Source organism: Mytilus californianus, unplaced genomic scaffold (genome assembly GCF_021869535.1).
Source record: "Mytilus californianus isolate M0D057914Y unplaced genomic scaffold, xbMytCali1.0.p SCAF_52, whole genome shotgun sequence".
Lineage (NCBI taxonomy): Eukaryota > Metazoa > Mollusca > Bivalvia > Mytilida > Mytilidae > Mytilus > Mytilus californianus.
In genome coordinates, this window is record NW_026262704.1 from 494,482 (window position 1) to 782,839 (window position 288,358).

General features: G+C 31.8%; 4 protein-coding genes and 7 long non-coding RNA genes across 11 annotated transcripts; 10 read left to right on the forward strand and 1 right to left on the reverse strand.

Annotated features, from left to right (window-relative positions):
* Nucleotides 1-80,273: 80,273 nt before the first annotated feature.
* Nucleotides 80,274-101,781, forward strand: LOC127703836 (uncharacterized). The gene is made up of 7 exons (XM_052207928.1): nt 80,274-80,311; nt 92,396-92,467; nt 93,157-93,325; nt 96,009-96,314; nt 97,897-97,954; nt 99,465-99,535; nt 101,681-101,781. The coding sequence occupies exons 2-7, from the start codon at nt 92,408-92,410 to the stop codon at nt 101,767-101,769; spliced, it is 753 nt and encodes a 250-aa protein (XP_052063888.1). The 5' UTR covers nt 80,274-80,311; nt 92,396-92,407; the 3' UTR covers nt 101,770-101,781.
* Nucleotides 101,782-111,615: 9,834 nt separating this feature from the next.
* On the forward strand, nt 111,616-120,873 carry LOC127703857 (uncharacterized). Its single transcript, XM_052207935.1, has 8 exons — nt 111,616-111,701; nt 112,453-112,557; nt 113,481-113,546; nt 113,832-114,047; nt 116,718-116,938; nt 117,883-117,952; nt 119,553-120,499; nt 120,823-120,873. Exons 4-8 carry the CDS (start codon nt 113,873-113,875, stop codon nt 120,871-120,873), a joined length of 1,464 nt encoding a protein of 487 aa, XP_052063895.1. The 5' UTR covers nt 111,616-111,701; nt 112,453-112,557; nt 113,481-113,546; nt 113,832-113,872.
* A 6,868-nt stretch (nt 120,874-127,741) lies between these two features.
* On the forward strand, nt 127,742-131,550 carry LOC127703847 (uncharacterized). The gene is made up of 4 exons (XR_007983082.1): nt 127,742-127,995; nt 128,845-129,035; nt 129,387-129,466; nt 131,088-131,550. It is a non-coding gene; the product is annotated as an uncharacterized LOC127703847 (long non-coding RNA).
* Nucleotides 131,551-131,616: 66 nt separating this feature from the next.
* On the forward strand, nt 131,617-193,751 carry LOC127703850 (uncharacterized). The gene is made up of 3 exons (XR_007983084.1): nt 131,617-132,854; nt 190,743-190,950; nt 193,696-193,751. It is a non-coding gene; the product is annotated as an uncharacterized LOC127703850 (long non-coding RNA).
* Nucleotides 139,155-145,936, reverse strand: LOC127703843 (uncharacterized). The gene is made up of 2 exons (XR_007983078.1): nt 145,890-145,936; nt 139,155-139,694 (listed from the first exon to the last, which is right to left on the reverse strand). It is a non-coding gene; the product is annotated as an uncharacterized LOC127703843 (long non-coding RNA).
* On the forward strand, nt 157,240-183,363 carry LOC127703841 (uncharacterized). The gene is made up of 3 exons (XR_007983075.1): nt 157,240-157,328; nt 177,214-177,305; nt 182,934-183,363. It is a non-coding gene; the product is annotated as an uncharacterized LOC127703841 (long non-coding RNA).
* Nucleotides 159,100-161,547, forward strand: LOC127703839 (uncharacterized). The gene is made up of 3 exons (XR_007983072.1): nt 159,100-159,707; nt 160,177-160,333; nt 161,125-161,547. It is a non-coding gene; the product is annotated as an uncharacterized LOC127703839 (long non-coding RNA).
* A 7,242-nt stretch (nt 193,752-200,993) lies between the features above and the next one.
* On the forward strand, nt 200,994-229,590 carry LOC127703825 (uncharacterized). Its single transcript, XM_052207901.1, has 8 exons — nt 200,994-201,155; nt 210,400-210,705; nt 211,179-211,236; nt 212,719-212,777; nt 214,028-214,108; nt 225,135-225,227; nt 228,321-228,368; nt 229,361-229,590. Exons 2-8 carry the CDS (start codon nt 210,489-210,491, stop codon nt 229,588-229,590), a joined length of 786 nt encoding a protein of 261 aa, XP_052063861.1. The 5' UTR covers nt 200,994-201,155; nt 210,400-210,488.
* A 1,088-nt stretch (nt 229,591-230,678) lies between these two features.
* LOC127703826 (uncharacterized) lies at nt 230,679-241,683 on the forward strand. Its single transcript, XM_052207902.1, has 4 exons — nt 230,679-230,896; nt 232,451-233,581; nt 233,908-233,950; nt 241,610-241,683. The coding sequence occupies exons 2-4, from the start codon at nt 232,616-232,618 to the stop codon at nt 241,681-241,683; spliced, it is 1,083 nt and encodes a 360-aa protein (XP_052063862.1). The 5' UTR covers nt 230,679-230,896; nt 232,451-232,615.
* Nucleotides 241,684-248,446: 6,763 nt separating this feature from the next.
* On the forward strand, nt 248,447-256,097 carry LOC127703842 (uncharacterized). The gene is made up of 4 exons (XR_007983076.1): nt 248,447-248,722; nt 250,347-250,537; nt 254,931-255,003; nt 255,958-256,097. It is a non-coding gene; the product is annotated as an uncharacterized LOC127703842 (long non-coding RNA).
* Nucleotides 256,098-260,739: 4,642 nt separating this feature from the next.
* LOC127703844 (uncharacterized) lies at nt 260,740-266,088 on the forward strand. Its single transcript, XR_007983079.1, has 3 exons — nt 260,740-260,957; nt 264,101-264,291; nt 265,956-266,088. It is a non-coding gene; the product is annotated as an uncharacterized LOC127703844 (long non-coding RNA).
* Nucleotides 266,089-288,358: the final 22,270 nt, after the last annotated feature.

Here is a 288,358-nt window from a genome sequence, read left to right on the forward strand (position 1 = left end):
TATATGTACATGTATATAATTCTTTTAAAGTTACCCTTTCACGGTAAAGAGTTAGCATAATTTATGTTCAATATTTTTTAATTTGCTGCTAAAAATCCATAAACTTAAGATAATTGTTATTTTCTCAAATTTAAATAATCCAATGCATAATACTAATGTTAAGATAGTGCTACCATAGGCGGATCCAGGGCCCCTGAGGGCCCGTCCCCTCCTCATTTATTGGAAATATTTGGTTGATTACATATGGAATCACTGAAGCATAAATGTAGCGGGCCATTACTTTAGGCAGTCAGTGGGACCCGTTATATGAAAATTGTCCATATGGTATATTTCCCCCCCCCACTACTCGTTTTAAGACCCGCAGCCACCATCTGACAGATTTTCCGCGGGTCCTCGTAGAGAAACGAATCTTTTTGGAAAATCTCGAAAATTCCTCCCCGGCCAGAATGGCAAACAAGAAATGTGTCGCATGGATAGCAGGGACCATCGGGTCAAAGGCCGACAGTACCCGCCCTTGTTGTTTACGCCCTTTGTTTGCTTAAGAACCCTTGTGTTAATTCTTTTAGGGGCACCCAAGTTGACCTATTGAAATTTCTGTCCTTGTCCAATTGATCCCGATTTCCAGTGATATTTCAAATTGTCCGCCTTCATCCCAGCCTACCCATATTGCCGGACCTTTTTGAAATTGTCTATTTTTTCAACTTCACCTCAAAAATGATCTTCAAGTAGATACTCATCATCCAATAATACAATAATATTCAAAACGTATAGCTATACATGCTTTGCCATTTCAATATTGAGCTTAATGATGAATAAGAAAAATAAACAGCTCATAATATAGGTATTTTTTCCTTTATAGAAAGAAAGGTTAGATGGTCAATTATCATTTACTTAGAGGACAAAAGTCTGACTCTTTTTGTTCTATTTTTTATTGTGTTGAAGTGTATCAATTTATTGCCTTTAATTAATTTTGGGTCAGTAGACTAGCACTGGACCAACAATGTTCCTATTAAATTTATTGATTCTGTTCTCTTCTGAAATATGCATGAGATATTTGACACTGGACACAAAGCAAACCATAATTATCGATCATTTCATTTTTACAAAATCTTACCCTCCCACCCCCCCCACCCCCGCCCCCCTTCCCCAACGTAATTGATTATTTTCATTTGTGATAAGTATTTATTTCTGTGCCTCACACAAACAATTTTAAGTTTGGCCTTTCTTTAACTGTCAATGATCTGATTGTATCTTCTTAATATTATGTATAAATAGTTAGGAGCTAGTAGCTAAAATTCCAAACTGTCAACACCAAGTGGCACTTTGATCTTTAATCTTCACTACAGCATTTGAATACTAGTTGATGGACTGACTTGTAAAAGCCATCATTCTTTGACACTGCATTAAATTGAAAACTTACAGAAGAGAGTTTTTGTATGAGAGATTTAGTCTATTTTCAAGCGTTTTCCAAGTTTATGCATATACATGTAATTTGTTGTTTCTATGGCAACACTATCACTAAAAATGCCTGGAATATAATTAATATTTCTCAAATACAAGAAAACCTGCTTATGTAAGCAAAACTGTATACATTCATTGTTATATGTATCGAAGTTCATTAAAACGCATTTGTAAAAATTAGTACTTATCCGTATTTTTGCAAATGAACTACTTGTTTCCATGGCAACACATTCAATGGCAAATATTGTGCAATTGAATATGTTATTTTTTACAGGTTTTATTTGTTTTTTTTTTCTAGATTGAGTCATTGTTTTTCTTGTATATTTTTCATGATCATGAAAACAGACTGAAATTTCTTTATAATCAGCACTTTTATCCAGAATAGAGAAATTGTGTTTGTTTCCTTCAAGTGGTAACACCATTATCGAAATACTATACTAGCAAAATCATTTATATATACACATGTGTGTATACAGTGAAACTTAATAAGTGTTTTAGTTTTCCTACTTTTGTGCACATTTAAGAAACTAACTGAAACTTTTTTCAAAATTGTTTTAAACTTGTGTATCAAAATCAAATTGTTTCCATAGCAACACAGTTGAATTATAATACCGTTATATATGAATATGTTTAAAATTTTGATGATTACAATAATTTCTACATATTGTATATTTAGTTTTTTTTTTTCTGACTGCAGAATTAGGTTTTAAAACATTTTTTTTCAAAATTTTCTGAAAAAATGAAAACTAAGCATTTTGTATCCATGGTAACAAAATATTGAGACATACTTCCCCATTAATTTTTCGCATCATTGATAAGATAAGACTATGATATTTATGAATTCATGGTTGACTTTAACTCAGGTGTCCGCAAACAATTATGGTGAACATTCAAAAATGACCTCAAAAGGGTATTTTTGACCTAATGCAAACCACATAAAAAGGGGGGTAATTGTGATTATGATTGAAATGGAATATGAAAATATCAGTTATTAAATTACATTAATAAAATGCATATATTTAATAAAATCATAAAACAATATTCATTCTCTTAATTATTTATTATGAAAAATTATGTTGAAAATAGCCTTTTTCAGCTTAAAATCATAGATATTCAGAAGAGCTAAAACTGGTCATCGGTTGCATTGGCAACCGATATGCTTAGCAACCAAAATTTTGCCATTTTTTGTTTGTTTCATCAAGACTAGTAAGTGTGTGAAGTTTGAAGAAAATCCATGACCATGCGTGCCACACTCCCTATATAAGAGTTTAAATTGTTACAGAGAACCAGTAATAATGTCGTACATTAGAGAAAATTGCTGATCCTGATTCAGAACAGGTTCAGATAGCCGAATTTTCCCTGTAAGTAATATTTTAGACAAAAAAGATTTAATAAAAAACATAATTACAGTCTTTTATGTATGTTTTAGTTCTGTTATTTTCCATGTTTTTCTGATCCAGATATTGGATACACAAATGCTTAACAAGTGAGAAAATTTACTTCTGATATTTCCGCAATTGTCAATACAAAAACAACATTCATACAGGTTATGGAGCACCTATTTCAAGTAAACTATTAGAGATGTGTATGACATGTACATTGTTATAAATCTGTATTACACAGTTACCATAACATTTTCTCGGGGAGTGTTTTACACCCAAGTTTAGCTGACATTATCCAATCTTAAGTAATGATACATATGTGGTATCGTATGATAATTAAACCAATTTTCCGTTTTGTCACGCCCTAATATTAAAACAGTTAATAATAATTTTAAAGAAATGAATAAAAGAAAATATTTTATCAAAGATATCCAAGAATATTTTTTTAAAATAATATAGTCAACAGAAAAAAGAGATGAAAAAAGAAATATATCAATAAACGCTAATTAACAATACTTAAAAAATAAATACATAGACGAATAAATAAATAAGGATATGAAATAGATACACATATACTAGTAATTTTTTTAATTTCAATTATATTAATGAAACGAGTTATAAAACAGCAACAAAAAATTGCTATTAAAAATAAGTATAGCTGTCCAAAAGTGTTATACATATATATATAACTGTCGGGGTCAGTTTTATTTAGGGTTGAGCTATCATTATCAGTACTATGGTACAACTAAAAAACTGTTCTAGGGTAGAATTGTCAGAACCTATTCTAGGTTAGAACTGTCCAAAATTAGTTTTAGGGAAGAACATCTGCAGCTAAAACTGTTCTAATGAAAACTGTCTATAGACTACTTTAGAGCAGTTTTCATGGCAGTTTCTGGCAGATATTAAGTGAGATTAAGACAGTAGTATGGCAGTTTTCATCAGATATTTCGAGAAAATCAGTAGTAAGTGTCAAACTCTTTAGAAGAACACTGTGTTGTCTGATGGTTTATTGATGGTTGTTTAGAGACCAGTGGCAAAACTTAGATGCATATCAAGGACAATGACATAATAGGTTCTAGCTAACAAGTATACGTGCATGGAGGAAATATCAATTTTAAAGTTATTGATTTTAGTTTTCGAGGACAGCATGTTTATCCTTGAATAGAACATTCTATCATGATATTACCGAGGCAGTAATGAATTGAAGATGTTTTTAGTTTATTATATACTTGGACTTAAGTTTAGACAAGCAATGTTAGATTTGCATATCGGTCGATTTTTCTTTAGCAGGATTTGAACCAACGCCTCAAAGAGACCTTGTGTATTCTAAATGCACATCCTACAACGCCGTTGACCAAATGGCCAACTTGTCTATTAGAAATATAATTGTCCATAAACAAACTCATCATAGATACCAGGATTAAAATTGTATACTACAAAAGACTCATCAGTGACGCTTGAATCTAAAACGTTTAAAAGATCAATAGTCCAGTAATGCCTTTTTGACGCGCTTCAGCTAGGGTTGTAACGCAGAACATCAATATTGGCGTAAATGAAATTATGGTGTATGAAAATTGTACGACCGACATTATCTATCCGACTAGCAAAACAAATTGCAAATACTTCGCCTAGAATTAAGTGCAGTAATATTCGATCTGTAAATTTGTGCTATTGAACATTTGTTCTCAACTTAATATTACCTTATCTAGGATGAGTTATACTGTAACGTATTGCAACAGAAGGACAATTGACAGTTTGCTTATTTTCGCTACCCTTCCACGTTGATCACATACAGCAACATAATTAGCACTGAAATGTTGAACTCACGGTAGAATTTCTCACTTACGTCCTCTTAGTTTTGTTGCAAAGTGTACCAATTAAATCAATAACAATAAAAAGAAAAAAAAATACACTAGACATCTCCATACATTTGTATCTGCATATTAACACAAATCCAGAAATACAGTAAAACATTTGATTGGAGTTCGGTATTTTTGTTGGTTTGCTTTTTCCAAAATCAATTTGCTAGTCATATTTTTACGGAACCACAACATCGTCAAAGTGCAATTTGATTTATCATGAATATTTTTTACTTGATGTATATCTTGCAAGTCTTGACAGCAGTCAAATAGTTCCTAAATGTCAAGTGTATTTCTTTTGTTAAACTTTTATTGAGATAAAATAAATTGATAGGTTAAAAAAGACCAAGATTAACAGAATTTGGGTTTCCGGGGAAAGTCGTGGTGTTGCTAAAGTTGTCAACTAGAGATGTGTTATATTATTTGAATCATAAGTAAGATATATGATAATGGGATACATTTTTATTTTACAGCTTGTTCCAAGGGAACACATCTAATATGAGACAAAACTGCAAGCCGTATTTTAAAAACACATATGGTGAACGACGTCGCTATGACTGTTACTGCTCAAATGTATGAAAAACAGTAGTTTACCGATGTTCCAATCTTGTAAGTCGAATAATTAGAGAGATTAATTTCAAGGTAACAAACAAACTCTGATGCAATCGCATAATCTCCAAAAGAAGCTAGACCGCATAGATACCAGGATTAAAATTGTGTAACCGTGGTGGTTTGTTGTAGTTTTTTGCTGCCCCTATTAATGAAGTTATTGTAATTCTAATGCGTTATAAATTTCTTTTAATTCTTATTCACAAATTCATGAAATATGGGTTGGGCTTACAAAAGATAAATTCCTCATTTATATAAATTATCCAAAAAGCGATTTGTGATTTCAGCTGTGACTACATAATCATTCTCTATTACAATCATTATAATGATGAACTGGCAAAACACTTAAATCTTTAAATATGACATTGCCATAAAACGAACGGTGTGAAATATCAGCATGTTGTTAAATCTTGCATGTATTTTTTGAAATTCCATATGTGATGAAACTAGGTATAAGTTTTACCAAATATAACATCTGCAATTGTTTTAGTTTTATTTCCGAGTCGAGGAAAGTATTACATATTATGTCGACGACATGCTGCAAAAGCGTGAACTTTGAACCAATCTAAAAATGTAGACTTCATAAACAGAGTAGTTTACTAAATGAATTAAAAGAAATTAACAAGTAGATTAAATCTCTTTCCACATCTCATTAATTTTGGTTTGTAAAATATCTCCAAAAGTTATAATATCAAATACAAAACTGAAGTAAGGTGATGGACTGATCACAGATACCACTATCCTGCACTATAACTAACAGGCAAATGTGTGTTTTTTTCAAATCAAATTTGACTTCTAAAACTGTTGATGAACATTTTTTTTAAATCTGAAAATTATGTCAATTCGAACAATAACTTACAACCACCCCTCCAAAATGAATGAGAATATGATACGTGACATATTATGAAGTGTTTTGTCAATTATTAGGTTCTTTATCAACCGTGACCTAAACAATAACCTAAAATTTAAGGAGGATGTGACTTGGGAGAATGATACTAAACTGCACATACAAAAATATGAAAATGAAAAACCAGTACATTGCATTTTATAGTCCATGAATGTGCTCAAATTCAAAGGATTTGGTCAAGCGGGGCTTTAATAATTTTCCGGAACCAAAAGTTTACGACAGGCGGGCATGTGCATCACTATATTCACCGTCTATTACGGTATGAGTTCTGCTCATTGTTGAATGTCGTTTGATCACTTGTTATTGTTTAAATCTTTGTCTTGTGGGGTTTTCTGGATAATTGTCACATTGACTATCACACTTCGTATCTTCATTTTTATGTTTTCAAATTTCTCTCCAAATTTTATACATACACATTAACAAAACATTTGGTTTAACCGGATTCCTAAGTCTTCATTCACTCTTTATTATATATATTAGAGGAGAGAAATTAACGCTGTATCACATTGTAATAATACTTAAATTCCAATCTGACTAATTTCCTCTTTTAAGCAGAAATACATATCGACATAATTTCCGCTAAAAATATGAAAAAAATTACAATTATTTCCTTATTATCTTATTTATTATGATCTCATTGTCATAATGGTGAAAAACACATTTGCTTAGTTTTATTAGTTGTGTTTATTTCAATCGCTATAAGTAAAAAATGCGACCTTAGGACTGAAAGGTATGCCTGTATACAAATGATTATCTTTACTATTTGGGTAAATAAATATCTTAATAACAATTCGATTTGTCACCAAGCTACTTAATTTCATTTAAACCACAAATCGGGATTATTTTTTTTGTAAAGTAACTCTCATGTTAACTAAATATACCTTAATTAGAAAATGATTGCATACGATATATGATTAATTATGATTTATAAAGATTAGCGATAAAATCTTTTATATTAATAACGTGTCAGTTATATGTGATTTATATCTAGGATTTCAAATTGTTCCAGATAAATGTATATGTTTTTAAAACAAACGTTCGACACCGTAATTGTTCAATGATAACACAATTCAAATATTTAGAGACTGAATCAAGGTAAAAAATAACACTCTCCTATGCTTGTTGCATTAACGTGTACAGCTTACATATTCTACAAGAATAAGAATATATTTTTAGATACATCTATTTAAATATAAATACTAGTGATTAGATAATGAAATGTTAATTTGTCTTAAACTTTGAAAGTATTAACTGAAGGCATAGGCAATAAAGTAAACTATTTCTTTGAACATATTTTAGTGGTGTAATACAACAAGAATGTTGTGCCGATTATGAAGCAAACGAGAATGACTGTGTTGGTAAGTCATTAATTATTTGTAAGTTCATATGTGTTTTTTTTTATGTATCTATACTCTGCGACATTTGACAACTAGGTAAATATACGAAGACAAAAGAATGAAAAGTCTGATATGTGTAAGATATAAATACAAAGGACATGTGTTTATCGGGATATCTGCCTCATAAAAGCAACTTCATTTTGTTAGTACTTCAGTTTTTCGATTACTAGGGACAATACAATACATTGTAAACCATTCGATTTATTTCGGTTTCATTATAATATAGAACAACTGTTGTCGCTTTATTTTTTTGTAGTGTAACATGCCAAATTTTTTTGAATGATTAAATGCAAACCAGTCATCAAAGATTACAAGCTTATTACTTGGTACACCTGACACACACATCGTCTACAGTAGATTAATCAGTAGCGGCGCTCGAAACTAAACAGCTAGAAGGCCAAATCAAATACAAAAATTGTAGAGCATATACAACAGAATATACAGATAAGTTGTGCAAAATAAGACTTGTGCAATCTTTGCCTGTGAGTAGAAAAAGCTTTTTTTTCAACAATTCAACAATTTGCTGTCAACATTACAGACACGCTGGGCTTTCTTTCTAATATAGAGAAATATCTGCCATAATTTGATTATATGTTTTACTTTATAGCCTGTCACAAGGGATACATATCAGAGATAGGACACCACTGCAAGCCCTGTCCAAAAAATACATTTGGTGAAAGATGTAGATATGAATGTTCTTGCTTAAAATCTGAAATGTACCTTATACCGCTACATGTAAAATCAAAATTCAAAATGTGTGCAAATAATAAAAAACCTTACAAATTTGATATGGACTATGAAACAAACAAATATATAAAATGGCTATCCTATTGATAACCATAAGGGTTAAAATACGCAGCATCCACTAAAAGATTCGACTTCTCGGAGTAAAATATCAAAATGTTCATCAAATGAATTAATTTTAAAATTGGTTTTTCCCAAACGTTAAATAAATAGATCTGTATTTTATGACTTCTTTACTTAAACATACACGAGAGCTGTCAAATCTGAAAAGTAGTAGAATATGTCCAATCTAATAATGAATGGATTTTGAATACAACATAACAGTTTCATTATCACTCTTATGCCGTTAGAGAGATTCATCCAGATTGAATGTCTACCTAACTAAGCGGTATTAAAAAGTCCATACAATTATACAAACACAGTAACATATAAAACAACCCTGTAAATTCCAATCTCCAGCGTGCACTTATTGAATACGATACCAAGTAGATATATCAATATATTGTATTCAGTATCATTGCAGGTGTGACAATGTTGAAGGCTGTGTGGAATATGCTACTACAACAGATACTTCAGTACATGCCAGGTCTTGTGAGTAACATGTAAATTCTCTGACAAAACATCATAATTTCACATGTTTTAATCTTTTTGTTCAAATCAAATTGGACAGAAATCTAGAAAACAGTAGTTTAAGGATGTTGAAATCTCGCCAATAAGAAGGTACAATTCAAGGGAATAATAAGACAAACCTGTGATACCCACATGGGACCAGACTTTTCGACAGAGTATGGGTCTACTGATATGTATGCATCACCTGCAATGCGAATATATCCTCATGCGGTCAAAAAACGAAAACACGTAATTTTGTTTTCTCTCAACCTTATATTTATATCTCTATTGTGTATTTCTGTTGAAACATCTTGAATTTTATTTATTTGTCTTCTTTATCACAATAATTTAATTCGGTCCTCTTTGGTCTTTTAAATTTACGTTTTAAGATGGATTGAATAGCAGAAAGAGATTGTCGGAGAAATATCTCACATTTGTAATGCATTTAGTTGTGTGAGGAAATTACAAGAGGTAAAAAAGTACTATGTTTAGTTCGACAAACCACTAGATATATGCTTTGTTTCATTGGTGTGAAGTATCATTGATATATAGTACAGACCATGGCAAACTCTAATAAATGTTCAAATGGTGATCATAAACGATTTGATTTTGACCATTCAGTGGGGTCATAAACCATGGGCTGTTGGTTAATCTACTTAAGTTTATTAAGAAAGATGCAATGATTTTAACTATTGATTAATCAGGTTTTTAAATGACAACCTCTTATTCATCAGTGTTCTAATCTTAAACTAATTACCATCTTTCTCTCCTCGCCCAAGAATTTGATATTTTTGTCTTTTTTATAAAATGAATAAATACATTTACATTTTTATATGTAAAATTGGTTCGTATATATATGCATATAGTACAAAGGATAATTCAACAATAATAATAATAAATTAATAATAAATCCTAAACTACGAACCATATTAGTTCTTAAAACTTTAAATTATATAAATACATAAAAATGCATTCAGAAGGAATGATATATACATATGCAAGTTAAAAAATATAAAAGTATTATCAAAATTTGCTGTTTTGAATATTGTCAAAAGTTAACCCTGAAAATATAATTGTCTGAATTTTTATTTAAAAAAAGTCTTAAAGAATCATAAACCTTTGTAAAACAATGTTAAATGTAGATAATCATCTATCAATCACGACAATTGTGACTTTATTTGAGAATGAACAAACACTTTTTAAATAGAAAAAGGCAGACAGTAGTATAAGTTCAATAGAAATCAGAGACAGTGCATTAGAACATGCGAATCATTTATTTTTGAATTGTCAAAATATACATGCATAAAGCAGTTGGAATGCTTGAACTTTACTTGAAAGGATATAACAACATAACAAAACATATTAGAGTTATCATACTTGATTGCGTGAAAAATTCTAAAACGGTTGATTTTCGGAAAATAAGTTGTGAACCCCTTTTTGAAATTGATTGAAATTTAAACGAAATGTTTATGAACCACTACAGACTAATTTCTTTTGATTTTTGTTGTTTTCACTTCTGCCGTTCCAGAGTTTTTGTACGTGATTTTTCGAAAACTTAAAAATTGTGTAATTTCATGACATTAAATGTAGAAAACGTATATAATTAGAAGGAAACTTGAATGGAATATTTGTGACGACTAAACACCTATTAAGGTAGATTTCGTTGTTTTCAATTTTACCATTCAGGTGGAGTATTTCTTTTTAAATGAATTGAAATTCTAATGAAATGTTTTGGACAACTTATTAAAATCATTTTGACCAAATCTAAAAAAATGAAAAAAATAAAGCTGAGTTGTACCTCTTTATTATTTGAATTAACTTTTTCAATCCTTTAAAAAATTGAAATAGATACATGCGGTTTATTTCATTCGTTTGTCTTAACATCAGAATTCGGATGAGCAAATTGAATTAAAGAAAAGTTAACATTCCGGTCAGTTCCGCTTCTTTGATCATCATTTCACTCCTCCATTTGTATCGTATATATATTTTAGGGCACACAGTTAAATGTTAAACAAATACACTGACTTTGAACTGTTGCACAAATATTACACTATCTTATGAATATTAACAGTGTGCTGTTACATAAAAAAATTATGATCTGTCAGTTGACGCAGGAGTTATAGGTATCTGTGATCGCTAGATAATTTTTCTAGGTTTTGTTTTTCTCAGTGATTGCACAAGAACGTGTCTTTCTGTATTGTTTATGTTGCTGTATAAAATCTATTTTGAAGTACGACAACCGATATTAACTGAAACACGGCATGATTTCCTATCAGCAGTTTAAGTACTTTGAGCTTGCTTTCAGTTACTATTGTTTAATTTTCTTCCTTCTGTGTTTATATTATGTATTATATCGTTATTACTACTTTTGCTGTATTATTGCATGTTCTTCTTTGTACGTTTCAATATACCGATCTAGGGAGAGGGTTGAAATCTACAATAAATAGTCTAGCTCCGACACATTTTTATTCCTGTCCCGAGTCAGTAACCTAGTCAATAGTTGTCGTATTTCATATCTAAATGTTTTTCATTCTTTCGGCGAATTTTATATTCTAGGCAATTATTCCATTATTGTTTTTGTTAAATTTATTCACAAAATTCACAAACTGTATATTCCCCTATAGATGTCATTTGGATTTTTGTCACTGTCACATTGCCATACACCCAACATCATACATTGTTCATAAGAAATAATGTACCTGGTGATATCACAATGAAAAGAAACCTACACTCTAATATCGGCGGAAATATTTCTAAATATATTTGATGCAATGCTTCAGTACACGATAATGTTCAATCTGTAAAATTAGTGAGAAGGCCATTTCATGTCAGATATCAGTTATTTTGCCTAAAGTATTTCCTTCAACATGTTTCATCTTTCTGCATTGAAATAAAAAAAAAAATAATGGAATATTCATTAAATTTAAGATTTTTCACTAATTTTTGCATATGCGTCTAGGCTATAGAAAAAGATAAAGAACAGGAAAAACGATTTTTGTTTGGCGATAAATTGATACGCCATATCTTTTCTTTTATTTCATTGCAGAAATAGTTAAAGGTGCCAACACTGCTTACATTCTTTTTTGATGTATTTCCTAATTTTACATTAATTACAATACAAATACAATGTCAAGAAAAAAATGTAATAATATAAACATGTTTTTCTTTATTGTTCTTTTTCTTATTCTGATTTACCATATACAATGATGATAAAACGCATTTGTTTTGTTTAATTGGCTATGTTTATGCAACGCTCTAATGGTAAACACTGTGAGTCCAAGACTGAAAGGTATTTCATTATATGCAATTGCGGGACATTTTAAATATATTTATTTCACTTCTTTATGTTAGAATAGATCTCTCTGTAAGATAAACATGAATGAACGTCATGTCTTAAGGTGTGCTGTTATATGCTTATTCGAAGAAAAAATGAATGTATCGTTTGAGTATTTCTTATCAATTATTTAGAAATGTAATGTGGAATAACCTTCAATTGTTCTCTGAACAATTGGTTTTTAATTATATTTGTTTTGGTAAACATCAAATGTCATTATAAAGTAAAACATCAAATAACAAAATAAATTATCTGCTTTATTGACGTGTCATAACCGAACCAAAATTTACTTTATTCACCTTTCTACTTTAGTTAGCCGGACTTGTATGATGAAAAACAAAATTTATATTTCCAATACAAGTAAAGTATTACCAGTACAAATATGTTATTAAACTGCCTAAATAGGTTATACACCAAAGACATCGTTTAATCATTACCGCCTCGGTGGTCTCTTGGTAGCCAGTTCGCGTCAAGTGCGGGAGGTCGTGGGTTTTAGCCCAGTCAGATCAAACCAGAGACTTTAAAATTAGTATTTGCTGCTTTTCCGTCAAACACGCGACATTCAGGAGTCGGAATAATGTGTCCAGGTAGGATGTCTTCATGTGGCATGTTACTTTGTGAACTAGCACGCGCAGCGTGTCGGTATAGTACAATACAGGGTAAATATTCATTATACAATAACATGTTCTCGTTCTAAATATGCAATCAATTTGCCACTGGACGTTAAGCAGCCATCTATCATCATCATCGTTTATGGAACATGCAATCTTTATAAAATCAAGCAACATTAAGAAATTCAATCCATGTTCAGTAAAAATTAACCTTACACTTGTTTGATTTCGCAACAGTTTCTTAGAGTGTAAGTGCGATGAATGATTTAAAAAAAAGTACAAATAAAAACTATACGCCTAAAGTCTAAAAAAGAGACAAGGGAATGTTAAATGATTAACAACTTGAAAAAAAATATATATCCACCCCTAAAAACAAGGCTTTAGACAACAACCGCATAGTCTAGAATTAGCGAAACCAATACTTCAACGATTTCTTAAAGGAAAGCTCATGGACTGATTTAAATTTGACTAAACGTACAAGTATATCTAACGGCTAAGAAACAGTAGTAACAAAGTTTTTAAAATCTTTTAGTGGCGAAATACTAAAAGTATGTTGTACAGATTACGAAGAAAAGGGGAATGAGTGCATTCGTAAGTTGTCACCTATTTATTTTTAGATTTACAGATTTCTAATACCTTCTGAAAGTAGTCAGTATATGTAAAATACACCTTCCAGAACAGGACAGGGGATGGTCTGAAATTTATTAAGATATGAATACTAAATTCAAGTATTTTACCTATCACTATAACTATATTGTTGACTTTTAGTTACTGATATAAAAGAAACATTTCAAACTCAGAGAGAATGTATGGATTATTATAAAGATTGAGAAACGCAGTATAATTGATATCTAATGTATAGAGTATTATTTCGACAAGACGTTCGACAAACGATCTCTTTTGGAATTTGATCTTGACTGAGTAAATATAGTTTACAATGGTTTAGTAGCATATATTTAAATATAAATTCTTTATAACAATAATGTGTTTAAAGCATTGCCCTTTTTTACTTAATATATTATTGTTACTGTCAGCAGTAATGGCTAACTCATTCTTAAAAAATAATGAAAGAAAATAATCCAAAGTGTTGTATTTAATATTTTTAAGACAGTTCTAACTACAACGTTTGCCGTAAAACAAATAAGAAACATATTAATTTGTAGCCACAGGTTTTCACTTTTAATGCTACGAAGTTGTCTTTCTATTCATGGGTCACTATACAAACATATAACCTTGACCAAACCTCCAAAGATTAAGATATTTAACAAAATAAAGAATTATAACAAAAATGACAAGTTTTGACACAGATTTCGGTGACTATTATTTAATATATGTCTTGCCAAATCTAACATCAGATATGGCACGCATTTGTACCACATGGACAAAACAAAGTTAACCAATTCACTTCGAAATCATATGACGGCTCCATCAGGTGTTTGGAAGGCATCGATAATATTTTTTATGATTATATTTTTAAGAAAAAGTGATATAATTGACTGATTGATGCCTGGCTACCTATTCACTGTGCAATCATTGCATGCATACGCGGGACATTTAAAAAGGTACAGAATATCTATGGAAGTTAACCATTTAAAAAGAAACTAAACGTTTTAATCACATACTATTAGTAAAGAGAAATCAAGATTTTCAATGATCAAAATGAGTGTTTGTCAAACGGCTATGCATCCAACGAATTTATTCCTGTAAATTGTGTGCTTCGAATTTCTTGAAATTTTTATATTTAAGTCAATAGGTCAAAGTAAATATTTATGAAAACTATACGAGCCAAATATTTTTTAGTCAACTGTAGTTTACCGATGATAAAACATCAGAAAGAGATTAAGACCATACAAATCAAGATAATCTGATTAATAATCGTGTACATGAGATATGAATACACCATGTTTTGCTATAGAAGAAAACAACAACAATCCGAGTGTTTTTTTTTAATGTACGACTAGAATAGAATCGGTTTCTTGGGAACAACTTTTATTGACTGTTAGGCTAGGATAATAATTGGAGAAACCCATTTATTCTGATACAGTATAAGCAATAACATGCAGAGTTAAGATCTGCCATACTTTAATAAAATGTTCTATTTGAGAGCTTGTTCAACGGGATACACATCAGAAAAAGGACAAAACTGCACATCCTGTCCAAAAAACACATCTGGTGAAAGATGTAAATATGATTGCTCCTGCTCAGGTTTTGGTTTTTCCCAAAAACAAGCAACACATCACAGATGTCAACCCCTATAGATGCTCAGTTGGATTAACGTTACAATAATTTATACCAACCAGTCTAGTGCCACTACCTATATCATAACAATGACAGTTAGAATAATTATGTAAGAACCTAAAACTTCAATCTTATCAGTGTAAAACATGTTCTAATGCATAGGATAAAAAGCCAGAGTAGATAATATTTGTTATTTTGTTTTAATTAGAGGTGAAGGCAATTTTCTACACTAATGTATTGTGCCCTACAACCCTAATTACACGGTGATAACAAGTTTACTTCTTATGACGCCTCGCTTTACTCATTCTTATACCTTACGTATGCGAAGCAAATATGTTTGCCACCATCTTAAATGACGTAAATAAATGAAGTGTATTGAAATGTATTGATTGTAAATAGTCTATCTGGGGTCAGGTGCTATTTTTACCCGGGTAATTAACAAATCAGTTGGCAAGATTAATGCTTCATCAAAATAAAATGTTCTTGTTGAAGCAGTGCATTTTATTTTAGTTTTGATAACGTTAAAGGCTGCGTTGGATTTCCAATAACAACTGATACGTCAGTATATGCAACTTCTTGTAAATGTATTGACAATAAACACTTTTTTTAAATTTCCTATTCATATAATTGTGAAAAATGACAGAAAACGTAACTGTTTTTTTTTTGTCTACCAGATATTATCTCCATCTAAATAGACATTGGTTTTCAATTTCATTTCTACATTCTACCCCTAAATATTAAAATGCTGATTTTGGTTTTTAAAGTAGCTATAAGGATTCGTATGAAAAAAAAGTTTTTATAATAAGTTTAACTTTGTGATGTCTGTTTTTTCCCAGTAAATAGGTAATAAACCTACAACCAACATCATAAATTGTTCATAAGAAATAATATACCTGGTGAGATTGAAATAAAAAGAAACCCACATACTAATATCGGCGGAAGTATTTCCAAATATATTTGATGCAGCGCTTCAGTACATGATTATGTACAATGTGTAAAGTCAGGAAGAAGGCCACTTTTCTGGCCCTTTAACATGTTTAAGCTTCCTGCATTTAAATACAAAAAAAACAAAACATTCACTAAGTTGAAGATTTGATATTAATGTTGGCATAGGCGTCTAGGCCTTATCCAATAATATATTTTCCTACAAGAAGAAAATGAAGAAAAGGAATAATGATTTTTTGTGTGTGATAAATTGATACGCCATATCTCTTTTATCTCATTGGACAAAGATTTTAAGGTGGCAACAATGCTTAAATTCTTTTCTGATGCATTTCCAGATTTTTATATTAATCACAGTACATAATTATACAATTTCCGGAAAAAATGCAATACTATTTACATGTTTTTCTTTATTGTCCTTTTTTGTTATGATGATATAAAAGACATAATGATGATGAAACGCATTTGTTTTGTTTTATTAGCTACGCTGATGCAACACTCTGGTGGTAAAAATTGTGATTATAGAACTGAAAGGTATTTCAATATGTGCAAACCCTTGACATTTTTAATATATGTATGTCACTGCAAAAATAAAATGAATCTTTTGACTGAAGATGAACTGTTAAATGTAAAATGGATGTATTGTTTTGATTGATATAGAGAAAAGATTCGGGGTTTTATTATAACGTTATTTTGTTTAATAAACATCAAATGTCAATATAAAGTAAAACATCAAATGACAGAAAATGTATTTAATTTTATCGACATAACATAACCGAACCAAAATTTATTTAATTCACCTTTCTACTTGAGTTTAATAGACGGACTTGATGAAAAATAATATTTATATGTCAAACACTATTAAAGTATAACCAGTACAAATATGTTATCAAACTGCCTGAATAGCATATACACCAACGAAATTGTTTAAATATTACTGGCTCGGTGGTCTCGTGGTAGCGTGTTCGTCTCGAAGGTGGGAGGTCGTGTGTCTGAGCCCCGGTCAGGTCAAACCAGAGACTTTAAAATCGGTACATTGTGTATTTTCTACTTCTTCACTAGGAACGCAACATCAGATTTGTATTTTCATTCAAAATCAAAAATCGTGAGTTGAACGTAGAATCGATCACTTTGTGGACAATCATTATGGAACTACCAAATGAATTGAAAGCCTTACTTGTAACTATGAAGTTGGATGGAAAAGAGCCGGAATGGAAATTCACCGCTAGCTCTGACCAGGTCTCTGTACAGCTCACTTGGATCAAGGCTAAGGAACCGGACACATCATCCAGGAAACCTGAGCCGGCCCTAAAAAAGAAGAACAAGCCACCATCTACCAGGAGACGGAACGCTTACCGTTTCACCCAGTGGATGGACACAAAGACAGTTGTTGTTTCCGCTGCTGCACAACAGCCAAACGCCGAGGCCAGAGTAGACCACAACAGTTAGACAGAAGCTAGGGACACAACAGTTGGTAAACTACTCACACCAAGTACATAGGTGAATCAGTGGGAGTTGTCATCAACAAGGATATTGTCACCAGTCCTTACAACCCTAAGAAGGCATGTCATTGCCTTATTTGAAAGAGGCAAGCGTAGTAGGATCGATTTTGATCAAGGGTTTGACATCGACGACCCTGACCTACTGACCACACTACCGCATACGTCGCCCTTTAACCTTCAAACCAAAGAGGCTATAGAAGCTGCCATACTGTCAGAACAGCCAAACACTCCGTACCAGCAACAACATCGCAGTCGGAGTAAGATGAAAGCAAAAAGACAGGCAGATCCAAATCTGTAACTTACGTACATTAGTCCGCAATATCAAAAAGGATACTAGTAGCCGGACCCTAAAACCATTCATGTATTTTCATTGTTGCTAACAAAACAAGTAACATTACTTGAAATAAATTATAATAGCATTACACACAATGCCATAGTACACAGGACAACTTCCAACTGTGCGATTATAACATACAATCAAATCTTTAAAAAAGAAAAAGACAATGGAAATAGGAAAGAGTTGTATGATTACAAACTGGAGTAATTTATCCAATACAAACCAAACACAAATAAACTCATCATAGATTCCAGGATTAAACTTTGTACGCCAGACTCGCGTTTCGTTTACCTATAACACAGTAATGGACACTTACTGTCCGATCTTTCAAAAATGAACATTCTAAATACGGTATAGCTAGATGCAAAATGTTCCATAATAACAATTTATGAATCAGTGCAAAAAGGAGAGCGAACGGCCTGCTTTAAATTATGCTAAAACTTTAGACTATATCGGACGACAAGGAAACTGAAGTCGATGTTTTTACTGTCTTTTAGTGGTGACATAAACAGGGTATGTTGTGTAGATTACGAAGATAAAGGAAACGATTGCATTTGTAAGTTATCAACTTTTCTTTTCAAAAATACACATACTTGGAACTTTCTGCGTTCCCTGAAATGTCTTACCCAAGTTAGATATATTTTCCAGTGCAGGAGAATGATATGTTTTATATATTCAAGATATGAAAACAAAATTCAAGTTTTTTCTTCTTTAATGTAAACGGTAAAAAATGTTAAACCCCTTTTGTTAGTTATATATATATTCAATTGTTCAGCTGTTCAGATCTTGTTTACTCTCATCGGAAACGCTGTAACCTGCTCATTTTAAAGACATGAATTTATAATAACGTAGAACCTTCGCGTGCTATCTGATCGATAGCACTATCGGTCCACCAGCAGATATAGCAGCCCGTTTTGGGTAAATAAAAATAACACTTCATAAATTTCGTGCCCTCAAACCTGAACATTTGAAAGACAGGGATGAACGAATGCGTAAAAACGTTAAGAGCTATATGACAAAAAGGAACATACAAAGAATAGCTAAACATATCTTATGTCAACTTTGGAATGATGACTGATTAAAAACTAATGCATTTCTCTGTCCAAGCGCATTGATTGCATACAGCTATTCACAAGCTTATACAAAACAGGATTTAATGATCACTGAATATCTATTTTTTCAATAACAAAATAAAATAGTAAAACAATGAAAATACAGAAGACGAGTATTTCTGGAACCCGTGCGATCGAGATTTTAAAGATTATATGCAGCATTGAAGCAGAATAACAAAAAAGAAAAAAATTGACTTCTATCAATTTAAATCAACAAATATTAGAATTTCATTGTGATTTTCAGGAGCAGTCTTCCCGCTGCAAAACACGTTCCAGATACTGATAGCACTAATTGAAAAGTACGGTAATCATTCCAATCTTTTAACACAGTAACAAAAACTTAAATAGAATCTAAATTTGAAATCTTGAGAAAACACGGTTTCCAAATGGGGACTATGGTTGTCAACTTTAAAAACTCATAATAAAAGTAAGGAATGGTCATATTTTGATATGTTTTATTTTAAGGCTTGTTCCAAAGGATACAGATCTTATATGGGACAAAGCTGCAAGTCTGCCCAAGAAACACATTCGGTGAAAGATGTCGAGATGAATGCACTTGCTCAGGCTTTGAAATGTATGCAATATGTTCACCTTTTTAAACACATACGATATGGACTAACAAAGCAAAGAAAGCATACCATATAACAACCCCTTTTTTGGTGCTCAGTATACTGTAAATTCAGAAATTATTGCGCGGATTTATTACTGCGATCTTTGAGGAGTGGACAAAAATTCGAGATTAATTATTGCAATTTCAGAAACATATGCATACAGATATGTGTATCAGATTTCAGAATGCGAGTTCAGTATTTTTGTGATTTTACTTCTTATTATTGCGATACTCATGGAGTCGCATTATTCGCATTAATAAAAACCTCGCAATAATTTTTGAATGTACAGTAGTTGTCTACCTCACATTACCACACAGTGAATTGATTAATCTACTGAAAATACCTGTATCAAGATGCAAACAGTCATTTAAATACGTAGAATCTCTAAATGTAAAGAAAAAAGTAAAAAAAAATGTTATAATTGCCTTTTTTTTAAACACTTACGAATGGAATAACAAAGCAAAGAAAGCATACCATATGACAACCCCTTTTTTGGTGCTCAGTATAGTTGTCTACCTCACATTACCACACATTGAATTGATTAATCTAATGAAAATACATGTATCAAGATACAAACAGTCATTTAAATACTAAAAATCTCTTAGTCTAAAGTAAAAGTAAAAAAAAAAAAATGTTATAATTGCCTGAGATCAAAATGGAAACATTTTATTATGTTGTAGTTGTGACCATGTTGAAGGCTGTATTAATTTGTCGTCGACAACTGGTACCTCAGTGCCAGCAACCACTTGTAAGTAACATACATGTCATTTTAATGACATAAACATTATAATTTTTTTAATTTGTTAAGACAAAATTAGGAATGAGATGAATTATTAATTTGCTTTTTAACCTAATACAATTCTACCTATTAAATAGCCTTCTTAAAAATATAGTCTTGACTTTCATGCCTATGTACTTCCTCACAGTTTTTCGGTGCTTTTTTGTCATCCTAGCGTTTGATTAGGAGAGAAGCCGAAAGGGATGGTTAAAGAAGAACTTTTCTTTGATTTATAATTTAGTTAGTAATGAGAACAGACAAATCTAGTTTAACGTACAATAAGTGTAAAAATAATTACAAGAAATCTTTTTAGTTTTCAGTACAAAAACTGTTAAAACCTTACAAAATAAAAGTCACTTGCCATAACATTACATCATCATGTACATTTCGATAAACAACTAGATGTTTATCATGTGTAGCCTTTAGTTGAGGTATGCTCCAATACTCCTTTGATTCATTAAAAGATGCATTATTTTTTAATTGTAATTTCGTAGTTGTAGATGAAAGAACATATATATCGACCATAAGCGAAAAAACAGATTCGAAAAATGGTAATTATGTTCACCAGATCGCAAATAATTTTGGTGCGATGCGTCTGTCGTGGTTGTCGTCATCCTTATCTGTATGTCAATACTACGTTTATATGCATTGTGATCTTTTTATCCAATCCTCCTTAAAATTTATTATGTCGATCTTTTATTTCGAAAAGGAAATAGTCAAAGTGTTAATGTTTCGAAATCTAGACAATTCCATTAGGCAGTACATGTCCTTTTGATACTTAATACTTCAAGTATAAAACAGAAAATGTGGTATGATTGCCAATGAGACAACTCTTCACAAGAGACCAAATGACACAGAAATTAACAACTATAGGTCACCGTACGGCCTTCAACAATGAGCAAAGCCCATAACTGCATAGTCAGCTATAAAAGGCCCCGAAATAACAAATGTAAAACAATTCAAACGAGAAAACTAACGGCCTAATTTATGTACACAAAAAAATGAACGAAAAACAAATATATAACACATCGACAAACGACAACCACTGAATTACAGGCTCCTGACTTGGGACAGGCACATACATACAGAATGTGGCGGGGTTAAACATGTTAGCGGGATCCCAACCCTCCCCCTAAACTGGGACAGTGGTGTCACGGTAAAACATAAGAACGAACTATAAAAATCAGTTGAAAAAGGCTTAACTCATCAGATGGATACAAATAGAAATACATCTAACAAAAAAAAAAAAAAAACAGAGTGGACGTGGCCGGGTATTTGTACATCCCAACAACAAAAAGACGCTAAGTTCAGATCTGAGAGTACTCGCAGTTACTGACAGCTAGTTCAAAGCCAAAAACAACTAATAAAAAACATCATGCATCTAAGACTAAATTATCAATCATTACGCATCCAACATCCAATGGATTTAGTGTAAAGACGTCATAAACAGTAAGAAAAAAACATGACAGACTGAGTTCTGGTATATCCTTGTTAAATATATATTAACTGTTTTAATTATTTAGAGAAACAAACATTTTGTTTTCAAATACAATGTGTTGGTTCTATTGTATTTTTAACATGACTAAGTTTCGATCAATTCTAAAAAGAAGTCGGCAAAAATTATAAACTGTTTTTCATATTGCCATTCTAGAATTGGTGTCAAGAGAAATTAATGCATACTATTTAGTACCACTGTTGGTCGTGGTTCCCGGGATATTTTTGGGCTTAATTTTTTACAAATTCAAGATAGTTGATAAAATGAAGAAAGCAGCAATGACCCGATCTAAAAATCCTTCGCTACATCTACCCCAAAACAGTCAAGATATCGAAATGGAGGAACGTTTATATGACATTATGGATGACACAGATATGGTGGGATATGTAAGGCGAATGATAAAGTCGACTGATGTATAAGCAGATCAAATAGCACTCGGAGAGTCGAAAGCACATTTGTACAGAATCATGATTACTCAAGCCAGTGACCGTGTCTCCACCGAGACGACAAAAACAAACTTATACTAGAATTAAGTGTCTTCAAAAGTCGCGAAACAATGCAACAATGCTTAAATTAGGAAGTGATTAAAATGTCACCATCGAAAATAAGAAATTACTTTGCATTAGCAAATCATGAGTTATCTCCACTCTTACAATATTTTTTTGTCTGATTGAATGAAACGTTTTTCTCAATTCATTTTGTAATGATTATTATTACCAACAGACATGACAATATAGATAGTTTTTTTGTAAGTGACAATTCAGGTTAATAAATTGCTTAACCTGATTAAAGTTTTTCAAGTTTAGTTCACATTTGTACCAATCACCAAGTTATTAATTAGCGTCATTTTATTAAGTCCGCCAGTATTACATGTAGTATAAACTAGATTCCAAAAGTGCAAATGGTGCATCAGCAAGCTACGCAGGTGATATCACCACTTTTTGTACATTGTTGCTATTGTTTGTTGTCTATAATTAACCTTATATCACACGGTTACTGTTGGTTGCTGACTTATATGAGCAGTGTTTGTCGTTTATTGTTGTATTCAATGAGTCTGAAATCCAGTGTTTTTGTTTTCTTTAACACATCAACTGTTCGAATTGTATTTGTAGAATTTTCAAATGTTTTTTTTTTAATTTTATGTCATGCCATTACAAACATCGTTTATATCAAGAAAGGCGGGTTCGCTGATACATTGCACCAAAAGGCAATTTTCTTCACCTCAAACTTTCGTCAGTATTAAGATTTTAACTAGTTTGTAAAAAAATGAAGTCCAATAAAATCAAAATGTCAATTAAGCGGTAATTGAATACATGTGGAAGGTCTTTGCAGATTAATTCTATTTTTTCTGTATCATTTCTATCAGATATTTTTAAATACCAATCCCTGAAAAGCATGCACTTACTTTTCTGAAAAAACGTTCTTCCTTATAAAACTAACTGGACCTAATCGATCTAGAAACGATTCCAAGAGCGCCGGCAAAATCAAAGACTGCAAGGTCTATTGAATAGACCTGCTTAAAATGACTATATACAAAAATAAGAAGATACCAAGGGAACATTCAAAACACACAACTCGAGCAAAACTACTAACGTCATGCATCGCAAAAAAAAACAAATGACGACGAAAAGATAAACATGATAAACAAGTCACTATGTTCTTAAGTCTTATTATCTGGTGAGATACAATTTTTTAGGTTTCTTAACCAAGTTTCTACATATTCGGATATGGTTTCATGATCTTCATATTTATTGTTGTCTAAATATTATTCTGCAAATTCATCAGGTTAGATGTTCTGGCACCTTATTGCAGTGTACAGAGCATGCGTACTAGTAATAAAAATACATGTATATTCAAATATTTAACATTGGTCCGTGGTCTTATGGTCTATTGCACTCGCATATTTGATTTGTTGAATGACTCGATTCAATCACTCTATTATGTCCGTGTATCATGTATTACCTTTCACACACATTTTCTTAGTTTATATTTCTGTTGTTTTGTGAGCATAGGAATACACATTTTTCATAAAGACAAAACTCACTTTAATTTAAAGAGATGACCTACATATGTTTTGGATGGAACAATACGACATTATAAGTCGAAGAAATTAATATATATAAAAAAAAAAACATCTAAAGATATTTCGACAAAATGCTGCACAACAATTTTTAAGATTGACCAATACGAACGCCACCACGACAAACGGGGAGGTCGGGCTTGCAGGTGTAGTCACTTCGATGACCATTCATGCGTTTGTTAAATGGCTGTTCTGTCTCGCTAATATACTGCATGCCACATCAACACTGAAGAAGGTATACAACATTCTGTGTTTTGCAAGTTACATTACCAAATATAGTGTACACAGACCCAGTAGGTCCGAGTACACAGTTATCGTCCTTTGATTTTCGTTGTCCACGAATAAAGTCCCTAGTGTGGACAGTGTGTTGCTTGCCAATTTTTTTAGTACCCCTTCCAAATGTATTCCTTCATGTTTTATGCCTCAAATAGCAAGTAGGGGGATGAAATTACACTGTAAAAAAATTTGGGTCATGAATTGTAAAGTAAAGTAGTGATTTGGTCCAGCTGAAAAAGGTTAAAATTTAGCACTTCGGAAGATGTCAAAAGATTTCAAGACCCCCTTAACATAGAATTGTCCATATTTTGAGTTAGAGCCGATGAAGTTTTCTATAATTTTGATATAATTTGTCCCAAAAGTAGTACAACACACTGTAAAAATATTATTGAGAAAGCGCAGGTGGGATTTTTTTTATTTTCATTTATTGTCTAAAAGAAATGCACTACGAAATAACTGTGTACTCGGACCTAAGAGGCGAAATCAGTAAATATAGAATCTGTACTTTGGCAACTTCCCTGAATGATTTAATGGTGTCAATTTGTCAGATAGCATGAAACTAAAGGATTTAAACTTTTATTTGATAGAAATTCTGCAAAAATTACCCATTTTGGCATTATATGGTCAAAATAAGCATTTCAAAGCTTTTTCAATTTTGATGCATAAGTGGCATTCTGACTTTCTATGTGACAGGTTTTCCTGTGTCAATATTTGTGTTTCTATGCTTTAACCCAGTTGTATTACTCATTTGTGAACTCTGAATCTACAGAAAATAAGATTATCTCAGACAATATGTGCAAAATGTGTTGTATAAATGACCCTCGTGTAACGGCCTGTTTGGATCAAGTTAAATGTGAGGACCTAGGTACATAAAAGTTGAAGTCAATAATAAAGATTTCACTAAATTTGTATTAAAAGCACTTCACAATGTCTTTTGTACCTGTTTCATTTAACATAGTATCTTTCTTTTCTTATGTTAAATAGCAAGTGGTTCAAATATAAGCCTGCTGAGGCTAAAATTGCATGCGAGTTTTTCACTAAAAAGTGAAAAATCTTTGTATCAGACCATACTGTCTGCAAAAAAAGTAAAATGCAAGAGTCCCTTTATGCTCAGATTTATTGTATCATGTAACCTGAGTATAGAAATTATAAAAAAGACACACATTTCTATTTCCTATAGCTTCAGTATGCATTTTTAAATGTAAATATGTGCTACGGCCTAAATTGACCCTAAATTATTTTCAGTCTTACTTGGCTTAAGACCCTTTTATACTAATATGGTATGTTATTTGTAATTTTTTTTTCCATTTAAAGTACATTTAATACATATGTAAGGATTATTTATAACCAAAAAACTCCACAAATTTAAAATTGCTGGAAAATAATACATCTTCATGTAAGGCCCCCCTTCATTGGAAAACCTCCATTTTTTGGCACAGGCTCATATAAATTTGACTTTTAAATAATTGTGATAAGTCTGATAAATCAAATGAGTATTCTATTGCTTTAAATACATAATATGTCATACATAAAGCCCTTTAAAATGTAATTTTTTGCAATATTTTAATTTTTAAAGCCCCAAATGTTGATAGTTGAAATTTTTCAATTTAAACGTCAAAATTTAACACGCGAAGTTGAATATAGAATTTATCATATTGTCTATAATATATATCCTATTGCCATGAAACTTTGTCAGCAGTCTCATAATTTATTAAGCTTTAGTCATACCAAGTTTTATTAAGATTGGTCAAATTTTTCTATCCTATTAGGTCCGAGTACACAGTTATCGTCCTTTGATTTTCGTTGTCCACGAATAAAGTCCCTAGTGTGGACAGTGTGTTGCTTGCCAATTTTTTTAGTACCCCTTCCAAATGTATTCCTTCATGTTTTATGCCTCAAATAGCAAGTAGGGGGATGAAATTACACTGTAAAAAAATTTGGGTCATGAATTGTAAAGTAAAGTAGTGATTTGGTCCAGCTGAAAAAGGTTAAAAATTAGCACTTCGGAAGATGTCAAAAGATTTCAAGACCCCCTTAACATAGAATTGTCCATATTTTGAGTTAGAGCCGATGAAGTTTTCTATAATTTTGATATAATTTGTCCCAAAAGTAGTACAACACACTGTAAAAATATTATTGAGAAAGCGCAGGTGGGATTTTTTTTATTTTCATTTATTGTCTAAAAGAAATGCACTACGAAATAACTGTGTACTCGGACCTAAGAGGCGAAATCAGTAAATATAGAATCTGTACTTTGGCAACTTCCCTGAATGATTTAATGGTGTCAATTTGTCAGATAGCATGAAACTAAAGGATTTAAACTTTTATTTGATAGAAATTCTGCAAAAATTACCCATTTTGGCATTATATGGTCAAAATAAGCATTTCAAAGCTTTTTCAATTTTGATGCATAAGTGGCATTCTGACTTTCTATGTGACAGGTTTTCCTGTGTCAATATTTGTGTTTCTATGCTTTAACCCAGTTGTATTACTCATTTGTGAACTCTGAATCTACAGAAAATAAGATTATCTCAGACAATATGTGCAAAATGTGTTGTATAAATGACCCTCGTGTAACGGCCTGTTTAGATCAAGTTAAATGTGAGGACCTAGGTACATAAAAGTTGAAGTCAATAATAAAGATTTCACTAAATTTGTATTAAAAGCACTTCACAATGTCTTTTGTACCTGTTTCATTTAACATAGTATCTTTCTTTTCTTATGTTAAATAGCAAGTGGTTCAAATATAAGCCTGCTGAGGCTAAAATTGCATGCGAGTTTTTCACTAAAAAGTGAAAAATCTTTGTATCAGACCATACTGTCTGCAAAAAAAGTAGAATGCAAGAGTCCCTTTATGCTCAGATTTATTGTATCATGTAACCTGAGTATAGAAATTATAAAAAAGACACACATTTCTATTTCCTATAGCTTCAGTATGCATTTTTAAATGTAAATATGTGCTACGGCCTAAATTGACCCTAAATTATTTTCAGTCTTACTTGGCTTAAGACCCTTTTATACTAATATGGTATGTTATTTGTAATTTTTCTTTCCATTTAAAGTACATTTAATACATATGTAAGGATTATTTATAACCAAAAAACTCCACAAATTTAAAATTGCTGGAAAATAATACATCTTCATGTAAGGCCCCCCTTCATTGGAAAACCTCCATTTTTTGGCACAGGCTCATATAAATTTGACTTTTAAATAATTGTGATAAGTCTGATAAATCAAATGAGTATTCTATTGCTTTAAATACATAATATGTCATATATAAAGCCCTTTAAAATGTAATTTTTTGCAATATTTTAATTTTTAAAGCCCCAAATGTTGATAGTTGAAATTTTTCAATTTAAACGTCAAAATTTAACACGCGAAGTTGAATATAGAATTTATCATATTGTCTATAATATATATCCTATTGCCATGAAACTTTGTCAGCAGTCTCATAATTTATTAAGCTTTAGTCATACCAAGTTTTATTAAGATTGGTCAAATTTTTCTATCCTATTAGGTCCGAGTACACAGTTATCGTCCTTTGATTTTCGTTGTCCACGAATAAAGTCCCTAGTGTGGACAGTGTGTTGCTTGCCAATTTTTTTAGTACCCCTTCCAAATGTATTCCTTCATGTTTTATGCCTCAAATAGCAAGTAGGGGGATGAAATTACACTGTAAAAAAATTTGGGTCATGAATTGTAAAGTAAAGTAGTGATTTGGTCCAGCTGAAAAAGGTTAAAAATTAGCACTTCGGAAGATGTCAAAAGATTTCAAGACCCCCTTAACATAGAATTGTCCATATTTTGAGTTAGAGCCGATGAAGTTTTCTATAATTTTGATATAATTTGTCCCAAAAGTAGTACAACACACTGTAAAAATATTATTGAGAAAGCGCAGGTGGGATTTTTTTTATTTTCATTTATTGTCTAAAAGAAATGCACTACGAAATAACTGTGTACTCGGACCTAAGAGGCGAAATCAGTAAATATAGAATCTGTACTTTGGCAACTTCCCTGAATGATTTAATGGTGTCAATTTGTCAGATAGCATGAAACTAAAGGATTTAAACTTTTATTTGATAGAAATTCTGCAAAAATTACCCATTTTGGCATTATATGGTCAAAATAAGCATTTCAAAGCTTTTTCAATTTTGATGCATAAGTGGCATTCTGACTTTCTATGTGACAGGTTTTCCTGTGTCAATATTTGTGTTTCTATGCTTTAACCCAGTTGTATTACTCATTTGTGAACTCTGAATCTACAGAAAATAAGATTATCTCAGACAATATGTGCAAAATGTGTTGTATAAATGACCCTCGTGTAACGGCCTGTTTGGATCAAGTTAAATGTGAGGACCTAGGTACATAAAAGTTGAAGTCAATAATAAAGATTTCACTAAATTTGTATTAAAAGCACTTCACAATGTCTTTTGTACCTGTTTCATTTAACATAGTATCTTTCTTTTCTTATGTTAAATAGCAAGTGGTTCAAATATAAGCCTGCTGAGGCTAAAATTGCATGCGAGTTTTTCACTAAAAAGTGAAAAATCTTTGTATCAGACCATACTGTCTGCAAAAAAAGTAGAATGCAAGAGTCCCTTTATGCTCAGATTTATTGTATCATGTAACCTGAGTATAGAAATTATAAAAAAGACACACATTTCTATTTCCTATAGCTTCAGTATGCATTTTTAAATGTAAATATGTGCTACGGCCTAAATTGACCCTAAATTATTTTCAGTCTTACTTGGCTTAAGACCCTTTTATACTAATATGGTATGTTATTTGTAATTTTTCTTTCCATTTAAAGTACATTTAATACATATGTAAGGATTATTTATAACCAAAAAACTCCACAAATTTAAAATTGCTGGAAAATAATACATCTTCATGTAAGGCCCCCCTTCATTGGAAAACCTCCATTTTTTGGCACAGGCTCATATAAATTTGACTTTTAAATAATTGTGATAAGTCTGATAAATCAAATGAGTATTCTATTGCTTTAAATACATAATATGTCATATATAAAGCCCTTTAAAATGTAATTTTTTGCAATATTTTAATTTTTAAAGCCCCAAATGTTGATAGTTGAAATTTTTCAATTTAAACGTCAAAATTTAACACGCGAAGTTGAATATAGAATTTATCATATTGTCTATAATATATATCCTATTGCCATGAAACTTTGTCAGCAGTCTCATAATTTATTAAGCTTTAGTCATACCAAGTTTTATTAAGATTGGTCAAATTTTTCTATCCTATTAGGTCCGAGTACACAGTTATCGTCCTTTGATTTTCGTTGTCCACGAATAAAGTCCCTAGTGTGGACAGTGTGTTGCTTGCCAATTTTTTTAGTACCCCTTCCAAATGTATTCCTTCATGTTTTATGCCTCAAATAGCAAGTAGGGGGATGAAATTACACTGTAAAAAAATTTGGGTCATGAATTGTAAAGTAAAGTAGTGATTTGGTCCAGCTGAAAAAGGTTAAAAATTAGCACTTCGGAAGATGTCAAAAGATTTCAAGACCCCCTTAACATAGAATTGTCCATATTTTGAGTTAGAGCCGATGAAGTTTTCTATAATTTTGATATAATTTGTCCCAAAAGTAGTACAACACACTGTACAAATATTATTGAGAAAGCGCAGGTGGGATTTTTTTTATTTTCATTTATTGTCTAAAAGAAATGCACTACGAAATAACTGTGTACTCGGACCAGTAGAGTGGCAAGTAAATGTTTGAGTATTGAGTATTTGTTGGCAAGTCAGACATCGTCTATTACCACACGACTTGCACCATCCTGCAGTTGAACAGCTTTTATTAGAAGAGACGTCAGCTCTCACAAATAAGTCTTTCAGACTTGCTGGTCTCCGAAAAGCTAAGACAGGATAGTTTGCCAATTGGCACGGATCAAAAGTGAAAGGTTAGTAAAGGCGGGTTTGTATGTTAAAACAAACGGAACTATTTTGCTGCGCCTCTTCTGTTTGTACTGTAATAGGTCATTGCGGCTGTTGTTATTAGCACGCGCAAATCCCTTATCTATGTCCAATTTCTTATAACCTCGTTTGGTAAAAAAACCGCGAAGTTCCTGTAACCGTTTAGTGACAGCCTCCTCAGAGGAACAAATCCGCTTTACTCTGAGAGCTAGACTGTACGGGATACTTTTTGTACAGTGTTTGGGGTGACAGCTTTGGGGAGAAAGGTACTGATGTTTATCTGTAGGTTTACAGTAGAGATCTGTTGATATGACACCGTCCTTAATAGATGTAGTAGTGTCTAAGAAAGATATTGTGGAGTCGGAAATTTCATATGTAAATTCAATTGACTGGTGTGCGTTGTTTGCATGTCTGATAAAATCATCCAATTTTTGTTGCGATTCAATCCATTCCATGTCAACATCATCGATGAAACGGAGCCAAGACAGAGGTTTGGATAAAGATGTTAAAATAATTTGTTTCTCTAATTTTCCCATGAAAATATTGGCGTATGACGGTGCCATTTTCGTCCCAATCGCTGTCCCGTTTATCTGAAGGTAATGTTCACCATTAAAGGTGAAATTGTTGCATTTCAGAACCAGAGTGAGCAGCTGGACTAAACATTCGGTAGTTGGTTCTAAGGTGTTGCGAGAGTCCCATATTTCCTTACAAGATTGTATTCCGTCATCATGAGGTATGTTGGTATACAATGAGGTGACATCTAAAGTGACAAGGAGGGTTTTCGGAGGAAGAGGGTTCATGGATTCCATTTTACGAAGATAATCTGTTGTGTCTTGAATGTGAGAAGGAAGATTTTTTACATGAGATCTTAAATCAAAGTCTACGAATTCCGAGATTTTCTCAGTCGGGTGGCCGTTTGCGGATACAATGGGTCTACCAGGGTTGTTAACCTTGTGTATTTTGGTAAGAAGATACAATCGACCAGGCTTGGCGTTCTCTGGTTTTAAATATCCGATTGTATCCTCATTTATGTGACCGTCATCGTGCATGGTTTGTAACGCAGTAATAATTTTGGAACTAAACTCGGAAGTATGGTCATAGTCAAGCTTCTTATAAAATCTCTCATCAGAGAGCTGACGCTTTGCTTCCGCGATGTAGTTAGCTTTGTCCATTATCACAACGGCACTTCCCTTGTCTGCTGGTTTTATCACAATATCATCTCGGTTTCTCAGCGATTGTATGACTTTTTTCTCGTCAGAAGAGGTGTTATAAAATGACGAGTACTTGTTGCTAGCTAGATGAACAACATCCAATTTGATTTTGTCGATAACATCTTCCAGTGTAGCAGATTTACTAGGTTTTGGAATCCATGAACTCTTCTTTTTAAAATGCGGAATTCTTATTTCTTCCTCCGAGTCAGACGTGTCTGAGTCTTCCTCATTATCCTTGATACCAAAATATTCTTTGATTCTGAGGGTTTTGGCAAAGTTATTAAGGTCATCTTCCAGTTTCATATTATCTATGTTACTGGGAGTAGGGCAAAAATTCAAACCCTTAGATAAGACTTTAATTTCGTTATCAGTTAAAGAGACTGTTGTTTAATTGACAACCGTGTTTTTGGAATTGACCGGAATTTGACTTTCTCTTCGAAATCTTCGGTTGCGAGATTTTTTTATTTGTATTTGAATTTTTTGAAAGTCTGATTAAAGGGTGATTAATTTGCACACCATCACGTTTAAATTTGTTAATCTGTTTGACGTGGAGCTTATGTGATTCAATACGTTTGATATCACCAAGACGTACTTGAATTTCGTCAAGTTCAAGATCAGACAATTGTTCACGAGATTGGCAGTGCAAGTTATCACGACGTTTATATAAATAATTTACTTGATGAATTGCGTCTTGGCGTAAAAGATCCATCAAACTAAAGAACTGTTGTATAGAATGTTATTCCATCTATGGCAAAATTTGTTTGACTTTTCTCCTGTTGTAAGTGGCGAAGCTTTTAAAACTAATCCTTCATTTGTTTCCAGTTACTCCAGCTTCCTTACTTGACTCTTACAGTTTTAAGGATTTTTTTTGGAATTTTTTTAATTTTACTTGTATAAATACCAGGGTTCTTTCCATTTTGTAGGGATGTACAAGTACGCATCCACGTCCAATTTTTTAACCTTAGCCCAAATTTAATTATTTTTTCTTTTCATTATAAAACTGCTATTTATTTGGGATGATAAATAAACAGCATCTGTTTGACATATTTTACCAGCTTATATCGATCAGTGCTGCTTTTTTTGGGAATTTATTTACACGCTGTTGTTTTAACATCTTAACTGAACTAAAATTAAACTTAGAGATAATAATGATGTACTAACTATCAATAATAAAGACATATACAAAATAGTACTAAGTCTAGTAAAAATAGAAATACCAACTGGTTTTCTTAAAATGGGAAAGAGTCTTAAGTATAGGAAGACTAAACAATGAATTCAAAGGTTCTATTAAATTCACTTTTGAGTATCTTTAAGATAATAAAATAAAAATGTTCAGGTGGAAAATAATGCATTATATTTTGCCAAACGAGTAGCTGCTTTTCAAGTGGAAAATTTCAACAAACAATTTTTGTTCATACTGTAATTAACTAGATAATTATAATCATTTTTTCATTAAATTTTTATATCATAAAACATTTTGGAAATCAATGAAAGGTTTACTTCAAAAAGTCTGCACTGATGAACATGTAATAAGTCTCCATTCTCTTGTAATAGGATACAAAATTCATGATGAGGCATACTATGCACTAAATCATCTGCTTAGCTTAATGTTCTTTTCAGTTTATAAAGCACATTATGTTTCAAATAAAAAGGTTAAAATGGTAGTCACATTAAGAATTTCCAAATATGAAGTAGAAAATATAGTAGAATTATATAGTATAGCAAATATGGAGATAAGCTGCTTATTAACAAAGGTGTTGAATATTTTGAGAAAAAAATTGATGTCATTGTATGGTATTAAAATGCATTAAGCTACTAGTAAAAACACCCAGAGGCTATCAAATAATGTGTTAATGCTTGTGATACTTTAATTGTAAATGAACAATGTAAGTACCTACATGTATCTATATATGTTACGGTATGTATTTTGGATGTGTGTGTGTTGTGTATAAATTTGTTTGCAAAAAATTAGTCCTAATGGTTGTGACGTCTTGAAGGGCTAATTTAGTTTCTTTTTCTGTGACGCTTACCTACGTCGTAGGAAGGTGTCACGGAGAAATGACTGGGTTTGTCTTTTGAGACTCATGATTGTTTGGACAAGCAATAATATGCTTACCAATTCACCTCTGATATGAAAAAAAAGAGTACAAAATAAAACAGTATCAAATGTATGTAACAAATAGTTTACTAAACAAAGTGCTCTATACTCTGAGCAGAAACTGATGTAACTTTATAAAATTAAGCTGGTACTATTAATAGAGCTGCAGAAAGTATCTTTGTTATACGTAGCAAAATGCAAAGGCATGTGATGTTGTACATTGTACAATGTTGTTATTGCAAAAGTATGTATGTACCAAAGTATGTTCCTGTAGATACTTTAGATGAATTGGTATAATGTAGGAGTGTGTGTGATCTTTGAATATATTGGTGCTGTACTAGGCAAAGGTCACGACACAATATTTATTTGGGTCAAATCAATAACGAATCTATTTAATAATTAAGTTGTAAACACAAACTTATATTAGTACAACAACTTACCTTTTCGAATCATTATTCCAAATTTTCAAAACATTAAATAATATATCCAAACACCAGGATTGAAAATTATGTATTCTCAAAATTGAAAGATTGGAAAAAAAAAAACGTGCGAGGTCACTGACCGCATTTCGTTTCTGATACATCAAAGATAGTATAAAAAACCAATTCCGGAGTAACGAATAGTTTCCGTAAAAATACTGATAAACTTGTGTAATTATAGATATTGTAATATTACAGATATTATTATAAATATAAATAATATACTAATTTTGTATTAATAAAGACTGTTTGTAACAGTAATTTATTTATTCAGATATTTATACCAATGTTATTTATTGTTAATTCTACTGAATATTCTCCTTGGATATTTAGTAGTAAATTTAGCAGGGATACTTGATGGAATGCTGTACAAAAAAAAAACCACCTTAACTGACGTCATTTTGGAATTTTAGAGTTGTGCCAGTGCATATCTCTAATTACTATTTTCATTTTAGGCATGTCTGTGAGTCGTTTTTTTGGGAAATTTAAAAAATTTATTAGCGTCTCTACATATGATGTTCGGGTGATACTGTTTCACTTTTTTTATTGTATATAATTCAAGATTGCTATAGTTTAATAATCAGAATAGATTGATTTGATTCATTTTACATCGTGCTCCTACTGATGAAGGATATCTGTTATCCGAAATATTTATATTTACATTTGTTCGTTTATTGTCATTTTTTGGTGATGTTGTGCCCTTTTAGACTGGTTATATATATACATGTTGAATTGAGAAATATAATACATTAAACATGCTGAATTCAGAAATATGATACATTAAACATGATGTAAGAAATATGATACATGAAACACGACGAATTAGTGATACATTAAACATGGTTTAAGAAATATGTTACATAAAACATGATTAAAGAAATATGATACATAAAACATGATGAATTAAGAAATATCATACATTAAACATGCTGAATTAAGAAATATGATACATTAAACATGATTTAAGAAATATGACACATAAACATATTGAATTAAGAAATATGAAACATTAAACATGATTTAAGAAATATGATACATAAAACATGTCAAAATAATAAATACGATACATTAAACATGTTTTAAGAAAAATGATACAAAATCTATTTTTTAAGTTTAGCAAGCAACACTAATTCCTCTTTCTTTTATTTATTCAACCCCTCCAGGTCTGGCGTTTTAAAAAAAGTTACTGGCATCAAATGCCATTTTGTTAAATTTTGTTGGCTAATTTTATTTCAGTAAAATACTGAAGTTTTATATGGTCTGAAATTTTTGATCTTTTATTTACGTTCTTCCGGACGAGCCCCCAATTTCTGTTACGGCCAGAAATCACCTTTAATTTTAAGCCAACAAAAGACAAAAATCAAAAATAAATATAACATGTTTTATTATACAATTTTACAAGAAATATTATACAAATATAAATGTCAACCTAACTGTAAAAATTTCTGAATGTCCGATCCGAGTATTTTCTTTATCCAGAATTCTTCTCTTAACTGTTGCGGAATCCAAACGGAATATTAATATATCCAATAAGTTCACAAACTAGTATAATGTTGTTAACGTTAATAAAAATGTCAAACCAAAAACTCCAGAGGTCTTCTGAGAATACTAATATATTTCTGAATAAGTCTAATTTTGGTGTCTGAATATATAGTTATCATGGAAACTTCTAGAACACTGTAGAAGTTTAAATTACGCAAATAGAAAGATCTTAACATTTCATCAGTAACGACAAATTTTCCAGTGATTTCTAAACTGCACAATAACATTATTTTGTAAACAACTATAAAATAGGTCACAACCCAATAATGTAAACATCGTATAAGGATACACAAAACAAATTAGGCAAAGATAAATAATCACAATAATTACAATCTCATAAACCAAACAACACATGGGTGCCAAGAGGCAGTACTTCACAATAGTCATGTTTGTCTAACCCTTCCCAGTCTTAAAAAGTGTCAATAAATTGAACAGAAACTGTCAAAGATTAGCCGTTAACATCAACCTTTAAAAATTACAAAAAATGATCAAGTATAACATCAGACTAACTCAGACGAGTTTGATGACATGGGCAGGTACATCAATATATGGCGGGGTTAAATCATGTTATTACTTTTTAGCTTTAAAACAATATTTATTCTTTCAAATTGATGTAGTGTATCACATTTCACTAAGTATTTTAAGTAATAAACATGTTACGGTCAATTTCATTTGAGATTACAATGTAAACATGTTCATATCGGTTCAACAGAGGAACGCACTCTTCATAAGATCAATCCAACGGAACACCGCCGTCAAGGATAAAAAATAAGAATGCAAAAAAAAAAAAAAGATGCTATATTTATCATATAAATTGTGTGTCGATTGGCATGGACATTACAGTCACATGCGAAATTGTATAATCAAATCTTAAAATGAACATCGTTTATACCGTACATTTTGTATGATTGAATGAGATGCATATATCTCTTTTGAGCTGTATAGTTGTTTATGTAAGCAGAATCTCAGCTTATTACATAGCTAGACTATTTTTGTTTTGCGTTTTACCTGCCTCTGATCTGTTTTTTATTTGAAATTAATGAGATGGGAACTTTTTGAGAAGAAAAAGTAGCACACAAATATCTCTTGATAATATAGTTTAGTGCCACATATGGAGCAGGATCTGCTTACCCTTCTTGGGCACCGGAGTTCAACTCCTGTAACTGTTCGGGTTCGTGCTGCTGATGTGTTCGGTTTTCCATGTAATTTTTTATGACATTGTTCGTCTTGTCCATATTTTTCTTTTTAACAATGGTGTTGTCAATTTGCTTCCGGATTATTAGTTTTGAATGTCCTCTCGGTATCTTCGGTCTTTCTTCTATCTTCAAAACAAACATATATAGTATGATAGGTAAGCCGGCATTGAGGACCCTGTTAGAGAACCTGATCTACCGTCAGGTTCTTGTTGGAGCTCATTTGTTGGATCACATTTTAGTTTTCTTTTTATTATTTAACCTTTCTTTGTCCGTTGAGTAGTTTTCGCCTAGCCTCAGTGTTGTCTGTCGTTCTTCAGCCAACGCTTTGTAAATATCCCCTTGGTATCTTCGCAGCATTTTAAGGCAATGTTTTAGGGAGAAATAACTCTTGCCATGCTCATTAATATTATTAAGCAATGGCGAATGTTCATCGTGACGAAGTTGTCCATTTCTTTTTTACTGGTCGTCAATTGCTCGTGTATTTTGTCCTTTATATTGATAAACTATGTTTTATTAGTTACATAATTATATTTTTTTTTCATTTATAAATAAATATCACATTATTTTGCAAGCTGTAACTGGTGTTCACAAAAAACCTTCTTGTCGATCTTTCAAAGGAGGTGTGGCTTAATTTACTTATTTGGAAAACTGATTCAAAATGAAGCTTGAAACGCACATGTTTTGAACGGACGGATTGTTTTCGTTGCTTAAGGTGATAATTTTTCCTTTTATGTAAGGATTTCAGCACACAAGAAGAATCGTACGACCTTAATTGACAATGTTTAAGTATTTATTCATTCTTTTGCTGTTTTCTTTAGCTTACTTTTTTTCATTTTAACAAAAATCATCATCTTCTCCACCTTTTGCAGCTGTTCCTTGGAAATTATTCCTGAACTGTATATAAAAAAATCATCATTGATGGTTCACAGTGGTCATATGAAACTGAGTCGAAGTTTGAGAATTTAACTTTAATTGAGACAACCGATGTAAGATAAGTAAACACACATTTTCTAAAATTGCATGTGCTAAATGGTTGACCAGTTGTCAATTATTCTGTTTGAATCCATGGATTACATTTATTTGAGACTCATGCGAGTGATGTCAGAATATCAGCTTTTACTTCTGCTAACACGCTTGTTGTTGAAATGAAAACCAAAAAGCCCTCCAATTTTCAGAATTGTTTGCACTATTGCATTAGTAGAACCATCATTTAAAATGTAAATATTATTTATTAATACCTCATAATTTTTTAATGACAAATGGCAAAACAGTAGAAAGAAATCAAAATAGGTATGCATTACACGGACACATAAAGTAAACCATCCGGAAGGAGTCGTTCTATCCTAGAACGAACACAGAGAAGAACACCTTGCCTAACTGTATTATATCTGCCCTGAGTCTAGTTCAAATTATTATGACGTCTTGAAAGGTTAGTTTACTGCAGTGACGCGGACTACGACGTCATAACGGAGAAGTAATTTTTGTCGGTTTGACTTTGAGACACAATTTTGCCATGAAATCTTCACTGACGGCTCGAAACATTTGCAATTATACATATTCATACCTTTTGTGTGCTTGTTGGTGCAAAATATTCCAGAAATTTTCTAAAGTGATGATAAAATAAGTTACAATTCAATCCGAGGTAGGCGATGACCTACTGACTTTTTAAAATGGTTTCCCTGAATTTCCAACATCCTCCACTATTGGAGAGTATAAAGTAAATTTTCGAACCGAACTCGGTAAAATTCGATAGACCTGAATTTCCAGATAATATTAAATAATAAGTATGGTTTGCCTATTGTATCTAAACCACAAGCCCATCGATTTTCCTTCACATTCATATTTTATTAGTTCTTTCTTGTTTCACACTGTAGGACTTACGTCAGGACAGTTAGAGGTCCTCCGTGTATTGTATTACTTTCCATGTGACACTGTGTAGATGCAAGCATTGCTGCATTTGTTAAGATTAGTGGCGATAGTGTGTTCTTGACAGAAATGGAGTAATCCCAAAGTAATTGCTCTTCTTTCTGTCGTTACCTTTTCTATATCAAATATAAAAATAAGAGGATGTGGTATGCATGGTATGACTGCCAATGAGAAAGCTCTTCACCAAAGACATAGAAGTTAACCACTATTGTTCACCGTACGACCTTCAATAATGAGCAAAATTCAATGTCAACGAATTAATTTGGGATTTGATATCTGCATCTCTACGGATAGTTTTATGATACAATTCATTTTTTGCCTTTTTTTTTTTTTGTATCTTTCAAACGATCTATCGATTACACATCTGATCGGCAGGAGCTTCTATGTAATAAGGAATCTGTTTAATGTTTGTTGCAATTATTCGTTCTGATTCAAAATTGGTTTGTATTGATAGATACTTTTGTATGGAATGCATCATGTTAAAGTATAAAGTATTGTAGAATATCTATTTGTTTATCGAATAAGTTTATATGAACACCTTGATTCATAAAGTAAACTGGTAAATTTCCAGTTTAAAATAACTAGTTATAATACAAATTGTATTCTTAGAAATAGTTGATGGTAAATGAAGAATAATCTATAACTGCAACCAAGCTTAATATAAGTTTGTTTCTCTTTTCAATATTTTAGATAATATAAGTTATATGGTTTGCTACTGACCTCTAACGGATCCATAGAGTGTCAATAAAATCCATGATCTTTTCCTGTCATGTTTTGTATGACATAAACAATGGAATACAATAACAATGAAAGATGACCTGACGTCATAACACCCCTATGAAATTTACTGACCCCATAACGGTCCATAGAGGTAAGACATGACGGCGTTAAACCAATCGCATTGTCACTAAGAGACGTGATAATCTTTTTATAGAGTCTATTTTCTTTAAACATCAGCATGTTGTTACATTTTTGTATTGGAATACAATTGCATATGTGATGCAATTAGGTATTATTTTCCCAAAATATGACATTTGTTGTAGTTTTATTTTCAAATCGTGAAAATTATTACATATTATTTTTTTGTAAATTGGGTCGGCGAAATTGCACTTTGAACCATCAAAAAATGTAGACTTCATAAAATGGAGCAGTTAATTAAATGAATTAAAAGAAATTAACATATGGATAAAAAATCTTTCCATCTTTCATTAATTTTGGTTTGTAAAATATCTCGAAAAATTTAAATGTCACATTTTAAACTAAAATAAGGTAATGAACTGATCACAGATACCGCAATATATCTATCTAATGGGAAATGCATGTTTTAAAATCGAAATTGAATAGTATAACTGTTCACGTTTTTTTTTAATCATTCTGTCAATTCGAACATTTACTTACTTCCTCCCCTCCAAAATAAAATAAATACTTAACCTAACAAACAAGAAACAAACCCCTTTTTAGGACTCATCTTAGTCATCAGCAAATGCCAAGTAGTCCTTTTCGATGTTCATCTTGATTTATAGTTCATGACTATATTTCAATTTAAGAACTGTCCTGGTAAGTGAAACACAAGTTATCGTCAGAACAAAACAACAAACAACTTTTTTTTTGAGATAATTAGGGGATTATTCGAGAACAGTTTATATCAAAATAGTAACTGCCCTATGAAAAACGGTTCATGACATCTTGTTAAGAATTTTGTCACAAATGATATGTTGTTTATCAACAGTGACCAACAAAAAACCCTAAATGTATGATACATATTACTTGGGAGAAAACACTTAACTGCAAATGCAAACATATCAAAATAGAAGACCAGAACGTTTTATTTTGTGGTCCATTACATGTGCTTACATTTCAAAATATTTGGTCAATCGGTACTGTAATAATTTTCCAGAATCAAACGTTTACGGATGGGTGGACATGTGCATCACTATAAACAACCGTCTTATAAGGTATGAGTTTTACTTATTGTTGAAGGTCGTTGGGTCATGTTATTGTTCAAATTTTTATCTTTATGGGTTTTATTGATAGTTGTTTCATTGACAATCACACCACGTATGTTTATTTTTATGTTTTTAAAATTTCTCTCCAAATTTTACACATACCCATCAACAAATCATTTTACTTAATCGGATTCTTTATACAGATATAAGGGGAGAGGAATTAACGCTGTGGTACATTGTGATAATGCTAAAATGCCAATCTGACTTATTTCCTGTTTTATTCAGAAATACATATCGACATAATTTCCGTTAAAATTATGAGATTTTTTACAATTATTTCCTTATTATCTTATTTACTATGATCTCATTATCATAATGGCGAAAAAATGCATTTGCTTTATTTTATTAGTTGTGTTTATTTCCATTGCTGAAAGTAAAACGTGCTATTTTAAGACTGAAAGGTATGTCTATACATAACAAACTATAGCTTTTGCTATTTGTGTGAATATTCGCTTTATAACAGTAAAATGACTTATCAAATCAGCTGATTTTATTGAAAGCACACATCTGGAATAGGTTTTTGTTAGCTTTCATTTACTGTCAGGTCAACCACAGTATACCTACATTTGACATTGTTCGTATACCATGTATACGATATACACTTATTTCGATTTCAGAAGATTGAGGATACGATCTTTTTTTAAAATGAATTTGTCACATTTATATACTTTAAATCCAGTATTTTACTACGCAAACGTAATTGTTCAATGATATCACAAATAATAGATTTAGAGACAAGATAAAGACCAAAATCTCTGCTATGCTTGTTATATTAATATGCACAGCTTACCTATTCTACCTGTTCTTGGAGGATAAGCTTGCGATGAAGTAGATCATAGCTATTTAAATATGATCCCACACTGAAATTGTAAGTTACTTAAAAAACAAAATACATATATCAAATTAAAACAACCAAAGTAAGATATTTCTTTTAAATGTATTTTAGTGGTGAGATAAACAAAGTATGTTGTGCCGATTATGAAGAAAATGGAAATGACTGCATTGGTAATTTTTTATTAGTTTATAACGATTTTTTTTGCTCAAAGATACAAATAGGATTTTACACAAATTTAACCAACTTATGAAGTCTTCTCCTTAGCATATTACAACAATTACAATTATACAGAGCATGCACAGTTCAGTAGACTTATCTTAAATGTAATATTAGAATAGGGCATTTGACACAATTAACAAGAAAAAGAATAGAGAATTGAGAAATATAAAAAATAAAATAAAAAAATGAATAACTAATAATAAATAAATAAATAAATAAATGAAATGCTGTTGACACGTTAATTTCTTTATTCATATCTTATCTCATTATACAACGAGGGATCAGTTTAATTTTTTGTTTTTTAATTCAAAGATTTCTTTAAAGATTTCTCAGTTTATCTCGTATGTTAAAGTTTGGCTACCCTCAGTGAGCAACTCTAAATTTATTGTCACTTGAAAACGATGAATGTTGGTTAATAGATAGTTCCTCATATCGGTGTATTTATCATGTTTAATGCAATTAAAGAAGAAATGAAATGTATCCTTACGAGAAGCGCTACAGGCACAACATAGACTTTATGTTATTATATTTGATTCAAATATGAGGTTATTTAGAAATGAGGCTGAACATCGCAACTTTGTTAAAATTACATTCAATTTCCGCGGTACAGTCTTTGATTCGTATATATTAGTAATTCATTAGCTATTTACATGTTCACATCTTTATTTTGTGTCTTTCAAAACACATTTTGTAAACTAAAGTAGAATTGCATGTCTCAGGAAAGATATTTTTTTTTGTAAGAAATAAATAAACAGGTCATGCGTTAATCAGGATAGTTCCCAAATCACACGAAGTCCATTTTATTAGTAGCACAGTTTTTCGATTATTTGGGACAATATCAAAACATTATAAAACAATCGATTTATCTCTGGAAGTAGGTACGAGATCCTCATCAGTTGATATGCTTTGGTACTGGCATTCAAAAGCATAATACGCCATGCACAATTAATGCCTTCTAGTACTATAATTTCGTTTACCATTGTAATGAACATTGCGACACGATAGCGTCTATGCGAATATATTTATTGCGGTTTCATTATTAAATAGAACAATTGTTGTCGCTTTATTTTTTGTAGCTCAATGTTTTGATCCCTCGCTTCCTTAAGATGATCAAATGCAAACAACTAATCAAAATACCAGGTGTAACACTTAGTACGCCTGACTCACACTTCGTCTACATTACATTCATCAGCAGCGGCGTTTGACGCAAACTAGCTAGAAGACAAAATCACATACAAAATTGGAATGCATTCAAAACCGAAAATGCAGAAAAGTTGTGCAAAATACAGTTAGTGAGTAAAAAAGACCATCAGATATTTTACACAGTAAATGTACATTAGACAATGTAAAATGAAAACTCAGTGATAATTCTTATCAACTCAAAAGTCTTGATTACTAGGCTGGTAATAACCTTGGGAACGAAACGCTCATCATCAGTGGCATCAACCCAGTGAATGTAAAATCTCATCGAAGGATTACATTTCGTCCTTGTGGACGGAATATATGCACCAAAATGTTGTTATTTAATCAGTTTATCAGTACAAATCAAACATTAATTGTCTAAATTTAAAAGCTAAACGAGAGAATCAAAAGAATTAAAACTGCCAAAATTGTCGTTTTAAGTTAATTTAAATTATATATGTTTGATATTTACTGTTTTGCAGTAGTCTTCCAAAATGTTCTAAATACTAATGCTTAACCTTTTTGTTTACACAACCTGAATCTGAATAATGGAATATAATCGCATTTGGTGTTCTTGAGAAAATCGGGGTTTCGCAATTAAACTTGAGTTGTTTGCTTACATCATTGATGACACGTTGGACTTTCTTTATGATATAAAGAATGATCTGCCATAATTTGATTATATGTTTTACTTTACAGCCTGTTCCAAGGGATACACATCAGATATAGGACAACAGTGCAAGCCCTGTTCAAAAAACACATTTGGGGAAAGATGTCGATATGAATGTTCTTGTCTTGGACCAGAAATGTATATTATACGGCTAAAATTAATTCTATTTCATGTCTAAAAGTGTGTATATTGACTATCAAACAACAACATATATCAAAGGGCTATCCTAATGATAACCAAATGGGTTAAATACGCAGCAACCACAGCAATTTCGAATTCTCAGAGTAAAATATCAAAATTGTCATCCAATGTTCTAATTTTAAAATTTGAGTTTTCGTAAACTTAAAATTACTCCATAGATCTGTATTCCATGTCTTCTTTACTTAAAAACACACAAAAGGTGAAGAACTGTCATACCTGTAAAATTGTAAATTAGTCCAATTGTATTAAGAAAGTATTTTTAATACAATAGAACTAATTTTTATCACTCTGATGCCAATAGAGATAATCATCCTGATTGATTATCTACCTGAGTTAGCGATAGATTGTAAAAAAATCCATTTAATAATACAAACACATTTACATATATAACAGTCCTGTAAATGTAAATCTCCTGCATGCACGTATTGAATAATATACAACATGTACAAAGGTAGATAATATTAGTTACATAGTGTGCTAGTGACCTAATAGGATATATATGGGGTCAGTAAATTCCATATGGGGTGAGAGCGAACCCGATTATGTTAACATGTGGTATATAGACTAGTGGCCAACCAAAGTGATCAAGTCTTCAATTATGTTAGTATTAAGATCCTTCTTCCATTGGTATATACAAAAACAAATGCCAATAATAACAACTTTTTACCCTTAAAACGTGTTTTATTTCAATCGTTCATTATCAATTTCTTCGTCTGTAGAAACCTTTTAGATTTTTTCTCAACGCCGTGTTGTTTTTATAAAGGGACGTAACACCACTACTAACCGTGTATTAAAATAAGCCCTTCTACTTACCCAATATGGAACCCTACTAACCCAATATGGAATATATACGGTCTCCACGCGGTTGCTTTTAACCAATCATATTCCTAGAAATGTATAGGAGGTAAGATACATTGTTATATTGTATGCAACAATCTATAATTGCAGTTGTGACAATGTTGAAGGCTGCGTTGAATTTGCTACTACAACAGATACTTCAGTATATGAAACGTCTTGTGAGTAGCATGTAAATTATCTGACAAAACATCATAATTTTCACATTGTTTAATCATTTTTGTTCAAATCAAATTGGACAGAAATCAGGAAAACAGTAGTCTACGGATGTTCAAATCTCGGAAATAAGAAGGTACAATTCAACATAATAATAAAAGTAATTGAATGCAACTTTTTTCAAACACATGTAGATACCAGAAACACATCATAAACATGCACATTTACAATGTACCTGAGACACGTTACCTTTTAGCTATTCATGTTCCTGAGACACTTTACCTGTAAACTATTCAATTTTATAACTAAAATGCTATCAGGCTTTCCTTTTATCATCATGTATTACAACAGGTGGTGTAATGATGGACATATAGGGCCATCATGGTGGGCATATTTTTTTATTGACTGTATGCCCACAACTCTTTTTATTCAAAACTATTTATAAATTTATAAATTTTTAATATGAGTGAATGTCTAAATGAGCAATGTAGATAGCAGCAAAGTTTGAAAATGGTAACAATGTTATACTACAGTCCTTGGATGGTGTAAACTTCCCACTAACACCATACACCATTACACCATTCACCATACACCTTTACACCATACACCCTGTGCCATTACACCATACACGTCACACCTTTGCACCTTTGCACCATCCACCATAATGCAATTTAATTTCAAAGAAAGCGTGCGACTACAAAATTATTTATTTATTTTAAAAAACGAATTTTGATCACAATATTGTAAATTAATGTATAAAATTAAAAATCAGTTCTTATCAATATTTTGCAAAGTTTTAAATGTCGTACACCATTCCCGATCGCACGTTACACCATTACACCATTCCCCTTACACCATGCACCATAGCACCATACACCTTCTACCATTGCACCATATGCCATACACCATAACACCATACACGGTTTTTTTGGGAAGTTTATATCATCCGAGGGCTGTACCGACAGTCTAATGCAGTATTTGTTAGTTGTTGCGTCCGACCTACCATTGTCGTCATCCATTGTTGGTGAAAACTTAGGCATAGTTTTGTTCTATACATTTAAGACGGCCATCCCTGGTTTCGAAAAGCAACACTACCAATGATTCGGATTCTCGATAATTTTGTTTAAATAACAAGTATTAAACGTCAAATACTGTGAAACCACACATAATTATTAAATAGTAATCTTCTTATTTGATAAAATGGTCTTTTGATGAATCAAGCGGTTACTAATAACAGAAGCAAAAACTTATCAAAAAAAAAGTATTCATTTACCTAGCTTCGCGACGTTTTACACTAGCAAAAATTTTAAAACAATACAGTGAAGCTCGTACTAAAAGAGTTAAAACGGACAAATAAAGTACACAGTTGAAGAGCATTGAAGACCCAAAATTCCGAAAGGTTTTGACAAATACAGCTAGAGTAGTCCATTCCTGGGGTAGACACAAATGTTTTGTTAACAATTTAGGCAGACAGTAGAATAAGTTCCATAAAAATCAGAGACAAGGCATTAGAAGATGGGAATCATTTATTTTTTAATTGTCAAAATATACATGCATAAAACAGTTTGAATACGAGAACTTTTATTAAAAGGATATAACAACATTACTAACATTCATCACTGTATAACTACTTAAAATTCGATGATAAATATGAAACCTGCCTACTTAAATGAATACTTAATTATTAATCTCATTATAAGTTAGGGGTATACACAAAACTTTTTTCCGTCCATCCGTCCGTCTATCTTTTCACCTTGTCGTCTGTCTGTCCGTCTGCCTGTCCATTTGACACTCATTTGGTTTGTAGATGATAAATTGAGAACCGCTTTTTGAAATAAATTGAAATTTTGAAGGAATGTCGTGGACAGCTAAAGACAGGTTTAGTTTGATATAAGTTGCTTTTACGTTTCTATTTAGAGTTATCATACTTGATTGCGTGAAAAATTCTAAAACGGTTGATTTTCGAAAATAAGTATTGAACCTCTTTTTGAAATTGATTGAAATTTAAACGAAATGTTTATGAACCACTACAGACTGGTTTCTTTTGATTTGTGTTGTTTTCACTTCTGCCGTACCAGAGCTTTTGTACGTGATTTTTCGAAAACTTCAAAATTGTTTAATTTCATGACATTAATGGAGAACCCCTTTATAAATTAGAAAGAAACTTGAATGGAATATTTTTGACGACCAAACACCTATTAAGGTAGATTTCGTTGTTTTCAATTTTACCATTCCTTAAGGTTTTTTATTTTTTTTTATTTAGAAATCTTGCGGTTGAAGGGTGCTTGGTTGAGTACTTTCATTTTAAATGAATTGACATTCTAATGAAATGTTTTGGACAACTTATTAAAATCATTTTGACCAAATCTAAAAAAAAAGAAAAAAAAAAAAAAAGAGTTGTACCTCTTTATTATTTTGAATTAACTTTTTCAATCCTTTAAAAAATTTACATAATATAGATACCTGCGGTTTATTTCGTTCGTTTGTCTTAACATCAGAATTCAGATGAGCAAATTAAATTAAAGAAAAGTAAACATTCCCGTCAGTCCCGCTTCTTTGCTCATCATTTCACTCCACTATTTGTATCGTATTTATATCTTAGGGCATACAGTTAAATGTTAAATAAATACACTGACTCTGAACTTTTGCACAAATATCACACTATTTTATAATTTTTCTAGGTTTTGTTTGTCTTAGTGATTGCACAAAAACATGTCTTCCTATATTGTTTATGTTGCTGTATGAAATCTCTTTTGAAGTACAAAAACCAGTATTAACTGAAGCATGGCATTATTTCCTATCGGCAGTTTGAGTACTTTGAGCTTGCTTTCAGTTACTGTTGTTTAATTTACTTTTGCTGTCTTATTGCATGTTCTTCTATGTACGTTTCAATATAAATATTCTAGCTCAGACACATTTGTATGCCTCTCCCGAGTCAGTAACCTAGTCAGTATTTGGCATATTTCATATCTAAATGTTTTCGTTCTTTTGCCGAATTTGATATTCCAGGCACGTATTCCATTATTGGTTCTGTTAAATTCATTCACAACATTCACAATCTGAATATTTTCCTCTAGATGTCATTTGAATTTTTTGTAACTGTCACATTACCATATACCAAACATCTCAAATTGCTCATAATAACACATTACCATATACCAAACATCTCAAATTGCTCATAATAATGTACCTAGTGATATTAAAATAAAACGAAACCTACACTTTAATATCGGCGGAAGTATTTCCAAATATAGGTGATGCATTCCAATTCAGGAATATGGCAGTTGTTATCAAATAGTTCGTTTCAATGTATGATGGCGTTTTTTTTTGGGTTTTTTTTTTTTTTTTTTTTTGCACTTCAGTGTTTCTGTTATTCCGTAGTTTTCCTCTTATAGTTGATGTGTTTCCCTTAGTTTTAGTTTGTGACCCGAATTTGTTTTCTCGTAATCGATTTATGACTTTTGAACAGCGGTATACTACTGTTGCCTTTATTCAGTACATGATACTGTACAATCTGTAAAGTCATGAAGAAGGAGCCTTTTTAGTTTATTTCTCATTGTACAAAGAGTTTAAGGTGTCAACAATACTTACATTCTTTTCTGACGCATTTCCTGATTTTTACATTAAAAGGGTACCCAACACTATACCCCCTAAAAAAACCTGTCGTTTAATTTTTCTTGTTTTTCTTTCATTGATAAAACAGGCCTAGATAAACATCTTGTGAAAATTGCAAAAGATTTGAACCATAAGTTTTAAAGATTTGGCAACTCAAATATTGCATCTATTACATGCTTATATCGGCCAAACTTGAAAGTTTCAGAAATATGGGTATAGGGGTATATATGTTAATATTTTAAAAAATCAATCCTTAAATGACAATAGCATAGTTTATAGTGATAATGAAACAAATTTTAGTTCACCGGTACCCTTTACTTGTAAGTTTTTTATTCTGAATTTAAATTTTTGTCCGAACTAAAAAAGGGGGGGGTATCAGATTCAGCCCCCAAAATTGAATATGATGGGTCTAGTATTTGAAGAAGAAATTTTTTTGAAAACAAAATGTGTCGTATATTTTTTTCAAAAAACTAACCATTTGTAGTGCGATATCAGTCTGTTATTCTTGCAAACATTTATAAAAATTTAACCACCAGATTTTTTTCTATCAAATTTTAAAAAGGCCCCCACCCTCAAATTTGATCAATAAATAAGAGCAAGATCCATTCTGATAGTAAACAATGGCCATAACTTTTTTGTCTTTTGATTTAGGCCTTAGATATTTGACATGTGGATGAATCATCATGAGATTAAGTGTCATGTTTCATGATAATCTTCATGTGACCTTCAAATTTGACCTCAAGTTCATCTTAATGTATTTTTGTGCAAGAAACACGACCAGGCCATAACTTCTTCGTCTTTTGACCTAGGCCTTTCACCTTTGGCATGTGGATGTATCATCATGAGGTTGTGTACCTCGGTACAATTATGACCTTCATGTGACCTTGAATTTGACCTCGAGGACGATAACTGTATATTTGGCAATAAAACTTGTGCAGGCCATGACTTGTTGTCTTTTGACCTAGGTCTGAGATATTTGGTTATTTAATTCAATTCAATTGAATTCAAAGTTTTGTTTAGAGCCAATATTAAGTAAACACATACATATTACACAAGCTCTAATGAGCTATTCAAATCGACCATACAACAACATAGACACACATTATGACATATCAACAAATTCCATGCATACGAAATACATAAAGTATCTGTTATCAAGACAAAAAATACATGTAGTTACATAAAAATTTCAAAAAAGTCCTAGATTCTATTAAGGCGAAGTGTACTTAACTACTCCACAGAATTTTTCTTTAATTTTACATACGGATTCTGCTTGTAAAAGTACACCAAATTAAAATATAAAAAAGGGAGTAACCGTTTTCGTTTTTGAAATTCGAGCTGTTAAAATCAACAGCATAAGACGCTAAAAATACAAAGGATACATAGGGAAAATCTTAAAAATCGGCAGATATGTTTACATTATCAAGATTTTCTATTTTGTTGGTCCACAGATTAAAAATAAAATATTAACGATTCAAAAATGAACGACGAATCCATTCTTGCAAAGAATCACAGCTCCTGAAAATTTTTACTATGTAATAGCATAGAGCTGACCGTGCAAAATCCTTTACTATGTATAGTCAAGTTCGTTAAACATAACAATTTGATAGTATTTCTGCAGAGGCTATGAAAATTGGATACAACTGGCTTTTAGATTAAAACAAATCAGTCTTTAAAATGCTATCAAAATGTAAGGGTCTTAACTCATTTCACCTCTCATTCCACCAAATATCAAATTGCAGTTACAAGTGTCAAATTATTTTTGGCCCCCTTTTACTCTATTCAGTCATAATCTTGAAATGAGACTTGAGAAGAAAAACTCTACTTCAAAATTGCATTCACCACTTCGGAAAGATACACAAAAGCACAATAGTAGAAAACTAATTTCGCTATCCCTTCGAAATTGGAATTTGATAAAGCAAAAATAACATGTTCTATTTTTATCTTACATGTGTAGTTTCAGTTTCAACCATGGTTCTAAATTTAGATTTTACTTTTCCCAAAAAATTACGGACGGAATAGAAGACACCTATTTATTTTCTACACCTGTCAGGATAAAGGTTGAACACTCAGAGTTGAATGACATAGTTTTTTCTAATTGAGATAAATTTTAGAGTGCTCATTTCTTAGTTTCTGTGTAATGTTTTGTGGACTGAATCTGACGGGTTTTTTTTGTTGTCTTTGTTCCTCGACATGTAAATGATGCACTAGTGGTTGATTATCCCCTTGGTATCTTCTTACTTTTTTATATGATTAAAAATCATGTCCTAAAATTTTCAATTGCATAAAAAATGAACATGCCAGCGTTTTTCAACACACAAATTCACATGTCATAAATAAATTATTCGTAATCTACAATTTTACATTACTAAGTGTATTTTATTCAAAACTACAGTTTTAAAAAAAATGTATCGTGGAATCAATTTTATACGAATAGAAGCAGAATTGTCCTTGGTTTATATATTTATTTGGTTATATTTTTATTGTTAGGCATTCTTACTTTCTGTTGATATAAACACGAGTCGTATTGAACAAAACCGTAATAGAGTTAGATTAACTATAACAATAAGGTACTCAAATTTCTGATTGGAGTCATTCTGATAATTTCATAGAAGTTTTAAGACAGCACATGCATACTTTTTGGATTCAATATAGACCGCACGAAGTTATTTCACTTTCGTGAGCCAATTTTTCCTTTCTAGGAGTAAGGAAGGTCATTAAAACGCCGGTTCGCCCAACTAACTTTTCTCCTGCTGATAGGTGGAAAGGGGACTTGCAAATACAACAGTACATGTCTGAAGAAAGCAGGTCTAGTTATACTATTATTCTCCCCACAACCTAGGACTGTGGTTTCCTATAAAGGGGATTAATAACCTCAATCTCTGCTGCTATAACAATGTAAATATGAATATAGTTGTAGTGGTCATTAAAGTCAATAAAGATGCCAAAATATGTCTGGGTCCTTCTGTTTCCCTTCATTTGCCCATTTGAAAAATATCTGCTTTTCTTTTTTGAATTTATTTTGCTTTGAAATTTTTCTCTTTGGACTCTTTGAAGATTCATTTATGGAAAGTCTGTAACTATAAAAATTGATTAAAAGATTAAACTAATAACAATAGATGCACATCTGCTCTTAGCAACAATGTAAACATTCTGATCTGGACCTTTAAATTCTTGCATATTGCATGTGATTTTAAAACGCTGCAATGAAACAGACTATGAGTAAGAGTTATCTTTCTTAAGTGTTCTGTACCCCCTTAATCACAATTCATAGTTATACAATTTCCGGAAAAAATGTAATAATATTTACATGTTTTCCTTTTTTGTCCTTTTTTGTTATAGTAATATACATGATATAATGAAGATTAAACGCATTTATTTTGTTTTATTAGCTACGAGTATGCAACGCTCTAAGGGTAAAAGATGTGAGTCCAAGACTGAAAGGTATTTCATTATATGCAATTGCGGGAAATTTTAAATATGTTTATTTCACTTCGTTATGTTAGGCTAGATCTCTCTTTGAAGAAAACATAAATTAATGTCATGACTTGAGGTGTTCTGTTATATGCCAATATCGTTTTGAGATTTATGTACTTGTTTTTGTTTTGGTTGACATATACAAAACATCTGGGTTTTAATTTTTTTTATTTGTTTTGTTAAATGTCATTATAAAGTCAAACCTCAAACGACAGAAACATTTATTTACTTTATCGATAACACATAACTGAACCAACACTTACTTAATTCATCTTTCTACTTTAGTTAACCGGACTTGATGAAAAACAATATTCATATTTTTAACACTAGTATTACCAATACAAATATGTTATTAAACTGCCTGATTAGGACAGAGGTCAAACCAGAGACTTTAAAATTGATATTTGCTGCTTCTCCGTCAAGCGTGCGACATTCAGGAGTCGCAATGATGTGTCCGGGCATGGTGTCTTTCTGTGGCATGTTACCTTGTGAACTAGCATGTTAGAAATCCGACTCATCGTGTTGGTCTAGTACAAAACAGGGTACATATTCATATCACAATAACATTTTCTCGTTTTGAATATTCACATATTTTGTTTAGGGCCCAGCTGAAGCCAGCCTCCGGGTGCGGGTTTTTCTCGCTGTGTTGAAGACCCATTGGTGGCCTAAGACTGTTGTCTGCTCTTTGGTCGGGTTGTTGTCTTTTTGACACACTCCTTATTTCCATTCTCAATTTTATTCAATTTGCCGCTGGACGTTAAGCAGCCATCTATCAACATCATCGTGTATGTAACATGCAATCCTCATAGAATCAATCAATATCAAGAAATTCAAACTATGTTCAGTAAAAATTTACGTTACACTTGTTTGATTTTGCACCAGTTTCTTAGAGTGTAAGTACGATGAATAACCTTTAAAAAAGTACAAATGGAAACTATGAGCCTAAAGTCTAAAAAAGGGACAAGAAATGTGAAATGATTAACAACTTGAAAAAACACCTTCCTAAAAACACAGAACAAGGCTTCAGACAACAACTGCATAGCTTAGAATTAGCGAAACCAATACTGTAAAGTAAAATGAAACAAATCACGTCAATCATTTCAAAAAGGTTCATGGACTGATTTAAATTTGACTAAACGTACAAGTATATGTAACTGCTAAGAAACTGTAGTAACAAGGTTCCTAAAATCTTTTAGTGGTGAAACAATAAAAGTATGTTGTACAGATTACGAAGAAAAGGGGAATGAGTGCATTCGTAAGTTGTCAACTATTTATATTTGAATGTACAGATTTCTAGAACCTTCTGCAAGTTGTCAGTCTATGTAAGATATACCTTCCAGCACAGCACAGGAGATGGTCTGAAACTTATAAGATATGAATACTAAATTTAAATGTTTTACCTGTAACTATACCTGTGGTGTTGACTTTTAGTTACTAATATAAAAAAAAAACATTTCAAACTCAGAGAGAATGTGTGGATTATACTTTTTACACATTGTGACTTGGATGGATAGTTGTCTCACTGGCACTCATACCAGATCTTCGTATTTATATTATATTAGAAATTGAAAACGCAGTCTTATTGACATCTAATGCATAACGTATAATTTCGACAAAATCTTCGACAAACGGTCTTTTTTTGGAATTTGATCTTGAGACAGAGTAAATATAGTTTAATAGCAAATATTTAAATAGAAAATTTCCAACTGCGAAAATAAATTTGACAATCGAGTGTTCACCAAGTAAAAACTGCATATTAGGGTTTATTTTCTTTATTATAATAATTTGTTGAAAGCTTAGCCCTGTTTATCTAATATAATAAAGTTACTTTTACCAGTAATGGCTAACATATTCTTGAAAAATAATTAACAAAAAATAATCCAAGGCGTTGTATTTAATATTTTGAAGACAGTTTATAACTCAAACGTTTGCCGTAAAACAAATAAGCAACATTGTTATATCCACAGGTTTTTACTTTGAATACTACGAAGTTGTCTTCTATTCTTTGGTCATTATAAAAATATATAACTTTGACCAAACCTCCAAAGGTTAAAATATTTAACAAAATACAGGATTATAACAAGAATGAAAAGTTTTGACACAGATTTAAGTGACTATTGTTTAATATATGTCTAGCCAAATCTAACAGCAGATATGGCACGTTTTGGTACCACAGGGACAAAAAAAAAAAGTTCAACAATTCACATCCAAAACTGTATGAAGGGTTCCATCAGGTGTTTCGAAGACATCGATAAAGTTTTTATGAATACATTTTTGAGAAAAATATGATATTATTGACTGGTTGATGGCTAGTTAACTATTTACAGTGCAATAATTGCACGCATTTGCCGGACATTTAAAACGTTACAGAAAGTCTAAGGGAGTTAACTCTTAAAAAATAAATGAGTGTTTGTGAAACGGCTATAGCTCCAAAAAAAATATTTCTGTATTTGTGTGGTCAAATGTTTTTGAAATTTTTATGTTTTAGTCAATAGGTCAAAGTCAATATTTATGAAAATTAAACGAGCAAATCTATTTTAGTCAAATGTCGACATTTTAGTTTACCGATGATCAAACATCAGAAAAAGATTAAAAGCATACAAATCAAGACAATCTGATTACTAATCATGTAAATGAGATATGAATACACCACTTTCAGCGAGTTGATTCTTTTAATGTACGACTAGAATAGAATCAGTTTCTTGGAAACAACTTTTATTGACAGCTAGGCTAGGGATGTCAGTTGTAATAATTTTCAGCTGAAAAACAACAATCCGAGTTGATTTTTTTAAATGACTACTAGAATAGAATGGGGTTCTTAGGATCAACTTTAATTTGCAGTTAGGCTAGAGATGTCAGTTGTCATAATTGGAGAAACTCATTCACTCTATATAGCATAAGCAATAACATGCACAAGATAAGATCTGCCATACTTTAATAAAATATTCTATTTGACAGCTTGTTCCACAGGATACACATCAAAACTAGGACAAAACTGCACATCCTGTCCAAAAAACACATATGGTGAAAGATGTAAATCTGATTGTTCCTGCTCAGGTTTTGAAATGTATGTAACACGTTTGATATAAATTATATTTACTGTTTAAATGGGTGTAAATTTACTTCAAACATAATATAGGTTTCAAAAAAAGCAACACATCTCAGTTGGCGAACCCTATTGATGTCCAGTTTGATTGTCGACTATCTCGAAGGTACCTATATTATAACAGTTATCACAATCACGTAAAAGTCTTACTAGTGTAAAAAAATGTTCTAATACATGAGATATAAGGCCAGGGATATATGATATATAAAATTGAGAATGGAAATGGGGAATGTGGCAAAGAGACAACAACCCGACCATAGAGCAGACAACAGCCTAAGGCCACCAACGGGTCTTCAATGTAGCGAGAAACTCCTGCACCCGAAGGCATCCTTCACTGTCCCCTAAACAAATATGTATACTAGTTCAGTGATAAGGGACGTCATACTTAACTCCAAATTATACACAGGAAACTAAAATTAAAAATGATACAAGACTAACAAAGGCAAGAGGCTCCTGACTAGGGACACGAGCAAAACCGCGGTGGGGTTAAACATGTTTTTTGAGATCTCAAACCTCCCCCTATACCTCTAGCTAATGTAGAAAAAAACAAACGCACAACAGTTCGTACAGTAAAAATCAGTATAAGAGAAGTCCGAGTCCGATGTCAGAATAGGAAACAAAAGAAAATAAACAAAATGACAATAATACATAAATAACAACAGACTACTAGCAGTTACTGACATGCCAGCTCCAGACCTCAATTAAACTGATTAAAAGATTATATCTTCATCATATGAATATCATGCACAATCCCTCCTATTAGGGGTTTAGTATTATACCGTCATAAAATATATGAGAAGAACATAACCCGTGTCATGCCAACAACTGGTTTTAGAATAAATGTGTTTAATTTCAATGCAAAGACCCTATAAGTGAATTAATATTAAAGCCAAAATATGCAATCTTTAATGACCCGACAACAGTATCGTAACTATATCCCTTCTTAATAAGTCTGTTTAAAGGTTTTGTAAGCTTTTGAGGTGAATACTGACATTTTTGTGCTTTGTAAAGAATATTACCATAAAAGATTGGATGTGAAAGACCCGAACGTATAAGATATCTGCATGTTGAGTTATATTTACGAATGATGTCCTTATACCGATGATAAAATTAAGTAAATGTTTTGACTAGTTTATGATATCGAAAACCCTGGTGTAATAATTTTTCAGTAATACATGAATTTCTCTCGCTTAAAACTTATACGTTGTTACATACACGAGCGAATCGTACAAGTTGAGATATATAAACACCATAAGATGGTGACAAGGGAACGTCACAATCTAAAAATGGATAATTAATGATAGGAAATGAAAAATCATAAGCTTCCCGTTAATGATATAGATATCAAGATCGAGGAAAGGACAGTGGTCATTGTTGGTATTAGCTTTATTTAAAGTAAGTTCAACAGTATAAATTTCTTTAGTATACATACTGAAGTCGTCATTATTGAGAGCCAATATATCATCCAAATATCTAAAAGTATTGTTAAATTTTTGTATCAGATGTTGTTTCGATAGGTCTTTCCTGATTTTAGTCATAATTTGTAACTCATAACAATACAAAAACAGGTCCGCAATAAGTGGTGCACAGTTAGTCCCCATTGGAATTCCGATAACTTGACGATATGCGGAATCTCCAAAGCGAACAAAAATGTTATCAAGTAAAGATTCAAGGGCAGATATAGTATCAAAGCATTTCAAATTGACATAGTTCTTTTGTTTGTTGCTACTAAAAAATGACCTAAAAGAGTTTGAACATATGTATTCGCATTCCGACTTTTTAAATGCCCATTTAATTAGGTGTGTTGATTTTTTCTTAATAAGAATATGAGGCAAAGTGGTATATAGGGTAGAAAAATCAACCTTTGAACCGATTCAAAACCACCAATATATGCATGCAATTTATCAAGAACTTCCAACGAGTTTTTGACACTCCAAAAGTAATTAATTCCACTATTTTCAAAGGCCTTATTTTAACAATTTATTATCAAGTTTTTGATTGTACCAAGTGTACTAGTAAGTAGAATAGACAATTTAGTAGTGGAACAATGACTTGAAGATGAAATAAAATATTAAATGTCTGAATAATAGCCAACGATAAATCTTACGGGGCGATGGATCATATAATTATGATACAGAACACTACAAAATATAATATATAACAAGTCTAAAAGGTTTACAGTAGAGGTCTGTTGATATGACACTGTCCTTTGTAGATGTAGATGTGTTTAAAAATGATATTTTGAGAGTTGGAAATGGATTGAATCCCAACAAAAACTTGATGATCTTATCAAACATGCCCACCAGTCAATTAAATTTACATTATTATGAAATATCTTTCTTAGACACAACTACATCTATAACATCTAGGACAGTGTCATATCAACAGACCTCTACTGTAAACCTACAGATAAACATCATTACCTTTCTCCCCAAAGCTGTCACCCCAAACACTGTATAAAAAAGTATCCCGTACAGTCAAGCTCTCAGAGTTAAGCGGATTTGCTCCTCTGAGGAGGCTGTCACTAAACGGTTACAGGAACTTTGCGGATTTTTGACCGAACGAGGTTATAAGAAATGGGACATAGATAAAGGGTTTGTGCGTGCTAACAATAACAGCCGCAATGACCTATTACAGTACAAACAGAAGAGACGAAGCGAAATAGTTCCGTTTGTTTTAACATACAATCCCGCTTTTACTAACCTTTCACGTTTGATTCGTGCCAATTGGCAGATTATTGCCAAACACCCAAAATTATCCAAGATCTTTCCAAAAACCTCCTTGTCTTTGAATGACTTATTTTTGAGAGCTGATGTCTCCTCTAATAAAAGCTCTTCAACTGCAGGATGGTGCAAGTCGTGTGGTAACAGACGATGTCTGATTTGCCAACAAATACTCAATACTCAAACATTTACTTGTCACTCCACTGGGTCTGTGTACACTATATTTTGCAATGTAACTTGCAAAACCCAGAATAGTGTATACCTTCTTCAGTGTCGATGTGGCATACAGTATGATGGCGAGACAGAACAGCCATTCAACAAACGCATGAATGGTCATCGAAGTGACTACACCTGAAAGCCCGACCTCCGCGTAAGTCGTCATTTGAGATCATCCGGGTACGCCCAAGCTGATCTCAAAAACCTTACCATCACTATCATAAACCACAACGAGGGTTGGTTAAGGGCCCACAGACTTGTTCGGGAAAGGTTTTGGATAAGAAAGTTAAGAACAGTTTCCCAAGAGGGCATTAATCAAACACATACAATGAGTCACTCATTTTCACTACCATCACTCATTTTCCTACCATTAATTGTTTCCTGTAACTCAGGCTTCATTACAGGACTCTTACAGTTTTAAGGAATTTATTCCTCCTCCCAAACATCAATATTAATTTTTTTTTTACCAGCGTATTGATTCATGATAATTTGTATAACGATCAAGATTATTATTTTAGTTTGACTACCACATGTCAAGATAAGATTCATTTGACATTTTACTGATGAAGGATATTAGTTATCCGAAATATTTAACATTTGTTCATGATTTAATTTTTTTTTGGTGATATTCAGCCCTTTTAGACTTGTTATGGGCATATATATTGTATGGTTGTCACTTGCTTAGACTTGTTTGTATGATATACTTATTTCTAGTGACTGTATAATGAATTGAATCATTATCCCATACGGTATATACAAATTGTTGAGTTAGATTGCTGACAAATAACAAATACATTGTGTATTAAATAATAATATAACATCTTCACACGCTTAAAACACATGTCTTATGTCTATCTCTAGATTCGCCTTACGTGACAAGGTAACACTACGACTATTGAAGTTATATTTTAATGTAGCGGATGTGGTCGTGTGGTCTAGAGCGCTGGACATGAGGCTAAGCGATTGGTGCTGTAGTGTATCAAAGGTGTGAGTTCGAATCCCGTTGAGGGACAAAATTTTGTCAGCATAAAAGTCTAATTCTAACACTGTTGGGTGTAATTTTCAGACTTATATATATATATATATATATATATATATAAAACGTCTGAATAATAGTCAACGATTTTTCCGACGAGGGCGCTGGATCGTTACGAGTAACGATACATGTACACAATAAATAAATTATATAAACGCCTAAAAAGTGTACACAACAACACCAATAACAAAAAAAAAAAGGAACTATAAATGTAATTATTTATAAATATTTCGGATAACAGATATCCTTCATCAGTAAATATGATTGTGATGTTGAATGAATCATATATCAGTCTACTTAGATTAAACTATAACAATCTTGAAATTTATACAATAAAAAAGTCCAACCGAACATCAGGTAAGACGCTTGCACAATTCTAAATATGTGTTAAATATATATATATATATATATACAAGTCTAAATTGAAAACAACGTTCAAACCTATGATTGCGTTGGATTAAAACCGCAATTCTAATACGTGTGCATGTTAAACAAATTTCTTGGTAGAGACCAAAAAAGTGAAAAGTATATTTTAACAAATCGCATTTGACTAACAGATCGAACAACTGATGTTCTTAAACCATGCTGACTGCCATTGGCGATTGCCAAATAAATTGATCAGGAGATGTAACATGGATCTTAATTATTAGTTTAATACCAAACAGAAAACAATAAACTTGCGGAGAAGATGGTATCCCGCAAACGTGAGGTGCACAAATTTGTACACCATACCCGGATTTCGACAATTAATGTCTCTTCAATGATGTTAGGGATATATATATATATATGTATATATAAGATACTGTTAGTTACCTTGGTTTAATCAGAGTGAGCAGAATTTTCAACAACGGCGTAAAATATCCTACAACCCTGATTACATCGTGATAACGAATTTATTTCTTATTACGCCTTCCTTTATTCACCCATATACCTTACGTATACGAAAAATCTTTCACCGCTATCTTATCAAAGGTAAATTAAAACAGTAAAACCATTTTACTGACTTCGCAAACAAAAACGGTTCTTCGAAAAAAAAAAAAATAAAAAACTATTTTATCTTCTTTTTAAAACAGAAATAGATACTAAACACACATTAATGTTTGCAATTCTTGAAATTTATTGAAATGTATCATTTGATATTGCTACGCGTGGTTGAATATCACTTTTTTTCTATTCCCGATTGTAAATAGTCTTGGTGGGGTCAATTGCTATTTACACCCGGGTAATTAACAAATCAGATGGCTAGATTATTGCTTCATAGGCCGAAAACAATTTTTTCGAAGGAGTGCTTTTCATTTTAGTTGTGATAACATTAAAGGCTGTTTTGGATTTCCATCAACAACTGAAACTTCAGTGTATGCAACTTCTTGTAAGTAACATATAAATTCATTGACAAAAATGATTTTCTTTAAATTTTTTTATTCTTTTAATCGATGAAAAAGGACAGACAACGTAGCTGTTTTATTTCTCTTTATATAATAGTCTCTTTTCTTTGATGCAGTCATCTTAACAGACTTTGGTTTTCACTTTCATTCCAACATTCTATATATATATAATACATGTAATATACTAAAATTTTAAAGGTGCTGCTTTTGGTTTTTCGAGAAGCTATACAGATAGAAATAAGAAGATGTGGAATGATTGCCTACGAGACAACTCTCTACCACAAACCACATGACATAGAATTTAACAACTATAGGTTATCGTACGGCTTTCAACAATGATCAAAACCTATACCGCATAGTAAGCTATAAAAGGCTCCGAATTGACAACTATAAAACAATTCAAACGATCAAATGCATAGCCTAATTGATATACTAAACATTAAACGAAAAAACAAATGTGATGTACAGCAACAAACGACGACAACCGCTAATTTACAGGCGCATGACTTGGGACAGGCACATACAGAATGTGGAGTTTCGTTTGAAAAAAAATAAACATCCCCCATCCCAAAAACCCCCCTACAAAATCAATATTTATTTCGACAAAGCACTTAATTTTTGTGTGTATGATTCCATTTATGTGCCATAATCTGTACTTATGCCCAATAACATTTTATCATAAAAACTATGAACAATTTTGTAGATGATATAACATACAAATTGACCAAAGAAACAGGAACATATTCTGGAAGTGGTAATTATGTTTATCTTACCATATATGTGTGTGGTGTAGTACGTCTGTCGTCGTTATCGTGATTCTTATCTATATGCAAAAACATCGTTTTGTGTGATCAAATTTCCGTAAATCTTTTATCGTTATTGATGGTTCTAAGAGAAGAGCGTTATGATATTCATGCTTGGGCTTCTCTGTTAGCCTGTTTCCGTAATAAGGCCAAGATAAATTTATGCATAAAACTTGTTTTCAAAATTTCGATGCACAACGTTTCTTTTTGTACTATAAATGGAAGTATATTCTTTTGATCTTAGTTTCCACCTGTCAAACAAATACATGTACAATTATACGCTTTATATGTTTTTTTAACTTCCTTCAACCCCTGTACCTTCCACTAGTTGTCATTTAAAAAACATAGAATGGCAGGAACTTGGACCAGTGGATTATAAGTCATCTTGGATGTGCACTGTATGTTTCTGCCACCATAAAGTAACATCTGCATAGGTTTTTTGTATGTCAGAGAAAAAGGGCATTGACACACATCTACGTACCAAGGGTATTGCGATTTGCAGCCTGCTTTAATATAATAGAATGTCTAATGACTAATGACATTAGACTTTAACACACGAGACTGGATAGTAAACTTTGCAGTTACCGCATGTTTTTGATATATGTATAACGGACAGACATAACCTTTTTGAAATAAAGTTATATCTTTACGCAAAGATGTCAATCTCATATTGTCATACAATGCTCAGCAAACGTACTTGATGCAATGTCAAAATTTAAGTACACAATAGTTGTGACACTATATCACACTCATCCCTTAGACATTAAATACGACTAATGTGATAATTCGAAAGGACCATTCGCTTTATGTGAAATACATGAAACATTCGAAATCTGGTTTTTTGATCGGAAAAATACTATATTTGCCTATTGGAGTCTATGGAATACCTAAAAGGGGTAGGCCCGGTAAGACCCCCTTTTGGCCCCAAAACATAGCATTTTTAAAAAATTGTTAAAATGTAAACTTTTAGCTATTCATTGGAAAGCAGAATACTTTTGCTACATAAATATTGGCTGTTTTTGACAATACAATGCATATGCACCAGGTACTAGCATCATTAATTCGTCCAAAATTACTGAAATGCTCACAACTTTAACATTTGTGCTAATTTTTAGACGGTTTTTGTCTTAAATGGAAGTGGCCGCACTTGTGTTCAGTCATAATATTTAAATATATGTTGTACTTGGTAATATTACATAACATATATAAAGGTTGAGACTGAACACGAATGCGGCCACTTTCATTTTAGACAAAAACAGTCTGAAAAGTGACGTTTTATGGCATATTTGATAATTTTTTCATATTTAAGCATGAATTTCTGCGTCTTTAATGGCCAAATCAGTTCAAACCTGTTCCAAAAAACTAATTGAATCGACTGAAGTAGACTCTTAGGTGTTTAAAAAATGTCAAAAATCATTCATCAGATGTACTTCAAATTTAAAAAAATTAGTACTTAACGGACCTTCTCCTTTATTGCAAGTCAGTATCTAATGCAAACAGTAATTTCCAAAAACACATCATCTACATTTTTGCCCACAACATGGACTTTGTTTCAAGAAAAGTAATTTCATGACTTACTAAAACTATATTTTATTTAGTCTAGTTTAGCGTATGGTCAATGGCGCTGGACACAGTGAGGGAGGTGTTAACACTTTGTCACCGAAGCATGGATTCAAACTCATATTCTACTATCATGTACAATTATATTGATAATCATGTAAAAGAGAGACGAAAGATACCCAAGGGCCATTCAAATTCATCATAAGTCGAAAATAAACTTACAACGCCATGGCAAAGAAAAGACCGACAAACAATAGTACACAAAACACAACAAAGCAACTAAAAACTGTTCAACCTAATTGCTTATTTATCATTTATTGAAAAATCTCTTTGCAGTACAAATTGATTTTTTTATAGATATTATGACTTTAACTTGGGACCTAGATGTTACAACAAACGTGGGAAAATCAGACAACAGTATTGAAGGTATGTGTAATGGTTTTCGCTACATTTTTGCAAACAAAACAATGGTAATTGATTGTTGTATTTCCATGATTTTTTTGTTTTCAGTTGGTTGTTGCTTCAAATTATAGCTGTTCAATCAACAATTTTGTGCATTTTAAAAAAGGCAAATTAATGCTATGAATTTTTTGCGTCCGAAGCGTTCTTTCTGGATTCACCTTCATCCGGAACACTCAAAGCCAGATATTTGAAAAACAAGGATGTTTAAGAAAGAAACGGTAAAAGAGCTTTATGACAAAAAAGACATACAATAAGAGTGAAATCCAAACAAGGTCAACTTTGCATGAGATAATTGAAATCTAAGTTTCTTAATAATTTTTAAATGTATGAACGGATCGTTTCTTTGAAAAGATTAAAAACAAAAAAAAACAAAAACAAAAACAAAAAAACATTCTCTATTATTTTCTGTTTTAAATCTGTGTTACATGTAAGTGTTGCATTTTTTTAAAATCAATTCTGTTACAAAAATTTATTACTAATTTTCGGTCTATTCTTAAAATGAACGTCGTCGAAGAACGTAAGCTATTAAAGATGTTATCATTTCAGATGTGTTGTCAAGAGAAATAATTGCATACTATACATTAACATTGATGGTTTTGGTCCCCGTCATATGTTTATGTCATATTTTCTACAAATATAAGATAGTGGCCAAAAAGAAAAAAGCAACATTCGTCATCCCTCCAAATCCTTCACGGAATAGTCAAAATATCGAAATTGAGGAAAGTTTATATGACAATATTGATGACATAGATATGATAGGATTTATAGAGCAAATGGAAATGTCACCTTATCATATTGATGTATTGGGTGGATCAAATAGCAGTGGGAGTGGCGAAAATACCTCATCCTTTGACGAAAGAAATAAAGATTACTTAAAAAAGCCAGTTATTAAAATATCGCCACCGAACATTAAAGATTATACTACACAAGCAACTGTGCACAGGATAGAAAGAAGTGAGCCTGATAACAAAAGATGTACACCCTGTGAGCATGAATATAAACTTCAGCAAATCAATGAGCCGAAGAAATACGTTTTACGTTTGCAATATGAATATGACATTGCTTCAATCAATGGTAGGTTTACAGTTCCCAAACGGTGTTTGTCAAATATAACAAAACGAGTATCACAGTCATGCAACAATCTAAACATAGAATGTATTAAATCAAATGTGTATACAGGAGAAACTATTCACTCAACTGACGATAACATGCTTGATTTTCATGATATGTGTAAAGCTAGATCTGAAAGCAATATTGTGTAAGCAGGTTTTAATTGTAATATGAATTTAATTGGTAAAATAACAACAGTAATGCAGTTTAATGCTTTTACACTGAAAAACAAACGATACAAACAGCTAATTAAAACTACGAACATTGTATGAGCAAGAAGGTGGTATCATGTTTTTGTTTGTGTGTTTTATTCATCCATTTGGCTGACAAAAATTTAAACACGAACATCTCTTAATAAATTTTCAAATTTTCAATTTTTTTTTTGTTTACATATTTTTAATCTGGTTTTGAAGCAACTTTCAGTTATTTCAAGAACTCCTTGTTCTTCTTTGTCTTTTGTGATTTGAGTGGCTACTTCCAATCCAATGATTAAAGCCTGTTTCAACTCAGCATAGAGTTTCGTCTGAAAAAAGCATGTGACGGTTCTTTGTCGGTCCAAATCCAGGATCCTGTAATCCATTGGAAAAACATTCATGGTACCAATTGTACTGCACAGATGAGCATTTCGGTTGTGCTCGAGGCCAAAATATTTTGAAAAATGAAGGGCTAAACTTATATAAAATGTTACCAATTCAACACTTTAATTAGATCTTTGAAAATTGTTTGTATTGGTATAAATATTGATGTTCTTATCAGTAAATTAAAACCTAACTAAATATTATTGTTTTACACAAAAGCTCATTCACGATACTACAATTTGTCGATACATATATTTTGGCATTGCACAAGGTCATGTTTTTCTTCTCAGAATGTTTATGACGTCTTTACACTAAATCCACTGCATGTTGGATATGTACTGATTGATAACTTAGTCTGAGATATATGATTTTTGATGGTTAGTTATTGGCTTTCAATTAGCTGTCAGTGTCAGTAACTGCTAGTACTCTGAGATCTGTTCTTTGTGTCTTTGTTGTTTGCAGGGATGTATACATACCTTGGCACGTTTTTGTACGTTGTTTTTTGGCTTTGTATCGATCTGATGAGTTAAGCCCTTTTCCAATGATTTTTATAGTTTGTTCTTATGTTTAACTGTCACACCCTATCCCAGGTTAGAGGGACGATCGGCGCTTTCAAGCATTCTATATTTGCCTGTCGCAAGTCAGGAGCCTGTAGTTTAGTTGTTGTCGTTGGTTCATGTCTGTCATATTTGTCTTTCGTAAATTGTTTTGTTATAAATTAGGAAGTTATTTTTCTCAATTGAATTGTTTTATATTTTTTATATCGGGGCTTTTTAAAGCCGACTATACGATATGGGTTTTTCTCATTGTTGAAGACCGTACGGTTGTCTATACTTGCTTACATCCACTTCATTTGAACTTTGGTGGATATTTGTCTCATTGACAATCATACCACATCTCCTTATTTTTTTATAGGAGTGCTGTTTTTGTCTGCCATATTTTGTTCCTTATTGTTTTAAGCTTACATAACAACGTTTCAGTTGCCATCTTAGACTTTTTATAGCTAACTATTCAGTATAACGGTTGATCATTGTTGAAGATGTTTCAGTGACTGTAAGTGTTAATAGCTTCGTTATTTGATGATTGGCGGATAGTTGTCTAATTGGCAATCACAACACATCCATGTCTAATTTTGTGTGTGCCTTTTTCAAGCAATGGCCGTCAGTATATTTCGCTGATTATCGTCTGCCATAACTATCTTTTGTGTAATTTAAACAGCGTAAATCAAGCTGTTAGATTTCTATTTTGATCAGAATTGTTTTATTCCGGTTCTTTCTGTACATGTTACTTATCATACCACATCTCCTTATCTTTTATATATTTCTTGAGCACTTAAAGTGGGTAAATATATCACTAATTGCGTTAAAATAAATGGAGTAAAAAGATTTTATACGTCCGAAGGTTTTTTCTGGATACGCCTTCATCAGAAAGGATCCAAAACAAATTAGTTATGATATTGTAATTATTATATTTATTTATCTTGGACTAATTTGTTTTGTGTGGCCTTATAACATGTATAATATGTTAACATAATACTTATAGTTGTTTACAAAATAATATTATAACTGTGCAGTTTAAAAATCACTGGAACGATCATAGATACTGATGGAATGATTGGAACTTTCTAATTGACTTACATGATAATTCTGGACAAAATAATATTATAACTGTGCAGTTTAGAAATCACTGGAACGATCATAGATACTGATGGAATGATTGGAACTTTCTAATTGACTTACATGATAATTCTGGAATGATCATAATCTACAATGTGTAATTTTAACTTCTTCCATATTCTAGAAGTTTCCGTTCTACATATTTCTAGGAGTTTTTCTTCTACAGTAATCTAGAGATTTCCGTGACAACTATATATATACAGACACTAAAGTTAGACTTTCAGATTATACATTAATATTCTCAGAAGTTCTCTGGAGTTGTTACATTGACACTTATATGAACGTTAACGTTAACTACATCATACTAGATCGTGACTTATTGGACATAATATTCTGTTTGGAATCCCGCAACAATGATGACAAGAATTCCGGATAAAGAAAAGATAAAAGGATCGGACATATATTTTACCAGTTAAGGTAATAATATCAATTTCTATAATATTTCCTGTAAACTTGTGTATAATAAATCTTGTTAAATTTTATTATTGATTTGTGTTCTTTTGTTGGCTACAATTCAAAGGTGATTTCTGGCCGTAACAAATGTGACAGCCAATTATGTTTATACATAAGTAAGTGAAGAGCTACAATAGGAAATTGGACCTGAACATGCTGAACACATAAGCCAAATTCATGCAAGGTTAAATTTACCTCAGTGAGTTGAAACTTTAGTTTGAACTTGTTGTAGGTTGTGAATCATTTCAATACAAAGCACTGCCTAAGCAGATGATACCTCCAGGAACTGAAAGTAGTTGTACATGTATCGAACCAGTGTTGAAAAATAAAAAAATATATATATTTTATAAAAGTCTTTCTGTAACTGTGTTACTTTATTCAGTATTCATTAGTTTTTTGGGAGTAATGTTATGCATATGACCGCGGACCCGCATATATCAACAAAATGTGCATCTTCTATAAATTACAAATACTGTGATGAAATAACGCAAGGTTACAACACACTAGAGAAAGTGCACACATTGCTAAAAAAGTAAAGTATTTATATACATAATTATTTTGAGGGAAACAGGAATAGAACATGAAGACAAAATTTTGAGGAGAACATCCAAACATGAATCGAATGATTACTTAAAAGTCGATCTATTATATTTTCAAGATAGAAATTTACTGCCCTAATTCTAGGCCGGCAATTTGCATATTTTCCATACGGACCTTGATCTGATGTCTTATGACCCTAGCAACTCCTAAAACGGATTGCAATGAATTTCAGATTAAGGTCATCCTTGACTGAGTTTTAGAAGTTAATTGCTTAATTATATTGGTATCATCTGATAAGAATCTGCTTTCAATTCCGGAGAAACTTCGATCACCCAAGAGTTTTGAAAGATTCGTGGTAATTGGTTTCTTGTTTCATTGTTTTCTATGTATTTTTTTTTTAATTTGTTTCTTTGTTAATCATCTTTGACTTGTTGAGTATCCCTTTATTTATTCCTGAATCTGTTTTATTTAGAAACTGACACCCTGAAGATGCTGGGTTTTGTTTTATTGAAAGCAAACGTGTTACCTTAGGATGTGGGTTTTCTTTACTGAAAATTGGCATTCCTATAGAACCCTCTTTTTTTAGTGCTATTAGGCAGACTTTATTCAGGAGCTTCTCAAGAAAAATGAACAGAAGCTGCCATTATTCCTTAACTTGATTTCGCCTATACTGATGGTGTCCTTTACTGAATAATTCAGGGTTTAGTGACTGTGTTGACTGCATCTATCCCAAACAAATTATAAATACATGATACCACATAGACAGTTGAGTCTGTTTCATATCTTGACTTTCAACCAGAAATTGACATTGAGGGTAGGTTTTAGCAAATTAACGGGTGTCCACAATAAAGCAAGAGCTATTGCTCCTTCCAGAGAACATAACATCAACCTGTTTTTGTTCGAGTTCGTGTTGATCAATCTTAAGTTTAATTTTATGTTTTACTATTGTTGATTTACTATTTGTGGTTTTTTTCCTTGTGCTATAGTATAGAACTTATGATTTTTGATTGTCTATTTGGTATCTTCCCGCTTTTTGAAATGCATATGATTGATAAAAGGTGAAAGATACCAAAGGAATATCCAAACTCATCAGCCGAAAACAAACTGACAACGCCATGACAGAAAACGAAAAAGACAGGAGTATGTGGTATGCGGTTTAAAATTTAGAATAAAAAATCACTAGTTGTCATGGTTGATTTAATAACTGCCCTCATTTGCGTATTTTAAAAGGTATTTGCAAATTGAGAAACAAGAAGTGGCATTAGAGCCCATATTTTTCCAAACAAAATCGAGTTTTTTTCGAACTACTGAAAATTTGTCTATACTAGTGGAAATTCAAGATGTCTTAAACAAAAAATATACATTTTTATGTAAAAGATAAATTTTACAAAGAGTTTAAATTAACGAGATTATGCGACACTTAGGTTATTTCGTGAATAGTTTTCGTTAACTTATTAAAATTGACCTGCCTTATATTGGTCGACAAGTTGGATATCGAACAAATATGCTGTCGAATTGAGGGGCTGTCAGAGTAATGGACTATTAGACTTCAGGGAGACATAAACCACTGCATATTTGAACCCACAACAACGATATGTGAACAATTATTGTATTAATTGTTTTCATCTTGCGTTTACTCTTATACATATAGGGGTTAGACAATACTTTGTAATTTTTTAAAGATTATATAAAGGCGAAGCCGATGGTTATAAATGTTCATACAATAACATTAACCCATTTTGAATGCTTTTTTTTAGTAACAATGTAATGTTGATCCATTGTAATTTATCAAACAAATATGTGTTCACATTGAAGAATTAATAAAAAAAAATATAAACTGTTATCATTTGTCAATTTTACAGAGAGATTGAAGTAGAACTAAGATCGTTGTTTTAAAATTAAAGGAATGCTATGCTTACTTTTCTTTCTGTATGTCATGTTATTTTTTTTTTGAATATTTGCTTTATAAATGAGTATAGTGTTTTGCTTACAAACATTATTAACCAGGGACTATGATTAATTAATTAAATTGTTAATTAGCGGCAAATATAACACACATTACGGATCAGGACATTTAAATGTTGATGGGATATGAATATTCATTTCTTTTGACAAGTCCTACTAAGTAAAGGTCTGTCATTACATGTTGTTGATGCTTTTATTCACTAGTAAACCAATTTCGATATAAAACAGTAATTATCTACAGCTCTGACAAGTTGTAGGTCATTTGTTACATTTTCAGTCTTTTAATTCCTTATTTCAGACCTATCAACTGTGGTAAATTCGAAACTGTTCAGACAATTCGCCTTCTGTCAATTAAGATCTGTTCAGTCTATGTTCAGACTAATCAATAGTTGTTCTTGACAAGTACACATCAACAACATATGAAAAGCTCCCGAACAGTTCTGAATTAAGCGATAACGGTCGGCGTTAATATTCCTGTGGCCAGCTTGCAATAATACTCATGAGCATGCAATAGAAGAGAAGGCCATACCTACCTCTACCTCTGGTAAAATGGCCACGTGGAGAGACGCTTTAAAACGAATAATCTCCGAATTTGTTTTCGGTTATTTTCATAAATTGTGAAACTTCTTATTGTCCAGTCTGTTTAAAATCGTATATAACTAATCGTATTTTATGCTTGTAGTACTTTATAGTTGGGACTATATTTGAAGACAATGAACAGATTAAGGGATGCAAAGATAACAACACATTTGTTTTATTACTTGCTGGTCTACGTGTACTGCGTAATTGTAAAACACTGTTAATTGAAAAAAATACTTCATTAGTTGTTACATTACCATGAACTATTATTACCGACATCACTTGATCCCGTGTTTCCTGCAGGAGGTTTTGGCGTGGTATGGCGCCCTGCCTTGTTTTCATGACGTCTTTCCCTTTTTAGGAAAAAAATTTGGCCCCATGCCTCTTTTCCGTCGTATTTTAGAACGTCCTGCCGTAATTTGATATCGGTTCTGCAATTCATCTTTTAGCAAGACCATTTCGAGTTCTTTCCCTTGGAACGAAATCAAAATTTGAATGGCCGACATTTTATTGAATTTTGTGATTATGTTTGAACAGTTTTGAAGCAACAGAATACAAATACGATTCATGATTGAATCTAATAGGGACAACATCGATTTGTACCTTTACGAATTTAAAATGTACACAGTTTAAAAGGGAACCAGGCGATCATTTGAGTTATAATTTTACGATGGATAGGGATGAACACTACCACTGATTACGCAAACAATATGATGTTTGTTTATATTTTCTATTTATACTATACGGTCGGTCGAGACGTCGAATTGGGTGTGAATATACGATGGCATTCATACTGTTGTTATCTTAATGAAAGTAAAGCTAAGAATATAGCTGATATAGTTTTGTATAGTACCAAATATCAACAACGTTTCATTAATAAAAAAAAAAAACACACAAAAATACACTGATGGTAAAAGATGAAAAGCAGAAGAATATGTATAGTAAGTCTTGCTATACAAATCTTTGAATATCCAAAAACTATTTGTACAGGTATGAGTCATGGTAGTTTTGATTGATATAAACATGCGAGATCCAAAAGGTAGTTCGCACTTCTTGTGTGCATCTAAAAAGCAATGCATATGTTTTTGGTCATACAAAGTCCATTTTCACTAGACATCCTTAGACAATCAGTCTCAGTGTTCCAGTATTAAAGTTTATAACTGGAGTTATTGATTGAAATGAGGCAGTTGCACAATGAACATGATCAAGGTTCTATTAGCTGTCTAGAAGTGATAATTTTAATACAAAAAATAATTAGATTGACAACCTGATATACATATCTTTATGTCTTACCAATAAATATGAAACAATGGTATATTCGATCAAATCCTAATCTATAACAGTGCCTTTGTATCTATGCAAAAAGTGCCCTTAACGTGTAGTCCTCCGCACAAAGGGTGCCCTTAAAGTGTAGACAATCACGCTTAGAGTGCCCTCTGAGAAAAGAATTACCCTGCCCTGCTTAAAAGCTGCATGAAACACTATTAGATCGGACATTGTTTTTTTCTCTTGCGAATAGTATTTGCAGACTAGTCTCATGACTATTATGAATACAAATAGATGTGGGGTATATGCGAATGATGCAGCAAACAAACTTAGAAAAAACACCGATTGATATGTAAGGGCAACATGTAGTGGTAAAAAAAAGATAGGTGTCTAAACAATAAGTCAAGCTCTAAACCGTGTCAAGTCTATACAAAAGTTGTGAACAAATTACACAGAAACAACTGAAGCCCTGCCATAAACGCCCATTTTCAAATAACGAAAACAGTTTAAGATACGTCATAAGGCTACTGGCGGTGCTTAACTATTTTTTTGTTATATCTAAACCCTCATCTTTTTAGATCAGTAGATAAACAAAACGTAGAAAATAGTATATACAAAAACAACCAACACAAGAAAACACTTAACATACACATTAGGTCCATTATTGAGGTTCATTCTGCAATTAAATCTAAAAACCTATTAAGCTGCATTAGCTTATATTAGAAGCTCGTAAATTTTACTTCATAAACAAGGTTGTTTATGATATTCTTCGGGATCTCTTTACTTTTACTCAACTTTCTGTGTTATGTTCTTTGTAAAGTACCTTTTAATACCTTGTTGGCTTTAAAGAAGACACAAAAGCTTGATGAAAGATATCACGTATAGTTAAATTCTTATATGTGCATTAATATGTTTCTATTAAAAATTAATATGAAGTTTCTACAAATTATGATTCGTTATTTCCGATAAAAAGTCTTTTTTTTTTTACTAAACAAAACATCCTTGTTACTTCAACGCAAAAGAAAGGATAGGAAGGTAGCATAATACATTTTGGTATTAATATTACAGTACTATATGAAGTTTTATATCAAGGTCTAAACAATTTGTATATGGTTTTGAGGACACCTTGTCTCATCTGTATTCGAAGTTGTCAATGTAAAAGTGAATTGTTGATTGCCAAAAAATTCTATCTAACGGTAGAAAAATATATAAAGATAACAAAATAACAAAATATCAAGCATTGCTCCGGGGACGGTTGTTCAACTTGTCGTTGAGTCTAAAGCTGTCGTTAAAATCTGATAGCGCATCGTTAACATTTAGCGCATGGTTAAACCTGTTGCTCATCTCTACTTTAAATTTAGCGCAACGTTAAACTGTCGTTAACTTCTAGAAAATCAAACACTGCTACACACCTTCGTTAAACACTTAACGAAAGGTTATAACTTTTAAAATTGCTTCTCTTAGGATGAGACTTAGGCAAAGAAATTTTAGAGGAAATGTCTCTTATCTAACAAATTTGACTGATACCGAAAAGATGGCTAGATATAGATTAAGAAGTTAGTCTTTTGCCTACATTTGTAATCTACATGTACTAGAAGAAAAACTGCGAAGATCAACGACAAAGGCAACTGCATCAACATTATAGCAGCAAGTCTGCATAGCGTTGAGGTTTTATGGCTCTAGGTCATTCCTACAAGTGATTGGAGATACGATGGTGTATGACAAGGCAACTATCACGAGAGCTGTGAATGATGTTACTAATGCTTTGATAGAGGTTAAAGACAACTATAGTCGGTGGCAAACAGACGTTAATTCCAAAAACAGAGTGAAATGTGGTTTTCACGGATATTTTATGATTTATGGTTCGTCTTTTTTGGGGGAAAGAGGGGGATCATTGTGTGCTGTCTTTTTTCTATCAGAATGCAGACCTATGAGGAGACACCAAACGCTGTTCCATGTGCCACTTCTAATCTTTACAATATTGTGCCTGGACATAATTTATGTAGGGAAACATCTTTCTGCTGTATTGTTAGGTACGTTTATTTCATGATGATTTGATTGAACCTATCGGTTATAAAGGACTTTCAGTTTTGAATTTCCCTTGGAGTTCGGTATTTTTGTTATTTCAGTTTTAAATTGGATTATCGTTTATAATTGATATATTTTCAAAGGGTTTTTTTTAGGAAAAAAAAACGTTTAATTCGTTATTTGTTACTAGCAGCAATAGGTCGGCCTTTATTCCAGCTATGATTGTACTATTAAATGAGTACTACTTATAAAATTAAGATAAAAGAAGTTTACTATATTAAAGGGAAGTTAAACAATATATCCGCTAACTGGCCAGGATCAACCTATGATTCGCATATCTTCAACACCTCAAACCTGTGTCATTACCTAGAGACAAACAACAGAGGACTAGCAGACGGTTTGATCCTTGGAGATAGCGAGTATGCATGTCACCCTTTTCTCATGACAACATATCCAAACCCAAGAGACAGACACCAACAAAGATTTAATAGAGCACATGCCAGTACAAGATCCATTTTGAGAGGGCTTTTTGGATCTTAAAGAGAAGATTTCATGTTCTGCACTCCGAGGTAAAGGGTAATTCTAGAATACTTCTGAATATGAAAATAAGAAGATGTGGTATGATTGCCAATGAGATAACTCTACACCAAATGACATAAAACTTAACAACTAAAGGTCAGCGTATTTTCTTCAACAAAACGAAAACTAACACCGCATAGTAAGTTGTTTAAGTCCCCGAAATTACAAATGTAAAACAATTCAAACGAGAAAAACTAACGGTCAGGTTTATGTACAAAACAATAAACGAAGCATTTTTGCAAACAGTCCTTACTATGCATAGTTGTACAGGTAAAATAACCTCACCAGTTTCGTAAAGAAAAAGAAGAAAAACAGCAATCGAGAAGAAAGAATATACAGAGAGAAAAAACAAACGGGACCAAAAAAAAAAATAAACAACGAGCGATAACAAACAAAGGACAAGTACACACTAAAAACTAAACACAAATGAGACTTTTTATAAAGGGGATATCTGCATGGGTAAATTGAAAAAAAAACAACTGTAGAAGAGAATATATTTCCGATTGCGCATTTTTTTCCAACTGATAGATATCAAAATTAATGTGTCATATGAACTCATGTTTAATTGGAAGCAAATAATGAGTTCATATGGCACATATAGTTATATGCGCCATTGGCACCACTAGGTGTCCGTCGTCTGCATCTTTTTTAAAACATCATCTCCTCAATAATTCTATTTGGTCAATATGAAGCTTTGACAGAAATGTTGAGCTCAAATGACATGTAAAAAAAAACATTGACTCAACATATTGGCATTACTCATTCTGTTACATAATATTATAGTTTAAGGAGAACAAGACACTCAATTAACATTTAGAAAAAAACAATGTTGAATAATCAAATAATATGGCCTAAACGACTATGGCCGAACTTATATTGTGGCTGAAACATCTCGAAGGTTGAAAATGAAGATACGGGAGAGTAAAGACACAAGTCCGATTAAACACACAATGCAGGAACTAAAAGTTCACTGCATGATCTTCAATGCGATGGAAACCCAACAAGTAGTCAGATCTTGATGACAACTTACCCTTAGAATTGGTTAATGTATAAATTTACGGTCATCCCTTGAACTTCTTCCTTCCCATCAGTAAAACCCTTGTAAAAATGGGGTGTCCGTTAGACTGTGGGATATATAAATGCGCAAGAACGTTCGGTTGGAATTGAGTGCATCGTGTAGAAAGAGTGTAACGCTGTGCATATTAAAAATCCTTACAAAAACTCCTGCAGGGCAACATGTATGTCCCAATTCGACATACCCTCATTTTCCAGTGGATGTCCAAGTTCCCTACCTTTCATCTCGGTTGACGCCTACCTTGCAGATCATACCTATTGTATTCAAGGATCGAATTGCATCATTGACCCCCCCCCCCCCCCCCCCCCCCCACACACACACACCCCTATCCCTCCCAGAGTTGTATGGCTATTCATGTCTCTCATATTTTATAGATAGGAAGTGCCAAATAATTGGATGATGTTGAACTTTTTTCTCTATCTCGAAAGTTCAAGATGTTGAAATGGTTGCCATTCCAAAGTTGTTACATGGAACATTATCACGTATATCTCTTCTAACGTGTTATATTTAGTAAATGAAAACAATATTAAAAATTTATGACACATAAGTATACATTTCCGTTTCATACTTCCCTTAAACTAAAACATGAAGGAAAATAACGAAATGTGTTGATGAATCACATGCTTATATTACTTATTGTGAATTAGTATTAATGTTTAGAAAACACATTTTAAATGATTATAGTTCTACTTTTTGAATCTCGTTAAAATATATGATTAAAAAAAGATCACATACATAGTCAGGAGAAATATGAAGCGGAACTATTATTTTCTAGTTTTGGAGAAGTAGTAGCAGCCGATATACCTTGTGTATGTCCTTCAAACAGCACATATCATTGGTTAAAGCAAGAAATTAAGGACGCCGTGGAAGGGACCAGATATCATAATTGGCAAGGTTACTGGTTATGTCTACAATGGCAAGCTCCAAGTAGATATTTATAATACTAATCACGACTAGTTGATGCCACGGGGCCACAGACAAATTCCTGATTGGCTGCAGACCTGCATTAATGAATTCATAAAAGGTGAATTAAGATGTACTGGCAAAGCGAAGGAGCAAGACTAGTAGTCCCCAGTACTGTGTGTCGTGGTCCTAACAGGGGCGAGAAAATGGTCCAAAATTAAAACTGATGGGAATGGGTCAACCGAACTTGTAAAGGCATGTCGATACAGAAAGCCAATGAGACATATTCCTATATATGACACAAATGTCAGCATGTCTATGCAAATCCGCCCACTAAAGAATAGGGCAGTGGAGAGGGGAAAAAGTTTGACGTTTGACTCATCAATTTTATTTAAAATGTCGGTTTTAGCAGCGTCATCCAAATCTTCATCCTTCTACAATGACAGTAATATTATAGCAGGAATGAGGATTTATGTCGGACAAATGGTAATTTCCAGCAGGGAGTTGGTATACAGCCTTTTGACATGAGGTTATTAGAAAAGACGAGGGACACCAGTAGGCGGATGCAGATAAATGAGAAAAGGAAGAAGCAGTGAACAAACTAACAAAGGTAGAAGAGGTGGCTACACATAAGGAACCACAGAACAAGAAAGAGGTGGTCCTATTAACAAACCGGGAAGAACAGTCTGCAGCATAGAAGCCACAGGAAGAGGAGCATTTAAAAAAAACTTGAAAGGGAAAGAAAACCGGACCTGCAACGAGACGATAAAGTAGGCAGAGGACCTGGAGGTCGATCGAAAGAGACGTTTATTGTCCAGTGCCTTGTTGTCCTGAATAAACCAGAATGAAAAGGGAATATGATCTTGCTGACCCCACATCAGAGATGTTCAGCCCTGGATTAACAAAAGAGATCATGAGAGACAGGTCTTTCCAACATTTTAGGTGGTGATCCTTCTGGTTCAATCCTAGTAAGTTTACAAAGAGTTACAACTTATGGTTCGTAAGATGGATAAACAGGGAAGCAGCCATTTTAGACGGGTGACAGATACCAGGCCATTGCATCTCACCGCTTAGGATTGTAAATTGCCATGAAATATTCACAGGAGAGGGTCAACTGCTTACACCTTATTAACACCAACAGTTCTAAACTGTAGGATCAGGATATGTATTTATACATCCCGCCATTGTGTTATTGTGCTATGGTCGTTTTTTTGTATTCTTGTCTTTCATTTTTGCTTATATGCCTTGTCTATATGCCATTTTGTTTTTCTTTGTTGACGCAGTAGTTTGTTTTAAAGTGATTAGGATTATTACACAATGTTGATTGCTGTACCCTTATTTTTTACATTTTTACCTATTCTGTCTGGTTGTTCTGCTCACACATTGTTATGATGGTTCCCTTTTAGTTAATAATGTATTGTTACTGCTTCAAAAAACATTACATTTATTTTATAACTATATATTTCTTAAAGAAATACTGAGGAAAAAGTTTTCTTTTATAGCCCAATATACGAAATAAGGAAAAAAAGCCGAAAAAAGCTCCCCGAAACACTGAGTATGGCTTGCTCTCCCTACTAATATTCATAAAGGGACGTTTTATATCCAGTGCTTTATTGTTCTGTTAAAACCAGAATGAAAAGGGAATACGATCTAGCTTACCACACATCAGAGATGTTCAGCCCTAGATTAACAAAAGAGATCATGAGAGACATGGCTTTCCAACATTTAAGGTGGTGATCTTTCAGGTTCAATGCTTGGTAAGTTGACAAAGAGTTACAACTCATGGTTCGTGTGATGGATAAACACAGAATCAGCAATTTCAGACGGGTGAAAGAGTCTGATTTTAAGGCAATATTCCCTCAAATATGTTTTTTGAGACTCAATCCAATTCAATGAAATAGCAAGAAATTTAAAAATGAAAGGAGTAAATACAAGGTCAAAGATGCATGTACAGCTTCCCTAAATAGGAGTAATACCACCATTGTTTTTTCCCATGTTAGTCTTAGTCAAATTGGCTCTTTTCAAAAAATTGTGCAGAATTTATCTTCGTTTCAAATACAGAAATACTAGGCATGAGTAAAGTTTTATCTTGTCCACGTACTACAGACAAAATTTCACATAGCATGTCATTTCATATTAGATAATAACCTCACTGGAAGTTAACCAATACAATTGTCACCTTTTTTCTTGTTTACAAGCTTTAGTAACCATGTAACCACAAGTTTCTAAAATAAAACAAATGGTGCTTTGAAACACCCAAGAAATATGTTTATGACTCAGATTTTTCGTTTCTGCAATCAAATACAAGGTTTACTTCCTACAACTGTCAAATTCAAGGTAATGTTTGTTTTGACCCTTTTTTGTATGAAACCGGATGTGACATACTATGATTGGGTGGTATTACATTTAATACAAGTGAAAGGTTTAGCTAGCTATAAAACCAGGTTTAGTCCACCATTTTCTACAAAAGGAAATGCCTGTACAAAGTCAAAATATGACAGTTGTTTTCCACTGGTTTGGTGTTTTTGAGCTTTTCATTTTGCAATTTGATAATTGACTTTCCGTTTTTGTTTGGAGTTCGGTATTTTTGTTAATTTACTTTCTGCTGAAATACATAAACCATAAGAGATATAACCTCGTAGCAGCAAATATTTAGACGGAAGATATTCCCCCTAATATGGAACTCACTCTTCTTTGTTATTATGTTCCTAGTTGGTTAGGATGATAAAAGGCTTGTTATTTGTGGGATGGTGAAGATTGTTTGAGTTTGTGGTGTGACTTTGTAGTTGGTTTTTGACTTAATGCGACATTTATCTCCATTTTTGCCTTGCCTCATTTGGATACTTGTCATGGGCCGAGTTGTAAATTTGATGTATATACCATGTTTAAGGTAATTTAGGATGAAGTTAATCTAATATGTTTAGATCCAATGCTCAGATATAATGGTTAGATTTACACATTACTGTAGATTTCTTATATTTTCTGGTTTAGATTATTCGTGTGTCGGTTATTTGCTATATGTTTAACGGACTTAGGCTCCGAATCAGAGCGTTTTCAGTTGTTATGACTTTGTCGGAACTATACAGATCCTACTTTTTAAGATAGATTGGATGTATCTCTCCCTTAGTTAAGGGATTATCCCAATCAGGAGCAGATACTGTAACGATTTCGCCCCTTAAACCGAGCGGATATGATTAATTAGAAAAAGAGGCTTGACCGAACTTAGTTTGCATGGATCCTTTGAGTAGGTATAAGGTTGAAATAAAAACTAAGTCTTTAAGTTATTACTTTCAGATGTACTTTATGAAGCATCTTTAAAATCAAATATTTACAACTTATTGACAAACTATACATCTATATCTATATACAACATGTCGTAATCATCCAATTTATAGGTCAGGAAGGTTGACTAAAATTACAAGAAGGTTGATTGCTTCTAAATGTTGAACTTCTCAACCTTCCGTTACCGATTTTATAAAATTCTTATACGGGTTGATTGAATAAAATAATCATTTATTATACATGTTATATTTCTTTTCACTGAAATTAAAGTAGATTTCAAGAAAGCCTCTCTCATAATATTATAACAATAAAAGGTTGAATAAGCGAAACGACGGTTGACTGGGAATTTCCCGTAGGTTGAAGGTTGACTTATGCAAAACAAACAGAAGCCATGTGAAATCCTTAACATTAGAAGGTTTAGTTTTTCTTAAAACATATTCAAACTGCGTACATGTACCAGACTTAGAGTAGACTTCGGTTCGGCCATTGGAACAAAGGTTGACTAGAATTTTGTTTGCGTGCTCAAGAATTCATTTGACTGCTCTTGCAGACGTCAGAATAAATCTAAAGTTGTTTTGTAAACCTTCTATGTATACATTTTTTGGTCAGTATATCAACCAATCAGAACGTTTGTGATGTAAACAAGCAATCTCGTGTAATAAACCGCCAATACACAACTAATATGGCTACTCGAGTAAATAGGCTATTTCACTGTTTGGATTAAGATGATTACGGCTAAAACTCAAATTATAATATTAAGAAAATGAATGAATTAATAGGGTATACATATTCCCACATCATTTATCATTAACATAACTGCAACCAACCGTATATAGTCTGAATGAGGTGAAATTCCATCGTAAAAACAGCGATGTGAAAGCGTAAACAAAACAGCTTATTCATAAAATAACGGAAAACTGTGGTTTTAAGCACGAGATTTATTAACTGAACCATACGATTACTAAATTGTAACAATATACGGCAACCGACACATGTGGGCCTCTTGGCAGCTGAAGCTGAGTCTGCGCACGCATACAGCGCCCTCTTGTGAATGGTAATCTACAGCGATAAACATAGATGCTACGTCCAAAGATATTAAGGTATTGTGATTGTATAGAGCCCTTACACACACTAGTAAAGGTCGGGTCCTCTCAGGGGACAATTGTCTTACCACGAGACATAAATTGCCTAAGTATATAAAACGTTTTAACCCCAAATAAAACTTCAATAATGCCGATCACTATGTAGTGTGTGTCGTCATTTAATAAACAGTAAAATAATGACGGAGGCTCATAAAGGTTACGCAATTACTAACATATCTAATTGAACTTCGCCCTATTCTTACACAAGATTATTATATGATGACAGAAAGCATCATCATAAAGTATTGCGTACACGAGAAAACTACATTTATGGTTGTCAAAATAATAACAAATTCACTAACACACAAACAGAGCATATAAATGAAACTTACCTGATTGCAAAATTATGTCTAACATTAAAAAAATATCCGTAAATGAAGAGAATGCACTAATGTAAAGTACATGAATTATACAGAAACGTGTATTGATAGTATATCTTTATTCTATGGTTAAATGTTCTAGAAAATTAATTAGGTCACACTAAGGATAGAGTACTACGTAATGTTAATACAATTTATGTTTCAAGCAGGATATATAATATGAAATGTCCGCTTTAGTTTATTTTTGGCTCATCAATATATACAGACGAATCGAGAATCTGTTTCCCTAATTGTGTTTAGAAATTGTTAAAACTAATCTTGATGACTTGAACTAGGTATAATAATCGATCTCACTAATAATAGAAACATGACATTATGTGCATCGTAATCTTAATGAGGAACAATTAAAAACGTGATTATCTGATAATAATGTAATTAATCAAGTATGAGAACCTTAGCTATTCATCATTAATAAAAATGTATATAAAACTTTTGCTTAAATACTCCTTAACTTTTGGTTAAACAATGTCAATATATTGTACAATATAATACATATAGGCGATTTTTTTTTTTAAATGTATTGATTTAAAACTTTTTCAAATATTTGATCTTTCTTTAAGTTTTAACTTAAATATTTGACATAAATGTATGTTTTTAACCTACAAAATTTACTGTTTACACATGTGTAACTGGTCTGACAGCAGGGATGGGGTATTCGTAATATTTAATCGTAATCGGTTGTAATTGATTACATTTGTTCAAATAATCGTTAGTAATCAGAAATCGAAAACATGTTCAACTACATGTATTCGTAGTTTAATTGATTACAGCAAAAACATATGATTTAATCATCGATTACTTCAGTAAAATATAACTTAGTTTAAATGAAAATAGACAACTGCATATATTCATCAGCTATAGTCATAATAGTAGATTACATAGAATGTATTATTATGACTTGGGTTTATATAATGCCTTATACAGATCTATGTCTCAAGCTGCATTTGGATCAAATAGATCTACCATATTTTACTGTATTGCCAGCTTTTGAAACAAATGACCTTCAATGCTTGTCAATAATTTTAGACCTTTTTATATCAAATAAATGAAAAGATCTAAAGTAAATAAGAAAAAAGTCCTTATTTAAGTTCAGCACTACATTAAAGTAGTAATCAAATTTGCATTAAAATTCCTTAAAGGTAATTTTCAATAGAGTTGGAGTTTAGCTTAGAATAGATAAACTGTTGATTTGTCATAGTGTTTTGATATACATATTAAGAAAACGTACAAATTCCTTTTGACAATGAACAAATCCATTGAAATTTTCTTGTTCAGTAACAGAAACATGTATCCCATTTTGACATTGAAAATATATATTGTTTATAATGTTTAATAGAGACTAAGAAATTCTCAACAACCTTTTTTTCTATACCAATCAGATGATCAAAACTTCTAAACAATGAGATGCAGACTTTGTTATGGTTTCAATTATGTCTAATTATTTGAGAGATTTATATTATATTGTTTAAGGTAATACATTGTACTTCACTGACAATTTTGTAATCTGTAATTAAAGAGGTTATCCATACAAAAGGATGCATTCATGCATGTAGTTATAAATTATAAATTTCTATCTTTCAAATTAGCTGAACTTATTATTCTACTTTTTCATACTTATTTTAGAGGAAACTTTTAGCATAAAAAAAATAAACTTAAATCAATAAAACAGCAAAAATTAGCAAAATATGGAGAAAATGACCTAAAATATAAAGAAGTAATTGATGCAATCGTCAATGTCACGGCAAGAATTTTATCACCACTCACTCATGTTGAAAACCAAAATTTCCCAAATTTTCTAAATACTTCAGATCCTCTGTAAAAGCTTCATCCTAGAAAACAACTGTCACAACAACATTTTAAACTATGCTTTAAATGCTGTTTGTGTTAAGGTCTAAATTTCCACAGTGAATACTTGAGCATCATAATTGTGTTTAATTTTCTTTCTTTTTTTTATATTTTTTTAGCATATAATAATTTCTTATAATAAAGTTATCGATTGCTATCGATTACATAGAAAAATCAGAGTAATTGAATATTAATCTATTACACAAAAATTGTTCAAGTAATCGATTAATCAGTTATCGTGTCTATCCCTGTCTAACAGCACCTGGATTTGTAAACGTATTTGTGTTTCAGATAAAAAAAAAATAAATTCTGGGATACATTTGTTGTCATCACTTTTTGTTGTGAGATATCTGGTGTCAGTCATCAGTTAAATGCAATGTAATTGTAACCTTTGGGGGACATCAAAAACAATTTTAACCAAATTATTCAATTATTTTCAGCTCCTACTCAGCTTTCATTAGATGTTTCTGAAACTTTGTACTTTTATTATGATTGATCTTGCTTGCTTACTACCTAGTTGAATTTGTTTCAAGCATACATTTAGGACAATAACTAATTAAAAAGAAAACAAGACAATAGGGACCTTCTGCAAGGTAGAGAGACCGGATTCAGGACCGGGAATAGGACTACCACTAGAAAATAAGGTTAGGATGGATATGGAAAATTGTTTTGCCTTGGAATTGGTCACAGCTGTACCCCACAGAGTGTTGTTGCAATATCTTAATAGGAAGTTGAAAATGTGCCTCATTTATTTATTTTTGGAAATCTTTCCAATATAGACACCGATCACTTTTTTCTTCCTGACATAGGATTTTGATATCGGACTACTGGACTTAAGTAAGATATCCATTACATGTAATTACTGTTAAAATATATATTAACAATAGATATTTGAGGCTAACAAAAGGTGAAGCGGGATATAGTTGCCGAACTGCTAGTTTTCAAAAGATATTTACTGAATTAGATATTATGATTTTTCTTTGCTAACAATACGTCTATTGCCTATTACAACATCAATCTGCAGACATTTTGTACACGAGTTATTTACTATGATTGAAATAACTAATTAGTAGAGGTGAAAGGTACATAGTATTGCATATATGTTCCTTTCACCTCTTTTATATAAGGGGATACCTTTATACACGTAATCGTCTTTCGCATCGGGCAGCTAGGGTGTAAAAATACGGATGCCTGTTTAAAAATCAAAATTATCAATAAATAACACAAAATGAGACATAATGTCTGTCAAATGTCCTTTATTAAAATTTTGCTCTATTATTGCAAATCATTAAACTAACTAGTTATTGGCATTTGTCATCAAATTGTCATGAAATCATATAATGGTATTATATTGATTTTACTTTAAAGCCTTTATTGTACACGTGTTATTGTTTCCATTGCTTTCTCAAAAACTATATCAGTTACAAAAATATAATTTCCAGACTATTATAACGATTTTACCGAGGTATTAATAATATCTTACGAGTTGTTCGTCAATTTAAAACGTGTCTCATATTGCTTCCAAATTTTATCAAATTATAAGCTTGGTATCTTTGATGTGTTTTTACACATTCAGTGCAGTTATAGGAAATAGAAAAGATTTAGAATTTATCGACAATATTTTTTTTTTACTGCAAAGAAAAAATACTGAAAAAATTTTTAAAAATGAATTTTATGAAAAATTATAGGTACCGTTGAGTTGTTCAACACCCACTTAAAGTAGCAATACATCAGACAATATGTTTCTGACTGTTAAGTTTAAATATCTTCGAAAAATTACAAATTTCCTCTCAATAATAATATCAGAATTTATTTACGATTATAAGGTCCTTCAACTTTCCAGTTAAAGACCTTTTGAGTTTTTTCTGATTATAATTTTTTTCCTCCACCAAGTTTATTTGTTTGCGCTGTTTTATTTAACAAGATGTCACTTAAATATTTAGTAAATGACTTAAAACATGTTAAAATAGTTTATTCGGTTTGAAACTGACACTGTTTTATCAAATACTTATCTTCGTATAAGTTGTCTCCCCGAACACTGTCTTTCTTGTGATCACTTTTATTTTAAAGATATCTACACAATTTTTTTTCCAAATTACTCGATACATCCTAATGTTAATAATTTTACGGATGTTATCCGGAGACTTAATATAAGAGTTATTTCCCTTCTATGTATTTAACAATTTAGTGAAATGTAATTGTAATGCGTAAACCGTGAGAGTTAGAGAACTGGAGTGTTTTGATTTCTGGTCTGAGTACATCAAAAAGAAAATGAAATAAAGGTCAAATTCATTTTTGTTTGTTATTGTTACTACTCAGCAACCGTAATGAATACTCACAAAAATGTTACTCAATTGTTAGTTGCGTTATGTCGTAATTGAAAAACATTTGTTCGAAAGGTTACGGTTTCATTATAAAGGAATTTTTTTTATCTAAGAAGTCTGAAATAGACCACGAGGTGCCAAAAATGCATCGCTGAAAACATAACCTTTACTTCCATTAGCATGGTCAAACAATAAAGTTTGAAAAATAAATACTTCAAATTATTTTTTCCGATGTGTAAGTAGACATAAAATCTTATGAATCAATTTATGCTTATGTTTATTTATGTTATGTATAATGTTGAAATGTATAATACTAACATTTATAAATCTGTTATTAAATATGCTCCCTGAATACCTAATGGAAACGTAGCCCAATGATATAAGCTAGGTAAATTGTTTAACAGCATATAGAGCAATACAGATTATTTAATTGTGAAAAAAAAGATGTCTGAAATATGATGTATTGTGATATAACTTAGTCAACATACACTGTAAAGACCTATGGTCCTTTTTTTAAGGTCCTTACTTTATAACCTTGAAATTAAGGTCAATGTCGCATTTGAATTAAATTTTATATTCTAGATCTTGACCTATCTGGCTTTTTTTACTTAAATTTTTGATTCAAGCGTCACAGATGTGTCTTTTGTAGACGACACTCTCGTCTAGTGTAATTATACTGTTGATACTGGTATCTATGATGGGTATATTTACTTCTTATTGATACTTGATAAATTCATGGGGTCTATTGCATTCGGTTGGAAGAGGTAATAGCATAACAAAGGTCAACCGGAAGTGATCATTTATAAATTGAAAGTTTTGTGCACTTAATTTCATGTAAAAATACCTAGAACCATATAAATATGTTTTTGAATAAGTATGAAGGTGCGGGATGAAATAGGAAGTGACATTTTACAAACCGGTAGTAAATTATCTCCTTTATTTCATCATAAAGAAATACAAACCATGTATTTTCGAAATCCCTGTTGACTATGCTATTTTTTGACAGCAGTAGAACTTTGAAAAACCGTCAGTGGCTAGTTATTACTTATCTTCAGTTTGAGATAAACCATCTTCTGACATCAGAGCTTCAATTTTTCATTTAATTTTGTTGATCAAATCTAATTCGATTTGGATATAAAAACCTTCATTTTTTCTCTGAATAATTGGGTTTATATTTGGTTATAATTGTATTTATTTTTTGTTTGCATTCATTATGGCTACAATATTCATTTAACATTCAGATAAAAACGTACAATAAGAGGTTAGTGATTTTCAAAAATAATGGCATCGAACATAATTGAAGAGACATTAATTGTCAAATAGCATCTGGTGAAGTACAATTGTTACTGTTAATGTAATTACTTCCACTGGATCGATACCCCTGATGTAGGACTGCTAGTCTCCAAAGGTATTGCAAGCCCATTGGCCAGTACTTTTCTACTGTTATCAAAATACGGATATTTTTTTTATTGAAATTTGATTTTGTAAAATCTTAAAAATTATTTCAAAATAAAAAATGTATCTCCCTTATGAATACATCTTAGTCTTTGCAAAAATAAATCTATACTTTTAGGTTGATAACTCTAATTATCGTGTATACATAAGTAGAATCTCTTGTGGGAAAATGTCTCATATCTAAATAAACATTTAGTATATTGTAAACTGCACATATATGAGAGGAATGTTATTTTCTTCTTGTTTACGTTTTTTGTATTTCGAAATAGTGCAAAAGTTTTTTAGCTGAATACTTACAGAAAACAAATTCTCTAAATATTTTCCTCCTACTGTGGAATTACTATACTCTGTGTTTATAAGGCAAGTGTCTCTTGCTGGACATGGATAATGAAATATGGATAAAATGTTATTTACAAATGTCAAGGATATATGTGCATCCGCTAAAATTAGATAACATATACTTGAAACTGCTTATAGAATTTTAACAAAACAAATTCATGATTACCTTGCTCCTGTTTAAATTTGTGAACCATGCAAAGCATAAGAATACAAAGCTTAATAAAACCGAATGGTATGTCAGAATTTCAATCTACAAATATTTATGTCAATTTTAGTAATCTGTTCGTTAAGGCTAATATGAGCATTTTTGATAAAAAGTAATAATGAAAACTTGTGTACTTGAGAGGGTAATTTGGTATAGCGTTGTCACTAATTCTATTTAATCTTTTGTTTATTTCAGTCATTAATTGCTAAAAATTATTGTTTTGTATTACCGAAAAGTGAATGGTATTACTTGGTTGTCTGGTGTTTCACGTTAAACCGTTCGGAAAACGCTATACACCTACTTTGGATCATAACCAGAATTTTTGTATCCAAAGAGAGACAAAACAAACGTTCTGTACTTAGGCCTGAAAACACAATTATGTCGTAGTGCATTTCTTTTAGACAATGAATGAAAACTAAAATCAAAAAAAAAAATCCAAACTGCGTTTTCTCAATTATATTTTTACAGTGTGGTGTACTACTTTTGGGACAATTTATATCAAAGTTATAAAAAACTTCATCAGCTCTAACTCAAAATATGGAAATTTTATTTTAAGAAGGGTCGAGGGTATACAATTGAAATTACAGTTTTCTCTAATAATTTGTTGAATGAAACCTCTTTACATATGGATGAAAAAATGCAATAAAAATAGATGGTCACCAACCATCTAAGCAAGTTACTGACTGCTAAAAAAGTAATTTGTACAAAGACTAGTAGGGAAAATTGCACCTGCATTACCTTTAAACCTAAGAGAACTAAATTACAGATTTTCATTAAACTTTCTATTCCAAGAGAATTAAGTAAAGTTAAGAGAGACCCCCCCCCCAAAAAAAAAAGAGGGGTCAATGACCTTCTAAGACAGATAAATCGCTAAAAGTGTGAAACCATGGCAACATAAAAAGGTTATTATATAATAATTTTGATAAAAATGCACCTTTTTCTCCCATTTTTAGCCAAAACTATATAAAATGAAAACCTAATTTTGGATTACAACACCCGTTAGTGATATGCAGGCCCAATAATAGTGATATTGAAGGTTTAGATTTGTATGTAGTCTGTGCCTGTCCAGAGTCAGGAGCCTGTAATTCAGTGGTTGTCTTTTGTTGCTGCATATCATATTTATTTTTCGTTTATTGTTTTGTACATAAATCAGGTCGTTAGTTTTCTTGTTTGATATGTGTTATTGCCTAAAATGACCCAAAATGATTTTCAGTCATACATGACCCAAGACTATTTTATACACATATGGCATGATACTTGTAATTTTGTTTTACATTTAAGGTACATTAAATATATTTATGTCTAATGTGATCAGCGTAATAGATGTACATCAAAGCTGGGGATACAGAATACAGAAACCACCCTATGACTTACTATCTGAGTGCATGAACACTTATGGACACACCTTGCTCGGTTTTTTGGAGGCAAATTAGTAACAAGGAGAGAGATTCCAATCAAAATGTAATTTATTAAAAACGACGATCAATATTATATACAAAACAGGGGAGATAATCTTACAAAGGGTAACATTTAAATGCCCCTTATTTAACTCTCCTGATAAAAAGCCAGCCTACAAAAAAGGTTGCGTACAAAAAAGGCCGTTTACAAAAGGTGGCGTATCAATAAAAGGCCACTTACAAAAAGGTGGCGTATTATAAAAAAGCCACTTACAAAAGTAGCATATCATAAAAAGCCATTAACAACATAATGGCAAAAATCATGGAAATTAAAATCACAAAATTCACATCATATTTAAATGTACAAGGTAGCAAGTTATTGGGGTAGGGGGTGGGATCAAAAATTGTCCAGATTAAATTTGCGACCTTTCTTGTCGCAGATAAATATTTACCTCAGAATATATCTGTTATCTGATTGGTTGGTTAAAATAGATTAAATAATTATGCAATTTACACTCAGTTCAAATTGACTGTTTAAATCAAATAGAAGTTGTCCACATAGACATACATGAATTTATAATATAAATTAGATTGTGGAAGTATTGTTTAAACTGAAAAACCCTAAAAATTTTAAATTGGTAGAAAAAATTACATTTTCATGTAAAGCCACCTTCATTCAAAATCTCTATTTCCGGGGACAGAATTTGAATAATTGTAATATTGCAACATAGATTGTATTGTCATGAAACATTGTCAACTCTTTTATGATTCCTTAAGTTTAGGTCATGCCAAGTTTAAATATTTTTTTTTTCTTTTCAGTTCGAAAACACATTTTTTTTTTTTTTGAAGCAGAGGCAAATTTAGGAAGGGGCAACCCTTATGGAGCTACATACTATGTATAAGGTTAATGCATAGACTTTTTATATGTCCCATTCTTAATACTGCATAGTTTGGCCGCCCCTTATTTCAAAACCCTAGATCCGCATCTGTCTAGTGCATTTCTTTAAGACAATAAATGAAAATAAAAAAGTTACACTTGCATTTTCTCAATAAGATTTTTACAGTGCTCTATTTTTAGAAAAACTATATCAAAATCATAGAATTGTCTACCAGCTCTAACTCAAAATATGTACAATATTACAGTGTATGTTAAGGAGGTCTATAATTCAGTTTGACAGTTCCATACATACTAATTTTTGCCTTTTTCAACTGGACCAAATCACCTTTTTACCTCAAAATGCATGACCGAAATTTTGTTTACGTGTAATTTCATCCCTCTAATTACTATTTTATGCATAAAATACAAAAGAAGTAAACAAGGAAAGAGTATGAAAATAATTTGTAAGTTAGACACTCCGATATCATCCACACTAGGGACTATATTTGTAGACACTGAAAACCACGAAAACTAAAAGATGATTTCTGTGTACAAGGCCCAATTGTCACACATTTCAGTCGACATGTCATTAAAAAAATGGTATCTTTGATTAACACAGTGATTTAGAGTTATTTTGATCATACTTTAAACTAGGGCTCTCTCTAGGGTGAGTCCGTGAGTCCTGGACTCATGAAAATATGTCTGGACTCGTCATTTTCAATACTGATGAGTCCTAAGATGCATCAAGATTGTAAATTAAATGTTGTATCACTGAGCAGAAATACATGTAAATATATATTATCTACATTTCATGATGTCATTTCCCCGATTTCTTTGGTCATTTGGACTGAAATAATAAATTATATAGCAATCTTCTTGCTTTTGGACTCATGGCAAAAAATGATGAGTACCTGGACTCGACTTCAAAAATCCTAAGTGATCTTTCAAAATAGAAAATTATTTTGTATACCATACTGTTTGCGTTTGCTTAATTGCAAAATAAAAGGACCCTATATTATGCAGATCCATGGTATGAAGGCTTTTAAATGTAGAAATAGGAAAAGATCACAAACGTTCACTTCCCATATGTTTATGAAGTCTGTATAATGGCCTGGTTACCTACATATTTTCTTTGTTGTTTCATGGTTCAATTGGCTGTTTTAATGTCTAATTATAGTCCATTCAATTATATCTACACGTATACATCAAATTAGTTAAATAACAAGAATAACCTTTTAAATTTTGCCACTATGGTAATAATAATTATAGAACTATTTGTTAATACCAACTGATAAAGCATAGCCTAATTTGAATTAATCTTCATTGTAGAATTTAAAATTTTGTTCATGAAAAGTGCACTGTTCAAGTAAAACACATACTGGTATAACTTTATTAATTCCAACATTTGACATACAATTTTGCAAAGAGAACACAATTTGAATCCAATATTAGTTAATTTGTTTTTAAAGATATAGTTTAATATGAAACTTCACCCTATCATTTATTTCAATATTCAACAAAGCTTTATATGTGCAAAGTTTTACAAGGACAATCTACAGGGGCAGATCCCAAGTTTTTGAAAAGAGGGGGATTGGGTCATGAATTATGGTGTCTGATATAAAGAACACACCTGTCAGGCTGGACTCTTAAGGGCCGCATGTAAATGGTGATATAGACAACACATATGAACTCTAAGGTCTGCAAATCATTTGTCAAAACATTTATTACATGTACATTTAACTATGTCTATGGTTTTAATTCAGGCTCAGGAGCGTTACTGTTTTTTCTTTTTTTTTTCTTTTTTTTTTACGAATTTAGCTGAATATCATTATCAATATCAGAATAAGCGCGAAAATCGGTTGGCAGATTCTTCACCAATAAACTCATTATATATTTCAGGATTAAAATTGTGTATGCCAGACGCGCGTTTCGTCTACAAAAGACTCATCAGTGACGCTCTAATAAGAGCACGAAGTTAAGGCAATAAGGCGCTTGTCGTGTTTCTTCTAGTTCGTACTACTTCAGCGGTTAGTATCTCCTCTGTTTTCAAAAACAGTTAATAACCAATGCTTATCCTGATTTGTCCGCCACGGTTACTAAGCGATTACTTTGAAAGTCTTTGTGATAAACAAACTACCTTCTGCAGCATTGTAACACACAATTGTGTTTCAATTCCACCTTTTATCTAAAGAAAAAAACAATATTAGAATAATTGTGTTATAGCATAAATTAAATCAAATGTTTCCCTTTAACTGTGTGGGTAAAGCTCTCCCCGTTCCGGATATATTATCATATTAAGTTCCCATAACTAGCATGTTAAGAACAGATCACCTTCATTTATGATGAGTGTGTCTTTATTTCTTGCAAGGATCCTGAACATTATACTTTTCGTTACTACAATCTCGCTCTCTATCACTTTTAACGAATTATCATCGATCTTTTACACGCTTCCGGCGAAAGTAAGCTAACTTTAACCAATGTCTATGTTGAATTAACTGGTTTAAGCCTTGTTCACCATTTGTCCTTGAAAACCATGGGAGAACTGTTTTCATTTTACTTTCGGTCAAGTTTTGATTTATATCATACTGACTTGAGAAACACGACAGGGGCAAAATGTGAAGAAGAAACTGCTTATTCTTCAAGAAAACCTGTTTTTTATCCTAGTTTTTGGCTGAGTTCCTGTTGTTCAGTCCTTGGTTATCTTTTTAATATTTTGTTGTTGTTGTTTGTTATCTGTTGTTTCGTCGTTTTTATTTTTTTTGCCATGACGTTGTCATTTTTTTACGTATGATTGTGCCCTGATTATCTTCTCCCTATCATATTTTTTTGGTCAATCAAAAACTAGTTTCAGTTCTACTAATAACAAACTTCAAAAGTCTACATCAGTATTCCTATTTATGAATTCGTGTTGTTTCATATTGAGTGTTGCTCTGACCAGCAAACAAGTCGTGGAAGTAAGAATTAAGCGTGGTGTCGTCGGCAATGTTGATGTCAAAAGTTGGTTCTAAAAGATTGTGATTAGGCCAGTTTATGTCAGTTTAAGTGGAAAAACAATGATAGATACAGGACTTTTGGAAATCATTTGTGTAAGCCTTGGCACATTTAATTTCCACGGAGCTCAATCATGGTCTATTGACTTTAAATATAACGCATAGCTGTAATACAAATGACACTGAATAACTTGATTTTCATCTAATTCGTATATATTTTATTAATTTAGATATTTTAGGTAATGATGATTAAATGCCAGATGTGGAAGATAAAAATCGGTTGGATACTCGTTGTTTTCCAAGTTAGTATTAATATATTGAGTATTTATTCTTGAATATTCTTCTTCTAAATCATACATAGGAATGTATTGATGTTTTGGCGTTGCCAATGGTTTTTTAAATTTGCTTTAGAGGAAAAGTCCCCGCAGATACATGTAATTTTTATGGCAGAGTACACATAATAATTTCAATATTCTTTGATGGCAATGTTGTCCAGTTAACATGAAGTGGCTGTCATTTTCTAGTATATATGTAAACAAATAAAACAAAGTTATGGTAAGGATTTCTTCTGAACAACCGAAATGCATATGTAATATGATCAATTTAAAAGGAAAAAATAACGGAGGAAGCTGCCAAAGGGTGTTCACTGATACTCGTAAATGCATTTAGATATGCCAACAAAAGAAAAAAAATATGATCAAATGAATGCAAGAGGAGGGAAACTGACGGCGCCAACAAGTTATGAATGTGACCACAGAAACAGAGAAAACAAAGGATGTTTATTTAAATCTTAGTTTAGTATAAGAAATAAATTTGGTGATGAACTAGTTTAAAAACCCACTTCTCTTTTATTTGTTCAATTAAAATATGTTCACATTAAACAAAGATAAAACCACAATTGATTAAGTTGAGAATACATATACGTGTATATTTTAAATATTAATGGTAATTCATCTTCGCTTTCCTAATCTAAATGTTCCTACACTTTCAGATCTATATGCTATCTGTTAAAACATACAACTTGAAATGTCCTTTGCAAGCCAACTGGAAACTTCGAGCACAAGTAAAGTGTAACAGCACGTTGAAATACTTTTGCTTGTACAACAATGTGGCAGAGAAATATGTTGAAGGATGTAATGGCCCAGACTGGGATAGAAAAGGTAGTAACTACTTTATTTGTGGTCATGTGTTTGGGACATAAACTACCCCTTTGTTTGACTATTTCATCGGCTGAATAGGCTCTACTTGATCTTTTGGCACTTGACTAAAATATTGGTTTTTGCCAAGTTTAAGTATATTTTCAATTTCACATAGCATTAACCAATAAAATTGAGAATGGAAATGGGGAATGTGTCATAGAGACAACAACCCGACCAAAGAGCAAACAACAGCCGAAGGCCACCAATGGGTCTTCAATGCAGCGAGAAACTCCCGCACCCGGAGGCGTCCTTCAGCTGGCCCCTAAACAAATATGTATACTAGTTCAGTGATAATGGACGTCATACTAACTGTAATAAACATGTTCTCAATCAATTGAACTAGAATGTGGGGACCTTTTCGTCAAAGTTCCCAAGAACATTCTCCCAAAAGCTCCCGTTTATTTATTGACATGTTCATTTGAATCAAACCGGGCGATTTATTTACCTACCAAACATTAAGATTATTAAACAGTACCATGTCTGGAACTTTTCAAACACAACGAGTCTTCTGTTATAAATAGTTCTTGTTTATAGATGGCGCACCAGTTTGATGACAGATAGTCTATTACGGTATTCTAGTTCTCCATGCTGAAACGAATATAAGCTAGCGTAACAGGTGTAGCAGCCTAATATTTATGTCAACAATATATATTCTTTAAACTTATGTCAATTCTCTTTTTTGCGCCACCAAGCCATGCAAATTAAAGACCCATTGGTGTCCTTGGTCTATGTTCTGCTCTTTAGTCGGGTTGTTGTCTCTTTGACAAGTTCGCCATTTCCATTCTGTATTTTACATAAAGCATAAATATAAATATATACATATTACTATAAGTTAATATTATTCATTATCCATAAACATACGATCAACTAAAAAAAACTGCTGCCAGACAAACTAATTTGCAAATTTTAAATGCTTCAACAAACCCCTATAGTACATGCATTACTCATTCATGATGATCGCAGTTATCATTAACTGCATATACTCGTCAAAGCTGCATTTCGGGTATGAGCCATCCAATCATAATTAACAGAAACAAAAATATGCCCTGAGTATAAACATTATCACGTGTTTATAGTAAACACTACTTGACTGATACAACGTCGTCCTAAAAAAGACACAGCTTTGTGTTTTAGCATGCAAATACTAATTATAATATCAATCAGTATGAGATCATCTAAAGTTTCTAAGTAATAGTTCTAATGTATATGAAACCAGTTGAAAATGAGCATGTATTTTTATAACTAACAATCGATTGAAAATATATGAAGGCTCTTTATTAAAAGTCTAAGATGACATCAACAAAATAAAGTTGTCTGATATAAAGACCCTACAAAACACATTCATAAAAGATTATTAATACTAAGTGCAAAGTAAAATAACTCTGACATGTCTATAAACAAGTGTATTTGCACTGTATAACATTCCAAGTATAATGCTATTGTCATTCTCATTTACATCTATGTTTTTTGCCTCAAAGACTCAACTTAAACTTGTGTCTTACATGTAATAGTTCATGAATCTCATAAACTTAATTGCGATAATTATGTTGTTCCAATGTAAAAATATACTTCTACGTGAATGCATAATGAAATAAAAACAGTAAAGCATTAAAATATCTACATGCATCAATAAAGCAAAGTGTAAAAAGCAAAAACAAGCAGATTGCTAACAAAATTATAAAACTACATGACACAGCTCTTTGCTTACCTCAAGTGCTAATTTGAAGGTCATAAGACTATATGCTTATATGTTTATCGATAACATCATATGGTTACATCATCAAAAATTAACCCGTAAATATGCATTTATAACTAATGTGTTCAGTGTTTAAAATATGACCTCATATAAAAAATACATAATAAACATAACAAAATATGTTTCCTTTAATGGTAAAATAATAAAAGTTTTAAAATGAATACTTAACCATCTAATTACTACTTATTTATACACAAGAAACTCTTTCTTTCTGTTTAAAATCATATCACTCCCTTAAAAGTTATTGCTTAAGACTATTTAATATCTTAATTATGTATTAAACTATAATGACTTTAACGCAATTGATGGTTATTCGAATTTGTACGACTTTGCTCTCCCTAGCAGAGCTATAGAAAAAACAGTACATTAACGGGTGTTACACAGACACTTTTATGAATAGAATAACTCGTGCATGATCAGTGAGTTCATGTGCACTTTAAATTTAACTTTTTGTTTCACAGACATATTTCCTGTCTTTTTTATTAAAATACTTACGTTTGCATCAATAACTATATTATAACAATGTCTAAGAATTTAAAAAAGTGTCAGTATGTTTTCACAAATGTGTCTCTGAAGCTCAACAACTGTTTAATTTTTTAAGAAGGTTTTCAGTGTTGTTTCTAAACAATGCAGCAATTTTGAAGAGTTATAGAAGTTTTAACCAACTAGTGGCCAAATGGTCTATCTAGTCAAAATACTGTATCACTAGCCTGTCGAATGCAGGACATGGCAGGTGCGCTCGAAGGTTGTTGGTTCTCTCCGGCACACTGGCTTCCTCCACCAATAAAAACTTATCGCCATGAAATAGTACAATAGTGCTGAAAGTGGCGCCAAACAACAATCAACAAATCAATAAATAAACCAAGCAATTTTCTTGTTTTATTATAGGAAGTAAGCGAATATATGCCGGAGATTTTAGCAGAGGTGAATGTATACGGAAGCGTTTCCAGCCATTTATATTTTGGACCAATGGTAGTGTAAGTGATTGTATCTATGCTAAATCAATCTGCAGTGCAGAAGGACAAGTTGTTTACAACGACAATTCAACAAAAGATGACAGAGCATGCCGATGTGATTACGAAAAGAACTATATATTTATAAAAACTCCAAGAAATTTCTGTTTTTGTATACCAACAGAAGAAGACTGTTCCTGTTACATCAAATCATGTCCTATAAACTATACCCTTTCAGCAGGTATCTTACTTTTATTTTGTTTATTAGTTAAATTGCATGTACATTTTTGCTATTGTGTATTTTTTTATGAAACACTTCTAACCAACAATTTTCAAGAGTCAATATAGATCTGAGGAAATGTATATATAACCTGTATAACGCGTGAACATGTGTAATTAGTTTTAGTGGAAATAAAGAGATTTCCTTACTTAAATTGTATATTCAACATCGTTCACAAATTGACAACAAATATTGCGTAAGTTACATGTATTGACAGTAGTGATTTTGTGAAAACACTTTGTTTTGCACAAGGGGAGAGGAAAGGGGTAGCCTCTGAAGCATAAATGATTGGGTGAAAATGTGCATCTGGGATTTAAAAAAAAACATGTTTTGAAGTTGAAAGAAAATATCGACTTATATACATGAATGTCGAACCATTCATATATTTCTGACTCCGAACTGCAACCACTGATTTTGAAGTTCTCTCTGTATTTTTCTTTACACATGTAGGTTGTTTGATCAATTGAGTATTGCTTACAGATGTTTAATAACAGAGAGGCGAAAAATACCAAAGGGACATTCAGACATATAAATCGAAAACAAACTGACAATGCCATGGAAAAAAAAACGACCAAACCAGTATACAAAACACAACATAGAAAACTTAAAAATGAGCGCAACACAGACACCATTAAAAAACCGGGCAATCTCGGGTGCTATTGAAGAGTAAGTATACTGCTCCACATGAAGTATCCGTAAGGATGCTTATGTTAGTACACACCCAGAAGTAAGTCTTATTCGGTAAGTCACATTCGAGGAAAAGATCATCTATTTCTAGCTAAAAACAATTTAAACTCGGCAGGAAACTAAGAAGGCTTTTGGAGTCAATATATTGTGAATATACCTTTATCCATCGTTGAAGACCGTACGTTGAGATCCAGATATGTTTTGATTTGTTCATTGATTGCATGGCAAGCATTTCTTAATTCGATATTTTCTTTCAATTTCAATATATGAATTAAATGTTTTGTTATTAAATCCCAGATGCACACCTGTACCCACCATTTATGATAACCGTCATACAAGTGGGAGATTCAATTAGCCATAAAACAATATTTAAACCACCATTGTCCTCGAAATATGCCTGTAACATGTCAGGAATATGACAGTTTTCTTTTCACTTGTTCTGTTGCTTCATAGGTTCTTTTTTTGTCAATTTTTATTGACTTCCATGTTTTGATTTGATTAGAGTTCTGTATAATTGTTTTATTTTTCCTGTTTCGCCAAATTCGCGTTTCTTCTACCTAAGATTCATCAGTGGCACTCAAATCAAAACAGTTTGAACAACTTATTAAATATGAAATGTAAGACCATTGAAATTCAAAAGTTTGAAAAATGTTCCAAAAAAATGTATTTTTCTTATGCAATTTATTTGTTGATATTCATATTCCTTTATGTTAGAGTTACGTGGGTTTATTGTACCGATTTTTTGTGGTATGCATGCTCAAGTAATCTATCAATTGAAATTAAATGGATATTAAAACGAATAACCGATAGTGCAAAAGATTTCTGTAAGTATGTTTCAATGCTTTCGTTATTTCAGATTATAAATGCACCATAACTGATTTCCAGGAAGTAACACAGTGTAAACATATAACCAGGTAAGACTTTAAACTATTTCATTGAAAAATTCGTTTAACACTGTGTTGTACTTGAGGCTCATGTGTCACCCTCAATTGACAGTTTTACCTGAACTTATTATCATATTTATATAAAACCTATGTTGTCCTTTTTCAGTGAATAGTTTGATAACTACAGAGTCAGTTAATCCAAAGGTTGTTATTTTTCTTTGTTTGTTTATCTCCAGCTATCTATTAAAAATCAGCTGATGTGGTATGAATGCCAATGAGACAACAATCCACCAGTGTTCCATGAAATGGATGTAGTCAATTACTGGCAACTTACTGCTTTCCATTATAAACATGATATATGGTCGGTGCAAAAAGGCCCCGACAGGAAAACATGAAACAATTCAATTAGAAAACTATCGGCCTAACAAAACAATTTACAAAAAACAAATATGACAGACATGAACCAACAAAAACCATTGCACTACAGGCTCCTGACTTGCGACAGGCACATATAGAATGTGGTGGGTCAAAACTAGTTTGCTGGTGCCAAACTCTCTTTCTAACCTGGGACAGTGGTGTAACAGTACAACATAAGAACAAACTTAACAAATCAGGTAAAAGGGCTTAGCTCATCAGATCGATAAAAGGCAAAAATCATCTACCAGAAAACACAGACCGGACGTGGCAGCGTTACTATACATACTACGACGAAAAAGACATTTAGTAAAGATCTGTGAGTACTCGCAGATACTGACCGCTAGTTCAAAGCCAATAACAACTAATAACTAATCATGTATCTAAGACTAAATTATCAATCAGTCCACATCCTACATCCTATGTATTAAGTGTAAAGACGTCATAAACAGTCAGAGAAAAACATGATCTTGTGCAATGTCTAAATATAGATATCGACAGATAGTAGTACAGTGAATGTGCATATGTGCATGACAATACTATCAAGTATAGTTTTGATTTTTACTGATAGCAAAATTAATATTTTGGCATTGCATTAGGTCATGTTATTCTCTGACTGGTAATGACGTCTTAAAACTAAATACATAGGATGTAGGATGTTTTGACGTTTGTAATGACGTTTAGGTATACAGTTTTAACAGTAAAATAAGCACAATAAGTATACGGCTATGAAATGAGAAAAGACGTAATGGTTTTATTCATTACTAGTAATTGTTTTAAAGCAGACTTTTAGGGAAATCGGATGTCACTGTCTTGAATAAGAAGTCCAATGTATTGATAACATATTATATTACAAACGTTCAAATATAATATGACGAACATGAAAAATTATAACATATATTATTAAGAATTCTCTGTTGTTATATTCTGAAAAATAAGATATAGTTATTGAAAAAACAGTTAAAATTCGTAAGAAAGTAAATAACACAAAACCGAAAATAATGAAGCTAAATATAATGTGTACCAATATTAAATACAATCAACTTGCCAGTGAAGTACGTCACTGTTAAACAAATAAGGTTTAAGCATAAACATATATGTGTATGTGAATTCAAACCTTTTGTAGCTATAACATAACCTTAGATGAAAAAACAGGAGACAGCAACGGAAATATCCATCTGATTAACAGTCAAACATGTATGTTGTAAAAGTAGTTTATAAGGAATAGTAGATGTGAAGAAGTTTTGTGTCGTGTCTGTAACTCATGGTGTAATCTAATCACTATATTCATCATGTTTGTACAGTCCAATGAACTGACAATTTAAGAAAGGTCTGCCATAAAGCATGAGTTGAAGATACTCTCGGATACTGATAGCCCCGCAGCAGAGGTATCGACCAAGTACTGTAAAAAGTGAGAACAACACTTTGTTTTTTCATGCGTCCGACGCGCTTCTCTGGATTTACCTTCATTAGGAACGCTTAAAGCCGAAAAACATGGAAATATGTAGTGACATCATAGTAAAATAAATGTACATCAACATAAAGTGGTGTCATTTGTATATTGACACAAATTTCGTCATTGAAACAAATATATAAAAACTCAAATAGACGAATAACGATGTCCAATTAAGTGTATCGCCACATCATAGTAATACAAGTCATTAAGTGTCACTGCATGACAAATACATAATGTCGCTAATACCTCTTTTTATCATCATTGAGCGCCCATCATCCTTTGTCTGTCCGTCAGTCATTTGTTCTCATTTAACTATAAACCTTTTACATTTTCGTGCATAAGTTTTTTTTATTATTATTACCTGCACCAATGTTTACATCAATCATTTATAATACAACTATATATCATTTTATTTCAAATGTAAGACTTGCATTACATTGTAAAATTGATATACTCTTTTGAAACCTACAGGCCTTTTTTTAGAAACAAGGAATTAGTGCCATCCCATAATATTGCTATTCAAATTATTGTAAAAAGATTTTCAAATGTATTATGAGGTCAAAATAACCTCTAATTGCCTGCTGAATATTGTTAACATTTAAAGAAAAGACTCTTAACGGTCCTTTTCTTATATGTATATACTGCAGCATTCGCATAAATAAATGCTAATTTACAACAATCATTTTCCTGTTTAAAACTTGATGGAAGTTTGAAACAGTCTTCAGTTAAATAGTCTTGTCTTCGTTTGTATTTGATACATAGAGGCATTATGTTTAAAATATTGCCACTAAACCGTGAAAACTCTTAAGGAAATCCCACTTTCGCCTTCCCTAATATGGTTTGTTTTAAATGCCATTTACTAAGTTGATACAATTGATATTGATAATCCCTCAAATACGAAAATTTCATAATCATACATTTTCTTTTTTGTTAAGCGGTAATTACGTTTAAAACAATATGAGCAAGTAGTATTATCAGTCTTATACATAAACCTTCTCATAGTAAATATGCCAGGGTTGCTATACAGGCTAGTTCAAACCGTTATGTAGTGTGTTATGTTTTATCAAATACGAAATATCACTAATTTGTGTATCTTATACAAAGAATGTAAAACAGCAAATGCAAGTCCACGGGACAGTGGACTCGGTTTGAATCGGTCCTGTGAAAAATGGCAATATGTCGCAAATGAATTGTTGTACATGTGGCAGAACATTCATTGATTACTGTACTATTTTAAATGAAGAATGATATGTGAAATTGTTTACGTATGGTTTGTGGGATTCATTAACAACTTAACTAGACTCCAGATCAATTGGAGCTTAACATATGTTTTGATACGTTCATTAAAGAGAATTCAATGACAAGGATTAGTATCATATATCTTTTTTTTTTGTTTTATTAAATGTTAAGCCATTTTCTTTTTAGCTTATCTGGCTTACATGTAAGAGTTAAGAGAGCTAGTCAATTCTTTGGCGTCCGTCGTGTCTGCTATCGGTTGTGTCGTGTACGCTGACATTCATTCGTCGTTAAATTATTCAAAGAATTTTTTTTTCACCCCGAATGTAAGTATTTCAACTTTTTAGGAATTGATAAGACTAAAATATATAAGTGTTTAAAAAATGTACACTGTACACAGCAACATGATCAGTTACACAAAATCTACATAAGTGCCAAATATATCAAATCATTCGATGACCCCTTAAGAGGCTCATTATAACCTCTATTTTACTGGTGTCTAATTATTTTTGCTCGTTGGTTTTGAAAATCAAGTCATTTGAAAGCGGACTTTTTAATATAGCCTTGTTCACGTGTATAATCGAAAAATCTTTTTTTTTCTTTTTATATTTTGGTATTTGGTAATTACTATCTTTTTTCACATTTTACAGCATTCCTGGTTAACTGGAGTGACAGAGCTGCAGCTCCCATATTTTGCCTGATCATCATGTATATAGTTGGTGAGACATTTGTAGCTTAGTAACATTTTGTATTTACCTGTTCTCATAATACATTAAAAAAGTATTATGACTATGATATTTAATGATTATTTTTTCTAAGTGATCCTTATTCTTGTCCATACTTTTTTTGCTTAAGTTCTTTGTCTATAGAATGTCTTTATGCCATTTTGTTTTTCTTTGTTGACATCTGTTTTTTTTGTGATTAAGTTTATAACACAATGTTGACTGATTAACCTCAATTTTGACCCATTATGTATGTTTGATTTGTTCAAATATTATTGTCACCATGATGGAATTTTATGCGAGAATTTTAGCTAGCTATAAAACCAGGTTCAATCCACAATTTTCTACATAATTAAGGAAATGCATGTTCCAAGTCAGAAATATGACAGTTGTTTTCCATTCTAATGACATGTTTGAGCTTTTGATTTTGCCCTTTGGTAAGGGTCTTTCATCAGAGTTCGTTATTTTTAAGATTGATTGATGATTGTTGGTTGCTTAACCTCCAGTGGCAAATATTTCGTGCACGTGAAGGGCGAGGACAATTTAACAATGAATACAATAGGTAGGTCCTGTAAGAGACGCTGTCCGCGAGATAGGTCAGGAAATGTAGACTGCTAGTGGAAAATGAGGGTATATTGGATAGGAACAGACATTTAGCCTTGCAACATGCCACCTACGGACCATCAAAGTGTTGTTACAAGAGTTCTTAAGGTTTAAAGAGCGTGACACTCTCTCCACAAAAGGCATCATATTTAACGTCCAAATTCTGACCGGACGTGGCTGCTTACTTGTACATCCCGCACAGCCCTTCGGACGTTCAACTTTGGCAAGATTTTTACTGAAGAAGACCTATAGTGATCATATGTCTATTCCCGAGTCCCCGTTGGGGGTTGGTATTTTGATTATTTTACATTTTGATACACACGATCGTATTTTATCAGGTCATATATGTTTAATTAACAACCAGTTGTAATGTCTAAGTGGCCTATTGTGACACATTTGATTCAATAGTTCGCTGATTACTAGTAACTTATTTGAAACAAACAAATATCCATTATTGTTTCAAATTATTTAATGTCAAAATAGTACACTATTAAAACCAAGTTTAATATGAAAAGGTTATTTTGATCTGAACAGCTCTTTAAAAGATTGAACAATTAATTATTAAGTAATTTTCAAACTTTCAGTTAATTTTCAGACTTGTTAGCTGCGGTAAATTCAGGACTGTTCAGATAATTCGCTTACATTTGACTGTTCAGTTTATGTCTATCCTGTTCAGTTGTTGTTATTAAATTGTATATAAGTCTAAAAATAGACTTAAAGACTGAATATGACTGAATAATTCATTATATACTGCAGCTGTGCTATTTGCGTAGTCAAATTGCATTGACCGTATATGCATATGTGATATACAGTCACTGACCATATATCGCCTTGTTTATGACGTTGACAATGCGTTTCCGTAGAGTTTTAATAATGACGTCAATAAAATATACAGGTTCGCGGATATTTTACGTCGTCCGCTCCAAATAATGACGGTTTTTACCCAAAATATTTCATTTGGAACAGCAATAAGAATTGCAGTATATGAAGAAAACCGGCAGAGCCTCGCTTTCTACCTCTTTCTAAGTCTTGTACAAATTAAACTTATATTTCGAGACAATATATGATTATTCTATACCTTCAATCTTTTGCGACGGTGTTAAGATCAACATGACAGTTTCAGACGACTAAGATTCATTTACTAGTGGTAGTTTATGCCTCTTTAAGTATCAAAGTTTAGAATATGTAACAGTTGTAGGAGAGGAACGTATTAAAGAAAAAAAAAATATTACAACTTAAAGTTAATGCGAATCATTTGTTATTGCAAAATAATATAACTGATATCTGGATAAAATCTTTTAGAATAGCTAACAACTGAACATTTTGTTATTTTTACTGTACTAATACTAACTGACAGCGATTATGTCAACAGTAAATCAATCAAACGAACCAAATTATAGATATATATCTGTAATTGTACACTAAATATCAACTCTTTATGTGGAAGGAGTTGTACTACTGAAAATAAAATACAAAAGCGTTATTTATTTGTATTTTCTTTAGTTCAATGGTCATAATAAAGTAGAACTTTAATCAAACTGGCACCATATTTAGGAAACGTCGTTAATACATGTTAAATTTTAAAAAATACAATACTTGGTGTAGTGTTGTGAACTTATGCTGCTACATCTGTTAAAAAGAAACACAAAAACTATTTATTTCAGTCTTGTTTTTATCAAAAATCAAAAAAAATTATGGGAAATCTACCTAGAAATGTGTGAAATAATTTCTAAAAAATTATCATTGTGCAATATTTCTCACGAAACGAATTATCTCCCTTTGGTTTATTTAGAGCTCTTCGGTGCAGAGGTAAAAAAGTGTTCACTGAAAAAAAAATGGCAGAAAGCTATCTGCTACCAAAACTTTTACTGAATTTCGTGGTAAAACTCCTTGTAGCAAAATATTATTGAGAGTAAAAGAAATTCATTGGGATAAGACAATTAATAATATTGTAATTTGTGGAAACTATTTACTTGAAGTAAATAATCGTAAGTACAGTAGACAGCGAACGATAAAACGTTAAATATCATCCAGTTCAGCTAATCTTAGAAAGTTAAACCACCGTTTGAAGGAGCAACAGTTGAGGGACCAACAGGTCCAACAAATGACAACATGTCTTCACGACAAGAAACATTATACTTTCAATTGGTCCAGGTTAGTATAGCTCAAATTTACTATGTATATCATTTCTTTTCATCCTCACAAAAAATAACAACATCTATATGTACATAATACTTCTTAACTTCGATATGTTGAAGATTACAAAATAACAACATTATTTCTGAAGGGACAACCATTTGATTTTTTTTTGTTGTTGAAAGGGAGGGGTAGCAGTAATTTGAATAGGAATAACTTTGCCTGGTAAGAACTGAAAATACATGATTTTGCACAAGACAGGATGACAATAAATAGTCTGCAAAATAAAGTGCAGGATAGTTGAGGATACATATGTGTACGAAAGTGACACAGAGATATGTCTTGCCTCTCCGCATAATATTAAAAAATAGGCAATCTGATGGACAACTACATTGCTTATTATTTCAGTCGCTGATCCATGATCTAGTGGACAGAGCCTGAAAATGGTCGACAAATTGAGATGTTACGTACAGACAGTAATGTAACTTGATAGAAAATAACTTTGTCTAGCCGACTGTACGGTACGGGTTTTTCAAATTGTTGAAGGCTGTACGGTTGCCTATAATTGCTTACATCCACTTCGTTTTAACTTTAGTGTATAGTCTCATTAACAATCATACTACTTCTCCTTATTTTTATATTAATCACAAAAATTCAACATATAAAATGCTAATTAATTCAGACACTGAACCATGACCTAGGGGTAGGCTATCGAAATAGTCGTCAAACTGATATCTACTGATATCTACTGATACATGTTGTAATGCGACTTCATTTCAATATCATTAATGTATCACAAGTAGACCCTATCAAACTAACTTAAGCTGAAAACTTAACATTGAAAATTGCTTATCAATTCAAAGTCACTGGACCATGTCATGGGGGACAGTGCCTCAAAATAGTCGTCAAACTGATATGTACTGATAGTATAGAAACTTAAAAAAAAATATCATTGATCTATCACCATGATCACAAGTAGTTCTTATCAAACTGACTTAAGCAGAAATTTTGATCAGTGAAAATTGCTAATTCATTCAAAGTCACCGGACCATGACCTAGGAATTTTTATAAATGTAGGTGTAAATTAACTGTACATTCCAAAATATGTTTGTACACTGTCAAAATGTTTAAATTGCTCTGGTTATATTAATTGATTTACAACTAAGTGTACATATAGACTCATCTTAAATGCTTGTACATTTGTACACTTGTACATTATAGATTTTAGGGATAAAATATGTTTAATATCAAAGTTGATTGGCTGTGTCTTGAGCCATAATGTATAAACTGGTTAGAAAGGTATGCAATTCTGTTTTGTAAAATATCCTTAAAAGACACATTTTTACCACACGTTTACATTGAAAACATGAGGAAAGAGTAGAAAAGAATGTTTAAACCAATAACATATTCATATATTGTATGAATTGCCAATTTTGTTAAGGTTGGTCAGGAAACTGTAAATAAACAATTTTCTATTTATTGCTTTTGGTTTCTTTAAAAAAAGGCATGCATTCCTTATTTGAATTAAAAAATTGTCTTTTATACTTTTAATTGCAATTTATAACTGATACAATAGCACCAGACCAATTAGATGATCAAAATTAAAGATGATGTCATTCCAATGAAACACACTAGAAGATCAGCAAAAGAGGTAAACAAATATTTTTTTACATTATAAGAGGTTGTTTGTCTTTGAAAAAGATAATTCACTGATATTTATTTCATATACTAAGTACATGTACATAGTACATAAACATGTTGCATATCAACACAAAAAGGAGATGTGATTTGATTGCAAATGAGATAACTATTCACCGGAGTCCCTATGAAGTGGATATATTTAACTATAGGTCATCATTCTGCCTTCAACAATGAGCATTGATGAGCAAAACCCATACGATTTAGTAATCTATAAAATGTCCCGACATGACAAATGTGAAACAATACACTGATTATAGATTTGTTGCTCACTGTTGAAATTTTAGACCAGAAGATAGAAATATATTGGCATCCTTCCAAATATTCATATTTTGTTTTTTAAAGGATAGATGTGTGTTGCTTAACATCATGCAAATATATCATGTCTGTGCAGGACAATTGAAACAATATAGAAAGTTATAGGGAAAAAAGGGTAGGATCGGAAACAACATGAGAGAAATTGGAAACTTATGCAGAGTTGAGTAATAGATAGGTAGACTTAATTTCTTCTTTTAAGCTCACCTTGCCCGAAGGGCCAAGTGAGCTTTTCTCATCACTTGGTGTCCGTCGTCCGTCGTCGTCGCCGTCGTCGTCGTCGTTAACTTTATACATTTTGAACTTCTTTTAAAGAACCACTGAATGGAATACAACCAAACATGGTATGAATGTTCCTTATGAGGTGCTGACCAAGTGTTGTTACTTTGTAGCTGATCCATCATCCAAGATGGCCAACAGCGAGGGACTTCGTTTAACATAGGAACCTATGGACAATACATACAAATGTCTTCTTTTAGAGAACCTCTAAATAGAATAAAATAAAACATGGCATGAATGTTCTGTATAAGGTGCTGACCAAGTTTTGTTACTTTGTAGCCAATCAATCATCCGAGATGGCTGTCAGCGGGGAACTTAGTTTAACAAAGGACCCTTTGTGAAATACATACAAACGTTTTCTTTTGATGAACCACTGAATGGAATGAAACTAAACATGACATGAATGTTCCTTATGAGGTGCTGACCAAGTGTTGTTACTTTGTAGCAAATTCATCAACCAAGATGGCGGCCAAAGGAGGACTTAGTTTAACAAAGGATCCTATCTGAAATATATACAAATGCCTTCTTCTAGAAAACCGCTTAATGGGTTGAAACAAAACATGGTATGAATGTTTCTTTTGAGGTGCTGACCAAGTGTTGTTACTTTGCAGCTGATATGTCATTGTCCTTATAAAGTCATTTTCTACAATTTCAATAAATGTATTTGTTATTTCTGTACACTTTACAAAAGTCTTCTGCTTTCGATTAGATTACGGGGCCAATATTAAACCAAATTTGGTTTCAATCATTATTAGGATATCTGTTATGATTGTAATCTATTTTTACATGATTTCCAAAACCAAAGTAGAATCAAGTGAGCGACACAGGCTCTCGGAAGCCTCTAGTTAAGTTTGTGACTCTTTGATAGTTTTTTTTTTTTGTTTTAAGTTTCAAGTTTTCTGATGACATGTAATTTGATTTTTAGCATTTTTTGTTTGATTTGGATAAAAAAAAACATATAGAATATTTAAATACAGCATGGACATGAAAAATGCTTTAAGCTTGTATTGTCAATTATATGTCAAGTAAGGTCATGGAAAAATATAATTTCTTTCAGAAAAAAATTCTACTATGGAATGTAAGATTCAATGTTTCAATTATTTTATAGGTAGCAACATATGCTTTGGATGTAACAGGATGATATGCCGGAAGTTAACGTCATTTTAGTCACTGAACAAAAGACTCTGTGTCTTGTGTAATCAACAAGTTTATCACTCTTTCTGGTGTTAGTATGTACAGTGAAAGAATGGAACACATAAGCATCAGAGACTCAATCCATAGAACTGAACACCATTATATAAACATGGCTAAGCAATGCTTGGAACTGATACTTTGTTAAATTAATACTTTTCAGAAATTTTGCATTTTCAACTTACAGTTTACCTGAAATGGTCTCTCATGGCATTTGTTGACATTTCTTAACAAAACCTGCCAATGGTGCTTATTTTTGTATATTATCAGTTCTAATGTAATAAACTGTTGGATTAAGTCAAAATTGGAGGTTTATCCAAATTTATGCACACTTTTATGGTGTTTTAATGGAATAAAAATGTTGTTGATGGCAAAAATCAAAACTTTTGAGAAATTTCTGTTTGTGATAGGATTTAGTGAAAATGCTATATATATCATGTATAATATGTTATCAACATTGAGTCCTGCTTCAAAGTAAAATCTAAAGTTTTTGTTAAAATAAATTTATGTACTAATTTTGAAACTATTTTGTAATGGGCTTTCAGTGAAAATCAATTAAAGGTATATGTATATAATTCTTTTTTAAGTTAACCCGTGTAAAAAATTATCTGTCTGTCAACAATTTTTAATTGGCTGCTAAAAATCCATAAAAATAATTGTTATTTTCTCGAATTTCAATAATCAAATGCCTATAGCATGTATAGCTAATGTTAAGAAAGTGCCTTGTATGCTAAAGGACCCTTGCGACAATTCTTTCATGAGTCCTTAGTTGACCTGCTGAAATGTACCTTTTATATTAATCGATTTTGTTCTCTTCTGGAATATGCATGAGATGTTTGCCACTGGACATAAAGCAAACCACAACTAATCCACCATATTTTTTTTAAATCTCCCCCCCCCCCCCCTTTATGATATTGATTGAATGCATTTGTAATAAGTATTTATTATCTCTCTGCCTCACACAAAAAAGGTTAAGCTTAGCCTTTCTTGACCTGTCAATTTTCTAATTGTACCTTCTTATTGTGGATAAAGAGTTTTGAGCTAGTAGCTATTCCAAACTGTCAACACCAAGTGGCACTTTGATCTTTAATTTTCACTACAGCATTTTAATAATAGTTGATGGACTGACTGGTGAAAAACAGTATTCTTTGACAAGTGCATTAAATTGAAACTTACAGAAGTGAGTTCTTGTATGAGAGATTTAGTCGACTTTTTTTTTAGCGTTTTCCAAGTTTATGCATATAATTTGTTGTTTCTATGGCAACACTATCACTAATTCTACTTGGAATATTATTGATATTTCTCAAACACAACAAAACCTGCATAATGTAAACAAAATTGTATACTGCTATATGTACCTAAGTTCATTGAAATGAATTTGTCAAAATTAGCACTTGTCAGTAAATACACACGAAATATGGAAATGAACTGCTTGTTTCCATGGCAGCACATTCAATGGCAAATATTGTACAATTTGAATATATGATTTTTTAAATACTTTTATCTGTTTTTCTTATACTGAGTATTTTTTTTTCTTTTATATTTTTCATGTTCTTGAAAACAGACTGAAATTGTTCATAATCGGCACTTTTATCAAGTTTAGAAACATGGTGTATTTGTCTCCTTCAGTTGTTAACACCATTATGATATACTATACTATCTAAAATTATTTATATATACGCATGCATGTACACAATGAAACTTAATTTAGTGTAGGTTGTTTTAGTTTTCTTTCTGTTGTGAACATTTAAGAAACAAACTGAAACTTTTTTTAAATTTTCAAATTTGTGTATCATCATGAAATTGTTTCTATAGCAACAAACTTAAAACTATAATACCGTTATACATGAATATGTTTAAAAATTTTATAATTACAATTATTTCTACAAATTGTATATTTAGTTTTTTTTTCTAACGACAGAATGAGGTTTTGAAACAGTTTTATATAAAATTTTGCAAAAGTTAATTTTATAGAAAAAATTAAAACTAAGCATTTTGTATCCATGGTAACAAAAAAATAAGACATAATTCCCCATTATTTTTTTCGCATCATTTATAAGATAAGTCTATGGTATTTATGAATTCATGGTTGACTTTAATTCAGGTGTCTGCAAAAAATTATGGTGAGCATTCAAAAATGTCCTCAAAAGGGTATTTTATTACCCAATGCAAACCACCTAAAAAAGGAGCATATGTGATTATGATTGAAAATTGATATAAAAATAGCAGTTATTAAATAACATCATTAAAATGCATATATTTAATAAAATCATTAAAATAAACCTTTCTCTTATTTATTTATTATGAAAAATTATGTTGAAAATAGCATTTTTCAGCTTAAAATCATGGATATCCAGTAGGGGTAAAACTGGTCATCGGTTACTATGGCAACCGATATGCATAGCAACCAAAATGCCATTTTTTGTTTGTTTCATCAAGTCTAGTAAGTGTGTGAAGTTTGAAGAAAATCCATGTGTGCCATACTCCCTATGTAAGAGTTTAAATAGTTACAGAGAACCAGTATTAACAACTATAGGTCAGTGTACGGCTTTCAACATTGAGAAACGCCCATACCGTATAGTTAGCTATAAAAGGCCCCGAAATGACAAAATTATGTAAAACAAATCAAACGAGAAAACTAACACTGTAGTTAATGTACAAAATAATGGGAAAAAAATATGTAACACAGCAACAAATAACAACAACTGAATTACAGGTTTCTACCTTGGGACAGGCACATACATAATGTATGTAAGCCTAGATTTCTAGAAGAACTGTTATGTAATCAATATCACAGTTTTATATAAGCAATATCTGGGAAAACAGTTTAAAATTAGCTCTGATAATGGTTTCCCCTTTCAAATATAAATTCTATAGTAAAATTTTGTGAAATTTATATCAAATGTTAATTTTGTGTTCAGCTCGAAAATAAGTGCCGATCAACCGATTTAACAGGAATTACATGTATTTCCCTTTGAAATGCGATTAATATTGAATACATTGAACATTGTAAGCTCTCTAACACCTATATTTCTTGTCATATTTTCGAAAAAAATTAGATCTAAGAAGATTTTAATAATCAGAGCCGATCACATATTTGGCAGGAGTAATGCACCTTGGAAACAGAAATTTTATGGAAAATATAAATGTTAGCAATCTCATGACCACAATTCTTGAAAACGTCTAAAAGAACCAAAACATTTATTTTTAAATTTATTTTTTTGACAGGTAAAATACGTGTTCGGCGGGCAACACTGGAAAAGTGTTTTTTCATGAAATTTAAATTTAACGTTATCAAATTTAATCAAATCTACAAAAACCGGTAACAATGAGGTTGGGAATTCAGAGAAAATTGCAGTTTGAAAGGGGCTGACAAATGTTTTTAATGCCAGAGGGAAGAGGGACTTAAATGATAGTTGAAAATTTTGCATTAGATGCGTATCACTGGTTCGCATCATTATCCTGGCAAAAACAGATCAATACATGAACTGCATGCCTTCATAACGACAATAACTCTTACAATATCGACAATTCAATTAACGATTATATTTTGGAGACGTACACAGCATAAACGGTCGACGAATAAAAGATATCCTGTTACTCTGAAAAGTAAAGATTTTCTCTCTTTCAGTTGCAAGACTTTTATTTTTCTTTGCTGATTTGTTTAACAAATGGACAAGAAAACAACTACAACAATTTAAAAGATCGTCTGAGAGAAACAATACAGGTAACTTCATATTAAGAGGAAAAAAAAATAAAATAAAAAGCAGTACCATGTATTGATTATTGGTATTTACAGATAATAAAACAGAAGTTGACTGTTAACATCTTTTTGTATATATTTTCAAATTTTGAATATGGCCAGATATGATCACATGGGTGACTCTCTAAAATATTGTAAATGATGATTGAACTTGTGTGTATATTAGTTCGTTGGTTTCGTTATTATCTTTGTTGTTTTGTTTATTCGTTATCCATATAACGGTTTCCGAAATTAAAGACGAGAAAAGGAATAATTGGCGATGTCCCTTTAAATGAATTATAAATTATGATTGACATATGGATTTTGCATTTTGTCATTTTCTTATTCAATCTTCCATTAGTTTGTCTGAAAGATTTATCTGAATTCATGCCGTTAGTAAGCTACAAGTGACACGAAGGCGCCAAGTAATTCAATGTCCTCCGCAACTCGTTGTGGCTGGGACCAAAACACGTATCACGAGCATAATTGATAACATTAATAACCTAACTTTTCGGTATCGTATACTGTGTAAAACAAAATGACTTCTTCGTGTGTATTATTTTATGTATTAAAACATTTGTAAAGTCCTTTGCATGGGGTTAAAGCCCATGCCTACAAGGTTTAAGTGTAGTTTTTGATACACACAGAATATATGAAAACTATATTGAATACTTAATCACTTATTTTACGTTAAAATTTGATAGATATGTTCAGACGCACTAACATATCATTGCAGATGCAGAGGGAGCCAAGATCCCAACAAACAAAACAGCTTATGCGGATCCAATTGGAATTAAAAACTATGAATCTTGTGAAAGAACGTCATTTGACAAAGAACAGAGTATGTATAATTCATATTTTATAATTTGAAGAGAATGGTAAACTATTTGAATTCTTACATATTACACGTTTTTACATTTTGCAAGTATCATCATTGAAATATAGAATATAAAGAATTTTCATATAGTCATAAATATATTATATTGTAACAGGTGTTGCATTATTTATTTGTGCCCTATATCATGTATATACACGATACAAGGGTTAAACATGGGTAAGGGAAATAACTTCTACGTATGCTTTGAAGTTACCTGTGCGTTTTTCCTATTGCAGTAATTGAAACCGTGGTTAAGCTTCTCTGTTCAACATGTTGTTAAAATTGGTTTTTGGGGATAAGGCAACAACATTTGAGAATATTGGATAAGTTAAACTCAAACACGGTTTAAATAAAGTCATACGGAATTTTAGCAAGGAACAAGGATGATACGCTGAGAGAGGTATACAATGATGATACATATACTGTGAATGTTTCCTTTAAATCTGTAAACGAGTGTGGGGAATGACTCTTGACATCAATTTGATAAAATCTTTGCAGTTTGCGAGAAAACAAAAATTGAAAAAAAATGAAAGAGATTGAAGATACCAAACGATTTCAAAACTCAAAAGTAGAATACGAACTGAAAACGACATTGCAAATATTAGAAGACGACACAAAGACAAACACCTTTGCAAATCACTACATAGACTTACATTGTAGCAAAGATTACCTATCCTTAACTTAAAATGCAACACTGAATTTCAACAAAACTTTGGCAGATCATGTATGACCCGTGCTCATTCTATTTTGTAAATATCAAACAAGAGGGAACTGTTGGGTTAACCGGGTCTTATAGCATCATAGTCTAAACACTATTGCTATCTTCTTTTCATATGATAAATGACACAAAATCAAAGTAAGCAGTTCATCAAATTTTGTGATTTCAGCTATTTGTAATTTGGAAGTAACAAAAGAAAAAGAAGATGTAAAAGTACATCAACCGTCAACATTTAGTAAGTATACATTTAGTTTATAATAAGCATTGATTTTAGCCGTTAAAGGGACCCACTAAGAATCGTACATTTTGAACTTGATTATACACATAGTGTTCGAAAGCACATATGACATAAAGATAGGTAGGGCAAGCATTTTTTAGATTTGAATAGTTCTGAAGAGATAAATATAGAAATGTACGTTGAGAACTTATAAATAAGTGTTTGTTACTTTTCTACTTTATATACATATATATCTATTAATCTTTGTCTCTGTCTATTTAAACCTCATATCTTGAATTTCAGAACAGCATACAATAACAACAGATGAAGTTAACTTTTTACGAATGGTTCATCTTCTGTTTAGCGTCGCATGTCCAGTTGTCCGACTGGCATTTAACCATGAGATCCAACAAAACAAATTGCGAAAAACACTAGATAGAAATAAGGCATTACTTGAAAAACTATACAGAAGAAAAGACAAGATCATCAATGATTTCCAGTGGAATCTTTTATTTAAAGGTACATACTTAACATAATAGAATGATTACCAAGTCCATTAAGGGTATGCTACTAGATTTGTTAGCGGAAAACAAAAATCTTTTTACAACCCTTTTGTAAACGTCTCCTGCTTTCATATCGATTGTAAGTCCTTTTAAATAAAGCTGCAGTAACATTTAACAAAATCAACAGATTAACAATCGTTTAGGCATTCTACACAAATTCTAAAGTATGTTCCAACATTTCTGATAACTTTGAATCATGTTTAAAGTTAATCTTTCAGATTTTTGTATGTTATTGTGTGTGTTTTTCTGTCTTATTGATATTAACCCCGTTATGAAATTTTATAGAAAATGTCGTCATTTCACAATTTCTTTATTGTTGAAATGACTTTGGATTAATAATTTAAATTCATATCATGTTTGCCTATTTATAACTGGGTTTATAGGATCAAATGTCTGTAACGGAAGAGGTATGCTATCAACCAAATTATACCTGATATTACAAAAACAATTCATTCATAGTTGTGTCCTGTCCGGATTTTAATGGCAGATTTTTTTAATTTATTTCTCTAGACTTGAATCAATTTAAAGCAGGATACATTGTTTTGAATAGACATGTGTTTTGAATGCCAAAGAATGCCAAAGAATACCAAAAACTATTAAGGACATATCAAATTTTTTTTTTGTTTCATATTGCTACCGTTGTATTGATGTATAACCTAAATCTACTAAAATCAATATTAGTAATTACATCTTTTTTTTTAATTCCATGTATTTCCTCATTTTTTTCTGGAGCCTTTATGACCGACAGGGATGGTGTAATCGTAATCGAATGTAATTGATTACATTGCGTTTATATGTTATCGTTGGTTAATCGATTACAGCAAATTATATGATGCAATCAATGATTACTTTTCGATTACATTTCGGTTACTTAAAAACTAGGTTGATGATTTAGAACAATGTTTAAATGAAAAAAAGACAACTGGATGTATTCGTCAGTTTATGGTAGCTCTTTTATTCATATACAGATAAAATAGAATGTATAAATGCATGAAATATGACTTTTATTCAATAGCTATATAACATCCATAGATCTCTCAAAGCTGTCTTACTTTTGTCCAAATTTCCTGAAAAAGTAGACTGTATCTACAGCTTTTGATACAAATGACTTTCAATGCTCGACTTTAATGCTAAAAGTGAAATAAAGGCTGAGTTGATTTTTGTACTACAATATAGTAGAAAAACTTGATACGAGCCTCCATTAAAACAAAATCAACAAACATGTAGAAACATTGCTTTAAGCGATGTTTTGTAAAGTTCTAAATTTCAACTCTTAATATGTTCAACAGCATAGATATGCTCAACTTCCTTTGTTTACTTTTTGTGTATTGTCATGATTGTGTAACATGTAATCGAGAGTAATCTGAAGGTAATGAATTATTTTGATAAAATTAATCGCATGTTATCGATTTCATACAAAAATCAGAGACATCGATTCTTAACTGATTACAAAACGATCCTTAAGGTAATCAATGATTAATCGTTTTTCATTTGACTGTAATCGTGCCCATCCTGGTCTAAGTAGTTCATCTACAGCAATTACTAGCTTTTAAATACCGAGGGTGTGAGTTCAAACCCCACTCGTGGAAGATGTGTTGGGCCTTAATTAACTAGGATTGCCAGTTTTCCTATCGAAGGTCCGTGGTTCTCTCTGAGCACTCCGTTTTCCTCCATCAATAAAAACTGACAGTCACGATATAATCAAACGTGCTGAATGTGATATCATACGCCAACAGTAAATCAGTCAACCAATCATTGGTTTTCTGGTGTTTATAAAGTTAAAAAATTAACCGCGATTCGCTACGGTGAGGAATAAATATACGATCATTCGGCCACATTTAGCCCCTATTGTAAAATAGATTACTTTAGATTATACACATGACTGTTATCACGAATAACAACCAAACCCTGTAATCGTTTGTGCTGATGTGCAATATGGGTTTATTTGTAGAACGTTTTATAACTAAAGGAGAAAATATAAAAACAAAACAAATAGAATTACAAAAAAATTAATCGAGATCTTTTTACTACATATACAAATTCCTAGCGACAAACCTGGTCTCAAAAGAACGTAGCTCAATTATCTAAGATTTTCAAACCTATTTATATAAGCTTTGTCACAAAATTTGAAAGTAAAGTTCTTGATAGTTGCATGTCAGTAGAACAAGTTTGTCAGTATTTTAACACATACAGGTTACAGATATAAAAGTATTTATGAATTGTTTGAGTACTTTTGGAACACAACACAGTGAAATCTTCTTGTGTTCATACAAGTGAGAGGTTTAGCTAGCTATAAAACCAGGTTTAATCCACCATTTTCTACATAAGAAAATGCCTGTACCAAGTCAGGAGTATGACAGTTGTTATCCATTCGTTTGATGTGTTTGAGCTTTTGAATTTGCCATTTACTTAAGAACTTTCCGTTTAGAATTTTCCCCTGAGTTCGGTATTTTTGTAATTTTACTTTTTAGTATACACTTTAAAAATGTACATCTACGAACTGTATGAATGGTTTTCAGCAGCATGGTATTAACATTAAAGAATGTTACGCAGTTCACATATAGCCCATTAAATCAGTGTCGTTATCTCGTAATTTTGTATTATTTTCAAGTGACTTTTTTTCTAGGGGACACAGTTTCATCAGATGATTTTGATATTACACTCATGATTAACCTCTTACGTACACTTGCAAACATCAGTATTGGCGATATATATCCAGCACCATTTAATACAAGTATCAGCGCAATGCTCACCAGAATAAAGTACATAAGAAACAAAGTAATACAGAACGTGAAAGGGCAACTCTCAGAAGATCAGTTCAATCAATATTGGGATGATATAGGACAGGTAAGATATTATTTTATACCACCACAAAATGTTTTCCGTTATCTTGTTACTTTTTTGTTGAATGTACACGATAGTGGTATTAGATAGGCGAAAAATACCAAAGGGACATTCAAACTCATAAGTCGAAAGTAAACTGACATCGCCATGGCGAAAAGAGAAAAAGACCAAAAGCAAAACAACAGTACACAAAACACAACATAGAAAACTTAAAAACTGAGCAACAAATCGGGGTGATCCCGGGAGCTCAGGATGGGTAAGCAAATCCTGTTCACATGTGGCACCCATCATGGTATTATGCGTTTTAAACCCCCTTGCTTTTCAAATTGTTTTTGACAATCAATAACCTTTGCATTTACTATGTGCTGACATTTGTTATTATACATTATGTCAAGTGACACTTAATGTACATCACGTCAAAATTCTTGTTTTGATATTGTCAAAAAATGAAGCGGAAGATACCAAAAAAATCAACATGCATATGTTGTAGAGATCCCAATGTTACCACGGCAAAACGGAAATCGACTAATAAGTCAAAGAACAGTTTACAAAACACTACATAGAAAAAGACTAAAAACCTTAAGACGGAGCAATAAGAATGCCTTGAAAAAAAACGGGACCGCTCTTGAAGATTAAGCCGGCCCTGCTCCATATATGGCACCCAATGTGATGCTCATGACTAGTACAAATTAAGTGATGAGTCTTAATCGGTGATGTTTCAATCGCAGAAATTGGATACGACTATAAGAATATATCCCTTGCCATCTTTGGCTTAATATTGCACAATGTGAATCCAACTCATAATGGAGTCCGATAGAAGACTTTACTTATATAAACCCTTGGTTAAATAATACCTTGTTAATAGGAGAAATACAAACTGATTACACTAACGCATATGCTATGCACAACGGTATTGATGTTATTTATTAATATTTTATTCAAAACAGGCAGTACTGAAATTGGTGTCATCATTTGAACTTGACATTGATAATGATCAGCAGAAGATACGGCTGATCGGTAAGAAAAAAATGTTTCGAAATCTTTAGTGCATGACGTCTGGACACAAAATATGTAAGCTTTTAACAAAAGCTCTACCACTACACTATGTAGCATTTGTATATGAACTCCTGCATAAAATAACAGAAAGATATTAAATGGGGCGGGGTTGGGCGATCAAACAATAAGAATAACAGAATAACGAATAACACCATAGCCAAAACGATGAAAAGAAAAAAAAACAGGTTACTAATATAAAAAATAAGGAGATGTGGTATGATTTACAATATGACAACTTTCCAACAGAGTTCAATTGAAATAGATGCAAGCAATTATAGGCAACGGTACGGCCTTCAACAATCGGCTATTAAAGGCCAAGACATGAAAAATGTGAAACAATTCAAACGAGAAGATTTATTTTCTAAAAACAACATCATGTTAGTACCAATAAAAACAATATCTAAAGATTTAACTACTGTTTAGCAATACGTTTGTTTAAAGGATCAATAAGTGTAAATGGATTTTATCTAAACTTACGAGCTTTATGTACAACATTGACGTAAAACTAGGATGCGATATCATATTTTTGATACAGCCAAACATCCTACTTAAATCTTTGTATCTAATTTGTGGAACCGAAATCACTGACTTATTAGTTTATCAGTTATACATACATTACGTTCATCGCAATATAATACACGACTACAGAAACAGGCATAGCGAACAAACACGTCACAGACAAAAAAAAAGTCAAGCAATAGGAACTCCATCAAAATAATGGGGTAAACTTGGGTTCTCTTGAAGTTGAAAAATGTCCTACTCTACTAATGGCACGATTCATGGTGTACATAACAAGCAAAGATCAGTTTTTAATTCATTCAAGACTCGGATATTATGTAACGGTCATTTAAATCATGATGTTGCCATTAATATTTCATAAGCTTAAGACAAACATATGCACTTAATTTAACAAAAAAAAACCGATTACTTTTTATTGTATCAAAATTAAACCATAGCTCGGCGAAGAAATGTTAGAAAATTATACATTCATGATACAAATTATACTATCATTTAGGGAGTACGATTGACAAACTCAAGCAATAAATACAAATATCTTTTAAAATATCAGTGCCACAAGATAAATTTATTGATGATCAGCTATTTCCATACGCATGTTTAGATAAACTTCAAAATTGCACTCCTCCTAAAATCACTGATCTTTCTATGGAGATATATAAAAAGCTAGGAGATGTAGTGTGATGCCAACGATATAACTATTCAACAGAGAACAAAGAACATGAATGCATGCAACTATATCTCACATTACGTCTATAACAGGCTAAGCCGTGACCAAATGCGAAACATATCCATTGAGAAAAGAATGGTCCGATCAATGTTAAAACAACAAATGAGAAAAACAAGAATAAAGCAGACAGCAACCAACGACACCACTGGTTAACAGGTTCCTTACATTGGGATGGTAGTATGAAGAATATAAAAAAAGCTGGTATTGAATTACTTAGTGGGAGACTTTTTCATCACTTGAGGATACACATTTGTAGATTTTTTTAATTGTAGTGGTGTTTTTATGTAAATATTTGTTTTTTTATATTTTCTTTAGGTAGACTCCTTGCGTTGAACCCGATAACTTTGGATATTAAAAAACTGCGTATTTTTATTGATATGTCTGAAAAATACCCTGCTATGATACTTCAAAAACTAATTTTTGAATATAACTCTTTACAAAATGTAACGACAGAAGATGTACTGAGAGAGGAAAAACACCAACTTTATCATAAAAGGAAGAAACACCAACCATGCTGTAAATGCACCACAGAATTATTTTCCTCCATTAAGATATTTCCGGAGGAGCAGTGGGAGGCGTTGTATGAAATGAACGAGAGTAGCGATTCACATGTTTGTACATCTAATCTAAGAAACTGCTGTGAACGCTATTTTCCCAAAAGGATTAACACATGTAATGTATTAGTGGCCATTGCATTGATTCTTAATATACCAGACATTTTGACCTATATGATAGATCGTTTATGCGTGAATGGAATCGATAAATTTGTGATGCGTAACCAGCATACAATATACCATTCTATGGAGAGAAAGAGGTGTTGCAAATGTCATAAGGGTTATATGGTACCTACTGCAAACCCATTTATCAATAAAGGAGAATGGAACAGACTATTTGTAAAAGAAGACAATATACTATGCTCTGTCGGTAACACAGATTGTTGCTGTCAGTACACAGTAAGAAATTCGATTCAATACACAGACATGGACGACATTTCTTGGTCAAAAATATTTTATGTTGTGGGTCCTATTAGCGTTGTCAGTAAAATCAAAAGTAATGCGCTTTTATACTTTCTTAATTGGAATGTTGATGACCAAACTTTACAAGGAGCGTTAACAGAATTATTGAAGATGATAGACGATGAAAAGTTTTGCAATGATATGTTACGACGTATATCATCCTTTAAACACTGCGAATCAAGGGAAACAATAGCGAATAAAATGGATGCAACTGAGTGGGTTTCAAGACACTTTCGACACCAAAAGGTATGTCTTAAATATTTGTCAAGTTCATTATAATGTTAAAATGTTTTTGAAGAAAAAACTTGAGTTTTTAAGATATTTTCCTTCCTTACTATTTCATCAGTTTTTTTGTGTATAAATAGTTATTTCCAAATTGAATTAAGTATTGGACATTTTAATCAGTTTCATATTCACAAAATCAAATCGTTCAGCTGAAATATATTTTCTCAGAAAATGTTCTATGAGGTAAGCTACCGTATGTAAAAAAAACTGAATTGATTTGAGAAAATTGTTTGAAGAGATCGAATTGTCGCTCTTAGAAGTTTATTTGATTATTTTGTTTCCAGGAAACTACAGAACAACCACTTCAAATAATTTTACTCGATAAAGGTATGTAATGGAATAGATGGTGTGTAATTTTCATGAAACAACAATTCACATTTTAAAAATGTTTTTTGTACATCTTCAACAATTATGACTGATACTTTAACGATTGAATGTTGTTCTTATCACTGTTAACCGTTTCTTAAATTCCCTATAAGTAGTATTGACCAAATGGTCAATGTTACTTAAATTTGAGTATTGAACATTGTCGAGTATTCTGTTGCTATTATTTGGCATTTAGCTCACCTGACCCGAAGGGCCAAGTGAGTTTTTCTCATCACTTGGCGTCGTTAACTTTTTACATTTTGAACTTCTTCTAGAGAACCACTGAATGGAATGAAACCAAACATAGCATGAATGTTCCTTATGAAGTGTTGACCAAGTGTTGTTACTTTGTAGGCGATTCATCATCCAAGATGGCTGGAAGCGGGGGACTTCGTTTAACAAAGAACCCAATGGACAATACATACAAATGTCTTCTTTTAGAGAACCACTAAATGGAATGAAATAAAACATGGCATAAATGTTCCTTATGAGGTGTTGACCAAGCGTTGTAACTTTGTAGGCGATCCAATATCCAAGATGGCCGCCAGCTGGGGACTTCGTTTAACATAGGACCGTATGGACAATACACACAAATGTCTTCTTTTAGAGAACCACTGAGTGGAATGAAACCAAACATGGCATGAATGTTCCTTATGAGGTGCTGACCAGGTGTTGATACTTTGAAGCCGATTCATCATCCAAAATGGCCGCCAGAGTGGGACTTACTTTAACATAGGACCCTATTGGAAATACATACAAATGTCTTCTTTTAGAGAACCACTTATTATAAATGGAATGAAATAAAACATGGCATGCATCTTCCTTATGAGGTTCTAGCCAAGTGTTGTAACTTTGTCGCCCATCAATCATCCAAGATGGCTGCCAGCGGGGAACTTCGTTAAACAAAGGACCCTATGGACAATACATACAAATGTCTTCTTTTAGATAACCACTGAATGAAATGAAACCAAACATGGCATGAATGTTGCTTTTGAGGTGCTGACCAATTGTTGTTACTTTTTAGTCAATCAATCATCCAAGATGGCCGCCAGCGGGGAACTTACTTTAACAAAGGACCATATGTGAAATACATACTTAAGTCTTCTTTTGAAGAACCACATTTTGAACTTCTTCTGGAGAACCACTGAATGGAATGAAACCAAACATGGCATGAATATTCCTTATAAGATGCTGACGAAGTGTTGTTACTTTGTAGCAAATTCATCAACCGAGATGGCTTCCAACGGAGGACTTAGTTTAACAAAGGACCAAATGGGAAATATATACAAATGTCTTCTTCTAAAAAAACGCTTAATGGATTGAAACCAAACATGGTATGAATGTTTCTATTGAGGTGCTGACCAAGTGTTGTTACTTTGTAGCTGATTTGTCATCCAAGATGGCTGCCCGCAGGGGGAGTAAGTTTAACATAGGACCCTATGGGAAATACATACAAATGTTTTCTTCTAGAGAACCACTGAATAGAATGTAACCAAACATTGCATGAATGTTCCTTGTGAGGTGCTGAAGAAGACTTTAATACATGAATCTTTAAAAATTTAGATATACTGCAAACTACAAATATATCAAGATCTTCTCTTAAATCAACATGAGCAAAATTGTCAATTGACATCTTGTTGGAGTTATTGTCCTGATAAAGTCATTTTCTACAATTTCAATGAATTTGTTGGTAATTTCTGTAAACTTTACAAAAGTCTTCTGCTTTTAATTAAATTACTTGGCCAATATTAAACTAAATTTGGTCTAAACCATTATTAGGGTATCTATTTGTACATGATTTCCAAAACCAAAGTAGAATCAGATGAGCGACACAGGCTCTTGAGAGCCTCTAGTTTATATGAATCACGAACCTTTAAAGCCCACATATAATTTTAATTTTGTTTGCATCATACTTTTTATCCAGCAGAATGCGTAATGGATATAGTATATAAAACTGAATATTGGAGGAATGCATGAAATGGTCATGAGTATTTTATTTTTCAAAAGGACTGTTCTTTACCAGACAAACATGATCATATCCTGAATCGAAGTCAACTCATATTATTAATTGATATATCTGAAATCGAATTCATTTGGATTTTATTGATCCCTTAGCGTTCATAATGTTTTTTATTTTTCACTTTCCACATATCAGTGACTAAGCTCAGTTTAATTTTGCAAATGAATATTTGATAATTATTGATAGCATTTATCTCGACTTTGAGTTTACAAATGTATATGTAGTCTTGCTTGGAAGTTGTTTTTCTGTTCCCCGTTTTTTTATTGGTTTAGGTGTTTTCAAAATTGACTGCAAGCTAATTGTCTGAACGGCACTGAATATACCGCGTTGGATAAGTCTAAAAATTGACTGAAATACTTAACAGGACTGAATGATTTATTGTTCAGATGTTTGAGAAAATATCTATACCAAATTTATCGATTGAGACTAAATTTCATTTACTAATGGAAATATTAAACATGATAAATATTGATTCAGAACTGGTCTGGAAATAGCAGACCTTTACAAACCACATATATTTCACATGCTTAAATATTTGGATTTATGAAGTTTTATACAATTTATATTAATAACATATTAGCTGGCTAAAGCAAACTTGCGGATTTCTTTCATTAACCGTTTATGTTAAGAATATCTTTTCATTTTTAGTTGGTCTGAATGTGAAAAGTTTGCAGATCCCTAAAGATTTTCCTTTACCGCACAGAACGTGAGTACAATTCTATCGTTCTTTATTCCAAATATACATTCGAGACATAAAATAAAAAAGGTTAACACAACCATGAGCATAAGGCTCACCAGTAAACACATTTTGATCTGAAACGGTTCTTTTGATCTAAATTATTCAATCATTTTCAGTCATTTGTTTTCTTTGTTGCGTTTTGTGACCTGTTTTTGTTTTCGTCGTTTTCATATTTTGCCATGGCATTTTCAGTCTGTTTTTGACTTGTGAGTTTGAATATCCCTTTGGTACAAAATGTGTGTTTCGCCTGTCTTTCAGCCTTTTGTTAAAAAAGGAGAGTCTGGGGTATGATTGCAAACGAGACAACACACCACCAAAGATCATCTGACTTGTACGTTTAAAACTATAGGTCACCGTACGGCCTTCAATTATGAGCAAAACCCATACTGCATAGCTAGCTGTAAAAAGTCCTGAAATGTAAACAAATCTTAACGAGAAAAAATAACACCTGATGTATGTACAATTATGGTCAATGTGTTATAGATAATGCATATTTCAAGGTTTATCTTGAGGTATAACACACCGAGGGGTGTCAGGATTGGTCAAATGAAAGACAGACCGTAGGGAGGTCTTTCTTTTGACAATCCTGACACCCTGAGGTGTGTTATGCGACAAGAAAAACCTTAAAATATGCATTATCTGACTTATATACCGTCAACAAATATTATTTTCTGCAAAGATTTGCAGTATTTTCATCCTATTTTACCGACCACACTAAAGTGGGATATTCTTTTCTGATGTGTTCAGGTTTTAATACGCCATATGGCTCATTTATAATGTGTAATAAAACTCACTGATTAATCAAGATATATAAACTTTCGAAATCATTGTCCAGTTTCAATAGAAATATTACTGTAACTGCATGAAGCAAGACACAAATGAATTGTTACAGTGTATGAAAAATACAAGTCACTTTGTAGGTAATTTATTGTATCAACTTTGTTTATGAAAGAGGGATGCTACGTTTTTTTGTTTATTTTCGTGACATTTTCATCTCTGAAAGCAGATTATGTTTTCAACAAATTTTTAAACGAAACATTCAGAGTAATTTTTTATTTCTCTTTTGTCTGGCAATACAACTTTTTTTTTATTTAACTCAGAATCAGGATTAAATATCATACACCCCCCATTTTAAAGTACGTGGATGTTATTCTATAGAAAATAAGAATATTGGGTCATTTTATCATTATTTAGAGTAAAAGGTATATATATATATATGTTGTGTACAAATTGTAATGTTGTACAAATTATAATTTGTACAGTATTTTTGTACAAGTTATCAGTATTTTGTAAATCTCTTTACATATTAATTAAATTAAATAAGCACAGTGTCTTTGGTTAAGCTTATCACTGTTTAATTCCACAACTACATGCTACAGTCTTGCATATAGTACTGACACAAAGTTTATATAAAAACACTAAAAGATTGTTAACAACACAGGATACCTATCAAACGAATCAAATGTTTAAGTAACTTAAAGATTCCATTTTAATCAGGACAATAATGACCTTATACAGGTCATTATTATATGCCTTGTAGCACATTGCATTGAAACTTGGTATCGTCCGGGTTGATTCTTCAAAAGAACGACCTGTCGTTCTGAAAGAAAAAATATCCATGCAGGTATATAATTAGACTTCATCTACTGCGGTAAATCAAGAACGGTTCTGACTATTCTCTTGCAGTCATTTTAGCTATGTTGAATATTTGTTCAAACTGCTCAGTCGTTACTATTGACAATCACACAGTATCATCATAGTGAATTCTCTGAAAAGCTACTGAACAGTATTACATGGGCTGCAAGCGAAGTATCTGTACAGTACTGAATTTACCGCCGTTGATAGTCTAAAAATTGACCGAAAGAGTGAGCAAGACTGGTAATTTGTTCAGAATTGTCAGATGATGATAAGATCAACATGACTGTTTGATATCACAATTGATAATTTGATATACCAGGGAAAATATCAACCAGTACACAATCTTGGTAATGATTTTATACACAAATAGAGTTTCCTACAGATACATCCGAACTCCTACCTAATTCTGTGCATCTATCAAAGAATTTAGTAATAGTTATAAAAAATGTGTGGTAACGAAATTCCCGAATTTCTATTTTAACAGTTATGCATGTATATCATGGCAATTGACATCTTACACGTTACTTCAACCACGAACAGCAAGAAGTCAAGAAATATACCAACCATTAGAAGGAGCCAAAGGAACATTGCCGTCCAAAAAAAATCAAATTAACAATTTGGAACAAATTTGTCATTTTATAAAGGGTTACCGTGAGACACTTAAATATCCAAATCTATGAAAAGTGCAATATTGAAGTTTATATTTGATATGCTACCTTGGATAAACATCCGCAGTATAATATTAGAAATGCTTGATTATTAACAAATCTCATATCAAAGGGGTGTAAATGGTGCCCACTAGTAAACCCAAAGCATGTGAATAAGATTTGATGCCGAGACCTACCAAAAGCTTATGACGTCTTTACAGTAAATCCTTGGATGCGTACTGATTGATGCTTTAGTCTGGGTGAACATTGTCAATTTGTTAATTGAAATTGATTAAGAACGAAATTTAATTAGTTACACGCTCTTATTTCGGTGCTTTTTGTCGATTATTAGTAAGTGGTTTTTGTGTCTCGTTCCGATCTTTTCAGCTGATTTTTACAGTTTGTTCTAATGTTATGCTGTATCACCACTGTCCCAGATAAGGGGAACGCTTGAGTGCTCACAAGTATGTTTAACCCCGTCCCCAGTCAGAAGCCTGTATTACAGTGGTTGTCGTTGGTTCGTGTATCTAATATTTGTTTTTCGTAAATTGTTTTGATATAAATTAGGCCGTTAGTTTTCTCGTTGAAATTGTTTCACATTGTTCATGTCGGGTCCTTGTATAGCCCACTTAACTGTTTAGATGTGTTCCTTGTTGGAAGCCGTACGGTCGACTCTAATTTCTAACTACCGCTTCTTTCTAATTCGGATTGATAGTTGGCAATCAAATCACATCTCCTCATTTGTATATCGAAGGATCATTTCATTAAAAAAGAACAAAAGCTCGCTTGATAAGATTAAGATGTTATGGTATGTAGTGTCAAAAACTCCGAACTGCTCACCAAATTGAATCGACCACCTATAGCATTAATTAGTATTATTTGATATGCGTTATCACAAAGAAGGATGATAAGTTCTTTTATTGTAATAAGTAGTTTAGTTAAAAGGACAGAATTATTAGTTGTAGAACAGTTACTAGAAGCCGGTACTAAATAGTTGTTGTGAAGTTTAGGCAGCCGATACATAGTGCAGACCATCAAATGTTCACAGGAGGCATTCGGCTAAGATGCTGACATGATTTTATACTATTTGACTCTCTGTTGAGCGCGTTACGAACGATGTTTGTATGGCAGAGGACTCTCTCCCTGAGACCCCGTCTGACCCCTTGTCGAGCTCATTCTATTCTCATGCATCACGACGGGTACAAAAAATGGAGCAAGCTCTGCACACCATCCCAGATCACCTGATATCAATTCCGATTTTTATTGTACGAATCGCGTTGCTTTGTCTTGTTAGTTGTGTAGTTATGTTGATTTTTGTAGATTGTTGTTTTTGTTTTTTTAATCGTTTCGTTATTACGTTTTTGCACAAGTTTTGTCGGTTTCTCTTGAATTTTAATTATGCCTTTGATATCCTCTATCTCTCTTTTGAACACTGATAAACTACGGTTGCCTTCTATTCACTGTTAACGTCGGCTAAGTCAAAGGTGACTTAAGATGTACTGGCATTTCTTGCGATTCTCAAAAAAGTCTTATGCATATGACTTTCCAAATGCTTGTCCGTATACCTATCGAAAGATATTCTTACAACACTTGTGTCGCATGGTACTGTATCATATGGTATGTATTTCTATTATATATCGCAGTATCACATCGAATCAAATAATGTTGTATGCTTTGATATGGTATCTATTCGTTTATTTTTCAAAATACAACGATTTTAATAAGAATTTATCTTTTCATCTTAAAGGCTTGTAAATTGTTGTTATATTGTTTGTAATATGTTGCAGTAAAAAGTTCATGGATCTCAATTCAGAAGAAAATCATTTCTTAGTGGCAGTCCATGCACTAACACAAATTGTATATCCTGTAATACAAAATGAATTTGATAGACTATGTCCTGATCAGGAATTAGAAAAAATCCGTATAGATATGTATGAGCAGCAAAAGGCTCAGCATTGTAATGATTTGCACAAGGATGGAAATAAAAGCAGAAAGGAAAGAATATACCTTACACAGAATCAACAGCAACAACTCTTTTCACCAAAAAGTTAGTTTATTATTTTTTAGGCCTCTTTATTTTCTTACACATGCACATACTTCTGCTTTGAAAAAAGTTTGTAGTTTATTAAGTGGTTTGTTGATTTTGTAAAATAGTCACATAATTCACCATTCTAAAAACTCCTTAAATTAACATGAAACACAAATTAGCGTTTCTTTATGTATCTATGGTATGCAAGGAAGATTCCGCTTGTATTTTGTGTATATGAAAACGTGAAAGCCACTTTTGTGTACAATTGGGTTTTTTCAAAATAAAATCATGCATTTAAAATAACTGGTCGATCAAAAGATTGAACAAAATTGTTCAATGTAATGGTACTAAAATCGTATCTGTAAATAGTACAAAATGTTTCCAAATTTGAAAAATATTAAAAAAGATGTCTTGAAACGAACAAAAAACAAAATCATAAAATATTTTCTCGTCCACTAAGTTTGTTGTCACATCCAGAGCATAATCATATCTAAGTATATCACAGTTAAACTATTTTATAAGAAATTGTTCCTAATGATGTTTTAATTTTGAATTTGATATTCATATGTGAAAACGTATAGATTAGGACTAGTAAACGTGTATTAATATCACGACAATATATGACTGACGTTTACAAAACTAATCATGTGCTACATGTACTAGACACACAAACATCAACAAACATACATAAACTCAACGCAGGATTAGGACAGGACAAATATCTCAGACTTTTCATATGTCATCCTTATGTAAGTTCAGAGATTAAAGACTAAGAACGTTTACAATTAAAAGATAAAGCTGTTAACTGTATTACAGGTAAGTTAAAAATCAATTAATCATCCAGATAATATGATTTTATTTCTTTAGAAGAAGAATCGAAGAACTTAGATTTAAAATTGATGATTTACATTCTGAAAAAACGAATCGAAGAGGAGGGCAAGGAAGATGGCGTTGGTCAATTAGAAGTAATCGATAACATCAGGCGAGAAATTGTTCAAAGTAGTAGCGGAGTTTTAACTGAAACACGTTTCCAAGATATCATAAAAAGTATTAGAAAGGTAAGTCAATAACCGGATCCCTTTTAAGATTGTAAATACTGTTCATAGTTTAAAGTACGAAATATGTTTTTTTTTCTCATTCAAAGTATAAAACTGTTTATGTATTGTCAATGAAATCTCAGCGTTTGTATTCAACAGATATAAAACATTAGTTATTAGATATCTGATAGAATACAAATGACAATTCATTTGGAGATGTAATTCAAGATTAATATTGATCTTTCTTGCAATCAGTTATCCTTTTGTTTACATCATAACACTATATCACACGTTTATAGATATAGAAACATAAAACTGGTCCAGAAAAATACATTATGTCTGTGACACTATAACATATCGTTATAATTTCAGGCAGTAATGCATTTCGGAGGAGAATTTTAATGAGGAAAAAGTATTTAACATTCATCAAATACAAAATATTAATTTTCTAGGTAAGTATATTCAACTCTCTTGATAATGTAACTTCTAAGGTGTTTATACTGCGTATGGTATGCATTGTATTTCGAACTGTGATGCCGGTTAAGTATTTTAAATGCTGAATAATTGAAACGGATTTATTTCTGAGTAGAACATTTATTTTTGTGTGTGAATAACCAGTAATAATATATGCATGTAATAGTTTTTCTCTGGTTTCTGTTATTGCTATTCGTTCCTTTTTTTTCCTTATCTATATCCATTATCATTTTAGTCATGATAATAATTGTTAAATTTAAATTATTACTATTATTATTATTTTTATTTTTATTATTATTATTATTATTATTATTATTATTATTTTATGTTATTATAATTACATTTTATCATTGAACTAAGGAAGTAGTCTCGGGTTACCGATCAATTAGTATAGAAAATCTGCATCTACGGCTATGGATAATGCGGACATAAGTTATATGACTGCTCTGGACCAATTCGTATGGTTCTTCTTTTCAAATTTAAATAGGTTACTCCTGTAAGAGTTACACAATTGGAAAGAATTTTAGACAATATCAAATGAACATATCTGGTGTAATGTCATAATGTTACAAAGTTGCAAAAGAAATGTGATTAAAAACAAAACACTTGCTCAGTCGTGATAATCACATTATTACCTAGGTTGCAATTTGTACTTTTTAAATTTCATCATTTCTTTATCGCTTTCATTCTCTGAATCCCAATCGATCCTGAACATACTGAACTCAAGTAAAATTTCTAACTGTTCTCATAACAAATTCTTTGAAGTAGGATAAGGCGTTTTACTGTCGTTAAAGATGTGTTACTCTCTAAAGAAAGGTAACAAAAAAATGTTCACGAAGATTATTTTACTGAATGAACTGAAGTTTAATACAAATTTGAAAATCGGTTTTCTTTTTTAAGAGATTTTTCGCATAGTAGATATGACTCTATAAGGTTATTGCAACAATTACAAGAGGAGAAATGTACATATTCTTTTATCTCAAGAAAATTCTATAATTTGTCCAAAAGTAGAAGAAACTTACTTTTTTTTTAGTTGTTTTCTTCCAGTAAACAATTCGCTGATATGCTTTCCGTATGCAGTGAAATCAGCGTGACCTTTCTCACAAAAACCCGGTGATCGCAATACGCATGGATCTATCATTGAAATAGAATATTATCTTACTGTACATGCTTTACACGTGCTCAATGTCCATGCTTCTTTGTTGATTGTTTATTTATGTGATAATCGGTAAACTACGGCTTCAAAACATGAAAATTATTTAGCTGCCATACTTTCACATCATAACAGACCGAGATTTTTTTTTGACGATTGTACGATATGGATGCCTAAAAAACGATAAAATCGGGCACAGAAGACTAAGTTTGTGATATATACTTGCATTTGTTCAAGAATTGGATGAATATTATTTTTCATCAGTCACTCGTTTCATATGACTTTAAACTATGGTATGCCGGAAGCGTATTTTATAACTTGAAATACTTTATTTTGATTCCATTTTCGATATGGATGCAGGTAGAATATATATATATATATATATCAAAACGAATGATGTTTTAGTATGTACTGTTTTCAAAATAGTATACCTGTTTTCATTCCAGAATAAATTCAGAAGGACCAATGATATAATTATAACCATGAAACAGTTGGACGAACATACATAATCTTATTCCAGGAGTATACTATTCATATACATATTATATACATGTATCTCCATCATGTAAATCTCTGAAATCTGGACATTGTCTGCTTATACATTTGGTCATTTATATTAGCCCGTCAACGTTTGTAGACAAAGGCTATGGATTTTCAAATGTTTTGTCAACGAGTCAACAAGCATCACCTTAGTCGATATGCGCATCACAAGCAGTAAAATTGCTATTCATTAAACATTGTTAAAAGCTTAACACAAACAATACTTTTTGTTTCTACTAGCAAATGACTTTATGTGTACAATGTATTATGTCAGTAATACTGTCTTATATGTCCGATACCCATCCAGTAAATTAACATACACGTGAACACTAAGGCTAACACTTGATTGAACGAGTAGAACAATCTATAAATATGACAACATGGACGAATTTGTCAGGCTTATAAGATGATATAATGTCCTTAAATATTATTTTTCAACAATCTTTTAGTTTAATCTGTTCTCATGAGAGCTATTGTAGATAGAGAAAAACTTTATATAACTTAAATAACCAGAACTCAACACATACCCTTTATCACCAGGTGACTCCCCATACATCAAAAACTGGAAATATAAAGGATATGCATAGGGAACAAAGGTTAACATAATTTGATCTATAACCGTCAAAGTGATATGCACAGGCTCTCATAAAACTAAACAAAAAACATTTTGTCATTTCTAGTCTTTCAGTCAATTTACAGACCATATTGCATAAATCAAAAGAGCACGACTAAACAATTTACAGGTCAAACATAGTTGATGATGTCAAGATCACACTGACCGTATACAAAAGAGAGACAAATGATACGAAAGGGATACTCAATCTTTTAAGTCAAAATCAAACCTTGAATGCCAATGCAAAAAAAAAAACAAAAAACAAAAAACAATTGAAAGACATACAGTTTAAATATCGAAAATCAAAGAGTTATTAACACAAATAGGACCAAAAAGAGAGATGATATCAGGAGCTCTGGAAGAGTTAGAATATCTTACTCTTCAAGTGGCTCCTGTCTTAATAGTCATTTCAGTACAAAACCAGTAATTAAGTCTAATTCGGTTAGTCACATTCGGAGAAAAGAGGACAATATAATTGTTACGACAATTGGAACAAATCCGTCGTCATCTGCGATATAGAAATTCCATAACGGTCAGTCGACTCGTGAAAGCGTCCGATAATGGTTGTTTAACAGATTTAAATTCAATAACTAGTGATATGATATATTTTTTGACAATTGTTGTAATGATTAAGCTGTATTTTACCATTTATATTGCTGCAATTTATGGTATATCAGTGTTTAATTTAGGTACAAGTACATACTTCAATCGAAAATGTCTCCCTTTTTTTCCTTGGGCGTACAATAAATCTTATTTACGATCTAATATTTAGTTTAAACAAAGCTGCATTATTATAGTGAACTAAGTGCAATTTTGAGATGTTATATGTGTGTTTTTTGTAGTAGTTTAGGATGAAAAGATAATTATGTATTTTCCGACAAAGTGTGTTTGGCAGATCGAAATTTTTTATTGAATCCTGTGTATAGTTCTATTGAGGAATTTTAAAAACACTTTACCTGAGAACAATGCTTCGATCGAATTATTGATATAAATAAATCTTATAATATGCGTGGTATTATTTGACATGTTTACCAGACCAAACAATGTAAACAACAAAAATGTAAGTAAACTTTCTGATTAAATTCACATTATCGCTTGTTCTATTATTATGTTCATTGAAATATACGAAATGTCTAGAGCGTCAATCTTTTTTTAATGTCAAAATTAATTTATAATTAATAATTTAATCGTCTGTCTACACACAAAACTAGATGTTGATACCAATGCACTGTTTAATTCGTTAATAAATCTTTCACTTTTCATTTATTGTGTGGGACTTATAGCAAACACAATCTTTGATATTTCTTGATTTAAAGCCAATATCGGAATGGAATGCTATCTAAATTAACTAGAATGTACTTTGCTTTTATCATGTACAAAAAAAAGCTAAACGGATAATCGAATGTATTCCCATGTGAAGGGAATGAACATTTGCAGAATGGCTTTCTAACATGATATGTTCTTTTTGGTCAGATTAAGATATCGGGGTTTGCAAACGTAAACTACTTCCTAAATCAACTCATCCTAGAATCTTTGAAAGTTTAAACCATTATAAAATCCCGTCATTGTAATATTGGGCTATGGTATTTTTTTTTTTGTATTCTTGTCTCTCATTTTTGTTAATGTGCTTTGTCTATATGCCTTCTTGTGCATATTTGTTTGTTTCCATAGTGATTAAGATTATAACACAATGTTGACTGCTGTATTCCTATTTTTGACAATTTTACCTCTTATGTCTGTTTGTTTTGTTCACACATCGTTGTCAATATAATGGAATTTTATTCGACTGTCATACAAATGAGAGGTTTAGCTAGCTATAAAACTAGGTTTCAACCACCATTTCTACTAAAGAAAATGCCTTTATCAAGTCAGGAATATGACAGTTGTAATCCATTTGTTTGATGTGTCTGAGCTTTTGATTTTTGCTATTTGATTAGAGACTTTTCGTTTTGAATTTTCCTCGGAGTTCAGTATTTATGTGATTTTACTTTTTATTCAACCTGACTTTTACTTTATTTAATCCCAGTAATTTACAAATTTACTAACATAACTACGCTAATTGCATTCATATTTCGAAAAAACCCAATTTTTGAGGGTTTTGATTTTACTATCAGACTGTTTTTTATACGTTTTCTTTTGTAAGCGTCAAACCAGATGGACACACGGTTAAGTACAAAATGAACGTCGGGCCATTTGTTTAGGCATCTGAAGCCATCGTATAACCACCAGTTGAGTTTTCAGGCTCCGGTATCAACTTTGTGAACGGTGAAAAAATCTATGGCATGCCAAAACAATTCTGAAAAAATCTATGATGCGATCAGACATCACAAAAAAACACGAAAGAAACAAGAAGCTGCCCGATTATCTTAGGAAAGCCACAGGACTATGTGAAACCCATGACATGCGATGATATCTTGATATGACAACGATGTTGGCGAAGTCAGCTGAACTTGAGTAGATCAAACAATTCCCTAGTGTCATTGTAACGTGAACATATAAAGGACAACCTCAGAGTATCTGTCTCAGACAGCCCTCAGCAACTCTACAGAACAAATGCGTGTGTTTCTTTCTTCAATCACAATTATTCACTATGCAGTTTATGCAAAATGGCATATTTTGAAGATTAGACAACCAGGGGGAAAACAGCATATCTTTGTCATATTTTGCCGTTTGCCTTCCGTATATTTGACAATGTCCTTATCTTGTTTTGATTTTGATTTTTCGCGAAGTTGTAAACCGAGGTCTAAGTGGGTATACAAATGGCTGTCTGATACAATAAGAGAACGCAATGGCAACTATTTCAATCTGTTAAGGGAACTGATAACAATTGTGAAAGCCTTCTAAAACTACACAAGACTCCTCAGAGTTATCTATGAGCTCCTGCGAATGACATAACAAAGAACAATGACAGCGGAACAAGCGGACAACAATTGTCATTTTCCTGACCTGGTTCAGAAATTTTCCGAAAAAAAAAGGTTTAACATGGTTCTATCGCTAGTTAATCTCCAACATGTAGGATATTTGTTTACATCTCCGTTATATTGACAATATAAGTTGAGGAGATAAGACAGACATAATTGGTTAATTCGACAATAATTTGAGACTCAGCAGCAAAATCCATGTAAAGGTATATCATAGACACACAACTGACTGAATTAAAACAAACATACACAACAATCTGACAAAGAAGCTGACACAAATTTGTTTGTAGTTGATGCAAATGCAGTTAGTAAAGATAATGGCATTATGCCAAGAACACACTATTTCGATTATGTGCAAATAAAGTAAAATAAGAATACATATGCATATACAAATACAGAGCAAAGTTGAGAGGTATCTGACCAAAAGGAACATAATAGTACAATGAAAAAAAGCAAAATTATAAAGTACATAAAATGGAATACAACATCCGCACCATGGAATATAAACCCAAGTCCCCACTGATACTGAATCTTTTACCTATTAGGTCTTGTTATTTCCTTTAAATAATTGTTTATCCAGACACTTTTGACATTTTACAAATTTTTAGGAATGTCTAAAAGCTTTTGAATATCGTGTGAGTTTAAGAAATGAATCTTCAATTCGCGGAATTGGCTGCCATAGTGAGAACAATTTTTAATTTAAAGATTGAGAAGTCTAGTTTGTCTTAGATGCTGGTATTGAAATGACTACTGTAGTCAAATTTTATGTTTATGTCTAAAGAAGAGGTTCACGAGGAGTTGAAAGTGCATTTCATGAAAATTGTTCACATTACACCTTCTTAATCTGAACATGCTTCATGCCTTCATGTATTTTTCATTCGTAACAGTTTATTCGTAAACTTCTCTTCTCTTTTCTCTGAAACCACGTAAAAATCTATTGTTATCGATCTGCATTTGAATCATTTGTAACAAAGAGCTGCAGTATCATAGTATAGAATGCATTGTCAACTGAATACAACGTTGAAACATAATACATGTGTTCATCCGGTTATTTTTGGATAAAAGGATTATATATTTCCAGAGTTATTTTGAAAGAATAAAAAATGTATAGCATTTATTAATTCTTGTGTACACTACTTTGAATGAAGTTAAATCAATCTACCTTGTAACAGTAATTCTATCGTTTTATTTATAGAATACAAAAGACATTACGTGTTCAAACTGGTGATGCATGTCATACACCTTCTTACTTTGCTTTTATAATTGTCCTATTTTAAAACATTTACAAAGATATAATCATTATGAACATTACAAAATTGTCCATTTTTCATGTTTTTGACAAGAGATTTTACATATGGTTAATAATTTAATATAGTATGCTCTGGCTATGGGAAAGGTGGATCAATAACTGTTGACAAATATGTCCGTGTTTACATTACATAATTAAATATCGTCAGACATTTTTAGGGCTTTACAAAATTTAAATGTTGTGTTGTGTTTTAAAACATTATTTTCTTAATTTTGATGAGCATTTATTTCCTGTTGTCTCAAACATGTCAAACTGGGGATTTTTTTTAGATCTTTCCTTTCAGATTATTATTGTATTTTATTTTATTGACCTGGATAATATTGATTCAATATGTGTCAGCTCAACAGTACGTCATTTAAACTATGTAGGAAGATTAGGGGAACGTATCTTATTAAATTCATTTGTTTGATTATTCAACCACCATCCGCTTGACTAACAAATGTGAATTTTAAATATTTACCGAGATTTGTTTTCTAGTTTCTAAATCACAAAAAAAGGGATAACGGTTAAATATGTCCAGGTTGCTTGATTCAAAGCATTACACCTAAATGTTGACTGAGAACACATCGTGATATGTTATCAATAATAATTAAAGAAGATTTGAATCTCAGTCCTCTAAACTTCTTTGAACAATTATTTGTCAAAAATATTCTAATTTTTCAAATAATTTATATAAGAATAGAATGCAATCCGATTAAAGTAGTTTTATTGTCTGTTTTTCCTTTTTGTGTCGCACACAGTATCACACAAATAAAAAACAAGATGTAGGTTAAGTTTATAGTCGGATTAGAATGGAATGAATATTTGCAAAATGGCGTTATACCATGGTATTTTATTTTGGGAAGATTAGACCTTAGGTTTTCAAAATTTAACTACCTCCTTATTCATGTAAAAACCAATATAGTTTAAATGACTATGCCACTCAACTTGAATTTTTCATTGTTTGATCAAGATAAATGATATCATATTCTTGGAAAGCCCATTGTTTTGTCGGTTATGCATTATACATCAAACTGGTATTTGAATACCTTTCTTAACAAGTGTCATAAAAGGTATGTTTTATATTTCAAATAATGATCAACTAAATAAATAATGGAATCTGTGTTGCCGTTTTAAATGTCAAAATGTATTGATAATATATTTGTCGGTCTACAGACAGATCTAGATTTTGTTACCTATTCACTGTAGAAGCCGTTAAATGGGTTCTCTGTTTAACAAATCTTACAATAGCTTATTGCAAAATCAAGCACGTAATTTTAGATTGATTAAATGCACTATAAATTTAAATTTTTATGTTTCTTAAGTTAATTTAGGCATTTCACCTTTTTCTGTATTTTCCCTATTTTAAAAAGGAAAGTCCATAAAACCTTTTAAATAATTAACGTCAATATATTAACCAAAGGAACGAATAGAAAGTAGTTGTCAAATCCCTTACTTGGTATAGGCATATTCCGAAGAAAATGATATGCTAAAACTAATTCAAATGGCTAGCTAATCTCTCACGTGTTTGCTAGATGATGCAAGTTCCATTTTTTTCTCTCACAATATTGGGTGAGAAACTTAAACAAACATGGTTATCATGACCATAATTGGGATTCAAACATTCAAAATTACAAATGTACACCTTAGAGTCCCAGGAATGCTTGAAGCCAAAATCCCGACAGATTGATGCCTCAATACTGATAAAACGTAACAAGTCATACGTACAATAGGAACATAGAAGTACAAAGAAAAAGAAAAAAAAGTAAAGTAAATAAAATGAAATGAAACTAAAATCAATAGTGCAAGGCAATTTTATATAATTTGTGAATCTTTTATGAATAAGGGGTTGGTATTACCGATTAACTTTTTAAGTGAAAAGAAAACACCTTTAACTGACTCTATTTTAAAAGAGTAAAATCCATTTTATTCCTTTTTATAATATTTTTCAATGTTTACCATAAATGAATGCAGATTTCATAAAGAAACACACAATTTTTACAATATTCCCTGTTTTTATTCATATAATTGATAAAACTTACATTTAATTTTCGGGAAATTTCCCAAAATATATTAAAGTTTCAAAATATTTGTGGTAAAGATGTATGTGACAACTTTTTATTCGGGAAATGTCCCGAAATCATTTTCAACATTATTATTTATAACATATATGTTGGCAAAGCATTTTGACAAATAGATCTGAAACACATTTCGGGAAAAATCCAGACAAAAATAAACTAAGTACAAAATGTATAACACAGATGTCTTCAAATATTTCGGGATTTATCCCGAAAACCCAAAGTATATGCTAGAAATCATGACTAATAATTTTTTTCACATTTCGGGAAAAATCCCGAAAATATAAATCTATTATCAAGCACACACTTGTTGCATAGACTTTTTTTACCCATTTCGGGAAAAATCCCGAAATAAAATCTACAAGTAAAAATTATGCTACAGATTTCTTAAACATATATTGGGAAAAATCCCGAAAAAACAAAATTGATAAGATTTTACAATACAGAATTTTAATACATTTAGAGAGTTTTTATGTTAATTTGTTTCAAACATTTGTTGAAATATTATGATTCATAAAAATATGTCTTTAACTGAAAAAAAATATGAATTTTGTTTATAAGCATACTTTTCATTACAGTTCCGAAAAAAGTATTTTCTAAGAAATATAAAGGTTGCTCTCTACTGCATCTCTTTTGTCATGCTTCAGTGATTCCCTATATATAATCAACCAAATTTGTCCCACAAAAGAGGGGGGGCCAGGCCCCCTCTAAATCCGCCTCTGATAAGTGGTCGATTTTAAACTGGCCTAAGCATAAACTTTAACATGTAAACTTTGCAAAAGATTCTTAGTTATTTGACCATGATTGAAGGTTCAAGGTAAAAAAAAATCCCCAAGCACATGCGTTGTCCAAAAGCTTATTCAACTGCAAATAAAATATCCCTAACATACTATTAATGGTTCTCCTTAAACTGAACTTATCACAAACCTTACAGTGTAAACTAAGGAAATTTTCAAAGTCAATATACCATTAGGTTACTGAGAGGCTGGTGAGGAGGGCGGTGCTCTATGGGATTGAGATGTGTGTCTACAATCACATTTCCGTGTTCAGTAACTCATTTGTAATTATTTAAAAAAATGACTTCATAATGAACACTTGTAAGTACAAAGTTTCAAGTTTATTTGACCTTAACATCATAGTAAACTAATGTACACCAAAGACTTAACCTACTGTACTGTTTGTACATCTTGAAAAAACAAATGATTGATAAAAACTGGTTTCAACTCATTACTTCAAATGCCAATGAAATTTTAAAATAGGACGTAAAAAAAAACTAAAACTCAAAAATATTTAATAATATAGCCTCATTTCATTTTCCTAATTTGCACAATTTTTTTTTTGTCACAGAAAAAATGGAAGAAACTATCTTTAATTATATTTTTCTAAATTTCTTTGATGTTCTCCACAGGAAAAAAAAATTACTGTTCTAAAATAAAATACATGTACTATATAATATTACAAATACATAACTACGGGTACAAATCAGAGTAGACATGTGAACAAATCTTCATAACATGTGCAATGTTTGTTATATTCAGATGGAATTATTACATGTTATATAAATTGATCTGTTTCTTTACTGATGACTAGTTCTTTCTTCCTTTCAATCCTGCCTATAAGAGCAAAGTAAAATAACATTTAATAAAAGATAACAAAAACATTCTATTCCACTGTACATGCTAAATGTAAATATTAATAGTGAGGTCAACAATTTTGATCATGTTGATAGGTTGAGACTTTCACACTTGACATTTATAAAAAAAACTTCATTTCCCCCTCTGAACATTTTGATTGCCTTGTGTGAAACGCCTTGTGTGACGTTTCAAACAAAACATGATCATAAGGTACATAATTTTTCCAACATTTTTTTACAATAAAGATAGTATAGCCATTAATAGTTTTCAAAATTATTTCAGTGTAGAGTTGAGTAATCTTTTCCCTTTCTCCAATTGAATGTTACTGGCAACCTGCATTCTTCTATGTAACTTTTTTTCATTTTACAAATACTGATCAAGATTTAAAAGGGGAGCAATATTGAGTTTTCAGAAACTACTGCAAGTCCATGTGCCTATCCAAAGTCAAGACTTTTCCTGTCATCTAAAGTTGTATCTTAAAGCTTTTGTTTTTAAGGAATTTGATGTTGATAGTAGATGTTTGTTTGTTTTTGGCTTTTCAATTGACAATTGCGATGTTTATTAAATTCTACAATCACTTGTTAATCATTTCAAGACAGTTGACCTATAAAAATATGATGAAACCTTTTCAACTGATTTTTATAGTTTGTTCTTAAGTTGTGCTGTAACACCACTGTCCCAGGTTAGGGTAGGGTTGAGCACTCAAAAACTTGTTCAACCTGCCACATTCTTTATGTGCCTGTCCCCAAGTCAGGAGCCAATACTTCCATGGAAATCGTTGGTTTTATATGTATGTTATATATTTGATTTTCGCTACTTGTTTTGTTATAAATTAAGCCGTTAGATTTCTCGGGGCCTTTTATAGCCGACTATACAGTATGGGTTTTTCTCATTGTAGAAGGCTGTACAGTTACCTATAACTGCTTACATCCACTTTATTCAAACTTTGGTGGATAGTTGTCTCATTGGCAATCATGTACCATCTCCTTATTTTTACACAAGTATATATAGGTCAAAACTGCATCTATGCTGTTTATTTATTTTTTCTGTTGTTGAGTTGCATTTCATCTGTACTAAACAGGTATAAATTCTTGTAACAATATGTTTTATCTATGTGAAAATCATGTATTATTTATTCCTTTCAGAATTCTGTGAATAAATAAATGGGGAATGTGTCCATGGGACACAGATGATGCCCCCGCTTGCATATAACATTTTAAAGGGTAATAAATCAAGAATGGTAAAAGTGACACACAGTACCCAAATGAGTACTTGATCGGAGTTTTGTGGTACAATGTAATATGCATTGTGTATAAGTTGTTGAACATTTGATTAAGCAAACTTAACTTTATAGTGAACTAAAATGAATAAACAGCTGCACCATGAGTGCATGATATATGCCCATCACTTTTTCAAAGAATAAAGTTCAATAACTTCTTAATGTCATATCAGAAATTCATGAAAAACTAAAGGGAGGTTATCTTAATAGATACAACCAGTAACCAAAGTTTCATGATAACTGCTCAAAGCATTGTTAAAAAAAACAGGAAAATCCCCCCTTTTTATGAATACAATCACATAACTCCAAAACTTAAAACCTAAAATTGATAAAAATCAAAAGGGAGCTTAAGTCAATAGATATAAACAATTCACTAAAGTTTCATGAAAACTGCAGAAAGCATTTAGAGTCATTGTCCGAAAACTGGAAATTCACCCTTTTTTAATGAATAAAACTCCATAACTCGGAAACGTAAAATCTTGAATTTATAAAAATCGAAAGGGAGATCATGTCAATAGAAATAAACAAATCACCAAAGTTTCTTGCAAATGGGTGAATTTTTTTTTGAGTTATTGTCCGAAAACTGGAAATTCCCCCTTTTTTAATGAAAAAAAACCCAAAACTTGGAAACTCAAAGCCTAAAATTTATAAAAAACGAAAGGGAGCACACGTCAACAGATATAACTAATTCACCAAAGTTTCATGTAAATTGGTTCAAGCATTTTTGATTGTCAGACATGTTCACGACAGACGGATGGACGGACAACGATATACCATAATACGTCCCGTAAACTGGCGTGTAAAAACTTGGAAATTTTTCTATTTGTAAAGGAGCATAACTCTAGAACAGTAAAAGTGAGGCCACCAACATTCAAACTTGATCTTTGTTTTGTGGTAATAAGCATTGTGTATAAGTTTCATAATATTTGGTTCAGGCAAACTAAAGTTAGAGAACGGACACCAAAAAAATCAGCAATTTTTCCATTTGTAAAGAGGCATAACTCTAGATCTAAAATGGTAAAAGTGACGCTACCAAAATTCAAACTTGATTTGTGGTTTGTGGTAATAAGCAATGTATAAGTTTCATAACATTTGGTTGAGGCAAACTAAAGTTAGAGAACAGAAACCAATTAATGGGACGTACAGACTTACACTGGTAAATTATTAAGTCAGGGATTTCGTTACCATAAATTACTTAAAACTTTTACTAAATTCTTTCATAGATACAAAGATTTGATTAGTAAATTTGGCTGTACTTGAAGAAAACTTATAAAAAACGGTATTTCACATCCTAAATTTTACAGTAATATTGTACTAAAAGCACGGAAATCACTGTGTGATCCATGTAAACTCATCGAACCTAAATTAAACAAACTTATTAGTAAAGGTTATCTTACAAATGTTGTAATTTAAGATGTTTGATTATAGTTTACATTAGCACAAATAACAATTTTGTCATCAGCAAATTAAAACATAACTAAATTTGTATTTTTTTTAAGTGGGATGTATAAATACAAATCCACGTTAATTTTTTCTATATAGAGGTTAACATAACTATCCTACAGCCTGTCGATACTTTTATTTTTGGTATTGCACAAGTCATGTCTTCTTTGACTGTCCATGCATGATATTAAATACTAAATCCCTGGGATATGTTTTAGTTGATTTTAGTCTCTGATGCATGATTTTTTATTATTAATTGATTAATTTTGGCTTTTAACTAGCTTTCAGTATACGTAGCTGCGAGTACTCTCAAATCGTACTTTCATGTTGACCTGTTGATACAATCGCAATGTTTTTTGTTATTCAATGTTTCTCTATTTTTGATATATACCAGCTGCTTTGATAAGTGTTTAGTATGACTTTAAATTTTTACTTCTGTTTCTCGTACTATGAACAACAAAATTATTTATTTTGTAAAAAAATTTTCCATCTATACTGTGTCTTTCTATGTTGTGATGTTACACTATTGTTTCGGGTAAGGGTGAAGGTTGGTACCTATTAAAACGTTTAAACCCGCTGCATTTGTTTGCACCTGTCCTCAGTCCGGAACCTGATGATCAGTAGTTGTGGTTTGTTGATGTGGTTCATAAGTGTTTCTCGTTTCTCATTTTTTATATAGATTAGACCTTTGGTTTTCCCATTTGAATGGTTTTACACTAGTCATTTTTGGGGCCTTTTATAGCTAACTGTTTGGTGTGAGCCAAGGCTCCGTGTAGAAGACCGTACTTTGACCTATAATGGTTTTTTTTTACAAATTGTGATGGAGAGTTGTCTCATTGGCACTCATACCACATCTTCTTATATCAAATTACGTACAGACGTACAAGGGTAAAACTTAATGCCCCCTCCACTACGACGGGGCATAAAATCAAAGCACTGTAAGCGCTGTAGGCTGTTAACCAAAAACCAAGGCAAACGTAATTATAAAACTGTGGCAGTTTCGCTTCAATTTTTTTTTAAGATTTGAAAGAACAAACATTAAACATTCGTATATTGTACATTTATGTTCATTAAAAGAATTGATTATTTAGGCAAATTAATCAATATTTCATCAAGGTTTTCAAAAGCAACTCATATATCAATGTAAATGATCCCCATCTTCAACCCCAAGTGCATGATGTTACTCCATACCAAGTTTGGAATAAAATGACAGGTGATTATAAAACAGTTGGTCAAATATTCTCGGGCTTTACACTGCTTGAAAGACTTATATGTTTTCTTTAAAATGAGCCATAAATGAAATTTATTATAGGCCCAGAAATAATTTAATAAATAATTAAAGTAAATTCAATTAACCTAGACTCATTTTTTGCATCAATAAAATTTTATAATAAACAAGAAATAATTGTAACAGGATGCCGTTACGAAGTCTCCCAAACAAAGCCCCCATAATTCGTCATTCCTATGGTCTCCTGACATTTGGCAAAGTCCAGTCCATATTGGTTTGGTCTAGTAAAGTGATATGCATATGTGACACCTAGGAGATTGACCCTGTATGTCATTCAAATCTTTTTGAAATGATGAACAGGAATAAATATGGTTTAGGTGTAGGTATCTCGACCATTTACAAGTTCTCAAACAGGAGGGGTTGGGTGACCCCAGGGACTCCCCCTATATTTCATTTGATTTGTTATATTGTCCCATACATGAATACATATGGTTTAGGGGTGGGGATCTCGACCATTTCCAAGTTCTCAAAGAGGAGGGGTGGGTGACCCTAGGGACTCCCCAAATATTTCATTTGATTTGTTATATTGTCCCATACATGAATATATATGGTTTAGGGGTGGGGATCTTGACTGTTTACAAGTTCTCGAACAAGAGGGGGTGGGGTGTCCCCATGGACTCCCCCTATATTTCATTTGATTTGTTTTATTGTCCCATACATGAATATATATGGTTTAGGGGTGGGGATCTTGACTGTTTACAAGTTCTCAAACAGGAGGGGGTGGGTGTCCCCAGAGACTCCCCCTATATTTCATTTGATTTGTTTTATTGTCCCATACATGAACGTATATGGTTTAGGGGTGGGGATCTCAACCATTTCCAAGTTCTCAAACAGGAGAGGTTGGGTGACCCTAGTGACTCCCCATATATATTTCATTTGATTTGTTATATTGTCCCATACATGAATATATATGGTTTAGGGGTGGGGATCTCGACCATTTACAAGTTCTCAAACAGGAGGGGGTGGGGTGACCCCAGGGACTCCCCATATATTTCATTTGATTTGTTTTATTGTCCCATACATGAATATATATGGTTTAGGGGTGGGGATCTCAACCATTTCCAAGTTCTCAAACAGGAGGGGGTGGGACGACACCGGGAACTCCCCCAAATTATTTTCATTTGATTTCTTTTATTGTCCCATACAAGTATATATAATGTTTAGGGGTGGGGATCGCAACGGTTTACAAGATGAAAGTAGTTTTTCAAATTAAAGGGGGTTGGGATGACCCCCAGGGACTCACCCTATATTTTGGTTGATTTTTTTTATTGTCCTGTTCTCATTACTGAAGACTGCATGTGTCTATCACTTACTGTTTTCGAGAAATAGTCATTTGAAAATTTAAAAAAAATAAATCCCATAGGGTTCTATAGTAAACCCCTCCCTTCTTCAGGCCCCTCCAAATACCCCTAAATAGACCCCAATGCACAAACAAAAGATTAATGGCTCCGCTAGACATGTTAGTCTAATATTTTATGAAACCCTAAGTAAATCTGACAAACGGTCAAAGTTGTCTTCTTAGACGGTTTGAGTGGATTCGGTCCGACTTGTCTCGGGGACGAGTTGTCCACATTACTTAAAACATCCCATCAATGTCGATGTCCGCATCTGTTTCATGACCTCGTTTCATTCATAAAATAGCAACCACCTTATTTGGCAAGATAAGTTAAAAATTACCACCCATTAATTATATATCTTTATATATTTCCTCTATCATAGAGATTTGTTGTACATGAACAATATTCCTGTGCATTTTGCCATTTGCGAAATATAAACGACTTGTAATTACCAATTTTCGGCAATGAAATATTTCATACAATTGTTCTTTGACATCGTAGCCAAAAGCACAGGGGATAATAAACTACGTACGGATTTCTATTGAGCACTACTTCCTATGTGCAACTTCAAAAGTTTTGGGTAGTTCGACGATCATTTAAGGTTTTTCTGGTCATATTTTTTGTATTCCAGAAATAAAAGTATTAAAAAAATGTCCAATTAGTTATGAATAACATAATCTAGCCAGCTAGATAATAACAATGGCATGCATTTCAGCATTTATTTGGTAGAACACAAATCTAGGGTGCACGCATAAGGCAGCTTAACTGCCTAAAAATGCATATATATAAAGCAGCAGGACTCTTATTAAGACTGAATGTGACAGTACCTTATTCTGCATTCTTTCATCTTTAACCATTTATACTAGTTCTTCTGTGTATCTCCTGATTGTTGTCATGAATTTAGGTTCTTCATTTCTTTTACATCCAGGCAATTCTGGTAAGAAAGCACAATATTTTAAGCTAATTGTATCCATGGTTTGTCCTGGGTGTATTTTGATAAAAATGATAAATGTTGATTGCATCTTTTGGTGTCTCTCTTGTAAAACAATAATGCAAAGTCTCTGTGTGTTGTTTAAAATTACTAATCATAGGAATTAACCAGTAACATATATTGTATTATAATTTCACTTTTGAAACATCTGGAATAATCCTGACCAGTGACTGCACAGTTTCAGCATCCTTTGTTCTTAATTTTTCTGATATTAGCTGAAAGCAGGATCAATATCTCCATGTGTGTGGCCAACAAGTACGAACTACCAGAGAACCTGAAAAAAAATATCTGTTGAGTTCTTGACTAGTATCATTTATTTATCCATTAAAGAGGTAGAGCTTTGTTAGAATTTTGAAAAGTGGAAGCAGTATAAATACTTTTAATACACTAAAATATGTAATAAATAAAACAAGAATGTGTCAATGAAACACAGATGTCCCGGCCTGCTTGTAAATATATCTCAAATTTATCAATTTTTTTTATTAATAAAGTAACATAATATGAGAATGGTGAAAGAGACGACACCCAAACTTGATCAGTGTTTGGTGTTAATAAGCATTGTGTATAAGTTTCATAACACTTGGTTGAGGCAAAGTAAAGTTAGAGTGCAGTTTGGGTTTTGAACTAGTACCATCAGATTAGTATGTACTGTACTGCGATAAAAAAAAACATGAATCAATATCCATTGATATCAGGGAACTTGAAGTAATTGAAACCAAACCTACAGACTAATGACAGCCAGAAACAACTATCCGTCAGAGTTAAAATGAAGTGGATGTAGGCAATTATAGGCAATCGAACATTTCTTCAGAACCCTAAGTTTGTACATGTCCGGCCCTTTTATAGCCAACTATATATACGGTATTGGTTTTCAATTACTTCAAGTTCCCTGATATTGATTCATGTTTTTTTTATTGCAGTACAGTACATAGTGGTACTAATCTGATGGTTTATGAGAGCACAATTAATACAAAGACAACAACATGTTTATCAAAATATCATTTTCATTTTGTTACTTAATATTCTAAAACCACAGAAGAAAAATAAATTTCCATATCTTGCCCTGTTAATGAGTTTTGATGAAAATTAGTTTTAAAATTATTCATCAAATACACAGGATAAGAACATGTGGGTAGTGCTCTGTGGTTAAATAATTGACTCATTTTCATAGGTTTATGACCACTGACCAGCTGTAATAATAATGGCTATAGAAAAAAAGGTGTATAATTAAACAAGTGTTTAGAAATGAAGAAGATAATGAACTTCAAAGAAAAATACATTTTTATATTAGAGCTGCCATGAGAAAAAACATATAATAAATTTCATAGCAATACGGGAATTAAAATATTAATGTAAAAGCATAAATCAAATATATATAGTTTAAAGTACAACATTTAATATTGTTAATGTTAATAAAATTTCTATAATATAACAGATTTTCTTAAGTTTTCTAAAATATATGAATTTATGATCCCGCTAACATATTTAACCCTGCCACATTCTGTATGTATGTGCCTGTCCCATTTAGTCAGGAACCAGTAATTCAGTGGTTGTCGTTTGTTGTTCGTTCATTTTTTTTGTACATTAATTAGGCCTTTGTTTTCTCGTTTGAATTGATTTACATTTGTGATTTCGGGGCCTTTTATATCTGACTATGCGGTATGGGCTTTGCTCATTGTTGAAGGCTGTTCTGTGACCTATATATAGCTGTTAATTTCTGTGTCATTTGGTCTCTTGTGAAGAGTTGACTCATTGGCAATCATACCACATCCTCTTTTTTATATGTACACCTTACAATCATTCTATACATCAAATATAGTTGACCTATACTGCTTTAAGTATTTTAAAAACAGACAAAAACACAAAAACTGAACAATTGACCAATTAACCATGAAGGAGAGGTCAAAGTCAGATGATACCTACCAGACAGTCATATAAGCCTTACAACCATTCCATACACCAAATATAGTTAAGGTACTGCTTATAGTATTTGAAAAACTGACAAAGACACAAAACCTTAACATACAATACTGAACCATGAAAAAGAGGTCAAGGATGAAACCTACCAAACTGACATGCACCCCTTACAATCATTTCATACACCAATTATAATATCTGAAAAAGAGTGCACACGCTGAAATGTCTTGCCTTCTGTGTTAACCATTGATTTTGTGTTAACCATTGATTTTATGTTGATAGTCCTATAAACATAAAGCTTTACTACAAGTTTCATATGAACTTTACATGATCCAAGAAAATGAGGCCAAGATCAGATTAACCAATAATAAGAAATACATGTACACCTGACAATCATTTAATTCACCAAATATCGATAGTTGACCTATTGCTATAGTTTTTAAGAAACAGACTTATAACCAAGAAAACTAAGCATTGACCAATGAACCATGAAAATGAGGCCTAGGTCAGATGATACATGCAAGACAGGTGCAATCCTTCCGTACAACAAATATAGTTGACCTACTAAGTATTTTTTATAGTTTAAGAAAAACAGACCAAAACACAAAAACTTAACACTGAGCAATGAACCATGAAAAATGAGGTCAAAGTAAAATAAAACCTGCGAGACTGACATGTTGATCATAAAAAATTTCCATACATCAAATATAGTTGACCTATTGCATATAGTATTAGAAAAAATTTGTAAGGGTTCCGCGGAACCCAGTGTCTCGCCTACCTTTTCTGTTAATCGCAGGCTCAACAAAAATGAGGAAGTAAATCAATAAAAATATTCCTCTTGATACTATCTTTTGATTGTAAGAAGCTTCTGTCCAAGTTTGGTAAAAATGCAGGATAGTTTATGAATCAAATAAATGTTTAAAAACTTTAACTGGAAGAAAACAAAATTTCCTTCTAGATACTATAGCATTTGATCATAAACAAGCTTCTGTCCAAGTTTGGTACAAATCCAAAATAGTATAAGAAATTAATTAAGTTATTAAAATTTTAAAAACTTTAACCACAGAGTGAATATGTTGTTTCCTGGCAGAAAATCGAAGTCCATTTAAAAGTAAAATACGGAAAAAATGGATTTATTTTTTTACAAAATTTCCTTCTAGATACTAGCTTTTGATCATAAACAAGCTTCTGTCCAACTTTGGTACAAATCCAAAATAGTATAAGAAATTAATTAAGTTATTAAAATTTTAACAAGAGTGCACACGCTGAAATGTCTCGCCTACTAAACTGACCATTGATTTTATGTTGATAGTCCTACATATAAAGTTTTACTACAAGTATCACATTAACATTTATGATCCAAGAAAATGAGGTCAAGGTCAGATAAACCAAGCCAGAAATACATGTACACCTTTAATACAATCCCTCCATACACAGAATATAGATGACCTATTGCTTATAGTATAAAAGAAACAGACCTAGCAAACCATGGAAATTCTATATTGACCAATGAACCATGAAAATGAAGTCAAGGTCATTTGAACCCTGCCAGACAGACATGTACACATTAAAATCATTCCAAATATAGTTGACCTATTGCTTAAGGTATCTAAGAAAAAAAGTTAACCAGGAAAACTGAACATTGACCAAACAACCATGAAAATGAGGTGAAGGTCAGATGATACCTGCCAGACAGACATATACACCTTACAATCATTCCATACACCAAATATAGTTGACCTATTGCTTAAAGTGTAAGAAAAACAGACCAAAACACAAAAACTTAACATAAGCAATGAACCATGAAAATGAGGTCAAGGTCAAATAAAACCTGCCAGACTGACATGTACATCATTAAATATTTCCATACACCAAATATAGTTGACCTACTGCATACAGTATTAGGAAAACAGACCAAAACACAAAAACTTAACATTTATAGCAATGAACCTTGAAAATGAGGTCAAGGTCAAATAAAACATGCCAGACTGACATGTACATCGTAAAATATTTCCATACACCAAATAAAGTTGACCTACTGCATACAGTATTAGAAAAACAGACCAAAACACAAAAACTTAACATTGAGCAATGAACCGTGAAAATGAGGTCAAGGTCAAATAAAACTTGCCAGACTGACATGAAGATCGTAAAATATTTCCATACACCAAATACAGTTGACCTATTGCATACAGTATTAGAAAAACAGACCAAAACACAAAAACTAAACTATGACCACTGAACCATGAAAATGAGGTCAAGGTCAGATGACACCTGCCAGTTGGACATGTACACCTTACTATCATTACATACACCAAATATAGTAGACCTATTGATTATAGTATCTCAGATATGGACTTGACCACGAAAACTTAACCTTGTTCACTGATCCATGAAATGAGGTCGAGGTCAAGTGAAAACTGTCTGACGGGCATGAGGACCTTGCAAGGTACGCACATACCAAATATAGTTATCCTATTACTTATAATAAGAGAGAATTTAACATTCCAAAAAATCTGAACTTTTTTTTCAAGTAGTCACTGAACCATGAAAATGAGGTCAAGGACATTGGACATGTGACTGACGGAAACTTCGTAACATGAGGCATCTATATACAAAGTATGAAGCATCCAGGTCTTCCACCTTCTTAAATATAAAGCTTTTAAGAAGTTAGCTAACGCCGCTGCCGCCGCCGCCGTAGCTGCCGCCGCCGGATCACTATCCCTATGTCGAGCTTTCTGCGACAAAAGTCGCAGGCTCAACAAAAACTTTAACCACAGAGTGAATGTGTTGTTTCCTGGCAGAAAAACTAAGTCTATTTATAAGTAAAATACGGAAAAAATGGAATTTTATTTTTACATAATTTACTTCTGGGTGGTCCTAACCCAGGATAAAGGGGGGGTTCCAACTATATGTCCCCATTCAAATGCATTGATAGTAAAAAAAAAAGGTGGGGTTCCAGACCATTTAGAATTAGCTGAGCCTGTCAAAGCTATTCTGCATATAAAATCCTGAAATCCAAGTACATGTATAAAGAGTGTAAGAGGGGACGAACAGACAGACAATATTACAATAAATTATCTCTAAAAAATTTCAAACTTTAAAAAGATAGCTCTCCCATTTATATCTTAAAACAAGAGGCTCTCAAGAGCCCTAATCGCTCACCTGTAACATTTTGCTGAAAATCTTTCATCAATGATTATTTTTGCTTTTCAATATTTATTAATGAGTGGCTTAAAAATGCCATTTAAATGTTCTTTGTATCTGTCATATTTTCTTGAAAAGCAAAAAAAATGCATTTTACCCCTATGTTCCATTATAGCCATAGTGGCTATGTTTCTTGACGTGCAAGGAAATAAAATAAAAAAATTATACTAAATACTCGTGAAACTCATTCAGCCCTAGTTTGGCTCAAAAAAATTCAGCAGTTTCAAAGCAGAAGATTTTTTGAAGTAAGGCAAGCAAACTAGATGAACAAAGTGTGAAAAATTGTCTTTAAAGGGCAATAACTCCTTAAAAGAGGTCAATTGACAATTTTGGTCACATAAACGTTTTTGAAGATCTTACTTCGCTGAACCTTTTTTTATCTTTATCTTCAATAATATTTAAGATAATCACTAAAAACTGCAAAATTTCCTTTAAATTGCCAATTTAGTGGCAGCAACCTAACAATGGGTTGTTCGGTTCAGCTGAAGGCTGATAGATTTCACCTGTTGAACATTTTTACCCCATGTCAGATTCACTCTAAATGCTTTAGTTTTTGAGATATAAGCCAAAAACTGCATTTGACCCCTATGTTCTAGTTTTAGCCATGGCAGCCATGTTTGTTGATGGATCAAAACTTCGGATACAATTTATAAACTAGATACCTTAAGGAACATTCAGGTAAAGTTTAGAAGTATTCGGTCCAGTTGTTTCAGAGCAGAAGATTTTTAAATGTAAGCAAACATGATGAACAAATTGTGTAAAATTTAAAGGGCAATAATTCTTATATGATTTGCATATCTATAAATACTTGAATTGGATTGGTGAATTAGATTTTTTTCCTTGGTTTACACTTGATAAACCATATGTTTCCGAAACGACTTTCGTAACCAGTTCACTGTGATCTATTCATGCGCGATACACATGCATGCAGGGATCCCGGGATTTTCAGCAAATTGAGATTGAAAAACAAATACATAAAATTTGTTTCTATTCAATGCATATTTAACAAAAAAGAAATAATGCATTAAAAACCTTCTAAAATGTATATAATTAAGATTTAAATAAAATTCCGTGAAATTTCATGAATGATTTAGTGATTTTACATCATTTCAAAATACGACGTCATACAAATGAAAACTTAAAAGGGAAAGATTATTTCACTACTTGTATGCTTCAAATTTGAATTATTTCTCATTAAAATGAAGTTTTTGATGAAGGTGCCATTTCATTTCAAACTGTAGGAGGAGTGATCCTGAAAAGCTATGCACCTCTTATGCAAGTAAATACTCCAAAAATGACAAAGTACAACTGTCTCGCAAAAGAGCAAATATCAATAAAAATCAAAACCCTGACCACATGCACATCTTCAATATATGTACAAACCGCCAGCAAAGTGAAAACATATATTCAAATGTACTTACCATCCATTTCTTTCATTTTTTTTAATTTCTTTCATTTTTTTTATATCTATTTTACCAATTTTTCCATATATATATATAGAGATCAAAACCATAAAAGATATTTCTTGTGATTGGGAAATCAAATTTTATATGCTGGTATATATATTTATCTTACCTCCTATACACTTGTAGGAATATGATTGGTTAAAAGCAACCGTGTGGAGACCATGTATATTCCATATTAGGTTAGTAAGCGGGGCTTATTTCTATACACGGTTAGTAGTGGTGTTATGTCCCTTTATTATAACAAAACTGTACTGAGAAAAAATCTTAAAGGTTTCAACAGACGATCAAATTGATGATGAAAGATTGAAATAAATTCATAAAACACATTTAAAGCTAACAAGTTGTTATTGTTGGCATTTTTTTTTTGTATGACCAATGGAAGTAGTTTCTTAATGCTAACGGTATTGAAGACTTGCTCACTTTGATAGGTCACTAGTCTAAATACCACATGTTAAGATAGTGGGTAAGATAAATTCGTTACATAGTGTGCTAGTGACGTAATACGGTATATATGGGGTCAGTAAATACCATATGGGGATTCGAGCGAATCCCCATATGGTATTTACTGACCCCATATATACCGTATTAGGTCACTAGCACACTATGTAACTAATTATTTTATCAGAGAACAATTTAGAATATGGACAACATAAAACTTTTTTTATCTTTTCATTGGAATGAATAGTGGAATATATATATCATAATGGAGAGTATGGATGGGGTTTACAGAATAGAGAATAATTGACAAAAAAGTGCAGAATAAAGGACAAACAAATCAAGAATAGAGAAACAATTGCAAAAATAATACAGAATATTGAATAATGGGGCACACAGATATAGTGAAGAGAGATAATATGAATGGGCAAAATAAATATTAAAGAGAGAGGAAAATGGTATAATATTTAAAGAATAAAGACATAAAGGACCCCCTCAGTCATCCAAACCCTCATTTAGCAGAACAGTAAAAAAGATAAAAATCTACTTTCAAGGAGTGTATTATATGTGGACTTTTTCAAACAATTTCATACATTCCCCATATCTTTAACTATTATTATATTACCAAATACTTACATCTGTCCATTATTATGTTGTCTTTTAGGTCACATTGCATTTCAAGCTGCGATGTTCAATACTTGCACAGTTGTACACCTAGAAAAAAAAAATTTCTGCAAAAATAAGATAAAACAGTCTTGTGAAACTTAGGCAAACTGTCATACTAGTATATAGATACAGAATCGTGTGACTTTCTAACAGAAAATTTACATCACATCAATGAGAAATTGCAAAAAGGAAATAAAATTATTCATTTGTCACTTTCTTTGTTGATGATACATGAGGGCATTAGCGGCCTTATTTTTACATGTTTACAAATCAGTATCCAGGAGAGCAGTAAATATAGAGGCTCTGCACCCTCCCCCTGAAATTTTGCACCCTGGTGCTCTTTAGGGAACCAGGTGCTTTTTTCAAGTAAGGAAAGAGTTTAAATATTATCTATCATGATGCCTTAATCATCAAAAAGAATGCAGGACAAAATTTTTCATCCTAGCCCACCCATAAAAATCAAATGGTTAGCTCCCTAATAAAAGATGATTTAATTGATCATTGAAATGTGTGTCAGAATGAGAACTTCTCAATGTTCATTTCTTTAGGAATATTTATTACCCTAAATTAATGTTTTTATTGTCGTTAAGTGCCTGACACAGTACTGAGGATAAAATTTTCATATCTCTTCATTTATATCTACAAATTCTTATGATGTTTCACATCATGCACTGGGGGATTAAAACCCATGAAATTGAAATTTTTCACACATAATTGACTAATAGTAGTACATGTAATTGGGAATGTAATCATGTAATAATGTTTTTCCCAGTAGGCAGTTTAACCAAACTTCAGATAGAGGAGACATTATAAATCTATTATACATGTACTATAAACACAGCATGCACAGGACATGTGATCCTACCATAATGATGAACTGAGTATATACTGTTGGGGGACTCCCTTTAACAAATAATGCGAAGTTAAAATTTTGCTATTTAGATTCTGTGAATTTTTAAAATTTAAAACATTCTTCTAGCTTGTTGGAAAAAAATATTATTTATAAAATTATACTTAATCATCTGCAGAATTTTTTTATTAATGAAAAAAAAAAAGAATTAGCATAAATGATTAATCTATAAACATGATAAAGATTATAGTCGATCCGATCCGGGTAATTTCGTACAGGCAGGTAAATACAATACATATTACATTTCTCTTGTTTATCAAACAGGGAACCAAATGACTTTCATTTAGGACCGAAAGTGTACGGAATTACCCCAACCGACTCTAATGTAAGATCAACCTCCTTGGTAAGATATGTACATGCATTCATACACTGGGGCTCCAGTAGGGTTTCACCCTAAGGTCACAAGGCTTTTGACCTTAAATGAATGGTGTCTAGAAATTTCTCCAGGTTACTTTTAAGCAAATAGAACAGTTTTGAACATTTAAAAAGTCCCAAGTACATGTAAATATTCAGGGGTGTGGAAATGTATGTTGTGAGCACTTGTCCGTGGGCAAGTAAAACTGTAAATTTAACTTGTCCGTAAAAAAAGTTACTTGTCCTGAAAGTCCCAATAAATATTGAAGTATTTAACTGATAGCTTGTATGCATGATTCTTAGAACTGTTTTGCATCACAATATAAATGAAAGTCATTGTGTTTATGTGTACAAATAAAAGAAGGTAATGGGTTAACATCAATGGGACAGAAACCCAACAGCAAACCAACCGAATGAAATGACACTTAGAGGACAATTTTGCAGCAATATTTAATTATAAATTCTAGCCAGTAGGTACATATATACTAAATTTTGAGGACAGTGAGTGAAGAAATGAAAACTAATAATAGATTAACTATTGAATTTTATTTGTTTCTCTCAACTGCTTGGCTTTTCTTGATAGTTAATGGGCAATTAAAGTGTCCCTTCTATCTACCACTTTGCCAACAAATAAGGTTGACTTTTGATCGGCAAGGGTCGGATGCTGTCTACAAATTATACAAAATTTCAATTTATTTTCCGAATTTTCTTCCCTAGATAGCCAGGGGGAATCTGATACCCACGATGTCTGAAATGCTCCCTTCCGATTTTTTTTTTTCATACTTCTTGTCCTTCTCCGTTTGCGTTTTACATTTTCTACACGACTCGTCACTCTTTTTGTCTTGATTGCCCTGTATTTTTATTAAGTATTTTTCAGAAACTCGATACAAAACTAATGAAATGACACTTCCGTTAAATGATGGATATATCCTAATCGACAATCCCAGGTCAATGGACAAAGACAATGCAATGTTTACGTGACCCGGGTTCGCATACTTATTTTTTTTTTTAATTTTGGTAATCGATCTACTTCTGTTATTTAATATTCATCGTCATGAACATTGATGTTTTGACTTAAATATATGTTTTTTACTCTCTGATCATTGGTTTCTTTTACATGAAATTAAACATCTTTATAAGTTTTGAAAATAATTCTTTATTTTTGTTTGAACTAAACTTTGTCATGCATATTATTTTACTTGTCTACGAGCAACTCAGACAAAATAAATTACTTGTTCGGGTGTTCAAATGTACGAGTCGGGCGAGTCGGGCATAGCATTTCCACACCCCCGATATTAATAAGACATAAGATGGCTCGCCAACAATGTATTAAAAAAATTTTAAACAGATATATACATACAGAATAAAAGTGACAAGCCATTTTTACATTTTCACTTGGGGTTTGTGTTGATAGTAAAAAAAGGTATTGTAATCGACTAATAATGGATTGTTGAGACTTGTTATCAGGTTATATGTCTAACATTGTAGAAAATTGGAAATACGGGAAAAAAAAGATTTTTTTTTAAGTGGGCCCAATACGGAGGGTCCATGCCCCAAATACCTGTGATGTAGATGAATAGAAAATAGGGATTTTGTGCAAGTAAAGCCTAGATTTTTGTAAAAAAAAAAAAACACAGACTTTTAATTAGTTTTATCTATTACAGATTTTCATTATAAAATTTAACTTACTTACAAGTATTATGTCCATGCCAGCATTTATCGTTTACAAAAAGTCCTACACAACATTTAAAAATACAATCCAGTCAAGCACACCCTAAATTTTGGCTAAAAGGTGTACTTGAATAGGTCCATATTTTATAGTAGTCTTGATTCAATGAATTATCTTTATTTCTGAATTTTAAATTTGTTTTATTAAACTGTAGAAGGGAAATTATTGCTCTATCTATTAAGCATTGACTTAATTGTGGTCAAGCAGATGACAAAAAAATATTCTAAATCCAGATTTCCCCATATCCTACCTTAGGATTTCCTAACTGAAGTGGTTCATCTGGAAAAGGTGGAATTTACAGAACAGGTAACAGGTCTGTGGAATCGGAACAAACATTCTGACCTTCAATCTGTTAAAGTTCGATCTACAAGAGCCAAGAAAGAGTCAGAGTGGCAGTGTCGATAGAAAAAACGTCTGTTATCCAAATAAATCAGGGAACCAGTTCAAGAAAGACAAACTTTTTGTGACCTTGAACTGAGACTACTATAACAGTAGTCTCAGCCTTGAAGATGCAGGTCATGCAGAGCTTTGCTGAATGAAAACACGTCAGTACGACAGGAGCATGTTGTTGAAATGATTTCAATATATATGGTAAACATTTAGTTAAAACAAGTGTGAGAGCAATGTACGTTTAAAAAGGGACTGGATTTTTTTTGGGGGGGGGGGGGGGATGGGGGAAGGGTTTAAAGGTTGATAAGGGACCACCATTTGATTTTTATGGGGCTAGGATGAAAAATTTTGTACTTCATTTTATTAGTTGTAATGTCTTTCCTCAGCCACAGCCTTTGTATTTTTCACTCTATTCGGTCCTGCCTTTTTAAGTTTTTTGTATTAAAATTGAGAATGGATATGGGGATTATTGTGTCAAAGAGACAACAACCCGACCAAAGAGCAGAAAACAGCCAAAGGCCACCAGTGGGTTTTCAACATAGCGAGAAAATTCCGCACCCGGAGACGTGCTTCATCTGGCCCTTTAACAAAAATGTGTACTAGACTTACATTAGTTTATCCTGACTTTTTTTTCCATAAATAATCATCCTGCCTTTTTTTGGGCCAAAGTGTCTCATCACGCCTTTTTATTACTCAAACCCCTGTCCTGCTTTTTTTTCCAAATTTCATTCTGATAATTTTTTTTTATTATAGTCTAGTTGCATCATGTTTATTATTTGAACAGAGTATGTTAAAGTTTGTTGAAAAATTTGCCGAAAAATTTGTATTTGCTGCAACCAAAAATGAAATATAAATTATTTTCCTTTAATTTGCATAGTGGAATACTGGAATACAGAAATTGTCTAAAATGCAGGTTGCGGGTTTAAGTATTAGATATACCACAAGGGTATTAGCATGAGAGGGTGTATCTAATTTACACAATTTTATGATCAATGTTAAAGGCAGGGTATCCAATTACATTAAACAACATTCTGGTGTAAATAAACTTCCCTACTGAAAATGAGTATGGGATTCCACTGGATTTCCAGTGAAATTACACTGGTATTCAGTGGAAAAAAATATTCCGATGGAATCCCATTAGAATTTCATCCAAAACATCTGGAATATTTTTCACACTGTAATTCCAATGGAAAATCAGTGAAATTTCCAATGAAACTTCCAAAGATTTTCCAATTAATTTCCAGTGGAATATTATTGTTTATATTTCAGTGGAGTTTTGATTTAATGCAAATATTCCAGTGGAATTTTGGACTTAGAAATTTAAAGGAATATATACTTCTAATTTAAATTTTTCAAATAATTAAGTGCATGATTATTATATAAAGGATTTAATTTGTAACATATAATTTGCTGGCCTGATAAGAAATTAAATATTATAATCATGATAATATATGGGATGTAATGAATATTTCATAAACCTACATATATACATGTATATGAAACATTTGTTCAAAAAATGTTACATGGTTAAATGTGATATGAAATCACTTGCCTAGTAACAAATGAAAATAATCATTTATTAGGATAGGAAAGGATACATTTTAACTATTAAGAAATAAAATTAAATGTGCAATAAAATTAATATAATCAGATAATATAAATAAAGAAATGAATATTTTATATCAAATTGGGTTGAGAATAAGATTCTGTTTGATTTAACGAACAAAAACAATTAAGATTCTTTTTGAAAAATGTGCATGGCTCTTAAAAGGGCCGTTTTAAACAGATCTGTTGCAGAAATTATCTTCAGACTGTACGAATTGTTAGGATAACTCCGTTTTTTTCTTCAAGTGACCGTACTGGCAACTGCCCTGCACTACAGTCTACATGTATACAATAATATAATTATTTCTCCTTTGACTTCATCATGTTCATTAACTGTTACTGGTCTACTGTTCTTTTGAGAAAAGTAAAGTGAACGGCTTTCATTTTCCACATTGTTCTATAAACTGTTTCGGTATCTTAACTTTGTCGGTGTGATGAATTTTTCATCATTTTCATGTCCTGAACTCGGCACTGGAACTCGGGTCATATAAGTTAATCTATAGAAACATTTCACATATAATCAGCTCCAATCAATTGTACGCTAAATGTCAGTGTTTTGGCATAATTTGAGCAGAAAATTCGTGAAACTGTAGTCTATAATGTTGTTTTTCAACACACATGTTTACATTCATGGAGGCTGCCATTTTTTTCTACCAGACTATATATATAACCGCTGATTTGATTGGATAACTCTATTTCCGGGATTTCCGATCGGCCAATCAGATAGTCGTTATCATTAATACACGGAATGTGTTCAAATTTGAAACTAAAAATATTGTACGAGTATGTATCCTGTCCAGCATTGTCCAGCTGTGGTTACATTAATCATGTTAATAATAATTAATACTCAACAACCTTCGATAAATAAAGAAATAGACGTTAAAGGCAGAACATTTAGGTATGACATTAGCTGTTGAACCAAGAATTTACGATGAGACGATGTGCTGATGTAGGGCAGACGTACAGCAGATACAGGTAATTTTTAAGAGATTTTACATTTGATTTTTACATCATGAATATTTTTAATTAAAGTTAAAAAAAAAGATATACACCCCCTTTAGTTTCATTCATGGGCTCTGTTAGTTCACACTTTGAGGATGACCATTTGGTGTTCTGAAAAGGGGGAGGTGGGAATGTAATAATAATTTTATTATTCAATATTGAATTACATTGTGTGCCTTCACAATCAAGTAAAGATGTTTACAGTTTACTACACAATGTCAGGCACATTCAACTTAATTTTGTCATGTTCTGATTTTGATGGACATGCAACACAAAAAATCCCTAAAGGTTAATATTGTGTTTTAGAGTATTTATACTTAACTGAAAGAAGCTTCTTAATTATATATGTACATTGTATGATAAATATCAGTAATATATGGTGCATACAGGTCATGACCAGAATTAAAAGTTATTAATAAAATGTTTTTACATTTTTTTTTAGGTTGTCCATATATTAAAAGGGATTGATCATGGTGAAGGTACAAAGCTGCAAAAATGATGACTCTGCATCGATCAATATCCACTCAATAATATGAAAACACGATGAAAACAAACGAACCAGCAGCAGAAAAGAAATTTGAGTATAAGATTATTGAAAGGTACTTATTGAATTATTTTTTCATCCTTCCCACACTTGAAATAAAAATACATTAATCATGTTAATCATTCACATCTATAAGCTGTAAACACATCTCAAAAACATTGATCTGATCATCATGCACAATGGTTAATCATGGCTATTATGTGAACAAAATGAGGTGTCTGGTATGCTTCAACCAGATAGTAAACCAACAACAAACACAACACAAAGGGAAAGATAATATGAGGCTAAATAAACATATTTGCGTTGTTCCAATTACCTTACCTACCTTTTTTTTTAGTCTTAACAATAGCCTACCCTAAAGATTTTTTTGTCATTTTTTAGTAAGTACTGTTTAAGTCAGAATGTTGCTCCCATAGACATGATAGACTCAATGTAAAAAAAAACCCATAAAATAAAAAAAATTCTTACCTACCTACCCTAATTTTTTTTTAAATGTACCGTAACTGGAACCACACATACTATTTTATTTGGCTTTGATAGACACCTGATCCATGAACAATAAAAGTCTATTTTGATAAAAAGAGATGTGTGTTATAAGTCTAAGAGACAGCAACCCAACAACTATAGCCAAAGATATCTAGAGAACACATAGTCTTCAACAATAGACATACATGTGTCTAAATTGCTCTTAGTGTATAAATGTTGTGAATAAATTACACACAAACACAAATAAAATATGCCAGTAACATATATTTTTGAATAATTGCAGACTGGAGCATGGTATTGTAATGTTATTCTAATTCAAAATTCTATGCATGTTATGATGTATGATTTTTTTTCTTTCAGATTAATCAATGAAGACTTAATGGAACAGGATTGGAATGCAGAAACTTTGGACTTAATTCATGAATAATATCAATGGATGATGAAGAAAACTGACCAAACTGACAAAGTATTTCGTATGCATGTTAACTGGACATTTTTGTTTGTTTAATGCACAATAAACAAATTTGTAAAATTGAAAATTAAAACCATTTGAAAGATTTCAAAAGGACCAAAAGTTACCATGGACTTATGAATGATTTAACCAGAAAAATGATTTACATGTACAATTAAGTAAATACATCTTTGCCTAAAAAATGATAATTTATCAACGTTAATATTTTAAAGAGGTTGATCTTTTCGTTTAAAAGGTCTTAAATGTGGATGATGTATAAACTGTTGTAATTTCTTTAATTGTTGACTTGCATTAAAATGGTTATTGTCTTATTTCAAGTTTTCTTATTAATTCATTCAAAAATAAGCAGTGCATGCAAAATGATATCTAACATTTCGGTGGAATTGTCAATTTCCATTGAAATATCACTGGTTTTCTTTGGTTGATTGTTACAATTTCCAATGGAATTACCACTGGTATCCCAGTAGAAAACAATAAATGTCCAGTGGGAAAACAATGGTATTCCAACGAAGTTTTCACTGGTATTCCAATGGAATTTCCACTGTATTCCACTCGAGTATTCACCGGAATCCCACTGGATATTCCACTGATATCCCAATGGAAAACAATGAATGTCCAATGAAAATCCCGACCAAATTTCCCAGTGGTAATACAGTGGTATTCCAATGGAACTCTGATGAAACTCCACTGGTATTTTCAGTGAAATCCCACTTTACATTTTCAGTAGGGCTTACACCTATAAATAGAAATCTATCAATTTACATTAATCATAATATCTTGAGATGTAAATGCACTTAATTGGTCTAACACCCTCAGGGTTTATCTAATACATACACTTTCTGTTCGAAAAGAGAAAACTTAATTAACAAACATTTGGGTAAAACTTTCAACAAATGCATAGAACATACATATTAAAACATCAAGACTTGACACAGTTTTTATATAGTGGTAAAGACTTATTGCCTTTTAACTCGATGTAGGTTTCTGGATTTTTTTAGCTTTTTAGTTCTACTGCATTCATAGCAAGGGTCCGTCTCAAAAGTCTACCTATTTAAAAGTCTTGTCTTAAAAGACTGCGTTTATACGCTATGATAAATATCTTTTTGTCAACCGTGTAACGCGTTGCGAAGGGGACATGGAAATACCGGGCGTCCGTCCGTCCGGCTCGAAAATGGTGAAAAATCTACTTTTTTGAAAAGAGTTATGCCCCTTAAAAATATTAAATATATGGAAAATGGCCTCGTTAGCGATCTCACGGGTACAATTCTTGTCAGATTTTTATAAAACTTGTACTATTATATAGGTTGATATCAGCAATATCTCGGACAAGTTCTAAAATGGTGGACGATCAACTTTATTTAAAAAAGTTGAGTCCCTTGGAAATATTAAATTTATGGAAAATGGGTACAATTCTTGCCATATTTTAAAAAAAAAATTTTTTTTTATTGTTTTTGTAATAATAAGAATTCATTTAAAACTTTAACTATAATTCTCAAAACTTTACTCCATATTGTTTAACTCTATTCCCTTGACTTGTTAATGTAAAATCAAATAAATGCAAATGGAAAATGGAATGCAGGTGAGCTTATATTATCCCTGCTTGAAATTTGGGGAGGTATATACTTAAGAAACAGGATGTCCGCCTCCTTCTTAAAAAAATAAATACATTTTTTACTATTAAACCATTAGACAAATTGTAAATGGACAATTGCAACAGAACAGACTCAAGGTTTTGGGTCTTTACATAAATAAAAACAGAATTGGGAAGTAAATTATTTTGTTTGTTTCTTGCACTAATTTAAATTTATTATGTTCATGCAAGAAAATGCATATAATTATCTAGAGCTTATAATTTCTTAATATTAGCCTCAAAGATGTTGAATGTCAACTGAAAGGAATTTAATTGTTTATGTAACTAGATTAAGACAGATTAATGTGTTCCATAGAACCTGTTCAGCCTATGTCAATTTGAAGTTTTTATTACTTTAACTTCACTAGAATCAATGTTTAGAACTAATAATAGCAATTGAGCGGTATGATAAGCATCAAAAGATACATGTATGTGTATTAAAATTATGATTATTGAATTTGAAGATTATGATAAAAAAAAAGACAAAATACTTCTACCCTACAGTATGTGTACTGTAAGAAATAATTTGTAAATTTTTCAGTCATGGGGTAGATTTATATGCGACCTGCAACCTGTAAAATAGCACTTCCCTGGAATACATTGTACTTATCTTATTGATATTTGTTAACAATTTTATTAATTCTGGTTAGTCAATTTGATAACAATATAAATTTATATCTTTTTCAAGTTTTAAAATTTGTACATCATTGTTTTTACTCATTCCAAGCTGACTATATAGCTAGTTTATCAAAATAAAATGTTGTTTTTATTATTAATCCATTACAACAATCAGTGAGAATTATTATTTTGAACAATTAATGCTCTAAAACAAATCTTAAGCCAACAACTTTTAAATATTTCTATGTTTTTTCATAAATTTCCAGAATTTATACCATATAAATATCTGAATAAGTTTTTTAAAGTTTAATACCCATAAAACAATATGTTTTAATAAAAGTAGGGAGAACGGACCCTAGGCGAATGGACTATATGGGCGAACGAACTCAGGGCGAACAGACCCAGGGCAAACATGTAATCAGGGCGATTGGATTTTGTTAATGCGATTTATATTCTTAAATGAACAGGCTATACATCAAAGAATATAATGTTATAAAACCTCAATCTTTATCCAAATCTTCATATTGTATATATATATATATATATGTAATTTTCTTTCCTGTTTCAATCAAACATAACTATATACCTACTTTTTGTGTAGTCAAAGAACAAATATAAATTTCTTTATTAAGTGGGTACAATCTTTTTTTCCTTTATTTTGTGTCTGCTTATATCATGTATATTGACATTTTGATTCAATAATGTCAAAAACATAATACAAGCAATATTCCAGAAAACAGTTGGGCACTTAAGGGAGATATTAAATTCTATTCATATGATCATGTATATTATTATATAGACATGTATAAATATATTTTTGTCTGAAGTCATTATTTGGGTCAAAACAAAACAAAAATATTCTGAACCTGTGTGAAGTTCAGTAAATAATGATTTAGTACATGTATACCAGTAAATATATATGATAATGTTAAAAAAGACAACCAACTGCCTGTCAATAACATGTTTAGTTAAAATGGATAAATGTTATGTAGATCTATGTGTATCCATGTACATTTGTAGCCTCCATAAAAACACTTGGTATTACACTTCAGCTGTGATCTCCTTTAATGTTACTGTTCCACATCATTTTAGGGTCAGAGAAATTTAATGCTTGATTGGGAGCAATTATTTGTGGTCACTAAAACTAACAAAATTTATTGCTTTTAATTGATTGACCATGTGCAGCTGGTAAGAACATAATCAGCTGATTTACTATATAATAACATGAGTCTGAGTGCCAAAGTTTCTCCTTTTCCTTTTATTCTTTAGATTTGTTTTCTTATTATTTACTATGCATGGGGAAAAAGTTTAAGCTACTTTTTTCTGCCCTTGTTATTTATTTGGTCAGACAATCAACTTGCTTAGTACTTGTACTTTTTAATTTATTTAAAACTGATATCCTTCAATCCAAAGGAGAGACATAAAATACGGCAGATTCCATATAAGAAATTGAAATGTCTGTCAAAATGAATAAATAAATAAAAATAATAATTACTGTTATTTTAAAGATAATCTGTGAATGTTTTGAGGAATAATGATGTTAGAAGAAATTATAAAAATAATTTTTGGATATGATTGTTTCCGTTTAAAGTAGAAATGATTAAAACAAGTTGAAAAAATGCAAAAATTTTGACAGAATTAACTCCCATTTTTTTACACAATGTTTATGTATTGCAATGCTTTATGTTGACACTTGTATACTGGTATTTACTAGTGTAGTCTGGTTATTCAAACATCCCTGTTCCCAAATTTGTTACTTTTTTTAGTCAAAAACATCTGTGATATATATTTTTTTTCATTTTCAAATATCTTGCTTTATAGCTCAGTGTCTGTCAATAAATCTTATGTCAGGAACATCGCTGTAAAAACTTTCAAAATCATTGTAGGTTCCAATATATGCCAGTTAAAACTGTAAGTCATGCTGTGCATAAGAAAAAACACATGTTGATTCTTTCATTTAACTTTATTCAAGCAATAGTTTTAACTTATATGTTTCCTACATAAGATCTGTCAAACTTGTTTTCTTATGTCTGAAACATTTGAATGTGCTAACAGTTAAAGTTCTTTGACCTGTAGTGAAATCTTGTTAGATGTTAGGCTGCAGTATTTTCCAGGAGTTTTAAAAATGACTTTCAACTAGGATTTGATTTCCAATGTCAGTCAAAAAAACCAAATATATATTGTCTGTCAAAATATCTTATGTATGAAAAATCTTATGTCAGAATCAAGTCTGTCAAAATCTTATGTCAGAAACTCAATTTGTCTGTCAAATCTTATGTCAGAAATAATAAAGTCTGTCAAATCTTATGTCAGAAAAAATAAAGTCTGTCAAATCTTATGTCAGAAATAATAAAGTCTGTCAAATCTTATGTCAGAAAAAATAAAGTCTGTCAAATCTTATGTCAGAAACAATAAAGTCTGTCAAATCTTATGTCAGAAACATAATATTTAAGGCTTCGTTTATTTAAAAAGGATGATGCTCATAATTTTTTTTTTGTCAAATTGTCTTTATCTTTATTAGTAAAGCATGTATTCAAAAACAGAAGTTCATTGATTATGATTTTTGCCTAACGTGCTTATGGGAGTTGTTTCACTTTCTTATATGGAATCTGCCATACATTAATTTTAAGACATCTACATATACAGGGAATTGAAAGTAATAGAGAAACTATTTTAATAATATGGCATGATACTAAAATCAAAGAGCTCTAATGTAAGGTATTTTTAGCTCACCTGGCCAAGTGAGCTTTTATCATCACTTGGGGGGGTCCTTCTTCGTCTGTTAACTTTTACAAAAATCTTCTCCTCTGAAACTACTGGGCCAAAGTAAACCAAACTTGGCCACAATCATCATTGGGGAATATAGATTTCAGACAAATCAGACAACCCATTATTGGGTTGTTGCCCCTGAATTGGTAATTTTAAGAAAATTTTGCAGTTTTTATACGACCTCAAAAAATTATTGCGGTCGTATATATTGGTATGATATTGGCGTCATCGTCGTCGTCCGAAGACACATTGGTTTTCGCACAATAACTTTAGTTTAAGTGAATGGATCTCTATGAAATTTTACCATAAGGTTCAATACCACAAAAGGAAGGTCGGGATTGATTTTGGGGGTTATGGTACCAACAGTTAAGAAATAAGGGGCCAAAAAGGGGCAAAAATAATCATTTTTGTAACTTCCAAACAGTAACTTGTGTGTTAGTGTATGGACCTCTCTGACATTGTACCACAAGGTTCCATATCACAAAGGGAATGCTGGGATTGATTTTGGAGGTAATTGTCTCATAATTTTAGGATTTAGGGGCCAAAAAAAGGGCAAAAAAAACAAGCATTTTTCTTGTTTCATGACAATAACTTGTATGTAAGTGTATGCATCTTTCTGAAATTGTACTACAAGGTTCCATATCACAAAGGGAGAGCTGGAATTAAATTTGGGGGTAATTGCCCAAAACGCTTAGGAATAAGGGGCCAAAAAGGGGCCAAAAATAAGCATTTTCCTAGTTTCCAGACAATAACTTGTGTTCAAGTGTATGGATCTCTCTGAAATTGTACTGCAAGGTACCATACCACAAAGGGAAGGCTGGGATTGAGTTTGGGGGTAATTGCCTCAAAATTTAAGGAACTAGGGGCCAAAAAGGGGCAAAAAACAAGCATTTTTCTAGTTTCAGGACAATAACGTGTGTGTAAGTGTATGGATCTTTATGAAATTGTACTACAAGGTTCCATATCACAAAGGGAAAGTTGGGTTTGACTTTGGGGGTAATTGCCCTAAATGTTAAGGAATTTGGGGCCAAAAAGGGGCCAAAAACAAGCATTTTTACAGTTTCCAGACAATAACTTGTGTTCAAGTGTATGGATCGCTCTGAACTTGTACTGCAAGGTACCATACCACGAAGGGAAGGCTGGGATTGAGTTTGGGGAAGATGAATCTTAAGGGGGGTTCAAAAAATTTGGGGAGGGATTTGTTTTTCCTTTTTTTCCTTTTTTTTTCTTTAAAATTTTCCATTATAAGTTGGTTATTTTTGATTTATATATATGTATAAAAGCAAATAATAATGATATGGTTTGATTTCATCAAAAATTGAGATATTGGGGTTCTTTGATATGCTGAATCTAACCGTGTATTTAGATTCTTAATTTTTGGTCCCGTTTTCAAATTGGTCTACATTAAGGTCCAAAGGGTCCAAAATTAAACTTAGTCTGATTTTAACAAAAATGGAATTCTTGGGATTCTTTGATATGCTGAATCTAACCTTGTATGTATTTAGATTTTGGATATAGGACCATACTAGGTAAATTAAAAATTTTTAAGTTCTTCGACCACATTCATTCTGTGTCAGAAACCTATGCTGTGTCAAATATTTAATCACAATCCAAATTCAGAGCTGTATCAAGCTTGAATGTTGTGTCCATACTTGCCCTAACTGTTCAGGGTTCGACGTCTGAGGTCGTTTCAAGCTGCGCCCAGCGGAGCATTTTATTGGTTATTGTCTTGAATATTATTATGGATAGAGATGCATTGTAAACAGCAATAATGTTCAGCAAAGTAAGATCTACAATTAAGACAACATGACCAAAATGGTCAATTGACCCCCTCAGGAGTTATTGCCCTTTATAGTCAATTTTTTAAGAAATTTTTGTAATCTTTTACAAAAATTTTCTCCGAAACTACTGGGCAAAATATAATCAAATTTTACCACTTTTTTCGAATTTTGCCTATTATCTTGAAAACTATAAAAGATAGAGAGAAACTTTAAAATGCAAAAATGATCAGAAGGACAAGTTTTACAAATAAGTCTTATGGTTGAAATCATCAGTTGACTCCTAATTAGAGATGTACATTGTAGCTCTGTGATGCCAATTTGTACAATCTTTCTTTAGCGTTTTTGTCTTACATCTTAAAACTTATAATAGATAGACACATGATGATGATAGAAAGAAACTTAAATATATACAAAAATGATCAGCAAGACAAGATCTACAGTTAAGACAAAAAGGCGGAAATTGTCCGACGACTCCTTATGGGAGTCATTGCCCTTTAATTACGATATTTACCATTTTTTTTGCTCTATATGATAAAAAATAATAATAGATAGATAGAAACTTAAATAATCCAAAATGATAAGCAAGACGAACTACTAATAAGTCAAATTATGCTGATATAATTAGTAGACTGTTACTCTTTATAGGAGTTTTTTTACTCTTTTGTGTTTTGAGCAAAAGCTAAATAAGATCATGAAGATAGAGAGAAACTAAACAGACTTCAATGATCAGCAATATAAGATACAAAAAAAACCCAGAGATTTTTGTCATTAATTCTATTCTTGTCTACAATGTTGGAGAGTGTCCTTTGTTGAATATATTGCATATATAGACCAAGGTGAACGACACAGGCTCGCAAGAGTCCTAGTCATTTAAAGATGAATCAAATATCCTAAAGCTCATTAATTGCCTGAAATGATGTTTGGCAATAGGTTGAATAATCATTGCAGATTTCAGGAAATAAGCCTAATGCCTGAAAATTGTCAATAACCTAATGCCTAGGCGTTAGCTTATTGCCTAGGATTTAAGCTTAATAGATTATTTTACTTATATATATAATTAGTGCCGCTAACATATAGAATTAAAAAAAAATAGAAATTAGTAAAGAACTATTAAAAAAACATACATAAGATCATTTATTTTCATCTAGTTAAAGTTGAGTAGTTAAGGTACACACATATATATATATATATATATGTGTGACAAAATATTCATAAAAGTGTTTCACTTCAAACTGTCCTGAACCAGTGATTTCAAGACAGAATTTAATTCATATGTATACAGTCATTATATGCATGAATTAGGGAATGATATGTGTAAATTTCATAACCACTGTTGTTGAACTTTTAAAGAAATATTTGAAAGAGAATCGAAAGACATAATCTTTTTATATTATATTACTGTATCTAAACTTCAAAGTGAAATTAATTAACTTGCCATTTTCTTCTTTGAACTGTTTTCCTCCACTGCATGGTTCTTCACAAAAACACCACAAAAACAATAGTAATAAAAATAGTAATAAAAATAAGAGACTGAGACTAGTACTGTATTCATGATGAATTTCAACATTTTATATTCCTCTACACATTTTATGATGTCCAAGTAATCAGGTCATGACATCAATATGAATCTGTAGTAACCAATGAGATAAAAGAGAAATTCATTTTATGTCTTCCTAGATCTTTGGATTAAAACAGGCCATATTTACTTGTGTGTATTTTGCTTAAACATAAAAACACAAGTAAATGTTATACATATAATACTCACCACATTGATCCAATGGACATAATAAAGTATAATTGGAGTAGGCCTTTTAGTGTAAATAAAAGTGAAACCATAAGAATTGAGGATTAGAATACACAGTATTAGATGTTCACAATGACATACAGGGAGAGAATTTGAAAAGTTTATTGTAAGTATTTCATACTTATAATGCCAATAATTGTTATCTTTTCTGTTTTGTGTATGGTCTCCTAAAAGTTTTATTTTATATCCATACCAGAGGAGTACTAAGGGGTGGGGCTAGAGGGCCTGGCACCCCCCTTTTTGTAAAAATATTTGATTAATTATTTAGGGAATCACTGACGAATGATTTGAGCTGCCCCCCTTTTAGGCAGTCAGTGGGCCCCTTTTGAAAATTCTTGATCTGCCACTGCATACCACAGACATACAGAAATTCAACATGTTTTATATTTTTAAAGAATTCTAATATATCAATTAAAAACTTTTTAGATTGATATACATGTATATGCATTAGTGATAAATTTAATAATCTGTCACCTAAGGATATTTGCCTATGTTTTATGTCCCACCTTTGGGCATTATATGCTTTTCAATCTATGCGTCCATTCCTCCATCTATCAATGATGATATCTGTCCAGCTTCAGGTTTAAGTTTTTGGTCAAGGTAGATTTTGATGAAGTTGAAGTCCAATTGAAACTAGCTTAGTACATGATGTTCCCTATATGATATGATTTTTCTTATTTTAATGCCAAATTACAGTTTTTACCCCAATTTCATGGTCCACGCATTTAAAATGATAGTGCCAGTGGGGCATCTGTGTACTATGGACACATTCTTGTTGTTGATTTAAATGTGAAGTATCAAGTATTTGTTTCTGAATTTCATAAGTTGATATTTGCCTACAAATTAAAATTCAAGAATTTTGCATACATCATCATCATTGTACCACTTTAAAATATTTTTGACATGGATGAGGGTTTAGATGGGGTTTACAAAAAAGAGAATAACGGGCAAAATGTGCAGAATAAAGGTATAAAAAATAAATAGGGAAAAGTAGGCAAACAAAATAAATATTAGAGAATAATAGGTGCTGAAATATAAAGAATAGAGATAAATGGACAAAATTAACAAAAGATTAAAGAAAAACAATCTATATATATGAAGAATAAAGATATACAGAACCCCTATCTAGACCTTAATAAATCAAGCCATTAACACATAAATGACAAATACCCTGATTATTTTTTTTTTTAGGTCAGACAGGAATTTCATAAGTTATACTCTTGAACATATTGAATAAAAAAAGTTTATAAGGCCAAATAATGTACAAAGTTAGAAATTTTGATAATCAAGAGATTTTCAGTGAAAAACAGAATTCATAGATAAAATACAAAACTTAGAACCTCAAATTGAAAAATTATAATTGAAACTGGTTAATGGTATAATAGAGCAAAAAACTTTGTAATTTGAACAGTACATTATGTGATCACTGTTTTAGAGATGAATTTCATTTCATATATTTTATAGCATTAATATCATCATGATCATTATAGAAAGAGGACAAATATATATTTATATATATATATATGTCAATCAACTTTTAGAATCCACTTACATTAACAGAGCCCTTATTTTAAATATAAATATAATAGCCAACTTATGATTTTTTTCTGTTTGTCAAAAGTTTTATTTACTATTTAGCTCACCTGACCTAAGAGTCTATGTGAGCTTTTGCCATCCCTTTGTCAAATCATCCTCCCTTTTCATTAATTCATTGTCAGTAGTACACTTTTTCAAAGATCTTCTCCTCTGAAACTACTGAATTAATTTTAACCAAACTTAGGCTAAATGATCCTTTAATAGGGTATAGAGTACATATATTTTGTAATTCTAATCTTGTCCTTTAATTAAGAAACTCTGCATAGTTTGGTCAAAACAATTAGCATTTTAAGATTAATCTGCCCTGAAATTTTCAGACCAATCTGACAACCCTATTTGAAGTAATTGCCCCTGAAATAATAAGTTTCCATAATTTTTATACGACCGTAAACAAAATTTCGTGGTCGTATATTGGTATGACGTTGGCGTCGTCGTCGTCGTCCGAAGACACATTAGTTTTCGCACTCTAACTTTAGTTAAAGTGAATGGATCTGAATGAAATTTTACCATAAGGTTCAATACCACAAAAGGAAGGTTGGGATTGATTTTGGGGGTTATGGTACCAACAGTTAAGGAATTAGGGGCCAAAAAGGGGCCAAAAATAAGCATTTTTGTAACTTCCAGACATAACTTGTGTGTTAGTGTATGGATCTCTCTGACATTGTACCACAAGGTTCCATATCACAAAGGGAATGCTGGGATTGATTTTGGGGGTAATTGCCTCCAAATTTTAGGGATTAGGGGCCAAAAAGGGGCAAAAAACAAGCATTTTTCTAGTTTCATGACAATAACTTGTGTGTAAGTGTATGGATCTTTATAAAATTGTACTACAAGGTTCCATATCACACAGGGAAAGCTGGAATTGATTTTCGGGGTAATTGCCCAAAAAAGTTTAGGAATAAGGGGCCAAAAAAAGCATTTTTCTAGTTTCCAGACAATAACTTGTGTTCAAGTGTATGGATCTCTCTGAAATTGTACTGCAAGGTACCATACCACAAAGGGAAGGCTGGGATTGATTTTGGGGGTAATTCCCTCAAAATTTTAGGAATTAGGGGCAAAAAAGGGCAAAAAAACAAGCATTTTTCTAGTTGCTGGACAATAACTTGTGTGTAAGTGTATGGATCTTTATGAAATTGTACTGCAAGGTTCCATATCACAAAGGGAAAGCTGGGTTTGAGTTTGGGGGTAATTACCTTAAACGTTTAGGAATTTGGGGCCAAAAAGGGGCCAAAAAACAAGCATTTTTCTAGTTTCCAGACAATAACTTGTGTTCAAGTGTATGGATCTCTCTGAAATTGTACTGCAAGGTACCATACCACAAAGGGAAGGCTGGGATTGAATTTGGGGTTAATTCCCTCAAAATTTTAGTAATTAGGGGCCATAAAAGGGCAAAAAAACAAACATTTTTCTAGTTTCAGGACAATAACTTGTGTGTAAGTGTATGGATCTTTATGAAATTGTACTGCAAGGTTCCATATCACAAAGGGAAAGCTGGGTTTGAGTTTGGGGGTAATTGCCCTAAAGGTTTAGGAATTTGGGGCCAAAAAGGGGCCAAAAAACAAGCATTTTTCTAGTTTCCAGACAATAACTTGTGTTCAAGTGTATGGATCTCTCTGAAATTGTGCTGCAAGGTACCATACCACAAAGGGAAGGCTGGGATTGAGTTTGGGGGTGATGAATCATAAGGGGGTTCAAAAAATTTGGGGGGGGGATTTTTTTTTCCTTTTTTTTCTTTAAAATTTACCATTTTAAATTGGTTATTTCTGATTTTTATATAAAAGCAAATAATAATGATATGGTTTGAATAGGTAAATTAAAATTTTTTAAGTTCTTAGACCACTTTCATTCTGTGTCAGAAACCTATGCTGTGTCAAATATTTAATTACAATCCAAATTCAGTGCTGTATCAAGCTTGAATGTTGTGTCCATACTTGCCCCAACTGTTCAGGGTTCGACCTCTGCGGTTGTATCAAGCTGCACCCCAGCGGAGCATTTTATTATGTTCTTGGTAACACTGATTGTCATATTGAAAACAATTTCAGATAAAGATAAATTTTAAACAGCAAAACAGTATTATGGATCCTTATATGAGTCATTGCCCTTGAAAGACAAAATTGTAATAGATTTTAGAGTTTCTTGTAGAAAATATGATAGATTGAGAGACACTTTAAGTGGTAAATATGTTCAGCTAAGTAAGATCTGTGAATAAGCTTACATGACCGAAACAGTCTATTGATCCTTTATCCTGTTTATAGCAGTTTTTGCCCTTGAAAAATTATTTTTACCTAAAATTATGTTTTTTGCAGAAACAATGATAGAAAAAGAGAAACTTTAACATGTTTAAGTGATAAATATGTCAGCAAAGTAAGATCTGGGAATAGGACTTACATTATTTAAATCATTAATTTCAAGATCCTTTAAAGCAGTTATTTCCCTTGAATGAATATTTTACCCAATTTTTTTATTTTTTGCAGAAACTATGATAGGTACAGACAACTTTTAACTGCACAAATGTATAAAAGACATATATTTTTAAATAAGTCAACATGACCACTTAATTTAAAAATTATTGGAGCTTGCTAAAATTCAAGTGTAAATTAGAAAAAATGATCAGCTTGACAAGATGTACAGATTTATCCACCAAGGAATAAAAAGATTACTTTATTTTTATATATTGCCCCTGAAATACCTATTTTTCTTACTTTTAGGAGTTTTTATGCCCCATTTATGGGCATTATGTTTTTCAGTTTGTGCATCCGTTACTTTGTCCGTCCGTATGTCTGTCTGTCCCGCTTCAGGTTAAAGTTTTTGGTCTTTCAGGTTAAAGTTTTTGGTCAAGGTAGTTTTTGATGAAGTTGAAGTCCAATCAACTTGAAACTTAGTACACATGTTCCCTATGATATGATTGTTCTAATTTTAATGCCAAATTAGAGTTTTGACCCCAATTTCACGGTCCACTGAACATAGAAAATGATAGTGCAAGTGGGGCGTCTATGTACTATGGACACATTCTTGTTTGCTGTCATTTGAAAACTGTAGGAGATAGACCTGTTAAAAGTGTTGTCTGCAAAAATGATCAGCATGACAAGATCTATGTCATGTATGTTCTTTAATGGTATTTTTAACATTGATTTCTGATTTTGGAGTTATTGCCCCTGAAACGTTGATATTTACTGTTTTTTTTACAGTTTGGCTTGATATCTATTAACTTATACATATAGGTTAGGTTAAACCTGTTAAATGCAAAAGTGATCAGCAACACAAACAGTACCTATATATATATATTATATACAGCTGTATAGTTTGTGCATTTAAAAGTCCTAGTAAACTGGTGTTTTGTTCATCAGGTGAGTGATACAAAGCCTCTTGTTTCAAAACAAATTTTGCTATAATTCAGTTTTTTAGACATTCCTAGTTGTAATAATTTTCATAGAAATTGATCCAATATCCACCCATTTAGCATGTTTAGGTGGGAATCATATCTCTGGCCTTACATCATGTACATTAATGCAATATTCCGGGTTATTTCGGAAAACCTTCATCAGAAACCATCCCTTTTGTTTTTTTGTCGAGCCTTCGACTTTAGTCGAAAAAGCGAGACATAGCGATCCTACATTCCGTCGGCGTATTCGTCGCTGCGGCGTCCACAAATATTCACTCTGTGGTTAAAGTTTTTGAAATTTTAATAACTTTCTTAAACTATCCTGGATTTCTACCAAACTTGGACAGAAGCTTGTTTATGATCATAAGATAGTATCCAGAAGTAAATTTTGTAAAAATAAAATTCCTGTTTTTCCGTATTTTACTTGTAAATGGACTTAGTTTTTCTGCCGGGAAACATTACATTCACTCTGTGGTTAAAGTTTTTAAAATTTTAATAACTTTCTTAAACTATTCTGGATTTGTACCAAACTTGGACAGAAGCTTGTTTATGATCATAAGATAGTATCCAGAAGTAAATTTGTTAAACAATTTTTTTTATTTTTTCCGTATTTTACTTATAAATGGACTTAGTTTTTCTGCCAGGAAACAATACATTCACTCTGTGGTTAAAGTTTTTAAAATTTTAATAACTTTCTTAAACTAATTTTTAAATCCTGGATTTGTACCAAACTTGGACAGAAGCTTGTTTATGATCAAAAGCTAGTATCTAGAAAGAAATTTTGTTAAAATTTTGTACCTGTTTATCTGTATTTTATTTATAAATGGACTTAGTTTTCTTCCAGTTAACATTAAATACAGTCTGCAGTTAAAGTTTTTAAAACATTTATTAGATTCATAAACTATCCTGGATTTATACCAAGCTTTGACAGAAGTTCTTACAATCAAAAGATAGTATCTAAAGGAATATTTTTATTGATTTTTTTCCTCAATTTTGTTTAGCCTGCGATTAACAGCAAAAGTAGGCGAGACACTGGGTTCCGCGGAACCCTTACAAATTTTTGTTTTTATGCCCCTGCCGTAGCGGAGGAGGCATTAAGTTTTACCTTGTCCGTACGTATGTCCCAAAGTTGGTTTCCGTTTAACTTTAGTTTGCCTCAACCAAATGTTACGAAACTTATACACAATGCTTATTACCACTAAACACAGATCAAGTTTGAATTTTGGTGGCGTCACTTTAACCGTTCTAGAGTTATATGCCCTTTACAAATGGAAAAATTGCTGAATTTTTCGTTTCCGTTCTCTAACTTAAGTTAGCCTCAACCAAATGTTATGAAACTTATACACAATGCTTATTACCACTAAACACAGATCAAGTTTGAATTTTGGTGGCGTCACTTTAACCGTTCTAGAGTTATATGCCCTTTACAAATGGAAAAATTGCTGAATTTTTCGTTTCCGTATTCTAACTTAAGTTTGCCTCAACCAAATGTTATGAAACTTATCCACAATACTTATTACTACAAAACTCAGATCATTAACAAATTTGGGTAGCGTCACTTTTACCATTCTTCAGTTATGTCCCTTTATAACTTTAAATGATATATATGCAAGTGGGGGCATCATCTGTGCCCCATGGACACATTCCCCATTTTTTCATTTACTTCTTTTTTAATTACTGTTTTACTTTTATTTCTTTTCATTTATTTTTTTTTTAATTTATTACAGTTTTAATTTTTGATTTTTTAAATAGTTTTTGAATTGTTTTTTTTAATTTGTTAATTAGAATTTGCATTTTAATTTTTTGTTTTTCAAACAATTCTAACCAATTTTGAATTAAGTGTTTCATAGTAAGGAAGTGTGGTCTTAAGAATATCAGTTTACATGTGTTGTTTACATGATGGTCATTAATTAGTTCTGCACAGTTAAATGTTAGTAGGAACTGTGAGGTTTATATAAATTATTTTATAGCTTTGTTTCACTTATTCACCAATGTTTCTATTTTTTTTTAATCCCATTGATAGGTTTTATGGAATTTGGCACCTATTGTAGAATTTGTTTTAATAAGATGCAAGTATTTCCTGAATACTTTTTGAAGTTTTCTGCTTGAGAATGATAATTTGTACTGAATGATATATTATATCTATTTTCAACTTCGTTCCTTTTCTAGACATAATTTCATAGAAATTGATCCAATATCCACCTATTTAGGTGAGAATCATATCTCTGGTCTAATTTCATAGACAAAATTTCATAGGAGTTGATTCAATGTCCACCCATTTAGGTGCAAATCACCATTTTAAATTGTGCTTTCAAGCAGTTCATATGTAAAAAAAAAGCTATGGAGGATAAACATTTTCAGCATGAGGTTTAGGCCAATATTCTGTTCTTATTTCAGATTGACATATATCCATAGGACATGCAGTTAGCCTAGACAATTCTCTGTGAAGTTCAAGGACTTTCTTAGTCAAATATGGGAAGATGTGAAAGGTAAGTTTGAAAGTTTGTAAGTGTGCAAAAATATGTTATGTCTAACAAAATGTGCTGTTTCACAATTAAAATACTATCAAAACAACTCCTGATTGCTCAACATTAAACTTCTGAATTGTCTATGAATCATCTTCACGATTGTCCCACATTATTTGCTCACCTGACTGGTTTGGTCAAGTAAGCTATTTTCATCACTTAGCATCAGTCATCCATTATTTTTTACAAAAATCATCTCCTTTAACCACTGCAGGGCTCAACAATAATGTGTGTCGATTGTCCGGTACCAGAGGAAAAAAAGGTCGGACAAGTAAAAGCTATATGAAGCTTGTCCGACGGGACAAGTTAAATCATTCTGTAGAAAAAAAATATTAAATCCAACTTTGACGATAAAAGTAATTACAAAAAAAAATAAAAGAAGATAAAAGCAATTATTAATTTGACACGTTTACTTGCAACCAATAATTTAATACTGGTTCTTTGTCAGATACTTTTTATACGCCCGTTTACGGGACGTATTATGGTATACCGTTGTCTGTCCGTCCGTCCGTCTGTCTGTCCGTCCGTCGTCAACATGTCGGACATTAACTCAAAAACAATTTAACCAATTTGCATAGAACTTTGGTGAATTGTTTATATCTATTGACGTGAGCTCCCTTTCGTTTTTTATAAATTTTATATTTTACGTTTCCGAGTTATGGGGTTTTATTCATTAAAAAAAGGGGGATTTTCCAGTTTTCGGACAATAACTCAAGAATGCTTTCACCAACTTGCAAGAAATTGTGGTGAATTGTTTATATCTATTGACATGAGCTCCCTGTTGATTTTTATAAATTTTAGATTTTACGTTTCCAATTATGGGGTTTTATTCATTAAAAAAAGGGGGATTTTCCAGTTTTCGGACAATAACTCAAGAATACTTTCACCAACTTGCAAGAAATTGTGGTGTATTGTTTATATCTATTGACATGAGCTCCCTTTCGTTTTTTATAAATTTTAGATATGACGTTTCAGAGTTACAGGGTTTTATTCATAAAAAAAGGGGTATTTTTTCCAGTTTTCAGACAAAAAATCAAAAATGCTTTCAGCAGTTCTTATGAAACTTTGGTGAAATGTTTATATATCTATTGATGTAAGCTCCATTTAGAATTTTATAAATTTTTCATTTATCATTTCTGAGTTATGGGGTTTTATTCATTAAAAAAGGGAGGGTTTTCCAGTTTTCGGACAATAACTCAAAAATGCTATCAGCAATTCTCATGAAACTTTGGTGAATTGTTTATATCTATTGATGTAAGCTCCTTTTTCATTTTTATAAATTTCTAATATGACATTGAGAATTAATTGAACTTTATTTGTTTATAGTCTGACAACAGATTTACTAAGTATTGTGCAACGGCACAGTGTATTGCACAACAGCAAGAAATCTTGAATTGAATATAAATTCAATTCATATAACCAATTTCAAGTTCTTTGACTACATTTATTCAGAAACCTATATGTCAAATATTAAATTACAGTCCAAATTCAGACCTGTATCAAGCTTGAATATTGTGTCCATTTTTGCCCCAACTGTTCCGGGTTTGACCTCTGCAGGCGTATCCAGCTGCGCTCAGCGAAGCAGTTTATTAACAGATAAAACGCATACTATCGCATACTATCTCGAATCCGGTCTTACTGCTTTGTAGATAAGGTAGTAACAAGACAGTTTGGCACCAGCACGGAAACGAATCGGCTCCATGTGTAATCGACAGTTTGGCACTGTAGGAGATATTTTGGGACCAAGACAACCCAGTACCTCATTTCCTTTCCTTATTCTGTTGCTTTATAATAAATATTATAAATTTTATTTATCAAAAATATTATTAAAATAAACATGAATAAATTATTGACTTTTAAATTCAGAAAATTATATTTGATCGTATGTAGACAAAACAATATTTGATTGCGTTTGAATAAACATTTTAATATATTTAAAACGGCTGATTGTAGTCAGTCAGGGGACTTACTTAAATGAGTGGTTTTCAAAATCACTGATTCAAGTAACATAATGTCCATAAAGGTTAGAAGTAAGAGTTGTCTTTCTTTAATAATCACCTATTTAAGTAGTACAAATTAATCACTAGACTAAGTGATTTAATTTTATTGTAGCTTTAAATATAGAATACTAATGATCCAGGGACTAATTATGTTGCTAAAATTATCAGAACCAACATCTGTGTTGATAGGATGACCGGGTCATGTCAGGTGATAACCTTGTACTAAATCTAGGATAATGACATAAAAATCACTTGTTTAAGTATCATACCTTAATTTCCCACCAAAAAATCACTCCATTAAGCATCATTATTTTATTAAAAACCCCACTAATTTCAACATTTCGCAAACAGTATAATTTTCTTACATAATCTATAAGATGAAACCTTGAATTTTACAGGAAAAATACTCCCACTGCTGGGAAAAATCTGTTAAGAAAGTATCAGTTCATTATGTAAAGCCATTTTTATAGCATTTTTACAACTAAAATAGAATTTGCAGCTAAATGATTGCATCGAAGGCATAAACCTTGCTGCTTAAAAGAAGCAAAAAGTTCATTTTTTTCAATTTTACTATTTAAATGAAAAGATATTATCTAAACCTATATATGTGTCTAAATTTTGGTAAAACTTCTAAATCACAATTTGTGACAAAACTTTGAATTTGCTACTTAAATAAGTGATTTAAAAATCACTTATTTCAATATGTCCCCTGACTGGTAGTAGGGCATCAATCATAATCATCAATATTTTTAACATAAAAGACCAGGATACAAACCAAATGAGTGTATTATGACTAGCAGGCATACAAGACTGTGCCTCATGTGCTGAGTCGGATGAGACTTTGGTTTTGATGAATACTAGATTTAGTTGTTCTCGACTCATATTTTAAAAAGGATATCAAGAGATAATAATCAAATTCTGTTCCATTGTTTTAACTCATTTTGTTCATTGAATCAGCTTAAAATGCAAAAAAGGTTAATATTAAGATTTTTTTTGGACAAGTTACAATTCCATTCGGACAAGTAAGGTGGTCAAGTCCTTATCCATATCCTTTAAGCAGTAGATCATATATTTGGTGTATGGAGTGATTGTAAGGTATACATGTGCAACTGACAGGTATCATCTGACCTTGACCTCAATTTCCTGGTTCATTGCACAATGTTTAGTTTTTGTGGTTGGGTCTATCTCTCAGATAATAGTAGCAATAAGGCCACTATATTGGTGTATGAAATGATTGTAAGCTGTATTTGCTTGACTGGTTAAACTGACCGTGACTTCATTTTCATGGATCATTTATGGATCAAGTTTATGCGATAATTGTAGTAAAAGCGTCATATTTTCAATCATAAGTAAAGCAGGCATGACATTTGTGAATGTATTGCACTCTTGTTGAAATATTTTCTATGCCAAAAAAATATTATGTCATGTATGTGTGCATGGTGTGTTTCCAGTTGCATGTAAAAAAAAATATAGGGTCAGTAGGTCAGGATATTTTCTTACTAATTTCATAGTGAAGTTCTTTGAACTTTTGTTCAAATGTTTTGAAGTTTGAAACTGTCATGAATGTTTGTATATCATGTATATATATTAGATTTATGGTTGTATTTATATAATCAAGTGTACTGCATGCACACATTAGCTGGCCAATTGTTTATTAGCATTCATGTTCACAAATAGTGCAAATTAGGGACATATGCTAAGGAAGAATTTTTGATTTTGATTTTTTTGTCAGAGCCGATAAATTAGGGTTGGACAGCAAATCGAAACACATCTTTTTTGTTGTTAGCCCTATTGAAAACTATAGTAAAGAGAGGGAAACAGTTTGAATAATAAAAATGATCAACACCATAACATCTACAAATAAGTCACATGGCCAAAATCTTCAGTTGATTTATTGCCTGTGAGTGATTTTTTCTTTCTTTAATTTTATGATAGAAAAATAGAAATTTTAAAAAGCAAAAATGATGATCGTGAGCTTTAGATTTTTTTCAAAATCCAGGTTGATTTGAAAAAGATATAGAAATTTTTAAAGGTGACTGTCAGAATTTGGTTCAAACTGAACATTGTAGCTTTTATACCTATTAATTAAATCCTTAAGTTTGACAGCAATAAACCAAACTATAAAATAACCTTATCAATACATAATTGATATAGATGGGCTGATTTATGACCAGTCGAGACTAAAGGAGTAGGTTCCATAACACCCTAAAACAGCCCCTATTTATAGCTACAATTTCAAATTAGGATTTATTGACCAATATCACAATGAATCATAGCTAATACAATGACTAGATAGAAAATATGTCTTTTTGTTGAAAATTTACGTACTTGCGTTCTACATTGTTCTATTCATGACATCACAGATAGCACTCACTTTGATTTTCAACAAAAATTCAATGAAAACGGGTAAATTTCCAATGATTTTTTGGACAGGAAACATAGAGCGCATGCGTCGACAAAAAAGCTTTTTTTAACAAAATGTTTGTTATCACATTTAACATATCTGACTTAAGTATTTAGTTGGTCGACGCCTGCACTCTATGTTTCCTAGGCCTTAATTTGTTTGAAATCTGGACGATTTGGTCAAATTTCGCAAAAATCTCTATTTTTGACCTATTTGGGATGTACAAAGCATCACTTTAAAACTACAACTTTGACAAAAAAGTTCTATTCAACTTTCTCACATGTCTTTTTATCCCTTTAAAACATTGATTATCTTGAAAAATTAAACTTAATTATCGGGGCCTAATATGACCCTTACCGAACTTACTCCTTTAAAGGTCAAGACGGGTGGGGACTGGGTCAAGACTGGTCGAGACTGAGTTGAGATTGGTCAAGACTAAGTAGAGACTGGTCTAGACTGGTTGAGCATTTGGCAAGACCTTACCAAGATTATCAAGTACTGTATTAGACTCATTAGGTTAAATTGTAGACAAAAGTCAAGTACAGTTAAGTACAGTCTAATGTTGAGTCTTTTCAAGTAAAATCTGTGCTCACTGTTAAAGTCAGCTTTACATTGACAGCTGCAATCACAGGCGAGACACTGGGTTCCTTAACACTGGGTTCTAAGGAACCCCTTACAAATTTTTCTTAAAACCATTTAAATTTGCCTTGTTTGTTTTAAGACAATTATTGGTAAAGTAACATAATTAAATTAATAGGATTAGAACTTTGCCTCTCTTTTAGAGAAGAAGATATCTGTAGTATGATTGCTAATCCTAATGCTAACTCTAAAAGTAAAAAAAAAATGTTTTATTTTTTAAAACTTTTCCAGTTTTCCCCATTTGTTTGCAGGTAATAATCGGTAAAGTAACATATGTATCAAAAAATGAGAACACCAGATTAGAAAAAAAAGATGCAGTATGATTACTAAGGATACAACTGCCTTAATAAGAACAATATTTAAATATCATCAGTGTGATATGGCTTCAAATATTGAACAAAACAAATGACAAACAGTAAGCTATGAAAGGTCCTGTGATAACAAAATCATCTATTATAAGAAAGGACAAAATATGTTGACAAAAACAATCATGAATAATATGCCTGAAGGACTTTAAAATATTGAACTTGAAGTGACTTTTCTTTGTAGGATACATAGAAATCTTGGAGGACAAATTGACGAGAGTCTTAAAAGACACAGATATGAAGATAAACAAGAGGAAAAGAATGCCAAACATAGTTCATTTTGTAGTTTAAAGGACTGCAGACTTTCTGATATCTTTCAAACTGTTGTGTTTTTTGGTATAAATGTAATAATGCATTATCATCTTATTTGTATAGGCATAATTTGTATAATTTGGAGTTTAGTATGACGTCCATTATCACTGAACTAGTATACATATTTGTTTAGGGGCCAGCTGAAGGACGCCTGCAGGTGCGGGAGTTTCTCGCTGCATTGAAGACCCATTGGTGGCCTTCGGCTGTTGTCTGCTCTATGGTGGAGTTGTTGTCTCTTTGACACATTCCCCATTTCCATTCTCTATTTTATACATCCTGAAAATCTTGTTGGTACCTTTTATCTCCATAAATGGAACCGTTATTTATAAAACATTGTTGTGATTGTAGTTCTATATGTGAGTTTATTAGTTAACTAGTGCGTAGTAATTGCATATATGAATTATTTTATACCATATCTATCAATCTTTGTCTTTTTAATTGAGAAATAATTTTTAAAACCTTGCTCTTTCAATCCTAGTACATCTATTTTAATTATTTTGCATAGTTTATAAGTTTAAGTAATGCCATTTTATTTCCACATTTGAATTTTACAACAAAAAATACATAAAGATAAGATTTATATCTGTGTTAACAGTTTATTTAATGGAATATTATATTTATGTTTAATTTGTAATATGCACTTATCTCATATTTTTTTCTATTTGACACATTTTCTTTTATTAATCATCAAATTTCAACAAATGTTGGAAACAAACTTACATAAAAACTTTTCAAATGTATCAAAATTCTGTGTTGTAAAATCTTAAAGATTTTCTTTTTCAGGATTTTTCCCAATATGTTTAAGAAATCTGTAGCATAATTTTTGCTTGTAGTTTTATTTCGGGATTTTTCCCGAAATGGGTAAAAAAAATCTATGCAACAAGTGTGTGCCTGATAATAGATTTATTTTATCGGGATTTTTCCCGAAATGTGAAAATAAATTATTAGTCATGAGTTCTAGCATATACGTTGGGTTTTTGGGATAAATCCCGAAGTATTTAAAATCTTGCATATAGATTTTGTTTTTTTCGGGATTTTTCCCGATATGTTTGAAGAAATCTGTAACATAAATTTTTGTAAATTTGGTTTCGGGATTTTACCGGAAATGGTTAAAGAAATCTATTCAACAAAAGCATGCTTGATAAGTGATTTAGTTTTTTGGGGCTTTTTCCCGAAATTTGAAAAGAAATCATTAGTCATAAGTTATAAGTTATAGCATATTTATATGTTGGGTAATCGGGGTAATTCACGAAATGTTTGAAGACATATATGCTTTATACATTTTACATTTAGATTATTTTTTCGGGATTTTTCCCGAAATGTGTTTAAGATCTGCTTGTCACATAGCTATGCTACCAAAAGTTTTAATTAATGTTGAAAGTGATTTCGGGGAAATTCCCGAATAAAAAGTTGTCACATACATTTTTACCACAAATATTTACAACTTTCATATATTTTGGGAAATTCCCCGAACACTAAATGTAAGTTTAATCAATTATAAGAATAAAAGCATGGAAGATTGTAAAAATTGTGTGTTTCTTTATGAAATCTGCATTCATTTATGGTAAACATTGAAAAAGCTTATAAAAAGGAATAAAATGGATTTTACTCTTTTAAAATAGAGTCAGTTCTTTATTAAAGAAAAACAAGGCTAAATCATTTCATACACCAAGGACGTTGAATGAAGTGTGTGTAGCATTTAAAATTAATTAAAATAATTATAAATTAAGTTTATTTAAGTATTATGAGCAAAAGATAGTATATTACAATACTCCATATTTTTGTTGCTCAGATGAGAAAATAATAATTTTAAATTGAAATCGTCTAGTATGTCATAGACTCTGGACTGTAATGATATGATAGTCAAATCTGAAGTGTTTATCTAATAATGAGGTTCATGTAATTTCCCTAATCTATCTTATCACGCTCCATTGGTTTGATTGCGAGAGCAGGAAATAGAACCCAAAATAAAGACAAATGATTGTCAGGTAGGAACTGTTAGTTAACGTTAAGGTTTCTTTCAGACATAAGCATGAAAGTTGTGAACGTAATCAGAAGGATAACAAATTAGCTACAACTATAGCAGAATGCGTTTGACTTTTACTAACGTCCTATTAAAATAGTCTCAAAAACTACATTCAGAGATAAAAATCTACTTTAAGTCATGTACAGTGAGCAAATTAGGGACTTCCCTGTTCAATCTAAAATGTAAGTTTAAACAAATTTATCGCAAATATCATCTCAAATCGCTAGGATACAATAAGCTGACTGGGACTGAATTATAAATTATTCCAGTCATACATACTGTGTTTTATTATGGACTATTTTATATTTTCCATGTAGCATATCTCCTGATTGTATATGTTTACATATTAAGAATTCTCCTATTTACAATCTGAACAAACGAGTAAAGAACTTTGGAATACTGTTTTTGTTTTATCGGTTTAAATGAAAACATTTCACAAAACATTTCGTGTGTGTACTCATAGATGTAAAACACAGGTAATATCTCAGGCAGATTACACGTATATTTTTAAAAAGGTAATGCAGTATGTTCACGCAAATTTACATACCTGTCAAATGTAAAAATGTCTCAATTTTAGGTCACCCTTAAGCAACCAATAACATTATGTTTTGCCAATACACAAGTAATACACTATCATTTTTGTTTTACGTGAATGGTTCAACTTAATCATAAAAATGAAATATATATATATATATATATATATATATATATATATATATATATATATATATTCACACACAGTTGTTTCATATACATGATAATATTGCATTAAAATCATTATATTTATATTATTAGTCATTTATATGTATAATGAAATTGCAGAAGTTGTCGTTTTCCGTTCTCCAGATTCCGAAATCGGCAGAGTTCAGTATAATAGCAAAAATTATAAAATGAAACATTTGTTTTATTATCTTAATATTGCATGTTCCATTATTTTGTCATTCTTTGAATCAATTATGTAAAATGTGCAATTACAGATAAAGATGTGTCTTTACTTAAAACATTTATTTTTTAAATGGAACTGTTTAATACATTGCCTTTCTAAAAAAAAACGTGGTGCTACGAAGTATTAAACATTAATGTTAGCTATACATGTAGTTTAATGTTTCTTGTGATTTTATTATTAATTTATGTGTTATTATTTTTGTTCACTTCCTATAATCTTCAGTAAAATTTAGAATATCTTTATTTACACGATGCAAAATACGAATAAACCAACAAACGGATGAGATTGTTTCTTTGGTATCGTTTGCATCTCTTGGTAATGATAAGCATTCATAATTTGAAGAAACTTCATCAAGATATTGTAATATCAGCTATATTGTGTTCGTGTATTTCAAAGCAGCAGCATATAAAACAACATTCTTGTATTTTTAAAAGCGCATACAATCTACTACCAATGCATTATATTTGAATCGAATAAACTTTTGATACATTTTTATTATCCGTTACTTCAATGTATGACAATAATTCCTTCAACATTGTGATGTTCGTCAGAAAAAGCTAACTTTAAAACTGAGGAGATGTGGTATGATTGCCAGTGAAAAACTATCCACTATTGTTTAAATGAAGTGAAAGTTATAGACCACCGTATTGCATTGCAATTGTATTTAGCTGAAAAGGGGTACACAGGATCTGTAGCATTAATCATGAAGTTCTCCGCAATACTCAGGATATGAACTCCTTTATTTTTTTCTCTTTTACAATCGATTGAATACTATTTCAACAATATAATATATAAATCTCAAGGAGAACAAAATAACGATACAATTTTCTCATGAATTTAAATAGAATTTCAGGTGACGATAATCAACTTCTAATGGCAATTTCCAATATAAGTAATAATGGTATAGATACACCAAAATATGCCAGATCTAGCTTTGATTTTGAATGGTTACATGCACTGTATATCATCAGAACATCGCTAAAATAATCTTGATCAGCCCACGAACTATATGAACCAAATCTAGTATGGTGGAAAGACTACTTTGACGTATAATTGTGAATAGTGTTATCTCAGTCTAAAAAACTACTACGTTTGACTAACTTTTGATATTTGATCAACCAGATTGATGAATACTGACTAAAAACAATCCAACAAACATTTTTTTTTTCGATCAAAATTCATTGCATGTGATGAACGTCGGTGTATTAGTTGTTGGAATTTACGCTTTAATTCATCATTTATATCGTTCATGACCTTAAACAACAAATTCAATTTTTGTAAACAAAGCTCTATTCAAGACAATGTAGTCGATGTTTTAATATATTTGTTTATTGTTTTAAGTATGAGGATTATAAGACTTCTCTCTTTTCAATTACTTATTCAAAAACCGTACACACGATTTGATAATTAAATCATTCAAGGAAGTTGCCAAATTACAGATTCTATATCTACTGATTCCATCTCTTAGGCCCGATAACACAGTTTAAGAGGTCTTGGTTTAAGAACCTTTTCAACTTGCATATATTTTCTGATCTATATCTACGCTTTAATAGTCCTTTTTGGTCCATCTAATTTTGTTTAAATTTGCCAAAATACATACCAAAAGACTTCGATTTTTATTCTAGCCCCTGAAGCATGTTTGTGAAGTGTAGCGCTTTTAGTGTTTCTTTGAAAGACTACTCATTTTATAATACAGTTGCGTATCGTTAACAAACAGATTTCACTGTGCTTTAATTTAATTTCCGTTTGAAGTCGGAAGATGTTATTTTCTATATATGAGTTAATTCAAGTTAATGCTGCAAGTGGATCCGTTTGAAGAGTATATAACATTAGTACGATTCTGATCCTTGACAAATTGAACGAGTGATGCTTACACATCGAGACGAAAATCCATTCATTTGAATACATGACAAAGATAAAAAAATATGTAATCATATTTCCCTAAATCCAAGTTTACTTAACCAAAATTTATCCAGTTGCACTCCGCTCTTTTTGATGCGTTCTTAGTCAATTTTTGCTGGTTGTCCATCATACCAAATTTAAGGACGTGTCATTAATGAAATGTGTATCAATACTGGTCATCGATTTTTTATTATTTTGTTTAATTCGTTATTACTTTTTTTGTAACAATAAAGTGTGTTCCTTAAAGCACAATCGTTTTGTGTCGTTATTATACAAAATAATATGCTACTGTACAGAAACATAGGAGGGGTTAAAACTCACAACATCAGCATTAAAGGCTAGATTTATGTCTTAGTGCCTCAAGGCTAGCGCCGATATATATTACAAAAGGGGTATTTGAACCCCTACAGGGCATACGATACAGTAGAGATCCCTCGTTGATTTTTTCTTGAAATTTTGGTAGAAGGTCAATTTCAATGTGAACTTTTTAAATATGCAAAGAAAAATATACCTTCATAACTTACTTTTGAGGGAATTTGGTTCGAAATTTGCATATTTAAAGGAGAAATCCTGATATTTCATAAATAATAACTTTTAAGAAAAGTGACAATACTTTTAAACGAACAGTCATAATTTAACCGTTTTTGTTTGTAAAATGTTCCCTTGGTCCACGGCATTAGCATGTTGTAACAAATTTAAGGTTTAATCAACTTATTATTTTTTGAATTTATATTACTATTGGTGAAATAAAGAAATTAACAATCTTTTACGTCTTTTCAGAAGTGCAGAAAAAAATTGATCGTTGATTTTTTCTTTACATTTTGGCGGAGCGTTCTTTTAACATTACTTGATTGACTGGACAGTAAACGAGTGGGGTCCGTGTGCTTGATTTTTTCAATAAAAGCAATAAACCTTGAATTTTAATAGCAAACGGGATGTTTCCCAAATAACACGGTTAACTACATTGAAATAAGTTTTATTTGCAATAACGTCGTGATATCTTCCCCGCTGTTCAGTTCCTTGGTATAGGCATGTTTTTTTAAAGCAATGCTAAATATGAAAATTAAAGAGGTAGTCAATAGCAATAAATATTGCCAAACCTTTATAAATTGTTACGAAAATTGGATAGAAAAGTATTCTTGTAAATTACTCTTGTATAAAATGTTCGGAAACAACAAATATAAATCTAATGAGAAAATTAATTTGCATCTTCGTCCGACATTAATTCTACAATTCATGTAGACAACACAGCTTGAACATATTTCAAATTATTCAAAAGGCCCAGACATGACAAAATGGTAAACAGTTATATCGTAAGTGGGAAAATATGAAAATGTTAGTATGATTTGCAATGAGACAACTATCAACCATAGTACAAATGATGAAGACAAACGCAATTAAATTTCACCGTACGTCTTTTGACACACAAAAAAAGAGATAAATAGTCACACCGTATAGTCAGCTTTAAAAACAAAACCGACATGAAAATGTGAAATAAGAAAACAAGAAATCTAACGATTATATAGGCATTATTTGAACACCAAACCATACCCACATTACTCGGGTCAGCTTAGAAACTACTCTGAACATGTTTAAAAAGTGAATATTTGGAGCTGTTTCGAGAGCATATTCATATCGTAGTTGTCTCATTACATTACATTGTAGTATAACATTTCATAGAAAGTACAGCAGTCGATATTAAAGCATGAAATTGAATGATTCTGTATCAATAGATAATTTACCTAAGCTTGTCTTCAGGATATTTTTTTTATTACGGTACAGATAATTATTGACTTATTTGTCTGTATTATACTTCCAATCTAGGGGTGAGTGTAGCAACATTATTTATCCGGCCCAATACATATGTGTTTTCTTATCTGCAAAACTACCTTACAGAAACACATCGTATTTGGTCAGTAATTTAACATCAATGAGTTGCAATGTGTGAACACTTTTCTGATCTGTCAGATACCTAATTCCCGTGTGCCAAACATTTTTTTCTCTCAATATGGAAATAGGGTATATGCTTAGCACATCAGCCGGTTTGTTTTTGTATTTGGTCTATAATTCGGGACTAATAACTGTGTCTTTTTTATTAGACGGTTCTTCTTCATACACATATGTATTCCTTTGGGTTAAATTCTAAAAATTCAGTGAAACATTTTTTTATGCATCTATTCAAAGTCAGGAATAGTATGATGCGTTGTCTTTATGTAGCATGTTATTATGTCATTTTGTTGATAGTTTATCTTTAATTTATCCGTAAAATTCTCCATACGATTTAGAGTTTGCCCAATGGTGTAGTCACTATATTGTGATCAAGACAGTTCGATGATATCTAAATTACTTATTGGGCTTTTTGTGTAGTTAGGTTTATGTCTCAGCGACATATCATTATTTACATAGTTTTATTCATTTTCTATATGAACTAAAAGACTGTCAACATTATGAATGTGGATTTTATTATTTTCATATTTCAAGTTAATACTGTTGACATCATTAATAATGAATAAATATAATAATTTTCGTGATATGATCGATTTTCTTAGAAGGTACTTTTTTCAAATTTACGCAATCGGATTTATGACATCAGTCATTTTCCGAAAATGTAACTACAACTAAAGCGACGTCGTTAAACGTAATTTTTCTCATTTGAAACATCGCGATTACAACGTTCTGATTAACAAGGTCGCGAAAACAACACGACAAGTTTTGAAAACGTTATTATCTGCCCCTGCTACTGTATCATATGTCCTTTAAAATATTGGATTGAAAAATTGAAAGAAACACTTCTCTTGATCTTTCAGAAGATGTAGCAAATTTTTGTCACTGTGCCATAACGAAGATGTAAAGAAAATATAGTAGCTGTGACGTAGCAACCATAGACAGAAATATGTGAATTTTAATACATTTTCTCCGGCATAGATAGTTAGGTAGAAGTCCGTGTCCGTTACATGCTTTTAACATTACTTAGAGAGAGCCAGTCACAATAGAGGTTGCTAAAAGACCAACAAGGTAAACATAACTATATATTTACACATCGTCTCCTAATCAGTAAAAAGACATTTGTTTATATACATATATCTGATTTTAAATAAAAGTATATCTTATGTGAATGGATCGAGCTGTACAGTATATATATAATTCAAATAAAGTGTCGCTATTGTGTGCTGTAAGCAATTCTGTATTATAGATGCAATGAATAAGCGTTGATTCTTGAAAAAAAGATACTATGAGCCTCGAGGGGGAGTTGTTCGTTTTTCATGAATGAACGCTTATCCATTGTATCTATAACTTAAAATATTGTGTTGATATCTTTACAACATTAAAGTCTTTTCTTAATTAGGTACCAATGTTATCATGTTCTACGATGCATTAATAAATCACATGTAATTGGTTAGAGAAATACAAATTTAGCATAAAACGTCTTTTAATTTATCAGTCATCTGAATATTATCCGTAATTTACAAAACAAGACATTTTCAAACTTATTTCTAAGTGTATATAATAAGAATGATACCGCATTACCTTGCAAGAAGCCTAATTCTACGCATATCTTGATTTTTGCGAATATGAATTTGCGAATAAACATTTGTAAAGATATGCATTACAACATATGAAATCATACTATATTTATAAAACAAATATGGACAAATTGAATGTAATCATTTCCTTTTCAAATATACATCTAAATTGTAACCCATCAGTAGCCAACATGTTTTGTCGACGCGCTAATGTTAGTTTTTGAGTCTTTTGTAGAAGAAACGCGCGTCTGGCGCTAATACAATATTTAAATCCTGGTATATATGATGAGTTTATTCACACATAACATATATCAAGTTGGGGTTCATGTGTAGGGGTATGAATCGTGTCTTCATCTGCCTTAGGTCTTTACATCGATAGCCCGCATAGACACTGGAAATTTGGTGATTTTTTTCTACATATCTTTTGAAAGTTAGTCTTTAATCAGCATTAAACATTTTGTTATATGAATTTTGTACAAATTAAATGTTCAAATTCGAAATGGTTCACGGTCACTGTATGACATGAATTCATTTACTGCACCACTTATATGTAAAGTTGTAGCGGGAATCTTATTTCAGTTTTTCTGCCAAGGTTCAGTGGTTATTTCCAGACAACATATAGATAACCAATAGAAACTGACCGCTATAATATATCAAGTTGCTGTAAAAAGTAAAATAACCAAATAACAAATTCCAAGGAAAATTTTAATCGGTAAGTCCCTTTTCAAATGACAAAATCGGTGTGATGGTGAACACTGATGTTCAGTGATTGTCGTCTGTTTATGTGGTTCATAAATGTTTCGCGTTTCTCGTGTTTATATAGATTAGACCGTTGGTTTTCCCGTTTGAATGGTTTTACACTAGTAATTTTTGGGGCCCTTTAGCTTATAGCTTATAGATTATAGCTTGCTTTTCGGTGTGAGCCAAGGCTCCGTGTTGAAGGCTGTACCTTGACCTATAACGGTTTATTTTTATAAATCGTTACTTGGATGGAGAATTTTCTCATTGGCACTCATACCACATCTTCCTATATCTACCTTTTATGCAATCAAAAAAATATGCAAGTTCGTATATTTGTATATTTAATAATGAAATATTACGGTGGCAGTATAATCATTTTTTTTAATTTACCGTTAACTCTTACATCTGCCATCTTTATTCGTACTCAGTCTTGTTCAATCTACTTTGAAATGTTTGAATATTCGACAGTTTTTAGTCTGGCAAAACACAATATATTTATTACTTTTAGTAGTTGAAATTGGTTTTTAAATAGCTTTCAGAAATTGTGAGTACTCATATTTCGAAGCTTGATATATGTTGTTTCATATTTGTTACTTTTATGCTGCGTATCGATCTTTAAGTTAACTACCGTATTTATAGCTTGTTCTTCAGGTTTTTTTTTTTACACCACTGTCCAGGTTAGCGTTTTCGTCGAGCGTTCACACACATGTTTAACACCGCCACATTTGTCCTATCCCAAGTTAGAAGCCTGTTATTCAGTGGTTGTCGTTGGTTCATGTCTCTTGTATTGTGTTTTTATCAATTGCTTTTGTTATTAATAAGGCCATAAGTATACTCGTTTGAATTTAATCACATTTATTCGTATTGGAGTCTTTTTATAGACAACTTTACTTTTGAGTATTTCTAACTGTTGACGTCCGTACGGTTGCATATATAATATTGCTTATAACCACTGCATTTGAGCTCTGGTATATAGCAGTATCATATAAAAGGGGCGAAAGATACGAGAGGGAGATTCAAACTCATAAATTGAACATAAACTGACAACGCCATGGCTAAAAAGGAAAACGACAAACAGACAAACAATAGTACACAAAACACAACATAGAAAAATAAAAACTTTGCAACACAAACCCAACCAAAAACTGGGAGTGATTCTGCTCCACATGTTGCACCCGTCGTGTTGTTCATGTTAGTACAAAGCGGGTAAAAAGTCTAATTTTTTTACCCGCTTTGTACTCCTAGTTTTTATTAGGACACAAAAGAATCAAGAATCCGAAGCGTCCGTTTTGGAGGGAACCTATAATGGGGATTCAAGGGACAATTTGATCCCTAGCATTGACATTTATCTTTAATTGTAAATTATGCAGCAATTACATCCATGTTCAATTACCATTGAATGAGTATTGTTTTACAAATGGTAAACAAATTATAACTCTTGATATGTTCTACGTGTGTCATTATACTTCACTAAAAAGTTGATTTGTTTTTTAAGTTTAAGGTGATGATGTTGAAAAGCAAGATATGGTATTGCACTTCAGTGTTAGCATGCTTAGTTCTTAAAGCAAGTATAAATACAAACGTTCATTTATTCTTTAATGTCAATTATGTCTAGGGTATGCATTTATGTTTCGCCAAAAAAAAATGTATAGCTGTCTGGTTTTATGTTTGCAATTTTTTTTAGATCAATTATTGGTATTTTGTTAGGAAAAAATCCCAAATGACACAAATGAAAGTCAGGCATTTAAAATAAAGTTAAAAATATGTAAAGGTCTCTACATTGCGTATGCATTGACAAACATTCATGTTGTTCGAGTACAACATGGTTGGTTCATTACTACGTAGTAAAGAAACGTATTGAATGAACATCCTTTCATATGGGTTTGTATTAGTGCGGTGACGGATTAGTAAAACAGCGAGTATTAACAGAGTTTAATTTCACTTTATAATACACGGCTAAAAATTGGTATACATCTAGAGAAATGATTTTACTTTTATTTTAGACTGGTCGTCAAAAAGTCGTATGGTGCAGTTTTTTTTAATTTGACGTTTGGTTAGCAAAACTGACTTGAAATGTGGACTCTACGAGGCATGTAATTTTTACCGGTTGTTTAAAAATCGTTGCCAAATATATGTAATTCGTATTGGATTCAATTATCACATATAACATGTTATTCATTAAGCAAAAAAACCTAACATCATAAGTCTTTTTTTAAAAAAACATGAAGATACAAAGCACTGAAACTTGTAACATTTTGTCGCTTCACAAGATTTCATCAATACTTTGCAGGAATGCACCTAATCTATAAATTATTAATTAATTTATACAACGTGAAAGTTCAGCAAATACTCTTTTCAGTGACATAATTTTTGATCATATAAAATTTCTCAACAAGACTTAAAATAGCATCCAAAATATTCACTATTAAATTATAATCTTACTTAATTTTCCGGATAGTCGTGTCAGGTCTCCGGCTGATCTGAATATTATTACCTTATTGATTTTGAATTTCGAGCGCACCACAAGGTTTTATTAATATATAGCAATCATCAATTGATTTTACTTGTATTGATTCAAGGTTCTTGGTTTCTTTGATTTTTTTTGTTGTTTGTTCTATTTTGAGGTTGTGTTGATAAGGTTTTATTAATTTGAGAAGAAAATATTTTTTTTTAGTTGGAAGTTATTTTTAGAAATTGAGATCTGACAAAATCCCAAAAGATGGCACAACTGGGAAGTCCGTTGAAACTTGGTCCTAGTACTGCAAAGCGGCTGAAAAAGAGCTTAATCTTAGAAAAATGTGTAATTTGCCAGAGAAGCAGTAAAGAAACAGTTGTTTTATTTACTGACAACAGTAAATCGCGGTTTTTTGCTGCAGTTGGTAGGCGTAAAGATGATATTTACTTGAAATTGATAAGTGAATATGATTCATTCAATGATATACCGAAGGAAAATTTGGAAATGGTTTATCATAAAAGTTGCTACAAATCTTATACAAGTGAACATAACATTGCGGTGTTTACTAAGAGACAAGATGATGACTTAGCGGACTGTTCAAACCAGGACAGTCAAGTCACGAGTATCTTAACTCGGTCTATGTCTTCTCCTACCAATTGGAGTGCTTGTATATTTTGCAATAAAAAGAGCTACAAGCAAGACAAAAAACTTTTGAAAATTGAATCAGACGAAAGGGTTACTCGCCTTACAAACGCTGCAAACTATAACGGTGATTCAAACTTGCTACATAAAATTAATCAAGACAATTTTAAAGAACAAGCTTTGTACCATAACCAGTGCATAATAAAGTATCTAATGTATTTAAAACAAGATATTGAAGTCAGTGCTAACTCAACTTCAGAATCCGAATCAATAAATACAGCTGCTTTTTCCAAATTAATTACTAATATAAATGATGATTTATTAAAAAATAAAAAAGCATTTCTATTATCCTCTTTAATTAAGAAGTTTGTATCATACCTACCCGAAAATATGCCTAAAAGCTTTACAACGAGGAAACTGCAGCGACATTTAGAAAATCATTATGGTGATTCTATTGTCATTCAATCGCAACAAGGCCAGGGTAAGTCCAACATTATTATGAGTAGTAATATAACACTAGGGGATGCAATCAAGGCAGCCAGTAATTTGAAAGCAGAGTTAAAATGGTCAAAAGAAAAACAAACGAGTCGAATGTATAGCGAACAAACGGATGACCAACTCATTTATTCAGTAGCAAGTATAATTCGCAGAGACATTGACAAAGTAAGATTCTTTAAAGAACACTACCAAACTTCAACGGAGGTATCATTCGAAAATTCGTTACAGTCAATGCCCGATTCTTTGGTCAAACTACTTAGTTGGATTACGGACGAAAAGGCTTTTAGCACTTTCACTGTTCCTTCTAATATCAAAACAGAAAGTGTGAGGAAACGTTTGGCTTTAACGGAATGTATTGTTGCAACTAGTCGTTGTATCCTTACACCTCTTCATCTTGGTCTTGCAATTCAAGTTTACCACGAGTTTGGGTCGAAGCGCCTTATTGAAATTCTGAACGCGCATGGGTTTTGCGTTACATACACTGAATTGCGCAGATACCTTACCAGTGTTGCAAACCATGAAATCAGTCGTATCAGTGGCGATCGATACATCCTAGGAGGTATTCGATCCATTTCAGAAGGAGGTCGGTTAATTCAAGAGGGTTCCGATAATATTGACATTAACGCCGAGACATTAGATGGAAAAAATACCTTCCATTCTCTTGCTAGGGCTGTATTTCAAACTAAATCAGCTGGCGTTTATGACTATGGTTCAGAACGAATCAAGCGAGGAATTGAGCGATCTTTGGCTATAGATGATGCAACAGCATCATTGACCGATGCGATTCCTTACTCTAAACCAAAATGTAGATCAGAACCATCACGACGATCGGATGCTTTCGATAAACTTCAATTATGTGATCATAAAAAGATTAATGATGTTGACCAGATATGGATTTTCTCCAGACTTTTGTCAAGGGATATTATAGAGCTCCCAATGAATATGAAAGCAACTGAACAAAAGATTCCTTTTTGGACCGGGTACAATTGTCTTTTGTCAAAAAAGGGCGCCGATGTTACTGTTGTAGCATATCCTCCAATTATAGATGCTAAACCAAATGATATGGCCATAGTGTATACTGCCATGAAGAAATGTCTTGACATGTCTAATGATGCTGGACAGGATTACGCTATTCAAACGTTCGACCAGCAACTCTATGCAATTGCACAACAAGTCAAATGGTCGAAGCCGGACATTTTTAATCGCCATATTCTCAGGCTTGGTGGTTTCCACAGCCTGTCGTGTTTCTTAGCCTCTATCGGGAAACTTTGGGCCGATGGCGGTCTTCGCGATTTGTTGGTGTATTCTGGTGTGTATGCTGGAAATACAGCTGAACTAATGTTGACTGGTAAAGAGTTTAACAGGGCTGTCAGAGGGTTCACACTTGTGTTTTAAGCCCTAGAAGTTCTTTTTATCTCGGTATTCATACACTGGTGTAGGACCTTTGATTACTTCGATCAGATACCATCTGCGTTCTGGAATGTGTTGTTAGAGTTCCATACAAGTATCTGTGATCAAACGGACGAAGCCTCAGTAATTATAACTAGACTGGAAAAATTGTTTGAAGACCATTTACAGCCTCTAATCGGTAGGTTTAGAGAATGGGGACACGATACATCACCTACTTTCAAATATTGGGACATGTTCCTGGTTGCCGTCCAAATTATGTTGTCGAATGTACGAGCAGAACAAGAAGGTAATTGGTCGGCACATTTGATGTCTTCATCAAAAATGCTGCCCTATTTTTTTATTACCAACCGTACAAATTACTCTAGATGGATGCCTGTAAATATTCTTGATATGCTCGAACTACCAGCAGAGATCGAATCAGCTTTTAAACAAGGAGAGTTTTCTATCAGACAAAAATTAGGCACATTCAATGGTATTTGGAGTGATATGGGCACTGAAAAAACCGTCATAAAAGATTCAAAGGGTTCAGGGTGTATCGTTGCTATAACAAATCAGAAATCTGCTCTGGTAAGGTGGACTCTGACTCGTCATTTCTTAGCGTCCTTTAGTAATGCAATGAATGACAGAGGAGGTATTACAAACAAAAGTGACGATTCGCATGAAGAAATTAAACAAACAGCATTGAAGCGAGACGAAGAACAAGTACAAGCAATAGTTAACCATTTGAACCAAACCATGACTGATCCCTTTGATATAGATGCCCACCCACCTTGTCTCCTTAATATCTCTACAGGCATGCATGCTACTAGAGAAGTACAGGATTCTTTGCTTTCTGCTGTCAACGAAGGGGAAACTATGTGCAAAAAATTTGTTAACAGTGCGCTTTCTTTAGACCATTCCGGGAGCTTCTATAGTCTTATTACCAAGTCCAAATTGAAAACATTTGAACACATGAACGCCAAGACAACCCTTAAGTGTAAATCTGGCGAAATCATAACCGGCCATATCAATCCAGAAATTGTTTTCAGGCGTGCTCTGTTTTTGGCTAACAGTAGAGATGATGTCACGATTGACAGTATTCTCTCACTTCCACTTGGGCCTATTCCTGTTTCTTTGTTCCATGAAGATGGAACAATGAGGAAATCTTGTAAATCAGATCTAGTAAAACAGTTTAAAAATGAAGTATCGCCGGTTCTTTCTTTGCCAGATTTTGACCCTTCGTTGACAACGTACATTAGAGACGGTATGGCTATAGTTCAGTGCATGGATGCAAAGAAACATAAAACCTTTGGAGATCTTGCACTTGATTATTGCAGTTATTTAGCCAGTTGTTTTACAAAAGCACACACAGTAGCCGATGTTTTTGATCGATATGATGTAAAACACTCCATTAAGTCAGCTGAAAGAGAGCGTCGTACCTAAGTCACTGCTTATGCAAAGAATAGATGGAAGAAATGTCCCCGACTAGAAGAAATTTCTTTCTGTTAAAGAAAACAAGCAGGCTCTCATTAAATTTTTTGGTGACTTCCTGGTCAAGTTCATTAAAAGCAACCCTTTATTAGTGCTCCCTGGACATACTTATTATATGGCAGGTTCTTTTGAAGATGCTGAAATTGCTAAAGTTATTTCTGATCAGGAAGTCGTTGAATGTCCTGAATTGTTCAGTACTCAGAAAGAGACAGACACACGCACGATCCTTCAGGCTTTACATGCAGACAGAAGACTGAAGGAATTAGGAAAGAAAGGCAGGATTATTATAAAATCATCTGATACAGACGTCATTGTTCTCTGTATTCATTTTTTCAAGCAGATGACAAACACGAGTGATTTTTGGGTCCAAATGGGAAATATTGGTACTATAAAAGATAATCGGAGGTATTTGCCAATTCACCAACTGTGTTCGTTTCTCCCTGAAATCATTTGCAGAGTTCTTCCTGCCGTACATGCTCTCTCTAGGTGTGACACTTCATCTTCCTTATTTGGAATTGGTAAAAAGTCAGTTTATAAAGTGTTGAAAGATGCAGTACTGGATTTCAGTGATTTGGACAATTTAGGAGATTCCGACAGAGAGACTGCCATATCATGCTCTAGACGGTTTGTGGCAAGGCTTTACGATCAAAAGAAGAATTATGCATCCTGCCATCAGGACATTAACAAACTGCGAGTTAAACTTGCTACAAGCAGAGATTCAAGTCTGGTCAGATTGCCACCCTCTGAAGCGGCGCTTCGACAGCATATCCTTCGTGCCTCATTTCAGACCAAAATTTGGCATGCTTCCTGTCTTGCAAAACCACCCCTGCCTTCACCATTGGAATACGGATGGAGATCATTCAAAGATTCCTTGCATCCTGTCTACTTTGAAGGAAACATGTCAGCAGATTTTCTTCATGATCTCGTGTGGCTTGTAAGGGAAAATCACAATGTAAAAAGTCTTGTGTTTGTGTCGACCAAAACCTTGCATGTACCGACTTATGTTCCGGCCCAGGATCAGAATCCTGTAAGAACGTTTATACGCATGCCCTTACAGAAGAGGTTCGAGAACTAAATTATATTTGTCAGTAAAGCTTTTGGTGCGATTTGCAAATTGAATGTGCATTTCTGATATTGTATCACTAAGACCTTATTAAAAAATCTCAAAGTTTCACACAGTTAAATGCGGTTCTAGTACTCCGAAATACTTTTTACAGTTTTTGTATGTTCTGTACTGACTTATGTTCCTTGTAATGCATGTTATTACATACAAACAGTTTTTTAAAGCCACATATCAGTCTGTGTTTAGAGAGTTTTATTGCCACTTTGGCGTGTACCTACCCTACCCTAAGTGTACAAAACTAAAATGTTCAACTAATACTGGGCAATAAAAGATATTTATCTTAAGACATACATATTTTTTCGTATTTTTCTATTCATTTATTATGTTTTTGATGCTCGTAATACTAATTGTTTTGAAAAAGTACATCTTTTTAAGATGAAAACCACCCCCTTTTTTTAAAAAATGTTTCACTTTATCGGTACAATTCATTTTATGATGAATTTTAACTTTTTGGATGAAAAATTGAATGTGAAAATAGAATCCATGCTGATTTGCTTTTTTTTTTGCGATAAAGGTATTTAAGTTGTTATATAAATATCCATTGCAATTTTGTATGAAAATGGTGGTTGATCTTTGATCTTGATTTCTGAAAAACTGCACCATATTTAGTTTTGACGACCAAATTAATTTTGAAGTACACATATTTTCGAATCGAATGATATATGATACAGCCGTGTACTATTTTTGACGATTAAATTTTAAAAATGTTCACTTTGGTCACCGGGCTATATGTACATTTGTTAATGGTCATGGGAACCTCGCCTCACTTGCTACTGCTTGTTATCGGTGAAAAAGTATGGTGAAACTTTCCAACAAGTTAATGCATCAGTGAAATGCAAAATTTCACTGACTTGTTCATAAAAGAAGCAAAAAAAAAAAAAGAACAAAACACTAAAAATGAAAAGAAAGTTTAAAGAGTATTATCTAAGGGTTTGTCATGATTTGGATGGGGCTCCTCTGAAATATTCTTACAATATGTGAAGTTAACTTTACAGTTATACTATATGTTAATAATTCACGATGCCTTATCTTATTCATGAAAAGATTTTGAGAAAATTAAAAGAAAATGATTTCTATAAAGTGTTTAGCCACTGACCTTATCTAATTGTTCTCGACGAAAAGTCAAAACAGTATACACCATGTATAATTTAATATTAAATTATCAATTTATATGGGATGTATTTTCAGAGAGTTGTGTTGTGCACTGAACCATACGACTTCAAATGTCCTTCACAAGCTAGCTGGAAACTTCGAGCACAACTAAAGTGTAACAACACGAGGAATTACTTTTGCTTGTTTAACAATGTGGCAGGGAGATATGTTGAAGGATGTAATGGACCAGACTGGGATAGAAAAGGTACATTAAATATGTCTTTTGGTAGATATAATTTGATATTCTTAATTTGAATAGATAATACGGGGTATCAGTCAATTATGAAGTAATCAAAATACACAATTAGACATGAAGACAAACAAACAGTCGTTCCTAACAAATGTAACTATTAACATTATAGATAGCACTACAAAAGTCCAAAAGTCTGAAAAGACTAATTCTTATCTTAATTTGCATGAACAATTACTCGACATTCTCCAAACGTATGACTTGTGCCTTAATTTTTCTTGACAAATTCTGATTTATATTAGAGTTGTATGAAATTTACTCGACGAATTCTCGACATTCTGAATATGGTCTAAACATTTCTTGACAAATTCTTAACATTTGAATATTGTCTTGAAATTCCTCGACAGATTCTCGACATTCTCATTTTTTCTCAGTATGGCTTGATATATTCTGAACATTTTGAATTGTGTCTTAAATTTACTTGACAATTCTGTGTTTTACAAATCATGACCAATATACATGATATAATTTTATCTTTTTTTTTCTCTTTATATAATATACTGTTGTTTCAAGTTACACTTGTAACAACAAAAACAAAAGTTGGGCATGTAAATATAAAATAATTGAAAATTTGGATATATAAATATTGTTTTAAATACAAATATAGCTATGAAATTTAATGTATTAACAATACAAATGTGGGTATGTTGATATAAACCAATTTAAATGTGGGTTTGTAAATAATTACAAATGTTGATTCCTAAATCTTATAAATAATTGCTAAATGATTAAAATCATTCATACTGTAGACATACTATTTTGAGGGTTATTAACTTTTTTAGACTTGTGAAAGAAAATAACGTCTTGCTAGTTGAGATGCTTTATGATTCTAAGATCCGTAGATACGTAACAATAGCGTTACGTTACATTTCAATAGTGTGCGCGAAAGTACGGGAAACAGTTACATAACATAACGTTCTAAAGTCTCTTGGCTAATATTTACGACATTCTGGGGGCCTCAAAATGCAAAAGAAATCAAATTATTTTAAAATAATAAATTATCAAAACTATTAAAATTCTATAAACAGATCACATGGAAAGTTTTTTGTAAAAATTCACATTACGTAAACTGTCCTTCACAAAAATCATTTAACAGTTACTATAGTTCTAATGGATATAGCTTCACAATTGGTCGTGTGGTAACTAGTCCTCTAGAAGTCCGTACTTTTGCTGCACGAATGAGTCCATCCCCTCCTTTGATAACGTTTTCTATTATTCCTAATCTCCATAAAAGTCGTGGTGATTCACTTTCTAGTTGAACTTCATCACCGATGTTAACTTGTCCATTATGTTTTCCCGAGGCTCGATGATATTCACGTAATCCGGTAAGATATTCGTTAGACCAACGTTTTGCGATGTGGTCTAATAAAAGTCCTTTTCTCTCAAATTATTTGTTTGCTGTGATCGTGTCAAGTTCTTGAATATTCGCGTTGTGTATGTCGTTGTGCATCTCTGTCGTCGAAATAATCCTTCCGTGTAAAAGATGAGATGGCGTCAATGGTTCTGGATCTCTTATGTCTGAAGATATATATGTAAGTGGGCGATTGTTTAGTATAGTTTCAATCTCTGTGAGTAATGTTGTTAAAGATTGTCCGCTGACGAGTGCTTTACCAAAAACTTTCTTTAATGTCTTTTTTTAAGCCAATTAGACGTTCCCACCATCCGTCATACCACGGCGCTTCTTTCGGAATGAATTTCCAGTTGATGTGCAAATTCAGCTGACTTTGTAGTTTATTTGATGCGGCTACAAATGTAGGTGCGTTATCGGAATAAATAGTTTGTGGTGTTCCTTTTCGACTGATAAAACGTCTAAATGCTAAGATAAAAGTGTTCAATGACAAATCAGGTACAAGTTACAAATGTATAGCTCGTATGCATGCACATGTGAATAAACATATTTAAACCTTACGCGGTTGTGTTGATGTATCCTTGATGTGTAGGGGTCCGGCAAAATCTATCCCAGTTGTACAAAATGGTATGGTGTCTTTTACTCGATCCTTTGGTAGTGGTGGTGGTTCCGGTCTGTTATACGATTTACCAATTATTTTTTGGCATTGTACGCATTTACGTAAGACACTGTTCACACATTGTCGAATTGCCGGTATCCAGTATGATTGTCTTATCTGTTTAATTGTCTGGCCGACTCCTGCATGTAGATTTCTTAGATGTGCGTCCATAATAACAAAATCTGTAAGTTTGTGTTTCTTTGGTAATAAAATAGGAAACTTAGCGTTTTCTTCTAGAGATGAATTCTGTACTCTGCCTTTACATCGTATGATTCCATTTTCATACAGATATAAACGTAACTGTTGTACAAGCGGTAGTGATTTCATTTTCGGAATCAATGAAATATGATCTAGCTTTTTCACAAACCTGTCTTGTTGTGTATATTTGATCCATAAATTCATAGCTAATAAAATTTCCTCTTTTGTTAGAATTGTCCTGAGCTTTCTGTCTCCTTGTGAACTTCTAAGTCGATATGGTCGTTTTTTCTGACAGTTATTTACGAATTTCAAGACGTATCCAGTCACAGTTAAAAGTTTATGTAAATCAGAATACCTAGACATATCTATGATCTGTGATATTCGCTGCGGATTACTTGGGTTTTTATCGTCAATTCTGTGTGTCTCTGTTCCTGTGATATTGGATAGCTGAGTGCTTATTTCCACATGTCCTGTCCACGTGGGCCATTTACGCTCGTTCGTTATCCACTGGGGTCCATTCATCCATAATGTCGAATCCTAAAATTGCGATTCAGTTATTCCACGTGTTTGTAGGTCAGCTGGGTTCATTTCTGTAGGTACATATTTCCATTCGTGAGTTTCAGTTATATCTTTAATTTCACTAACACGATTTTTTCCAAACTTGTTTAACGGTTTCGATGAGGTAAACCAATGTAGAACTATTTGACTATCGCTCCAAAATACTGCTCTTTTAATCCCTAAGTTTTCAATTACATCTTTTGAGAGTCGTGCTCCGATCACTGCAGCCATTAATTCTAATTTCGGTAAAGTTATTAATTTCATCGGTGCAACACGGTTCTTTGCGATAACGAGTTTTGACACCTTGCATTTACTCAAGTAAACGGAAGCTCAATATGCTTTCTGACTTGCATCAACAAAATTGTGTAGAGTAGAGTCGCTGGTTTCCTCGTCATGGTTTGCTATATAGTATCTTTGTAATTTAAGTTTCGAAGTTAAGATGTAAGATGTCATTCTTCACATCGGTGCATGCATTTCCAATTTCTTTCGGTAGTATCTCGTCCCATTCTTAACCTTTTTTCCAAAGTTCTTGCATAAGTGTTTTTGCTTTAATGGTGATCAATCCGAGTAGTCCTAACGGATCATAAATAGCGGAAGACTGTCGCAAAAGTTCACGTTTGTCAATTGTGTGTCCATCTTTAAAAGAGGGACGAAAGATACCAGAAGGACAGTCAAACTAATAGATCGAAAACAAACTGGCATCGTCATGGCCAAAAATAAAAAGGCAAACAGACAAATAATAGTACAGATGACACAACATAGAAAACTAAAGACTAAGTAACACGAACCCCACCAAAAACGGGGGGTGATCTCAGGTGCTCCGGAAGGGTAAGCAGATCCTGCTCCACATGCGGCACCCGTCGTGTTGCTTATGTTATTACAAATCCGGTAAATAGTCTAATTCTGTAGGTCAAATTCGTGAAAAGGGAAGTTACGATATAAGGAACATATCCGATTTCATCTGTGAAACGGTTATTCCATTACGGTCAACCAACTCGTGATTGCGTCCGTAAAATTTACGAAGGGATGATTTCAACTTCACCATTTGGAACTCTTGCTCTGTAGCAGCAATCCTCTATCAAGGAAATCATGATTTTGGCAAAGCTGAGTGTATCTGAGTCTGCATTCCTGCGCATCCCCAATATTTTCGTATCCTTGTCTGCATCTAGTACTTTTTCAGATTGGGCCAAATCTCTGAGTTTGTCGCTGTTTGACATCCATGACCGTAAGTTAAATTCTCCCTGTTTAAGTAATTCTCTCGATTCATTGAAGTATTTAACTGCTGCTTCTTCGGAGTTCATGCTAGTAAGTACATTATCAACATATAAGTCTTTTTGTAGAATTGTAGCTACTTTACTCGGATTCATCGATATATGTTTTAGCAATGTCGCGTTTAAAATGAACGGTGAACACGTCGCTCCAAAAAGTACAACTTTAAATCTGTACATTGTCAAGTCACTTGTTGGGTCAGTTGAATCGGACAACCAAAAGAATCGTGTGGCGTCTTGATCTTCATTATCAAGTCTTACTTGTAAAAATGCCTTTTCTATGTCTGTTGTAATTCCATATTTCCCTAATCTAAATCTTGTTAGAATGTGTGTTAATTTATTCAAAATAGGTGGTGCTGAAGATAGGCAGTCATTAAGGCTGGGTAAATCTGGATTTCCACGGCAACTGCAGTCATATACAATTCTAATAGGGGTCGTGTTTGATTCCTTCTTAACGGGATGGTGCGGTGTGTAGTGGATTCGTCCATTTTCGCGATCGATTTCTGTAGAAGGTACCTTTTCTATGAAGTCTTTAGTCTCCTGTTCTTTGATTGTCTTATCGAATAAATGTAACATATCTGGGTCTTTAGCTGACCTAGTTATAACATTCTGGGTCCTCCTTCTTGTTACATATTCATTTGTAGGTAACTCAGGGTGATCTGGTTTCCATGGAAGTTTGGCGACATATATATTTTCCTTAAAAGTAATGGTAGAGTTTTGGTACTCAAGTATTAGGTTTTGTACATTTTTTGTATTTTTATCAGAATCCGTCTTTAAACCGCTCGACTCAATCTCCCAAAATTTCTGTAAATCGCATTCCTCGGGTTTTTGCGGCGCTAAAACATTCATCATCGTAGAGTTCCATTGTCTAGTGTTAATACCTGTGTTCAGCGGTCCTGCTAGCAAATAGCCTATTTTGGATTTAATCGCTGTTGGTCCATCACCTCGAATAATTTCATCTTGTACTAAAGACCAATAGTAATCTGCTCCAACGAGTAGTGAAATGGTGAACTTTTCATCGTGTATGACTTGGTGGGCAAGTTGTAATCATCGTAAATAGGACAAACTGTTGATGTTTACACGTTTCTTCATATGTATCGGTGCGGCAATTTTTGGAACAATTATTACTTCCATTGGAATTCTTTCTTTTCTTTCTGTCTCAATCGATATTGTCGCTTTCTCTAGGTTGCGTACCTTACCTTCTTTTCCGCCAAATGCAGGAATTTGCATACTTACTATACCACTGGGTTTGATTTGTAGTTTTTCTACTAATTCTTGAGAAATAAATGAGTTTTGGGCGCCTTCATCGAGTAGAATGTTAGTCATAACACTTTCATCATGGTACCACACGGGCGCTACGGCAGTTTTTAATAGAATTTCGGTATGTGCTGTAACTGCAGAATGCATAGCGACGCTCTTTGTTTCTGTAGTACTTAGTACATCTCCATTAGCAGGTTTTGTTAAGGGTTTATCTTCATTGGAAGTGGAATTTCTATTTTGTAAAATATTACGGCAAATGCTGCTATGATGTTTCTTACTGCAATATCGGCAACTATATTGTGACTTACATTCCGAACCCTTGTGATTACCGAAACAGTTAAAGCAAACTCGTTTCCCTTTACGATTTTCGTGCGGACGTTTATATCGGTGATCTTTGTACATTCATTTGGGTGATGCGGGGTTTGACAAAACAAACACGGTCTTTTAGTCTCAAATGTACTATTGTCGTTACTATCTTTAGACCCTATTGACATCCATCTTTTATTTGTGGTTTCTGTCACGAACGATGCGGTTTGGATAATATCGGTTTCAATAGGATTGGCGTTAGCGGCCTCTTGAATACAAATTTCTTTCTTTATTGCTTTGCGTAAACTTGAAATATCCCAATCATCATTTCCGTGGTCTCGAGTAATGTTTTGTCTGACAAAACATGGAAGTTTGTTGAGTATAAGTGGTATAAATAGGCTTCCGTACGATTCCTGATATCGACCCATTTCTTCTAGTTCACGTATATAACTTTCTATTAGTACTGAATGATTTCAGTCCCTTAATTCCGGGCGTTGGTGCAGGCAAATTTAGCAAGTTTTGCATGCATGCGTTTACAATTTTGTGTTGTTGGCCAAATCTCTCGTGTAGAATTTGTATTGCTTGGTTATAATTTGTATTAGTAATTTGCATTCCCGATATACACTGGCTAGCTTCTCCGTAAAGTTGCGATTTCAGATAGTTAAATCTTTGTACGTCACTCAATGAAGGATTTTCATGTACGGCAGAATTATATGAATCCCAAAAGGCTGACCATTCTTGTAGGTTTCCTCCAAAAGTGGGCAAGTTGAGTTTAGGCAATTTGTTGTAATTATTGGACGACATAGAGATGGGCATGTTTGACTGGCTTACGCTTGTTTGTTTTGAGTTCAAATTCATCGGATTTGCATGTTCTTGTATACCGCAATTTTTATACGTGTGCATGCAAAACAAATTTCTTGGTAGAGGGGTCTAAATACAACACAAACAACATTTTCAAACGGACCAAATGAGTGAAAAAGTATCATTTAACAAAACGCATTTGACTAGCAGGTCGAACAACTGATGTTCTTAAACCCTGCTGACTGCCATTGGCGATTGCAAATATCACATATATATATATATATATATATATATATATATTGAAGATCTTTAAGTTTTTTCAAGAATTGTATGTCATATGTTTAAAAAGCAGGAAATACAGTATAATTTGTCAGGAAATCTGCTTGAACATAAGGCAGATTTGAGGCAAACCTAAAACTGAATAAAAAATTTGATAGAAATCTCAACTAATATTTATACATTCTATTTAATCTGTACTTTGAAATGAGGAAAGCATGCCGTTGTCTATTTTCTTTTAAACTAGGTTCTATTTTATCAAACTATTATTAATAAGTAATCGAAATGTAATCGAAAAGTAATCGGTGATTACATGATAATTTTTGCTGTAATCGATTAAATTACTATAACATGTAATCGAAAATGTTGTTGATTACAGATTACTGTCGATTACTTGGAAAAATGTAATCAATTACAATCGATTACGATTACAGATTACGATTACCCCATCCCTGTCTCAAACAGAATGCATAATTAAGATCTAAACTTTTTTTTTTGTTCTATGATTTCTTGAGGAAAAAATCAGGAGGGAAGTATAACAAATATTAAGTTTTGATATAAAATTATAAAATTCAACACTAAATTTTGAATAAAAATGTTTTGATTGTTCTAAAAAAAATGAATAAGTTTTTGAATCAAGATGGGAACACATTCTTTGTTCCAAACGAAAGTCCCCCTCCCACTTTTTAGCCACACACACTTATTTAGGGTATTCCAAGTTAGGTGCACCACTATAAAAATCCCTGATACTTGAAAGTATAGTTAAGCGATAATAAAAATGAGTATATAACAGCAAAAGAAATTGTTTAAATAGTGCGGAATGTGTCTATACACAATTCAGGCGAAATTTATACTGTTGAGATAGTGTCAACACATCTTTAAGACCGTCAAAAATGTGTCGAGATATGTTGAGACAGCTTTAAAAATGTCAAGAATATGTCAAGACTGATCGAGACACATTTAAGACAGTCAAGAATTGGTTAAGACTAATCAAGACTCTTATCAGATGATACAGAAAGTGTCAAGAAATTTTTAGACAATGTTAATACTGTCAAGACACTTGTCAAGACAAATCAAGAACTTTATTAGACAAATTCATACTATGTTAAGAATTTTTCAAAATAATTCAGACAAAGAAAGAATGTCGAGTAAAAATTCATGCAAATTCAGACAAAAATTGGTCTTTTCAGACTTTTTGACTTTTGTAGTGTAGATAAACGTAAATTCGATATTCGTGCTCGTGTTCATACTGTTTTGATTTATGATTGTCAGGAGGACTTGTTATCCAGTTGTAAACACATTTCAAGTTTCTCGTCCATACAAATGATTAAAATGATGATTTGTGTAGTGACGTTGTAGTTACAAAATAAATTAATATCTTTCAATATAAATGAAGACTATAAGATTTTAAATTAGTCATCAACTTAGGTATTATGTCTGTACGTTTTTGTGTTGTCCATGGAACAATATTGTTGCTCTTCAAATTTAAACATTTGTAAAAACTAATTTTAATATTAGTTAGATACATACTTTATAAGTATAATCAAAAGTATGCAGTAAAAAGCTTGTAATGACTGCATAATATAAATACACTGTTGTTCAAGTTGCCAATTCATTTTTACAATAATTGATTTGTAGAATTGTGGGGTAGAGGAACACACAGGGCGTCAAATGTTCGTGTCGTTGAAAAATATTAGAGGAATTTAAATTGCAGCTCCTTATAGATGTGTCATATAACTTGCCACTGCCGAATGTTTACAATAGAAAAGATGACAATGACTTGCCTTTAAAAATATATATCTTTTTAATTAAGTGATTACATTGATATGCAAAGGACTTGATCTACAAAACTTCTGCCAATTCTTCGAATTAAATATGGTCTTTAATCACTAAAGCTCTTCAAACATATTGTGAAGTTGTTCATTCAACTTGTGACATGGAATTTGATGCGACTGTCATACAAGTGAGAGGTTTAGCTAGCTATAAAACCAGGTTCAATCCACCTTTTTCTACATAAGAAAATGCCTGTACCAAGTCAGGAATATGACAGTTGTTATCCATTCGTTTGGTGTGTTTGTTTTTTTTGATTTTGCCATTTGATTGGGGACTTTCTTTTTTTAATTTTCCTCGGAGTTCAGTATTTTTGTGATTTTACTTTTACCTCACATCCAACAGACAACTGTTTTATAACAGATCATGTTAATAATTAAGAACAAACAAATGCTTATAATTATTGTCTGTTCTATATGTTTTCTCTATCCGGGACATACTGTGAATGTTCAAAGTCAATAAATGTCACGAAAGATCATCCTTTGTCAACTTCTTAATTAAAGGTATGTCAAAGATCACCAAATTGTGTTTCCCAATAACATTATTCATTAATCAGAAAAACTTCTTTTAAAACTGTATATTGTCCAAGACGCCGACAAGAGGTGTAGTCAATGTGATTTTCAAAGTTATATATATATATATATTGTTTATATCTTATTATTCTTAATTGCATTTACCTTATCTTTGTATATACAGGAAGCAAGCGAATTTATGTCGGAGACTTTAGCAGAGACAAATGTACAAACAAACGTTTTCAGCCATTTTTATTTTGGACCAATGGAAGCATGACTGCTTGTGTCTATGAAAAATCACATTGCAATGAGGAAGGACAAGTAATATACAGTGACAATTCAACAAAGGATGATAGAGCATGCCGGTGTGACTATAAAAAGGGCTATTCATTCATTAAAACACCGAGAAATGTTTGTTACTGTATACCAACAGAAGAAGATTGCTCTTGCTATGATACATCATACTCAACTAACTCAACAATATCAGCAGGTAGCTTATGCAAGAATTTCCAATAGTTTGCCTTAAACAAAAGAATAAGAATAGGAACAATGGGACACGGAACTTTAGTCAATCTGAAATTTTATCGGACTCGTTTTCTTGCTACCAAACAAAATAGGTTAATTTACTACATATTCTTTTATAAAAGTTAGATTAATTGGGTCCTATTTACTTATATGGCTTAGTTAGGAGGAAAATTACATACCAAAATGTTCTGTTTATTATGTGAGAGAGTCGTTATAATAAAATAAAACATATAATGTTGCTCATTTAGATGAAAAAATTATATGCGATAAATTCCTCTCTCACAATTTGCATACTATATCATTACATCTTTAGGCAAAATATATTCTGCTTTTTATTAGTCAAAAATGGAGAAAGACACCCGAACAATCTTATCTATTTACAAAGCAAAAGGGTTCATGGTGATGAATTTAAATGACTTATTATGTTCTGTTCTTCAGATGATAGTTGCACCCAAAGTGGCATAAAGGAAAACCCAAACTGTATTGATATAACAAAGTAAGATTATTAACTTTATCTTTGTCATGTTTGTGAATATTCTTAATGATTGTGCGTTATTGAGGTATAGCTGTCTCCAGTTTTATTTGTACTGCAATTGCATTCAATATTGCTTTACTGATCTTTATACTGTGTTCTATATTCTACTGTTACATCACTGTCCCATGTTTAGAGAGGTGCCTTCAAACTAGTTGAATCTTGCCACATATCGTAAATACCTGTTCAAAGTCGGGAGTCTGTTATTCAGTGGTTACCATTTTTGTTCGTTATGCTACATAATTGTGTTCCGTTTACTTTTTTCGTACATAAGTTTGGTTTTCTAGTTTGAAACATTTTAAATTTTTCGGGGCCTTTTATAGCTGACTTTGCGGTATGGGCTTTGTTCGTTGTTGAAGGCCGTTTGGTTACCAATAGGTGTTATTCTCTGTGTCATTTAATCTTTTGAATTTTTCTTTGTTTTTGTCCGTGGCTTTCCTTTATTCCAAAACTATTTTTTCCTGTGATTTTGATTTCCCCTTGTGTAAGTGCTAGAAAATTAGTGTTACAGATGCAGCGGATATGTGGATGAGTCATTGCCACAACCTTATATTCGTTTCGTGTCTGCAGACACGAAAGCACAAACGTGACTAAACACCGAAATATTACTTGTCATTAAGAAAATGACAAAAACACTGATAGAGTAAGAAATTCTTACTCTGAGTTTTTCGGAATTTGTTTTACGGACTGTTTTTTTTACTGTTCCGTCCATTTTTGGAAAAAAAAATATCCTTTTGTCGTGACTACATTTGTACTTATACATCCTGCGATTGTGTAAGTGCTATGGTCATGTTTTGTTTGTTTTCTTGTCGATTTGTCATTTTGTTTTTCGTTATTGTCATAGGTGTGTGTTTTATAGTGATTAAGATTATAACATAAGGTTGTCTGTTTTACCAGTTTTTGTTGCAATTTTCCTAGTAAAAGGTCTATTTTGCTAAAAAAAGGCAGCCAATATAATGTAGTTCTGTGCGACTGTAAAACAATTCAGAGGTTTACCTAGCTATAAAACTAGGTTTAATCCACCGTATTTTTACACCCGGAAACCCCTGTTCTAAGTCGGGAATATGACAGGAGTTTTCCATTCGTTTCATGTTATTTAGGTTTTGATCTCCATCTTTGAGAAGGAAATTTATTATACTGGTTTGGTTAATTTTTTTTTTAATAGAGATAACCGTATTTTATTAACGCTTTCCTTACGTAAACGTGAGCTTCACACCAATTTAATGTGTCAATGTGTCAACGCTAAATGTATATATGTATTATTTAAATTGACGATACATCTGTACATGTAGGTCGTCATATTGGAATATGCAATAAACGCCTCGACAAACTGCTATGAAATAAGAATCATTCAATTTTTTTTTTTAATCAGTAGCGTGAACAATTTTTTAAACAAGTAATACAAATTGGAATACTTATAACTGCACATTTTGAACATTTTTGTAGATTTAACAAAACCATGCCAGAGAAAAATGAAAAAGAACGAATACTTATAAGAATAGAAAGTAAGCTTTAAGTATTCTGTTTATGAGGCTAACATAAAAATCTAATTAATAAAGAAATTTGAAGATTATGTAAGGTTAATATCCACAACAGACTTAATGAAGATGCATGCAACTATATCTAACAGTAAAGCTTCAACGGAAAACCAATAACATTGAGAATGGAAATGGGGAGTGTGTCAAAGAAACAACAACCCGAACCAGGAGCTGAAAACAGCCGAAAACCACCAATGGGTCTTCAACACAGCGAGAAAATACCGCACCCTGAAGCGTGCTTCAGCTGGCCCCTAAACAAGAAGGAGTACTAATTCAGTGATAACTCCGAAATATATAAATTAACAAAAATTATCAATCATACTAGACTAACAAAAGCCAGAGGCTCCAGACTCGGGACAGGCCCCAAAAATCGATTACAATCTGCTTATACCATAGAAATCTTTAACAAGCCCCAACATGACAAAAATCAAAACAACATATACGAACACCTAGCCAAAATATCATGATATAATTGCAAGCATAATGTGATACTCTTCCAAGGCTTTGATTTTACACCTATGGTAAAATACGAATTAATTGTACTCAGTTAATCGACAATAATAAGATGTGTTTTGAAAGTTTTAACCATACTCCCACGTTGAATACTTTGACTCTTATTGTGACGAATTAGTTTAAGAATTGTATGTTAAATTGGTCACACATAATGTGGATGCATAAAAAAACGACGATTGTACGATTTTCTTGAACGTTCTTTTCTTTCTAAATCAAAGAAAGATATATCAAATGTGTCAAGTAATCAACCAAGTAATTAGAAAAATAAAATCGTTATAGGTCTAAAATATGTTTTTCCTGGTATGAAATAAATCTAGTTTTAAAGTGATACAAAACTTACCTCTTTCATTGGTCAGTGGCATTTTGAAAAATATAACGCGATGTAACACCGATTGATTCCTTTCTTTCTAACAGAAACCTACATACACAATAATTAAATGTTAGGTTCATCGAAGCTGTACGTTGTGGTAAATCATTTCAGCAAGTCATATATTGGGCTTTCTTTGTAATGCTTTACAGAGTGTCCAATTATGTGAAAAGTTCATTGTTGCCTTGACCTGAAGGAGTTTGATCAAAAAGAATGTTTGTCTTTGTCCTATTTAAAAAAAATAATGTGATTAGCACTTGAACTTGAAATTTACCACGCATTTACCTTTGTACCATATGTAGTAGGGGTGTTTTTATTATCTTTTTATATTTTCTAGATTCCAACTTCAGACGGATTTACAAAACGGACACTACCATATTCACGATATTAGTTCTGCTTTGTTTCATGACTATATTTGGTAAGTTCATTGTTGCCCTATATTATTGTAGCTTTCATCAAGATATAAAACACAAAATTTTTATTCAATAATTTTGTTAGCCATGATCTTATTTTGTTCTTTTTTTTTCACTTTTTTTTCTGATAGTTTATATAAAAGTTGACTTAGTATAAAAGTTTCCCTGTAGAGTTTGAATTACTCGTTTTTAGGTGTTTTTTTATATTAGACTTTAATGAGGCCTATATGAGCTTTTGACGACAGTGTATGCATGCCTTAGGGATTTTTGAGTTACCATAGTTACTGTATGTGTTATTAAAGAATATGTACTTATGTATACAGTTAAAGTACTTTGTCGTCAATCATCATTCTGTAACGGAAATCAAATCTGATATACTAAATTCAGTCCTTTATACCAAAAAAAATTGTTTTATGTAATGATACATAGACTGTGGTCTACAAGTTCGTTGGTTTAACGTAGCAAGTTGATCAAATCGTGTAATTAATTTATAACTACCACTAGTTTATCATCCCTATGCATTATCAATTGACTATAAAATTAAAAATTGTCCCATCACGAAATTTCCCTAAATAACCTTTTTCCGAAAAAATCGTTAGAAAGTACCAACATGTCTGCGTATTGTTAGACTGATTGCCATATAATTAACCATCGTAAATATCTGCTAACATAGCAGATAGACACGTGACCCAGATATATATATTCAATTATATGAAAATACAAGCTTATCCCCTTTGCTGTTCTGTGTTTTTGATGAGCATGTACTGATTTTCTGTCACGAAAGGATATCTCGCACTACACGAAAAGGCAGATTTACAACAATTTGGACAGTCATGTAAATGTTTGACTAATGTAACTACTTTTCTGCCAGATATATTTGCGGACCTACTAATGTATATGTAAATGTCTCATTCCTTTGGCATTATTTAGGACGTCCTCAAAGATATGCTAAAGATAATTATTTTATTTCCATAGCTTTATTCATATTCCAAAGATATGTAAAGATAGGCCTTAGATTTACATGCACTTTCCAGAATCGGAGATATATGCAAAGTTTAAAATGTGCATAACTGTTTTACAGAGGTGTGGGCAGTTTTGAGAGACCGCGGTTTATAAAACATTTACAACCAATGTAAATGATGTCAAATGTTTCTGTTATATTTGCAAACGTTTGTCGATATCGTTTATTTATGTAAAGACATGTATTTTATTTACTTATACTTTCCAGTATTATAGTTATTTTAATAAATATTGATATTTGCAACATATCTTTACAGTCGTATGCAAAGTTTTGAGAGACCGCGGTTTATAAAATATTTACAACCAATGTAAATGCTGTCAAATGTTTGTGTTATATTTGCAAACGTTTGTCGATATCGTTTATGTATGTAAAGAAGTGTATTTTATTTACTAATACTTTCCATTATCATAAATATTTTGATAAATATCGATATTTGCTACATATCTTTACAGACGTATGCAAAGTTTTGAGAGACCGCGATTTATAAAACATTTACAGCCAAAGTAAATGCTGTCAAATGTTTGTGTTATATTTGCAAACGTTTGTCGATATCGTTCATGTTTGTAAAGAAATGGATTTTATTTACTAATACTTTCCAGTATTATAGTTATTTTGCTAAATATTGATATTTGCAACATATCTTTATACAGGTATGCAAAGTTTTGAGAGACTTCGGTTTCTAAAACATTTACAACCTAAGTAAATGCTGACAAATATTTGCTTATTTTTGCAAACATTTGTCGGATGTATTCATGTACGTAAAGAAATGCATTTTATTTACTTCATAGTTATCATATTAAACATTGATACTGTTAAGTTGTCTTTACAGAGGTATAGCTTTGCGAGACTGCAGTTTATATCTCGCATGCACAACAAACGTAAACATGGTAAATGAAGGCCGCGATTAGAGCTAAAAGAAGAAAAAAAAGGAAATAATTTACTCCCAAAAAAATAGATAAAATGGGTCTAATATATACAGAATAGAAAATAATCTTGACAATCGACATAAAATATAAAAAAATAGAGAAATATTACCTATATTATCATAGAATACAGATATGAAAGACCCAATCCAGACCCTAGTAAATGCTGTAAGATTTGTCGATTATTTTGCATTTACGGAAAAAATAAATCCATATATTGTATAGTAATTTTTGCAGCAAAGTTCACGTATTGATGGTTTCAGAGAGGCACACCGAGCGAATATTTGAATTGAAGTAGATATTGTTCTTTCCGATTCAAAACAGAACTGATTGAAGATATAATTAATGATCTTAAAAAATGGCAGGGTGCTTTTTGAATGTCGGACCGATGATATTTTTTTTCTATTTGAATAAATAAGAAAATCTCCAAAGCTTTACTCCAGAACCATGGAAAGTATTTAAAACAGTAATGGGGATTTTTTTTTTAAGATCTTGCTTGCAAAACACAAATGCTTTAAAATGTTCATAACTTTCGTTACAACAGAGTTTACAATTCGATATGCTTGTATCAGAACGGAAACTTTAACTGAGACGATGAATTGTAACAGTAAACTGATATTTTTTTTTAAAATCTTATAGACACATAATAAATGGGTTGATGGATTGATTTGTGTAAACGTCCAGTTGCAAATACTACATGAATCTCAGGTGTAGGAAGAAATGCACTAATATAATAACAATGTACTAAATTGTAAGCAGCTCTACCTTTTGTACTTCAAAATATGAAAACAACGATGTCATTCAGGAATGAAATCTAAACTAGAATAAATAATATCAAATCGATAAGCACGGTACGTTTTCTCAACCCAAGCTTAAGTCTATCAATCTTGGTGTGGACTTGGAAAAAAGTTAGTTTAGCTTCTGCTTATTTGTGATCTTTTTTTCATTTTAAACAAGAGAATACAAATTAATTATTTCAATATAACTTGAGCCAAGGCGTGTGTTTTGCATGATCCTATAATTTGAAAATACACGAGTATGCACATACATGTACATGTATTTTATCAGAATATTTATGTTTACAATTGAAAATGTCTAATAATACCATAAAGAAGGAGCATGAATCAACTATTCCTTAATAGGTGATAAATGTGTCCCTTGTATGTAAATGAAGGGATTTTCCTGACTGTGAAAAGGTCCATCATTTAGCACTACAGGGTGCCTTAAAAGGAAAACCGTATGTGTTAATTACCAAAATTGATCTAATAACGCTAATTGTGTATAATAAAATCCAGATGTTGTAAAGAGATTGATAATATACAAATATACCAATTACGCAAGACAAGAATATACCAGATAAAGACATCGGTATCATTCTGTAGTTTAACATGCAGTTTGTATTCGTGAATACGTGTTAATACTTTGAAAAACGCAAATAATTTAAAAGTTTACATGCTAGAAAATTCAAGAAGAAATAAGAACAGTGACTGTAACATTGTATCTAAAAATATGTTTAAATTATATACAGTAAAACTGTTTTTAAACAATTATCTTTTGTATATAAAAAACATTCTCGTTTCCCCGCTTCTCATAGCAAATATAATAGATTCGATGCAAAGCAAGTAATTTAATTTTTGAATCAGGTATAATCTCTGTATTTCGTGTTTTAACAAGAATAAAAAATGATCAACATTAATGAAAACAACTACATCAATTTCAATAATCTTCCTGCTCCTGTATCAGTTTTATTCTAATGATATATGCAAGTATTTAATCAATTCAAAATTTTAATAAAAAATATTGGTGCCCTTTGGTTTCCCGATCTTGACTTTATCCTATTCAAAGGTATAATGATATAAAACAAAATTCCCAGTACATGCATTTGTTCCAATCGAAAGCTCAAAATTTTTAAAACATTTCTAATCAAGATAAGCATTTCATTTCAAATCAAAATAAGGTTGTTGCTGAATGGTGTAAAGTTAATCGTCAATATCAAACTCTACCTCCATTTTGTCATCAGTGACAACATATTAGAATTTGAAAACCTTTGGATGAAAGGTTCATAAGTCATCGCACAGAAACGACTGGAGCAGCCCGACCGCCCGTCCGCAGTATAACAGTATAACAATAAATCAATAACGGAACGGGAAATTCGGTAATAAAAATAGCAAGTCATTAATAAATGTAAAATAAATCCGGTTTACTGTCAAAATCTGACATCCTCATGTTTATGTCGTATACTTGTAAACTGGTGTTTGTCTTTGAGTCGCCTTTTGTTTTTACTCAATGCAATAAGCAGTGTGTCGGCACTGATTTTTGAAACTTGTCAGCAACAAGGCTGATATATAAGTTTTATAAAAATCTGGCAAGAATTGTACACTTTAGAGAGCTAACAAGACCGGACGGAAGGACGGACGCCCGGTATTGCTATGTCCCCATCAACGCGTCGCGCGGGGGGAAAAAATCCAATGACATCTTAAAATCATTTTGAATTTAGATTCATATTAATTTGCACTTTGGTCTTCGGGGATGGGTGTGTATTTGGTTTTTTGAGTTAGACATGATGAACAGGCCTGGTAAAGCTGGTAAAAAATGCACCTTTTCATAAAGTGGGGAGACAAAACGACTCACAGACGATTAGCAAAGGTGCCTTTTTGTGGGGGCATATTGGTCACATAGGCGTCGGGAAAAGCCCGAGAGTATTCACAGTCTTATAAGGAGTTTTTCTAACAAGTATACAAGTGTTTATGCAAATTAAAAGGGTTGCTATTTCTTTATTTGCATAAACAGAAATGTGGGATATACACAGCAACCGGCCAATTAACGACAATCAAATCCAAAGACATATAGATAACACGTTATTTTGTTTTCCTTCATGTGTTATCACAACTTTGTTGTACATTGAGTAGTATTTTTACTACAGCTTTTCTCCCGGTGAATAACGATACAATCTGCACGAAATTCTTACCGACATCTTATGTTATTTGTTAATAAGACACGTTATGCATGAGTACGGGTACATTTATTGATCGGTGTGATATATAGATTAATTCTAGAAAGCAAAATACTTTATAATTGTAATAAGGAAACTAATAGTCGAAAACTGAGCTAGCAAAACAATCCATTTAATGAAACACGCAGATTAAAACTATTTGCCTGGAAATGCAAATAATTATTGTACGCATCTATTTGCTATTTATCGTTATAAACAAGTTAGCAATGAATTTAGGACGAGAATATTTATATATGATATGCAGGTTGCTGATCAATCAGTTAAAAAAGGCTTAACTCATCAGATGGATATAAATAGAATACATATAACAAAAACAGAGTGGACGTGGAAGGGTACTTATACATCCCAACGACCAAAAAACTTTGAGTTCAGATCTTAGAGTACTCGCAGTTACTGACAGCTAGTTGAAAGCTAATAACAACTAATACAAAAATCATGCACCTTAGATGCATGGATTCAGTAAACAATCATGGATATTATGTTAGTTTTTAGTCTATATACATAAGAAGATGTGGTATGAGTGCCTATGAGACAACCTTTCTCCGTATATAAGTACAAATCCATGTATTGAAAAATTAAAAAAAAGTTAAAACAAGGCATTTTCCCTATGTAAATTTGTCGTCAAAATTGAAGTTTTCTAATCAAATTTACGAAAAAACAAAAATGGTGACCCTCATTTTTTTTATTACATATTCCGATGTAACTCGATTCAAAGTACAAGTGTGCCAAACATTTTAGAAATCGGGAGATATGCCATTCGGTATCGTGTTATCTTGATATATAAGTACACAGTTTTGGATTATGAAGAAAAATTGCCCACTTGCATGGAACACGAAACTTCATTGAAAATGAAAAAAATCTGGAGCAAAATCAAACATACAAACCTAGGTTAGAAAAAGACACTACTTTTAAAAAAGAAATGAAAAAAATTAACATTAAGAGATGAAACCATAATAATTTAGTGCAAATAAAAAAGACGTAGATAACTAGAATGACATCTTCTATGAGGGTGCGGATGGATTTTACAGAATAGAGAAAAATGGGCTAAAAAAATAAAGAATAGAAAAGAAAAGGATAGGCCAAAAATTTAAGAATAGAGAATAGTGGGCTTCTAGAATATAAAGAATAGAGAATGATGGGCAAAATTTATATAGAATAGAGAAAAAATGGCGTAAATAATATTAAGAATTGAAGAACACCCACCTCCCTCCTAAATAAGTTTTGGCACAATCTTAGTGCTAAAGATTAATCTCATCTGCTATGAGTGTATCTAGTAGCAGATTTAGAAGGATTGGCAGCCTTTAAACTCATGTTGCGCTTGCAACCCTTAGAGTACTCCTTACCCTTCTCGGAACGCTCGGTGAATTTTTATTTGATCTACTTGAATCGTCTTTGAATTCTCATAGCATATGATATGTGTCAACATTCTTTTTTTACTGAAAATTTTACAGAAAATTGTAAGAGTGGTCATGCAGGGACACCCCAATCTTTATCTTAGTTAATGAAAACAGCAAACCAATGCTAGTTAATACGGGTGCAGCACTAGTCCATAACTTATGTGCATTGATTAGTAGATACAATTTTGAAATGAGTGTGCGTCTCTTGCCAAAAGCAATTCACTTTAACATTTCTTTTTACATTTGATCCACCTGTGATTTTTTATTTTTGAAGCATATTTTACAATGACTATTAATTTATGAACTATATTATAACAACACATTTTGAATAGTCATTTGAATATATAGGCATTTGCAATGATAGATTCTTGCAGATTTGCAACTTGCATAATTAACTAATTAAAAATTAATTAAATTATTAAGGTCACGTTTGGTACCCAAAGAACTAAAACTTCAATAGAAAAACCTTTAAATTGAAGTTCAACCAGCATAGGTATTACAACATCGTGAACGGAGGAGTTGTATGTAAAATAAAAGATGTCGTATGATAGGCAATGGGTCGAATACTTTTATCCGCCAGGGCCCTAAGAAATTGATATTAACAGCTTCAACGATAAGCATGATGCGAGTTAAAGATTGTAAAATCAGAAATGAGCCTAGATATATATATATATAGACACAGGGGCTTGTCACCTTTTTTGTTTTATTTTTTTATTGGAAAATATTCTTTAGTATTTCAACATATTTAGAGTTTTAAACACTTATCAATGCGATTTAACAATAACGGGTGTTTATGTATGTTGCCCCTCTTTCCTTATTTTCCCTCTGTGTGGAAAGCAAGTACAGTGATACATGTTTTCGACTCGGCTGTTAAAGGACAAATGATACATGTAATAGTAGTTATTTTGAGACTTTGCGTAAAATATGTATAAGAAAGAAGTGCAAGATATTCCATTATTCAAACACGAATCATATACATTTCCGCTAAAACTGTATGTTTAGACTTCGACTTGTTGTACAGGGTACAATTGCCTTATATTTTTTAAAGATAGGTTTTCCATGATACGAGCCCCTATCAACATTAGTGTAATATGTATTTGTCGTTTACAAATCTTCTTGAATTATATTAAAACAAATTTACTTCGTCACATCAATTTTGTGACTTATATGACCTTCAATCTTGTTTCAATGTTATTTCAATTGAAAAGTGTGCAACGTAGATGTTAAATGCAATTATTGCAACAAAAAAAACCCAAAAAAAAACCAACTTATTTGATCATGATATAAAAAAAACCCGATTCCTGTCAAAGTACATATGAAAGCTGTAAAATTTTAGGATAAAATAGGCGGTAAATGGGATATCGAATGACTGATAGTTCGATAACTTATTTTAGTTTTGCGTATTTAAAAACAACACAATCAAATGACAACGGGAGCATTGTTTTAAGACAATTTATAAATCATAAAGAAATGATAATGATTTGTGCCTTATTATATTGATGAATATTGATACTAGCGGTGGTCTTCTATTGATCTTTTCGGACCAGATCTTTCTGTAAAAGGTGATAATTGTCACACTTAACTGCTGATGAACCCGGTTGATCGGAGGAAGGGCGACATCTCGTCGATGGAATAATATTATCTATCGATTTTGTTTGATTTCATTGGTAAATTGTGTGTCAATTATGACACGTGACTCCTTGGTTCTTTGTTTGTAATTTTTAACTTTCTTTCTCACACACAAGAAAGTTTTTGCAGAGGACGCTTTTGAAGCACACAGAGTTCAACATCTCGTGACTGGACTTAACGGATAAGGAAAACAAATACTACAAATATTCGTCAATAGAATTAACGTTTATATATGTGTGCAAACTAGCCGATTCTTAAAAAATAAATTCTTTCAAGATGTGTTTTGTGTCAAATATTATGTGGCAACTAATCTACCGATGAAGGAATATTAAATTTTCTAGACTTTTTCAGAAACTTGGACTTTTTATAAAAACTTGATAAATCGCTCGATAACCTTCCGAATGCTACCGATTTTAAATTTGATACTGAGGTCGCATATCTAGTATTGTTTAGGCTTAATTTGTATATGTGTATTATTTCTACCAGTAACCAGAGACATATATATATAATATATATCTCTGCAGTAACATATAATACATATTGTAGTATATGTCTCTTTTAAAAAAAATTAAATTCTATGTTTTATAAACCAAGTGAATTATGACTCGTGCAATTCCGGAAGTTTCAAAGAGATACTCAAAGGAAACGATCGTTTTAATATGCTATGCGAATGAACCATCATAACTTCCCGAGAATAGAAGATTTTGATGGATAAAGAAATTCACGCAGTACATCAAACAGAAAAGAGATCAAGAATCGATTTTGTAGACCTGATTTTTTTTATTAAAACAAAATTATTAAAATACATGTATAATTATATTTGTCATATCATAGCTTGACCAGTAAAGCTATGGCAATATTTGTCCATATGATCTGCACCTTTCAAATATATCAGCAAATTAAAAGCAAATATAACTATTTACCATACATTTCTAGCTGCCTTAAATATCTTTCTTTATAATATCTTTGTTTACATATTCAAAGTTACATATGCCCAATATATTTACACATACATTTGTAGCTGTCTGAAATATCTTTCTTTATCATTTCTTTGCACATGTACTCAAAGTTACATATGCCCAATATATTTACACATGTCATTGATATTATTATTTGACCACATTTCTTAATTAAACAAATTGTCTGCAAATCTATGTATTTACCATACATTTAGGAATATGTTCAAAGGCTTTTGATATGTTCTGATTTGACATACATTTCAGCCGACTATAAAGACTTACAAATATATTCCTTTACAATACATTTGACAGGTCTTTGCATATTAAAGGAAATGATGCTTTACACCCCTCTATAAAGTTCTCGTTTTGAATTGGTTTACATACAAGGCAAATGTAGATGCACCTTACACTTTATAACCCCTATAAAATTATTTGAATGATGATGATTTGCTACCTAGACAAAGAAACACATTTGCGGATAAATTTACATCATAGAAAAATACATGACAAAGATTTCCATTTGCAGAGGTATACAAATACATAAGTTTGCGAAAGTTTTGAGATGGTCATAAATATATGCAAACTCTAAACTTTAAAATGGTTTGATTAGGTGTTAATATATTTTATAAACCGCGGTCTCTCATAACCGCCCATAGGAGGGTATAGCACAAGAAATGTTGATATTTACTACATGTAAAGACAAGATAAACTAAATGCAGCGGTTTGTAAATATATGTAAATGTCGGTCTCTGAATACGTTTACATAACATTTGCATACCTCTTCAAATCCGGGATTTCGTGTAGTGTCGTATCCTTTGCTTTTCTTTTAAGCAGATAAATTATATGCAGTCTTTTTCAAGTTCTGTTTAATTGTTTTGAATCAAATTGAGAATAGAAATATGGAATGTGTCAAAGGAACAACAACCCGACAAAAGAGCATACAACAGCCGTAGGCCAACAATTTGGCTTCATCACTGTGAGAAAATTGCAGCATGCTTTAGCTGGCCCCTTAACAAAAAAGTGTAGTTCAGTAAAAATGAACGTCAAACTAAACTCCAAAACATATAAATGAACTGAAATTAAAAAAAACATACAAAACTAACAAAGGACAGAGGTTCCTCACATGTGACAGGAGATTATACATCAAAGGTGAGTCAAAAAATCTACATCATAGACGTAATTTCTTACTATTCCATGATATAGACATATACCACATATTAACTTATTATCTGCAAGGCGGGTTTTCAACTGCTGCTTAGTAAAAGGGCGGAAATTTTAATGAATATTAAATAACTAAATGTAAGCTTGAATAATGTGTGAACAGTCGACATTGGTTTATCCTTTTAGCAGGTAAATGTTTAAAAGATCAGAAATCTTAGAATTGAGAATAGAAAGGTTGTTCAATTTAACTAAAATAACATAGATTAACTGCTTGTATACTTCAAAACCAAAGTGGAAAAGAAAGCATAAATACAATGCAAATCAAAGCAATTAATTTGAATACATTGCATGTAATATTTACCAGAACCATAATGCAGTTCTAAACATTCGGAACTTGCAATTGGTCTTACGTAATTCTTAATATTATATCATTTTTATACTCAAATTAACATCTTTGACATTTTCAATGTATTTTGTTTTAATCAAATGTAGAGTACAATCTAAAAGCTGTGTATACCTTATTCAAAATTGAGGAAAATGATTTTAAAAGGACATTGCTTTATCTAAATTATATTTGAGACATTAGACTGCATTTTTGCTTCCACACATTGCTATAAGATAACAAAAATTTACTTAAATAATTTTTCATATTTTTCGATTATTAGGTAATGTTACTATTTAATCGCAAGCGACCTAAAATAGTACTTCAAAATTGGTCCAATGCGTCGAACGTAAACAAAATCAACAAAAACGACAGAATTAAAACACATGCGAAAAAAAACTCAATTGAAGATTGTAAATCAAACACAATGAAAACGAAAAATGTCCTTTCCCCACTGTAAAAGAATCGACCAATATTCAAAGGCACGTGTAGACTTGAACAGAGATAGAATACAAGAACATCACTTATTTATTTTTTATTTTTCAGTTGCAGGAGGATTTGTCTTTGCTCTATTATTTGATGAATGGACAAGCAAAAAGCTCCAACCATTGGAAATGTACTTTTGCAGAAAACATAAAGGTAGGTACATCTTTAAACAGCGAAATAAAAAAAAACCACAATCACCGCGTACAGACATTTAAAGCCGTTCAAGCAGAAATTTACGGACAAAATCAGTTAAAAAATTTCTTAAACGCTCTAAATAAATAGATCGTTTAAAGAAGTGTCGTGTATGTTTCTATGTAAGGATTCGATTGTTTGAAATCGTAATGATCACCAAATCGCTGTGTTTTTCTATGTCATTTTATACCTGCTGATTGAATTTTTTTGTAGTTGCATTTCTTGATGTTCTACTTACATTAAGTAACCTCCTGACTGTTTCGATAAGAAGGTATACAAAGTATACACATCGCCTTATTACTTCTCTAAATTCATTAGGAATATAGGTATATACAGCTGTATCAATGTCAAGCCTGGTGAAAACATTTTACTTTGATAAAATCCGCTGCTTCTTTTAATTCTGATGTCAAATCTGATATTATTATATAGCCAATGTTGGATATTCTGCAACAGTCGGGACACTTCCACAATATTTTAAAATTCCTCAATTTTCATAGCAACATTAAATTTGTTTCCCTTTGACTTATAAGCTGAATTGCTATATTTCAACAAAATAAGATTGGTAACTGACAAATTTTATATTTGAAATTGACCAATGCAGTTTACAGTAAAACATGTACATGTAGGCTAATTAGGACGAATAATGAATAATTGTTAAGAGTAAAATTACAAAAAAATTATCAAGTATGAGGGAATGTATGGTACATTCGTCAACATGGTTTTTGAAAAAAAGACAATTCACCGGTCCAACCTGTACAATAATCAATTCAATCTAAATATTTATATTGATAGTAAGTGGAAGGAACTCAGGAAATGTGTTAGTTATAAAGGAATTTTTTGGAAAATGTTCTATTCTATGTTATACTGGATAACACCATACTTTTTATTTATCTACTCTGAATAAAATTGAGAATGGAAATGGGGAATGTGTCAAAGAGACAACAACCCTACCAAATAGCAGAAAAGAGCCGAAAGCCACCAATTGGTCTCCAACAAAGCGAAAAAATCCTGCACCCGGAGGCGTGCTTCAGCCGGCCCCTTAACAAAAATATGTACTTGTTTAGTGATAGTGGACGTCATACTTAACTTCGAAATATATAAATGAGCGACAATTCAAAATCATAAAAGACTAACAAAGGCCAAAGGCTCCTAACTTGGGACAGGCGCAAAAAGGCGTCGGGGTCAAATAAAGGCAACAGTAGTATACCGCTGTTCGAAAGTCATAAATCGATTGAGACAAAACAAATCCGGGTTACAAACTAAAACTGAGGAAAACACATCGAATATAAGAGGAAAACAACGAAACAACAGAAACACTAAAGTGCAACAAAAAGCCAAACGACAATGCAACACACACATAAACGAACTATAAGATAACAATTGCCATTTTCCTGACTTGGTACAGGACATTTTAAGAAAAAATGGGTGGTTGAACCTGGTTTTGTGGCTAGTCAAACCTCCCGCTTTTATGGCAGTGTTAAATATAACACTAAAATGACAACATTTCATGACAGGACTACAATACAAATAAATGGAAGAACATTCAGGACAGAGAAATACACAAATACAATAGAACATTTCGACATGCTTATAGTTATTCAAGGTACCAGGCTTATAATTTCGTCTACATAAGACTAATCACTGACGCTCAGGTCAAAATAGTAAAGAAAGCCAAACAAAGATGAAGAGCATTGATTATCCAAAATTCCAAAAAGTTGAGCCAAATACGGCTAAGGTTATATTCCTGGGATAAGAAAATCCTTAGTATTTAGAATAATTCATACTTTTGCAAACAGTCAATTTATAAAAATGACCATATAATTGATATACATGTCAACACCGAAGTGGTGACTAACTACAGAATAAAAACGAACACATGAAACAACCTAGGTCGGCACATAAAAACTGCACAGCCGAACCACGCATTGTATGTCACCCGACTAGATCGACGCACAAATGTGACGTCACAGGTTTTGTGAGATCTCAACCCTCCCCTATACATCTAGCTATTGTAGAAAAAACAGCAAGTCGCACAGTAAATATCAGTTTAAAAGAAGTCGGAGTCTGATGTCAGAGGTGTAATACCCCAATGAGTTTCCCTTTTTAGTCTTTGTTAAATTTGCACTTTTCAAAAAATTGTGCAAAATTCATCTTTGTTTTAAATAAAGAAATAATTGGCATAAGTAATGCTTTATCCAGTCCAGTACTATAGACAAAACGTAACATGACATTTCATTGCATATAAAAAAAAACCATTACTGGAAGTTAACCAATCAAATGTTCACCTCTTTTTAACTTGTGTGCAAAATTCGGTACCATGTAACCTCAAGTTTCCGAAATATTCTATACAAACTCAAAATAAAAAAAATATTGGTGTTTTGAAATACCCAAGATATATGTTTATGACCTAGAAATATTTTACTGCAATGAAATGCAGGATAAATAACCTACAACTGTCAAATTCAAGGGAATATCATTTTACGAACCTTGTCCGTATGAAACCCGTCACGTACTATGATTTGGTGGTATTACACCTAAAATCGACAAAAAAAAACCCAAACAAAATGACAATAATACATAGATTAACAATGCATTTTTAATGGCTGTCTTCTCTCATTCCGAAATCCAAGACCTACCACCTTGTTTGTTTAGGGTTATTATTATACTCACTTTTTAGATTGTCTTTTTAGAATTTCAACTTCGTTTTTATAAAACAGGTTCATATCATTGTCCTGATGTGTATGTGATATGAACTGCTTAACGCTAATCACTTAACTATCATCCTTCTTTCTTAAATGATAAAAATGCTACAATGTAAAATGGGTTTTATCATTAAAGGTAATAGATAAGGAATATTATATGTTTGTCATCATATGTACATGATTAATATATGATGAGTTTATTTATAATACAATTTTTCAAATATATTCCTTATAATCTATATATGAATGGTAGTCTAGGCGGGTTTTTTTCCGTCCCTTTTTACAGCAAAATAGCGCTCATTTCAGGTAAACAGTTAACATCTAATTTTTAAAATTTATGTTTAATTTACAGCAGGAAAAGAACGACTAAACGTAGAAGAACTTCAGCCAATAAAAAGGAGTAAGTCTATATGACAATTGGAATAAATTCCTTTTAAACTATCTTGTCTAATAGTAGTATTTTACTTAACTTATCAAATGTTAAATGTTAAAAAAAAAAGATATACAGAACAAGCTTTATCTAAACGTGACAAGCTGCTGGTATAACCTTTCTCACTATTTCATTATTCAGTAATCAATGTTAGTATTTCGCGGGTAGGTCTATAATAGGAAACTATAAGCAGTTGAACCGAATGGTTATCAACTGTAAATGTATGTTATAACTGTTTTATATGAACCTTAACTCCTTAGAATAAATCATAATCCATTGGTCAAAGTAAAATTGTGCATAGTAATGTTCTTTTTTATTTGGATCAGATGAACAATAGATCAGCTGTTATTAGGGTATAAGATAACTTTATTGTGTACAGGTCTGTCTTCGGGATACATTTGATCTTGATTTCATTGCCAGTGTTTAATGCGTTCTTTTCGTGGTTATATAGCAAAAAGCTAAATCACAAAAATACTGAACTCCGAGGAAAATTAAAAAAGGAAAATCCCTAATCAAATAGCAAAATCAAAAGCTCAAACACATCAAACGAATGGATAACAACTGTTATATTCCTGACTTGTTGAAGGCACTTTCTTATGTAGAAAATGGTTAATTAAACCTGATTTTAAAGCTAGCTAAACCTCTCACTTGTATGACAGTCGCATCAATAGAAAATTATTTCAAGGTGTAAATGTGCGTCTGAAGAGGTGCATCTTACTTTGATTTCATTAACATGGATTATTGATAATGTTATTGTTTTATGCTATTTATAGTAGAACCTTTATATGATAGAATTTGAACATGAATCAAATGATAATCAATTGACAATCGGTAAAGCAGGCGAGAGATTTAGATGTTTGAATTCAAGCATAGTTTTATTTTTTATTTTTTAAGAAATAACTTTGATATTTTAAATTTCAAAACATGAGTAACGTTTTGATCTACACAAGTATTCATTTAAGGTGAAATAACAGCAGACGAAATGAACTTTTTGCGGATAGTACATCTTCTGGTCAGAGTGGCTTGTCCAGTTGTCCGCAGTATTTTCAACAGTGAGATCCAACCTAACCAGTTACGAAAAACACTTTATAGGAACAAGCAAAAAATTGTTAAACGGTACAGAAAGAAAGATACATTCATCAATGACTTTCATTGGAGTAAATTATTTGCACCAGACATAGGTACAAAGTAAAATTAATAATATATTAGTGATATCAGGTTGTATAATTTTATGTTTAAGCTGGTAAAACATATTTTTCAAATTCACATTTGCACAGAATACACAATGAAACGAATATGCAGTAATTTTAAGTTGATATAACAAAACAAAACTAGTTTGACCTTAATATATCAAAAATAACCTGTAACTACTGCACCTTCGGATATTCGATCTTCTTAAATTGATGTTTTTTTTTCTTCATTGCTTACTGTGTTTTTGGTATAGAAATGAGGATATATGGTATGATCGCCAATAAGTCAATTATCCACGAAGATATAATGGGTGGGGGTATTCATATTTCATAAAGCAAAAGACAGATTAAATACGCCAAAGGGATATTCAAAGTCATAAGCTGAAAACAAACTGATAAATACAATAACGAAATTGTGTTTATTACTACCTGTAAAGTCTATGTTATATAGGCACATACGTTTTAATATGTATCATAGATCACACTTACTCGGTCAGTGTATGTCTATTTTTTTTTTAATAAAATTGTGAATAGAAATTAGGAATGTGTCGAACAATCCTACCAAAGAGCAGAAAACAACCCAATGTCACCTATGGGTCTTTAACACACCATTTCCACTTTTTTCATCTATGGGGAAAAGTTTGCAAAAGTTTTATCTAAAATTATTATGATGAACAAGAATTAAAATTTAAAAGAAAATATTATTTTTTTGCGTGATTCTATTTTTTCTCTTGATATTCCGAACTCATTTAAAGAGTTATCTTCTTATATTTTAAAGTTCTATTATTAGGTTTATCCTCTATATATTTCTTTATCTCTGTATAATCCGTACAAAAAGTATCTTTTTTGTCCAATAAGCTCACTGACCTATCATGTTTATCTGTATTCTGTAAATATCGCTATATAGATTACATTTTGGCAAAGTATGAACACATACTGTCATATTTTGTTTATGTTCCCATATCATCATAAGCATAAACGTATGCACATTTTAATGTTGTTGTTTTATGATTTGTACATCTACTGAATTAAATCATTGTTGGTAAATTGTAATTTTGTAATAATATCAATCGACTTGTTCATCTAGGACAAGCAGTTATATCAGATAATTTTGATATAAGACTAATGATATTTCTCCTGCGTACACTTGCAAACATTGAGGTTGGAGATTTATACCCAGTTTATTCTGATACAACAATAGGCGCAATGCTTTCCAGGATTCAATGCATAAGAAATGAAACATTTCGGAACTGTAAAGGACAACTCTCAGGATATACTTTCAATAAATTCTGGGATGAAATTGGACAGGTACGATATTCATTTATTTATTCAAAAGAAAAAACGACTCCTAGTAGCCAGCATGTTTAGGCACAAAAAATGATATTGGTTTCGTAGTATTTTAACCTTTTACAACACAATAGTGTGATATTGAATTTGAACACAACAAATATTGTAAATAAAACAATTCCTACGAATTTATGAAGATTCTTACTACGATTAAACTAGCTTGGGCGTACTCCGATATATGAAAGAGAAGCAGAAAGTGATATTCAAACTCAGAAGTCGAAAATAAACTGACAACACCATGGAAAAAAATTCAAAACCAAAAGACAACAACAGTAGGAAGAACTCAAAATAGAAAATCTATAATGGACAATAAATATACCTAAATCTTACTTTCGTATTTAATCTTTGCACATTTTAATTTGATGTTTATTTTCTTTTTGTCCATATCTATCAGTAAGAATTATATCGATGCGAAGTGGAATATTTAGATTGCTAGTCAGTAAATGGAATTATCAGTGAATTTGTTTATGAAACTACGTTAAAAACTGTCAAACGTGTATGTTATATGTCCTTTATTTTTGCGAAATAGAATGACCAGAAACTTTAGGAAACAAAAGCTGACCTACCTCTCATAAGGCGCCCCAAGTAGTTATTTATTGGATATATAATCGGGAGTAACATATTATTCCCTTGCTTAACCTATTGTCATATTTATAAAAAAATGTTATTTATTTAACTTTGTTGCGTTGTTTATTTGAATTATAACCTGTTTTTTTATAAACTATAACAAGACTTTATATCTTTATATTTTTAAACAAGAAATTATTATAAAGAGGAATAAAATGAAGCCGTAGAGCAAATATTTAAAACAAAAATTATATCAATTTGCTCTTTCAAAGTTTTCTGATATTTTATACATTGTTTTAAATTGGTGCATTTGAATTTTCGGTACATTGAATCAACAATACCAGCTTAACCTGTATTTATGAAACCGATCCAGTTACAAACAGAAAATTCTAATGTTAATTGTTATGCAATCAAACTTTATTGACAAATGACAAATGATTGAATTGAGTCCATTTATTTTTATCTAGAAAAAAGAACTAGAAATGGTTTAACACACGTTATCACCATTTAGGAAAATGCATTATTTGCTCCCTGTCTTTTCTGCCCTTTTTTTTTTTTTAATTTAACACTATTTGAAACTTTTTAGCCTACATCATATCATGTGGAAAATGAAGCTCATCATGGTTTGTTTTTATCCTACTCTTCTTCGACATCGTTTGATTTGTCTTTCTAAGATATTTGTATATCCAGTCATGTGGTAGAAACAATCAGTCGGAAAAACGAAGCCTGATTATCAAGATCTTTGCATTTAAAATTATCAAATTCTGCTACATTGGAGGCTCCTTCTCACAAGAGTATATAATGATAAATATTTAATTTCTACAGGGTATAAGACCTAAAATATCGCCCTTTATAAACTGATAAATACCGTTATAAAGAGAAATACAAACTAATTACACTAACTCATAGGACATTTTATTAGTATGTATTTAAACTTATTTTACGCAGGCAGTATTGAAGTTGGTATCGTTTCATCGAAGTGACCTAGGGAATAATCAAGAGAAAACACGATTGATTGGTAAGAATAAAATGTTATTCAACGTTTAGTACAGTATGAGTTCAAAAATTAAGAATAGTTAGAAAGTTTTTTTTTCACTGCAAAACTTACTATAAATGTTTTATATAGATATGTTGTATTTATTTTTATTTACTTTAGACAGACTTCTTGTGTTGAACCCTATAAACATCGACACTAAATCATTGCGTATATTTATTTATATATCTGAAAGATGTCCTGGTATAATACTTCACCAATTTATTTCTGAGTATTGCGTGTCAAAATCAATAACAATAGAAGACCTACTTAAACAAGAAAAACACCAACTTTATCATAAACGCATCAAAAATGAACCATGCTGTATATGCAGGACAGTCTCGACCTACAATAGAGTTATTCCGGAAAAGCAGTGGAAAGCATTGTATGAGGGAAATGACGGTAGTTATTCGCATTCCTGCTTATCTGAGCGTAAATTATGCATCGAACGTTTTACTCCAAAAAAGATAACAACATTGGATTTACCAGACTCAAGAGCTTTGATTCTTAATATACCAGATATTTTGACTTATATGATTGGTCGTCTAAACATTAAGAAATGTAGTCAGTTTCTGCTACGTAACCAGCATGTTATATATCATTCTATGATTGGGGAAATGTGTTGCAAATGTGATAAAGTACCTACTGAAAAAATAATTATCAACATAGAGGAATGGAACAAACTCTTTAAAAGAGAAGAACATACATCTTGCAAGACCGGAAGCAAGATTTGTTGCTGTCAGTACTCAGTAAGAAATGGAATTAAATTCAAAAATATTGAGGACATTTGTTTGTTCAAAATTTTTACCATTGCTGGTCCTATTGGTGTTCTTAACAATATTGAACAAAATGCACTTTTATACTTTCTAAATTGGACTGCTGATGCAAAACCATTACGAAAAGCGTTAACATACCTATTAAACATGATAAAAGATAAAATGTTTTCCGCAAGCATATCATCCTTCATACCTCCGGAGTCGGGAGAAACTTCATCGAAAGAATTAGATTCAAGTAGGTGGATTGCTCGACATTTGCGAAAACAAGAGGTATGTCTGCTGTTTTTGGTTAAACTATTGATAATTCTAAAGATATGTTAATTTTTTTTTATAAATATAGTTTGTGCATTGTGTCAATATTTCTATTAATAAGCATATACATATAGCAGATTAGCAGTTTTGATATTTCTACTTTTATTGGACATATCACATCCTATTATAATAATCACTGAACAATAATAGAATGTTTCCCAATGATAATGAATTGTTAATATTAGATTTGTCCTGATTGAAATTGGGTTATAGGGGTATTGTATGTAAGGTGATTTATCAAGGAAACATTCAGGATTTTTGATTATATGATTTCATATTTGTAGACAACAGCAGAACAACAACTTCAAATTCTGATACGCGATGAAGGTATTTTATGTTATATTAATAGTTATAGGCAGGACCGATTTGCTTTAAGGGCAACACCTTACATCGTATAATCTATAATGTCAACTTCCTAATTGAGAACTTTCTATTTCTATGTATCAACAGTCTATAAATGCCTGCATAAAGAGTATATATATCCCAGTTGATATGATATTCCAAGGCTTGTATTTCCTTTCATAATTCCATGTTCGAGGGTTGCTGCTCACAAGGCAGCTATTAAACCAAGGGTTACAAGTGGTTGAAGTTTAAATCAATCCTTTATAAATTTTACGGACGTCATAACGAGTTGATAGACTGTTACGGCGTACCAATTGTCGTAAACCACAATCCTGTCATCTTTTCTGTTAATGAGAACTACCGAATAAGACTTATCACTGGGTTTGTACTTATATGAGCAATACGTGTACGACGGGTACCTCATGTTGAGTAAGATTTGCTTACTTTTTTGAAACACCTGACATCACCCTCTGTTTTTGATACCGACTGTGTTGCTCAGTCTTCAGTTTTCTGTGTTGTGTATATTGTTGTGTTGTGTATTGTGTTCTGTTGCTTTTCAGGTATAATCCACCATTTTGTGCATAAGAACATGCCTGTACCAAGTCAGGTATATGATAGTTGTTACCCATTCATTTGATGTGTTTGGGCTTGCAATTTCATAAGGGACATTCCGTTTAGAATTTTCTCAGAGTTTTTCTTTTTTTTTTTATTATACCTTTTTTAAGAACATGAACATGATGAAGTTCAAAGACAATATTTTTATGCATTTTCGGTTTAATTTATAGTCTTCTATTTTTCATATCATGGACAAGGCATGATACAGCAACGTCATACTTTTATGTCAATCCGAGTCCATTTATGACACATTTGTCAAAGAAATGCACGTGACTCCAACAGCAAAATATATTACAACGTTTTGTGCGCGTATACATACTTTTACTTATTTTTTTCATTTTTCACACATTGTTTTGATAAGATTGCCGATAAAAAGAATGTTTGTTTATATACAGACGACATCAGCCTTGATATCAGTCCGTCCTTGCGCGGTCACTAGATATTCTTGTTACTAAAGTCAGTATCAAAAACATAATGCAATTTTCCAATATCATATTTTATTCTTGGACAATGCTTCACAAAATAATGAATTTCAACAGTGAAGGCTGATCATAACAGATATCATTTAATATTGTTTTTATATATTTCGTAAAAGAACTCATAAAAAAACCTAGCTTGACATTTTTTTTACAGACAGACGCGATTTTCGTCAAAAAAAAAAGACTCACCAGAGACACTTGAAAAAAAAATCGAAAATAGGGAAAATAAAATTACAAAATGAATTATGATGTTAAAGAGAATTGAGGACCTGAAATTCCGAAATGCAGCTAATCTATTCCTGTGGAAGAAAAATCTTAAGACTTCCGAAAAAAAATATTGTCTTTAAACATTAAGTTTTTAATTAACCATATCAAAGACAATATATGTCAACACAGAAGTGATTTCTACTTGGGAAGTAATACCACAGGGAAGGGAACTTCAACCAGTCCCTGGTCGTATACATGTGTGTGCCTTATTACCAGATAAAAAATACACCAATTTCATGAATAAAAATTCCTTACATGAACAAAAAAAAAAAAAAATATTCTTGCTTAAAGTATTTGTATTTGTTACATTTCTTAAATCAAAATCAATAAGTAAACTTGCATTGGTATATTGAAAGCTACTTGGTTTAAAGTTTAACAATTAAATACAGCTATTTGTAAGATCCAGGCAGGGGGTGATTCATGTATGTCTCAGAACTGCTTTATTTTTTATATAATGGAGAGCTAAGATTGAAATAAAGGTTGCAAGCTAAATTTTTTAATTTTGTTGAACGGTTGCTATGGAAACATGCAGCCATTAATTTCAGGAATTTATGATGAAATCAGACATGAAAAATCGGAAAATGTCTGCTTTTTGGTTGCAGCAATTTTATGATAATGAAAATTGCAAGAAAAAAATAATTTCAACACATAATTTAACATTATTTGAAGTTTATATTTTAATGTTCATGTTGTGATTTTTATTTTTATATAAGACTAAAATGGTATTTCAAAAAGTTGCAAAAATCTGCATTTTCACATTTTCTGAAAACAGCTTAAATATCATATTTTAAATCAAGTAAAATTGACATTTGGCAGATCATATTATTACAAACTATGATTGCAGCTTAAAGTTCATATATTTAATTATTGAAAACAGAAAAAAAACATCTGGATTTTTTTCTATTTTTTTGTTACCATGGCAACAAAAATTTGTAAAATTCATAAAAAATGACAAAACAAATTTTTGCTATTTGTTATATTAATGCAATTTAACAGACTATAAAACCTATAATTTGTTTGAAATTATAAAAAAAAATATACTAGTTTTAATTTAAATGGCTAAAAGACCATGGCAACAGAAAAAAAGCCCAAGCAACCGACCGGATATTGCTGAAATAATTCAGAATCAGCATCGAACACATGGAAATAAATGTATTGAATGCATTTAAAAAGTGGAGTTTGACTTCTAAACTCAACAGTTAGGTAGTTCACTCTGCTTTTGGTAACCATGGAAACAAAAAAGTTCAAAATTGATACAAATTATTACCTTATAATATCTGTTTTGCAGCACTATAAATGTACTTCTTTCAACCATAATCAACAAGCAATTATATTTATCTATATTTGCAACTCTTATCTCTTGATTTCATGAAGTGGTCATTTGGTTATTGTAATGATAATGTATGGCATAGAAATTTTAGATGGAGGGACAGAGTTAATAATGTAGGACTGCTGAATTTGGTGGTTCCTAAAAAAATTGTATTCCTTATAACATGGATTTTTCTCAATATCTCAAAAATAAAAATTGCATTTTGGTCTAGAATTGCAAAAGTAAATGCATGCAATAATTTCTGGTTTAACAGTATCATCCTGGCAGAAACAATTTTCCAGTGACACATCTATTTGATAGACTTGTGATTTTACTGTTGACCTGCAGAACTCAAAATCATTATGATCTTCCTAGTCATCTCTCAAGTTTCATCCCAATCATTACAGGGAAACCTTATGACCAATTGGAAATATAAGGATTCTTCCAGCTAATAACAGTCGTCTTAATGTAATGAATGACAACAGTGCACTTGTCACTTTCTCCCATTCCAGAATATGACCATTGAAACACAGGGCTCATGTCTGACATGAAGCAAGACATTCTTACTTTATGGAGCATCTGATGTTGAAACTATGAAAACGTTGAAAGTCAATGACCCATTACTGAATATGTTATGCCTTTTAATACAATGGATACTATAAATCATCTATATACCAAATATCATTGATTTGACATTATTAGTTTCCCTTACACTAACCATATAAATGTTAACCATGTTAATAAACCATGAATGACTAAAGGTTAAGGCAAATCTTTTTTTAAACATAAAATAAACATTGAATATATAAGATAAAAACTTATCAAATGACATATGAAAAATATTTTATAACCAAAAATACTTCATAAGCAATATTTGATTTGCGGTAGGTCAAGTTTACGAGTTTATTCCATCTACGCCAATAACTTATAACCTTACGACTTTTTACAATGCGCCAGAGGGTTCCTGTTCTGCAAATTATGTTTTATATCCATAATGAATTTGTTTCATCAAAAGTTAAAAGCTACCAAAATAATTTTTATAGAGTAACATGAATTCTGGTTTTAGAATTTTCATATATCATCTGTCATTTGAAAAGATATAATTTTATTTTAAAAATATTGCTTAATATCATATACATGTAACAGTCTGGTTATTTCCTTTAATACAGTGACATGTCATGATCTGTTTTGATGAGTCAACCTCTACAACTGTACACTGACAAACTTTGACTCCTGTTGCATCCGTTATTGCTGCCTGCATTTTAAAAGGACTGGTGATTTTTTTTCCTTGATGATACATACAAGCACATTTTCAATCGCATATGGGCTATCTTTGCATCACAGATACTCTTTCCTGACTGTGCTTCACTTAAGTTGTAATGTGTAACTCTTATTCCTGAAACATAAAATAGATTTTTTTTTATCACTCTTAAAATTTATCACGGATATTACATCTGAAAAGTGTACAAAAAGAAGAACTCTAATAACAATAACATTTCTTACTAAAAAAAAATAATTATCAAAATTGGTACATTGTCTGCATCTGTTAGTCGAAATTTATATATCCTTGTTTCACATCAAACTGTTCGACACCTTCAAATTATTGTACTGATATTTTTTGTATTACATACAGCAAACACCAGCTTTATATGAAAAATGACCATCATGCTTCAAACTTTGAACTCCTGATTTTGATGATTTATCAGCAGATCACAATTCAAACAAAACTTTGAACTTTGATAAGGAGATAGTCATTCCAACTTTTCAATAAAGATTGGAATCTTGTGCACCTATGCCTGCTTTTTTTTTAACTCTTAACCTAAGTGTTGACTGGCTAGTTATAACAAAAAACAAACAACTTATACCACTTGGCCACTGCGGCCCACATTTTTATTGTTATATTGTGATGTTTTTAACAAAATTCTGAAATGGTCTTTTCTTAAGACGAGCATTCTCCAGATTGACAAATAAAGTTAAATTTTGAATGAGATTAACAAAGGATAACATTAAAGCAATTTATACATGAAAAGTCTTATTTTTGCTCTTTTATTTATTGAACTCTTTTTTTCTGTTTTAATAAAAGGACCGAGTTCCAACTTCCCCCCTGTTGAACAGATACTAATTTTCCAAGGAGCATAACTCTTAAAAAAAAAATTGATCATTCATTATTACAGAACTTGTCCAAGATATTACTGATATGTACCTACAGTATAAGTTTTAAACAAATTTGGAAAGAATTGTACCTGTGAGATTGCTAGAGGCCATTTTCCATAAATTTAGTATTTCCAAGGGAAATTACTCTTTAAGAAAAAGTCGATCGACCACAATTATAGAACTTGTTCGAAATTTGGCTAAAATTTACCTATAGTACATGTTAAATAAAAGTCTGGCAAGAGTTGTACCCATTAGAGCGCTGTGTAGGCCATTTTCCATAAATTTAATATGTATAAGGGAAATAACTCTTTTAAAAAATGTTGAATAGCCACATTGTAGAACTTGTCCAAGATATTGCTGATATTGAGATATAGTTGAAGTTTTATAGATTTCACCCTGATGAACATTTTTACCCCATGTCAGATTCGCTCTAAATGCTTATTTTCAGAGATATAAGCAAAAAACTGCATTTTATTACTATGTTCTATTTTAAGCCATGGCAGCCATGTTGGTTGGCAAGCGAGGTCGTGGGACACATTTTTAAAACCAAATACCCCAATGATAATTATGGCCAAGTTTGCTTAAATTTGGTCCGTTAGTTTCAGAGAAGAAGATTTTTTTAAAAGTTAACGGACGACAAATGTCGACAAGTTTAAGAAAAACTCACTTTGCCTTTTAGGCTAGATTAACTTATAAAGGAAATAACAAATTCCCTGACTTCACTATGGGGGTAGTATATTTATCTGAGATGATACTTCATTTAGTCCAAGTGTAGCAAAAGCAACTAACAATTACTCTGCTGTGGTCTCTTGTATTATTTGTAACAGGCACTTCAATTGTCTGGAAAAAATCAATATTTTGTTTGCATTCACTAAATTAACAACATCCCTAAAAATATAACAATTTGTACAATTAGTGATATTGTTTGAAAATTTAGATTAGATAAATATAACTTTAAAACTAGAGGCTCCAGGGAGCCTGTCTCGCTCAACTGATAGTTTTGTTAACATTAATGCATGAAATAATGCAACCATTATACTTTTGCTTTAGTTTCAGAGATTTAAGCCAAAAACCATATTTTACCCCTATGTTCTATTTTAAGCCATGTCGGCCATGTTGGTTGGCAGGCTTGGTAATCAGAACTTTTTTATATAAGATATCTTAATGATGATTGAGGCCAAGTTTGGTTAAATTTGTCTCAGTAGTTTCAGAGTAAATGATTTTTCTAAAAGATTACAAAAATTTACGTAAAATTGTTAAATATTGAATTCGTAGATCTTAATTTGCTGAACATTAGAGCTGTTTACAATTTATCTCTATCTATAATAATATTCAAGATAATAACTAAAAACTTCAAAATTTCCTTAAAATTACAAATTTAGGGGCAGCAATCTAACTACTGATTGTCTAATTTGTCTGAAAATTTCAGGGCAAATAGATCTCAGACTGATAAACATTTTAACCCCTTGTCAAATTTACTTTTAATGTTTTAGTTTCAGAGATATAAGCCAAAAACTGCATTTTACCCCTATTTCTACTTTTAGTCATGTGGGCCATGTTGGTTCGCAGGCGGTGTCATCAGACACATTTTCTAAACTAGATACGCTAATGATGATTGTGGCAAAGTTTGGTTAAATTTGGCCCGGTAAATTCAGAGGAGAAGATTTTTGTTAAAGATTACAAAATTTACGAAAAATTGATAAAAATTGACTATAAAGGGCAATAAATCCTTAATGGGTTAATTGAAATTTTTGTCATGTTGACTTATTTGTAGATCTTACTTTGCTGAACATTATTGCTGTTTAAAGATTATCCCTCTCTATAATAATATTGAAGATAATAACCAAAAACTGCAAAATTTTCTTAGAACTGCCAATTTAGGGGCAGCAACCCAATAAAAGGTTGTATGATTCATCTAAAAATTGCAGGGTAGATAGATCTTGACCTGATGAACAATTTTCCCAACGGCTGATTAACTCAAAATGCTTTGATTTTAGAGATATAAGCCAACATCTAAATTTTACCCCTATATTCAATTTTTTTCCATGGCGGCCATCTTGATTGGCGGGCTGGGTCAAAGGACACATTTTTTAAACAAGATACCCCAATGATGATTGTGGCGACGTTTGGTAAACTTTTTTCGAGTAGTTTTAGAGGAGAAGATTTTGTAAAAGTTAACGATGGACGCCAAATGATGAGAAAAGCTCATTTGGCCCTTTGAGCCAGGTGAGCTTAAAAGTGTCTCCAAGGATGAAATTAATTGGAAAAATTGTATTTTTGTGTGCATTTTTGTATTCTTCAAAAATTAAATGAAGTTTATTTGTAGAACAGTAAGGTACATGTATTACAAATTTTATTCAAAATAGTTCAACAATGCTTTTCAAAATAGAGAGCTCCAAAATTATACGGGAAAAGGGAGATAATTTCAGGCAAACTAACAGATTTTAAAATTTAGTTTTCTACACTTTTAGTATAAAAACACAGTTTTTTTTTACATGATAAACATAGAGGAGATATAAATCTTTAATTTGGTGCATAGTTATACATGGTTCTTAGTTGTTCAACCAAATAAGCATCTTTGAATAGTGTACCATTTACAAAGGAATAATAGGATCAACTAGTGACTTAATATCATTATTTTTTTTTGTATTACTATTTGTTGGTGACATTTTTTGGTATATTCATATCTTTAATACTATAATGAAGATTTTTATACAAAATAAACTGAGAATTGGTATATTGGATGAATCACTTTTTTTGAGATATGCCTGGTTCTTACAAATAGCTGTACTTAATTTCATTATTGTCCTTTCATTTCAGATCGGCTGATCGTAAGAAGTGTACTGATCCCTAAAGATTTTTCTCCACCTTTAAGAATGCAAGTATCTCGTTAATCATTCTGAAAATTCGTACAAATAATTAAAAATTAGATTTAATAAACAGTTAAAAAAGCTGAAAAATGGTCTGTTGTAAACAATGTTATTAGTGAAAATTAAGCGTCCAGAATTTCCTTATTTAACAAACAGATTTTAGAGGTATTACTAAAAATTCGTTGATTTTATCCTTTGACAACACTGCTCAGAGTCTGAAAAGACCATATTTTTTTGCTCGACCAGCAAGGTGGAGCACATGTCTTACTTGACAAGACTCGACATTATCTCGACACTGTTAATTGTACTTAACTTAATTGTACACCAGGTTGGTCTCAACTTTACTTAATGAGGCTAATGGAGAATCTTGGATTAGTCTGTATAAAAAATAAAATCACAAAAATGCTGAACTCCAAGGAAAATTCAAAACGGAAGGTCCTTAATCAAATGGCAAAATAAAATGATAAAACACATCAAGCGAATGGACAACAACTGTCATATTCCTGACTTGGTACATGCATTTTCAAATGTAGATAATGGTGGATTGAACCTTGTTTTATAGCGCTAAACCTCTCACTTGTATGACAGTCGCATCAAATGCCATTATATTTACAACGATGCGTGAACAAAACAGACATAATAGGTAAAATTGTCAAAATAAGGGGTAGAGCAGTCACCACCGTGTCACAATCTCCATAAGAACAAAAACAAAAAAATATTAAACAAAGAGCACAAAAAAGCATCTATCAAATTTAACAACCACATTCATTGCTTACTTATATATGTATTTTAAATCAAACCATAAAGGATTGAAATATTTGAAGTCTTGTAACTGAATGGCATGGTTCACATCAACTCTAGTGTAGAGTCGCGTGTATGACGTCAGAATGTAAAAGTCACACAGGAAGATAAAGTTCAAAGTATTTTCAAAATTATATTAGAACAATAACATAATGGCATTATAATAGAACAATAACATAATGGCATTATATTAGAACAATTAAATAATGGCAGGATTTTAAAAAATACAGAGCCACGTCATATTTACCAAAGAAACACAAAAAGTCACACGTACAAAACACACCAGCAAAAATAAAAGATAATACAAACAACACATTGACGGGATGTATAAGTACCGAGCCACGTCAAATGGATATCACCGACAACAGACCAAACAGTAAAAGTAATATTAATAATAGAACAAAGACAAATAAAAGAACAATATAACACGTTATCAAGATGATAAACAACGTCAGTACGCAGAATCTATACACCAAGACTATCATGTATTATTTGTGAAGTTGATACGGAATTTTTATCAACAAGGTCTTGGCACCTTCCGATGAACATTTTTAGAAAAAGGACGAGACGTTCTTTGACATAACCCTGGTTCATCAATTTTATGCTCAGACACTGGTGACGTTTCACAAAGTCTGAGTAGGAGCTACAAGCTCTTGAATATCGAATAAGTTGGGAAATGTATATCCCATATGCAGGTGAAGTTGGTATATTGATACTAAGATGGGGTAAATTGATAATTTCAAAATTAAAATCGTCTCGTTTGTCATAGATTCGAGGTATAAGTCTAAAAATAAGGCAGAGGAAGCCGTGTCTGTTGTGTCTTTAATTTCTAGTTCTGGGGGATAAATTAATGGAACCCAAGCGGACAAGTTCGGATTGTTAATGGAAAGAACCCAGTGGGCACTCGACGTTATAACAACGTTTGAATTTGTTAAAATTTGGTCGTGACGTTGATCAACCTAAATTCAACGTTGATCTAACGTCATGGTATTCAACATTGACTTTACAACGTTGTTTCAACGTTGAATGTACGTCGTTAAAATCAACGTTTAAACAACAACGTTGATTCAACGTTGGGTAAATGTCAGTCATTTTCGACAGAAAAATCTCATTGTCAAAATTGAGGGGTACATATATATTTAATGAGCAGATCGGACAAGGGGCAGTTCAGTATTATAAACTATTGGATAATCAGTGGCTAATCCAGAACCCTTTATAATACTCATAAGGGTGTCCACTGACTGCCATAAACATGAGTGGGCTTCCTCCCGTCATGTTTCCATGATCCCTATATAATCAACCAAATTTTTTCCAACAAAAAGGGGTAGACCGGACTGTTTATGCATGGAAAGGAGTTTTGCGCAAGAATAAGGGAGGGGTCAGGAGAGATCACCGATAAGACATCTGCTTTTTCCATTTAATTTGTATTTGTGTTTATTTTTTAAGTATCTTTAAAAAAAAAAATTCAAAACCACTGTTTGATGATTCTCTTATTTTTAGGTGAATCTCAAAACCTGTTCATGATATTTTAATTGTATGTATATCTGTACTAATATGATATATTCCTAATTCGCTTTTACTGTTCTCAGATTTATTTTATATTTTCAAATCAAATCGATTTTTTTAGTTGCTTTCTTTCATTTAAAAAAATAAGAGAAATTTTTCGGTTTTATTTATTTAAATTATTTTTACCGATTAATATTTAACAAATATAAACGACCTTAAAATATCATCGATGTACAATGTATTCAGTATTCGTATAATAATTGAGTAGTTTTTAAATTTTCGCGGTATGTCAAGTTGAGTTCCGAAAATTTTCTTTCGGATGCGCACGCAAGCACGCGCACCTATATTCAACATCCGTTTTGAAAATTTGAAAAGATTGATAAACAAATAGTGATCAACTGTGTCTAAAGAATATAAAGACAAGAGAAGACTTTTCTGTATAAACCTCTTAATATCAGCGTAAGTATATTTTACAGTTAGATTAACGAAAATCATAATATATACAAACACATTCATTTGATCATTGTTGATCAAATTATTTATCTGCATGTTTACGTTATCAGAAATTATGACAAGGTCTCATCTTACTGAATCTGATTTATTTTCGTGTCAAATCAGTTTAATGATGTGTTTGCATATATCCTCCAATTAGCGAACTAACATAAAAATATCTATAGGCATGTAATATCAGAAAAGGGGGAGCTGTCATCGTTCTAGCTAATTTGTTCCAATACATCTCGATAGGGTGTATATGACACACATAGAAATGGTCTGCTCTTAAACACTGTCTTAGTCTTTATGATATTTTCGTAAAATATCAGTCATCTTTGATAGTTTCATCCGTATCTGAACATTATGGTTATTGCAAAACACAGATCTGGTTAGAATTCATGCTTTGACTTGTTATTGGTGCAAGCTAGGACAATTGTTTCAAATGGACATGTTGCGTTCTATGATTTTAAATATTTTTTTTTGTTATTGGTAGAATTTGATAACATTTCCGACTTTAATACACAACTTTTATTATGTAATTTATGTTCTTTCACTTCCATGCTTTCAGATGCTGTTCTAGCCTGCCACAAAATATCTGAGCAGCGTTCAAGACATTTGAAGTGTGCCCCACAAAGAGCAGAAGGAGTTGCTAGGCCAAAAGAATAGATCTTTAAAACAAAATAAATTTTTCATTTTTAAAACCTCTTTTTTTTATTTCTATAGTTAACTGAATTGCCAATAAAAATAGGCAGTGAAATTTAGAAATACATTATTTGGTGTTCTGCATCTTTGTGTTCGGTTTACTCAATTGTAACGGATGTATAGATAATAATTGAATGAGTAAACAGCTTGGTGATGTTATTGTTCATAACAAATGAAAAAAAGACAAAAAAAGAACTAAATATCGGATACAGAAACTTAAAATGAGATCAGTTTTTTTTTAAATGGTCCTGCTATGTATTCACATTAAACAAAGGAGGCATTTTGTGTCACTGTGTCAAACTTGCTGCATTTACATGATTTTGAATAAGTTTGGAAACTTGATCAACCAGAACCAAAACAATGTACTGTAGTAAGTTGACACATGTGTTCCTTTGCTTTGAGAAATTGATGTGCTAGAAAAGAAAGCTTTGTTAATATTGAGATACTTGGTTTCAAATAAAATCTTGATATTCTGACTGTCTCTCCTCTTTGGGGTTTTGATTGTTATTGTCTACTATTCTCTTTTTGGAGTTGTCTCTTGTTGAGAAAAGAACTTTTGGTGGATATTCTAACTTGAAATAAAAAAGTGTCTTTTGTTATTTCATATTTCAGATATCTTATTAAAGTATTTGAACACGTGCCAATAAAGATTAATTTACACCTGAGAACCATCACTTTACCTAACTTCAACCAACCTACAACTCGACCTGATTTCAACCTAACCCAGACCTGATTTCAACATGTTATCAACGTTAATACAACGTTGATTCAACGTCAGAGTTTCAACGTCATTTCAACTTTCAAATCTAACCTAAGTTTCAACGTTATCACAACGTTAAAGTCTGACATTGGATCAACGTTGATACAACGTTTTGTGCCTGCTGGATACATCATCAATATATCTGAAAGTGAAATGAAATAATCTGGCTTCTTTGATCTTCTTGTTTTTGACAAGTGTCTGAAAGAACTCCAATTTATATGAAAATAAGAAGAGGCGCACAGTTCGTTCCCATAGGCATGCCGACATTTTGTTATAAAAAAGTCTACCTCCAAATTCAACAAATATGTTGTCGACAAATGCTCGACCAGTCTCGCCCAAACTCGACTCATTTTTGACCAGAATCGACCTGTCTCGACCCGTCTTGACCAGTCTCGACCCGTCTAACCAGTCTCGACCTGTCTTTACCAGTCTTCTATCTGTCTTGACCAGTCTCGACCTTTCTCGACTCAGTCTTGACTTTCAAATTTAGTCTCAATTGGTCTGAATCAGCCCATCTTACTCTATTAAACAGTTATCCTACAAAAATTCAAAATAGTCCATTGCTGTCGGATTAAAGGATTTAATTAATAGGTTGAAAAAGCTAGAATTTTTCATTTCTGATTATATTCAGATAGTCACCTTTAAATTTTTTTATAAATTTTTCAAATCAACTTGGATTTTTATAAAAATGTACAGCTATCATAATAATATATTGATGTCACAGAATGCCAGTTTGTTTGGAAGTTTGGTTTATTGCTGTCAAATAAAAGGATTTAATTAATACGTCAAACGAAGCTGTACATTTTATGATTTGATTTGTGGGTAAAAAATGGTAGAACTTTAAGATCCGACTAAAATTAAAAAGTCCCCTTTAGTTAATTAATTCAACTTTGTCTAATCAACAAGGATTTTTAACAAAATCTACAGCTATCTCAATTACTAGCACATATTAATTTTACGAAATACCAGGTTATTTTTTACATATTAATCAATGCCTTAGATTTGACAGCAATAAATAAAACTAACAAATATATAAGTAAGATAGTGGTAAAGTTTAATGTAAATCCAAGTTGATTTGAAAAAGTTCAATGAAAATGATAAAAGCTGACTTCCTGAATTTAATCGAAACTGAACATTCTAGCTTTTTTAACCTTTTAATTAAATCTTTAAGATTGACAGCAATGAAGCAAACTATCAAATTACCGCGATTTTAGTAGGGTCAATATTCAATTGAGTTAAATGGGCCTTTTCAGACCAGTCGCTACTAAATATTAGGTGAAGATCGAGTCGTGACAGGTTGAGACTGGAAAATACCGAGTTGAGACTGGTTAAGACTGAGTTGAGACTGGTCGAGCATTTGTCGAGTCCATTTCCGACTATACCAAGATTATCAAGTTTTCATTCAGACTTATTGGTGAAGACCAAAGTCGAGTACAGTTAAGTACATTTAAGTACTGTCAAGATGATTTCAAGTCTTGTAAAGTAAAAGCTGTGTTCGACCTTACTCGCCGAGCACAAAATATGGTCTTTTCAGACTCTGACCAGTCTGTAGTGTAATTTATCAGATTCAAGTTTTTGGCGGAACCAGGAAATTTTGGTCCATATTTAACTTATCATTTTCTTGCAATGCGATTTTAAGTTTTCCTCATTGTTTAAAGTAGTACAGTGAAACATTGGAGCCAATATTAACGTCATCTGTTCATTTGTATTGCTCCTGTCATATAAAGCATTTATTCGATGTTTTGTTTTTATTTTAAATGCTACATTCGAATTAAGAAATTGTTACTATTTGGCTTAATTTGAGCATTAACTGTTTCTAATTTGATTTGTAATAGAATACATTCTATTTTAAAAAGTTACAAAACAAAAATACATAGTCAAAAATAAAAAGAACAATAACAAGAGCTTATCAAACTGACAATCAACGTTCCCAAAACTGTACACAGAAAACTAACATGATCTCAATGAACAGCTGCTTCGGGACGGTTAGCAGTCAAGCAACCATTGGACAAATGCTGTTTTTATATGAAAACATATATGTAATATACAATAATAATAGTAGGCATACACATCCTACGTGTCCTAGTTTAAGGGATGCTTATTTTTAAAAAAGGGGCGAAAGATACTAGAGGGACAGTCAATCTCTTAGATCGAAATAAACTGACAACGCCATGGCTAAAAAAGAAAAGACAAACAGACAAACATAGAAAACTAAAGACTAAGCAATAGAGAAGTTGTTCTTTCGGTTTCAGAAACTAAATAAGATTGTATCGCGATATCGATAATAAAAAAATATTTTTGTCATCATATAAAGCTATTAATTCTCAATGCTCTCATTGCAAAGATGTGTACGGAATTTAATTGAATTTACATTTATGTTAATATTTAATGCATTATTTGATCTGACCATTCAGTTTTTGTTGATATTGCATAGTATTGTTTATTTATAGAAATGATAACGATTATTATGAGTTTTTCTTTTGTCTTTTTTTTTAAATTTTATTGACATATTTATAATAGTTATATTGCGTGTTATTTTTTGCAGTAAAAAAATCAAAGATTTGACTGTCGAAGAAAATTATTTTTTAGTGGTGGTTCATGGACTCACAAAAATAGCATATCCTATTATAAAAAATGAGTTTTCAACTCAATGTCCTGACCATGTTCTCAATGAAATTCGTTTGAGTATTTACGAAAGGCAATTGGTACAATCATTTGACAGGCGTAAAGTAGGGAAAAATAGCCGAGAAGAAAGGATACACCTTAAGCCTGATCATCAAAGACAACTATTTTCACAAACAAGTAGGTTTTATAAATATTTAGGTGTGGTACATGTATCAAATAAATGTAAGTCTTTAACTCTGATTATGATCTTAGCAAGATCTGAAAAGTCTAACCTAAGAACGGTACGTCATGTTTAGAGATTCAGTGTTTTTATTCACCTTTTTGTAGTGAATTCAGTCCTGTTAGGACGTTATTCGTGCAGTCAGTTCAATAATGTTCAGTGCCCATTCAGACAAGCCAGTCGTTTGTTGCTTAAACTGGTTAAAATTCCAGCTAATAAACAAATTCACTGCAAACAAATTGTCTGAACAGTACTGAATAAACCTCAATGGATAAATCCTGAATAAAAAAATGGTATAATTGCAAATGAGACAACACTCCATCATAAACCAAATGACAAAGCAGTTAACAACAAAACGTCACTGTTCGGCCTTCAACAATGAGCAAAACCCTAATCCCATAGTCAGTTTACCTAAAAACGAACCAAGACTTGAAAACTTAGTATTCAGTTTATTAAAAGAATTGGAGTTAAAATTACTGTTACATATTCAAATGGTTAATAAATGTATGATTTCTAAAGAAAAAGCTATCCACTAAGACCAGCAGATGATGCCAATGTGATAATAATATGGAAATTTTAGGGTATTTAGCAATAATCAAAATTAGTAGACAGTATGATTCGTAATGCCACAGTATGACAAACGAACTGAAACAATTACAAAAAATAGTTTGCCTTGTTTTGTTACTCACAAATAAGGTAGACAGCAGTAATAAACAATCCACAAATGACAACCCCCTTAATTGGCGTTAATAAATATTTTAGAGTCGCTAATACCTCCCCTATTATATGACTGAGGTGAAAGAGCACATAATGAAAACAAAAAAATAAACATCAGTTTTGAGAGGTTTGAATCAGCAGATCAGCACTAAGAACAGAAAATAATTATAGAAAAACAATTTTAGTACCGACGAATATACATGACTTGTTTGTATTTGTAATTTTCACAACAGTGTCGCCAATTGTAAATCAAATATGACTTGTCAACGTCCTGTTATTAGCAGTTTCATACAAAATGATCGTTATACATATTCGATTGATAAGTTGCATTCGTGCATATTCACAGTTTACGAACTTCAAAGACGGAGGTATGCTCCTTACAGTACCAAACAAATTGTCCCACAGAGTTGAGGTAGAACGATTAAATCGACATTTCAAAGGCTATTCGGTCACCATCACATACTGGTTTACCGATACGATATGCCTTGTTCTGATGTCTATATTTATGTTTATATCTGATTATTTGACCGTCGGTAATCATCGGAGGTCACCACGATCGTTAAGTAATTTGCGTCTAGACTAAAAAATACACGAAATTTGGATACATATTATCGAGCGTATCCATTGAAAATTGTTTATTTTGGACCTTTTATAATTTGGATACCCTTTTTAGTATGTTATAAATGAAATATAATAACTTGAGTAAAAAATCGATATTTGACAGCCCTTTAAATATAGAAATATATATATAAAAATATTTAGAAGGACACAAAAAGATGAAAAGAAAAGTATTTTATGATATCATTAGGTAAAACTAAACTCATAGATAACAAATTTTGTTTAACAATAACAATACATTTTTAGGAGACAAATCAGAGGACTTAGATTTAGAATTGATGATTTACATTTTGAAAAAAAGATCGAATTCTGAATGGAACAAAGTATACATCAATCAGTTAGACGTCATCGAAAATATCAGAAGAGAAATTGATCAAAGCCCTAGCGGAAAATTAAACCAAACTCAATTCCACGATATTTTAAACTGTTTGAGCAAGGTACGTAAACATTACTGCTGCTTTACTATACCGAGTAAAAGGGTATAGATAGTTTGTGCAGTCTCTTAAGTATAATATCATATTGTTATTTGAATTTTAGAATCAATCAAGGTTCTTAATTAAAGACAAACATCTATAGTATATTTGGATAGCATCGGAAACTAAGATAAAGTATTTGAATACTGTACCAAGATCAAACTAATAAATTTGCAATGTATTCCAGCCAACTCAAATGTTTAACGTCTTTTCAGAAAATATCTCTTTTTCCAGTACAATGACCCTACTTTTTTATTTCCTCATTTTGTTTAACAACAAGCTGTGAATATTCTATTGATTTTTCAAAGAGAAAACATTGGTCATTTTTTTTTTTAAATTGATTTTTTTACAGATGTTTCTCTATAAAAAAAAAACGGTAAATTTATGTTAGCAACTTATCGTTATCATTTGTCCCTCGGAAGATGCTAACATCAAGGTTGACTAAATAAACAATTGTTATGTGATACAGATTTTGTTATAAAGTGTTTCATTGCTAATACCTAAAATTTCCAAATTCCATAATGCAGATGGTGCTTTAAATCGAAAACGAGGTATGTGAACCCATTTTTGTATTTGCTAATTTTAAAGCTTTTACCTAGCCTAAACTGAAAATAAAATATACAGAAGATATTATTGGTAGGAAAGAAGGATTTGACTTTAAATAGTTTATATGGATGATTTGAATAATATGCAATATACTTATATATTATGTTGTAAATTTTCAAATTGAGCAGGTACATGAGTTATACTCGCAAGGATATTTCCACGCTGAATATCAAGTTCAGTTAGATAATGTATTTTAAGACATTTTACGTATATTTTGTATATCCTCAATTTTATACATTAGCGCAGCAATGTTCAGTTTTCTTATTCAAGTTCATGATAAAATTGAGAATGGAAATTGGGAATGTGTCAAAGAGACAACAACCCGACCACAGAACAGACAACAGCAGAAGGCCACCAACAGGTCTTCAATGCAGCGAGAAATTCCCGCACCCGGAGGCGTCCTTCAGCTGGCCCCTAAACAAATATATATACTAGTTCAGTGATAATGAACGCCATACTAAACTCCAAATTGTACACAAGAAACTAAAATTAAAAATAATACAAGACTAACAAAGGCTAGAGGCTCCTGACTTGGGACAGGCGCAAAAATGCGGCGGGGTTAAACATGTTTATGAGATCTCAACCCTCCCCCTATACCTCTAGCCAATGTAGAAAAGTAAACGCATAACAATACGCACATTAATAATCAGTTCAAGAGAAGTCCGAGTCTGATGTCAGAAGATGTAACCAAAGAAAATAAACAAAATGACAATAATACATAAATAACAACAGACTACTAGCATGATGTATGTATTGCAACATCGATAGTGTATTGGAATAGCATCAGAAACTAAGATAAAGTATTTGAATACTTTACCACGATCAAACGAATCAATTTGTAGATGTGTTTGTGTGAACAATTCAAAACACAATAACTTACCTGTATTTGAAACTATTACACCGTTTTGAATATGACAACCAGGAGTAATCATAAGTTAATGCACGAACCTTAAACATAGTGAGTCAGAATGTTGATTTGTGTAGAAACACCATTTAAGAGATCTATTTAAAACTAAAAAATCCCCAAAGGTAACACGCTATCATTAAACAAGCACGGCGCATGTATCGTCAAATGCCATTCTTTACAAAAGCATGTAGTCTTAGGAAATTCTACCAGTGACATCAGAATGAGCCGATGTAAATGCATCTAATGCCAGGGTACATCTATCAGTGTTAATCTGGAGTGTAACGTTTCTACTAAGATGTTGAATACTTACAGGAAATATTTCCATCTTTTAGCTATATAGTTTTGTGCATAGAATTTTTTTTTTGTGAGTTTGTTAAGTCTCTGATAAAACGTCGTATTTATAAGTTGAAAAACTGTGTGAATGATCAACCAAAGTCAATTTTCAGAGACAAAGAGGCTGTGAATTGTCTATAATCTCTTCATGATACGTATCTTGTTGTTCCTGCGGACAAAGCTTCAAATAATATTGTCTTTGTATGTAAATCGTATCACTACGAATGTTTTGCAAAAGAATTAGGAATAAATGAGCACTCAGATAATCCCACATACAAAGACATATCATTTGACAAGGATGAGATTATGGCGTATCATAAGTCTTTCATGGCTTCAATGAACATTACATTGAACAAAAAATCAGACGTCTTACCTTGTTTGTATTGGACACCTAAGCTTCACAACATTCCGTACAAACAACGGTACATTGCCGGCTCATCTTCATGTTCACCCAAAGAATTGTCCATTAGATTGACTAAAATACTGTCCGCAGTGAAAGAGGGTCTTCAGAAATACTGTGAAACTGTTTACTCGCGTATTTGTATTAACCATATGTGGATTCTTAAAAATTCTAAGGAACTTCTGGATAATTTTAAATCTTGGTCTTTTTCTGAAATTAGTTCTATCAAAACTTTTGATTTTTCAGTCCCTGTATACCACCACTCCCCATGTGAAATTGTAAAATTGCCTGAAAGAAATAATCCACAATGCCTTTCAACATAAGAATGGTAGCATACGCTATATATTTATTACTTTGGGATACCATAAGGCATATTTCGTTTATAGCGAACAAAAGGGTAAAACATGCTACACAGAGGAACAAGTGATCAGTATGCTGGAGTTTCTTATCGACAACATTTTTGTTGAATTTGGAGGTAGACTTTTTCAACAAATTGTCAGCATTCCTATGGGAACGAACTGTGCGCCTCTCCTTGCTGACCTCTTCTTATTTTCATATGAACCAGAGTTCCTTCAGACACTTGTTAAAAACAAGAAGATCAAAGAAGCCAGATTATTTAATTTCACTTTCAGATATATTGATGATGTTCTTTCCATTAACGATCCGAACTTTTCTGATTGGGTTACATTAATATATCCCCCAGAACTAGAAATTAAAGAAACAACAGACACGGCTTCCTCCGCCTCATTTTTAAACCTATACCTCGAATCTGACATACACAGTCATCTCAGTACCAGAATTTATGACAAACAAGACGATTTTAATTTTAAAATTATCAATTTCCGCCACCTTAGTAGCAATATACCAACTTCACCTGCATATGGGATATACATTTCCAAATTTATTCGATATGCAAGAGCTTGCGGCTCCTACTCAGATTTTGTAAAAAAAACCTCACCAGTGTCTGAGCAGAAAGTTGATCAACCAGGAGTATGTCAAAGAACGTCTCGTCCCTTTTCTAAAAAAAAGTTCATCGGAAGGTACCAAGACCTTGTTGATAAATATTCCGTATCAACTTCACAAATAATACATGATGGTCTTGACTCTGCGTACTGAAGCTGTTTATCATCTTAATAACGTGTTAAAGTGTTCTTTTATTTGTCTTTACATATATTACTTTTACTGTTTGTTCTGTTTTTGGTGATATAAATTTGACGTGGCTCTGTACTTATGCATCCCGTCATTGTGTTGTTTGCATTATTTTTCATTTATACTTCACTGCTTTGTTTGTGTGACTTTTTATGTTTCTTTGATACATATTACGTGTCTCTGTACTTTAAACATCCCGCCAGTGTGTTATTGTTCTATTATAATTTTTGCATTCTTTGAACGACAAAATTATTTTATATCTCTACCTGTGTGACGGTTATATTCTGACGTCAAATACGCGATTCTACGCCAGAGTAAATGTTAAAATGACGATTCGGTCCCAGTGCTTAAAATCTATCGATCCTATTTGGGTTGATTTGGCATACTTAAATAAAATACAAAAATAAGTAAGCAATGAACGTGATTTTTAAAAGTGATATGTGCTTTTTTGTGCTTTTTTGTTAAATATTTGTTTGTTTTTGATGTGATTAAGATTGTGACACGGTGTTGACTGCTGTACCCCTATTTTTGACGTTTTTACCTATTATGTCTGTTTGTTTTATTCACACATCGTTGCCAATATAACGGAATTTGATACGACTGTCATACAAATGAGAGGTTTAGCGCTATAAAACCAGGTTCAATCCACCATTTTCTACATAAGAAAATGCCTGTACCAAGTCAGGAATATGACAGTTGTTCATTCGTTTGATGTGTTTGAGATTTTGATTTTGCCATTTGATAAGAGCCTTTCCGTTATAAATTTTCCTCAGAGGTCAGTAATTTTGGGAATTAACTTTTCAGGAAAGTAAGTCATATATACTAATTTGGTGTCAAGCAAAGATGTAAAATGTGCATTCAAATACGGAAAAATATAAAGTATTTATACGAAAGAGTCGTCCATACATGTATGATGTTTTATTTCTGTGATTTTGTAAACAATAAGATAATCTTCATTTCAGGCAGTCTTGCATTTGGGAGGAGAAATGTTTACAGAAGAATTACTACGACTTCAGCATATAAAAAATATCTTAGGTCAGTAAAACAGCAGGTCATTATATAAATATATAGAAAGGTTTACTGATTCGGGTTATAATAAACCAGTTTGAAATACTTAAATGCAGTTTAATATAGGACTACCTTGTACAAAACAAAAAAAGTAATTTAGATAAATGTTCTTCAAAATAACCTAGCATGCGCTTTTATTAATACTTATGACTAGCGTTACGATTTCTGCATGGCAATTTTCAGTGATCTATTGATAATAATGATTAATTTAAGAAATCAGATTTATTTACTAATTCCTAGTAAATCCTAGTTTTAAGCAATATTTTTTAATACTTTAATTAAAATTTCATGTAACCCTGTATGCTAAATATAATTAAATGCTATCGTTTTTAACTAAGCAATCACAGTAAAATAAGCTCGATTTTGATTGATTGAAATTTTGTTTCTCTAATAGAATAACTTTTTTAAAACTGAAACTCAAACTCTGCAACAGTAGAATAAACTCAACAGGACACGATTTATCAAATGACAGCTTTTAGATAATTTGACAAAACAAGAAGTAATAGCAAGAAATTCAGAATCAACATTTCAAATGATTTCGAATTATTCAAAGTAATTTTGTTATGTAATTCAAAGTAAATGTTTGTAAGTAATTTATAACTGATATTTCAAATCAAGATTTATTGACCAAAATTGCAATTAATCATATCAAGATGAATTCTTTTATCATGTTTATTGAATGTTTGTTGAAAATTTAAGTTTGCGCGTTCTTATCGTGACATGATTACTAGAAAAGCTGTACAAAAAAATCATAATTCACCTTCTCATTTACTTGAAACAATGGGATGACTATTTCGTACCAAATATGGACCCTTACCCAACTTTGTAATAAATGTTTTTTTTTATTATTCTGTTTAATGATCTGTTTCTTAACCTATTCAGGTCAAATTATTTAACAATTTTCATAATCTTTCTTTTCAGAGTAATTGAAATGTTCATTTCGGCAAACAGAACCAAGTGACAGTTTCAATGACCGTTCATTATATTACAAGAAGGAAACGTTCGTCAAATTGCACAAAATCGAAATTGTAGCTTAATAAACTAATTGTGAAGTTGTAAAATATTTTCGAATCGGCCAATACAGTTTTGTCGTCACATTTGCTTCAATTGTGTATAAATCCGACGTATACAAGAGAATGTTGTTTAGAGAAATGATTTGTTTTGTATGTTTAAATGTGTACATGATGTATATGCTTCTTTTTGTATTCAATCATTAGAATATATAAAAAAAGTAAGGTTTACATACTAAAAAAGAGTGATTCCAGGCGCCATTTTAGACTAAAAGGAAGACTTAAGAACACTTAAAAAAAGTTTAAAGATGTATGGTTTTACAACTGTAATATGAGTGCTAAAACATAAACTAGTTTCAAAATAAGATTGACCTTTTTGAAATTGTAGAAGAAAATATGGAAAAGAATTTTAAAAGAGGGAAATTATTCAGTTTCATTGTTATCAGCTATTTTGTGGAGCAGGATCTGCTTGCCCTTCCGGAGCACCTGAGATCACCCCCAGTTTTTGGTGGGGTTCGTGTTGCTTAGTCTTTAGTTTTCTATGTTGTGTCATCTGTACTATTATTTGTCTGTTTGTCTTTTTATTTTTGGCCATGGCGTTGTCAGTTTGTTTTCGATCTATGAGTTTGACTGTCCCTATGGTATCTTTCGTCCCTCTTCTACTTCCGTTGAACAAGATTTAGAAAATGTACAGCTTTTCATAAATATAAATAGATAGATATACACGAAAAAGATAAATGTTGAAGTAAAAGTGTTTTATATCAGTTATGAATAGTTGACTCCTGTATATATCATGTTCAAAAGATATCATACTGTCGACGCTATACAATTTAGAGGAATTAACTCTAACATTGAAGATGATATATATATATATATGTAATCTCATCTCATTTTTAAACATATATTTCTATTATTCATAATCATTACATGTCATAATCAGGATAATGTAAATCAGTAAACACATTCATGTCAAAGTTGTTGTAACTGTTTATTTGTACATATGAACTTGCTAATATGATTGATAAAAAATCATTTCATATATTACCTGTTTAATTACAGATGATCATGTAACGCTATTCTCAATGAATGAAAGAGGTCTTTTCAGAATAAGCTGGAGTGTAATCATCCTTCATGTAGGTCTATTCCAAACTAGTATAGATATGTGACAAGTGGACGTCTGAAACATGCCTGCATTGTTAGACATTCAGTCAAACTATAAACCAATAACCCAACATTTTAATTTTATGTGATTATCATTGACTGTCCATAAGATGACACAAGCTTTCTTTTAAATCAAAATGCAGGAATACTAATCAATTTGTTACTTATTATTAATGGTGTTTGATTTTGGTGAAACAAATGATATTGGCAATCATACTACATCTATTTTATATTGCATAGAATAATGAAGAATGGAATCGGGGAGTGTGTCAGACCAAATTTTGCAAATAAAAACACCCAAGACTTACAAAGGCAATAGGTTGTTAACTTTGGGACAGACACAAAAATGCAGACGAAATAAATATGTTATCAACCTTCTCCTTAAACGCACAGTAAAATGACATAAAAAGTCGTCCGCGACCAATATAAGAATTGTATACTGAAGAAACTCTGCAAAATGAAAGTCATCAAAATAAGTTAACCTTGACCTATAAAGGTTTATAAATCAGTTGAATAGGGATTGATCGGTACAAATCACAAAAGGACGTCTACATGTACATGTACCAAAGAGTTCATAACGGGAACTATATTTTACTGAATGCTATTTCAAAACCAGTTTCAATAAATAGATTAACAATCATGGTCTCCATGGGCTGCATCAATTTAAAACGTCGCTGACAATTGATACAGTAATAAAAAGGAGTTGTCAATATTTGGACAGAATGTTCTTTATAAATATATCAGAGAATGCATCAATACAGAATTTGGTTACATAATTCAAACGTATAAATCGCTTTCTGGATTTAAATTAATCAGAAAAACTAATCTGAACATATTAACAAGACTTCACACGTATGTTGATGTCATTAAAACGACTGATTAAAATAATTCTAAGCACAGCTTACGGTGATTCATTACAAACAGTTTCTTCATGGTCTAACTTAAAATGCCGAGTGGAAAAGATCAGTATTTTCATGTGAATTTCACATGAACAGTTTTCACGTGAAATTCACATGAAATTCACGTGAAACTCACATGATCTGACTTACGTGAATTTAACGTGAACTTGTTGACGTGAAACTCATGTGAAATTCATGTGAATTTCACGTAAACTTTTTTTCACGTGAAATTCACGTGATCTCACTCACATGAAATTCACATGATTTGACTCGCGTGAATTTCACATGATCTGACTAAAGTGAAATTTACGTGAAATTCATTTGATCTGACTGAGGCTAATTTTTTATATAATGTGCTAAAGTGGTTGATTTTGCACAAGATAAAATCACTGTTTAAAATAATTAAGTGTGTGCACTAATTATTGCCATTTTGACATAATCGCCAAAATGTAAAAATAATTATTGAAGAAGAATTAGAATAAGAATATAGATATTTTATTTGTTTGAAATACAAAAATTAACAAATTCTAACAAAATTTCACAATAAACATTTTAAAAACATACTCAAGAGAACATTTTTACTAGCACTTTAATATAATTTACATAAAAGGGGGACATATAACCATCAAATGATTAATATTTATCTTTTTATTTCGCATGAATTATCTCCCTTGATAGTGGATTAGATGCAACTACAAAAAGATCAGTGTTGGTTGTGAGTTGTATTTTCTATCACTGTTTATATTTATCTCTATTAAAGCAATAAAGGTAGAATTTGTATCTTTGATTTCAAATTCCTAGATACCTAGATTATATTGATGGGCTTAAATATTGATTTATCAGTAATATTTCTATTATTACTTATCAGTAAACTTAATTTCTTTCACACATTGAAAGTTTTCTTTATTTTTGTCCTCTTATAAAATATGGGAGGTAACTCCAGCTTATGAAATAGATTCCTGTTACTGTAATTAAGATCCTTTACTTTCCATAATTGCAAAGAAAAAAAATGATAATGAATATCAGTTACTTCAAAACCTGAGTTATCTCCCTTTTTTGCTGTGTATTATCTTTTCCTCAAACTTATAAGTCAAGTACAATTTTGAGCTTTGAACCACACATAAGTTTAACAATAGGACATATAAATAAAAATAAGTAAGTGTGCTGAAAAGAATTTTATTGGGCCAAATGTTGTCAATAAATGTAAAATTGAATGTTTATCAAAGTATATATATTGAAAGTGCAGTATATTTTTAAAACTGATTTGCTGTCAGAAATATGAAAAATGTTTGATTTAACGAGTATTACAAAAGCGGTAAATGCTAACTACTCCCTCATCTAAAAAAAAAGGAAGAAAAAAGAAAATATCTCCTCTCAGGGATTGCATGTGTATCAACTGGATTGCAATTTATGTGTTGGTACACTTCAAAATATTTTATAAACCTTTTTATAATGATCAAGATTTCTCAATTTTTCTATTTGAGTTAATGAGTTGTCAGGGTTTGTCAATCTATGGGAAAAATTTTAAACTAAATATTAATTTTATAATTTCAGTAGTTAAACTAGGTACGGATTTATTTTAATTTTATGTTGTGTTTTTTTTACATTGAGTCTACGGGAGTAACATTCTGACTTAACAGTGCTTAATGAAAAATGACAAAAAAATCTTTAGGGTAGGCTATTATCAAGACTAAAAAGTAGGGTAGTTAGGGTAACGGTGAGTGGAACCACACATATATCATAGGCGAATCCAGGGGGCTCTGCCACCCACCCACCCCCCCCCCCCCCTTTGTGGGAAAATTTTGGTTGATTATATAGGGAATCACTGAAGCATGACTGGAGCGGCCCCCCTAGGGTCAGTTAGTGCCCCCCACCCTATGAAAAGTTCTGGATCCGCCAATGTATATTTTTATTTGGCTTATTAATAAGTATGTTATAAGAAGATAATTAAGGATTGTCTGAAATAATTTGTTAATGTATAGCGAATGGTTGGTTAAATTTACAACTTTGATAGATCTGATATTATTTATTAAAAAAAAACTACAGTCTTGAAACATGTAAAACCAAGAATTTTACACCTAAAAATGCTGTATAATTTTCAAATATTTTTAATTATCTCTTAAAATTTATAGATAATAAACATATCTTTAGTCCTATATTATAAGTGTCCCAGGCAAATGCATTAATGTGCTATGTATTTTATCGAAAATTATTGATTGACATTAAATTATTACCAGAGGCATATATACTAAATAATGTCTCTAATATTTATATAATTTAGCTGTAATAAACATGATAAATGTGAGGGTATGATTGCCAATTAGACAGGCTGTTAATTGGATTAAACATATATATTCTTCAACTAAATGAAATAACTTCATTGAAATTATATCTAACAATATAGTTATTATATTTAAATATATCAAATAGTTTTAAGGGTTAGACTTTATGCTCTACTAAAGGGGTGCTCCTATGGAAATGATGCTTGTAAACAAAAGAATTTGTTATTTGTTCATTTATATGTCTTACTTAGTCAGGACTTTAAGCAGTAAATATCATTTTAAAACTGAATTGAGTCAGTGAAGTCGGGAAGATGATTATGCTAAGAAACATTGGATATTAGGGAAACCAGCATGTACCTATTTGCACATGGATAACTATTCTTCGTGACGATATCCGGGAACGGAGATCGGTTTTTAAAACGCTTGAAAGATTCAGATGAATGATGCAAATTTGAAGACGCCGGTAGCCAACTGACAACAACTTGAACAAGTACTTGTTTCTGTTTTTTTAACGAGACAAACACAATCAAGGAGCTATGAACGCATAGATACTCGCGGAAATAATACAGGTAACTCAAATAAATGATTTAATAGTGCAATAGTGAGAATGTTTTTCAACTTTTGACCTGATCAGTTCACAGTTGTAAAACTCCGTTTAAAATAAACACTCATTAGACACACACAAAATTCAGACAAATAATCTGTTTTTCACTTTCTTTGTTATACTTGGAGATATTGATTTGGTCATTGTCATGAATCATGATTGTTGTATAGCTTTACCATGACAAGTTGCATATACAATAATGAATTTAGAGCCCAAAAACAAGGATTTTCTGGTTTCCATACATTAATTTGAATATGATATAAAAATAAGAAGATGTGGTATAATTGCCAATTAGACAACTCTCCATCCGAGATCAAATGACATAGAAGTAAGTAAATACAGGTCACGGTACGGCTTTCAATTATGAGCAAATCCCATACATTTCTATGGATCTCTATAAAATTGAACCTCAAGGTTCATAACAAAAACAAAAGAAGGTTGGGATTGATTTTGGAGGGTTATCGCCTTAACCATTCAGGAGTGAGCATGGTAAGGCCAGTATTTTAATTTGTTGGTTTGCACATTTTACACATGAAAAAGTCGAGTCGGTCGGACGAGAATAAAAGAAAAAAAATATCTTTCAAGACAGAAAAAATATATTTCACCTTACTAACAAAATGTTTGGTTTGCTATCTTGTCATCGCTTAAATTCTAGTTCTATGAATTATTATTGCTCAACTGTTATAAACATAAATATAAAATATATGTACATTGTCGGAAAATATATAATTTATTTGTATAAGCTTTAGAAACAGGACGAAAAGCGAGGCTCGCCGAGCTTTTCTCCTGTTTCGTAGCGAGTACAAATAAATTTTATATTTTCCGACAATGTACATTTATTGTTTTTATCCTGAAATTTACACCCAAAACTTGAAACTTTAGTTGTTAAAATCTAACTCATTGTCTCTAACTATTCAAAGAAATCGACATAGTTATAACGCGGACCGTGAATGGGACCCCAGAATGAACTGGTACGCAAAAAGAAATATCCACATTACCGCTTGCTCAAAATGGAAGCGGGGTAACTGGAGACTTTAATTGTACAAGTACAAATAAAGCAAAAATGTATTTGTGTACCTGTTATTTGTACATTAGTTAGCTGATTGCAGGATAAAATGCATGCCATCGTCATACAATTTCCAAATAGGGGGGTTATGTCCAAGGTCATACAATTTCCAAAAAGGTGAGTTATGTCCAAGGACATAGACAAATTAAATCGTTATTTCATGAACAAGAAAAAACAGATCCACCAATTTCAGGAAGACCCTACATCAACTGTCAAGATGAAGAACAGGAATAAAAGCCCTGTTCATTGCTAATTTTCTATGTTTTCTATGTATTGTGTGCGATGTTGTCCCATGTACATTTACTCCATATCCTTTCATTTTCTATTGGTGAACAATGATCTTCAAGCACGAAAACTAATACATGAAAATTGCAAACACGTCCTACGAAAATAAGCTTGACCATTCTTGTCAAAAACGTAACAGACTTGTCCACTAGAAAGACGAAGATATCAGATTCATGAGTTGTCATGCATTCCCATTTTTGATATCCAAATGGACGTTTTTTTTTTTAATATCTATGAAACAAGAAAATTCCAAATTGTTTGTGAATATCTATAATCTAACTTGAAATCTTCCACATTTGGACAGGTCCATTTCATCTATGAATTGATACATCTTACAGATTTATGAAAAAAAAAGGAAAACAAACTTATTGTAATTGGTTTAAAACACAGGTTGCGCTCCGCCGCAAAATTATTTGCGCAAACAACATTTTAAGGTCAATTATGATTGACTTGTCTATTTTTAGATATGACACAATGTGTTATCAATTCTGTTAGTGTTTGCAATTGATGCATTTCATAAAAAAGAAAATTTGTATTTATATTTCAGGGATAAGGTTTTAAGGTTTTTGTAAGGGTCAGCGGGAATAAAAAGCATGAAATGTCAATTTTATTTTTATTCTGCAAATCAGAAAAATAGGGTCGGCGGATCCGTAAACCAACAAATAAAAAAGCCGGCCTAAACAATACTTTTCTAATACACTGTACAAGTTACCTATTTCTTGACCAATTTCAATGAAGTTGAATGCAATGTCTTGAATTTTTCGGGTACTTAAATATGCTGATTTAAACTTATCTTGTATTTTAGAGTTTGAATATTTGAATATTTGGATCTGTTTTATATCAGTCAGGGGACTTACTTTAATGAGTGATTTTCTAAATCACTGATTCAAGTGACATTGTGTCCACAAATGTTGGAAGTAAGAGTTGTCATTCTTCATTAATCACCAATTTAAGTTGAACATGTACAAATAAATCACTAGACTAAGTGATTTCATTTTATTGTAGCTTTAAATGTATAATACATGGGCATATTATGTTGCTAAAATTACCAGAACCAACATCTGTGTTTATAGACTGTCCAGTCGTGTCAAGTGATAACCTTGTACTGAATCTTGGATATTGACATGAAAATCATTTGTTTAAGTATCATACCTCTATTTATTTTAAAAAATCACTTCTTTAAGTATTATTGTTTTAATTACTCCCCATTTATTCATAAATCAGTTATTTTAGAACAACCGGGCCCTGACTGTTATCTGACATTGTAATCTAAATTATTAAAACTTAAACTTTGTTGGATTCCATCAAAAATTGAATTTTTGATTTTTTTTATATGCAGAATCTAACCTGTATTTGGATTTTTAATTTTGGGTCTGGTTTTCAAATTTGTCTTCATAAAGGCAGGGGTCATGTTTAAAGCATCTTATCTGTATGAAGAATGGTAGGTCTATGACTTGTAATTTAAAAATAAGTCCCCTCCTACATGTCCTAGAAAAGACAGGTCCCGGACCTCAGACTTGCACTATTTTGAACATAAATTAAAGGTCCAAAGGGCAAACAATTTAACTTTAATTTTTCTTTATTGTTCTTAATGATGTTAATAGCAACTTCAATCCATTGCTTTTTGATATTTGATAATACGTGTTTAATATTAGTAAACAATAAATATATAAGTTAATTGTTTGCAAAACTCTTTCAATACTTTTTATAGTCTTGCATCCACATGCTGTTAATAAAGCACTGTTTTCTCCTTTCAGCAGTACATTGTATTACAACAAATGGACAGAGGAGTTGACTATTGATAGTGACTGATAATGGACTGGAGTAACCTAGCGTCCAATGACTCTGAACATGCCTGACAGTACTGGCATGTGTACATGTATGTCGACAGCCAATTCTAAGTAACCTTAAACGTATACATTGTATATACAAAAGACCTACAATAATGGTATGTGCATCTATGGGTGACTTATATTTCACTGTTGTCACACAGTGTTGTGTGGCTTTATTACTGGTCAGGCTATCTATCCTTTACTATTATAAAGTTCAAATATCATGTACATGATTATGAATTGCATTGATAAATTATGATGCAGCATGATATCTTTTTGACCTACATTTTTGTCGAGCCTTCGACTTTTGTCGAAAAAGCGAGACATAGAGATCCTACATTCGGTCGGCTGCGGCGGCGTCCACAAATATTCACTCTGTGGTTAAAGTTTTTGAAATTTTAATAACTTCCTTAAACTATCCTGGATTTCTACCAAACTTGGACAGAAGCTTGTTTATGATCATAAGATAGTATCCAGAAGTAAATTTTGTAAAAAAAGAAATTCCTGTTTTCCGTATTTTACTTATAAATGGACTTAGTTTTTCTGCCAGGAAACATTACATTCACTCTGTGGTTAAAGTTTTAAAAATATTTTAATAACTTTCTCAAACTATCCTGGATTTCTACCAAACTTTGCTAGAAGCTTGTTCATGATCATAAGATAGTATCCAGAAGTAAATTAAAAAAAAATCCTGTTTTTCTGTATATTTCTTATAAATGGACTGAGTTTTTCTGCCAGGAAACATTACATTCACTCTGTGGTTAAAGTTTTTAAAATTTTAATAACTTTCTTAAACTATCCTGGATTTCTACCAAACATGGACAGAAGTTTGTTAATGATCAAAAGCTAGTATCTAGAAGGAAATTTTTATTAAAATTTTGTACTTGTTTATCCATATTTTACTTATAAATGGACTTAGTTTTTCTTCCAGTTCACATTACATACAGTCTGCAGTTAAATTTTTTAAAACATTTATTAGATTCATAAACTATCCTGGATTTTTACCAAACTTGGACAGAAGCTTCTTACAATAAAAAAATTGTATCTAGAGGAAAAATTTTATTACATGTTTTCCTCATCTCATTTTCGTTGAGCCTGCGATTAACAGCAAAAGTAGGCGAGACACTGGGTTCCACGGAACCCTTACGAATGTTATGTCTCACTGATTTATTAAGTACATTGTATATGTATGAATTCAAATTGTGGCACATCATGTACATGCACAGTACTTAGTTTTGAGTCTTGCACACGTACATGCCATTGGAGTTAAAATAAATTTGATCGCTGACAATGACAGAGTGTTTTGAACATTGCCTCATAGTGTTGATCAGAATACCTTTATATTAAATCAATAAAATTTTATTGACACAGATTGAAAATATTTAGTATTTTAAAAATAAGGAGATGGGCATGATGGGTAGGAATGCCAATGAGAAAACTTTCTGCAAGTCGAAATGAAGGGGATGTAAGAAATTTTAGGTTACTGCATCTTCAACAATGAACAAAACCATACTGTAGTGTCAGATGTAAAAGATCCTGTAAACATGAGCAACAATAAATGTCAATTCAAATCAGAAAACTAGTGACGTTCTAATTACCAGTATTGGTAATATAAATTTTAAAAAAATCTGACACATATTTTCTCTCTTGTTAAATATTTTTTTTGAAATATTCACCAACATGACCAAGAGAGAACTGTATTGCCAATTTATTGTTATCGGAAAGCAGTGCATCAGGTTCAGGTGTTTTACATGATAATCACAGGAATTTAAATTTTCAGAACTAGCTCCTCAGAAATCAGTGGAATGGAAGTAATACACCTCATATGTTTCAATGAAATTAACATGATTAATGATGGCAGAAGACGTAGAGGAGATCCTATAGCTACAGTACATGTACATTTAACTGGTATGTATATTTGTTACAGTATTAATAGTCCAAATGGTATAACAATAACGAAAATACTGAATTCCAAGGCAATTTCAAAAAAGGGAAGTCCATGCATATGGTAGTGGCTGCTGGGTTTTACTATTTGTATTATTAAGCTTTACAATGTATATTTCATAGGGTAGTAGACTTGGATGTTTCATAAATTGTATACAGATGCCTTTTGTTACAATGTTTCTGTCCATCACATTTTGGTTGGCCTTGTTAGATCACATTTTAATGGTTCAGCGACTGCTTGAAAAAAGTTAAGGTTTTTATACGACCGCAAAAATTAAAAATTTTTTGGTCGTATATTGGTATCATGTTGTCGTCGTCGTCCGAAGACAGATGGTTTCCGGATAATAACTTAAGTATAAGTAAATAGAAATCAGTAAAATTTCAACACAAGGTTTATAACTACTAAAAGAAGGTTGGAATTGATTTTGGGTGTTATGGTTCCAACTGTTTAGGAATTAGGGGCCCAAATAAACATTTTTGTAGTTTCCAGTCAATAACTTGTGTTGAAGTGTATGAAACTCTCTGAAATTATTCCATAAGTTTCCATACGACAAAGGGATGGTTAGGATTGAGTATTGGGGGTTATGGCTCAAACCATTTAGGAATTAGGGGCAAAAAAGGGGGAAAAACAAGGTTTTTTCTGGTTAAAGGACAATTAAGACAATTTTAAAGCAGTCAAAGGGAGGTAATCCCATCCCCATTTAAAAACAACAATGTTTGATTACCTCCCTTACACTGCTTGTAAATTATTTGTTAAGAAACGATGATTGTCTTGAGGTGATAAGCTGTCAATTTTTTTGTTAGAAGTTACTATTAATTAATATTAATTTTAGCCATGACTATGTATGTCATTTTATATTTTAAGACTTTCATGATGTATTTAAATGGGTAATTATGGTTGCAAACTTTATTAGAAATTTGAATTGAGATAATGACTATATCTTGAGGGGAAGATTTTTTTTTGGAATAAGGGAAAGGGGAGGTGAAAAAAATATTTGGGGGGGGGGGGGACTATTTGCAACAGCATAGTATATTGCACAAAAGCAAAAAATTGAATATATATTCAAATCATATAACCATTTTTTAAGTTCTTTGACTACAGTTATTCTGTGGCAGAAACCTATTATGTGTCAAATATTTAATTTTAATCCAAATTCAAACCTGTATCAAGCGTGAATATTGTGTCCATTTTGGCCCCATTTTCAGGGTTGGACATCTGCGGTCATATCCAGCTGCGCTCAGCGAAGCAATTTATTTTGCTTTGTGAATTTCTTTTTTTTTATATTATGAGTTAATTAGGATATCTGTATTTGGAATATTGGTTCCTTGCAATATTTATATGTACACGTACATGTCTGTGAGACAGGGTTCACCTGACCTTACTTCATGGAGCTGTCAAGGTAAAAGTTACATGATTAACACATGTCGGTCCTTTTCTCAGATATAGAACTTGAGTAGATCAACTGTATTTAGTGTTTAGAATGAACATTGACCTCATTTCCATGGTTCATTGGTCAATGTTAACTTTTATTTCTTGTAGGCAATATGTCAAGTATATATGATGTATGGAATGATTGTAAGTTGTACATGTCTGTCTGGACAGAGTTCATCTGACCATTCATGATCTAATTTTGATGGTTCATTGGTCAATATTAAGATTTAATAATTTAGTCTGTTTGGTGTATACTATACATGCTACATGTATGATCAATTAAAAGATCAGCTTTTTTAGCTCACCTGGCCCAATGGGCCAGGTGAGCTTTTCTCATCATTTGGCGTCGTCATCATCGTCCGTTAACTTTACAAAAATCTTTTCCTCTGAAACTACTTGGCCAAATTTAACGAAACTTTGCCACAATCATCATTAGGGTATCTAGTGTAAAAAATGTGTCTGATGACCCCGCCTCCCACCAAAATGGCTGACATGGCTTAAAATGGAACATAGGGGTAAAATGCAGTTTTTGGCTTATATCTCTGAAAGTAAAGCATTTAGAGACAATTTGACATGGGGTAAAATATGTTCATCAGATTATGATCTATCTGTCTGTTGTTGGGTTGCTGCCTAGGGTATCTAGTTTTTAAAAACATGGCAGATATGGCTAAAAAAAGAACATAGAGGGAAAATGCAGTTGTTGACTTATATCTCTGAAACTAAAGCAAAAGTATAACGGTTGCATTATTTCATGCATCAATTGTAAATAAAAATATCAGGTGAAAGACACAGGCTTTTTGAAGCCTCTAGTTTGGTGTATGCAATAATTGTACATGTTGTAAAGTGCACATGTCTGTCTGGCTTGGTTTATCTGAACTTGACCTTAATATTTGCTTGACAGTATATTTTCATGAATCATTGGTAATGTTAAGTTTATTTGATACTTATCATAAACTTATAATTATTCTTATATCTTTAGGACAAGCACCATAAAACAGTGGGGACATAAAAATACCTGGAGTCTGTCTATCCCTTTGGCCTTATAAGCGCTCTCACTTGCATGTCTTGTACAATTCTTGTCAAATTTTTAGGAAACTTATTTTGATAGGTTATATCAACAATGTCTGACAAGTTTTAAAATCAGTGCCAATCAATCATTTTTAAAAGAGTTATGCCCCTTGGAAACATTAATAATTTGGAAAATTGCATTGTTAGGGCTCTTGTGTACAATTCTTGCCAGAATTTTATGAAATTAATATTAAATAGGTTTTAATATCATCAGAATGATCAGAGCATTTTGATTTTCATCTGTAATGTTTACAAATTCCAGGTTTCGTGGCAAATTTCAACCATTATAAACCTCCACAACCTCCAAAGCAGAGGTAATCAAAAAGTAGTGCAGCAACAAACAACAACTATTAATATTCCACTCCAGTTAATCTGACACACAATATACATGTATGACTATACACATAGATATAAGAAGATGTGGTATGAGTGCCAATGAGACAACTCTCCATCCAAGTCACAATTTATAAAAGTATATATATATTTATGTACCCGGTAAGTTTGGATATTAAATTGATGTTATCATTTTTGCTTGAATGGTAAGGCAATATTTAATTTGATGTATATTTTACAAAATAATATATGCTGGGTTTTTTTTTATTACAGCAAATGTATTCCAAAAGTTTATGGCTGATTATGCAACTACAGGATTTTATCATTGAAGCAACATCTTAGAAGGATAAGTGCAAATGTATGAAGGAAGCCTTGTGTAGAAATACATGTAGCAATTACATGCAGGAGAGAACACTTAAACATTACTAACATGTAGTCATGATATTGGAGTGGTGTATTCTATAAATCTAAACACCTGGAATTAAATATTGTGTATATTTTTTTTCAACCACAAGTACTTTCAGCATATAATACAATTCAAATTCAAATTATTGTGTCAACATGACAGTTACTGTCTAAAAATGGAAAATGCTTGTTTTAAAATGAATTTTATATGAATATTTTAAATAACAAGATTTTTTAGCTTATTGTGCAGCCAAACTTTGAGATCTTTTAATGGTATATGCCTGTTGTTTGTCAACATTTATTTTCTTTTTGACTTAGCCTTAAGATCAGTGTTAAAATGAAAAACTGAAAACCATATATGAAATGGTTGTAAATCACAGCAAGACTTTCAATATGGTATATCAAATATATTTCACAGAACTTTCTATTTCAGTTTATTAATACAATGAGATATGAGGTATAAATCAATCAGGCAGTAACACAACAACAAAAACACCTGAAAGGTATTAACTGCTAACATACAGTCCTCAACAATAGACAGGTGTCTAAACAATATGTCATGATCTGTTTAATTGACCAGAGTACATGAGTATGTGGCAGGGTGAACTACCTTTTTTCTTCAAAACTCACATAAGAGGAATTGGCATCTTTTGCAAGTAAGACTTTTCCATAATGTGATTGGAATGTCTCAAAACTGATGAACACAAAAAGACTTATACATACATATTAAAAATAAAATATACATCAGTGCATACATCTTCTATAAATGAATCAGCTTCCATACATCAAATTAAAAAAAATATTGAGACTTGAATACAACAAAAAAATTTCTAGGAGTGAACTATGGTGCCCTGGATATTTGCTTGCCTTCTTGGTTTTATTGCATCTTATCTGCTGCATTGAAGGTATTGTGAGTTGGAGTTGATGAATAAATATTATTTGTATTGTTTAGGACACAGAAATCTAAGATACAAAGAGAAAGGAAAAAAGAATGGAAGTATGAATACATCCTCAAGACCAAGAAGAATATTTATATATATCAAAATAGAATGTGTACTAGATTAGCATTTACTTATCTAAAATATGCTCAAATACTGTTAAATGTGTGTGATTGAGACTCAATTCACCTTAATTTCATTTAAAAAAAATAATCTGAAAGCTCGATTCACATTAATTTCACGTGAAAAATTTAACGTGAATTTCACGTCAAAGCTCGATTCACGTTCATTTCATGTGAAAAATTTCACGTGAATATCACGTGAAAGCTCGATTCACGTGAAATTCACGTAAATTTAACGTGAGTTTCACATGAAAAATTTCACGTGAGTTTCATGTATAAGCTCGTTTGAGGTGAATCTCACGTGAAAAATTTCATGTGAAATCTACGTGATTTTCACGTGAAATTTACGTGAACAAAATTGCCTGTGTAGGCGATAATGGTAACATTTTTCGTTCTGTAGCTCAGTCCATTTAGTACCAGCATATTTTCAACATGTTGACTGTATTTTCAATGGCATAAATACCATAAATAAACAATTGAGAGCTTGACTAATAAAACTAAATACCTACCAGTAATTCACAACTTTTTAAAACCTCTAATTTGTCGTCTCAGGTTAAACAGGAATAATATGTTTGAAACAGGTTATTTTAACATTTCGTTTGAAAACAAACTGTATTATAAAGGAATAAAAAAATAAAATATTTGAAAGTTTTGTCACAAAAAAATAAGATGCTTCTCCCTTGTGACTTCGCAACATTCATTTTATCTTTTCCAACTGTTTAGGAATTAGGGGCCCAAATAAACATTTTTGTAGTTTCCAGTCAATAACTTGTGTTGAAGTGTATGAAACTCTCTGAAATTATTCCATAAGTTTCCATACGACAAAGGGATGGTTAGGATTGAGTATTGGGGGTTATGGCTCAAACCATTTAGGAATTAGGGGCAAAAAAGGGGGAAAAACAAGGTTTTTTCTGGTTAAAGGACAATTAAGACAATTTTAAAGCAGTCAAAGGGAGGTAATCCCATCCCCATTTAAAAACAACAATGTTTGATTACCTCCCTTACACTGCTTGTAAATTATTTGTTAAGAAACGATGATTGTCTTGAGGTGATAAGATGTCAATTTTTTTGTTAGAAGTTACTATTAATTAATATTAATTTTAGCCATGACTATGTATGTCATTTTATATTTTAAGACTTTCATGATGTATTTAAATGGGTAATTATGGTTGCAAACTTTATTAGAAATTTGAATTGAGATAATGACTATATCTTGAGGGGAAGATTTTTTTTTGGAATAAGGGAAAGGGGAGGTGAAAAAAATATTTGGGGGGGGGGGGGGACTATTTGCAACAGCATAGTATATTGCACAAAAGCAAAAAATTGAATATATATTCAAATCATATAACCATTTTTTAAGTTCTTTGACTACAGTTATTCTGTGGCAGAAACCTATTATGTGTCAAATATTTAATTTTAATCCAAATTCAAACCTGTATCAAGCGTGAATATTGTGTCCATTTTGGCCCCAACTTTTCAGGGTTGGACATCTGCGGTCATATCCAGCTGCGCTCAGCGAAGCAATTTATTTTGCTTTGTGAATTTCTTTTTTTTTATATTATGAGTTAATTAGGATATCTGTATTTGGAATATTGGTTCCTTGCAATATTTATATGTACACGTACATGTCTGTGAGACAGGGTTCACCTGACCTTACTTCATGGAGCTGTCAAGGTAAAAGTTACATGATTAACACATGTCGGTCCTTTTCTCAGATATAGTAAGCAGAACTTGAGTAGATCAACTGTATTTAGTGTTTAGAATGAACATTGACCTCATTTCCATGGTTCATTGGTCAATGTTAACTTTTATTTCTTGTAGGCAATATGTCAAGTATATATGATGTATGGAATGATTGTAAGTTGTACATGTCTGTCTGGACAGAGTTCATCTGACCATTCATGATCTAATTTTGATGGTTCATTGGTCAATATTAAGATTTAATAATTTAGTCTGTTTGGTGTATACTATACATGCTACATGTATGATCAATTAAAAGATCAGCTTTTTTAGCTCACCTGGCCCAATGGGCCAGGTGAGCTTTTCTCATCATTTGGCGTCGTCATCATCGTCCGTTAACTTTACAAAAATCTTTTCCTCTGAAACTACTTGGCCAAATTTAACGAAACTTTGCCACAATCATCATTAGGGTATCTAGTGTAAAAAGTGTGTCTGATGACCCCGCCTCCCACCAAAATGGCTGACATGGCTTAAAATGGAACATAGGGGTAAAATGCAGTTTTTGGCTTATATCTCTGAAAGTAAAGCATTTAGAGACAATTTGACATGGGGTAAAATATGTTCATCAGATTATGATCTATCTGTCTGTTGTTGGGTTGCTGCCTAGGGTATCTAGTTTTTAAAAACATGGCAGATATGGCTAAAAAAAGAACATAGAGGGAAAATGCAGTTGTTGACTTATATCTCTGAAACTAAAGCAAAAGTATAACGGTTGCATTATTTCATGCATCAATTATAAATAAAAATATCAGGTGAAAGACACAGGCTTTTTGAAGCCTCTAGTTTGGTGTATGCAATAATTGTACATGTTGTAAAGTGCACATGTCTGTCTGGCTTGGTTTATCTGAACTTGACCTTAATATTTGCTTGACAGTATATTTTCATGAATCATTGGTAATGTTAAGTTTATTTGATACTTATCATAAACTTATAATTATTCTTATATCTTTAGGACAAGCACCATAAAACAGTGGGGACATAAAAATACCTGGAGTCTGTCTATCCCTTTGGCCTTATAAGCGCTCTCACTTGCATGTCTTGTACAATTCTTGTCAAATTTTTAGGAAACTTATTTTGATAGGTTATATCAACAATGTCTGACAAGTTTTAAAATCAGTGCCAATCAATCATTTTTAAAAGAGTTATGCCCCTTGGAAACATTAATAATTTGGAAAATTGCATTGTTAGGGCTCTTGTGTACAATTCTTGCCAGAATTTTATGAAATTAATATTAAATAGGTTTTAATATCATCAGAATGATCAGAGCATTTTGATTTTCATCTGTAATGTTTACAAATTCCAGGTTTCGTGGCAAATTTCAACCATTATAAACCTCCACAACCTCCAAAGCAGAGGTAATCAAAAAGTAGTGCAGCAACAAACAACAACTATTAATATTCCACTCCAGTTAATCTGACACACAATATACATGTATGACTATACACATAGATATAAGAAGATGTGGTATGAGTGCCAATGAGACAACTCTCCATCCAAGTCACAATTTATAAAAGTATATATATATTTATGTACCCGGTAAGTTTGGATATTAAATTGATGTTATCATTTTTGCTTGAATGGTAAGGCTATAATTAATTTGATGTATATTTTACAAAATAATATATGCTGGGTTTTTTTTTTATTACAGCAAATGTATTCCAAAAGTTTATGGCTGATTATGCAACTACAGGATTTTATCATTGAAGCAACATCTTAGAAGGATAAGTGCAAATGTATGAAGGAAGCCTTGTGTAGAAATACATGTAGCAATTACATGCAGGAGAGAACACTTAAACATTACTAACATGTAGTCATGATATTGGAGTGGTGTATTCTATAAATCTAAACACCTGGAATTAAATATTGTGTATATTTTTTTTCAACCACAAGTACTTTCAGCATATAATACAATTCAAATTCAAATTATTGTGTCAACATGACAGTTACTGTCTTAAAATGGAAAATGCTTGTTTTAAAATGAATTTTATATGAATATTTTAAATAACAAGATTTTTTAGCTTATTGTGCAGCCAAACTTTGAGATCTTTTAATGGTATATGCCTGTTGTTTGTCAACATTTATTTTCTTTTTGACTTAGCCTTAAGATCAGTGTTAAAATGAAAAACTGAAAACCATATATGAAATGGTTGTAAATCACAGCAAGACTTTCAATATGGTATATCAAATATATTTCACAGAACTTTCTATTTCAGTTTATTAATACAATGAGATATGAGGTATAAATCAATCAGGCAGTAACACAACAACAAAAACACCTGAAAGGTATTAACTGCTAACATACAGTCCTCAACAATAGACAGGTGTCTAAACAATATGTCATGATCTGTTTAATTGACCAGAGTACATGAGTATGTGGCAGGGTGAACTACCTTTTTTCTTCAAAACTCTCATAAGAGGAATTGGCATCTTTTGCAAGTAAGACTTTTCCATAATGTGATTGGAATGTCTCAAAACTGATGAACACAAAAAGACTTATACATACATATTAAAAATAAAATATACATCAGTGCATACATCTTCTATAAATGAATCAGCTTCCATACATCAAATTAAAAAAAATATTGAGACTTGAATACAACAAAAAATTTTCTAGGAGTGAACTATGGTGCCCTGGATATTTGCTTGCCTTCTTGGTTTTATTGCATCTTATCTGCTGCATTGAAGGTATTGTGAGTTGGAGTTGATGAATAAATATTATTTGTATTGTTTAGGACACAGAAATCTAAGATACAAAGAGAAAGGAAAATAGAATGGAAGTATGAATACATCCTCAAGACCAAGAAGAATATTTATATATATCAAAATAGAATGTGTACTAGATTAGCATTTACTTATCTAAAATATGCTCAAATACTGTTAAATGTGTGTGATTGAGACTCAATTCACCTTAATTTCATTTAAAAAAATAATCTGAAAGCTCGATTCACATTAATTTCACGTGAAAAATTTAACGTGAATTTCACGTCAAAGCTCGATTCACGTTCATTTCATGTGAAAAATTTCACGTGAATATCACGTGAAAGCTCGATTCACGTGAAATTCACGTAAATTTAACGTGAGTTTCACATGAAAAATTTCACGTGAGTTTCATGTATAAGCTCGTTTGAGGTGAATCTCACGTGAAAAATTTCATGTGAAATCTACGTGATTTTCACGTGAAATTTACGTGAACAAAATTGCCTGTGTAGGCGATAATGGTAACATTTTTCGTTCTGTAGCTCAGTCCATTTAGTACCAGCATATTTTCAACATGTTGACTGTATTTTCAATGGCATAAATACCATAAATAAACAATTGAGAGCTTGACTAATAAAACTAAATACCTACCAGTAATTCACAACTTTTTAAAACCTCTAATTTGTCGTCTCAGGTTAAACAGGAATAATATGTTTGAAACAGGTTATTTTAACATTTCGTTTGAATACAAACTGTATTATAAAGGAATAAAAAAATAAAATATTTGAAAGTTTTGTCACAAAAAATAAGATGCTTCTCCCTTGTGACTTCGCAACATTCATTTTATCTTTTCCAACTGTTTAGGAATTAGGGGCCCAAATAAACATTTTTGTAGTTTCCAGTCAATAACTTGTGTTGAAGTGTATGAAACTCTCTGAAATTATTCCATAAGTTTCCATACGACAAAGGGATGGTTAGGATTGAGTATTGGGGGTTATGGCTCAAACCATTTAGGAATTAGGGGCAAAAAAGGGGGAAAAACAAGGTTTTTTCTGGTTAAAGGACAATTAAGACAATTTTAAAGCAGTCAAAGGGAGGTAATCCCATCCCCATTTAAAAACAACAATGTTTGATTACCTCCCTTACACTGCTTGTAAATTATTTGTTAAGAAACGATGATTGTCTTGAGGTGATAAGATGTCAATTTTTTTGTTAGAAGTTACTATTAATTAATATTAATTTTAGCCATGACTATGTATGTCATTTTATATTTTAAGACTTTCATGATGTATTTAAATGGGTAATTATGGTTGCAAACTTTATTAGAAATTTGAATTGAGATAATGACTATATCTTGAGGGGAAGATTTTTTTTTGGAATAAGGGAAAGGGGAGGTGAAAAAAATATTTGGGGGGGGGGACTATTTGCAACAGCATAGTATATTGCACAAAAGCAAAAAATTGAATATATATTCAAATCATATAACCATTTTTTAAGTTCTTTGACTACAGTTATTCTGTGGCAGAAACCTATTATGTGTCAAATATTTAATTTTAATCCAAATTCAAACCTGTATCAAGCGTGAATATTGTGTCCATTTTGGCCCCAACTTTTCAGGGTTGGACATCTGCGGTCATATCCAGCTGCGCTCAGCGAAGCAATTTATTTTGCTTTGTGAATTTCTTTTTTTTTATATTATGAGTTAATTAGGATATCTGTATTTGGAATATTGGTTCCTTGCAATATTTATATGTACACGTACATGTCTGTGAGACAGGGTTCACCTGACCTTACTTCATGGAGCTGTCAAGGTAAAAGTTACATGATTAACACATGTCGGTCCTTTTCTCAGATATAGTAAGCAGAACTTGAGTAGATCAACTGTATTTAGTGTTTAGAATGAACATTGACCTCATTTCCATGGTTCATTGGTCAATGTTAACTTTTATTTCTTGTAGGCAATATGTCAAGTATATATGATGTATGGAATGATTGTAAGTTGTACATGTCTGTCTGGACAGAGTTCATCTGACCATTCATGATCTAATTTTGATGGTTCATTGGTCAATATTAAGATTTAATAATTTAGTCTGTTTGGTGTATACTATACATGCTACATGTATGATCAATTAAAAGATCAGCTTTTTTAGCTCACCTGGCCCAATGGGCCAGGTGAGCTTTTCTCATCATTTGGCGTCGTCATCATCGTCCGTTAACTTTACAAAAATCTTTTCCTCTGAAACTACTTGGCCAAATTTAACGAAACTTTGCCACAATCATCATTAGGGTATCTAGTGTAAAAAATGTGTCTGATGACCCCGCCTCCCACCAAAATGGCTGACATGGCTTAAAATGGAACATAGGGGTAAAATGCAGTTTTTGGCTTATATCTCTGAAAGTAAAGCATTTAGAGACAATTTGACATGGGGTAAAATATGTTCATCAGATTATGATCTATCTGTCTGTTGTTGGGTTGCTGCCTAGGGTATCTAGTTTTTAAAAACATGGCAGATATGGCTAAAAAAAGAACATAGAGGGAAAATGCAGTTGTTGACTTATATCTCTGAAACTAAAGCAAAAGTATAACGGTTGCATTATTTCATGCATCAATTGTAAATAAAAATATCAGGTGAAAGACACAGGCTTTTTGAAGCCTCTAGTTTGGTGTATGCAATAATTGTACATGTTGTAAAGTGCACATGTCTGTCTGGCTTGGTTTATCTGAACTTGACCTTAATATTTGCTTGACAGTATATTTTCATGAATCATTGGTAATGTTAAGTTTATTTGATACTTATCATAAACTTATAATTATTCTTATATCTTTAGGACAAGCACCATAAAACAGTGGGGACATAAAAATACCTGGAGTCTGTCTATCCCTTTGGCCTTATAAGCGCTCTCACTTGCATGTCTTGTACAATTCTTGTCAAATTTTTAGGAAACTTATTTTGATAGGTTATATCAACAATGTCTGACAAGTTTTAAAATCAGTGCCAATCAATCATTTTTAAAAGAGTTATGCCCCTTGGAAACATTAATAATTTGGAAAATTGCATTGTTAGGGCTCTTGTGTACAATTCTTGCCAGAATTTTATGAAATTAATATTAAATAGGTTTTAATATCATCAGAATGATCAGAGCATTTTGATTTTCATCTGTAATGTTTACAAATTCCAGGTTTCGTGGCAAATTTCAACCATTATAAACCTCCACAACCTCCAAAGCAGAGGTAATCAAAAAGTAGTGCAGCAACAAACAACAACTATTAATATTCCACTCCAGTTAATCTGACACACAATATACATGTATGACTATACACATAGATATAAGAAGATGTGGTATGAGTGCCAATGAGACAACTCTCCATCCAAGTCACAATTTATAAAAGTATATATATATTTATGTACCCGGTAAGTTTGGATATTAAATTGATGTTATCATTTTTGCTTGAATGGTAAGGCAATATTTAATTTGATGTATATTTTACAAAATAATATATGCTGGGTTTTTTTTTTATTACAGCAAATGTATTCCAAAAGTTTATGGCTGATTATGCAACTACAGGATTTTATCATTGAAGCAACATCTTAGAAGGATAAGTGCAAATGTATGAAGGAAGCCTTGTGTAGAAATACATGTAACAATTACATGCAGGAGAGAACACTTAAACATTACTAACATGTAGTCATGATATTGGAGTGGTGTATTCTATAAATCTAAACACCTGGAATTAAATATTGTGTATATTTTTTTTCAACCACAAGTACTTTCAGCATATAATACAATTCAAATTCAAATTATTGTGTCAACATGACAGTTACTGTCTAAAAATGGAAAATGCTTGTTTTAAAATGAATTTTATATGAATATTTTAAATAACAAGATTTTTTAGCTTATTGTGCAGCCAAACTTTGAGATCTTTTAATGGTATATGCCTGTTGTTTGTCAACATTTATTTTCTTTTTGACTTAGCCTTAAGATCAGTGTTAAAATGAAAAACTGAAAACCATATATGAAATGGTTGTAAATCACAGCAAGACTTTCAATATGGTATATCAAATATATTTCACAGAACTTTCTATTTCAGTTTATTAATACAATGAGATATGAGGTATAAATCAATCAGGCAGTAACACAACAACAAAAACACCTGAAAGGTATTAACTGCTAACATACAGTCCTCAACAATAGACAGGTGTCTAAACAATATGTCATGATCTGTTTAATTGACCAGAGTACATGAGTATGTGGCAGGGTGAACTACCTTTTTTCTTCAAAACTCTCATAAGAGGAATTGGCATCTTTTGCAAGTAAGACTTTTCCATAATGTGATTGGAATGTCTCAAAACTGATGAACACAAAAAGACTTATACATACATATTAAAAATAAAATATACATCAGTGCATACATCTTCTATAAATGAATCAGCTTCCATACATCAAATTAAAAAAAATATTGAGACTTGAATACAACAAAAAATTTTCTAGGAGTGAACTATGGTGCCCTGGATATTTGCTTGCCTTCTTGGTTTTATTGCATCTTATCTGCTGCATTGAAGGTATTGTGAGTTGGAGTTGATGAATAAATATTATTTGTATTGTTTAGGACACAGAAATCTAAGATACAAAGAGAAAGGAAAATAGAATGGAAGTATGAATACATCCTCAAGACCAAGAAGAATATTTATATATATCAAAATAGAATGTGTACTAGATTAGCATTTACTTATCTAAAATATGCTCAAATACTGTTAAATGTGTGTGATTGAGACTCAATTCACCTTAATTTCATTTAAAAAAAATAATCTGAAAGCTCGATTCACATTAATTTCACGTGAAAAATTTAACGTGAATTTCACGTCAAAGCTCGATTCACGTTCATTTCATGTGAAAAATTTCACGTGAATATCACGTGAAAGCTCGATTCACGTGAAATTCACGTACATTTAACGTGAGTTTCACATGAAAAATTTCACGTGAGTTTTATGTATAAGCTCGTTTGAGGTGAATCTCACGTGAAAAATTTCATGTGAAATCTACGTGATTTTCACGTGAAATTTACGTGAACAAAATTGCCTGTGTAGGCGATAATGGTAACATTTTTCGTTCTGTAGCTCAGTCCATTTAGTACCAGCATATTTTCAACATGTTGACTGTATTTTCAATGGCATAAATACCATAAATAAACAATTGAGAGCTTGACTAATAAAACTAAATACCTACCAGTAATTCACAACTTTTTAAAACCTCTAATTTGTCGTCTCAGGTTAAACAGGAATAATATGTTTGAAACAGGTTATTTTAACATTTCGTTTGAATACAAACTGTATTATAAAGGAATAAAAAAATAAAATATTTGAAAGTTTTGTCACAAAAAATAAGATGCTTCTCCCTTGTGACTTCGCAACATTCATTTTATCTTTTTTCTAGTCAATGACTTTTGCCTTTTAGCGTCTCATGCAAACAAAGTTTTGATTGTCCCTTGAAGAAGTGTTCAAGCCCCGTGCCAGTACTTCATTTCAAAAGCGAAAATTATTGCTGATCATTATGAATAATATTAATCTGGAACCAGCTATGATAACTAGGTATTTATAAAAGATAACTGACCGTCAATTTCACAATTGTCTCTGATGTACAAGGAGCGATCATACATAAATATGTTATCAATCGGACAACTTATAAAATACGTCTTATAATTTGGGTCAATGAAGGCAACATTAGTATACCGCTGTTCGAAAGTCATAAATCGATTGAGAGAAAACAAATCAGGGTTACAATCTAAAACCGAGGGAAACACATCACCTATGAGAGGAAAACAACAAAACAACAGAAACACTAAAGTGCAACAAAAAAAACAAACGACAATGTAACACACACAGACACGAACTAACGACAGCTATTCTCCTGCTTATTGGTTTAAAGCCCTGCTGGATTCCCGGCTGATGATCATTAATCACTTGTACAGATGACACACCTGACAGGAGAAAAAAGATATTGATTAAAATACAGTGTGTTTCAAAACGACCAACTTTTTTTTATCATAACATTAATGGTACCAGTTTTACAGCACCTGAATATTGTCGAAGTGTATCAAAAAAGTGAAATAACAAAAATGCCGAACTTAGAGAAAAATCAAAACGGAAATTTCATTTACAAATGCCAGAATCAACGGCTCAAAACACAGCAAATGAATTGATAACAAATGTAATATTCCTGACTTGGTACAGGAATTTACTCTGGGTGTATAGCTCGCTAATCTCCCACTTGTATGATATTCAAATCAAATTACCTGATATTGACAACAATGTGTGAACAAAACAAACGTACATCATAGGTAAAAATGTCAAAAATACAATTGTCAACATTGTGTTATAAACTTTATCACTATAAAAACAAACAAATATTTCAAAAAAGAAAAAAACTAAAAGGCACAAAAACATGGCACATTAACAGAAACGATGACAGGATGGATAAGTATCGAGCCACGTCGAATGGATATAAACAAAAATAGACTAAACTAAAGTAATAATTTACAAAGACAAATGACAGGACTAAAGTTTGATAAGATTTTTTTGCTCCTATATAAAATTGAGAATGGAAATGGGGAATATGTCGAAGAGACAACAACACGGCCAAAGAGCAGATAACAGCCGAAGGCCACCACTGGGTCTTCAACGCAGCGAGAAAATCCCGCACCCGGAGGTGGTCCTCAGCTGGCCCCTAAATACAAATGTGTACTAGTTCAGTGAAAATGGACGTCATACTTAACTCCAAAACATATAAATGAACTAAAGTTAAAAAACATACAAGACTAACAAAGGCCAGAGGCTCCTGACTTGGGACAGGCGCAAAAGTGCGGCGGGGTTAAACATGTTTTGTGAGATCTCAATCCTCCCCCTATACCTCTAGCCAACGTAGAATAAAGAAACACACAGCGATACGAACAGTAAAACTCAATTTAAAAGAAGTCCGAGTCCGATGTCAGAATAGGTAACAAAAGAAACTAAGCAAAATGACAATGATACATAAATTTACAAAGGACTACTAGCAGTTACTGACATTTTTGCCAGCTCCAGACCTCAATTAAACTGATTGAAAGATTATGTCTTCATCATATGAATATCAAGTACAATCCCTCCTGTTAGGGATTTAGTATCATTCCATCATAAAATATTTGAGAAGAACATATAACCCGTATCATGCCAACAACTGGTTTTAAAATAAATGTGTTTATTTCCGATGCAAAGACCATATGAGTGAATCAATATTAATACCAAAATATGCAATCCTCAATGACTTGATAGTATCGTAACTATATCCCTTCCGAATAAGTCTGTTTAAAGGTTTGGTTAGCATTTGAGGTGAATGCCGACATTTTTGTGCTTTGTAAAGAATATTACCATAAAAGATTGGATGTGAAATACCTGAAAGTATGTCTGCATGTTAATTTATATTTACGAATGATGTCCTTGTTCGATGATAAAATTTAGTGAATGTTTTAACTAGTTTGTGATATCGAAAAACCTAGTGTAATAATGTTTCAGTAATACAGAGATTTCTTTCGTTAAAATCAAACACGTTGTTACATACACGAGCGAATCGAACAAGTTGAGATATATAAACACCAGGGAAAGTCACCTTCTAAAAATGGATATTTAACAATAGGAAATGAAAAATCATCTCTTTTGTTATAAATTTTGGTATTAAGCTTCCCGTTAAAGATATAGATATCAAGATCCAGGAAAAGGCAGTGTTCATTGTTAGTATTAGCTTTATTTAAGGTCAGTTCGGCAGGATTAATCTCTTTAGTGTACACACTGAAGTCTTCATTATTGAGAGCCAATATATCATCTAAGTATCTAAAAGTGTTATTAAATTTTTGAATCAGATGTTGTTTTGATGGGTCTTTGCTGATTTTAGTCATAAATTGTAACTCATAACAATACAAAAACAGGTCCGCAATAAGTAGTGCACAGTAAGTCCTCATGGGAATTCCAATAACTTGACGATATACGGAATCTCCATAGCGAACAAAAATGTTATCTAGTAAACATTCAAGGGCAGTTATAGTATCAAAACAGGTCCAATTGACATAGTTCTTTTGTTTGTTGTTACTAAAAAATGACCTAAAAGAGTTTGAACATATATATTTGCATTCTGACTTTTTAAATGTTCATTTAATGAGGTGTGTGAATTTTTTCTTAAAAAGATTATAAGGCAAAGTGGTATATAGGGTAGAAAATCAAAACTTTGAACAGATTCGAAATCAACAATATAAGCATGCAATTTATCAAGTACTTCCAACGAATGTTTTACACTCCAAAAGTAATTAATTCCACTATTTTGAAAGGCCTTATTTGAACAATTTATTACCAGGTTTTTGATTGTATCAAGTGTACTAGTAAGTAGAATAGATAGTTTAGTAGTGGAACAATGGCATGAAGACGAAATAAATCTATATTTGTAAGGAGTTTTGTGCAGCTTCGGAAGCCAGTATATAGTTGGAACTTTCATTGTATTTGGTTCTGCTTGTAAAGAGGTAGTTAAAAGTTTATGTGTGTTACAGATGCATATTTATTAAGAACTTTGTTAAAATTGTTCCACATTAAAGGGGCATTAGCTGTCAAATTCATGTTCACCGATTTGACTCAATTCTCATGTTTGTTCTATAACAATGTAAAACATTTATCAAAATTATAAAAAGTCTAAAATAAACGGTTTACAGGGCATGGGGATGATAATATGTAGCCTCGTTTCGTGTGTATTTTAGTATAGACGCAATCTAATAAACTGTCGAGTTGATCTCACAAATACAACTGATGCCCATATAAGCGATATAATTATAAATATAGATATATATAGATAGCGGAACTCGTGGAATATGATTCTTTTAGGTCTATTTAATTTCATTTATAGATTAAAAATATATGTTAATCATCAGTTTTACCTGTATAAGAATGAATTTTTAAAGGATCAAATCAGTCAATCAAATGATTTACCTTTGTTTCACTTTCAATGTTGACATTCTTTTCCTTTAAATAATCAAACACGCACACAATTCATGCGTTATCCATCTCTAGCTAAGGGGTTAAATTGAAGTTCACATGAATACGGGTTGAATGAGGTCGAATTATTCACTTGCAAGTGAATAATTCATTATCAATGTTTCTTAGCTTATTTTTACAAAATTAGACCATACTGGCTGCAAAAAGCGAATTATTATTCCACTATTTCACTTTCATTAATGTTTGGACAAACAAAATCATATTTTATATTTTTTATGTATCTCGTAGCTAGTGCCCCTTTAAGAACAAATTGTAACTTAAGAGCTATATATCAGCACTATGAAAACCGGAAATAAAATGATTGATTATTATTATTATTATATTATTATTTAATATTATTAAACTATTGTTGTTTTAGATATCGATTACATATTGCATCACATTCAAAGAAGCCTGATGAATTTATATTTACATTATATATATATATATAAACAAGTCTAAATTGAAAACAACGTTCAAACCTTAATTGCGTTGGATAAACACCGCAATTTGTATACGTGTGCATGTAAAACAAATGTCTTGGTAGAGGGGTCTAAATACAGCACAAACAACATTTTCGAAAAGACCAAAAGAGTGAAAAGTATATTTTAACAAATCGCATTTGACTTACAGGTCGAACAACTGGTGTTCTTAAACCCTGCTGACTGCCATTGACGTTTGCCAAATAAATTGATCACGAGATGTAACATATATATATTTTACATTATTCAATTACATTTTCCGCATTACATACCCAGGAAACAATTTAATTTCTATATATGACTAATACTGGGTTTTTAATTAGTTTTAATTAGTCCTGGTACTTCCTGTTACATATCTGTCTAGAGTGTTTACATTGTTTCCCAATCCATTATGGATAAATATGTTTAAACTAAAGTGTTTAAAATAACACCAGTTCCGTTTTATGTTTTTTTTTCAAAACAAATGTCATTTGAATCATCACTCAAAATGTTAAAATAGTGAATATTAAACAATCGATAAATATATTGATCTTAGACTGTCAAAATATACCTGCTAACAGTTATTATGTAGCAAAATTAACCTTACGACTATAACTAAAGAGTTAATCAACTTTCCACTTGGATGTAGATCTTGCGTTATCGTTGAATGCCATATCGTGACTATTCGTTTAAGTAATCCGGTAGACAATGCCGTCTGCTAAAATTATACATTATCTACGGTTGTTTTCCTTTGAAATTGTTCAATCTTCTTGTTGCCTTCGTCACTGTCATACAAACGTCTGTTAGAACCAATTAATAATGTTTTCTCCGAGAATTAAACGTGAATACAACGACAAGAATGTCTACTTATTAAGACTTCATGTTTGATAAGCGGTTAGGTAAGAGGGGGGAGAGAGGAAATTTTACCTTTTTTTTCTTCCAACAAACGACCAGCTGACCTCTCGAAACAAACAGTTGCAAAGGTTAAAAATCGTGACTTAGCATGGCATTCTCTCATCAAGGCATTTAATTTTACGGTTTATTTCTAACATGACATACAACATCCCACACGGCCTAACAATCGGACCTGCTTACATGATTTAACTGTCTAATGGTTGATGCCTAGGTGATCAAATTGATTTAAAACAGTCAACCAATGTGGTTTTACGACAATACGTAAACCAATACAGCAGATTTTATGGAATATGAGACATACACTCCATATTCTTACATTGTCTATGTAGCCTATGGATACAACTAATAAGAGGACAGAACGACACCAGAATACGATAGAACAAGTTTGAGATTGCGATACATGTACTTAAATGGATAATCAAGCCAAAAAAAATATATTAAACTAATATTGAATATATTATTTTTTTATTGTGTTGATAATATAAGTAAGCATCAACGTTTTTTGTTTTGCAAAATTATTTGACGAGTGAAATATCCTACGTATATGTTTTGTTGTCTCTAAATTATAATTAGTGTTTAAACGCATTCAATTTTGAAAATTCTTTACTGAGGCAATAATTCTGAAATTTAATGTAACGATTTTCCTGTTTTCAGCTTGCATTCAGATTTGTGTATAATTTCCGGTTATACATGTGATGGAATTAGTAAATATTTCCCTAATAGTTTTCATATGTATGAAATCAGCAGTATGGTGAGAAATTACATTGTTTTTGTATTATTGGTTACATTCTTTTCACGCATTGGTGGTGATAAGTGCATTGTCAAAACTGAAAGGTAAGACTTATCATTAAATAGTTGTTTTTTGGGGTTCAAACTATAATCAAATATATTACAGTATAACAAGTCATCACATGTATTTCTTCATCCGTGTGTTGTTAAGATTACCTTGCTATAATCGGACTTCAATCGTGCAAAATACAACTGATTTGATTTTTGTATTTGCGATAATTTTCCTTGCAAACATGTCTTTTTTAATTAATATCTAAATGTAATATTGTACAAATATATAGTATTGGTCTAGAACTATAATTATATACTAGACAAAGAGTTCCCCCCAAAAAAGTAATTATTAAATATAAAGTAAAACAAAATCTACACTTACTTAATTATAGACATTCATCACTTGTGTGTTTAAATATGTTATTAAATGTACTATATATATAATTTGGCGTAGCAATTAAATTACAAATTGTCAAAAACTTAAAACTAAAATTTGAAAGATGTAAATTGAAAGCAACATAATTTTACCACTATTCGAGTCTGAAAACTGATTACGAAAAACAACAAACAAAAACGGAGGGAATCGCATGAATTTCAAAGGGAACATTAACGTGTATGTCGACAGGGCAACAATCTTCGTGTATCCATGCCTCAATTTATTTCGAATCCAATGTCACTCAGAATTTACTCGATCGGTAATTATACCAATCAGACAATCATTCTGGAAATCAGAGATCTACATTGTATGACAATAAAAACTTGCTACTTTGAAGTTGGAACACCGGCACATCGTTTAGGGATGACAACTATGGGAAGGAATACCGTAAAATAGGTACAATATGTGGATTAAACCTGGTTTTATAGCTAGCTAAACCTCTCACTTGTATGACAGTCGCATACAATTCCATTATATTGACAACAATGTGTGAATAAATCAAAAAAGACATCATAGGTAAAAATGACAATAAGAGTGTAATATCATTAAAAAATGTGTGATAATCTTTTTCACATAATAACAAACAAATATGTCAACCAAGATAAATTGATTGATTGATTGATTGTTGGTCGCTTAACGTCCAGTGGCAAATATTTCATGCATGTTCAGGGTAACAACCACGATAAAAAAAAATGGCATAAATACAAAGCACATAATCAAAAGGCAAAGACAAGAATACAAAAAATGGCAGTTCTAGTGTCATAATGATTACGTCTTTCATAGATTCTGCTATTGTTTTGATATATTTCAATATATTTTAGCGGAGACACAAAAGATGTATGTTGTGCTGATTTTGAAGAGAAAAAGAATGATTGCATCGGTAAGAATATTTATTTTCTGTGTGCGCATTCATAGCATTATATGACAGAAAAAAGAAAAAAAAACAGTCAAAAAATCAAATTAAAAACTTCCTTTTATTATATATGAATTTTAAACGTTATTGGAAATTTCACTTATTTATGATCAGGCATAAAATAACGCAGGCCAATTTTGTTTTTGGGAAAAATAAATACATATTTGGAATTGCAGTAGCTTTAAACGGATTATTTGATATTTCTATAATAACAGAAATTTATTATAATCGATATCATGTTTTTGTTTTGGCAGCTTGTTCTAAAAGATACACATCGAAAACAGGACATTTATGCAGACCCTGTCCGATCAACACATATGGTGACAGATGCAAACATGAATGTTATGTTCAGTTTTTGAAATGTAAATTTAAAAAAAAATAATTTAAAACCAAATTTTTCTTATTAGGTTCGATTAATATAATATAAACTAGAAATAAAAAAAACAACAGACACGGCTTCCTCTGCCTATTTTTTAGCCTTATAAATATGAATTTATTTTGACAATGGTTTTCGTTGGCTTTAGTTACCATCAAATCCACTGTTGACATGACATGACTAATTGAATTGCTTGGGTCAATAAATGTTTGATTACTACGTTATAATCATGATAATCGAATATTAAAAAACCTTCTACCGTCAAATTGCTTTTTTGATGAGATTTTATCCAAAATTGAATCGAAGAAGTATCGTAAAAACCTTTAGTGCGAACGTTGTCATTCGTATGACGTCATGTTTAGCCAAAATAGTTCATTGATTTTCGTAGAACTTTATTTTATTTCAAATTTCAAGATATTCTTCAAGTTCCAATGTATGTTTTATTTCTTTTTGTAATGCATTCGAATCGGAACAGCAGTGCTGTAGTTGTGGAATTTAATGGTTTAAACTATCTGTTTTACTGGATCCGCTACGCGTCGCTAGTTAAACTGCTCCAATTATATTACCAATTCGGGA

What these genes read in the sequence shown, in the direction of transcription:
- LOC127703825 (XM_052207901.1), top strand. Translation starts at nt 210,489, where the DNA reads ATGACTGCTTGTGTCTATGAAAAATCACATTGCAATGAGGAAGGACAA. An exon ending in AACTGTATTGATATAACAAA is followed by an intron (nt 211,237 to 212,718) that starts GTAAGATTATTA and finishes ACATTTTTGTAG; the next exon opens with ATTTAACAAAACCATGCCAG. An exon ending in AATACTTATAAGAATAGAAA is followed by an intron (nt 212,778 to 214,027) that starts GTAAGCTTTAAG and finishes TATATTTTCTAG; the next exon opens with ATTCCAACTTCAGACGGATT.
- LOC127703826 (XM_052207902.1), top strand. Translation starts at nt 232,616, where the DNA reads ATGTTTTATATAGATATGTTGTATTTATTTTTATTTACTTTAGACAGA. An exon ending in GACATTTGCGAAAACAAGAG is followed by an intron (nt 233,582 to 233,907) that starts GTATGTCTGCTG and finishes TCATATTTGTAG; the next exon opens with ACAACAGCAGAACAACAACT. An exon ending in AATTCTGATACGCGATGAAG is followed by an intron (nt 233,951 to 241,609) that starts GTATTTTATGTT and finishes CTTTCATTTCAG; the next exon opens with ATCGGCTGATCGTAAGAAGT.
- LOC127703836 (XM_052207928.1), top strand. Translation starts at nt 92,408, where the DNA reads ATGATGATTAAATGCCAGATGTGGAAGATAAAAATCGGTTGGATACTC. An exon ending in AAACTATACCCTTTCAGCAG is followed by an intron (nt 96,315 to 97,896) that starts GTATCTTACTTT and finishes TCGTTATTTCAG; the next exon opens with ATTATAAATGCACCATAACT. An exon ending in CAGTGTAAACATATAACCAG is followed by an intron (nt 97,955 to 99,464) that starts GTAAGACTTTAA and finishes AACCTTTTGTAG; the next exon opens with CTATAACATAACCTTAGATG.
- LOC127703857 (XM_052207935.1), top strand. Translation starts at nt 113,873, where the DNA reads ATGGTTCATCTTCTGTTTAGCGTCGCATGTCCAGTTGTCCGACTGGCA. An exon ending in GTGGAATCTTTTATTTAAAG is followed by an intron (nt 114,048 to 116,717) that starts GTACATACTTAA and finishes CTTTTTTTCTAG; the next exon opens with GGGACACAGTTTCATCAGAT. An exon ending in GCAGAAGATACGGCTGATCG is followed by an intron (nt 117,953 to 119,552) that starts GTAAGAAAAAAA and finishes TATTTTCTTTAG; the next exon opens with GTAGACTCCTTGCGTTGAAC.